At 37.2% G+C, this 288,358-nt stretch overlaps 1 protein-coding gene across 1 annotated transcript; it reads right to left on the bottom strand.

Moving 5' to 3' along the window:
- Window positions 1–57,507: 57,507 nt before the first annotated feature.
- SEMA5A (semaphorin 5A) lies at window positions 57,508–271,247 on the bottom strand. The gene is made up of 21 exons (XM_062499827.1): window positions 271,115–271,247; window positions 253,397–253,496; window positions 241,807–241,852; window positions 200,861–200,923; window positions 194,933–195,031; window positions 193,562–193,775; window positions 180,159–180,444; window positions 176,727–176,862; window positions 173,266–173,470; window positions 148,367–148,574; window positions 136,388–136,505; window positions 130,934–131,115; window positions 128,568–128,711; window positions 120,818–120,965; window positions 88,085–88,310; window positions 78,404–78,622; window positions 69,413–69,583; window positions 63,719–63,874; window positions 61,623–61,670; window positions 59,169–59,380; window positions 57,508–57,779 (listed from the first exon to the last, which is right to left on the bottom strand). The coding sequence occupies exons 1-21, from the start codon at window positions 271,245–271,247 to the stop codon at window positions 57,660–57,662; spliced, it is 3,234 nt and encodes a 1,077-aa protein (XP_062355811.1). The 3' UTR covers window positions 57,508–57,659.
- Window positions 271,248–288,358: the final 17,111 nt, after the last annotated feature.

The raw sequence follows: 288,358 nt of genomic DNA, 5'->3' as shown, positions 1-288,358 counted from the left end.
TAATGTGGCCTAGATTGTTTGTTTCTGTTTCTTTGAACTGTTACCTTATCTGCATTAGCACATCAATGCAAACTACAGCATTACTCACTGCCACTATGGAGTACTTTGCATCATCTGAGATCAGCAGCATATATATTTTTGCTCAGTAGTGTTAAAGTGTGATAAGGCTGGAACAAAGTAAATAAATAGCTAGCCCACTTTAACAACAGTCTCACCATCATCTATTTCTCTCTAATTATTATTTCATCAATTTCCAGCATACTACTAATTCTCTGAAGTAGTATGGAAGTTTGCATGTTAGAAAATACTGTATTCATTAAGAGCATAGTAGGCTTTGTCCATTAGGACTGTACTCTCTCTTTGTAGCCATCAGCACTTGTCCTGTTCCTTAAGTGTAAATTGTTGGAGATGATTACAGCATGGAATATTGCTGTTCATCATCTCACAGAACACAGTTTGACTCTGTTTTCACCAAGACTGCTGTGGAAAATAAATAAACAAGTAACTTTTCAGATCACAGATTTTCTTTCCATGAAAGGGATTAGAATTTCAAGGTGCATACTACTCTTGATCTAAAAACAAGTGCTGCTGTTATTTTCTGTTCCTTCAAATCAATAGAACTCACACAATATAACCAGCTAAGAGAAGATACAATCGGAGAGGTCCTGGCTTTGTACCCTCTTAGATATCAGATAAAAATCAATAGCATTTGGAATTAAAAACACAAGCAGTACTTAGAAAGGGACAGTCAGTGAAGAACAAACCAAGGGGCTGTCTTACAGCTTATAGCAGAGGTTTGCTGGATCTCCTTAGATTAGTTGAGACAACACTGCTGCTAAGCTTCTGTTTTATCAATACCCAGTGAGAGCAGATCGCTTATTTGGATTGCAGCATACAGAAATATATATGCACACAGGTGTTTGGACTCTTCTGAAGATAACAACCTTCTGGTACTGCTGCTTGAAATTTATAAAGGAAGCTAGATGTTGGCCTGGTAATTTCAAGAGAGAGGAGTAATTTCAATTGATAAGGAGGCAGAATCCATTCAAATGACAGAGGAAATAATTATTACAGAAGGATTTTAGAGCAATGTAATTAGATATATCTAAAGAGAGCTAACTATTGGCAATATGGCTGAGACACAAAATCTGCTCCTTGGATAGACACAGATCAAGGAGGTAGTCAATGCTTTTTGCCTAAACTGAATCTTTGATAAATGCTATAAAAGGAGCTACTTCTAGAGTAAAGACTGGCCATCCTACTTCAGAAAGGCATGTCAGCATCTCTGGGGGAGTAACACATGGAATGCAACTGCCTCTCCCTGCATGGTCTGGAACAGGCTGAAGGGTGGCTGCAGCTGGGCTATAGGAGGTGACAAGGGATTCAGCTAGTTTAGGTTTGGCATTAATGCACAGAATTTTAGTGGAGAGGATGGGGATATGCAGTTCACAGTCCCCCTTAGAGAACCTAGGCTATACAGTATTGCTGTGATGTGTCCTCCAACAGGATGGACAAAATTCCCACTTAAATCCTGCACGATTGTGAATTATCCCAAGTAGACTTTTGGTGGCTATTTCAGCAAGAGATTTGTGCCCTTGTGGTCTTCCATAATTTTGTTGTATCTGAAGGATAGAGATAGAAAAAATGCTTAAAAGAATTTAAATCTGTATTAACACTTCTTCAGGGCATTAATGATGGGTGTTGTACTTTTTGGAATGAGTAAACCATAGCTGGAATCAACAACTTTACAGCCAAGATTCCACGAAATCTAATCTGAATTTAAATTTGGACAAACCTTCAAAGCTAGTCCTGCTTTGAATGTAGTTTGGATCAGATGGCCTCTAGAGGACCCTTCCAAAGTAAATTATTAATTATTTTTAATGCAATTTCTGGGTGGTAAAAGGATTATACTATTTTACTATAAACTTCAAAAAACTTCAGTGTCAAGTTTAGTAATTCCTGGCTCAGTTAGAAAATTTTCTGTGGTTTACTAAGAACTGGCTGGGGAACTATCTCAGGCTTTTCCTAAACGGAGCAGACAGTACAAGCCTTTAACTATTTTTTCCTCGCAGCTGCTATTCCAGGTATTAGAATTAATTGTAACTCATAAAAGTGTTAAAAAATAGAAAACAAAATTTTTTATACTGTTATTTTTTCTAATCCCTAGAATATTAAAAACTAGGTGGTAGTTTAATAATTGTTTCTCCCTCAAGGAAACACCTGCATTTCATCTGATGTCATAAATTTACTAGTTTTCCAGTCGCTCATGATGAATTCAGAGGAAATGGGAAGAGGGGGGAGAGAATATTCTGAAGAATATCTTTGGAGCATGCAAAAAAATATTTACTAAAATTTCATAATATAAAACAAAAAGGTACAGAAACTTTCCCTTTTTTTTTCTTTTTTTTTGTATCTGATAGTCTTCAAGAAGCTTTTCATTTACCAATTCTCCCCTTCAACCTCAGCATAAAGATGCCCTTTGTCTAATTCTGAACTTTTTAGGAAAGGTATGGACTTTGCTCGTTATCTCAAATGTAGACTGAAGACCTTTTGGTTTTGTGAATTTAATCAAAGACCCACTTTGACCCACTGAATTTCCTCTTGCTCTCATTGCTTCCTTACTAAATTGAATGGCTTTGTCTGGGTGTGAGACATATCTGCTCCTTTCCATCCTCATGTCTAATCAATCACTGCCTGCATGTAAATGCTGAGAGTGGCACATGTATCCATCATTCTGCTGGTACTTAAATATGTGGGCTCTGAACTGCTGGAGGAAGAAAACGAGTGACATCCAAGTAATAAATATTTTATAGTCTCTGCCTTTGACAAATATTAATTACCTATACAACAGTTCACTTTCTAGTTTATGGTATCTCCATCCTGGGGTAAGGTATTTTTTTAGAGTGAAGTAGGGTGAAATTCCACTCAACTTTTGACAAGATTTAATTAAATGCTTGGGGGACAGGTGGGATGCAAGATGCGATTATGAATTACAATATTTTACTGATCAAGTTAAAATCATAAGCAATTCTCTCAATTTTGCATGGTTCTCTTCTGCTCTTTGCAAACCACACAAATAAAGTGGTGCACCTCATGAAAAACCATGAAGAAATCCCTATTCTTCCCATCATATATGCTTCCTTGGCCTGCCACATTCCTCTCACTAGCAGGCATGTATGTTGGATTTTACAAGAACTTTTCCTTCCTGTTATAATTTTAGTTTCTTTTCTATCACCTGGTACTAAAAAGAATATTCATAGTCTGGTCTGCAGAGTCAGTTCATTCACAAACCTAATTTGCATGATTAATTAAAAGTAGTGTGTGAATTTTGCTTGGAATACAATTACAAGCACTAGGTCATCATATGTTACACATTTGCAATGTTACACATTTGCTTCTTACTCAAAGAAATTGTTGTGTCCATAAGAAATTCTTGCCAGTGGTGCAACAGGAAGTATCTGATTAATGAAATAATTTCATTTGTAATTGCCATATATCCTATTTGTAGAAGTATTCTTTTTAGTATAATTTTAATTATTTTATTTATTTATATATTTTCAAACACTACTAATCTTTTCAACTTTGGAAAGTCTCCCCATAATTATCTCCTGAGGTCAGTGTGTATTATAATATGGAAAACTCTGAATAGTTCTGAACCTAGAATGGCATTTAAAGAACCTCCTGCAATACGACTTTTGGTCTTTGAGTCTTTAAAATTTTTTTCCAACAATTCCATATTCTTCTGACTTGTAAACCTTCACTTTTCCTATGTTTTACTCTGTAAAACAGCAAAAAAAATCTTGCTTACATTAATTATCCATAGTTGTGTTATTGTTATAAATTAAAATTCTGAAGTTTTATATCATTCTTCCTTTTTATAACTCACTAAGGATATATTTTTAAGGATTTTTTTTATCAAATAAAGAATTTAAGTGTCCTTGTAAGTGTTTAACCCTGAAAACCAGAAATTTACTTGTACAATCAATTGTTCTGTTGAAGACTGCCTCTATTCATGAAATGTACTCACACACTATAGATTGCCCACTTTAAAGGATTAATTTAGATTGGTTCAATCTTTTATACTCTTTTTTTTTATTATTTTTCAGAGACTGACTGTAAAATATATTTGTTTCTTGGGTGTGATTTGTGAAATATATCAGGTGATCTCATTAGAGCTTCATCAAAGGACAAGCCTTCAGCTTTTTCTGTCATGCATACCTGACAAAACATTCAGTTTCTCAGTGACCATAATGCAAAGCTCCTTTCCCTCCTATAGTCATAAATTTACCTTTTCTTTTTCCTCATTGTGTTCATTCAGCAAACAAACACTCCTTCTCCATGTATGTTATGCTATGATAGTTGTTTTCCTCACAGCCTTCCCAGCAGATGGTTGCTCGTCTGCAACACTTCTTTATGATTTCTTTGGACACCAAGGTTTGCAAAATCTCTTGGTAACCTCCTGTTGACTACAGAATTAGTGCAGCAAATATTAGTGTTGGTCATAATCCTTCCTTCTTCCTTCTCACATTGCTATTTTTTAAAATCAAAACGGTATCTGGTCTGAATCTTGTAACTGCAAACAGAAACTGTGTGGTCTAGCAGAACTGGAAGAAATGCTAGCCTTCTCTCATTAAAAATAGTGGGTTATTTTACAGTTTTGTTCAGTATGGAATGAAATTAACAAAAAGAATATTCCCATAAAATACAGGAAAGTGTTTGTGTTTTTACTCCCCTAGAGCCTCTCTATGCTCTACCTATTTGTTCCCTCAACATGACATGGTTTTTTGTTCATGTGTTTCTCTTCTCATGTCCTTGCTTTTATCTTTGCCAACACAAAATATTTATTAGTTTGACTAAAAATAACAAATGCAAGTTTTAACTCAGAACGAAATGTTTTCCTCTCCCCCGAGAAAGAGCATAGCTTTCTCAGTCTTTTCCCACAAAATGAATTCCCTTCTGGGACTTCATTCTGGCCCATGATGGGTAAATTTTCAATGTATCATGTATGAAGCTATCATCATCCTGTATTTGGAAGAAAAGACGTTATACTTGGAAGAAGGAAGCTTGGTCCTGTTTATGTTCCAGCAATGCTGGGAGAGGCAGGGTCATGGCAACTCTCATTGCTCTGGAAAGGGCTGTGCCTGTGCTGCAGATCACACACTCCCAGGACATCCTCCTTAACATCAGGATGAAGACGATTTCCCCCCTTTACAGCTCTCATGCATTTCCTGGTGATGGTAGGTACAGTGGCACCAAAGTGTGGAAATGAGATGGAAAGCAGAACACATAAGAACCAGACTTGCAGAAAACCTCCATGTTATGAAATGTGGGAGGCTCGAAGATTAAATTAAGTTTGTTATGTACTACTTATTATCAAGTGAAAAAAATGAATTGAGCAGAAATGATTGGTCCTCTGATACTTTCATAAGGCTAAATCCTTGGAAAACATGTTAAGTGTTGCTGTTTGGTAATGTTGCACTTTCCTCACTTCACAAATGAGGACCCAGGGTCTTTTCAGCCTGCGTTATTTTGAGGGCTGACAGCAGGGAAGTGGAAGTGAGGATGAAGAAAGTACACACCTAAATCTCACCCAAACACTGAATCAGAATGCAGGGAGATAGGACAAAAGGGTATGGGAACTGGGAGGTCTGAATTTCCTTCAGTTTAGGTATAGACTGCAATTAAAACCTAGAGCTTCAAACATCTTCTGTCTTACTTGTCTCCAGAGGTCCTTCCCAACCTCAATAATCCTGTAATTCTGTGAACGTGTGTGGAACAGCCAGCTGGAACGTACACAGAATAAAATGAGATTTTCATTTCAATTCTCTTGCCTGCCAAGTGGCTTAGAGAGTCAGCTTATTGATTTCTTTCTTCATTCTGAGACATAATTAATATTTTAATTATTTAGAGAAAAAAATGAACAAACAGAACAGCTCCGAAAATGGACTGTGAGCAATGCATTGCAAGACATCCAAGAGCTTGGTGTTCGTCTCTTGATTTATGGGAGATATAGGTCAAGATTTTTACTTTTAATAAGGCACAGTCATGATCTAAGCCTAGAATGATACTCTAAACATTGTTTTACTGCATTAAAAAAAATATATATAGCCATCCCAGAAAGTTTTGTTCTGCAGCTGCTCCTTTCTGTAAGTAACATATCCATTCAACACACTAATCACCACATGAGAATATCACCTATGCACAGGCAAAAGTTAGCAGTGCTCAAAACCCTGCAAGGACTTTATGAATCTTAGAGATGCCTCAGGGTGGCATTTTGACATGAGTTTCAAGCTGGGTCTGGGTGCCCTATGTAAACTCCTGCAACAAATCTGCAAGAAAGTAAGGAACATGACCCAGATGTGTCAAATCCTAACAGGATATCCTTCCTCCTGAGTCATCCTGCCCACTTGGAAAGAGGAGACTTCGTCCTCCAGAAACCTTGAAAAGAAAAGAAGGGCAAAATGTACCATTCACAAATAACGGTACCAGGTTTCTTAGTTTTCCTTTGAAACACTTTACTCTGAACAAGGTCAAATTTTTCGGAGAAGAAATGGCTTATATTAAAGAGCATTTTCTTCCACATTTTACAACCATGCCTCTTTTCTCACTGTGAATAGAAACCAAATTTTCGGGCTTTCCTCATGAGGTCCTTGGATGATACAGACTGCTTTGTAAACATCTGTTCCAGTGCCCAGTGAATTGAGAGAACTTGGAGGTACTTTGGTGGCAATATCTGCATTCAGAACAGGAAAATTACATTGATGTTCTTTAAGGCAAAACTGAGAATGAAAAAGAAGTTCAGCTCAGAGAATAGAAGTAAATTATTTTCTGTGGTAGCTGCATCACAGCTGTTGCAAATGCAGCACAATTGAAGTCTGAATTAGAATTTTCCATACTTTTACTTTGTTTTCATTAGGATTTATGTTTTATCTGCTGAATTTAAGTAGATTTACATGTATGGAATGAAAATATTTTGTTTAGCTGGTTCTCCTATCATGTTTATCTAGTCTGCCGAAGGTTCTTCAGCAGCCTTTCTGAAGTTAAAAGGACAAAAGAAATTATTAATAAAGCAATTTTTGTTTTGTTTTTCTAGGACAACTTAAATAATTATCATCTACTTTACTTTGCCCTCCACTTCATTGTTTTGTTTACCTGATGGTCTGTACATCTTGAGCCTCTGGCCTTTCTGAGTTCTTGTGAGTAGCAGTGGCAGCTGATTTTGCTTACACAATCTCCTAGCTAAACAGAAAAAAGCAGAAATTTTCTCGGTTCCTCACACTGCTATTGATTGCTTCATTATCTACAGAGTTTGGGGGAAACAAGAGCTCTCCATCACTTGCAACTTGGGAAACTTCACCCCCCTTACTGAGTATACCTACATCTGCAGCTGCATTCCCCTGAAGAGAACAGGAAATAGCATCTAAAATGAAGAAAACAGATTTGTTTCTTGGTTCTTTTCCCACAGCATATGCTTCATGCTACACACAGGAAGGGAATAGAAGATCAGACAGAAAAAGATCTAATTCCTAAGAGAAGATTTGTGCCATTACGTCACTGAAAATCTGGACAGTCAGCAGGACAATGCTGAAGTTTCTGGCCTCCATTCTTGGCTACCTTATAAACACTCTGTCTCTTCTCCAGTACAAAGCAGTCCAAGCTGGCTTAGTTCCAAGTGGAACATTCTGCACTCAAAGATTTTCCTCCCGTCTGTGCCCCAGTTTGTCCTTGAGCCCAGTACGTGGTGCTCAGCTGACTCACACCACCTTGAGCAGCCACCATCGGCTCAACCAGAGGCCCAATGTTATTTTTCAGTAGGCAGGCTGGCGACATGAGAACATAAGCCCCCTCATTTACTCTTAGCTTAATTTCCTGCTCCTGCTATCTCCCTTGATATGGCACATCAGCCAGAAGGCACAGATTTAATCCCAGAGCTCTTATCCTCTTCCTGTTCTAAGAATAACCTCTTGTCTCTAGGAGCTGCAAAGTCACATGTTTGACTGTTCATTGCCTTGAATTATCAGTCTCTTTGTCTTGGCATTGACACAGGATGGGAAGATTTGAGAAATCAGTCTTTACACTGCTTCATGTAAGACAGCTTTGGGGAATAGCCATCCCAGGATGACTACATACAACATGTAATATGACTGAGTAAAAGGCAGATGAGTGGAGGAACCTCCTGTAGGTGCCCTGAACAGCCCCCTGTGGTACCTGTAAGCTCTTTATGGCTCTAGACCTAGGCCAATGAATCTCAAAAGTAATACTCTCATATGGCAAAGTTAAATTTAAAATTTCTCTTGTGTTCATCATGAATAACACCTACAACATGCACATAGCCACATCATTGTCTCGTCCTTTAACTGGCATTCTCAATCTCTTTCTGTGGCCTTGAGTAAAGACATAGAATATCACTCACCTGTCAGGTTTAGGTGATCTGAAGTCAACCTGAAAAGTCTTGCCTTTAAAGCACCAAGAAGACTTTAGCTAGACTTTTCTCTAACAGATTTTTTTTTTTTTTTTTGTTTTCAATGTATTCATTAACAGAAGTCCAGCTGTGAAGCAAAAGTAAGTTCTGCGGTACTCTGTGTATAGAGAAAAAACACTAAATCAGCCTGGTGCTTCCTGCTTACACGGACATCATGCTCGGCTGGTACCTGTGGGAAAGAAAAACATCTCCAGAGAGGCTAATTAGGGGCTATCTGTGTGTGGACTGCATGGTGCTCCAGAGTATTCTCCCAGACAAATCTACAGAGGGGATGGTTGAATTCAAATGTCCTCCAAAGTGCCAAAAACCAATTAGTGCTGGATGTCAGCACAAACAGCTATGAAACACTTGTCAGAGTGCAATGGGATTTTTCCCACAGAACCTAGCAGCACTAAATCTGCTTGAAATGTGAATCATATAAAGTAAAAAATAAGCTAGGCTGCTCTGAGTCCTTCTGTTAGCCCCCATGTATGGTTCAAACAGACAACATCCCATTAAAACAGGCTTGGCAGAGCACAGAGTGTTGTTTTAACCTAGTGCCATGCCAAGAAGTCACCTAACCTTGTGGAGAAACAGAAAGTGTCAGACAGGATCTTAAGCATTACTTTCCTCAGAAGCCACTCAGAAGTGTGATTCACTAGTTAATTAACTTCTTTTTCACGTTTGGAAGGAAATTGTAAGTGAAAGAGCAGAAAAAACAGTAAGGTGTACCAACCGTTTTTTATCATTAGAAAAGAGACAAAACATTTGCTACTGAGTTCCTGATATAATAAAAGACACAATTTGGAGGCTGATGTGACCTCTGAGAGGGGGAAGTCTTTTCCATCTAAGTCAATGAAGTATATTTCCCTCAAATTATGACCTGGCTTCTGCTTTGTGGTGTAGCAGAACAGTTTGCAGTCAGTCAAGAGAAGCCCATTTAGTGTCAGTCAGTCCCTCTCAGACATTATATATTGAACTCACATGAAAGGATCCTAAATAAGACAGGTAAAGTCAAAAGGAATATTAAAGTTTAGTTCATCAGTTGTTTGCCTAACTGCCTTAAGTTAGAAAATCTTATATGATGAAAATTAATTTACTCTAGCATCTACTAAATGTTGTAGTCTGGGTTATTTTGCTGTTCAGCAGGATATTCTGCTGGTGTTTAAAACAAAATGACATGTTTCTATTATTTCTTAGATCATTAGAAGAAGGAGATAAATGTGATCAGTAGGTCTTCATAATTTTTCTGTTGCTTTTTACTTCAGTGATGGTGTTAAGATGATACTCTTATATGGCAGAATTTACAAAGAAACAGCTGGTAACATTTCACGATGTTGTCAGTCAGCTCTTTCCTTGGTTTTCTTGATTGTTTACTTGAAAAAGTCAGGAGAGAGTGGTGGGATAGAAAAACAACTGAAGGTGAAACATAAGAATTGTCCTCAGCTTTCCTCGTTTCATTTGGAGATAATTTACCTTCCATAGTTCTGTAGTTCCAGAAAAGACAGAATATCTGTCCGGGACTCCCCCGAAATTTGTACGTGAGCTGCTGCTGCCCTTTGTGCAGTGTTGGCAGCTTCTTCAGTTTGTGTTCTTGTAGGGGAATACATGTGCTCCATGTCAGGATACTTCCAATTTCAAGTCTTTCCTGTATTCATTGCTTTTTCTCAGATATTTATTTAAGTCAATTAGCCTTTTGACAGAAGTTCAGGGTCTGTTTCAAGTTAGTCCAAACATGCAGGTTTTTATAAATAAGTAATTCCAAATAAGGTGTTGTTTTTTTGTTTTTTTTCAGAATTCTTAAAGCAATTCTTTAACATAGACAGTCCTCACAGACACATACAGTTGTTTAAAAAGTTCAGAAGACTATTGTCTATCATATTTTTAAAGGTCTGCTGCATAAATAATACATTTAGCCAGATAATCCTCAAGTGAAGACAAATATTCCTCATTCAAACAAGTTTTCATTTTATAAATTTGATAATATTAACACAGTATTAATAACACTAGTAACAGCAACAGAAATTTTATCAATAAAGTTTTGATAGTTCCAAAATTTTTTTAAAGATGGATATAGTATATTTTAAAATCTTCCTTAAATTGCCATTGTGTTTGTCGAAATAATCATCTCTTGAGAGTGTTTTTAACTCTTAGGTAAGGCTCAAACTCAATTTTTCTGTTGTTTCAGAAAGAGATATGGGAGAGTGGAAAAAAAATCTTAGATTTTGGTGGAATTAAAAATCTGAGTGCTGGCCTCCTTGGGATTCCCTGCAGGTTACTTCTTTTTATTCATTAAAAAGGTATAGAGTTTTTTCAGAGTATATTTAATTTAATTAATTTAATTTAATTTAATTTAATTTAATTTAATTTAAGGTTTTGCCTGTTCTGAACAGTTCTTCAGCAGCTGTACTCAGTCTACAACTTAAAAGCCTGTTAGCTTTCATTTTGAGGATTTGTTATAGATAGAATTCACTGCTTTCTTTTCAATATGCTGAAAATTTTTTTAGCTATTATACCATGTAACAGATTCTGTAACTGCTCTCCACTGCCTATAGCAGGACCTACAATTAATAAATAAGGATTTGCAGACAGGAAAGGCTTGTCCTGAAGTCTGCTGGCACTGGGAAAATTAGGAAAGTACATATTCTGTCCAAGTTTCATTAATTAGCCTGAAAATTTTGGTTCAAAAACCAAGCATATTATAAATAAATATATACTGATTGGTCTCAATTTAATTTATAGGTATGTATTCCATCAAATTTACTAAAAGTGTAGGAGAGTCTGTGGGAACCTGAACTTAAATGAAATAATTTTTTGCAATTATTCCTCAGGCAGCAATATTAAGATTTATAATTTGCAACTGCTCCTAATTTGTGAACCCTCACAGAGAAGAGACCAGAATTTGGTTCCTTGTAAAATCTCAACTCCATTCCTTGGGGTTAATGTTTATGATAATATTTTCGTGCATGACCATAGACTGCTTTATCTGTGCCATTTGAGCTGCATCAGGTCACAAAATAGCTGATACCTAATTACTGATGAGCTACTTGGCCCTTTTAGTTTTACAGAGTTTGGCCCCAGGTCTTATTTATTTCACAACATCCAAATCCTGACAAGAGTTAGAAATAATATCTTCCTTTTAGGCTCTTCCATTGCAGTGGTTACTGTTATCTCTAAATATTCACACAAAATTCCTGAGAGTTTATTATCCTCACTTTTTGTCTGGAGAGCCAAGGCACAGATCCATTAAGCTAAAAAATCCCCATTTATTTAAAGTGGCCAGTTTGAGACTTCAGGGCCCTAAATATTCAGAACATCAACACTATAAAGCAAGTATGTTTGACACCCCACACCATTGGCTTATCATTATGAAGAGTACCAGTGATGTAAAGAAATGAAATCCTGTCCTCTAGAATAAATGTTTATCTTGAAAGCAGGAATTTGCAAACATGGTTCTTTTCAATACACATTGAAATTTCTTCTTGACAGGAACATTGCATTTTGAGAATATCCAATGCCTAAATTGAGGTTTGATTTGTTTTTTTTTAATGTTGCTTCAAACGTTTAAAAAGCTGCTAGATTTCTTGTATGATAGTACAACCTCAAAACTAACTACTCTGTTTAAATAGTGTGAAATCACTTGTTCAATAAAAATTGATCCACCAGAAATTGCCTAATCTAAGAAAACACACTGATTTAGAACAAATCTGTTTTTCAAAATCTTTGAGTCCTTTAAATAATAAAACTTCCTGCATTCTGACTTGTCACTGCTTGGCACTTCTGCAACAAAACAGCATGAGCCCACCATTAACAGTGGGTGAAAAACACAACCACAGAACACCTGTGAGAAGTTTGGGTGGATGAACTGCCCAGGATCATACTGAGAAAATTTAGGCAGATGTACTTTTATAATCCAATCTCTTGGATGGAATTCAACATCCCTAGCCAGGAGACCACTATTAATTCTTTTCCCCCATTTTTTTTTTTCCATTCTCTAAACAGCTTTTAGCATTTGCTATAACTGAAGCAAGGATCCTTCAAAAAATAAGCTAATTTCATCAAACACTCTTAATTCATCCCAAAAGCAGAATTTAGTGTGAAAAGAAAGACTGGAATCCATGCAAAAAGTGAAAAAGTAATCACAGAATTCAGATTCTTCTCATGTTGGTCGTGTACAGGGATGATGTCCTCATGGAACATGGTTTAGATAAAACTGCTGAAAAGCAGATGGAAAACTCATTAGAAAGCTGGGATTTTAAGACCCATAGTCTGAGTCTTTAAAGCAAGACACAGTTTGGTGTGGATGAGTGCCAACTGAAGTAGGATCAGCCAGCTATAAAAATACAAAATGAGGAATGCTCCAGACCCAAGTCCTTGGGACCTCATTCCAGTTCAGTGCCAACCTGCACTCCTCAGACTTTGTCATAGTTTGATGGCACAGCCATTCCCGTTTCATCAGGGTCTCTGTCACAGGCTTTTTGTCTTTTTCACAACACTAGCTCAGTATTTTGTCCTCTCCTGAGTGTTCATAGTTCCTGAATGTTGTCAGATTTGGTGGGCAAAAAAATAGTACACCCCTCATTAAAAAGCTGTTGCTACTCAAAACAATATTTCTAGCCCTTATTCCAAAAGTTTAAGTTACTGGCATATTACAAGTAAACCCATATTGATTATTCATTACCCAGCAATATTTTTTTCCTCTGACCTTAGTTCCAAATGGTCCAAGGTTGTCTTCTCTGAAGCAGATCCTGTATGAACATTTCAGTTTATATATAAAAAAGTATGAACACTAAATTAGAAGTTCAGAGCTATCCAGTGCTTCTAGCAAAATTTACACTACCTTTTTATCGTGCTCTCTCTTCCCACTTCTCAGAGCTTCCTAAAGACATATTTCTACCTTGACATATTATAAGTAATTTAACTGCAGTGAGAGACTTGTGTTCGTAAGCCATTAGCAAATGCGTGGTGCAAACCGTGTGATGCCGATAGACATACTGGACATAGAATCTGGAAATTCAGTAATTAAATTATTAAACCATGACTTCCCTGATCTTACACTATTCCTGATGGCAAAAAGAAAATTGTCATTTTGTACCCCCCTCTTTCCCTTTCATTCCTGTAAGCCTTTCCTGAGCTGATATCTCTATATATGTATGCAGCAAGAATGAGAAGAGGTAATATTAACTTCAGGAAGAATCAGCTGGACCCAAGAGAGCACAGCAGCCCCTTTAATTGACTTATATTGTAAGATGACTTATTCTTGGTCTTAATGTCTTGTTGAATACACAAGCCTGTTTAGAGGATTCCTTTTCTTTAATGTAACTACTGTGTCATAGAGAGTGTGCTTCAATATCCACTTAATTTACAGACTAGACACTAAGTCAATGTTAATATATTGCTGCAGTTCCTTACACAGAATTCAGTTGCTCCAAAAGCAGACCTTTCCAAAAATAAGTGTAGCTTGCCATATATCTTGTTTACAGTTTTATGGTATATCCCAAGGCCTTCTAAAATAATGGTGGTATGTAATACTTCAGCCATCTTCTTATCCTTGATGGTTTCCATGAACTGAATAAATGTTTGCATAAGCAATAAATTTGCTTATTTTTCCAATTCACTTCAGAGTACTTCTTGCTGCTCCATATACTTTCTAGATAAAGTATCCCATCAATTTAAGTGGTTTCTAATCTCTATCATTCATTCATTTTAAAGTTAACTTATGATCATGCTCTTCATATAATGTCCTTGGAAGTCTAGTCACTGATTTATGAAACTTTTGCCCTCATCTTTTGCTGGAAAAAAATATAAAATAGATGTTTACTATTTCTAAATCCTTGGAAACATCATAACAGTGATAAAATAGGTGGTTTTACTAATCTTTGTCTTCCATAAACACACACACCAGCATAATGGGTGCTTTCCAGTCCCTTAATACAAGGGCAATTTGTCTTTGGGAAAGTATCATTGCTTTCATTGTGCAGGTTCAGTTCCATCCTCTGGTTAATGTGTTACAGATTATCCTGTACTCTCTGTCTCTGGTTAGACTCTTACAAAGCTGTATGTCTGGAAAGCATAATGAATGCATATAACAATCAAAAATTTGCTTTTGTTACTCAAGCAAAAGAACCTGGTATAGGATCTGATTCTTAGGCTATGCAACGATTTAAGGAACACATAAAGGATTTATGTTACTAACTGCATGGCATTATTCATTACCAGAAAAGGTTTTGTACTCAGACAAAAGGAAACTTCTTTTCTCTGTAAGAAAAATCTGCGTGCTCAGGTGGATAATAAAAGCTGGGAAAGGTGCAACACTGGAGATTTGATTTAAAGCTAAACTGATTGGACCATGTATACTTAATATTTGAAAGGAAGATTCTTTATTGTCTCTTTCATCACTTTCAAATTACCCCAAGGCTGCTGTGATCTTTTTCTAAAAGGCAGTAAATGCAGTAGATTAAAATCCCTGTTACCAGTGAAACTAAAAATTACAGCAAGAAATATTTTCAGAAGAAACTCAAATATTATAGACAAAGTTTCATTTTTTAATTTCCTAACCTATTCATATCTATTTCATACTGCTCATATTTCTCCCTTATTTTTGCCACCTACTCACAAATACCTCAAGATTGGCAATGGAAAAAATATTTAGTAATTTGCATGAATACGGGGCAAAGATTTCCCTCTCCAAACAGGCATAGTTTTCTGTGAAATGACTAATCATTCTTTAAAGACAAGATAAAAATCAGTATATTGACAGGTCCTATCTAATGCTACGTTAAGAGAGAGTGTTCAGTGCTCTGAGGTTTAAACTGGGAGCACTGACTGTGATGCCAAAAGCTGGTAGAAACAGTAGTAGTTCAAGCACACAGGAATTAGGCAGCCAAAGGAAGAGCTCCTATAGAAGCTGGCCAGACTTCCAGTTTGATCAGGACATGCATATGTACCAGAACAGGTGGGAAGTGAGGAAGCAGCAGCTAGTGTTCACGACTTATTTTGATTCACTGGGAGAGGCAAAAAGCATATTTTAAACTTTCAAAGTAGTCGCTGCTTCCACCAAACTCAGGAGGAGACAGGAGGTAGCTCTGTGGCTGGCAGGCTGTCTCCAAACCTGGCCCAGTGTGGTGCTCCTCCTAGGATGGATAATTTATGACTTGTCATTGGTTGAGTGCTGTGTCCATTAAATGTCTATTTAGGAGAAGTAAATCAAATATATTCTGGTGAAAACTGATGTAAATATTTCATTGCAGCTTAATCGTAGTTAATATCTTAATCTATTCTTTGAGAGTGTGTTTGTCTGACTACATTATAGAAAAAAAGTATAGATTCTCTTCAAGTAATTGTCTGGTTACATTTTTTAAACCCTCAGCTTCATAAACTGACTAAATTGCTTTCCTCAGCTGGGTTCTCCTCAGGGCTTTTACCTCCTTGAAGTAGTTATAAAACAAAGTTATTTTGGGGGGGTGGGGGGGGGGGAAGGCCAAGAAACAGGGTAAACAGACAAGAAATGAGAGGAAAAGACTTGTCAGTTTACTTTAATTGAGTACCTGGGTATAATTCTATCCTAGATAATTGGGCTGAAATATCCATCATGTAATATCTATCTAATGTTTTCAAACTTCTCACTACAGAATTTTGTGAATGCATGAGTTGAAAAGCAATTGGACAGAGCTTTGAGAAAAGAGTCCTACTGAGACTTTTCAATTCAAAGGCATCAGCCTCCTAGGAAGCCCTTGAGAAGCAGCTTGCTGGAGGCTGAGAGAGTATGATGGGAAAGTAATTTTACTTGTGGGCATTGCCTTTGTGTTCTAACAAAGGCACCTGCTATTGGCCATCGCCTGCTGCACGAGTACCAGTGCAGACTAGTACAGGAGAGTATCATGGATTCAGGCAAACAAACATGCGTACACACAGAGAGAATATTGGTTTAGTTCAAAAAGAAATTAAGAATTAAATAACTGTACCATAGTCTTCACTTTCAAGGTCTCCACTGACTAACCAAATGGTAAGTCTAAGAATGAATGAAAACAGAAAGATTTAAAAAGAAGAAATGTCTTCAGCTAAACTTGGAAGTCTTTTTTTTTGTTTGTTTGTTTTTGTTTGTTTGTTTGTTTGTGGTTTTGTTTGTTTTTTGTTTTGTTTTGTTTTGTTTTAGAATTGATGGCAAAGCTGGAAGTGTATATGAAAACTTTTTGGGTTTTTTATCATTTAAAACTCGTCTCAAAATTTATTCATATCCAGTCTTTGTAAGATCAGTGGCATACAACTGAAAACCTGTGAAGCAAAGGGACTTGTCAAGCAGGAGAGTAATGCAGGGCAAAATATGCATTGGGAATATGACAAGTTAGCCTTAGCAATTTAGGGAATAGATCAAATGAAAACCTTAATGAAATTCACTCAAAACAAATGGACAGAAACTGCAAATACCTCTGAGAGGAGAGGAATAGTACACTAAGAGCTAGAGTTGTACAAAATGTGCAAAGGTACAAAAAGATAAAAAAAACCCTTTGAAGTAATGCAATGAGAAATTAGCTGAAACTTATCTACTGAGTCAAACAAGAGAGTAATCTAAAGAGAAGTGTTTCATTCTGCAGAGGGAAAGACAGGTGTTGAACTGAACTCCCACTAACTAAAAATATCTGTTATTTTTTCTCAATCTGACCCTAAGTTTTCATTTTGAAGTTCAGTTGGATGCTTTCTTGAACTAAAACTCAACAAAAAATATATTTCTTCCCACCAATCAAAATGTTTCAACTGAAAACTGACAAGGAAGAGTGAAGAGTTTAACCTTTGAAAAAGGTTTACAGTCAGCTGAACATGAACTATTTCCCTTAAGTACAGTATTTCTTTTCCAGAGTAGTGGTCAAGTTGTGTTTGTGGAACTGTATGTGTCGAGATGGGATTACTTTGGCTTTAAGTAATCAACCTGGATGCTTTTTTGTTTACTGCAGAACCAGCATAACCAGTAGGAGGAAAACACAAATTAGAAATTTCTTCTGCACTTGAGAAATGGGGAGATCAGCATCGGTTTTCCGTGTTTCTTGCATCATGCTCCTCTATCATCCCAGAAGATCCTCTGACATGAGCTCAGGGTGAGTTCATGGATCAGAGGAGGGGAGGAGAGGGAGGGAAGACTTTGTTTCATGTTGGCAAGAGGGCTGCATCACACAGGAGAGGCCACAGTGGTCCAAGTCCCCATTCAGTTTCCTTTCAAGATATCCTCTGTTATGACATGGTGATGCTTGAGGCTGTGTTCCAAATCCCAGCAAGATCAGAGTGGAAGGAGACAAACATCACTACCTCCAGCCCACTGGAACTTCTGCATCCAAAAGTTGTTCAGCACATGGATGATCTATGACTGCTGTTAATTTAGCTGAGGCTGTGCTCAAATCAACAGAGCTGACAACTGAAACAGAAATTTGCAATTTTTAGTCTCCTCCCCTGCATTTCCATGGTTCCACTGGACTTCCATAATTTAGAAAGCTCTAAACATTTTTTTTCCATAATTCAAAGCAAGAAAGTGAAATATTTGCACTCATTATTTCCTCTAAATACTCAGGTGGAGAAGGACAGTGGAGAAACTTCACATTTCACAGATGTCAAATTACAGCATTGTTCGTTGAGCAATCTCACAAATCTTTACTTTTCCTACAAAGTAAAAAATACCTTTGGGAATTTGGGTAACTGATTTCCAGTGTGATTTGATTGAAATTTGATGGAAAGTATTGGGTGAATTATCAGCCTATGATGAGCTTTTATGAGAAATAAATGAATCTCTACTCAAACTGCTTCTACTTCAAAAATTTCATCAATTCAGCTCTGTGATTAAGGAATCAAATTCATCAAAGTAACAGGTGTGCAGATGACAGATAATTTAGTAAAGACCTAGAAAATAGTGAACATTTATGTTTTGAGCTAAACTACCTTTTTGACTCTTTCCTAGACCAGAAACAGAATGACCTATGATGACTGAGACACACATGAGGGTAGTGAGACAGAATAAAAAGATGTCTGCAGCCTGAGCTTCCAGTGCTTAAGAACGCTACTGACTTCAAGGACTCTGCTTTTAATCCCAAAAACTCCCTCCCAAGCTCGCTTTGAGTGCTGTACCTTTTCTCCAGCTCCATCTTCTGCAGGTGTACCTGGAATGTTTTGTTATCACCTGCACCTTCTCTCTGTGCTGCTCCAAGTAGAGGCTGCACTATTCCCACCTCTCACTCACTGCTCAGATGTTCCACTATTTTTGCAGCCTGTATCACCTGACTCCATTTTCATTTTCTCTTTCCCAACCACGGTGTAAACTCTGCCCATTTTTCTGCCTTCTCCTATCTGCTGGTTTAGCACATATGACGTTTAGTGAGACCAAAACTAAAAGTTTTGACCAACACTAAAACCCACCACATCCTATTTTATCCCTTTCAAGAATTTTGATAACTTACATCCCATTGTCACCTCCTCCCTCTCCCACCACAGATCTTGTGTCTCTGCTGCTTAATAGAGATGAGGTTAGGCCAACAATTTCTCCATTGCTGTCTACATAATCTACATTGTTTTCATATGCTTTTCCCTGCTACACTCACTGCTGCCTGCTAGACAGTTCTTTGTACAGCATACTGATCATTCTGGAGAGAAGAACAAAACTGAAAGCTGGGCAAAGCCCTTGCAAAAAGTATCAGCTGCTGCTGACCAACCATCTGTGTCTTGTTGACAGTCAAGAGACGGGTCTAAATCCATGGCTCTACTAAATACTACTGAATACTTGCAGAGGCACACTTTCCTGCTTTTGCTATCTTAAGCATTACAACTGACAAGACACTGCAGGCTTCCTCTGAAAATGGAATATTGTCTGAAGTGTAGAAATCACTAAAATGTAGTTATAAAAAATATATATAACTGTCTTTGTGAATTCTAGTATTATTATACAAATTTGTCACATATATTTTGATAAAGTAATGTCACCCAGGTTATCATGATGCCTCAAAAACTCTGCCAAACAGGTACAGGCTGTTTCGAACTTGTCTAAGCAGAGTTGCAGAACCAAGACCTGAAATGCTCCTGCACTGGGATGATGTGCACAGCTCAGACTGCTTTGTTCTAGAAATGTACTCTGAGGCCTGGGAGTATGGAAAGGGATTAGCAAGATTTTAGGGCCTGGTTTATGAAAAACCTAAGGGAGGGACAGTCTGCACAGCAATTGGAAAGACAATGTCTAATGGTGTAAGAAAAAACAACATAAAGACATTTAGAATAAATAATGACAAGAATAGAAAATGCTAAATGAAATAGCTCTTTAGTCTGCCTGTGCAATTCCTACTTACGTGCAGAATATACTTGGGCCCACAATCACTCTCTATCAGGTCTAAATTTAAAGTAATCTGTAGATGTTAAAGTGTAGGCTTTTTTGATAGATAAGATACTGGTATTTTCACCATAGAAGTAATTTTACAAGGCTGTGTAGATGGAAAAAATTATCCTAGCAGGTAGTCTAAGATCCATGTGAACTAAATGTCTGAAAATTATTCAGAGGATGTTTATGAGATTAACATATGATGATTCTGGTTCTTTGAAAATTTAAATTTCTATTACAAACATATAGATAAAAAATAACTTGAGCCACTGATCTCTTTGATTTTACATGCGTTATATTATTTAAATTGATGAGGATGCATTATTTTATTAAAATATGAAGCATAGGACATTATAAGATGTAATTTTTGTGCAGTGTTAAATTAATTGTTCCCAAGGGATTTATGAAGGTAATTTTGACATTATGCTATAATTTTCAGAAACCACTTAAATGAAAATCAGGTAGAACAAAACATCTAGGGGTACATTATTCTGGGATGATGTGCAAGAGAAATAATAGACATAGTATCTCCCTCTTCTGTTACAGAGACGTGAGCATTTCACTCTTTATTCATTGTAAAAATAAGGTCCCCTAACTCCCACTGATGATTATTCTATTTTATCTAACTGCTTTGTTTTATTGGCTATGGAAAAATATATATTCTGCATTACTATTCCCATTAGTGCTTTCAGAAGAAATGTCAGAAAAATTAAATTCCCCAATTATCAGCATTTTGTCTTTTTTGTGTCAGGTCATTCCTGTACTTACACTGCCATGCACTGCCATGCTCTTTTTCAAATTTACAGCAAGGTCAGGTACTAAGACAAAATTTTGCTTAGTATGAAGCTTTGCTTAGGAGGGACTTTTAAGACCCTAGAAATACATGCATTTAATAGAAGCCACAACACAGTGTTTCTTGAGACAAACATAAGAAACTGCTTCAATAAAAACCTTTGATAATGGTAACACCATCCAGAGAACCAAAATATCACCAGGTTACAGATTTATAACACCAGTCTAACTCGTATGCTTCAACACTTCCCTGGGAGTCCTGCATGGGCAATGAAAGCTGCAAACCTCAAGTGGGCTGAGCCACACTCTAAAGAATCCTGTATCTTGAAATGTGGCTGATACTAGATGGGCTGAATTTAAGTGAAGGTGCCCAGTCACGAATTCCAAGTAGCAAACTCCAAAATTTTAAAAAAAGACCTTCCTAGACAAAACTTTCTGTGATGGATAGTAGGCAAACATAGCTCACTTCATACACATATGAAAGCTTCCTAACAAATAATTTGAGACAATGAATATGAAATTAATACAAAATATTTGGGAAAAATCACAAAGCATGGCAAAATATTTCTCATCCTAATAGATTATAGATGGTAAACATTGTTCTCTCAGATAAAGTCTGAGTAGTCTTCAGATGCCCAGTAGCTCCTGAATCTTCACACCTGAAATCCTCTGTGAAATTGTGCGTGTGCAAGCCCTGCTCTTCATAGCGATGCTATAAGAACATAGCCCCTTTTTTGAGAATTGTCAGATTATTTCATCCAATTTGATATTGCCTCTATCACACAAAGAAGCTTCATATTTTGTCTTGGAAGACCTTGACTCTACTATATCAGCAGTATCTAAGCCCGGAGTAAGAAACTAATAGATTTCTTTTCCTTGTCTGCAGCCAAGGTCCTGAATATATTTGCAACTGCTTTTAAACTGTTCAGTTTTTCTGAAGATTAATTCTATGATCCCAGTCCTATCAGAGTGGGAAAACGTAGAGTAAAAGACAAAAGAATGCCTTGGGACAATCAGTATACTGGTCTTCTGTCAAGAGCAAGAAATTAATTCTTGAAGGAAGGGGAAACCTAAAGTACTTCTGGCTCCTGCTTTTTCTTTAATTTCAATAGTGCTTTATGTTTGTAACTTCCAACAGAAATCTGCACACTGCAATGTAGCCTACTGAAATAATCTTGAAGCATCTTCTCATATTGGGAAGATAGGTGTATTGATACCACTGTATAGTTCAGCCAAATGATTTTGGTTGACTGCTGAATATGGGTGTGAAACTGAAGACACTGTATAGCCACCAGTGTGCCTGCTCCTTGTGATTAATAGTCTTGTATTTCCTGATGATTCTTGCAACTCCCCGTGTACAACTCCTGATGGGAAATTGGTGGAAACTTGATCTGTGACTTTAATCACACTGTATCAACTTGGAGACCTGCTCTTATGATACTAATAAAAAGTTAAAATTTGCACATGCATCTATGCATACAGCTTGGTAGAATCCTATTACTTGGCAGGAAAGCAGCAAATATGATAACATTTAAAAAAAAAAGAACAAAATGTGAGCAGCAATTTTCAGCAAGGAAGGCAATATTATATCTTAGCGTCTACTACCTTTTTGTGACTGGGTGCTGGGGGGTAGCACTGAAGCAGTAGTTAATTAACATTACTGCACAGGAACACAAAGTAGAATGTGCTAACTGTGCTTTTCTTTCTCTGAAAGGTTTCAAAGAAACAAATCCTACAGATTCAACACCGAAAAAAAGAACCCCAAACCCTACAAGATTTCATTGGAGACAGGAGGGGGGGAAAGGAAGAGAAGGAGGAAGCCCTTCTTCCTTAATCAATGATGCTGTTTTTGCCAATAAAGGAGGACAGCACCACTTACAACGAAAAGGGAGGGTGAGGAGTGCATGCCTGCCACTGGTTGAACAGCAATATTAAGGATTAGCCATGAGGCTGCTGTACCAGGAACATCAGTCAAGAATTTTTGAAATTTACGTGTTTTCCCTGCTCAGATCTGAATCTTTATGTGAATAGATTTTTTTCCAATAGTCAGTCTGGCTCGCTCAGCTCCTTCAGAACATTGGTTGAAAGAGAACTAAAATCACTACCTTCCAAGTAACCTGATAAATAGGGCACTCATTTCAAAATTAGAATGGACTAACACTTTATCTGGACATCAGGACGAACTCTGTTGTTCTGGGATCCTTTGCACAGAGCAAGGTGAGTGCCTGCACTGCACATTGAGTGGCCTGGTGGCTCCCAAGGGGAATGTCATAGGTCATATCTCCTCCACGGTCTGAGCCGTGAGTGTGCTGCAGCTCATGCCTTTGCTTACCTTATGACTTTCCCACCATGAGCCATGTAGTACATCTTCTTCATTTGCTGGTGAGTGCTTAAGTACTGCTGTGTAATGTACTATGCTATTTTATTCCAAATTGTCACTACTTAATGCTTACAATATATATGAAAGCAAAATTGCGTAGTGCTCAAATCATTGAGAAGTTAAATGCACTATCTCTATTTACTGACATTTTGAGTTTTAAACCTGGAATATGCAGCTTATCAACTGCCTTAGAGGCTTTTTGACAGCAAAAGTCTGAGGCCTATTTCTCAAGTATAAATAATGCCTTAAAGCTCCTATATATTAGATTATACAGACTATGTTGCCAAATATTCCTGCTGCATGAAATATCGAAGAGTGGACTGTTATGAATCAGGCACATGGTCAATGAAACTGCCCCACAACAGTCAGAAAACAAGAATGACATGAGAAACAGGGGAATGGCACATACACCCCTCAGCTGATATGAGCAGAGAAAAGCTGCCATGGTTTGTTTTGGGTTTTATATTAAAAGAGGAAGCTGGTTGAGACAAATAAATAATAGCTTGCCTCCAGTGCAGGCTGCAGCATACTGGTCTGGTAGGTGCAGTTTGGGGTTAGGCTGGTTCATTTATTTTCTGCATGATTGAGCAGACATTGAGACCAGGTGCAGATAAGAAGTCATAAATCCTTCTGGGGGTCCTAAGTTATGTACAAAACTTTGCAGTAGTCATTATTCCTAATTTGTCTTGCACATGCAAACATAAGTTTCAAAAGTCAGAGTGCCTTGCACACTGAATTATCTGTATTATTGACCACCATTGTTGTGCAGTCATTTAGAATTGAAGAGTTGGACTCTTCATTCATTGATTTTTAAGAGCTTTTAACAATTTTTCATTTCACTAGTTTTTGATCATGCAGGTATGTCCTTGAAATGACATTATGGCAGAGCTGAAGATGCAATTAAATTTTCAGTATTTTTCTGATAGCTTCAGGCTACTATCTCAGGTTGCTTTCTAGTACAGGGTATTTTAACTTGAAACTAAAAATACATTCTGAAATGCCTTTTGAAGGTAGAGAAAAAACTACTTCTTTATATTAGCCATTTCTGTACTTCAGGCCACTGTAAATTTATTTTCTTTATTCTGAGGTGTATTATATAAATTCTGAAACAGTATTTCAAAAACAGGTGAGAACCATTAATAACTGGACCATATCTCAGAACTCATGTGATGAACTGGCACAAATCTCTGTACTTTAAAGAAAACAGATGACTTTCATTACTAGACTGACTTAGAGCTGTAATTTAAAAGTCTTTAAAATCACTGGACAAAGCTCCCACTGATTTCAAAGACTGGTAGACACCAAAAATCAATATGCCATTCCTGAACATTTTCCAAACCAGACCCTGCATGTGCCTTAATGTGTAAACACAAACACTGAAACCTTTGGGAAGAGAAATCTGCTGCTCATCCTGTGTTTCCTCCCTGTATTGGGTTTGCATGGCCACACTTTGGTAGGAGTGGGTGGTTTCTGTGAGAGTTTGCTGGAAGCTTCCTCCATGTCTGACAGAGCCAATGTCATGTGGCTCCAAGATGAATGCCACTGGCCAAGGCTGAGACCAGCAGCAATGGTGGTAACACCTCTGTGATAACAGATTTAAGAAGGAAAAAAGTTATTGTGCAGATGTAATTGTGGCCAGAGAAGAGTGATAGTATGTGAGAAGAGCAACTCTGCAGACACCAGGGTCAGCATAGCAGGAGGTGAAGGAGCAGCTCCAGACACTGGAGATGAAGTTCCCGAGCAGCCCATGGAGGACCACAGGGATACAAATACCCACAGCCCACGCAGGAGCCCATGCTGGAACAGGTGAACACATAAGAGGAGGCTGTGACCCCATGGGAGGCTTGTGCTGGAGCAGAGTCCTGGCAGGGACCTGCAGACCCATGGAGAGAGGAGCCCACACTGGAGCAGATTTCCTGATAGGATTTGTGACCTCATGGGGGACCCATGCTGGAGCAGCCTGTTCTTGGAGTACTGATCCCAAGGAGCAGTGATCCACATTGCAGCAATTCATGGAGAACTGCTGCCCATGGGATGGACTCCCATTTGAGAAATTTATGGCAGACTATCTCCCATGGGGGGGACCCTATGCTGGAACAGGGAAAGGACTCCACTCCCTGAGCAGAGGCAGGAACAGCATTTGATGAACTGACCATAAGTCCCACTCCACATCTCCCTGCCCCACAGCAAGGAGGAAGGTAAAGCCCAGGTAGGATGGAGGAGTGAGAGAAGATATATTTTACTTGTTGTTATCCTGCTCTGAATGTGTTAGCAATGAATTTAGTTAACATTCCACATTTGAGTCTGTTTTTCCTGTGTATTTGGTGAGTGACCTCTCCCAGTCCTTATCAGAACCCAGGAACCTCCATATTTTCTCTCCCTGTCCAGCTGTGGAGAGGAGTGACAGAGAGGCTTTGGTGGGTGCTGGCCAGTGTCAACCCACTACACACCCTTGTTTCTCCTGTCATCAGGAGTGAGTACCAGAGTGTTCCCCAAGAAACATAAGCACACTTCCACAGATTTCTGGAGGGGCAGACTGTGAGGTTCTGAAATGGATTTCTAAGAGGTTAAAGCCAGGGATCCTGGGATTTTGAGCAGGCCAGGTTGTAATATACAATTTCAAGCTTTATTGTTCTCTCTCAATAAACCGTCAGTGGTAGTAGGACAGTTGCTATGGAGTACAACAGCAATACTGATTTAATAATAATGAATCTATTTCTTTTTTTTTGTTGTAAGATTTGGGACCCAAAAGGTAATTTCAGATCCATTCCAAATCCCACTGTTTCAATTGTACTTGCAAAAAAAACAAAATGCACGAGTAATGTGCTTCTTCTGCTTGGATCATCTGGCAGATTTCTGAGCTTTGCAGTTTGTTGATCTTCAGAGTCAGTCTTCAAATGATACAAAATACGCATTTCTGAACTCTGCAGCAGTTACATGATTAGTTAACATGTTAAAAAAATATTATAATAGAAATGCAGAGGTTCTACTAATAAAGGCTGAGGCTTCACATCAACAACAGAATAATTAGGAAGCCTAGAGAATGAAACAATGTATTTAGTATAAATAAACACTTTTTTTTTTTCTACAATGTGTGACTAGTTTCCATCTTCTGATGTTATTCTGAGGTGCACCTCTGTAAAACAGTTAAATACAATTGGTCAGCTACCCTTTGATGTCTGACAGAAGCATTGTAAAGCAAGAAATAAGGCTCTTGCAATGCCCGGCAAACAAGAAAATTTTCACTGCTGGTGAAATTGTGTCAGACTTGCTTCTTGAAAGTGAGACAAGCTGTACTGAAACTTCATTGAGGAGGGATTTTCTCCAGACTAATAGCTAATTAGCCAGAATGGCTGTGCCTTGGACATGACACCATTAGATGGTCCCCTTGACAACTGTGACTAAGGACACAAACAGCTGCGGGTATGGTCCTTTAATCCCCGGGAGCCTTGAGTCAGTGCTCATTGAAGCAAACACTCTTTGGCTTTATGTGGAAAAACATTTAAAGCTAAGCAGTCACTAATGCATCTACCTCTGGAATGCCTAACGTGTGATATATATTTATACACATAAGGTAATGAATTCCTTTCAAGATGAAACTGCTACTAATTTTTTTATTCACATACAAGGAGAATGACTTGTTAGTCAAATCTGATCCCCAGTTATTACTACCAATGTTCTGCCCTTCATAGACTTCTAGAGTCACTTATGTAAGACCCTGTGTGGTGGTTCCTTCTTTAGGTAAAAGTTTAAAATTTTCATGAACAGGAATACAGAGCATGCTGGATGAGAACTTAGCACCCAGCCTGCAAAACTGTTTTCTGGCAGCCCAAAAGACCTCAGCCTGCATCTTTGAGCTAAGCTGAGGGTAGCTCATGTATGACCACACACTGAGGATACAGGCTCACACCTTACACCTACAAGTTCTTAAATCTTGTGTTTTTCTAATTTCCAACCCCTAAATTCATGAGAGTTTGTTAATTAAATATTAAATGCTCTTTTAATTAAATAAAATTTATATGTGTTGGCATTTACATTTTTTCAAAACTTCTCCCCACTCTGAGATTTTTGTGGTCATATACACTATGACGATGCACAATCTAATAAGGCAAAAACTCATCAAAATTATTTCCATACAAAACAAATCAATATGCAAATATAATGTCCCACTCTATCCATTTAGCCAATACCATGAGTAATTTAAACAGCAGGGCTGCAGGCCCTTTGAATACAAATGAAAGGAAACAGCTGGTGATACACAATTGCACATGGGCAAACTTTTTCAATAATGGATTTTTTTTCATCATCAAATTGCTCAGAAAGTAGTTTTTAAATTTTGTTATGCTTAAGTCATTTGAACTTTGAGAATAGCAAGAAATTACCTGTGGCATTGATTACCACAGGCATGAACCACCAGTGGTTTGTGATCAGCTGCATTGATACTGTTCTCTGGAAAAGTTTTTGTTTTGATATCTTACACACAAACATTTAGTGACTTGTCTCCTTGAAAAAAAGTTGGGCCCCATAGCTTTATGTAATGGTATTTAGAAGTAATCAGTCCACTAACCATGAAAAATCTTGTATCCATGTGCAAGCACTAAATTCCCCAAAGATCACATTCTTTGAATGCAGATCTCTGCCAAAGCATTTCTACAGGTGACTGCAAGGATACATTAGGGAAAAGAGCTGGGACCTGCATTTACTCTTTGATTTGGCCAGATGGTGCCTGCCTCCATACATGTCCTCTACCAAAACCTCAGGCAAACTGTCAAGAAGAAAAATTAATCTCTGGAACCAATCCTTACATACCAAGAAGAACCCTTTATAGGAACCAGAGGGGAACATCAACAATTTGATGGAATTTTATTCTAGATACAAATGTGAAATAGACATGCAGAATCTGTGATTTCTCTGAGGTTACGCTCAGGCTTAGAGACTTTTGGGTTAGAATATTTATGGAGTCATTAGGGGGGAAAACCCTGCACAGGACACCCCAAGAAATCTGGGATATTAAGATATCCAAAGTATTCTTCTGCTCTGAGAAAGTTTCAAGGCTATTTTGCAGGTCCTTCCTATGTATCTCCAGTTTCCTTTTATGAGCCCCCTCAGACACAGATCTCTCAACGTTTATTGCTAACCAATGAGATAGCCTAAATTTTTTTCCTTCAATCTGGTCTTCAGCTTTTCCAGTTTTGGTTAAGCCCTATGACCTCTTCTTTTACTCTGTATGGACATAAGGTACATCTGAGCCTAACTTCCTCATAAGAGTCTTTTATATACTAAAATATTGCAAAGCATGTTCCCAGTCACAGGTTGTTTTTTTCCTTTTTCTAATACTTAATAATACTGTTTCCTTCAAGTTTCCATATAGGTAATGGTTTATTCTTTATAATTTAAAACAAATAAAAATCAGATAATTTATAAAGTTTTCTTTTTAAAAGTTTTTGTTCTTTGTCTTTTCTTAGAAACACTATTCTCTGTGAATTTGTCTGGGTTTCCTCTGAGCAGCTGGATGTCAGTATTCCATCTGAGAAATCACTAATGCTGAGAATATAAAATTAGTTTCCAATTTCTGCATATGCATTTTGTTATTCAATTTCTGTTTAGTACTAGTCCACAATAAACACTCATCCTTTCTACACTTCCTGCAGCCTGACCAGTTTTTCCTCTATTTTATACTTCTGACATTCCTTTTAAATTGAGTACTTTGTAGTCAGCTTTACAGAATATCACCTCAGTGCTTTGGGGCTATTTCTCCAAATTATCAAGATCACTTTGAATTGGACACTTTTGAAAAAGCATTTGCAGTTGTTTTCTCCTTTGGTGCCATCGTTGGCGTAGATTTTTGAATAAGATTATTGTCCATCATCCTAACTTTTAATGCTGATATTGCCTGTTACTAAGTCAAGAAGAGAGACTCGGCGGCCCCTCCTTGGTATGCCCTCTAGTTTGACAGAATCATGTAATCACTCTTTGACAGCAGTTTGGAGCAGTGATGCACTCACCCCATAATAATTTTATGGCTTATGATCCATGTATAACTGTGATTAAGGCATTGCTCATGGTATTAAATTAGACTCTTAAAGTCTCAAGATTGGCATTTGAATTCTCCCTCCCCCAGCAGCCCCCACTCGTGATGGCAGTATAAGCCAGAAGAAAGGTTGTGTGTATACTATTCATCTTAACATAAGAAGATCTGCTTGTAGCAAGTCCTAAATTCAGGTTTCCCTGGATTTAAAGTGCTGATTTTTAAGAAATTTCTAGCACCCAGATACTTCCTCATGCCCACACAAGTACTTGCTTCATTTTATTTGTCTGTTTTTTTCTTCGTATTTCTTTATCAGAGGAAAAAAAATTAACGTATGTAATTCCTTAATACTGGAAAACGAAATCCAAACACTACTCAAATGTATTCCTGAGTCTGACAATGATAGAATTATAAGATCACCACATTTAGTTTAAATTATGTTGGTGGTTCAAACACCCAAGGCTGGATTTTCTGCAGCAGCAGTGCACTGCAGAGCCTGCAAGAATGTGATGACTTTGGCAGAACTGGGAGGGAGCAGAAAGCTGAGTCCTGGAAGAGGCCTTCCTCGCCCTGCAGCAGCTGCTTCCACTTCTCTCCCTCCTTTCCTGCCTGCACACCTCTTCTATATGGGATGGTTTTGCATCCTGGCTTCACCTTACCAGCATGGGGACAGGCACAGAAGTCATCTGCAAACCTTGGCAGAGCAGCACAAAGCAGTCAGCCAAGCCCTGCACTTTGGTTGAAGTTCCTGGCTTGGAGAGCTGTGGAAGGAGTGGCAAATATTCAAATACAGTCTTTAAATATTTGGGATTGCTGGAGGAAGTGATTTCCCAGAACTTCTGGTGCATGTGGCCAGCCCTCATCATCTGGCTGTGGTATTGCTGCTGAGAGAGCTTCATCTCAAATTAGGGAGAACCGAATGCCTTCATGATGATGGCACAAAGAGCCTGTATAAAATACACCTGAGTTTTGCTCTGGCCAAGCCCATAGCCGAGTATCTGTGTTTCTCAAAATTGTGATCAATGGACCACTGGAGTTTGTGTCCTTTCTCATAAGTACTCTGCAAACAATAACTAAACATCTTTCTCAGCACAAGCCCCACCAATCTGCTGCTAGTGGCCTGAAATATGTCAAATCACAAATAAACCTAAATGCTTCACCAAGATGTAGTGGAAATATATGTTTTGGAGCCCACAAATGAGAAAACTTGAACATCTATTGCTTGTTTAGCATTGTAGAACCCAAGGTATCACCATATAAATTTATCTTAGTTTCAAACTTGTAGCATGTATTAATGATAATAGTTATTTTAAATGTCTTTGCTATTATATCACATTGATTCAGGGAAAAAAAAAATCAACACAGTTAATAAATTTTTAAAGGTGTTTTAAGTTACTTGCAATTAAACAGGGAGCTCATTTGCATTTTCTTCAAAAGTTGCTTATATATTCAAAATAATTGCTATTTTGAGAAGGGAAAAAAATATAATATTTCCATTTAGAAATAAATAAATGAAATTTTCCATTACCTTTTTTTTTTTTTCCTGAGCTATCTAATACTACTTAGAAGTTTACCTGGACTGTTTTACTTACATTCTTGTATTAAAAATTTTACATTTAAAATTTACTCTGAAGACAAAAACAGCAAAGGTCTTTAAACTAAAATAAGCTATACAAAAGTAAAAAAAAAATTGTTTGCTTCACTGTGAAGTCCCAAGACAGCTGCGTATGTGAAATGTGAAAGGAAAACCAGAAATGAAGTACATTGTGTTGCACAAAATATAAGAAGAGCCTTGGGTCTTGGACATCCAGTTAACCAAATGAGGGTGATATATGATAAATCTATCAAGACAACAGACTGGAGAAAAAAAAAGAGTAGAGTAAAATATTGCAGATAAGTTTAAGGACATATTCTGCCATTCTTAATTAAAGGGTGCAGAATGCTACTCATAGCTTGTGAGTAATCTCTTCCATTTCAGTTTATTCTTTGCATACTGATAATGGAATTTGTTAACAAACTGCTGGACATCAGAAAACCTGTAAGAATAGATGCTATTTTTCCAGGTTGTCTGAACTCCCAAAAGAATTCTGTTTACTCTGTTGTAAATAGAAACACCTAGTTGCTCAGTGATATTAGCTCCCATACAGGAAAAAAAAAGCCCTGAGCATTGGTCCAGTTTATGCAATTGTTTGACCAACTCCAGAACACAAATTTAGTTAAATTAATTTTAAACAGAAGAATAAAACATTAAAATGAGCATGATACACAGACAGAATCCTCAGAATTTCTTTAAAGAAAAGTATTCATTCACATGTAGAATTGAATTCTTCAAAGGCATCTGAAATGAGAATTCCTAAAGGAATACAATTTTTTAAAATTTATATTTATCTGTATATATGAAATTTTTCTCTGAACACAATGCAATTGTTCTAACTGGGTCACACTAAATACTTAATCAGGAGTGAAAAGCCTCATCACCCCTAAAGTAATTCCTAAATAAACTCTTAGGTAGTTTTTCTGGGAATACAAATGTCATGAACACAGCACACATTGATTGCAATTTCAATTCCATATATCTTAAACTCATTTACAAAGATTCAAAGATGCCTGTAAAAAACATAATCTTCTCCCACCACATGCATGGGTCTCTCACACAGGTTTTCTGTATTTAGTATGACACTCTACATTGGTCAGAAATCTGATGACAAAATGAAGCAATAATCTGATTATACCATCCCTTACTGGTACATGTCCATGTGTTTCATCCCCCCTAGTACTGCCCACTCATGCCTCCTGACATCAGCTTCAAGGAGGAAATCTTATGATATGCCATTTAATTAAAAACATTCCAAAGGGAGAAAAGGGTGTGTAATAACATGCAAAAGGCACTGAAAGGTTCTGAGGGGGAGAAAGAATAACAAGGATTAAAGTGACAAGGCTAGAGATTACCCTGAGCAGCTAAACTAGTTCAAAGATGTATGGTACGTGAACAAATGCAAGCAGACTCTTTCAAACATAGCTTTAGAAGCTTACACAATCTTTTAAGGTACAGTAATTTTTTTTTTTTTCCCCGTGTCATGTTAGGCTTTTATTTTAGTTGTAATCCAGCCTAGGAGGAGGAAATTGGTTGAAAAGAATTGACAAAAAAAAAAATGTCAGTAAATGGGAGGAGAATTTATGGAAAGAGAAAAAAAAAAGCCAGATATACAAACAGGGAATTTGGGATAGGATCTAGGCAGGAAAAAAGAAGACAGTAGATATCAGAGGGACAAAGAAAGGGAGGAGATGCAGACAGAAACAGAGGAAAAAGCAGCATGTTCATTATTATCTTCATAAACCCCATTTACACGACGGGAATATATCAACCTTAAATCTCCATTACCTTATCATGGCTTTTATACTTTCTAACTTTGTCAGGATAAACCAGAACAATGGAAAAGGAAAAAAAAAAGTGTTCAACTCAATTTTTTTTTCTTTACACATCATTGGATGCATATCTCACCTTGACTTACTCAAAAAAAAAAAACCTGTTAGCATGAATAAGTAGATATCACCTGCTCTTTTGTCTTAGACTCTGTCTTTCCAGAAATACAAGAATTTGGGTTTTTTAAACTGTTACTTTTTTTTCCTCAAAGCTTTTTATAACACACGCTGATTCTAGTTTTAGCTATTTTATCCAATATTTTTACAATAATATTGTATCAAAAGAACATGATTACTTGTGTGGCTGTGAAAAGGCTAGTTGTAGATCAGCATGAAGAAAAGAGATTTATTTTTATTCATATTGAAACACTGAGAAATAAGGAGAATGTAATTTCCAGGCCAATCACTACCACCTGCCTACAAATTTGGCTGGCAAAGAAAAACTTCCTAAAATTCCTCAGCTGTAGCTCTTTATACATTGAGGCACATTCAGAGAGTGAAGTCTCAGACAGCTGAAATACTACAGTGGTTTTATGGAGATGCAGTACCTAATTTTGACCAATAAAAAGAGAACACATTTCTACTTCTATTAAGGTACACTGTCAATATCACACTGGCCAAAGCTGCTTCACTTTCTGTACTGCTCATTGATTTAATCATAATTCATCCTCTCAGAGAAGCTGAAAACCGTTTCAATTAGGTAAAACTCCCCTTTAGACCTCCTTCAGTCTTAAACTAGGTTGCTGTTTTTCTATATGTTTTCCAGGAGCTTACTCAGTCAAAAGAGTCTGGATGTGTTTCTTAATTAAAGTCTTTGCAACTCAGGCTTTGCCTTTCCTTTCTGCTACTCCAATTTCTCCTTCCACATCCCACCCCTTTCTGTAGCTGCCAACAATTTCTTTTTATCCAGGGGAGTAGAAAAAGGAATAAATTTTCACAGTCAGTCCAAATGTCATGTCCAGCTGCCTTCAAAAGGCAGAAATTTACAGTATACATTCTGCCACATTTCTTTATAAGCGCTGCACTTTTTCAAGAGCAAAATATTGACAGGTTCCCATCAGGTGTGCTAGTGTTCACAGAAGTTGTGGAAACTCATCATGTTGCTTGGAGAAAGATTAAATTTTTTTTGAGTGCAACAAATATCAAAAGCTGATGCTTCCCTTTTGTTCTCACTTTATTTCCTACCATAGCCAAATCAATTTTGTTGCCCAGTCCATAAGGAGTAATCTCAGATAGTTGTAAACTGCTGGGGAAAAAAAAAAAAAAAGGAAACAGTAAATGGACAAAATTGGTGTGGCCTTCAAATATTTTCTATGTGGAAATATTTTTGCTTTGAGAAGTACTTTTCTTTGTAATCTGCATCTCCCCTGAGAGGAGAATTGCCCTACCCTCATTATCCACAGAAGCAAAGCCTGGTCATTTGCCCAGTAATAAGTCTGTGATTGAAAGTAAAAAGTGCTGTGCCTTTTGACATCTGTAATAAATCATGAAATTGATCTATTATTTAAGCACAAGACATTAATTGTAAACAGGATAATGGAGACCTGAAAGATTTTTTCCTTCCATCTACCCAAAGATTTTTCAGAAGAGGAAACCAGAAGAAAAGGAAGCAAATTGCTTTTATGACATATGATGGTAAACAAAGAAGAACAGAAAGGGACTAATGGCTGAACGGCTAGGTCTGAGCCTTACACGATTTTATTATGCTAGAGTAACACTTCCTTCAATGCAGGAAGCCTGTCCTAAGGAGGGAATTGCTTGTGGTTTGCAGCAGCACACCACAGCTGGCCTGGCCCTGCCAGCTGTGCATGTGTGGCAGGAAGAGCAGTCACACTCATGTCTGGCAGCAGCTTCCCACACGGGCTCTTGCACGAAAAAGGAGTAAGACAAATTCCAGACAAATTCTCCTTTGTCTGGAACTCTGCTGAAAGGTGTGACGCAAACGGGATCTGCTTACAAGTGTTCTGCACATAAGAGAGTGGTGTCTGTCTTTAACATCACCTCTGTGCTCGTTGCAGAGCTGCAGCAATAGAACCACCTGATAGTGGCCAGCTAAAACAGCCAGGACAGCAATGGGATGCCCTTGCTGGCAGCAGTGGGAAGGAATGCAGAGCATTTGGCTGTGTCTGGGGACCAGCTCCCACAGCACTGGCAGCTGACATTTAAGCCCAGCTTGCAGCCCTGAGCTCCAGAATCCACGTGGAGATCCAGGCCTGCAAGTGATGCTACCTTCCTCACAGTGGGGAAGGAAAGCAAACAGCTGGTCTGCAAGGTGCTACACCAAGGAAAACACCTCTCTGAAAGCAGGTTTTGAGCGTTCATCTACCTTGTTTTCATCCTCTCTCTCTTTAATAACACATAATCCATTAAGCAAAAAAGATTACAGGTTGCATCAGAAGAGAAATAACCTCATGCCGCATCACAATGTGAAATTTTATTTTTTTGATTGGACATGATCTGGCTTTCATTAACAATATTTCTGAATCTTGTGAAAGCCATTATAGCCCTTAACACACTCCTGGAAAAATTGCTACAGATGCTCAAGAAGGGGCGAAGCCAGGGAATATGCAATTATTTTTTGAAAGGGAATTCAAGAAGCTAGTGTTTACATAGTCTTTTGCAATTTCATTCAATGTAAGATTAATATTCTAAACATTTTCATGTAGTCCTATTTTGACAGACAGTATCAAAACTAAGTAAAAACAATGTATACTCTGGTCCTGCCAGGACAGAAATGAACCTGTCTAGTCAAGCTCATGTCTTACACTGAGACAACCAGCTATGCAATTCAATTTTTTAAATTTACAAACATTTGTAATTATTTAAAAACACTAACTAATACACAAGTTTTCAATCCATAGATTTAGTTTGGCATCCACAAGGAAATCTGACCAACTGTGTCTGATTTACAGGTAAAATTACAGGCACAGGAGGGTTTTGCTGCTGATGATGTTGCCATTATTATTTAGCCTGTATTAATAGTTTGAAATGTTTTTCAAAAAAATGTTTGCATCAGTAAAAATCATTTTGAAGAAGCCAAGAAAATTTAATGACTTGGATGAATATATTATGAAGAATGAACCAAGTACAAAACTCTCTTTTACAAACCAAACATCAGGTTTTAAAAGATAGGAACTTTGTAACAGGCAGATTAATCCATTTTAAAATACCTAAATAAAACTTGTTTTCAACAGTACAGAGCATGTCACATTTCCTGCTAATTTCCCTAAGCACTGCCACACTAAGAATTCTGCTTCAAATAGATATGGGGGTTTGGGAGTTTATCTGTTGACATGGAACTGTCCTTGGAGCTTAAAATTAAATATTGCTCATCTTCAACAACAGAGAGCACAGAAACAAATGACAGCATTTCTAGGTTCAGATACACTTAAAATTAGGCAGAAACACAAACGGCTGTGATGTGGCATTTGGCAAAACAACTGCTGTTCACACTAGCAGCCTACAGTGAGTGGATTTCAGCTTCTAACAAGTCCTGAATGGATTTAAATAGCAAACTTTATATTATTATACTCTATGACATGCTGTGTATCAGATTACAGTTCTTAGCACTCTTCCCCCCGCCCCCATTTTGTGTAGTTCTGGCTGGCAGCATATTTGAAGTTTTCCTCCAGAACTGCTTTTAGCAGAAAGTTGGGGTTTGCTGTCATAGCAGCCCACTTTTCAGCAAGAAATTAAATATTTCTTTAGTTAGAAAATGTGAATACTAATACTAAAAAAAAAAAAAAAAAAAAAAAAAAGTCATCTCAGAACTGCTCTGAAGTATTTCTTGGGAATTGGAGCTTAACTGCCTCAGGTCTCCATTAACAGCAAATGATGCCTTGGAAAGAGGGAAGACAGTGCTGTATTCCTGGATACGTACTATAAAGGTGAGCAACTGCATCAACAGAGGAGAATGTGGACTCAAAGCATCAGATGCAAAGCTTGAATAAACATTTAGCCAACTTTGCCAGACAAAAATTTCCAATATAAATACTTCAATTGTTGACATACTGAGGTTTTGATGTCTGGGTTTTTTTGATTTGGTTTGGGGTTTTTTGGGTGGTTTAAATTTTGTTTTTTTTTGTTTGGGGGGAAGATATCACAGAGACTTTAATGCTGGCAAAGAAATTGCTGAATTTTCATTGAAAATTCCTTTTAACTTTTTTCCCAAGAAGGAAAATTCCTTTTAGTTTATTTTTTTTTCCAGCAACCATTATAATTATTCTCTCATTTCTCTACTGAATAAACCCTAAAATGAATCTGATTTCAAATTAGAAAGTTTTGCCTGAGTCCACTTTTTCCCTAGGTGGCTGTATATTTCTAGGGAGGGTTGTTGTCATTGCATAATTTGTGCTTAAACATGACCCAGGTTCATGTTTTCTCTTTAAAAGTCCCAACCAGCCTTAATCAATAGATCTTATTTACGTAACCAGCTTGGGCAGACCTTGATATTAGAAACTTACCTGAAATTCTGCTTGAACTCATATCCAACCATGTCACATTTTATGAGAGACAAATATATACTCAGGGGTTTTTATGGCAAATATTTTCCATTTTCAGCACTCAACATTCTAGAAAAAATGTGAATTAAAAACTGGATGGAGACTTACACAAAACATTGTTTGGGGGAAAACAGTTATAATTGAAGCTATTTTTATACTGCTTTGGGAATTCCAGGCACATTCATTGTACAGTTGATGTTGATGTCAGCCTCAAAAACTCACCTCTTCACCCCTGAAGAAGTGCTGGTTATTAACACAAGTTCCCTATTGTCCTTGTCCAAAATACTCTTGTGCAGTCTTTTCTGTCTTTCGGTCTACAGTGAACAACAACCTGGAGCATCTCACTAGAGAAGGGCTAAGCAACTTAGCTCAGACCACATTCCATGAAAAAAATTGTTGGAGGATTTTTCCATCTTCCATGATCAAATAGGGATTGTGCACAGACTGAAACACACTGAGATAGCAATAGAAGAGATTATGTAGTCCTCCTGGTGAGCTAAAAGAAGTAGGTACCAAATGAAACTACCATTAAAAATGAAAGAGCAGCATGCAGTAGTGTGAGCTTTAATTGATTTTTTTTTTTGTTTTTATGACAAGGATGTGATCAAATGGGCAGTGATTTGTAGCTTTCCTTAATGAGAGGGACAAAAGCTCTACTACCAGGTGGGAACAAGGATGACTGACTGCTGAAAGGCACCAGCAATGTCCCAACTACTCCTTTTCATTTCAAATCATCAATATTTGAATTCAAGATACTCTAGCAGTTTAATTTCAAGGAAAAGATCTCCTAAAAAAAGTTTTGTGCAAGCCCTCATGAATTTTTTCCACCCCTGAGAGAGGCAGACAGTTGATTGCAGTCAGGAAGGGCTGACAGGGAACTCTGTGATCGTTCATGGCTATCAGCAAGCTGACAGTGGGCTCCCAAAGGCTGCTCCCTGGAGTTGTACCAGGGAGCAAAGGGAGCTGTCTGGCCCCAGGACAAGCAGGTGGGCTGCAGAAGCATGTCCTGCACACCAGCCAGCACATCTCCCTGCTCTTCTCCTTCCATAGCTCCCCCAGTGCCCTTTCCCTTTTGCTCACAGCTAAGACCCTGGTGTGATACTTTGACAAGACACCTGTGTGCTCAACTTTGCTGCAGAAGGGGCTTAGTAGCTTTGACAAAGATGAGGAACCCTTTTGCAGGACGATCTTGGAGAAGCAGGGTTGTGCCAGCCAGGGTGAGGCAGTGATGCCAGTACAGGCAGTGCACCACAGGAGGATGGGTAGCTGATGTTCCTGACTGGCTCAAGCTTGGTACCTGAACATGGCAGGAGTGGGATGGGCAGAGGTCAGCAGGAGCTGTCAGTGGGCTGCCAACACAAAGTGGCTGCAGAGACCGCTTGCTGCAGAAGCCAGCAGTGCAGTGGCACGGGTTGCTTGTGGACATTCATTAGGTATAAGACAGGCAGCAACATTATGAACTATTTGCTGTCTCTAAACATTTTTGGAGTGTTTGGAAAGGTTGATGTTAAATATGGGTGATGAATCAACTAAGATATCTAGCATGAAGGAAGTGGCTGAGGTTTGATTTTCTATCTGCGACTATCTATATCTATATCATCTATCTATAACATCTATCTATATCTATATCTATATCTATACCATCTATATCTATATCTAATCTATGTATATCTATATCTAATCTATATCTATCTGTCTGTCTATCTATCTATCTATCTATCTATCTATCTATCTAATCTATCCCCCTTCTTACAGTCCTTGTAGTTGGAGCAACCATACCTTTAACTCACCCAAGTCAGGCACCAAGCCCTCTGTGTTGTTCCCCACCTTTTTCCATACAGCACTCCTTAAACCTTCCTATAAAGTAGATCTGAGCAGGTAATGACTGTATAAGTATCTGTTGATGCTGTGACTAAAACAATGTGTCAAATGTGTTGGACAAGGACATGTTGATGTGGGAACACTAACAAACCAATTATGATTTATAAAATAAATTATTGATTTCTATGTAATTTTATGCATTAGGATGTTGCATCACAGATAAAGACATAACATGCAATTATATATGTGAAAATATAAAATTCTACGTGCAATATGGTATTGTAAAGTATACTATATAAGTTATAGTATTAGAAAATCACAGAATCACAGAATTTTTAGGGTTAGAAGGGATGTCTGGAGCTCATTTAGTCCAGCTCCCCTGCCAAGACAGGGTGACCCAGAGTAGATCATATAGGAACAGGTTCAAGTGGGTTTTGAATGTTTCCAGAGAGAGAGAGACCCCATGATGTCACTGAGCAGCCTTTTCCAGTGCTCTGCCACCCTCAGTGTAAGGAAGTTGTTGTTCCTCATGTTGTGTTTTAGCTTATGGCCATTGATACTTGTCCTGTCTCTGAGCACCACTGAAGGGTCTGGCACTATCCTCTGGACACCTGCCTTTGACCTATTTTATGTAATGAAGAGATTCCCTCTCAGTCTTCTCCTCTCCAGACTAAACTGGCCCAGCTCCCTCAGTCCTCACAAGAGAGATGCTCCAGACCCCAACTTATCTTTGTGGTCTCTGCTGGACCCTCTCCAGTAACTGCTTGTCTTTTTTTGTGTTCAGGAGCCCAGAACTGGACTCTGTATTCCAGACTTGGACTCACTAGGGCTGAGTACAGGAACAGGATCAGCTCCCTCCACCTGCTGGCCACACTCTTCCCAATGCACCCCAGGATACCATTGGCCACAAGGGCACTGCCAGCTCATAGTCATCTTGTCATCCACCAGGACCCTCAGGTCCTTCACAGAGCTGCTCCTCAGTAGGTCAGACTCCAACCTGTGTTGGTGTTTGGGCTCATTTCTCCCTAGGTGCAGGGCCCTGCACTTCCCCTTGTTGAACTTCATTAGGTTCCCTACCCAACTCTCCAGCCTATCAAGGTTCTGATGGATGGCAGCACAGCCTTCAGGTGTATCAGCCACTCCCCTCAATTTCCTATCATCAGTAAACTGATATGTGTATGTAAAATAAATGGGTAGCTGAATTAAATTGATTAATTCAAGTAGCATTTTTCAGTGTTACAGAAAGGAATTATTTTGACAACAGGAGGAGATCCAAAAGCAGCCAGCAGTGCTTGGCTGCTCCTCAGAGTTTAAGATGCAAGCATATATAGCAAAGAACTAAAGCTGTATTACTGCATCCCTCCCTCTGAGAATCCAGTCTGTGCATTTACTCCAACTTTGTACCTTCTCCCATTAAACCTTTCCCAGACCAAATGGAGCTGGGAACAGAAAGCATCTTGTTGTCATCTTAAAATGTATAAGTCATCTGCATGCTAATTTTTGCATATATTTAATTATTCTCTCTATTTTTAAATTTCTTTTTAAAGGTAAACAGACATCAGAGTGAAGAAAGGAAAGAATATGCATTTCATTCATTAACACCTCTCAAAAACATAATGTTGCTTTTCTTTTTAACTCTGCATTATGATGAATAAAAACAGCTTTCACTAAGTTCTACCCTAAAAAGAAATAGAGAAATATTTTAGAAGTAGCTGTGACAGATAGTGTTAGGTCCAGTCCCTAACACTTACTAGAAATGCATTACTGTTTACTCATTTTTACGATCAGCCATTGGCTATGACACAGAAAATTATTCCAGGAATGCTGACTGTGAATCCTGCCATGATTCTCCTCCACTCCTTCAGTGCTGAGTCTCCCCAGTTGCTTTTCTACAGTGGCAACAAGCATCTACTCAGTTCAAAGAGTATTACTTATTTGCAGAGTAAGGGATGTGACACTTCATCTCATCTGTGGATTGCCACAAAGGTGGTTTGTAACATGCACTCAGCAACAAACACATAACAAGAAAGGTCAAGACCCTCCATCTGTATTTTCTTCTTCTTTTCTGAAATATTTACATGGAAAAATGTTGGTGTTGAGCTGGGTTGTCATCTTCCCAGTTAATACAGAACATCAGCAGCATTCCTAATGTGAGATTAAGATTTTCCTAGGAAATCAGATAACTCCTAATACTTGAATTTCATTCTACATCCCTTCAAGAAAGTAAGATAGACTCTATATAATGAAATAAATTAGTCTTCACTGTTTCACATCACATCAGAGAGTCAGCCACAGAAACTGGCAATCACAGCTCCTGCTGCCACACATTTAGATCCAGAGTGATGCCTGTTAGTGATTTCATAGACTTAGTCTAGTCTAAGTGACAGCTGCCAGCCCACCACAGTGGCTTCTTGTAAAATGTGTAAATCTGAAAACTGCATGTCCCTTGAATTGGAAACACAGGGCAAACCCCCAAAAGGTTGACCAGTCATGCTGAAACAAAACTATTTCTGTGCTGGCTTAAATGCTGCTGCCTAGCTGAAGAACAATTACAAGAGAAAAGAATGCAGAAATGCAATCAGAGCGGAAATAGTTTGAGAAAAAAGAAAGTGAAATAAAATCAGCCTAAGTCAATACAGAATTGTTGCTCTACTTCAAAACTTCCATGATTTTTCAGTGTCAAATAATTTCTTAAAAGTGACATTTTCTTAAAAAAGATTTTAATTTATTTCTGTTCCTTCAACAATGGGCAGCTGTTCTGCCTTCACCCTACTGCAACAGCTTCCAGGAAAACATATTGCAGTGCCACTGCTCCAGGAACTGCAGTGCACTGCTCCACTGCTTTCTTTATGGATACATGTCTGGAACAAGCTTCCCCAAGCCTGCTTGGATACATGTTCCTCTGGCTTCTACCTGTGAGGCTACAGCTCAGCTGTGCCCAGAAATCTCTTCTGTGGGTTTGGTGGACACTACTCTAATGAGGACACTTGGCAAGTCACTGGGGTCCCTCCTAAATGTCCCGTACTTCACTCACTTCTCAGTCTATCCCCAAAGTATGGATAGCTGGGTGGCCTCCTTGTCCCTCTTCCCTGCTTTGTTGCATGTGCTCTCCCATCTCCAGTATGAACATGGGGGACTTCCTTGGATTTCTGTGCATCTGAGCCTGATGACCCTGTCCCTAGTTGTCCTTGACCTTGCTTATTTCAACTGTGAACCAGCACTGATGACCCATCTTCTAATCTATCAGGTCACCAATATTCCCCTGCAACTCCACCCTCTCCCTCACAGCCCCTCTGGCCCATACAGAGGCTTGCAAGTGAAGGGATTTGTCCTGGCTGCTTACATGGTGCTGCCTTGTTCTGGCAGCATTGCTGAGAACTGGAAGATTCCATCAGATACACTGGGATGGGGAAGAAATCCTTTTTACCTTTCACACTTATGATATAAATAGAAGAATTATTCCAGGGGTTCATTATGTTTGGGATAGGCAAAGAGGGAGATTTCAAAGGTTAATTATTCAACCTTTTCCCAGAGGAAAGTCTACTCAATTTTGGAAAGAATAGCAGGAGACTCTATTAAGTTTATTTTAATTTTGGGGGCTTGTGATTAGCTTCTTTCCAGAATAAAGCAAGAATGATAGAGACCAAAGGTGTGTAGAAACAATTGTTTTCTGCAAATGAGACTTTATCTTACTGCTGCAGGCTGACACAAAGATCTCCTCTGAAGGATATGCCACCCCAGTATTCACCATACCCCACTATTAAGCAGCCCAGGCATTACTGAGAAGCTTTTATGACAGAACTGCTTTTGTACTTTTCTTTAGTAAAAACTAATTGTCATGTTAACCAGACACATCATGTATGTCCATCTGAGTATTAATATGGGAGCTGCTGGAAAGAGAATACACATTTCGTCCAATTCTTGCCATCACAAGCTGTCACATACAAAAGTAATGTGGAAAATGTCAAGCAGGTACAACTTCATTGCAATATAGTTAATTAGTCTGGCCTACATTTTACACAAAACTTGGTTCCACACTACATTCTTGAGAGAAAGGGTGAAGAAGAAAGCCAGCCCATACTCTCTTCACTCTTCTAGTTTTAAGAAGAGAATGATTTCTTTCTGAGTTGGGGACACCTGACAATCAACATAACTTCTGCAGGCTGATGTTTGGTAACCTCTCTCATTCCCTGCTCTCAGAGGAGAGCCTGCACATGCAGTCATGGCTCTGACCTGGGTCTTTAGTCTCTAAAACATGGCTGTTCCTTACAGTGCCCTTTTGCTTTTGTCAGAAGGTCTGAGCACAACATATACCCCAAGCCTGTCCCAGCTGAGAGCAGAGACTCCTCGGCCATACCAGGCACATCCAAAGTACAGATTAGTCCATATGAGGCCTGAGTCTTGGAGGCACCTTTCTTCCACCAGCCTCAAGGACTACATGTGATCAGGCATCTCGCAGTCCAGGGGCTGCAATTTGTCATCACTCCCTGTGCATCAACCCTGAGAGCACTGACTGCTCCTGCACTCCTCTCCCCCTTCCTGCGTTTGATCCCTTCTCCCTCATCATCTTCTTACAGTCCCCATCTTTCTCTCTCAGGACTGCTGTTATTTTTTCTGTTGTGAAGCTGTGAGAGGGGGCTGAGGGATGCAGGAGGGAGGGAGCTCTCAGGCTGTGGGACTCAGTAGAGCCAACAGCACAGGGGTCTTTGGCAGCTGACTAAAGCAAATACAGCACAGTGGCACTGCACTGCGCCGCCAGCCGAACGGAGGGTCAGGCTGGGCTACAGAGAGGTGGAGGGAAGCTGTCACATTCTCAGCATGAAATCTGGCAGCTCTGTAAACCAGAGTATGTGAAATAGGCTGGTAAACTATTTCCCCACCCCCAAGCATTGGCCCCCTGTTAGGAGCTACCTCACACGACCTCCACCAGCTTTACACGGCAGCCAGTCTTGCTCTGTGTCTGAAAACCCCACCTGCTTGTCAGAACCAGACACTTCCTCAGTATGGGGAGAAAGGACAGGGCAGCTGAGGGCAAAGCCTTGGTTCTGTCATGTTCCCAGTATCAGGCTGCCTCCAATGGCTGTGCTTGGCATCTTCATCCAATCCAGGTGTTGCCTTTCATTTGTCAGTCTGTTTCTGCCTGTAGAAAACAGTGCTGCTGCTAACTCCTGCTGTCCATCGCCTTTGACAGCTGTGTGGACTGACTGCAATCTGCCAGATTGGATTTTACAGCAGCAGTTCACACCCACCTTTGGAAAATCCACCCACTACCATCCTTCACAGCCTTAGGCAGGTCTTTTGGGTGCCTCCTGGTAGAGAAAAGAAAATTATGAATGCTAATTTCTATTTCCACGCCTGTGCTTTACATTTACAGGTGTATGGGCACCTCAGGCTTTCACAGGAGCAGTCAAACGACTACACAGGGCTGCACATTCCAAAGGGCTGCACATCTCAGGAGGACTCCCTGATGGCAACTGTACTGACTGGGACAGAGACCACTGCTGGTCTGCCCTGAACTTCATTTGTGATCCTTTGTCCCCATTTACACTAAAAAGCATATTAATTGCCAGCTTTTCTGTATAGTTTACAAATCTCAATTCAGAGCTTTGGCCGTCCTTTGCCCTGCCTCTAACATTGTTATTTAATGTTTGTGTGTAGATCTTTATGATGGGTCATTCACTAGAGAGTACATGCATTCCAAACTGATGTCTTGCCACTACAGATATCCTAAAAAAATTGGTGTGTTTTACAGTTTTGCTATTAATGCTGATTGCCTCCATAATAAAGAATGTTTCTGGGGAAAAAAACCTAAAATTCTTGCCTCTGAATTCCTTATTCAAAGATCTCACACTACAGAGAGGCAAAATAAGGACACATTCTACACCATTAGAAAAATCCATTAAATAAAGCTAGAATTGAAGTTAAAATTACATTCTTTTAGGGACTGCATTTTATGTGGCAGCATCACCCCTTGGTGAGATCTCAGAATGAGTTTCCCATTGGAAATCTGAACGATGCCTCAGCTTAATCTTTAAACATCCAGTGTTATCTTTCTAACAAACCAAATTAATCTGTGAGTTATGCAATTGCTATTACAAAGGGGAAAAAAAAAAGAAAAAGAAGACTCAAGAGGAACACAAGTAGAGTTTATAGAGAACTCCAAGGTTACAATACTCTTTATGGAATAAATGATCCATCCATACAGCTTGGAACGGGGTAATTGCAAGGGACAGCATAGATAATACATCAGAAAAATATGTCTATCTACTTTTAGATGAGTCTGCCCTATTAAGCCATGAAAAACTCTATAAAATATTGATTTCCTCCTTATTCCCCATTATTTTTTTTTTTATGCTGATTATCCCTTTCTGTGGGACACACCGCCACTCCACAGACAACAAGTGGTCACTGGATGTAAGAAAGAGAATGGGAACTGGTCTTAGGTTTCCAAGGACATCTGCTTTCTCAGCTAGGTGCAATCAGCTACAGTAATCAAGCTCTGCCTTCAGGTAGGAAAGCATGAGTCCAAGAAATGTTACACAAGACTCTGCAAATAGTTTGCATGGTCTGTTTGCGCGATGTTCTGATTTTATTGCTTTTCCTTGTCTTTAGTTATTGATTCTGTATTTCTGTGTCCAAAACGTCAGTACTGTTTTGGGTTTTTTTTCATCCCAACTAACACAAAAAGCACAAAACTGCATGAGGGTGACAATAGGTTTCTGTGGAAGCCTATTAAAAAAACTCACTCTATCCAGAGGAAAATTCTTTTCTAGTGACCTACCAATTAGGCAATGTTAATGTGTTTCATTCCAGTGGTATTATTTTATCTTTGCAGTGAAATTGCTAAGCAGTAGCACATGGAATGTGAGAGGAGAATAAAAGCACACTGAACAGTGTATCCAAGTTCCTACAGGTTAATAGCTATTCCTTTCTCAAGGATCACACCATAGTTCAGCTTACATTAGAATTTTCCTAATTATGCGCAGATTTATATCATCCCAGTTCTGCAGGTGAATTTATAAAAACTTGAGGGAGATGATGGAATGTTATATTTGCTCAAGTATTCTCACATTTCCTACTGCTGAGGTGGATAATGCCAATGCATATTTCTGCACTACATTATGAAAGAAAAAGTCTTGAAAAACCTGTGGGCTTTGCCAAAACTTTTGATGAGCTACAGCATGACAAACAATTAGAAAACACATTAAAATGTGACATGCTTTAATCCAGATTTCAGTTTGCTTGGACCTGTGTCAGATCTTTCTCTGAAAACAGACCATGCAGGCAAAAATGAGACCCCACCCCTTTCTAGGGATGCTATAGGTGAGATGAGGATCTTTGTGACATTTTTAACTCAAAACTGTCTCTGTGAGAAAAAGGATTATCTTTGAATAAATCTATAGGTCAGAGGCTATTGTTTGATGTCTGTCTTTGCCACAAGTTTTGCATCTCATAGAATTTACAGATTTAATGCTCACATTCCCTTCATTGAGAGCCATTCAGCCCTGTGCCATGATAAAACTGTTAATTAATTTTGCCACGCTACTATGCCCCCACCAATAAAAAGGGATTGTACCATCTCTTGTTCACCTGGCTACAGATGCTCAGACAAATGGTAGGTGAGATGCCATGACGTTCCCAGGTGCTGCATGCCAGCAGAGAGGATCAGGTGTGGCTGGGCTGACTGGAGGGTGAATACATCCACCTGTGCCTGGGTGTGGGCAGCCAGCACCACCCAGCAAAGACAAACAACAGAAAGTAAGTTCTGGGACCAGCTCACCCCACCTGTCAGATGTTATTCAGCAGCCCTCAGCAGCTGGAAGCCTCAGTTAACCAGCCAGAAGAGGTAGGCTTCTGCCTGTTTAAAGGAGTTGAAATGTTGTAGGCATTCAATGTATATGTGTACATGTGTAAATATGCCCTACAAAGTACTGCAGTATTTGTTGCAAAACAAGGTGCCACCTTTAATCTATTCTTGTGAAGGAAGAGTTTCTTCATTTGCCAGCTGCCTATGGCTTCTTTGCAACAAAAAATCTCCCTCACAACAATTTGTAGACTAGGTTTATGATCTGGGTGAGATTCAGACTTATAATTTCAACCCTTCCAACTGTAAAAGAACAAAAGGCCAGTTATTCATCTCACCTACCGGCACTAGTAAGAAAAAGCCACAAGTATTCCTGCCTAATACATGGCATATTTCCTTTTTGACCTATGTAGATATTCCCCCTTTTTTTTTATTTGTTTGTTTTTGATTCTCACCCTAGAACCATATTTATCACCAATATTTTAAACTGTGCTTCAGTCTTCTTGGACTGAAATTATTTTGCAACTACATTTATTGTCTTTAAACAGGTTTTCAAAATTTAACACTTGCTCAGAGGTAAGTAAGATAAATGTTATTTCACATGCTTTCACAAAGATAAAAATTCTTCGCAATCATCTGTTTTATTTGTTGATTAGGCTCAAACAGAGCATGACAAAGATACTGAACAAGAACATTGTAACTTTCATACCTGCAGTGTAGATAGAAGCCAGACTGTGAAATAATATTTGTCTTTATTTTTTTGTAATCTAGGCTTTGGTGAGGAAAAGGTCATTACAGTCTGGTTATGGGGCTATTGCTAAAGTTAATTTAAATTACTAACTGGTTAAAGTGGCTAATAGACTTGTATAAATTTTATTTGCTCCAGAGAAGGAAGCAGGATCTTATTATCATGTGGATAAAGCAGACTGAAGCCTATCATGTGAACACAGGGCTCCAATAAACAGAACGTCCAGGTGCAGTTGCCGTTTCTGATACACATTTATGAGTCTGCTATTAGAGGGATACTGTGATGCTTCACTGCTGGCAATTGCCCACCTTTTAATGATAGCTCTGAGTTCACTACACTGGGCCCATTTCATTAGACATAAACTTGTAAGACTCCTGGCCTAGAGGTGCTTTGTTACCGCTGGTAGGCATGGCTTTTTTCCTCATGAAACACTAGTTTAACTTGCATTCCATGCCTAAGAGAGACTTGAGGTCCTTAGGAGACGAATCCACCTGTGAGTGGACATACTTTGTGTGCATCATGCTTTCTTTTTTATTAGCATCCCTTTTGACCCTCATTGAAACTTCATAGAACAATGTTTTGGAGCAGGAATGGCAGACCAGCTTGCTAGCCTAGTGGTACTCCTGCTAATGACCACTATTTGGCCTCTACAAGCCTAGTAGTGCTTTAATGAGGAAATCAAGAGGATATTAAATGGAATTTGTATTGACTCCTTGAGTAACCCTCTAGATGCTTTTATTCTGAGATAATAGTACATTATTTAAGCCAAAAGCCATAAACAACTACTGCTCAAGTATTGAGGTAACTCACATTAAGAACTCCCACACAGAAACCCAATTTGCTGTTTTGTGTTTATGTACCAGGTCTCAGTTGGTGTGCAACCCCTCAAGCATCAGTAAGAAACACAATCACAGACAACAGGAAGAAAAAACTATCATTAGACACACAAAAAGCTAAAACTGTGATCTGACGGTGACTTCAGCAATCCTTGTCCCAGTCTCCATTTGTCATGATGGATATGTATGTGCTTGTGCACATGTCCATAGGAGAGAGAGCATGTGAGCCCAGAAATACAAGAATATACATTTTTTGTTCAAAACCAGGCTATAAACAGCAGGTAGAAAGCCATAAGACAATTGCACAGCAGTTTGCCTTTTCAACAGGGACTTTTCATCCACAGACACACACACACACACACACACGAGTTACGTAAAAAAACAACAGCCTTGAATCCCACCTGTTATTGGTGTTAGAAAATGTGCAGATGAAGCAAATCAAATCCTGACCTGCTCAGCAGAACAAGTCTTTCTGTTTTCCAGGAAAGGAAGCTTTCAGGAAGGCTCCTGGTGTTGGCTAAAACAGCCACTTAATGTCTAAATGTTATTATCTGTAAATTTCCAGGTTGATATCTGGTTGATGTCATCACAGAGTTCTTGCAAATAGACAGGAGTGCAGCTCCTCTGAATATTAAGACACTTTTTGACTGCACAGTTATTTAATGTTTGTGAGCATTTAAAAATGGAGTGCAAATTTTAATAGATATTGAACTCTAGATTAAGTGCGTATGCTAAAGAGATACAGCGGATGAATTTTCCTTTCCTGAAATTTCTATTTGTTTACTGAAGATTTAAGGGTTTGCTGCTTTCTGGTTTTATCAAGCTCTCTTATGAACTTTTATCATAAAGGCTGGGTAAGATTTGAAGATCTGATTCACAGGCTTGCCTGTCATAATTGATTATTAACATGGAGGACTGTCCTCACTTACCTACCGTGTTTTTTCTCAGAAAAATGTTTACCTTAATCTGATAAACTACCAATATTCCGATAATGTTGTCTGTCCGTAAGTACACACATGAGCCTTCTGTAATCACATTTTTATTGAGAAACTGAGATGTCTTGTCAAGTGGAGCCTGAAGCAACCTAGTCACAGATGACCAGAAAGTACACAGGTATTCAATTTTAAATTCATGACCAGAAACCAGCTTTTGACTGGAAACAGATTAGGATAGAGGCAACTGCAAAAGTGTCTGGAAACTTGTACTGGAATACGGGTTGGAGGACTGCACAAACTTAGTGCTGTAGCACACAGGTAACAGGTGGGTAGGCTTTTCAGTTATGGTGGAGAGGATGATTGCTATGCAGAAAGTAATCCCATTACAGCTTGGACAGTTTTAGTTCCTGTGAGAAAATATAAAAAAAAAAAAAAAAAAAAAGAAGAAATATTTTATTCCATAACAAGAAAAGGCTATCCTTTAAAAGGTTTATATCCAGATTAGGAAAACCAGAAGTTCAGACATAGATGCATCCACTTACTCCCAGGAAAGAGGCTTGAAGACACTTCTGATGTTACCTTGCATTATGTCTCTTAATTATGCTTAATTGCTGTAATCTAAGTAAGGACTTCATATTACAAAACCACTTCCAGAAAGTCAAGCTGCCAATTTTCATTTCATTTTTTTTCATAAGTACCAACGATGGGAAGAGTAGAATTCCCTCTTGAATCTGTGCCCTTCTGCAGCATGGTGTATGTTAAGAGCAATATTTCTTCTACTAGAAAGTATCTTCCACTCTAATCTGTTCTTCAGGAGAAATCCTAAAGTGCGTTTCATGGGAAATCACAGGGAAAGGTGGGCTTATTATGGATACGGACAAGTAATTTACAAAGATTCAAAAAAACTGCTAAGGATGTTCTTGAGAAGTTATGAATATTTCTAGGCAATCCATATTTGGGGCCAAATAATGAGATTTGAAAACATTTCTACCCATCTCTGCAGGATGGGTAGATGGCAAATTTTATGTTTGTTTTAGTACCAGACACATTTCAACATTTCATGGGATCAAGAAACCCCATAAACATGGCAATTACTGTAAGCATTGACTTGAAGAGCACTGGGAGAGAAATATACTTGTACACCATGGCACTGAATAATATCAGGAAGGAAGCTTCAAAAGGAATATAAAATGGTAAAGAAGTTGACTTTTCTTCTGAACAGACTCCAAATTTATCACTGCAGAACTTGGTGTTCCCTTCCAGGTTAGTGCTGCTTCCACCAGTACAAAAACCAGGCAAACAAAAGGTATGGCTTAGAAGACCACAGATATGTGACTGAGACTTGAGTACACATTTTACATCTTCTGATTTGGAGGAGAGTGTTAGATGAGCACAAAAATATGAAGTTCAGGTCATGCTGACATTAAATACCTTAATGAGGCAGAAAAATCCTTATTACCAAAGTTTGAAAAAAGACAACAAATCAAGAAAATAGAAAGAGCAGTAAAATAATATAAATTTCAGCAATGAAGACCAGAAAAGTGATACACTCCCCACCCTCCCCAATTTAGAATCCAATTTGATAAAAGATAATTCATCAAATTAAATTAATTTAATTTGATTATTTAAAATATCCAAAAACATCACTGGAGGAGATAACATGTGATGGGATTAAGATGGAAAAACAGTCACCACACATCATTTGAGCTTCTTTGTGTCCCAGATGATCAGTAAAGGATTATGTTACACTACCTGTGGAGAAGTAAATAGGTCAATGGACAGGGTGATAAACCTGACAAGATGGGAAAAATTTTATAATTTGCTGTCTGAATATGTATAAATCCAAACTGAGCTTAACACCAGTGGAAAGAGGCTGCAGTTTTAACTGGCTTAGATCCCTGCACCTGTGTTTCTATGCTCGAGCCACCACAACACAGTTTCTTCTTAAATGTGAGCATCTTTGGCAGCTTTCATGAAAAGTTTTGCTAACAAAGCTGTTTATGAAGAAGTTAATGGAAAGGAAAAATTATTCCCTATAAAGATTTGTATAGGGATCATTTACTCCTATTATTGCAATAAACAATGGCATTGTCATGATACCAAACCAAAATGTTTACTATTCTTAAAAATCTCCAAGCTCTATATCAATTATTTTATCTTGGACGCATCACTATTATAAACAATTTTTCCACTGTACAGGTTATTTCATAAGGTCATTACTGTCACTGTCACCACAGAGCAGAGATCAGTGCCTGCCCTTATACTTCCCCTCATGAGGAAGCTGTGACTGCAGTGAGGTTTCCCCTCAGTCTCCTCCAGGCTGGACAGACCAAGTGACCTCAGCTGCTCCTCATATGGCTTCCCCTCCAGGCCCTTCACCATCTTTGTTGCCCTCCTTTGGATGCTCTCTACTAGTTTAATATCTCTTGTGTTGTAGTGAACAAAACTACTTTGTTATTGCTAATTACCTTCCATGATTTTTTTCAAATCCAGATCTACTGTTGGATGAGGTTTGTGGATGAATATTTGGGAAAAAATATAACAAAACCCAAGTGCAAATAACACCTTCCTTCTGCATTCTCAGCCTCTAGGACTGGATTATGAGAATGCTGAAAGTTACACTGAATCTTTTTCTGAAAATTATCATCTCTGCTCAGATCATCATTTCAGTGAAGGAATTCTACCTTCAGTTTAAAACCAATTATAGACACAGACGTGGTATCACTATAGCAGTTTTCACACAGCCCTTGATGTCAGTTTTACAGTAAAAAATTTAGCAGACCTCACTCCTGGCATAAAATCTCTCCTTCAAATTGATAAATACTCAGCAAGGTAGAAGCTATGATCAATTTCCCACAAGCAGAAAAGGCAAGGAGAAACGTATGTGAGAAAGTATCCAACCTGGATCCAAAAAGCCAACAGGAAAAAAAAGGTTTATCAGTTCCCAGTACCCCTTTCAGTGTGCTTTAACTTGCACCATGAAGTAGTCTAAGAGCATGCCATTTCTACAGTGCATTTTTTTTTTCTTCAGTAAATGGGGGAAACTAAAGGGGTACACACTCTAACTGGCTGTGGGTGTTCAGCCTGTGAGACCTGCCTGGAGCTAGTCTAAAATCCACAAGTGCAGCACTAGCTCTCCAGACCTGCTCCTCTTGCCTTATCCTTCCTGCCAACAAGAAGCATATTTGGCACTGTCAAAATGCCACCTGTATGGTGGCACTCCCTGCTTGTAAATATTTCCACCCGCTCTGGTTGACCTGATGCTGACAGTCACCAGTTAATTTCTCGCCCCATTCTGGGTAACAGTCACAACTTTGTACAAATATCTGTTGCCATTAGACTGCTTTTTCTTGAGTTACTAGTAGGCTTGATTATCTAGGAGCTTACAGTCTGGATAGCCTCACCCTTGGAAGTTCCCAAAAAGTCTCTGCCTTCCTTTGAGTTTGTTGACAAGTTTGCCAAGCCTTCAGTCACATTCCTCTACATTTTTGTTTTCACTTCTGCCTACCCTTACTTCTGCTGGGGCTGAAATTGTTGCCAAACCTCCCAGGTTTGCATATTTCCCTCTCTGTACCATCCCAGTTAGAGAGTGTCGTCGCATGGCAACACAATGCAAAGCATTCATTTAGTGACACAGAACAGTCTAGCTAAAGGCTATTTCAGCCACACACGAGTTCATCTTTGTGGAGAAGAGTAGACAGAAAAAAGGGAAAATGTCCACAGATCCCACAATCCTTCTTTATTTGGAAGAATGGCTTTTAAATGAAGTCAAGCAGTATCTTGTTTTATCATTCATTTATTTAGCAAAGAAAGGAATGAATTCAAATACCCCACACAATGAACAGATATTGTTCCCTGATATCAAGATGCAGATTTGCTTGTGAACAATTTTAAATGGATCTGGTTTTTTTACTATTGAAGTCATCTTGTACTGTGCATGGATTTGTGCAGAAGCAATACATTTTGGGCTCAATTCTGTAAACACATTAAAATAAGTAACTTGTTACATCTATATTATTGATCTTGGTGTGGTTACTTATGTGATGAGTAAAATTGTACTCAAGAGCCTAGCTTATGCCAACCTAGGCATGGAAATGACACTGAAAATTAGAAGTATATCTCTCTAGGCTCACTGAAGCGTTGATGGAGAGACACAAGCCTTCACCAGGATGTAACTCTGCCAATTTAAGTATGTTTTCCCAGACGAGACATAGATTATGCTGGTGGAAGCTACAATTAAAATTGGCCAGTCGCCTCAAGCAGAGCAAGATAAGCTTGGACCAAACTGTTTACAGAATTGATCTCATACAGCAAAGCCATTATGCATACAATCAACATTAGGAATGTGCTCATGTTGCGCTGATTTTATTAAAACTGGTCCCACATTTAAAGAAGTAAATATATTCATTCTATAATTATGAGGGAAAAAATACTGAAACATTTAATCCTATTAACATTTTACTTACATCTGGGACCTCTTACATTCTTTTCTGGTTTGAACAGCCATATGGTCTGATGCTCTGAGAAATTTCTTCACTAACATAAGCGCTTCAGTAGCTGAAGCGCTTATGTTATTTGCATGCTGGCATGGTATTTTCCCAGAGTCTGGTGCAGATCTCTGGTAGAGCTAAGTAAATGCATAGTATCCTACATCCATGTGAGACTTTAATCAGCACTGCTTAATAGCCTGGAAATCAAAGCCATTTAAGCCCCATTCTTTCTTCCACTCTCTTATGAAATTCCTAATCCTAGTAAAAGACTCTCTCAATTAGTTTGAGCCAAACCACACTGCTTCAACATCAGGTGACTGCAAACGGCTGGAAAAGCTTCTACACAGAGTAACTTAGAAAGGCCATAAAGATCATCAGACTCAAATCAACATCCAAGATATACCTGCAAAGTGCAGGAGTCCATTTTCTAGGCAACCAGAGAATATATGCTGTGATTCATAAAAAATAAGCACAAAAAGTGTACTCAGGCATAGCATACTTTGAGTTGGCCAATGAGTGTATATACCATGCAGGATGTGACTGGCACTCTTGCTTCCTACTCCCTCCATGCAGCAGGGCTACATGGAAACAGGTTTACTTACAGAATTTGCATTTATCTGCCAAACTGTTTACAATCAAAATAGGGAAGCATTTTTAAATTTATGCAATCAATGTAAACATGATTAGTAATATTAACTAATGGCATCAGATGTAATATAATTCTTTATCCAAAATAGATCACTTTATCCAAACAAAAGGATGAAGGACATTTAAGCATGGCATTTGATGAGCAAGGGACTGGATTTTTCCTTTCAAAGAATAAAACAATGCTTTCATAAGCAAATTTCATCCTTGAGAAAATCTGAAAGCTCTGTTGACTTAAACAAGGTTTGCAAGAAATATATATATTTTGATATATTTTTGACAGAAAGAAAAATAAGTGTTTTTAGTAAAAAATGGACATTATTTAATAGGGTATTGGCAGTGCTAGATTAAATGTTTGACTCAATCTTAGACATCTTCCAACCTAAACAATTCTATGAAAACTGCTTTTTCAGCTTTGTAGCCCACTTTAGGAAAAATGCTAAATAAGGTAAGTTTAAAATTAATAGAGACTGCACTTTGCTCCATGTACTAGGAAAAGCTGTACTAAACTACCTGGGCAGCTACATAGAATTTAGAAGGTGGAAATATTGATACAGGCAGTGCATCTTGGGTCCTTTAAAATTTCCTAAGACACAAATATCTAGAGCCTTTAAAACCTGCTGTCTCACAACCTAGCTTGAGAAGGAGATCTTGCCAACAAGCTTTTCTCATTTAAGTGCTGTGAAACTTCCATGTTTACCCTGCTGCTTCAGATAGAGTTCTGAATATACTTCTACCTGTGATATAGAACAATTAAATTTAGGAAGCTAAATGACAAAGAAAAATAATTAAAATAAAAATTTTCTGACATGTTGGCATGGGAGCTGCTCAAAGATCTGGAACACATGAAATACTCCTTTAGGAGAGGGAAGTGTGAGCTGACTGAGCATCTGCTAAATGGACTTCTACCTATGATCATGAAGACTTAACCTAGGGTATTATTACCACATATATAACATGTATCTAACATAAGTATTTATCCATGAGAAGAATGAAAATTAGTTCACTAAAAAGGTAGGTGTGCCTCAAACTACTGAAGAGTTAGGAAAAAAAAGATAATTTCAGTAATTTTGATTCAAAAAGGTAAAATAAAAATACATAGTTCAAATATTTTGAAGATATTGGTCTCAAAACTAATAGTCTAAATATAAAATTCAGAAGTTGGACTAATGCGCTCTTAGTACGGGGCAGAAAGGAACAATGTTGCTCATACGTGTCTATGTACATGTGCCACTTTTTCTTGGCAGTAGCAACAATATAGGTTTTATCTTATTTAAATATAAAATTTATCTTTTGGCATGAACACAGTAATTCAAATACCATACTTATAATTTGGAGAGCTTTTCTCCCCTCTATTTCTTGCAAAGAAAATTTTCTCTTACCCAGGGCAATCAGCTAATTTATTCCTGGAAAACTAAATCTAATGTACAGTGAAAAATCACAAATTATAGAGACCCAGCATTATTATACTTTCTGGATATGAGCTGGTGTGAAGGTGAGGTGCTTTCATGTGAATGAGTTAGTAACAGGGAGAACTATTCAGCTGGAAAAAAATAGGCAGCTGATCTCAATTACTTTCATAGATAGTAAATGTGTGTTCATTTTACTGCATAGTATTTTAAAGACCACTTTGAATTTTTTCATTTTTTCTGTAGAACAGATTGGAAGCATAGTGCTACATTCAGATCTATCCCCATTCAGAAATGTAGCTTACTACCATGAGTAGATACAGTATTTACCATTGCTATGGAAGTGTTTATTAGTACCTTTTGATTTTTTTTTTCCATAGATAGCTGTGAATTATAGTCCATATATGTTCTTCTCCATTTGTCTATCATACCATAACCTAATTAGCAAGGGCTCTAAACAGAATTAAAACATTTCCATTCTGCTTCTCCTTGCATACCTCCCTAGTATTCTAGTGCAATGGACTTTGCTTTTAGCAAGAAAATAAAAGCCCAGCTCTTTAATCCTTAATATTCACTTTCAAATTCTTCTCACAAGCTTCTGAGAATAGCAAATGCTTCCTTGATGCTATATACTCTGTAAAATCTGACTCAAATCCCTGAAATTTTCTTTTTAGTTATACATACGGAATTTCAGATACAAAAATAAAAATGGCATGAATGTGGGTGAAAACAGGACAAAGAAAAGTGGTATAAAACTTTGTGTTTCCTCATCTACCACTACAAAAGGAATTAAAACTGTTAACTTAAAACTCAAATAGTATTTTAAATATTTACATCTATGAAGTCCAACAAGATCATCACTTGAAACACCATATGAATGTTCCCCTAGGGGCTGACTGATGCAGGTCAGACACGGCAGCAAGGTGAGACAGCCCTTTGCAAATGTATCCACACTCTCTGAGCCAGCTTTGTTTGTTGGACACGTGCATATAAAGGAAAAGCTGGAAAGAAAAAAGCAGACCTATGATTATGCCTACATACCCCCAAGAGCCAGGGACAGCACACAGTACACGGTGCAGCTGCACTGTTCCATGGCCAGCCTGATGGCGAGTGCCACATGCCACAAGTGTGTCCCATGGGCAAGCTCCAGGGAGAGAAAGCTTGTGGAATGCCACAACAAACCCATGTGCTGCAGCAAGGCTGGTTCATTAGAGACACAGAGAAAACCCTCCCAGTGTGCCTCTCCCATCTGCCCTCCTCCCTCGGCATCCCTGTGGGACAAGCCCTTCCACACCCTCGCAAAAATTAAACTGAGCAAGGTGAAGGCTTTATGTGACTGGGCTTGGCTTGCAACTGGAAACCACTGACCCTGGAGGTGTCCAGGTTAATTACAAGATTGTATCCCTCGGTACAGCCTTAGAATTTCTCTGCACTCTGAGCAGCTGAACTGCAGTCAGAGTGATTTACAGCCCAGGAAGATGAGCCTACAGAGCCCAGAGCTGCTGCAGAGGATCGCTAAACCACCACATTTCTTCCTGTCATCCCCAGCACCTTTTGAGCTCTTTTTGGCAGTGTGAGCTTCAGGAGACCGCACAGAGGGCTAACAGCAAAGCTCCCTTTTTAAACCCCAAGGAAATAAAATAAAATGCCTAAAAAGAAAATGAGATTTGTACTCCTGGCACACGTTTAGGGCGTAACATTATTATTTCTTTTTAAAACTCCGGAATTACTTCATCTCTTGTTAAAGAAATATAAGTGAAAATTTATGAGACTGAGTGAGGCAATGCAATCCTCATGAGTGGTCCAGCAACACTGAGGGGCTACAGCCACCCCTGACACTGAAGGCCAACCTTGCATTCTGCAAAGAAAACATCATGTCACAAACAGGCGGTTTGGGCAGCAATGGGACACTGATGGCTTGGATCGTGCTTGAAATGTCTCTGAACTTCTTCTCTGAAGCCTCAATCACATGAGCACTTGAGTAGCACAGGCCTTGGGGACCGGGGAGTTACAGAAGGCCAAAAAATACACAAGCCCATTAGTACTCATCATAATTATTGAAATCTGTAAAATAGGTATTAGAATAAGTCTTTGCAGTAAGATGTGGATTGAAGTATTTGTTTCTCTCCTCTAGAATCAGGTTGTTTTTATTAAATGCCTGGGAAGAAAAAGGAAAAAAAAAAAAGAATTCAGAAAATGAAAAGGACATAAGAAAGGTAACAACTAAGTGCTCTTTCACCGAGGTAGTTTTTGCGGTAAATATCTATGTATAGTAAGCCAGTCAAAAACGGATTGAGAAATATATGTACATTTACAGAAATGTACATTTGCAGGAAGCATCTTCTTGCGTAATAACATTCCTACAGAAAGCAATTATATAGCAACTAAATAGAGCCAGGCACTTCCCCCCAGTATTAAAAAAACCTAATTTTATGACTCTATGAATAATTTTTAATCATATATATGCAGATCTTCCTATTAGAATGAGTCACTTACTATCTTTTTTATACTGAATAAGTATTATTTTCTCTTTACTGTCTTAATTCCCTGATTTTCAAATGGGAGAAATGTCTGAAGGCCTTAAGAGCATAAATCCTGTTTTTTAAAAAAGCAATATTCAGAATATGAATTTTCAAAGAACTGGGGTATTTTTTGTTTGTTTCTGTAGCTATCTAGAGAGATTATGTGGAATTTGAAAAAGCTTTAAATTAGGTTCATATTCCACTGCTGACTAAATGGTCCAGACTTTTCTCGCTGTTTTTAATGATTTTCATTAAAATGTCTTTAATTAGAAAGAAAAATGCAGAAATTAAGAACTGCATTATCCAGGTAGGATTTAAGAAAAATCCTCATTTGCAAAAAAGCTTTGCAGCTGCATGAATAAACTTTGTAATCTGAAGATACTGAACTAGGTATTTTCAAACCGCATATCCTTTCTTAATTCGGCGGATCTGAAAAGCAGAGTTATTTTAAAAGGTCACAAAAAACCCCCAGCAATTTTGGAATAATGATTAAATAGTATGGATAGCATTATAGACTCTCAGTACATCTGCACTGCTTTTTCACAGAGTAGTTTGGCTATAAACACAAGTTGAGATTCTGACCCGGAATATATTCATAAGGTATATCTCCCATAGAGAGACATAGTGCAGGAAGATGAACAGTGCCCTTGACACTGGATCATCAGAGCCAAAGGATTTTCTTCAGTAGATGCCATGGTGAATGGCCCTTTTCATTTATTAAACAAGCCACTAGGGAACACAATTAGGAAAAGAATCCCACAAAACAACTTGAGTGTTTTGTTTTCTTTCTAGAAAAACCGCCTGTATAAATTATACACACACACAAAATCCAACTTCCTTCCTAACAGGGATTGACAAGTGAAAGGATCTGCAATTACAAAACCTCAAGTGAAATCTACTTTTGTCATTAACAGTCAGCATAAGTTAAGCTCAAATGCCACTGTGGAAAAGTAGCAAGGAGAATTCTTTTGGTGCGGGAGAAATGTTGTCTATGTGTATAGAGTAGCTCCCAGCCCCCTGCTCACCTTGATGGCTTCTACAGAGTCGTATTTGTCCAGTTTGTTGATGTGGTTGGTGATGCTGGTGTTGAGCGGGGCGGGTGACACCGGGTGGATGACAGTCGCGTCGTGGGACTGCTGCTGGTATCGCTGGCAGTACGTGTAAACAAGCAGGGTGAGAAGGCAACCCAGGATTGAGCTACTTAATCCCACTGCAATCATGTGGAACATGTTGAACTCTGCAGAGCGGAGAGAAGAAGGCAATCTTAATTTTAAGGCAGCAGCAGTAAAAGCTTCAGCTCGGGGAAAAATGTGGAAAAGTGTTTGATTCAAATAAAGATAAGGGAATTTTCATGTGTTTCCCTGAAAAATCTCAATTGCAATGGTTTATCCTTACAGTGGTAAATTCATTTTACCTCCCTGAAGGAACCATTATAAAAATCTTAGATACCCATACATCTCTGTAAGTAGAGATTGTTGAAAGATGCTTAACAAGTTCAGAACACAAATAAAAGCAAAATTAATTGCATTCCATATGTTTGAATAGTTTATTAGGGTTTTTTTCAGACTGTATAACACTGCCTTGTTTTATATAAATTATGTATATAGTGCACATAAATAGCTTTTTTTTTTAAGTGAACTACAGTATCACCTCCTCTGCTGCTATTACACTTCTTTCTCTTACACATAGTGACTCGTGGCAGAACTGACAAAATCCTGATAACTTTGAACCCCATTCCGCTTTCCATAAACATATTCCATATCCCTTTTATTGGATGCATGTCCCAGAAGCAGCAGCAAACATTTTTCAATCCCTGCTTTGATTCTTGCTGGCTACCATTCTTTTTGTATCTTGGCCAGTTTGTTCCCTTCTCCAACTCTTGGAATATTTTCATTATTTAAGAGGGAGTGAGGAAGAAATGGTAGTATTCTAGGGGGAAGTGGGAAGTAGCGAGAGACGGACTGCCTGAATCTCAACATGCCTTTAAGCATGGCAGCCAGAGTGCAAAGTCAACAACTCATAGCCCAGCACCCTCCTATCTCCTCAGCTCTTAAAAGGTACAATGGCATCAAACCATGGGAAGCCCTCTCCACCTACACAAGGATTAAAACTGAGAGGAAGCCAGTTGCTGCATGAAACTGTAGGAGGAAGCCTAAAGCACAATCATCCCCTGATGTTGCTGAACAGAGAGATACCAGATCAGATATGGCACCAGTAGGATTAGCTCAAAATAAACAAATTGTACTGCTTTCCATTGTTATTTCGAACTGCTCTTTTTGATTTACTTTAGGGAAGAAGCATCGCTGAGAAGCTCATGGTGGAAATTTCATCTTAGCATGACTGAAAGTTTGTTTGTTGTTCCCTAAATGTGCAAATGAAGGATTTTAAATTGATATACTGGTGCTAGTCGTAAAAGCATCTCTTAGATCTCTTTCACTGTAATGCAGAAAAATGGGCCAGTACATGGGTCTTACTTTTTTTAAAACCTAAGGTAGGACCTTTACATGCCTGTTGAGTACTTAGAAACACAAACTATTTATTTAGGTGCCTCAGCTGTGTCACTATCTCAATCTATCACTAAAACATCTTTCTATACCTTTATGAGGCTTTCCCAGTGCTGCAGAACTTGGCAAAATGTTTTCAGAGTACTACAGCAAATTAGCAAAAAAATCAAATGACATTAGCTTGGCCCCCATAACAAGTTACCATATGCACAAGTACCCTTGTATAACCTCTGTGTTTTCCTTGTTCTTTATTAGGTTAAAAATGCAGCTTATCTGTGCATGAAAGAATATTAGAACTGGCCAGAGCTATTACCATGATGACAAAGACTAAGCATGATAGCTCAGCACAGAAAAGAAAAAAAAGGTAAAAAAAAAAAAGTTCATTTTCCTCCTTCTCCTGATTGCTTAGTGGCTTTAAAAGTTTTTCCTTTCAAGATTTATTTTTCTAGCATCATAACTCTCCAGAATAGAAACTTTTATTTATTCTTTAGTTTTTTCTCTGGAAATGAAGCTGAAAATGAGTCCCAGATACCGTCTGGCCTATTAAATTTGTTAGCAGGCTGGTTTTCTACTGCTTATTTGGAGTCTGAAAGAGGTTTGTGGACTTATTATCCTTAAAAAGGCAGAGCAACAAATTTACAAATTTTGACCTTCTGATAACTAGATTATTATAGGTATTTCTTTTTGAGTACAAGGGTGACTGCCACACTGACAAAGAAGTAAATAAAAACATCCAATAATACATGTTCAACTCTCAAAGGTCACCAATGACAGATGGCTATTTAATGAGAAATCCTGTAGTAACTACATTTTTCTGTACAAGTAACTACTTTTTTTCTGTACAAGTGTAAATAATGAAAATGCAGCATTTAGAAGGTAGAATAATACTAAGGGGGTGCAAAAACAAAAGCAAAAAAAAAAAAAGGAGAATCAGTATTTCAGCATTTAATAGACATCTTGAACTGAAAAGCTTACCGCCACATCGTTTCTCTTCTATGCTGCTGGATCTTGCCACAGATATTTCTAGAAAAATAAACAAACCATTTAGGCCAAGGAGAAAAAAATATTACAGAGAACTTCTAGTTAGATCAACACAGCAAGGATTTAAAAATTCATTCTTTTATATCCACTTCAAATTTAAAGTAAAAAATATTTTTTACTATGTGGTAGAATAATAGAAAGGACCCGTGATATCTTGAGGTTCTTTAGTTTCCCAAGCAAAAACAGCAACTTATTTTTAATTCTTGCCTCAAGACATCTCTGGAATGCAAAGGATGAAATGCACATGGAAACATTCTTTGTCAAGTTTAGGCTTGTGGAGAAAGAGTTGATTTACTGAAGTAAAATTAACTAGTTTAATTACCTTGTGTTCAAATGTGTTCATTACTTCTACTAGTCTCATTTAGCACTAATGTGAAAAGTGGGAATTTGCACATCTTCAAAAGAGACAACTGCCAGTTTCATAGGTCTCACTTGTAAACTAATAAAATGCAATTCCAGCCTGTATCCTTACCGTTTTTACTTTAAAAATACAGAATAAAATCTGTTGGCAATCAAGCTTTTCCACTCCTTACTTCCAGACCATGGTTTCCATGAAGGAAAGCTCTGCCTTACAAATAAGTTTCTTTAACCTCTCTGAATGGGTCAAGGATCACCTGTATACAAGTGGGGTAGCTGACACACTATACCTGGGTTTCAAAAAAGCAGAATTTTAAGTTCTTTGATAAGTTCTTTAAGTTCTTTGTCTTTCCAAGCAACAAATGAAGTGAGGGAGAAGATACACAAATAGGCTAGTACTGTGTGTCCAGTTGCCACATCTGCAGGGATTAGCATTTTCAGCCAAGAGCTAGGGAGGGAACCCCTCAGTTAGAAGACCTGGATGAGAAAAAGCGAGCCAAGTGAACCAAAGCTCAATTCCCTAGGTGGGAACAATGGGCACGACTGCTGTGTTACTGATAATGTGAGGAGAAGCAGCAAACAAACCAGAAGGGCAAGAGACGTGGTAGCTGGTTCAGATGCTGAAAATACCTACCTTCCCAAACAAGATGTAGAGTTTATATTGGATTAAGATACAGATTCACAGAATGTGAATATTAATAGAACTTCAAAAGCCTTAGAAAAGGGAAAATACAACATGGGAGTTTTTGCTTTCATACTGACATTTTTCACATTGGTTTTAGAGGAAAATACTATTTGGGAGCTAAAGCATTATGCACCATCCACAAAAAAACAGAGTTTAACTTTGCTGGTGTCTTTGTTACATTGCAGTATAGTTAACTGCACAGTCACACAAAGAAAAGGTTGCTGCAATGAATAAACACAGCTACATTTCAAATGATACATTAAAATGTAATTTTTTCTGTCTGTGAAAAGACCCCCATTTTTTTTTTAATGCAGATAGGGAGAAAGTATACTGCTAACAGCAGTGCACTGTGACCACCCATAGAGTTGCACGATTTAAATGACTCTTGTGATTTAAAAACAAAAGTACAGTCATGAGTTTCAACAAATACTATAGAATAATACACAACATGATTATCCACCAGGTACTTAGCAGTCATGGGAGATAAGGACTGGAAGCAAAGCTAAAAGTATTTACCTTTCTGAGCGGTTGTTAATGTAAGGAACTCCCTGAAATTATTTTCAGATTACAACCACAGCACCCATTTTGTATATGCAAATCACAAAACCTACAAAACGTTTCTTTAAAAATTCTAGTCTCAAAGACACTTCAAATAAAAAGCAAACTACTTCCGCTTGCTGTGTGTATTCATCCCCTGCTACCAAGCTGAATGGGAGAGACCTGCAGAATACTGTGACAGTGACTAACCAAAGTCCCAGGCAGTGACAGTAGGGACAGCTCCACAGCACTGGGTGCCATACAGATTTTTATGTAGACACCAGGTCTAACAACACTGTCTCTACACAGTAGACTTACATCCTCGTGATGGCTAAAGACAAGTTCTGCTTCAGCTCATGGATCTGCACAGTGCAGTCTGGAATGGCGCTATGCCTCTGTCCCGAAACCTTGAGAGATGTCACTAATCCTTCAAGGAGCTGGCTAATCTCACCTGGTATAAAGTTGGAGTCCACAGCACAGGCTCGGCTCTCTGAGGTGTTGCCCGTGCACTGGCTGCCCACAGGAAACAAAATGATGCACTGTCGAGTGCGGGTCTGGGAGCCGGATGAGTCGCAGTCAGACCACTCGGACCACTCGGACCAGCTGTCTGCAGCAGGCAGAGAGGGACACACATGCAGACACTGTGATTAAGGAGTTAAGTGCACTGAGTGAGAGAGAAATAGCCTGTATTTCTGAGTTAGGACAGAAAGGACTCCCCAGCTACCACTGTATAGCAGAGGGCAGCTCCTTCATTTTGATTAAATAAAGGGAGTTTGGCTTTGGGAGAAGTCTCTGAAATGTGGATGCAATGGTAAATTTGCCACAGACATCTCGTGGTTTTGGCTTCTGCCATGGCCTTTGTGTGTGGAAGTGAGAAGCCAGAGGATTCTGTGGGGGTGACTGAAAGAGTGATAGTGGTGGAAATAATTCCAGTCTAGGTCATTAGGGTGGATAAGGGAACTGCATTTCTTATGTGCCTGACAAGTAGCAATGAGATCTATAAGAGTATATATTCCAGTCTGAAATAGGATATGTATTTAACTGCAAAAATAGAAGCATCTTGAAGATTTTTTAATGTTTCCTTTTTTAGCTTTTGCTATTTCTGGTTCACTTCTTGGCTGTAGATTCTCCTCTTCCCCATTCAGTTTATCACCTTCTATTTATTTTCTATATTTCTTCCTCTCCTCATGTAGCTTTGATTAAGGCATTTTTGTTTCATGCCTGTGTGATCTCAGATCCTTTCCTTAAATGAAGTGAATTGATCTCATTCCCATGAGGAGGTGAGAGTTAACTGCACTCAGCATTCTTACAACTCAAGGCCAAGCCTTGCCTTCATATAAGTCTTCTGATTTTGTCAAATATAGGAAAGAAGACCTCAGGTAAACTTCCTTTCTTCTGTCAGCTTTCTCAAAGATATAGGTTTTATGGTTTTTGACATGGAATAAATAGTGTCCTACTATTCCAAACCAAACTTGTTTCTATTTCAAAATTTTAAGTAATATTATGTGAATATGAAGCAAATTTACAAATCTCATTTTGCCTCAAATGAAAATCTGTGTAATTTTCTAATTTTGTTTCAAGTTAGATTGAAGAACATTACAATTTGTGAATTAGTGAACTTTTTCCACACTGTTAATCAGGTGGAAAGTCAAGGACGTTTTACACTCTTTGGGGCCCCTACCAATACCTTATACAATTCCAGAATACAAGGTTCACATTTACTCATTACTATCCCCTTATTCACATGGGAAAGAAATTAAAACTCTCAGTCCTCTAAAATTTAACAGGTCAGGTAAGAACTAGGATATCGATGAACAATTTTTAACTGTCTGGATGAGGCCTTCTTTGAATAACAGGAGAAAGGCCTTGATAAAATCAGCTTGTAAGATCTTGTTATTTTGAGTAGTAGAAATACTCAGCTCTGTCCTTTGGCTTTTCTGTTTCCTAGGAATGGTCCTGGGAGGAGCTCATTTGCAGAGTGGGTACTAGGAGCACAGAGGCAGATGCCAAAATTTGGTTCAATCCTAATTCAGGGGTGTAGGAGAGCTGAGGTGGGAGTCAAGCACATGGACAGGCTTATTCCTGCTTACTTAGTGTGGCACATCCAGGACCTGCTGTTATCACCTCCAGTGTCAGCTGCTGGATCTAAGTAAAATAAGCATATGGATCTTTACCTTAAGTATTCAGTAACAATAAAGCCCTGCTCATTCAAGCTTAAAGGAACTACAGCTCTTGGCCCAGTTCTCACTGGTGGCAGAGAGCATGCTTAAACCAGAGCCAAGATCCTTGGCCAGTCCTGGTATAATTGGGATATGTGCAGCAGGTGCCAAAATACTTGTGGGCATCCTAAATGCATCTTGTTGGCTGGTGCACTCTGTAGCCCCATTTTGTCCAATGAGCTTTTGACTTGCCAGATCCTTTGTTGAAGAAGCTACATTCCATGATGAAATAGGAAATTCGGAGTACACAGGTATCATGCCAAGTCATATATTTGGGTGACTGGGCAAAGTTACTGTTTCATCCTGCTCCTTAGAGGACCCATAAAGAAACTGTGTGAGTCCTGCAGTGCACCCAGACACCACAGGACAGGTAGTCAATGGGCCTGCTGCCAAGCTGATCAGCTTCATCTGGCACATGGAATCACAGAGGAGAGGGGGGACATCAGTGCAAGCATGAAACAGAGGGTCACCCCTGCTGTGGCGGGTCCTCACACCAAAACTGTGGTTTGAGGAGGTTGTTGGGATCTCAGCTGCAGAGAAGGTACCCAAGACTAACAGATGTATGACCTCAAATTGTCAGTTGTGCCATCACTGGGAAGGTGATCCCATAGCTTTTGCATGTTTTTCTACTGACAATCATTCCTTTGATTTCTGTATCTTCAAAGTATCTGAGGCTCTCTAGCACCTCAGGCAGGCTCCTCTCAACTTGCTCCTCAGTTCAGTGCACAAGTCATGAGAATATAAAAGAGAGGGTGGACTGGAGAGGTGTTTAACCTGGAAATGCTTTTCATCTCTTTGGCGAGGTTTAATCATGACATGTCATATCTTCTTTGTACAGAAACTTGGCTGGCCTTTGAAGCTAGGTTAAAATAAAGAGATTCCTAAGAGATACCTTGGTGAAGGTAGCACTGCAGAAAGATCAGATTAATCAATGTAACATTTAAATTTCTTTAATGCAGTATTATACCACTATCTCTAAATGCTCAGTGCTTTGTCCATTATTTGTATGTGTAAGTTACCAATCCAAGGACAGAATGTACTTACACCTTACAGAAGCAGTAAAAATGTATAACATACTGTTTTGCTCAACATGTTGCAGACACCACTGAAATTGGTTACACTGATAACCAGCCACTACTGATCAAGCCTTTCATCTTGTGTTGGGGGTTGGTTCTTTCCCTTTTCCCTCTGTGGAATTTTCCCCATTGTCACCTGTTGACTGGGCCCTGGTGACAAGGGGGAGGAGAGAGAGAGGAGGGAAACCTCTTGATATTCAAACATCCAGAAGAGGAAGCGGAAGTCTGGGTCTCACCCCATTTTCCCCGCGGAGTTCGGACGAGAAGGACGATCGCTGCCTCTGCTCCATCCCTGCCATCCCAGCACCGGGAGCCATCCTCACTGCTGTCGGACCCTGCCCTGCTGCCTTCTCTCTGTAACCTGCCACCATCCAGCACTCTGCTGAGCATCAGGACCCACACCGTGAGCGGAGGGCTCTCTCTCCATCTCTCTCTCCCCCTGGGACAGCTCTGCCATCACCCCCAGCCCTCCTGCGGCTCTGCGGGACCCGCCCGCCCCCAGCACCGGGAACTGCAGCTCAGGGAAAAGGTGCCTGCAGCCAAAAAACACTGGGACTGAGTTACTGTTCTGTTTGTGGGTAATTTCATAGCTGTTCTTGTTCTTGTTTGTTTTGTTAGATATACTAGTAAAGAACTGTTATTCCTACCCCATATCTTTGCCTGAGAGCTCCCTTAATTTCAAAATCATAATAATCTGTAGGAAGGAAGGATCACATTTTTCAGTTCAAAGGGAGGCTTCTGCTTTCCTTAGCAAACACCTGTCTTTCAAACCAGGACATCTTGCCATGATTGCATTTAGGTGAATTAAATTAAAAACTACAAACTCAATGACAGAGCTTTTAAAATGAAAGATGAGAAAAATTGATGAGTTTTGCAGACACAAGCCTGTTGCTTTATTTTAAGTACACACTTGAATACTTTCACTTGGATTTGCCATTAAATCTCTGTATCCTCAACAAATCCTTTTTATCAGGATTCCAGAAAGTTTCATTTTCTGGTAATTTTGTTTTGGGGGAAAGAAAAGGAGTATTTCAAATGCCAAAAACCTTTGCTCTTTTCACAACTTAAAAAATGTAATAAATAATTTCTATTTTTTGCATATTCATTTCAGTGCTGGTTGGTTGATCTTAGATTCCAAGTGTCATTACTATTCTCTTATATTGAGCATGTCAGTCAAGCAGTGAATGTCAGCACTGGTGCTTTCAGATCTGTACAAGAATGGAGCACTTTTCACCTGGTCCTTACCAGAAGAAAATGGCTCTGCAGGCACTCGGGAGTTCATCCAAACTTGATATATGAAGCACTGCGGGTTTTTTTGACTCATACCCATGTGAAATAAGAGCAGCAAAAAGCAGTTTTGAAATCTATATTGTAAACATGAGGCAAGGGCCATTCTCACAGCTAGTGGATGATGAGCTGTTTCAAAAACCTATGGCAAATTTTCCGTGAGATTGAAATACCAATAAAATATTACAGAATGTGGAAAATACATTTGAAAATACTCTGAAATGTTATTGTTTTATAAGGGTTTCCACTTTGTTGAACCAAGATGGATGAAACCAACTTTCTCCTCCAATCTCCATCTCCTCCAAAATTTGGGTTACAGGCAGGTCAAAATAAGATGAAGACATTATTTATGAATGTTTGCAAACTGTCATTTATAGGAAAATGGTGGTAGAAAATAAATGCACAACAAGAGAAATTGCTACAATACTAGCACAAAAAACACTCCAGCTCTGACCTTTCAAGGATGTCTCAAAGGATTTCAAGGCAACTATGCAACTTCTATATACAAATATACACTATTTGTCTCAAAAAAATCAAATAATCAAATTATTTCAATGCTTGCTTTTGGTTTAGTTTTTTAAAAATTTTAGTCCAATTGGTTTTTTTTTAAACCCAACCCGCTTTAATTTTGACAAAGTAGGCACTTTTATTCTGCTGGAAGATATGTAGTACCTAGAAAAGGAAGAATCATAGCAAGTATTATGATCCATTCAAATTCATGGGGCTCTTGCCCTTGCATACACAGCCTCATCATACCAGCAGAAAACTTTTGCTATGAAGTCTAGGAGCTCTGAGTGAAGCAAGTAACACAGTGTGGCATCAGAGCTTCTTTCCCTTTGCTGTCATCTGTAATCCACTAATCAGCAGTAAAGGAAAGATTATGTGGTTTTAATCTCAATTTCTCACTTAAATTTAATTTAAAAAAATTTAGTTTCCTTTAATATAAGTCAAAAGGCAGAGTCAAAGTTCCAGAAATAGACATGATCCCAAATACCAAACAACTAGCAGGAGTGCTGAGACATTTCATCTACTAAGCACTCCACAGTAATTTAAAAAAATCAGATCTTTGTTCCTGAACATCCAAAGTTGAAGAAGGAAATTTACAAAGACCATGAAAGTTTTGTGTTTTATATGAAAACAAGGCAAATATTATCTACTCGACGAACCTTGTGATAACATGTGTTGAATATTAATCTCAGCAATTGCTTGCTGTGAATGTTTGGTGGTGTAACAAAAGCACTTGTTTATGCTATTTTTTTTAGAAGTCTCACAAACCATTTGCATGGTCCACTTCAAATATTACACAATTTTACTTAATCCAGATATAGTAACTTCGATTTTAATTTTTAAAGAGGGAGGAAGGAGGTAATGTCCTGTAGAACACATTCTGCTAGTACTTGATTTACTGTAGCATTGTAGCACGCAAGAGCTGATTGCACTCTTAATAAGGGAGAGAAATTATTTGATTCTGAATAACAGATGAAGTACATTATGCTGCCTAGCTGGGCACGCCTCATCCTGTGGCACATAGAGAACCAAGAAGGGTGGGCCGGGTGGCCGTACCTGGACAGGGCTGAGTGTTGCAGAGCGCCTCCTCGGTGTGCAGGCCAAGGCAGATATCCCCTCCGTACGCCGGTGCCGGGTTGGTGCAGGAGCGGGTTCTCATGTAATGCCCTCCTCCACACGTTGCTGAGCACTTTGACCAAGACGACCAACAAGACCAGCCTCCATCCACTGAAAAGATGAAGAATACTGTAGTTTTCCAAGATGATGTGAGTCATGACATAATACAGGTCACCTTTCTCATAGGTCCTGGTATGCTAGAAAAGCCTAACAAAATCATAATAATCTTTCAGGGAAAAAATATATTTTTTTCTTTTCCTTTTATTTTCTTAGTTTGGAGGAAACAAAATACCAAAGCTTGTTTAGAAAAAATATTGTAAGCTCAGAGTAGTTTTTTATTAACATAAATAAAACTTAGACAAATAATAGCAACTGAAGGATGGACGAATCCACAGTTTGTTTCTCAACCCAGTTGGATTGCCTTAACCCTACAACCCATTTCAAATGATCTAACACATTTGTAGGATTTGATGGGCCAATATAATGTTACAGTCTTAACACAGCTCTGCCATAGATGTCAGAAACAGAACAATGGCAGAAGTTTAAAAAAGCAGCAGACACTGACAAAAAGGAGTTGTCACTTTAGGTTGCTAAAAACAGTTTTTGAAGAATAAATATTATTATTATTATTTACCTTCAACTCCCTTTTGTATTTACTAATTCAAGTCTGTCAAACTATTCTCCAGTCAGAGTTTTCACAACATTCTTCTGAAATGTAGGCTGGATTTCATGGGAGAACCATTTGTCACATGGTTTATGACACTAGTCAAGATTTAAATGAAAGTGCACCTCATTGCCTGCTCCAGTCTGGCTCCTCTGAGCCCCTGTTCTTAAACCTACCACTTCAGGATGTATTTCTGGTATTTACAGCCACATTGTAGCCCATCTGCCAAAGACTTTGTACCTGTAGCCACATGACAAAGTCAGATGTACTTCTCCCAGTGAAGTATTCCTTTTGCAAAGAATCTCAGTATTTTCTTCATTTATGAGAAAAAACATTTTTGAGACAAAAACCTAAACATTCAAAATTTTCATATGGTAAAAAAAAAATAATTTCCTTTCAAACCTCTCTTTAAAACATTATCACTTGAATTCTTACAGAAGTAAATTATTTACCATGTCTTTTTGAAGTTCAATTAATGAAACAGCCTTTCAAATGATAGTTTCTACTGGTTTACTGAAATGTTATTCCATCATTACCTCTTGTCATTAAAAAAAAAAGGTTAGCAATCTTAAAAAATTAGCTTACAATGAAAAAAAATCTTTGTGGCATTTGCATTTAGATTCTCTCTTAGACAGAGTTGTCAAACATTAAAAAAAATCCTCATTTTTGGCTTTGCAGGATTGCATATCACAAATGCACTTGGTGAGATGAGTAGAATGCTTTCTATGCAAACTCTTCAACATTGGGAAAATGAGATAGGAGAATTTTGATATTAAAAGCTATACATGCATTTTTAATGTCATTTCAGATGCAGTATAGCTTCAGGTTCTCAACTGTTAATCAAGCAGATAATTCACTATTGCATACCAAACACTGTTTACTAATCCTATAACTGAAGTTGTTGAATATACGGCATTTTATTCCCTGCATTATTTGTTTGCAACGCCATCCTAAACATCAAGAAAACTTGGCACTGTCTTGCTATGAACTGTAGTTGTGAAAACTCTGGCAACTAATTTTGTCTGGACTCCGAAGCCTGATTTGACAGACAGGATTTCAACAATCTGTTACTATATTCCAAGTATGACATTTAAATAAATTATTTCCATTATTAAGGTATTCAATGATTGCTACATCATAAAACAAATCATCATGCGTGAGAGAGTTTTATACCACCTATCATAAATAAGTACTCTATCTCAGTACAGTATCTGACTTGTTCTCTTACCCATATTTTTCTTATTCATATTTTTCCCTGGAAAACAAAGATGTCTTTTTTGCCCGAGATAACTCCATTAATGCAGTGTTATGCAAATTCATATCTAAGAAAGCCATAGGTTATTTGTCTTCAGTGCAGATGAAATATACTGTGCAATTTTATAACAATTTCAAGACACGGTATCTTTTATTCAGAACTTGCCTCTATTTTCATTCTTTTTTTTAAATTATGTCAAATAAAAGCAGATGCTATTACCTAAGCTATTCATTTCATATGCTATTAAGGCATAAATACTCCTTTCTAGATACTCCCTTTCTTCTTCTTTTATTTTTTTCTTTAAAGTGATCTTTGACTAGCTCAAATGAATGATCAGAGGCATGTCTGCTGCAGCATATAGACCTTCATGAAACAGAATTGATTCTGCCTGAGATTAACTACACAGAACACAAATTGTCTGCAAACATTGCCAGTGAATTGTTCACTGTAATGGAGACAGTGACCCCCAACACTTTCCTATTTATTTTTCAATGGACCAGAGTGAGAATTACAAATGAACCTGCATTTGAAATTGCCATTGATCTAGAGGTGGCCGAGAACACAGGGACCGATGTGCCGCCCAGGAATGTCACCACATTCCACAACTACAGTGATCATGGCTGTATTATGTGTCTTCAGATGTAAAGGGAGAAGTGGGTCTGGGGAAGGTGCGGTAGGACAAATATAATAAACAATGTTAGATTTGATCCTAGTTGAGCTGGATAGTGCAATTATAACTGGTTTTTTTTTTTTAGCAACTATTTACTGACAGGCTGCCTCTAACCTTTCAAGGTCTATTGTAACTACCTCTTTTATCAGTCCCCAGAACTTACTTTTTCTCTTCAGCAACAGAGGATAATAAGGCATCATCATGGTTAAATAAGATCAAAGGAGTGGGTATTTACTGCTTGAGTTTTTACAAGACCTAAATAGAGCTCTGCGCTTTCTTTCATCTTTCTTTAAGTTGCTTAGCAACAAAGCACCATCTGGGTTTTTGGGGGTTTTTTTGTCTTTTTTTTTTTTTTTTTTGTCATGGAGCCCTTAATGTTATTTCTGCCTCTTATAGGAGGGAAAATACACAACAGCAAGGAAAGTTCCAGTCACACAGTTTCTTTACATAACAATTTTGTAGAGATGTTGGACAAAAGAAAGTCATTAAAGTAGTTTCAGAATGAAAGATTTAAAGAGCCTTTACATCTTTTGAAAATTGCTGAGATTGTTCCCCTTAGGAAGAAGGCTCTTTTTAACTAGGAGGGTGCTATGAAACAGTGCTCTTTCCCTTTGCAGTAAAGCAAACAACTTTTTGTCTACTGGCCATTGCTGAGGTTAGTATTTCTTCACTGTAATGAAAAAAACACATGCCATAGGGAAGAGGATGTACCACGAAGAAACAGCACACAGAAAATGGGATCTCCTGAGGGCACAACAAAACATCCCCACAATTGGAGAAGTTCCAACAGACAGTTAAGTAAACTGGATACCCTGCTATGCACTTTGGGTTTTACAAGTGTGGGCAGACACTCTGACCTCACCTGCTTCCATGAGAACACAGAATTGCTGGCTCCTTTACAAACTGTCTGCAAGTTGGGCAGCCTGCTGCTCCCTTCCAGACACCTGGGGATCATCCCATTCCACATCACTTAGTCTACTGCTTCTTCCCAATCCTGTGGGATACTGCTGCACATTTCAGTGTGGGAAAGGAGCAATTTTTACATCATATTTTACAAAGGCAAAGTCTTATTACTGTGATACCTTTTATTCATAAAAGCAATGCTGGATGAAACAAACAGTCAAAATAGTGCAATGCAGAAATACAAGGCAAACAAATGGCTCTAAGAAAAGAACAATAACAAAATCTAAGGATCCACTCAGGTTTAAGTCTGTAAATGAGACTTTTAAGTCAGAAAACCAACAGTTGCTTCAAAGAGCAGTTCATCCCTCTTCTTGCTGGCTATAGAAGCAGCCTAGAGAGATCAGTGAGATAATGATCAGAGACATCATTATGAGATGGGCTATAGCCTCCATTTACTGGAGTAATTTTTTTTTACTCCTGATTTATGAAGCTACTGCAGGACAAAATTTATTCTTTTAAATGCATACTTGTTTTATTGTGGCCAAGTGTGAGTTCAAAGAAAAAAATAATCGGGGGAAATGAAAACAATAAAGAAAAAAACCAATAAAAAGCAATTGGCTTTAGGGAATGCATAAATAACTTAAATAGCTTTTCAGGGATTTTTTTTATATCTGAAACTCTTTATTGTTATTAGCAAGTTTAGTGATATATGAATTTATTCAGATCTTCTAAGCTAAAATATCACAACTAAACTAAACTTGAACTACTAAAATAAAAATCTGAAATTGGAAAAATCCCAAAATATTGCCATGAAATATCAGAATTTCAAACCTAAGAGATGACAACTGTCCTCTCCCTCTGATCCTCTACCATGCCCTGAGGACAAGAGAGAACAGGAACTCCTGTAGTCCATGCTACTCAGTGGTGCTTACACAGCTCTGCTTAAATGTCTAATTAAGGCCCATCAGCTAGGTGCCCTTATGCAAAGGAATACAAGAGAAGGCAACGAGAAACAAAACACAAATGAAGAAAAGTTGTCTTTTTCTAGAGATAATGGAAGAGATGTGCAATACTGTGAGCTAGGACAGCATTCTTTGTGTTTGGTTGTATTACTGTCGGGCAAACAGATCTTATAGTTAGCATATTCCTGTAATTTTTGTTGATTTGCAGAATTTATAATCCAAACAACACTCCTCTTCATCATCTATTTCTCTTCATAATGTAAATAGCTTGCAAACCCCCAAGGATAACAAAACCCTGATTTTAGATTCCTTTTATTATTGGCTGCAGATTAGTAACTCAGAGAAAACAGAAATGTCAGTGAGCATTCACAGATCCTTTCCATAGTTATTAAGGCAGTTCAGTTCAGTTCTTGCCATCTTAATGCTATTCACATCTCTGAGACATAAAAAAGAGCTGAGGCACAGGTTCAAAGCATAATTTGCTAGTGCAAGACAATAGTTCAAATTCTCCTGCCCCTCAAAGTAGCTTAGCCAGATGGAAACAGTACTGAGAACACGCCTTTACCCTGCACTGGCTCACAGACTATTTCTGAAGCTTATTTGGGAGAGTGATAGCTGGAGACAAAACTCTGTGAGAGATCATTCAAAAACTTGAACAATACGGATAAATCATCTTCCAGGACCTGGATACAATTTCTAGCAATTTTCTGGCACTGTTCAATTTAGTATTACATATTCAGCCTTCAAATACTATGAGCGAAAGGCCCAGTGACTGCTACCAACATTCCCATCAGTGGACCATTTACTACTGCAGAAAAAAATTTCAGTTTCTCTCTCCCCTGCAGGCTTAAAAAAGGTTTAATAGAACTTGCTGAAGGCAGAGTGTAGATGACTTCAGTAATTTTTTTAAGTTTTGGGATCCTGCATTTAAACATCAATTTCTGTTTATTAATCTATTAATAAGCATATGTAAGAGGCTGCAAATGTTGCAGGACACTTAACCATACAAGAGAGCCTCATACACATTGATTGCTCCATGGGGCTTTTTCATTGTGTTAGTCCTTCAGAGCACTTAGTATCTTCCAGGATGATACTGAGCCCAGATTAATTTGTTGAGAAGCATGAAATCCTACTGACTTTCAGCATGACTAAAACACTGTTACGTGTATTTCTCTATCACTCCCCTTTCTCAGCAGTCTACATCATGAGGGGTTGATTCTGCCTGCAATAAGCAGAAGATGAAGCAAAACAGAACTGAGCTTGCAGTGGCAGAAAAGGTTCTTTATGGCTTCCATCACACCTCTGCCTGCTAACCAGAATGTTTCTGGAAGTGTAATGACTAGACTGGACTGTTACTAAAGAGTCCTGTGCCAGAAGGGAGCTGAGGTGAAGCTGTCCTTACCCTAGAGGAGCTCAGGAAAATCTTAGGCAGTATCAAATTCTTTGTTGCAATTTTAATTCTAGTGCTATGGAAAATACTTTCAGGTGAAAGTCAGAACAAAATCTCCTCACATTTCTTAGCCTTTCTGTTGCTTTCATTAAAAATTATGAGAATTCAAATTTATTTATTCTCCAGTAAGAATTTATTTCCTTCTTATAAGTTTATAATCAGGTCTAATTTATGGATAAGCCTTATGCTGCAATAATATTTTACTCTCTCATGTCTCAAAAAAAAAAAAAAATCAATTACATCTAGTGCTTACAAACTCTTCCCTTCAGATTTATCTGAAATCTGGTTTAGTCTCCTATGTTTTTTTTTAATTACTGGCAAAGAGTAATTCTGTAGCTGAGAAACTTTGTGATTCCTTGTTGCAGGCTATGATACATCTAAATACTTTATTAATTCTCTACATCTTTATTCAAATTTGCTTTGCATTGAAAAGAAAAATAAAACTTTCTCTAGATAAAATTATTAGATAGATTAGGGCACCACTTCTTGCTTCAGAAAGTCCCACCACACTTTGCATCTACTAATCTTTCAAAATATTTTCTAATTCGAAGTGCAGTTTTTACTTCTGCCTTAAAATTTGTTGGTTTTATTCTATCTCATAAACAACTAGGACCTCTAGAACAAACTTATAGGTGTGTTTTACTGGTTAAAATAAGTTCTTTCAAAAAATGTAACAATGAATAGCTGCAGAGCACAATAAAAATACCACTTTTGAAAACTTTTTACTTATTTTAACTTTTAAAAAAACCCCAAAAATTCAAGACAGCATTTAATTCAAAAATCAACAGCAAGGGCTGTACAACAAATCTAGCCCTGTTTTATAGAAAATCTGTGTCCATTTAATGAATGTATTTCAGTTTCTACAGTACGGTGATACAATCAGATATCTTAGAACTTGTAAGCAGAACCTTACACCACACTACTCATGCGTTTCCAAGGAAGCTGACAGCAGTGTCCTGTGGAGAGATTCCAGATTCCCTTTGCAAGGGAAGCAGGGGCCAATGAGGAGTTGCTATGTTCTAGGTTGCTTCACCTACTGCATACATCCCTGGGGAGGTCTGCGCACTTTTGTACAATGGTCTTCTAAATATTTGATTTAATCAATTACTGCCAAACTACTTGAGCAGTGTAGTTACATGAAATAGAATTGTTTATCATGTTATTATCCTGGAAAAAGGAAGGAGCTATGATTCCAGTCTGGGAACTAATGAATCAGATCATGCACTACGGCTGTGTCCACATGGAAAGGATTTGGACCACAATTTCCTAATTCTCTGAAAAATGTTGGCACTCTGTTGGTTCACTTCCACCTCTCTCCAATAGTGCTTAGTGTAGAGAACATGGACACCCTTCACTGGTCATGCTCAGAAAGAAGCATCATCTCTTCCCTTAATTTCCCCAGATGTTCACACTCCCAGATAGAGAAGCTATAAAATGAGCAATTGAAGCTACACTCCTCCTTGGATTCAGCAAGAAAATTTCACCAGAAAGCACTGATTGGTTCTGCCCAAGTGCCCCTTTTTAGAACTTCAATGGCTCAATGGGCGTTTCCCCAGATCAAAACAAGGATCCTCAACAGAAATTCCCCATGGATCTGCCCCACCAGTAGGAGAGTTGGGGGCTTGAGTGCCTCAGAGAATTTAAGTTTTCAAACAATCCTACCATTCCTGTTAGGAATAAAACTGCAGAGAAATTTGCTTTCAGTGAACAGCCAGAATGTTCATAGAGCTGCTGGGTTTTTAGGCTGTGTGCCAAAATATATTGCCTAGGTTCAGCTCAAGATGCAAACATGTTTTTCAAGAAAATGTGTCCTCCTGAGAGAGAAGAGCTGTTTTCTGCACAGATCTTCTGCTTAAATTCGGATGCAAGGAATGGACAGTGACTGTTAGAGGGCTTTTAAACCTAAAGGAAAGCACTGCAAAAAAGATTGGACTAAATACTCGTTAAAAAAAAACAGTGTATCCATGATTTAGGGAATACAGTTTTAATTTGAAACCATATATGTATATGTTAATACACACATATACCTTGAAAGAGTGGTACACATACTGCCATAGTAATTCTTCAGGTCCACACTTGAATAAATGACAAAAGCTTCAAGTCTTCAACAAGAAAATATGAAGCACTGCTATACATAATTAATACAATTAAAGATGTATGAAAAGCTTATTTTCAAATTTACTTGCTGCTGCTGCTGGAAATAACTGAATCTTTCAGTCTTCTTTCCACCTTCCTCGCTATTGTTTCTTACCTTGGATTCTCTCTTCTTAAGCCAACAGCACCTTCTTTTTTCCATGTGTTCTCCTATATCCTTCCCCCTTCTTTTCCCACAAAGCCTCTGCAAAGCTCAAAAGTCTTTCAGTTTCAATGTCTGTTTTACAAAGGGTGAGATGTGACTGAAAGCAAGATTTTTATTTCCCCCTAGGTTGGAAATACAGGAATGATTTTTAATCCAAAGTAGTTTCTTGTAAACATATATTCTACTTGTAATCCCTTTCACAGAACCATAAAACAACTTAAATTAAGGAGAAACTCAATATTCCAAGAACAATCTTTATGGACTACCTGAATAACCATCTAATTTGGTGATCAGTTGTGGACCTTATTTGCTGGCAATTCTATACTTAAAAGCTAACACAGATTTAATGTCAGCAACTACTGTGATGAGAATAATATTTTGAGTTTAAATAAAGACTAGGCCAGATTTCTCATGACTTGCAAGAACTCTTAAGTCTTTTTTTCCCTATAAGTTTACATATGAAAATTCTATTTTTATAGTCAGTCTCACAAGTGATAAAAGATAAAACTGTTAATACTCTTGACAGTAAATTCATTGACATCACATGAGAATATTACATAAATCTACTCACATTATAAAGGTAAATTTGAGCTGCAATTGATTCAAGAACCAAAACACACCCAAAACTCACCAACTAAAATAGTAGAACCCCACACCAAATATTGCAAGATATAACCTTGAAGATGAGCTATTTTATTTTCACTTATTTAATTTCATCTGCAACTTACCTGGGCAAGGCAAAATGTTGCATTCCTGGTACTCTAGAGATGGGCCAAGGCAAGGAAGTCCCCCATATTTGGGCTCAGGATTGCTGCAGACCCGTTTGCGGTTCCGGATACCTCTACTGCAGTCACGACTGCACTGAGACCACGGAGACCAGGGTGACCAGGCACCATTGATGGTATGAGCAGAGTATCTTCCAGCACGCAAGAAGTCCCCCGACAATCCTAAAAAAAAGGATTGAAAAATTAATACTGAATTAAAACTGTATCTCACCCCAAAATAACCTTTTCTTCTTCAAAGTTACTCCTAGGCTTCTAGTAGAAATTAATGTGAACAGAAGGGTTTTGTCCTTTATTCTCACAATCTTGACCTGAGCTTAATCTCAAAAATCTGTTCCATAATAAAAATTTCATAATCACTTACACAGAACTACAGTGAAGAGTTGGATCCAACATTTCAGTTAAAACTTTGTGGTAGCATCGACTGAACTAGAAAATTTACTCCACCTAAGAATAAAAATTATCTCTCTCTTGCCCAGGAATTACCATCAGAAAAATCTCCAAATATATTACATAGATATAATAGCCTCTGATTTACAGGAAGAAGGTGACAAAGGAGACAGGACTGAGCTTCCTGTGTCTACCTATCAAGCCAGCTCCCCTGGTCCTCCTGCAGGGCTCTGGTCATTCAGTCCACATATCCTGCCTTCACTGCTGCTGGCTGTGCACAGAGGCTCATGGGCATCCCATGCACCATACTTATCCTAGCCATATTCAGACTTTGGATAGTGTCCACTAATAATTTCACAAAGTCTAGAAAAGCTACCCTTTTGTACAAAGCAAAATTTGCAAAAAAATTTTAAATTTGCCAATTTAAAAAACAGTTTATTTTCCACTGAGTTGAAGTGTTCTAAGCCACATATAAGCTATAGAAATCAGCCTTTTGGACAGAGAGACACACACACCACCCCCCCCCCCCCCCATAGAAAATTCCTTTTAAAAATTATCATCTAGCAAGTGGAAAACATATTTTCTAAGCAAGTTTAGTACAGAGAAAAGGCATTAGATTAAAGAGCAATGGATGAAGTCTGATATTTATTGGTGAGAGAGGAAACACAGATCTTGTTCACAGGATGCAACCAATAGACCTGGATATAGTCCTGCATGAAGTTCTAATAATCTGCAGCTCATTTGACTATCCTTGTCACTTTTGGGCTTGGTCCTGCATGCAAAAAAACTCCCTCAACTGTACTAAGCAAAACACTAAAATCGCTCTTGAGCTGTAGCCTTACCTCTCAGCATCATTGCTAAGCATCTCCACCAACACTGCTAGGATCTCCTACTGTTGCCAAAGCAGTTCAAAACCTTTCCCAGTGGAAACTCTGATGGAACAAGACCTGCTGCTTTTACAAGTACTTATTTAAGTAGCTGTGATGAAAGAAGGTCCCCTGAATGGTACTTCAGCCAGCAGAGGATGTGGCTGGCCCTCTAGGCTAGAGTTTCAGTATTGGGAACCTAAGTCCAGATGAACTGTATCATCAACAGTGGAGAAATGCGGGGGATTGTTTGCAAATCTAACTGCAGCACAAATGTCTATTCTTAAGAAATTGTTTTGTGCCTTACCCACAGGCATAGGCACAGTGGAAGTATGAAATGGAGATAAAGAGTCAGAATATTTACTGAACAATGCCATGAAAGCAGACAGAAGAAGAGTCCGTGAAGAGTCTGCCCAGCAGCAGTCCTGCCCTGAACAGGATCAGCATTCTGCATAACTATGATGGAAGAGCCTCTTATTTGCAATGTTCACCCTATTTCTACCCATGGTTATGGCATTAGTAACACTGCTTAACTTCTTCCACAAGAAATACATACACAGTCATACCAAAGTAGATGAGGGTTTGCACATTTTTATTCAACACTTGATAATGTGCAATATTGGAATGATGATGCTTTGACACAGAAATCCTGGTAATAAGAAACTTCTGAAATCAGTAAGAAAACAGCAGAACTGCAGTATAAAAATGACTAAAAATGGGTAAAACCTTTCAGGAATTATAGAGGGTAACGACTTCTCTCCTGCTGAGCCAGATTCTATTACACAGATATTAAAAGCAGCATTTCAAAAAACATGACACACATTCAAATGCAAAAAAGGGAGCAAGTACAGAGAAACAGAGAGAGAGAGAATTATGAATACAGGTCCACTTTCCTGCTCTGTAAGACCCTTTTTATGCAATTTTGTATCACTCTGGTAATGGAAATTCTCCGTTTATGTATACAGTGAGCTGTAAGAACAAAATAATAGCATGTTTTTTTACCAGAATTCTAAACCAAGGGGGTTTTTAAGTTATTAAATTAAGAGCAATGCAAACAATGAAAAAACTATTAATCAGACAAGACTGTCACTCATTCCATTCATAAATCACTGCAGGGTGTATCACTTTGTGCTGGTCAACCCATCACACACTTTATAAGAATATTAGGTATTTTGTAGATATTTTGGCAGGATACGTGTAGCTTTTTAAGTCCTAAGGAAAATGTGTGACCTTATCTGACATCATGGTATTTGATTTCTTGTTATTTAAATTAGGGACTGGGGAATGGAATCTTCTAAGGGAAAGCTCAAAGGTAGTTTAGCTCTGAAACAGAAAAATATTCCAAAGAGTCATTTCAGTGTGGAGTTTGGTCTGCAGCAAGAGTTCCCCTGAGTTTTCTTCTTTCCAAAGCATTAAAAAATTTATTATAAGGACCAGTCTTTTCACAGTTTTACAGTAGTTAATCCAGTGTTCCTAAAGGGGTTTTAGAATTTTCTGTTCAGACAGAAATGACACAATAAAAAATTAACATTATGCCATTAACAGCAGGAAAAGTGACAAGATGGGGACAGGGTGCACAGATGAGGGGAGAACAGTGGATACTATTTTATCTCAACTTTAGTATGGGTTTAGTATGGGTTTTAACACTGACTCCCATAACTTCCAGCTAGACAAGTCAACAAAGTATGAGCTAGATAAGTGGACAGTGCAAATGGTTGAAAACTAGGTCCAGAGAACAGTGATGAGCTATTAAGGGGCCAGCTGCAGAAATGTCACTAGGTTTATTCCTGCTTAACACCATCATTAGTGACCTGGACAAGTTTGCCTTGACTGTGAAGACTGATAAACCAAAGGATCATGTCACACTTTGACAAGGTAGAAAGAAACCTCATGGAGTCCAGCTGGGGGAAATGCAAAGTCTTGAATCTGCACAGGAACAACCCCATGCTACCCTACTTTGAGGCCAACCATTTAGAAAGCAGCACTGCAGAGAGGGATCTTGGGGTTCCAGAGGAAAGAAAGCTGAACGTGAGCCAGCAATGTGCCCTTGTGGAAAGGAAGTTGCTTGGGTTACATTGGGAAGAGCTTTTCCAGTAGGTCAAGGAAGGATCCTTTCCCTCCACTCAGCACTAGTAGAGAGCCCATCTGGGGCCCTGGACCCAGTTCCTGAATCCTTCAGATAAGTCCTGTTTATTAACTGAGGTGGTAGAGGGGATGGGGGGCAATATAAAATGAATCAAAAGATTACATTTATAATTTGTAAAGGCAAAACTTTTTCAGAAAGTAAGTGTATATACAGTTCCAAATCCTAGCCTTATCACAGTTTACATCAAATTTGACAGGAGAAGGCATAAATAGAAAAGCATTTTAATCTTTCAGAGCAAAGTGGCACTAAACTGGAAACTCCAACTTGTCTCATTAAACTGTGGTTTTCTTGCTTGCTGCTTCTGTTTGCAGTTTGGGCCACTTTCAGATTTCTCTACATCCATCTCCAGGGACAGAAACCAGACGGTACTACCCAACAAAATCCAACATTAAGCTGCTTTTCTCAGATTACTGCTCCCAAGATAAATATACATATATATAGCCAAATGAAGATGCAACGGCCAATGCCCTCGGAATGCTAGCAGCAGAAGTCTAGTTACCAAAACAAAATCTTAGTCTCCATTGTTTAAAGCCCAACCACAGAAACAGTTATAAAATATGCAAAGAGAATGATCAGTCATAGCATCATCAATAAATTAATGAATAGGTTTCCCAAGACAGACAGAATGACAGTAAGCCAAATTCCAATCTGACCTTTATGACAGATTCATCATTCAATTGTTTTAAACCAAAATTCTTCTCAGAAAGCTTATGACTGACTTAGAGTCCTGTGAACAACTAGAAGCATGAATTCTACTTACAGCTTACCAAGAGGCTCATTTTCAGAAGTCATACTCTATTAAGAAACTGCTGCACACTGTGGCTAGAAAAGGGGATTTAACTACTTCAACCCAGCATGATTTTAAAAAGGCAGCTGTGCTTCTGTCAGGTGATAAGTTCCACAAGTAACAGCAAGTACTGCAAAAACTTCAGTAAAAGCAATCACAGTGATTTTGTGGACAAAATAACCATCAACTTCTAACAAAATAACCATCGACTTCTAACCATCAACTTCAACAGGAAAGACAGAAGATGTGAACTGACAACTAAACAAAAGACTTTTCTCTCATTTTAAGCACTTCTACTTTGTTCAGTATCAGTAAAATTACAGGGAAATTATTACTGCCCTGCTGATGATTTACCTATTCCATAATGCAAGTATAACTGAAAACAATTGACCAATTAATTTTCATAATTCTGATATAAACCAAGATGATTTGATGATTTATAAGTACATTGTTAAAACTTTTTTGTTGAACTGAAATAGCTTCATTAATCCACAAGAAAGTAATCCTGTTTGAAGATGTTAACATGAAAGTCACCTGCTCTGACTAGCACAGGAGAAAAAAAATCTGTCTTTGCAAAAGCCTGTAATGAGACTTTGGTTGGCTTGATTCTGCTTGAAAACTGCAACACACTCAGCCAAGTTCAATTAATTTGGCTTAAAAGTGAGGCTCTATTAAAGCACATAATTTTACAATAATCCCCTAGTCTAGCCTGTAGCTAAGTAATACAGCCCAAAGTAAGAGAGAAGTAGTTGTGACACCTGATAAATTATATTACTTGACTGATTTATGACTTTTGTCCTCCAGTTCTGATCTAACAAAGAAAATTCAATTATCCAAGCAGTCTAGGTTTATGACTTTAGGAATAGATGATCTGAAGCCAAAATTCAGGTATCCTGAATCGTTTCTAAATGACAGCATGAAACACTTCTTGAAGTGCAGAGGTAACAAGGATAAGCAAAGATTGTTTCAGTGTTGTCATTTTCTTAAGATAGTCTGCAAGTTATTTGGAAATATTATTGAAGCATAAAACTCACATAACTTCAGGCCTAAATACCTATAACTTATAAAGATTTCATAAACCTTCAAAACATAGCAAAATCGAAATAGTAAAATATTAATGCAATGCAAAGACGGCATATTTAAATACCAAAGAGTAGGTTGGGTGCACATGGAGTATGTCATCTTAGCATGATAACTTTATTTCTTGTACATGACTTTTCTGTGTTTAGGTATTTAACCCCAAAGTTCCACTGAGTTGTACCTCATCAATCAAACTTGAATTTGTCATCAAATTCAGTTCTAACTTCCAGAATTCATTTTACTCTGACTCAGAATACCACAGCTTAGCTTCAGTACAGCAGTATAAGAGATAACATTTCAAAACATACTCCTCCTGTCTACAGAATATTCCTGATTATCAGCACATGTTCTATTCTGTAAAAAATTCTGAATGCACTATAAATTTCCTGTGGGTAACACAAGGAAAGATTTAATCAAGCTTTTCACAAGAGATCATAGCCACTAGAACAGTAATTCACATCTTGCCTTCACAAATAACTATTGTTATGAGGTTTGAGATAGAGGAAGCAACAACAACTGGGAATCTAGGTGCCGGGGCCGGGGGGAGGGAAGGCAAACAAGAGACTCTTTAAGACTGAAGTGACTAAAATTAGGAGTATTGCCTTTGTTAATTGCCTTCAGAAGGTATTTTAGAAGGTAACCTGGTCTAACTCTGGGCATGTCAAAGTCAAGGATCTTGTCTAAGCCCACCAAAGCTGTCTGCGTTATACACCATGGAAAGAAGGCAGTATCTATCTCCAGAGGATGAACTGCACCCATTATATCAGATGCTTATCTTCAATGCATCCCTCATTCCTCAGGGTAGTGAAACTCTCTTTGCAGACTAGTCTAGACTAGTGCCTCCAGTGGAGTCTAGACTTCAGTAAGATAAATTCAACCTAGAAAAGTCAGGCGCACTCATACCTTGTGAAATATTTATCTCTGGGTTAAAAAATTATGTTTTCAATAAAATTGTTACTATTTATACGTCAGATAATCTTACAGGGAGACAGCATGTTAATGTACATATTTAATATGTTTCATAAGCACGTATTAAATATCTAGGTTAATGTAATTTCTATACGCTGAATGCTGGATTGTACAGACAGTGCATTAAGACATACAACAATGTACACAATCTCAATCAGTTGATTTGAAATAGCTGTCTCTTTCTTATATGAGCACTATATGAAAACCCAGAGGCAGGGAACAATATTTATTTTTCTTTCCTCTTAATCAAACTTCTAATCAGAAAAGCATGAATACAGTCTGCAAACGCTACTGCTTACTTGATTGAGACAGAAATCTTACCACACTCAGGAGGAGTCCAGTGGGTTTCTGGCAAGAAGTTCTATCTCTAAGCTCAGATGGCACAGAAAGCTTGCTTTGCTAGCATCTGACAGTGAAACATGATTCTGTTTAACACGGCGTGACTATAGTTGCACAGTGGGAGATTATAGGCAATGAGAAAATTTCTAACAAATGGCTCCTATCTGCAAGGAACAGAGAACTGATCTCTGCAGAACACATCTTTGGTAATGAGGTATGCCAAGCATTCTGTAACAGAATTAATCTTTCTGTAAAAGCCAGAAAATTGCTACAATTCACCATCGAGATACTGAAAATAATGTTTCACAGCATCCAGGCTCCGGTCAGGTGGAAGTAAGTTATGATGTTTTCTTGCTATCTAGCCCAAAATGGTGAAGGTGTCTGCCACAATTCATGGTTTCCCATTCTCATGACTTTCCTTGAAATCAAGGAGCAGTAAAGTGATGGCATGTTGGCCCATATCTAAACCTGGAAGCAGGGAAGCACTCCTGAATCCTGCAGTTTAGATATCGTCAGCAAGATTCACCTCACCAGTTAATCAAAATGGTGTCCCCTGACCCCTCCCTCAACAAATGCTCCACTCCATACTGTTCTGACATCCAGAATCAGAAAATGACTAAGCAAACAGTCTCAACATAAGATGTGCTATTTTCACCAGAAGTGTATAAATTAATGCAGCCACTTGAAACACCGATTGAGTTTCACCTTTCATTACAGAATAATTAAAGACTCACTGGCCAAAAAGAATCAAAGAATGAGTGCAAATTAATGACAAAGCCACAAGGACACTCACTAGGAAGAACAGACAGATGTATAATAGTTTCTGCCCTGTCAACTACTCAATAAAAAGTACTTAAGTATTCAGTAGTTTTGAGATTAGTCAGCAAAAATCCTTCACCCAGATGAGCATTCCTATTACTAGGCAACAGGGCTGGGGTCATGCACATACATTGCTCCAGTGATGAATTATTTCCAAATGAATCAAAGCAGCAGTTTCAACAAGATGCAACAAAAAAGTACAATGCCAGGAAATTCAGGAGTATTATGTTCAGAAGCACATTAAAAAAAAAAAAAAATCTTCAAGCTAACCAGGCAAAGAATGCCCCTGAAACCACCATCCCTACCTCCACCACCTGCACACTGAAAAAATGCTTTATTTAAAAAAATGTTGGGATTTTTGTTACTTCCACCTATATTCTGCAGGAGTCAGCTTATGCACCCAGCTCCAGGAGAGGTCTTATAACCATGACTTCAGAGATGAGAGAGGTGTCTCCATGCCAAGTTTACATTTTTTGCAGCAATGTGATTTATAACAAACTGGCTCTTCTCTGGTTTGCCCTGCTGACCTCCTCTCTTATGTCATGCATTGGATTTTGGATACTCCTTTCTTACTGCCATTTCAGCTGTCAGACCAGATTATACCTAGATTCTCTTATAGCTTTACTTCTATTTGTGATAACTTTCGCAAGTCTGCACTACCTGGTGAGAAAAATACTCTCTTTCTCATTTAATCTCATGAAATTTTAAAAACATGTCATCCACATCTAAGTGCTGAAAGACAGCAAAAAGCAGCAGCACCACCTTGAAGTCTCATTAAGGACAAGAGACAGGTCATACACCAATCTTAGCAGAGGAAAACCTTTGCTAATTACAAGTCTCAAATTTAGTATGGATAAAAACAGAAGAAACACTCATGTCAAAGAGTTGCTCCATGCCAAAATCTGCTTTGCTATCTAGACCTAAATGAAACCCCAACATATGACACTATAGATTATCTGAAATGGGAATGACATAAAGCACAAAACAAAGTCTTATCTGGAGTACTATGAGTTTTGTTTGGTGATTTTGCACAGTTCACTACTATATATTTCCTAAAAAAAATTGCTAACATCCTGCCCCCTCCAAAGAGACACAGATGTCAAGTGAAACAATAAAGGTTTTGTACAGGATGAAGGGCAGGGGGAGGGGGGGGGCAGGATGGAAGTGTCTAGCATATTATCACAGAAGCCAAATCTGCAGCCTCCCCTGCTACCAAAACCTTGACATGTAAACCTAGTACAGGCAGGAGCTTAAAACTGACTTTCACAATAGTTGGTCTGTCTGAAAAATACTGAGAATTAGAAAGTCCAAGGACTCAGAAACTGTTCTCTCTTTGTGGTCTTAGATAAGCCAAATGCCTTCAGTTACACTTTTTTTTCAGCTAACCTGGGTCTTGTTAAGATAAAAAAGACTATGTAAGTGGAAAACGGCCTATAAATATTAAAATACAATGATAAAAAAATCAATATTTTTATATTATATGACTAAAATATAATACTTTAAAATATACACTGATACACAATTAAAACTAGATAATCAATTAAATGTACTAATAAAATTTGAGTGACTGTCAAAATTTCTCCTAGTTTTAATTTTTATACATATACCAAACTGTATTATTGACAGGAAAAGAAGAAAATTCTGAAATAAAGTAATTCCAATTTATAGTCATCTAAATTTGAAAATACTTTGAAGGAGTGTGGTTTTCAATCTTAGAAACGAACGGAACTTTAAATTACTAGCAAAAGCACAACATAAACTTTTATAGCAGAAATTATCCAGTTCATAAACTCCTTATTTATTTAAACACCGGTATGAATCTTACAGTTGTTCCTTTCAAACTGCTGGGCAAAAGTTCTTAGAATATTATAAATTCTAGCAAAATATTCCAGCAATGTGTTAATGTTGCACAAATTCACCCCTAGTAAAAGCTCGGGGGGAGTATAAAGGCTAACAGAATCTTACAAGAACAGAATTATTGTGAAGATAATGAAAATAACCTGGAAAATCTCATAACTGATGGTGAAAGACACTTGCTTAGTCTGAATGTTGATGCTAAATTCAGAAGAAATACAGGCTAGGTTCCCTACTGGGATCAGTATGCCCTCCTTTTCATTATCAGGTCTGTTACACAAAACACCAGCAAGCAGAAGCTTCCACTTCATGCTGGAAATGGAACTGCAGACATGTCACTAGCAGGGGGCACCGTGAGCCCACCTCTCTTTGCTCACCATCTGTGGAGCAGCCGCTGGTGCCATCGCTGGAGCAGTAGCGCATCTCAATGCGCTGCCGTCCCACCTCCAGCAGGTTTGGGTCGGGCAGCCGCGCCTTGCAGGTGTATCGGAAACGCTGCTCGTAGTGACCGCCGTTGTCTGAAATGTTCACCGGGGTCCAGGGGGTCCAAGGAGTTGTCTTTTTTAACTCTGGGCAGGCGTTGGTGTTACAAGGCTGATATTCCTGAAAGAAAATGGTCATCATAAACATCATCATCACATATGACCTCAAAAATGCCCCAGACACACTCAAAACAGACAAGAAGACAACCCTTTTAAAAAATATCTTGACATTTTTTCAACATTTCCAATAGCACTGATCATCAATGAACTTCTAATACCAGTCTCAAGCTGAAAGTGTTTTTTCAGTTTCTATGCAAGCACAGTACCACACTGCTAAAAGAAGCAATATACCAGTACAAATTAGATCACATCCATAAAAACAGTAAATCAAACACTAAGTACCATAATCAAGCATATCCTTTATAAATTAATAGCCCCAAGTAAGGTGAAGCTAAATATGCTAAAGCTTTTAATTAAGAAGAATTCTGATAAACTGCAAGTACATGACACGAACAGGCAAATAATTCCCCGGTAACATCTAGTGGCATGTGAATAAGCAAACCACTGTCCATTTTGTATACTGCTTATACACTTCAAAAGAGACAACAGATAAAATATGTTTTTCATTACAGATTCTGGCTCCCTGAGGTGCCTGCTACTCATAGCTCCAGAACTGCTAAACCTATCTTCTGAAGCAAATTCCCTGTCGAGTGATACACACTGAAAGGAACGGATGACATTTAAGAAACCAGTGCAGAATTGCCAGTATTTTCCCAAATGCAGACTTGTCAGTATTCTCAAGCCCCACAGTCTATGTCTTCTGATGAGTATCATCAAGGTCTGTAGGTCCTGCCTGTTCATTTTCCAGAACAAAATATATTTCACCTGATGCGAATTATTTATAAAATATATAGATGAAATTAAACAAACATTGAATATCAAAATAAATTCACACTGATAAATTATTAAAGATGAAAAGAAATAGTCATCAGTGAGAAAACTTTTAATTTTTCTCTCTACATCTTGCTTGTTAGAGAGAAACTGAGCTCCTACTGAAAAGGAGCCTACTAAAGTTTGTAATTTCATGAAATACTAAATAAGGAAACAATAGAAATAACAGTTTTATCTTGTAGTATAATGTCCTTCTTCCATAACATTTACCCCAGTTGATACCACCGTGTTCCAAAAGGCAATAGATTACCTGCTCCTCTCTTTCTCATGGTGATAATGTCCTTTACATCTCATACTTTCCTCAAGTCCACTACCTCTTCTTACAGATACTCTAACTTATGAACATACCCAATTAGGTTTAGAGCAATCATTTTCAACCCATATTTTAATTTCAGGCCTGTGTTGATATTTCAAATCTAAAAGAAGCTTATTGTCTGAAAGCCTCTCTAATTTTTCAATCTGTGAGACCTGGAAATAAAAATCTCCAGAAATCCCTGTCCCACTAACACAGCGAAACACCAGAGAAACCACCATTATGTTCAGGATTCTCAAGTCCTGATGCCACAGGGACTTGTGCCAACCTTGTGCTTTCAGTTTTATGTTACTTCTGAAATATAGGCCAAAGGCCTCAGCTAGACTATTCTTTTTATCTCCTGAAGGCTGTGCAAAGTCCCTTCCTACCTTAAAACCTGTTGATCACTTCTATGGCGACCACAAGTCATACTCGGTCACCATTTAGGAAAGATGATCAACCTTTTTGGGATATGAGTGTCAGCCTGGTCTGGTTTCTAGCTCAGAAGACAGCAAAGAGTAAGCAAACTATCTGGTCCTGGGTACAACAGGGGAAGTAATTTCTCTATGCCTCCTCATGAGTCAATTCTTTAAACCAAGTACATTTTAGACTTGGGACAGAACATGTATGACTGTTCTCCTTGCAGCACATGAACTGTAAAAAAAAGAAACCACTAAATCTGCCTTTCCCTCTCCTTATTTTTTTAAGACGTCTAGCACTGATGAGTCTATCACCTCCCTGGATCAGCTGTTCTGCTATTTAGTAATCTGCAAAGCTAACAAATTGCAAGTTAATACAAGGCTGCATTTTCCCCTTAATTTAATTTTCCAGTCCCTGAATTTTGTTGTGCCTTTATCAATGATGCTGAGAGTGTTTGTTGTCCCAAACCTACAAAAAACATTTCATGCCCAAGTATCCATAGATAATGATAAACTAAGCTCAATTTATTATATCTACACAAGATTTAAAATCTGATCTCCAGGTCCTGTGCACCCCAGTGTCTTCCATTTGTCCTATTTCCTAATTTTCCTTAAGACTGGACATCAAAATTGGACTTGGAGTTCTGGAAGCAGGCTTATCAATACAGCATGCAAAGGCAATCATTACCCCATTTGCCTGACAGACTGACTTTGATATGCACATTATTGCATTAGTGCTTTTTCCTTCCACAACACTGTACAGAGTCTAAATAGAACCAATTATCTTTGATAACTTGTCCTTTTCTAAATCACAGCTTAACAAATACCTAATTTTTTTTATCCCACACAAGAGACTGATAGTATTTGGCAATATTAAAGTATGTTTTATTAGCTTCTGCAATTATCTAGCATATTATTTACTACCTCACCAATCTCTGTCCTGCTCAAGCTTTACTGAAAATGTCTTATATCATTGTCTAGACTGTTGATAAAAATGTTAAGTGCTATTGACCCAAGAACTGATTTCAGGCAGACTCTACTAGACACATGCCAGTAATATATACCTGCCCATTGACACCACATTTTTCAATTTGTCAATGAACCAGCTTTTCATCCATTTAACATTTGTCACATATTTCAGTTTTCTGAATCAAATTATTTTCTGTTGCAAAGGTAGATGTCTTGGAAGAGGAGATGTGCTGTATTACTTTCAAACATCTTGAAACCCAAACCCTTTTCTATTAGTAAGTAAGCAGGAAAAAAAATCAACCAATATAGTAGCTAATACAATGTTTATTTCAGTATAGCCACAATAGTCTAAGTTTCAGTTCTTCATTTGCTATTGATTTTTGTACTGATATTTTTCAGTCAAAAATAAAAGCTGCTAGAAATATGAGGGCTTTCTTTATTAGACATGGCATAGAAAGGTGAGGTTCACGTAAAGCAGAATATGTGAGGTATGTAATGAGCCCTTTGTCAAATAAATATAGCTAGTAGAGGAAGAGGTTAATTTAGTGGCAATGTATTGGATACTGCTTTGCTAACACACTTCAGAGATGAACACGTCAGCTCCCCCGCTTCTAGAAAGACAGACTGCCAGTGTTCAGTATGCTTCAAGATGTGTAGTCCCTTCATACACCCTGACAGAGAGCAGTCTCCTATGCTGTTAGCAGCATAGAAAGAAAGATGCTCCTGAAGAGTGTCTGTGAAGGCCATTTGTTAGTTTTTCCTTTTTTTTCTTGCTTGCTGCATAGCTTATATGAAAGTTTGACTGCTGTCATGCTTGTCTATTCAACCACTGGATAATAACCATGAAAGGCTCAGAAAGTTGGGGAAACAAAAGTACATATAGTTTAACTGGAGAATATTTACAGCAGTAAATATTTTTTCCAACAGAAAATTCAGAGGACTCTTGCCAGAATCGATGACTCCTTGCAGTTCTGGTGCTAATAATGACCTAGCAGAGCCCACTGGCTACTCTCACAAACAGTGAGTGCTGCACTGCTCTACTGACTACCACGTCTGCCACAGAGTAATTAAATACTGCATGGTGCTTGTTGAGAGCATCAGTGTGATCTGATGCTGAAAACTCTGGTAAGAGCAGAATAAAGAATTTGCTCTGAATTGCCTCAGATGTGGAAGAAAAGGGGGAGAGAAAAGGCATAGTTCAGATTGCACATAGATCTATTAAGTGCTGCTAGCATGAAGACATAGTCTAATGGGAAAGATTTGAGAGGCAAGAGAGAGGGAATATGGAAACTGGTACCTCTGCTTGGTGTATCCTCCTACCACCTTGTCCAATTCTTGAACTATTTAACTAAGAGGGACTTCAAGAATATGGCCCTCTCCAAAGCAATTCTACCAGCTAGAATCATGGACACATTAATCAAGTAACCACATGTAAGTCTCAGATGAAACACTGAGGTCTCATCTCAGCGGCAAGACAAAGCTAGAAAAGCAGTGAAGCACTGTGCTTCAGCAGTGCTGCTGAGAGGAACTGAGACAGCAGCTGCTAAACTCCACCTCTGACATTCCACATGGACTGAAGGGAGACAAGGGGTCAAGCTCTCCTGGGGGATTCTCTAGATACTCACAGAAATACTTCAGGGTCTCAAGTGATGGGTTGTGCACACTAGTCTTTAAAGTACGCGTGTGGACTCAGAGCAATAATTACTTGAGGCCATCTACAGACTCCAAAAATATCATTGCAATAGTTCAAGCTTAATTTCTTAAAGTGCTCAAAGTTCTCTTTGCAAGTTGTTTTAAAACTGGTGGTCTAATACACCATATTGCGGCTTTTAGTTTAGACTGGATTTAGCCAGTGGAGAGAGCTGAATTTATGCCTAACTTAGGCCTGGCTCTACCTGGTGAAGATGCAGTAAGATTTGCAAAGGCTAAATTTTAGGAGACAACTCAACATTGCAGTTTTTTGGAGATCACTGGGAATTTTACACAAAATATGCAAATAAATACATACCTCACAAAATACATGTCTGTGAAAATGATTAAATAAAAAAATATATTGAAGAATACTGGTGGTAATCTGAGAAAAGGCATCATAAATTAAAATGATAACTTGGAATCATAATAATGTATTTGGAATCATAGATAATGATTATGCTATTAAGCAGCTACCTTGCTTCTGTCCTTAAATAGTATTCCCTAGTATTTTTGCATAATGGAAAAAGAATATTAACATCATGCTTTCTGCCAAGATTTATTTCTAATTATTTGGTTATATTATTTTAGAAACAGACAAGTTAAATGCAATTTCAAACTAGAGGGGGCTGTTGTTAAATAACACTGAAAACATACATAGCTATTTTAGCCAAATTCCTAAAAAATTTGAGAATCTCTTAGACTTTTACTCCTAGTTTGAGTTTGACTTTAATAAACCAAAAAGCATGATACTCTGCTATCTCCTTTAAAACCTCAGAATTCAGATAGAGTTCTATTCCCATTTATATGCTTATATTATAGAGGGATTTCTCCTAACAAGCTCTTATTTCTTTGATGCATATAATGTCTGTGTGGAATGCACTCCTTTAGTTCTCATCTGTGTTTTTCTTTCTCACCTGTTAGTGTGACAGACAAAGCAGCTAAATAAACGTTGACAGTGCATTCAAATATTTTCAGTCCAAGAGTTATCTTCTATGATTTTCTTTCAATATATTGTATTAGTTCTCAAATATTTTTTGACTCATGAAACAATCCACTGATTTAATAATACTTAGAAATTTTTGCTTTTTTTTTTGTTCCAATAAATTTTTGCTTTTGTGTTCCATTATGCTAAACTTCAATTCAACAAGCCCAAATTAATTCTTCAGGTATTAGGATACCAGTAGAAAAGAGTATCTGATTCATAAATCGAGTGATGTAGAATGTCTTCACCTGAGACAAGACAGGGTGGTAAGATATGAGAACCTCAATCTCTCAGCCATCTCTCAGTCTTTGAGTTTGCCCCAGAAATATTTAGTTTAAAGAAAGCATAGCTCTCACATGCAAGCAAAACAAAGGCCAAACCAATACAACAGAGTTATAAAACTCCAGAGAAAAACAGTTCCCATGTAGAGGGGGCCTTGTTTACATGTCAAAATATAAGTTTCCTGAAGTACTAATACACCCTCACTCTCTCCAAGAACAAAAAGGTGGATAGACTTTATCTTCCCACGGTTGAAAACACACAGAAAAATCACTAACTGAACTTTAAAAAATAAATTGTTCATTTATTTCTATTACACAAATGTAAAGTCTTGTCTATTTAAAGAGGCATTTTCAAGCTAAAACAAACAAAATACAAGTCTCTGATCATATTTCTATTTATTCCACAATTTAAAAAGCCATGTTCTGCTACCAAATACCATCAGATATACCTTAGTTGAGTGCAATTTTGCTGCTACAAAACTATTCCGAAAGCACGACACGAAAGAACACTCAAACCCCATTAATTTCAATCCATTAAACTAAACACCTTCTACCCTGTAAATCTCACAGCTATACTTTGAAAACAAGCTCTAAAATAATTTCTGAGATCCCCATCGTATTCTAACCACACTTTGACATCCTAGTTTGTAGGCAGTGTTTTAGCTTCAGTTGACATCCATAGGAGGAGTTCTACTGATTGCAATGGAACCAGGACCGCAGACACTATTGCTCACTGCAGTTGCAATCCTTCACCAATGTAAAGGGTAGGAGGTTGTGTCCAGAATGGGTTTGTAAAAATATTTTGATGGATAGAGGGAGGAAAATAAGTTTCTTCTGAACCAAAAAGATTGGTGACTTTTGGCTGCAAATACTGACTGCACACAACTTTTTGTTTCAATTTTGTGTATTTTAAAGAAAATAATTGGGAAAAAACCCATTGATGTAAAGGACAATTTAAAAGGAATTGAAGGCTGGATTTGGATCCCTTTTCCCTGGAGGAGTTCAAGGCCCTGTGGGCAGGTCAGTGGATTAGGACAGCTCAGGACTCAAATTCTTCCCATATTCAATGTCATTAATTTTAGTTTGATAAGGAAAGTTCCTACTTTCATCACCTCTTGATAAACCAATCAGATTTTGGAGTGAACAAAGCCACTACTTTCCTTTTTCTACCAGCCATTTGTGCAACTCCCTGCTCAAAAGCTGCCTTTTATGTCAAACTCATTGAACTTTTCTGAAAGAAATTGCTACTACTGAAAATTACTGCTTTGCAGCTAAGGTGCTTCTTAGGAGATTTGTATCCAGGGGTCATTTTCTCCAGTTCACAGTCAGAAATTTTATTGCAAATTCCACTTTGTCTGTGGTTTCGTATGAAGGGTTACAATCTGAAGGGCACATAATAAACAGTTCTTGTTCTAGCAGCTCCACTGTGAGATGGGAACCACCAAAAGTGAGGGACAAGAAGCTGTGGATGTCACCCAGTAAAATTTGAGAAAACCAGAAGGGCCTGTGAGAGGACTATGGATTCAATTATTTTGCCCTGAATGTTTTTTGTTTTGACTTCTGCAAAGAAAGGAAGTGTAAGATATTACTGCCCTGATGAAAACAGAACACCCAGGACCACAAATAATCAAGGCTGGAATGCAGAAGAGGGTGTCCACCTATAAATGACTGCATGGATTTACCAAAACTGACTCTAAAGTGATCTATATTGCCACATAGTGAAGGCTTCAAACGCAGTTGGAAAGGCTGGACCAAAATCTGTGCAACGTCATGACAAGTAGGTAGAGAAATATAAATATCATTAAAGGTAAATGATGCATTACTTGTAAATGAATCAAAATTAATCTTTTCAGCTTTTAAAATCAGCATGTAAATAGCAGACTTGAAATGCATCTTTATAAATTTAATTGCAAAGAGAGGGAATTCAATTTTACCTTTAAAATTAAGAATGTGCCATTTGAAAAGACCAGGAAAAGAGATGTAGCTTCTCTGATCACTCACTACCTCAGAAGTGGGGAAAAGGAGGTTGCTCAAAACTCCATTTTGGGAGGTATGATCAAGAGTGGGAAAAAAGTGAGTTCCGGCAGCTCAAGAAGTTTCCACTCAGCTGGGTCACACTAACAATCTGTGCATGTGGCTTCATTCATTACAAATGCAAATGCAAAGGAAGGAGGATTAAGTCAGATGGAAAACAGGTGATTTATTTTGCTGTAATAACTCAATTGTCTGCAATTAGGTTCAAATACTTTTACTGAGAAGCTTAACATTTTTAATGTAGGCCCTATAATTCCTGATAATAAATCCTCTAAATTGATGGAATGGTTGTTATTAACTTAAAATATATTTTTTAAACTGCTGGAAATCATGGCTATAAACTGCTGGAAATCATGGCTATTCAAGTATTTATTAACTGAGAGTAAGAATTTTCAGAGATAATCCAATAGTCAAAAAGACATAAAAAGGCTATCAGCTCATCAATTTTAGAGAGTGCTGCTTCATTATCACTGCAAATCTGTTATCACTCATAGATTACCTCCATCTCATGTTTTCCTTCATGTAGGTTTCTAGAAAGACAAAGAGAGCTATGTTCTTGTTGTAAAAGGAGATCCCTAATAACAAATTTTTAAACACAAAAAGTGGAAGAAAATCTGCAATTTCAGTTTCCACAGGTAGCACCAGAGTTACCTGGCTACTTTGTGACCTGGAAATTTTTGGTTCTTAGATACCTGATATTCATATTCACCCAATACCAGCTTACAATATTTGTTAATGTGGCAAAATGGCTCCTTTCTTTAACGAGGCAGTTTCAAATTAGGCACAGCCGTAAAGTATTTCTTGAAATGTACATACTGAGGACACATTTACTTCCATAAAATTTAAACCTGAAAAATCAACTGTGTGAAAAGCCTGTCTGCCAAGTAATGCAGAAAATTAAAACAGTCATCATTATTTTATATCCATCCAGAGACCACTCTTTCAGATTCTTATTAATTTATCCTCAATCATTCATTATAAAATCAGTGCAGCCTTATATTGCAAGCAATGCTTTTACCAGCCTACATTTCATCATTGATCTTATTTTCTACAAGACAATCTTTTAGGTTCAACTGAATTATCACATTTTAGGATCAAATTCTGAATGAAAAAAATGCAGCTACTAATCACTGGTCCATCAAAACTGACCTGATAGTGTGAAAGTATTAGCTGCTTATGCAATCATTTAGACAACAAGCGTTCAATTGCAGCTCATTTACTTGATTTTTAGGAGTTTTCTCACATTAATTATACAGATTGATAAATTGTGTTTTTCTTAAAAAATGGAATCAAAATTTGAGAAAACTAATTTTGGGAAGAGTTCAAGCCTGGTTTTGCTCTGAAAAGCTGATTATTGTAATATTCTTACTCTATTTTTCACTTAAAGAGTGACTGAAATGATAGACCAATCACTGGAAGGAAAAATCCAATAATGTCACACTCCTGAGATAACATTTAAAATGTTAGAGCAGTTGCTAAATAACAAATGTGTAAGTGATGTAAATGGTAGAAACTGAATAGATGAGGGGCCATGAACTTTAATTCAGAGTTGCCAGTCCAAACCTAGGAGCTGCAGCAAAAAGTAGAACTGTTTGCTGAAATGTGTTAAACTGTAGAAGTATTTAAACCCATTGGAAATCCATTTAGTCACACAAATGAGTCAAGTTCAGAGATTTTGATCGCTGCACTTTCTGAAGAGATAGCAGGCTGTGATCTGCACTTCTGAAAATGAAGTCACTTAGTAAGGGATCTAAGTATGGATTTGGAAGCCCAGTGAAGATTTCAAAATACAGTTGCCAGATCCATCCAGCACCAGACAGGTTTTACCTCATCTTCAAAAATACCAAATACCAGAAAGTTTCAATCATCTATTCAGAGGAAATTCAAAGATGGAAAGTCAATGTGCAAATGAAAATCCATATCTTCATAGCTCAAAGGCCACTCCTCTGTATATAAGTGAAAGGAGAGAAACAAACACAACTCCCATTCCCCAAATTCCTTTAAAGCAATGTTGAGAGACTGGACACCACCCTTGGCATTTCTATACCTAGGTATAGAAGGTAGGTTAAAAAAACCCATTGTGCTACAAGCATATTTTTCAGGCCTTGACCAAGGTCCATGGGAGCAAACCAAAAGTGCATTTAAACACAGTTTAATATGTTATCATACCGCAAAGATCTGCCTTTCCCCAGGGCATGAGTTACAGCTGAGCTGACAGATGTGTCCATGTATCCACACCTCAATTACTGCTGCTACACTCAAGTAGATAAACACAAAATCATCGTCACTTACAGCTTGGAATCACTTGGATAAGAAAGCACTGCAACCAAAAAGCCAACATACTCATTTCTGCCAACTCTGCTGTGGGAAAACATGATCTTTAGTAAAGGAGGACACCTGAGCTAGTTAAATTGCTGCAGCAAACATTGGTTTAACCCATGTGTTAGAGCTCCTGGATATGTGGGAAAAAAATATGACAAAAAGTGAACGGACAGTCAAAATAATAGCATAAAATTTTACAAGTTGCTTGCTGATTGAAAAGCAGAAACATAGAAACAGATATTTGAAAACTATGCCTCTAGTTGTGATAATAAATGTAAATTCAAATTACTGACAAATTCTCACATTTTTGTGCTTAACATGCTCAGTAAGTGAAACTGCACAGACAATTATATATATACAATTGTCATTTTCTCATGAGTGGGTATTAATTTCTCAAATTATGTACACTTAACACAGGATTCAATTTCCCAAGTGTATGGCTCTGTTGCCAATTTAAATGCCGTGGGTTATCTCACCTAGCTTCCAAACTTTTCTAAAAGCATGTGGGTCTCTCACATGGCCTCTGACATACCTTCACTACAACTTTCACCCAGAAGATCACACCCCCTATAGCTTCCCAAAAGGAACACATGTCTCTGTTTAGGCAAATTTGCATCCTGCCTTTGTGTCTGCCATCCACCAATGGTGCCTGTCATTTTTAGAATCACATCTGAACTGAACCTCCTGTTTTACATTTTCAATTTAATTTGTGTCAATCTAAAAACCTCCCTATAAATCAATGTCTCTCATACAACACTCTTCATTTTTAGACATTTTAATGCTTTTGGTTTATATAAAGTTTATTTAGAAAGTATTTAATTTGTCTACATTTTATTTTGGAAACTCTGTGTCTGCAAAGAAAACACTTTTTGATCTTCAGCCAATTCCTGGTAGGACAGATGTTTCTGGGGAAAAAAAAAACCAAAAACATTACTTGTATGCTGACTTCATATTATGCTTTGTTTCCAGTATGAGGAAGATACAGCAAAAAAATAACTGTGGGCTTGCTTTGCACCTCCTCAAATATGAGCTGTTCTGTAGGTGGCATGACCCTGGCAGAGAACAGATCAGGTTTTAATTGACAGTGGCCTGTGTGTTTCAGCTCAGGATTTCTGAATATTATGCTCCGCTGTTCTGGAAAAATTACTTAGGATTAAAGCTCTTCATTTTACACCTTGTTTGATGTCTCAGCAGAAAGGCTAAGCACTGTATAGGAGCAAGGGTGGCACTATTAAAGACATTGAAGCCAGAAGGTTAATGAAGAAGACCAAAGGTGAAGGAGATTACAAACAGTAAAAAAAATAATAGGAAAGGAAATATTGTAGCAATGAAAATAAACTGACCAGGAAGAGAGTCTGGTTTTCTGATAAAATTAAATCAAAGCATGGTTCAAATGGAGTTGATGAGTTTCAACAAGTTGGACGTGTATCAATATATTTTCTTAACACAATACACATGAGGAGTTTACTACTTAATGTACACACAGGATCCTTAGCTTCTCTTCATACATAGCTATGCTCATCTCAGTCTTGCTGCAAATTAAATTTCTGCATGCCAGCTCTGCCCCATTTCTTGACATAACATTCACAGAAACTCATTTATGAGAGGAAGAAAAAGAGATGAGCAAGGATTGATTCACACTGCAGTGATCAAACTGGACAGGAAGAAACCCCCAGTTTATCAGTGAATATGACATCCACTAAATTTTTTCTCTTCAGCACACTAGAAAAGGGACACAGTTAGCTAAAAAGCCACAAGAGTTGAGTTACATGCCAGAGACTGGAAGATTTAACTGTGGCACACGATTACAGCCCAGGGTGCTGAGGCTGCAGACTGCCATTGGGTAGTTAGGAATATTGTGCTTGCTTATCAAAGCAAAATTTTGACAAATTGTGACAAAATTTTAGCTCAAGGTCAGGATGAGTGCTCTGAATTTACAATGTAGGCTTTATAATACAGATTTAATTTTGACAAGTCTGTAAGCATACCATCAACTCTTTATCATTTTTATGACAATGACATTAACAGCTGGAAAAGTATTAGTGTTATTATTTTCCTAATAAAGACAATGTGCTTTGTGTAAGTATTTTGTATTAACACTGTGATTTTAAATTTGAAATGTCTGGCCATTTATAAACATTCTGGCCTATCAAGTAAAACTTTCAAGGTAAGTTTGATGAGAACTATGCTGCTGGACCAGTCTATCCCTAAAGACTGCACTCTGTGGAAGGGACCTCTGGTGGAGCAGTTCTTGAAGAATTGCAGCTTGTGGGAAGGACCCAAGTTAATGAAGAACTGTCTCATGTGGGAGGGACACCATGCAGGAGCAGGGGAGGACTGAGGAGTTCTACCCTTGAGGAGGAAGGAGCAGCAGAGATGTGTGATGAACTGACCTGAGCCCCCATGCACATGAAGTTTAGCCTGAAAAAAAGGGAGAGGCTGGGGAAAGGTTCTTTTATGATTTGGTTTTAAATCTCATTAATTACTGGTAAATTATTTAATTATTTAAATAATTTTTAACTGGTAGTCACATTTAACTGGTAATAAAATAAAATAAAATAAAATAAAATAAAATAAAATAATTTCCCCAGTGAAGTCTGTTTTGCCCATGATGGCCAACTTAGTAGGAGATTTCTCCTGTTCTTATCTCAACCCAAGAGCTTCTTATTATATTTTCTCTTGCCTGCCAGGATGAGGAGGGGAGCAACAGAGCAGCCTTGGCATCCAGTAAGCCTCAATGCATAACATGGCAGGGGTGCAAAGGTAGCCTGAAGTTGTACATATGCAAAGATAAAATTATAGCTAAAGATTTTTGTGTTATGGGCTTTTCTCCCAACTGGATAAGTTGATAAAGTATCCTTCTCTCTGACAGCCTTCTCTGATACCCAGGAGTTTGTCACCAAAATATAGAAGCTCTCAGGAAAATAAGTCTTTGTTCTAGATATTCAAAAACAAAGCAACATCAGTAAGACCAGTACAGGTAGAAAATGGGCCAAAATAACTAGGATGGGCAGTCTGCTTTGTTTCTTATTTTTCCTTAAGAAGCGTAGGAAAAAATCCCTTAAAGGGAAAAAAAAAGAAAAGCAATAAAGATAAAAAATAAAAGATAATGACATTGACCTGTTTGCATACCCACAAAGCTCTTAGTGTGACTACATAAAATAAAAGCAGTTACAGCTAAGTAACTTGATTGAGAAGAAAATGCAGGTATTTGGTAGGAATTTAGGGATGAGAGTGTGGGGGGTGCAAGCAGTCCCTGGGATCCCAAGGGAGAGGGAAGAAAGATGACTGAATGGAATTTTCAATAAACTTCATGCAGATAAAATTCTCACAAATCCTCAAAGGGAAGGCTTGAATGTGGCTTCCTAAATGCTAATTTGCCTACTTACACAGCTGCAGTTCTAAAAGAGCACAAGAAATGGTATACTTTTTGACTTTTAGTTCTGTAATTCATAAATGTGTTCAAGTGGGATTTAAGTTTTGGTCACAGATTCTAGTACATCTTTACACAGTGGCTTCTCATCAAAGCATAGGTGCTTTTATTAAATATTTTGGTATCACTGATGATGAGGTACAGAACATGCTGCTCAGTTAAGGCTTGGTTTATAAAAGCAATCCCTCAGCAGACACTTGATGATATATGAACTCTCTGTCTTAATGGACCCCAATACTATATGAAACCTAAGCCATTCATCCCAGGTACTTTTGTACCAGAGAGAGGCATGAGAGAGATGCCCAAAAGGATTTCAGGAGGCAGGAGCCGTCCATATAAGTTTACTAAGGATGTGTTTAAGGTGTACAAAATCATGCATCATTACCCAGCTTTCTTACTCTTAATATCACATATTGCTTGGACAAATATTTTCAACAGATGTTTTTTTGGAACAGAGCTTTTACTTTGCCTTTTTCTTTCTTTTACATTTCATACAAGCAAAAGAATATTTTTGTAGCTGTTTTGCCACCTAAGATTGCTTCTCTGTCTCTCCATGTTTAGACAAGTCTGTGAGAAGTCACAACTTCAAAGCTGCTTCTTCCTTGAACTCTAATATAGTCAAATCACTTCTGAAATTATGGAAGTTTTTTTTTTTTTAAATCTCATGACAAATGAAACAAAGTGAATATGATCACTACAGGATGACAAAGAAAGTATCTGGTTTTATAAAATGGAAAGTTCACTATCTGTTTCTTTTGAAAGAATCTGTGGCAGATGGAACAGGGTAATTTTTTGTTTTTAAACAAGGATTCCAGAAAGACTCAGTCCAATATTTCAGAGCCTTATCCTGTTCAGAGGCAAAAAACCATTTCATTTTGTATGTGTGAATGTTCCAAAGAGAATTTAGCTAACACTTGAACACAGGATCTGTAATCATATGGCTACTCACATGTCTCAAAGACACAAAACATTACAGAAAATGTGAACTACTATTTGTAGGATTCAGTGACAATAAACCTCAAGAAAATTTAAAACATTCAGTATTTCAAGTCAAATGAGAATAAGATCCTCAAATACTTTAAATGCCCATCACTCCTTCCATCAATTTAGCCTCAGAGAACAATTCTTCGCACAGGAAGAAACTGAGTGAAATACAGGAACAACATCTGCTATAATAGTACTAAATGTGATTATTGCATCCTAAAGTTGTGTTTTATCTGAAAAGAAGAGATCCTTTCTTCTAGCAGGTAGGACAAGTGGGTGCAGAGATTGCTTGCATTTTCAACCAACAAAGCAATTCCTTGCTGGAGGGTCACATGGATTCACATTATGCCAACTTCAGATTTCCTCTAGACTCCTTTAATGAGGTCCCATGAGCCCCTTTCATACACTGAAGATTATTAATTTTAAAAAATATGTATCATTTTAGGCACAGGAGCTTAAGAAAAGTGATGAGAAGGAGAGCTGTGTATTTTATCTCTAATTAGTAATAAACAAGCATGTGGCTCAGAACAGCAACATGTAATGTTAACATTGTGTAGTTTTATCAGCACAGTGTATCATCTTCTTTTCAGCAAAGTGAAAACCAACATGGGCCTGCCTGGCATCACAGCCAGTGAGATATGAATGTACAAAGTTGCATTTGATCAAGAGAGTCTCCTACTAATCAGCAGTTAAATGAGAATGTCCAGTGTTCCCTAGCAGGACCAAAAAAAACAGATTTATCTTTATTTGCCCACAGGATAAGGCTACTAGCCTAGCACTAAGAATCATAAGATCATGACATAAGTGATTTATTCCAGTGGATGTGAAGTCTCCTGCATAAAATTCAGAGACAGCTATCCCAATCTTTAGCTGAAATAGGATTTCTGAAACATCAATGCCCATATTAAGAGACTGAGGTTTGAAAATCCAATGTGTTCTTTTTTTTCTATGGGTATGGCAAGTGCCATTAAATCATTTGAGGAGCCCCCCTTGCATTCCAGCATGAATGGTCTACCTGAAACCTAAGCATAAATAAACCACTAACATGCTTCCTAGTTTTGTAGCTCAGTAAATAGGGAGTAAGTGCTGTTTGTACCAGGCCACAGGTTATGCATTAAGCTAGCAAGAGAGGCTAAAGGACCTACTGGGCTGTGCCTGAGCTTGTGTTGGTATGCCTGAAGATTTGTTTTTGCAAGCAATAGCAATTATCTAATTACCAGATCTCTATCACCTGCTTTGTTTCAACTTTTCATCAGCTCTGTTATAATTGTGTGATGTAATGTCTATATCAATATATGTTTTGTAACTAATGGGCATTTCTAACATGTAGTTACTGAGAGCAGAATGACCTATTTGACCCCCTTAATAAAACACAGCACAGAGGAAGCTTTGAAAGAACTGGCAGAGACTAATACCTGAAGCCCAAGGGCTACAAATGTCTCTGATGGCCAATTACTGGTCATCAAATGAATGCAACCTCAGGAGCAAGGTAAGTCAAACCATTCTTGTCAAGCCTTGGAGTAGCAGAGAGAACAAAGGGCAAGCATCCAACATAAGCAAAACATGCATCATGCAGTAAATTCAGCTGCAATATGGACTTGCAAATCAACAAATAATAAGCAAGCTGTGAAACCTCTTAACAAACATTAAAAAGTTCCTAACTACATCCTAAACTGAGAAAAAAAGAAATCATAAATATCCATGTCATACTTGTGTCCAAGGGCTCAGGATACTGACCAGTTGCTGTAAACCCACCCCCAGACTGAAACCATCAACCTCCACACCAAGGGGCAGTGGGAGGGTCAGCCTAACATCAAAGAAAGACAGAGATTAAAAGTTTGTGTACTTATGCTACCAGCATGTAATTTAAACTATTTGATAAGGCTGTTATAAATGTAAGAAATATTAAGAGTGTAACTAGACTAAGATTAAATTCTTGGCTTCACATAAATGGTGTATTCTTTTTTTGCCTGCAACAGGAGTACAGGTGTTAGTAAATGCAGGAGTCCAAGCAATCTGTTCTCTAACTCAACTGCAACAAATGAAACTCATGAAACACTTCACAGTTAAGACTATTTTCAAATATTCATGTGCAACATTAACTCTTATTGTTACTAGATCCTGTATTAGAATGATTGAGTTTGCAACTTCATAATTTCCTTAAATCTAAACAAACAAATAAATAATAATTCTTAGACACAATTGTGATGGAGTCTTTACCAATATCAACCAATGTATATGAAACTTATTTACCACTGGTATCTTTGAATTCAGAACTAAGAGATGAGAAGATGTGAAACAAAAATCCAGATGTTCTATATCTAAGATGTCTTTGTTATCATGTGATATCAGCAAAGACCTATGAATGTCATAGCCTGATTGTGATTATACAGTAATATCAGATTTAGAGGGTGCAAATACAGATTTAGAGGGTGCAAAGAAGACTGTAAAATGGAAATCTCTTTAGAATAGAGCCCCAGGAAAATGATGACAACTACTGAAAAGATCTAAAATTTGTTTCTGAGTATGTGGATACTTTCATAACAGTCTAGGAACTGTATGAGGCAGAGACTGACATTCAACGTTTTTGTTTTATTTGTTGATTTATTTTTTTTCCACAGAACTTCAAACTTCCTCTTTTATACCCTTTTTAGAAAAGAATCAAACTCAGCCTTCTCATTCATAGCATGGTACTTCAATGTTGGAGTGGGGAAAAAAGTAACAGAGAGGAATTCTCATCAGTATCAAGTCATAGAGAATATTTTAAATCAAAAAATTAAGTTTTGACCATAAGGCCTTAAGCAGGTAGAGCTACTCTCTCATCTGCAGGCAGCCAGTCATTAGCCCTTAGATTAGCAGAGGTGGGATGGGAAGTTCTTCTCCAACATTTCAAATCCCATCAAAGGCTTAGGCAGTGGTGAGTAAAATTTTTTTTCTTTTTTATTTTTCTACTTTCCTGAAAGGAATGAAATTATTTATTTCATTTGCTACATTATGAAGATCTAGTATGTAATAATTTTTACCAATCAAACCCAAGGATTTAAGAATTTAGGTAGAGGGAAGAGGAGAACAGTAATAAAGGTCCTGGCAAAATTCAGCTCTGATTTCCTTAGTTCAGGAATTTACTGTAACATAAGCAAGAGGTGAACTGTGAATCTGTAGGATGTGTTAATATAGGTAGAACTGCATTCATAATGCACTGTAATTTATTTCACTTATTTCTTGCTCACGAATATATATTTTCAAGATTTATTTGTAATTTTTAAACCATTTAAAAGATGAGCTGAATTTAAAAAAAAAAGATGTTGAGAATTCTTTCCTCAAAATTTGCAATATTTTTTGCATTAATTGCAGTACTTTAAATCCTTACATAGGTGCTATCTGTCCTGGATGTAATATAAGTGTAAGAAAATGGAGACATAATGATTCAGAAAGTCAGGAAGATGCTCTTCCATGCAACAGGCATTACAGTTACTACTCTTTGATTCCTGATCTGAAAATAACAGCACTGTTATTAAACAAGCTCTTTAAGATAAAGATGTTTTCTAATGCCTTTTTTTTTTTTTTTTGTCTAGTCTGGAAGTGTAACCTGGAATACTGTCAATATGATTCAGAAGTCCTGTTCTGCAATGTTTTTAATTATAGTTGGGACAGTGACTGAGATACAAATTTTATTGGTAGTAATTTGGAGAAGCCATTCATGCTTTACTGCTTTTGATGAATGAAACAAACCCAGACTTATGCAATGATTGGTATTATTCAAAGTATGAGATGAGAACAACACTTGAATTAAACCACTAACTGAAACAGGTGAAGGCATTATTTACCTAAAAGACCACTTCACAACAAAATGGCCTTCAGGGAATCTAGATGAATGTGAGTTCTCCAAAGAAGAGCCTGATCCCAGCAGGACCAATAGGGATTCAGTCAAATCAGAGCTCAAAAAATCCCTTTAGACATTTTCAAATCAGTTCCCTTTGCCTTCCATATCCTTTCCCTTAGGCTGTCACTCAGACAAAACTGCATGAAGCTGCTCCCCAGCACACAGGTGTCCAGGGTCTGTTTTGCACTCCCAATGCAGCTCTACTATTGATTCTTACTAAACTTTACAATATGCTCCACTACCATGTACATCAGTGCCTACATATCTACAAAAATACCTGTTTACAACCCAGAATATGCCACAGATATACCTATATGTATATGGATACCTTCTCTAACTCCAACTGGAAATTAGACTCCACTGCAAGATTTTAATTGGCAAGTGTTAGAGGTGGCTTTAAGGGCTTGCTTATTTGCTTTTCTGAAGTTAAAAAATGGTCTTCTGAGATGGTACAAACTCTAGCATTAAACCTTCAAGTTTCCTATCACAGAATAAGTGTCTCATGTCCTTATTTACCTCATTTATCCAAAAAAGCACTGAAAATTGTATTGTTTGCACTGTACACTTAAAAATCTACGGACATATGGTTTGATAACTTTAATTAATAGAATTGAACAAGCATGCATCCATTTAGGGAAAACCCTTTCTTTATGAACTTCTATAATCCCTTCACCACTTAAGAACACCAACAAACAAACCACAGAGCACTTAATGGTTTTCCAAGGAAAATGCAGGGAAGGAATCAATTGGAATAGCTTTGTGCTCAAAATCATCTGTGAAGCATCAAAGCTATTTTTGTTGGCATCTGTGCTCCAGCTGCGGGGTTTAGAGTTTTTTGCTTTCATAATCATGTTCCTTATTCCAATGAGTAAGTACTTGGTTCTGTGCATCCACAGAGTTGGAAAGTTAATTCATCAGGGACTGTTCATACTTCCACAGCTTTTAAAGTCATTTCCCCAAGAGAACATGTCAATTTGAAGCTTCAAAGGACTTCTTTTTTTACGGAATTTGATAAGTGACAATTTTTAAAAATAAGCTAGATTAAAAATAAATAAATAAATAAATACTCATTGAACTGCATAAGGAGAAAATATGCCTAAAATTACAATTATCCAGCCAACAAAAAAAGCCCCTTGCATCCAATTAATAATAAACATCTCAGATGGCAACATTAAACAATTGTTTAACTGTTGGGAACCCATTTATGAGCAAATAATTATCTGTCTTATAAAGCAGTCAGAATTACAAAAAGTCTGTGGCTGACTTAGTTATCCCTGAAATCAGAGAAAGACTAAATTGACTTCACTGCCTTTTGGGTTAGGCCCTGTTTTAGCAGTGACAGTCCAGCACTTAAACCACTTTTTGTGTCAGTTTGTGACTGCATACAAAATATAATATGATTTTGAACAGCTACAGAAACCAAATGCTGTATTTCTTCCATAAATTTCGAAGATCATGGATTCTGAGTCCTCTGACCACCCTTAGGGTGAAACTGTGGGCCTATCAGGGTGCAAGAGGGGGAGAAGGGGTATTTCAGGGGTTTTAAATGTAATATAACTGTTCAGGAGCTGCAAAATGTCCCCTGCAGGAAGTCAGCTTTTAAACTTGACTAAGCAAACTAAGCTACTGGTTTAACTTCCCAAGGTTAAGAAGTATGAAAATATATATATATTTTGGGCAACAGGTTTGCTTTTATTTTCCAGAAAAGCCTAAAAAGAATTTTCTTTGCTTAATTCTGCTGCCTTGAGAGGTGACTCTACTCAAGAGAAAAGTGTTAAGGGGCTAGTCCCTGACCCCTCCTTTACAGTACAAATGAACAAAGAAGATAGCTGGGTTCAGTTCAACCATTAATGAGGGACCTGCAGAGGGATGTGACCCAGCAGAGCACTACAGGAGGGAAGCTCACCAGGGGCAGTGTTTTAGAGGAAGGGAGCAAGTGCTTGCTGCCAATCAAGAAATCTGAATAAGGGCAAAAAATCAGAACTAAACAGCGGGGCGTTTACACCTCCCTGCAAAAAAGCTGAAGTTGGGCACAAACAAAGAATGAAAGGAAATAACGAATCTAGCATAATAAGTGCACAAACATAATGAAAGAATTCAAAAAGGTACTTTGTGAGGTCTAAAGGCTAAGATGCAGTCCTACTTCAAGGACATTAGTCAAAAAAAGATTGCTACAGAGTCTATAGGCCCAGAATACTGTGAAGGAATACAAGGGCTATTTAGAAATGGCAAGACCACAGCAGGGTCTATTAGTTGAAGATATGATGGCACAAATAGATAAAAAGAGAAAAAAAAATGTCACCAAACGAAGTAACTACAGAAGCAGAAATAAGAAAACTAATACTAGTGACACAGAGCTTCTTGCTTAAATTTACCTTCCTATCTGAAGCCTGGAAGATACTAAGTGTGACATCACTTTTAAAAGATACTTCAGGAAGTTCAGGGGAGCTAAATAAATGAGCATGACATCTGAATTGGGCAAATCAGGGAAATCATAATAAAGCATGAAATTAGTGGAACATGAACAACTATAATCTTCTGGAAAACAAAATTATATGCTCTGTTTTTCTTTAAAAGGAAGTGACTAAGGTATCAGAACCTCTGAAGGAGTCAATAAACTTATGGATACAGGTGGTAGGCTGAGGCAGTTTACTTTGAATTCAGAAGGACATTTCATAACATATCTGAAAGGAACTATTCCCTCTTAGGAGACCTGCAGCCACAAGCTAAACAAGAATCTATTATGCTTTCACAGATAATTAACTGCTTAAAAGATGGTAAATGGAAGAGAGGAATAAATCGTCAGTTTTTTACAATGAATGGTGTTCAACATGGTCTGTGCTGTAAACCTGTGTGGTTAAACTGATTCAACAGAAGGGAAAGTACCGTACCTAAGATGGCACCTACATGCAAAAAAATAAAAACCAAACCACTCTAGAGAGCATGCTGCAGAGGGAAAAAAGGAAAGAGTGAGTATAAACTTAAAAAAACACATGCTCTTTATCAGGCTGGTACTGCAGACAATGCAGTTCTAAGACCTAAACTCATCAATAAATTTCCCCCAGATAATCAAAGGTTGCCACAAAAGGCAAAATATTAATAGTTCTTTTTCATCTCTATTTGCCTGACTATATTAGGCAAAGTTCTTCTGTAGCTTTAGAAAGGACAAATACTTCTGTAAAATCTTGCACTTTTGCTATTTAGATTTTCCTTTGTTCTCCAAATTTCATGCTACCTGTGTCTCACAACAGAGGAAATTCTGCTCATATATATTTTTCTTCCTACAAAGTTTATGATAACATTAGTTAGTTTTCTTGGGACTATAATGGAAAGCCTATTTCTCTTTACAGTTAGGGCATCTCATACTATTATACTTCTTCAGTTTTACTTAGAAAACTAACCAGCAAATAAAACACCAGTCATTCTGAAAACAAAGAAGCAAAAACATGTCTCTAACTAGAGATACCAAACAACACTGCATTTTTTACCTTTTTTTTTTTTTTTTTCAAAATTACATTCATATGACTCCCAGCAGGATTTTTGATGGACTAATTCTTATAATCTACTAGTTTATTTTTTTCTTGCATTCTGTGTAATGGATCACTTTTCATACTTCATACAAAATTGCTGATGATATATTTCACTATATGTTTAATATTCCTTTTAGCTCTACATTTCAGAAGAAGATAATACACACTGCTATTTCTTCTTTTTCTGAGTACTTTAAAACTCTTTAACAAAATATTCATTCTGCCAAGTTATCTCACACAAATGCTTCAATATGTGTATTGGGATTCTGGATCAGCTTTTAGGTAAGGGATAGGATACACAAATTAACTATTTTTAATAGGGAGCTCAGTGCCTTTGCCAAGAGGTTTATGCGTTCCTATGTGAAAGCCTACAGTCTACTTCTAGTTTTGTTAAAAACTGCCTGAAAATTTCAGAAACTTCTGAATGAATCTCTTTTCATGCTTTAAATATAGTGAGCATATTTCATTTCAGCTTAAAGCAGAATTATAGGTTTTCTAGGTAGAGTAACAGTCAGATATATTCTCTGGATTTCTGCTTGCTAATGTCATCCATAGCTGTGAAAATACTTAGCTAAGTCAGGCAATGCCAAGAGATGTGGGTCTATTGACTAACTCTCATGCTTTCCACAGAGTTTATACTGAGGGGTTGGGGCCAGAATAAACTCAGCTGTGAAAAATGAAATTTTTGTGAGTAAGTCATATATCCACAGTGGAATGGCATTACCAGAACAGTAAATTGACAAAGCCACATGCAATGTCCCCACAAACACCAACATGTAAATGGCCTTTCATAAAGAATTCTAGGATTTGCCACTAACTGTATAAATAATCTTCACGAACTAAAGATGGGGCTGCTTTTGAACAATAACACAGAAGAGTGTCGTGATGAGCAGTGCACAGATGTTGGCTGAGTAACAATCTGGTATCTGACCTGGTGCCTGGCAATCCAGCCTGTGTAGCTGGCAAAGTATCCCCAGCACCACAGGCCAGCTCTGCTATTGTGGGTGGGGGGGGTTTTCCACTTTTCCCTCTGGAGATTGGTTTAAATTACAAAGAGATAGAAGATAATATGTCCTTCCTCTGAATCAGATAGCTGAAAAAATACAGGTATAGTCCACAGTTGCTTTTCTCCATGTGGAACCTCTCTGACAAGGCAAAGCAAAACTTCATTTCGGGGCTGACCTATTTCTGGACCAGTCCCAGTCTATTTAGGGGCATCACAAATTTCAACAGATAGATAAATGAACACCTGTATCTTTACAAGGCAGCAACTCGTTTCACTGATCTCTCATGCTAGAAATTGATATAAGTAACAAGGTTGGAGATTTTCATAATGTAAACTGAATGCTGTTTTTATGACTTCAGCTTTCTGATGTTTTAAGATGAAATAAGTTTTGTTGAATTAGATAAAGACTTTTCTGGAAGGATTAATACTTTCATTTTTGGCTGCATTTTTCTAGCTGAAAGAAATATGCAGCATGGTGCTGCTTTCAAGTTACAAAAGGGGTATTGATAGGGTGACTGTGACACTTCATCCTGCCCTTCACCCTGCAAGGACAAATCACTATGTATTCTGGTAAATGAGCTCATTGTTTGCATGAGTTTATGTTCTCAGACAAGAAGAATACAATCCCATCTACTGGAGTATTCAGATATAAATATTATTATTTCAGAATGCTGCGACAGTCTGAGTCACAGCATCCTGAAGATACAAAATAAGTTATAAATAAACAAAATGAAAATGTATGTTTGCCTTTTATAAGGCTTGTGACTATATTTGTTCAAGATGAATGTAAGAGGCTTTGAATAACTAAATGCCTTTTATTTGGTGGCTGCATTATTAGTGCTGAAGTAGTCTATGTCAACAACTTAATGTGAAAGGGAGAATGGAATGAACCAAGGAGGAAAAAAAGAAAAAAAATGAAGTTTTGATAACTCCATCAATAAATATTCAGGAGTTTTAAAATTATTTCTCTACCCCATATAACTTGTGTAAGAACAGGACTGCCTGACACTATTTTCAGTGAAAATTAAAATCCTAGCACAGCCAAACAAATTAAAAATTATTATGATGCCCTGAAACTAAGTAAAAATAAAAGCTGGCACACAAATAGAATTAATCTGGATGGAGTTCCATTTAATTGCACTCAGATGGCTGAGGACTGCTGTCAGTCAGCTCAGCTAACAGTCTCACACTCTTCAGGAGCTGCTGCATTAGCGAAGCTATAAATGGAAACAGTGCATATTATTTATTCAGGCTTCATCCATCCCACAATTTGCTGAGGTCAAATTGAAGAATACTGAAAGAAAACTCTGCTTTTGTTAAGGTCTACATGTGAGCAGACTTTTCGGTATAAAATGTGTAAACACAATTACTTTGTTTGCACTGTGCCATTTTAAGTACAGGTGACCAAACCTGAAAGGAACAAAATAAATCAGAGGGACAATTTGTTGCAAACTGATTCAACACTCCCTTACAAAGAGGAACATGGGAAATGCCATTCTAGGTCAGACATGTCTTCCCTGGTTATTGTCAAATGGCAGCACAGAAATAAGCAGAATGCAAAAAGCGCAGCTCTAAACCTCATTTGTAATACTCAGAAAAAATATTTAAAACTTTAAAATTTTATTTTCTATAACTTGATATCCTACACAATTTTAATTGTGTGTTGTATTGGTTCTTAAGATTTAAGCCTCAACAATTTCTTGCAACAAGATCCATCATTTAACAATGCCCTGGATAGATATTCATTCCCTTCACTGGCTTCCTATTTCCTTAAAACTCAGTATACTACAGTGTAGAGTACACAGAAACCCCAATGTTCCCTCTCTAAACCTGCCATTAATTTACATATTAGTCCTTCATACACTAGAACCCTGCATACTCTGATTGATGAGAATCCCCATCTTTTCCTTTTGTTTGGAAGGGCTTCCTGAGCTCAGCCTACTTCCACCATGGGCCATATCCTTTAAGAACAGTAAGCACGGCTACAGAACACTTTTCTAACTGCTCTATCAGGTTTCTGAGGTAATTTTCAATGTTAGGCTTCATGCACCCTTTTTTCCCATTTTGATTGCAACTATACAATGAAGCTTGCTACTGAACTGACTACAGTAAAATAAAGATTTCTCCATACTTAACAAAGACATATCTTTGTAATAGAAGAAACCTGAAATCTGTAGATGAAACCATAATGAGCTTTTATGACTCCAGTCATTGACACAAAGCTGTCAGATAAATTCAGCTTCAAAATAAGCTCAGCTTTGAAGATAACAGCAATGTTGGAGAAATCACATTATTGGAATACATGAAACAAAAACTGTGATTTTATCAGGCTTCAGTCCAGACTGCTACAATCATATATTCTGAGATTAGTTTATATATGAATCCCTAGACTAGCTTTTTTGTCTCCCTTGGGAATATCTTGCTGAAACTTCCTAAATGCTGTGACTGAATCAAATTTTTTTCACCACTGCACAAACATTCTGGCTTATAGCTAGAATCAAAAACAATTCACACACCAGGGTCACTCTCCTGTCTTGTTCCTCTCTGTGCCTCAAGGTGAAAGCAAGAGCTTCTGTTAAGTTCATGACTGCAATTATGATACAAAACTCTTCATTTCTGTTACTTCAGCCCTCAAAGACATCTAGTGCCTCCTATATGATATGCTAATCAACTTTTGTATTAATGATGCCCCAAAAGTTCAGGTCACCAAAAAAAAAAATCCAATTTTTTTCATCCAAAATTACTAAAAGCACCTGTAAATAAAATCTGCCTAAATGAATTCCTTTAGGAGATCTAGAGTAACCTTCCTATAATCTGATGTTTTCCCTTCTAGGACAAACCACTAGTATGTCCAGTGGGTAAAGATGAATAAAGCTAACATCAATGGAACAAAGATATATAAACTATATAATATAACTAATAATAATTCTATGTAAAACCTCTATCATGAATTTAATATAATTTACTTTGAAGTTGCTCCATTTTGATTGTCAGAAACCACTTTTATCTTCTTGAAAAATAATGTCAGAAAAATATGAAGCGGTCTATATTAGTAATATCCTAAGGGATTGCACTGCACTTTCCATTTGAATCAAAATTATTCATTACCCTGTAGTTGTTCAGCAGTTTGAAAATCAGAGATCAGGTGAAACAGCCTGTCTTTACCTCCACCGATTGTTTATTTTCCTTAAATTTGGTTTAGTGGTTTACTGTCTTTTTTTTATTTTTAAAAAGAAAACATAAGAAAAAATATCCTATATTAAATACAGTTTTAGTTGTTCCAGGAGATCCAGGATACTTCAGAACAATCCTTTTCTTTATTGTTTTTCTTTCAGCTCTCCCTGTTTACGTAAATTCTCATTTCATGGAAATACTACTTATGTACCAAATAAAGCTACACAACCCATACCAAAAAAAATACAACCAAAAAAACAAACAAAAAACAAAACCCAAACAAACAAACAAACAAAAACCAACAACAACTAGATCCACAACCACTGGAAATAAGGAAGCTTGACTTCCTGTAAGTTTATATTTCAAGTCTTTTAAGTTGATCCATTTAATCCTCTCACATTCCCCCTTCCCATACTCCTGCCTGTAGGATTTAGCAGTTCAAGTGCTAAAAATGAAGAGGTGCAGTGTCTAGCCCCAAACAACATGTGTGCTGATATGTACACTCATTGACCTGACACCACTTGGACAAAGCAATGGACTCAGCTGCAAATCTGTCTCTCAATGTAGAAACTGATTTCGTTTTTTTCCCTCTACTGAGCCACTGCTTTTCATGCAACTTGTCCCAATTCCATGTTGTCATCTAAGATCAGTCTCCAATCAAATGTATTTGTAATGGGGGAGTCAGTGTCTTACTTATGAGTTGAAGAGTAAGAATACCTGACAGACCACAACATGATCCTGTAAGCCCCATTACTTGATAAAGCTAAGATAAAGCTATGCCATCTACTTTTTTGTTCTGGTTTTTAGTGTTCTGTGACACTTATGGATTACTTTCCAGAGACAACAGAATGTTCTAGGTCCACAGCAATGAAAAAAACTCAAGCCCCATGAAGAACAAGTCTTTAAGGAATACCCTCCAGTTTTAGTTTCACGTAGTAATTCCATTTAAAATTAGTGCAGCACAAAACTGCAGCACCTGAGCTTCTTTCTTCTTATTTTTCTCCTTTTTCATTCACATTCAAACCTTATCCAGTCAAAAGACAGTAATTCCCATCTCTTAATGGTGAGTCCTTGAGCTCAGCACTGTGCCTGCTGGGCACAAGCTGAAGGGAGTTTCAGGTAATTTTTCTGTGGTTATCAGAGGCAGCAATGACCATAACTCAACCACAGGGCCTCATAGAGCTGGGGGTACAGCATTACATCTAAATAACAATAATGAAAACTACATCTACATCACAAGCACCACTGAAAACTGCAACAAATGGTGGTATCTGAGACAAGACACACTCCAGTGTGCTTTAGGAAACAGTGGGGCAAATTCTGGCTGAAGGAAATTTGGTCTCTTATCTCCAATCAGTACAACTCCCTAACTGGATGAAGGCACTTGGCTGTCACTTGGCCTTGAGGCACACACTGGCTGCTGCCTTCACCCAAAGCCCTGAGGAAGCTCATGCACAGTTACACTAAAAATTGTTTCCTATGGTTTTTTAAATAAGATTTGGACTTCTGAATCAAACATTGATTATCTGTATGACAGATACACATATGCCCAATACAAAGTTCTTGAATGTGTTGGCAAACCCTTAAAACTTGATTTGAAAGAGATTAAAAATCAGATTGCACTGGTCCATGAAATAAGTTATTTTGCATGGCCTGGAAGTCCCAGAAAGAACTTTTTACAGGAATCTCAGAACAGGACTGCAGTCAGTGTCAGTTGCCACAGCTTGAACTGAATAGCTTGAAGTAGAGACAGTTTCCTAGCAGCTAAAATGTATTTCACAACTTTAAGTTACTTTAAAAATTACATTTCTCAAGAAAGGGATCCTTCACACTATTCTGAGCAAGAAAGCAAAGACATTACAGTTTAGCCTCTTTTTCAAAATTAAATGAACGAAACAGCAAAATGTTTGCTGGATGTGTGCCCAAAGTCCACCCTAAACAGGTCACTTTTGGACATATATGTACATCACTTCAACCAGTTAATATTTCACATCTACCTAGACCATGAATGGCAAGCTGGCAACTCACTTCACTGACCAAGGTAAGCAGACGTAGCATTGATCAATATGTTTTAGCATTTTATGAAACTATTTCTTATGACTTTGGGTTTTTTTGGTTCTACCCTCTTTAAGTAACTTGCTACTGCTAACAATTGCAGTAGCATGTGCAGCATCAAAAGAAGAGAGGTTCTACGTTGTTAAACTTTTAAAACATAAAAAACTCCATTTAATACCCAATGGAGTTTGCAGAAGAAAAAAGGATTGAAAAAGGAAATTACATTGTAGACAATCATCATATAAATATAACAATTTCTTATACACCATGCTTGTGAGATTGTTTTCTGGTTTTGCAATAGATTCTTTTCCTTAAGTCAGATGGAAACTTAAAAAAGAACTATAAAAAAGCAGAATAACAATTTTATTTTCTGGTCACTTTCTGGACTAGAAATTCCAAACTTATTTTGTGAGATGGCAGGTAAAAAAAAAGGCTGACCTTTCTAATGGATGAAGTACTTCTGAAAACCTCTTTAAAAATTGATGAAAGAAAAAAAAATCTGATTTTTTTTTAATCCTGCTTCATTGCAAAAAGTCTAGAATACAAATATACTTTCTGTTGTGTTTCAGAACAATTCCAGAACGTTGAAACAATAGTACTAATAATTAAAAAACAACAACAACAAAACCCCCAAAAATACATATTATTTCCTAAGAAACAAAATTCCTCCTATTTTTTTCCCCCCCTTTTTCTTGTTTTTTCCACAGCAAACACAGCATGCTTAGTTCTGGTATGTGGAAAGTATATACCCTTTACCCATGTCCAAGTACAAAAACTGAGATTAATGTATATGTTAGTATGACTGAAATGGGAACACAGACAAATATACACATAAAACATGTCACCCAACTCAAGCCTCAAACTAAATTTCTCATTCTATTAATAATTCTTTTAAAAAGTTATTTCTTTTTTACAGGCCTGAGGCAAATTCAAGTGAGATTATTCTTCTCAAGGGAAAAGAAGCATTTTCTGAAGGAAACATACAACATAACTGAGTATGTTGTAAAATCTGAAGATGTTTGTCCTCTGAGCCACATTAGCACAGTCCAGAAAGTTCCACAGTTCCTTCTCTAGTGCCTGTATCACCTTCACACATGAGATTAATACCTGTTTTGTGATCTGCTTAAGCTTTCTATTACCAGATTTTAGCTGCTCTTAAATGTGGTTGTGATGGTTCTATCGCTTATTAGACAATTTGAAGAACTCTTTAGTAGTTTTGATTAACTTAAAGATTTTTGACAGGTCCTTATGACTCCAGATTTTCATTTAGAACTTCGTCTTTTTGACCTTTATGAGTCTCTATGGTCTAATTCTCCTGTATCATATTGATTTATGGTTTTATATATTCAGTGAAAATGCCTTCAGTCCTAAGTCTCTGGCCATCCATTTTCATGTACTGAGTGCACTTAAGCAACAGATGCATCTTTAAGATACCATCACGTTTTTTTTTCTGTGGAATATTTATTTATATGCGTCAACATATTTATCATTATTTTTTATAAAATAAGTTGGAAGTAATGGTAGGGAACTCTACTGAGTCCTGAGAAAAAAATATTCAAGTGGCTTAGCTGATATCTGCTATAAGACAGATAAAGTCAAGGAACCAACTGATGAGAAACATTCAAAAAGACAAGCACAGGCAGTAGCTGCCTGCTGTGATATTGCAGCCTAGTAGCAATACAATCAAACTAAAAGGGAAAACCACTGTTCATTAAAAATTATGTGGTATGAATCATGAAGTGGACACAGACAATAGCCATTAATATGCTAAAAGCTGCAAAATAAGGACAGAAAAACAGATTAGCATTGGCTATACTGCAGTCTCACAGCCAGGTTGCAGACTGGAAAACAGAAGAGGCAGGTTCTCCTAAGAAATTAAATCTGGTCCCCTGACACTGCCAGCAAGCATACTGTAAGACTCCCTTTCTTAAGTCTTATAAAAACAGGTTTTATTGTTGTTGTTGTTTTTTCCCAAGACTCCCTAAAAACAAAGTTCTAAAAACAAAGAATTGGCACAGCTGAAAGGGGTCCCAAGACAGCACTTCATCCATCCTCCATCTCCAATGCATCAAAAATTTCTTTTCATCTCAAGACGAAATGAAGCCTAACATAGTTGCTGTCTTCTTAAATAATAAGTTCTCCAGGCCTCTACCCTTTTTTCTTCTCTTCACAGACCACAGACACTGAACTATTCAGCTTCAACTCATGCTGTTCAAATGTTGTGAAAGTTTTACAGAGTTCATCCTCACTGAAGAAGGTAAACCAGAAACGTGGAGATTCTCTTTACAGTCTAAAACTATCATTTAATGGTAGAGAGAAGCAGGCACTTTAGGCCCCGGAGTCTACTCCCAATTATGCCTCTAATTCACCTGGCAAATATTTGGCTCATAACATCTTTTACTCCAGACAAAACAAACAGTAGATAGTATAGATTACTACCACTTTCACTGCAACACTTCCCAGGATTTTTTAGCTTCTCAAGTACTCAGAGATATTCAGGATAAAATATTTTTGAAATAAACTAAATTCACTAAATATCTTGCACAGCCTAAGATGAGTACTACTATAACCAGTAAAGACTGGAAAATAGTAGAAAGAAGACACATTAACTTCTCCTTTATTCGCTATGGTAAAAATTCATAATTCTAACCATTTGGAAAAATACATACCTGCTACAATAAAACCAAAATTTTAATTGAAGCAGAAGAACATCCAACAAGTTTCATATTTGTGCTCCTCACTCATAAGACTTTATTAATATAAATATTTAATCCATTCAATAATTACCAGAAGGCATAAAAATATTTCTAGTTTTACTTTCTTAGATTAATGGAGCAAACTCTGAGAAGAAATGAAGTACTTTTTATCCAGCTACATTTACTGACTAGAGGATTTCTACACTGGACAGCTTTTCATTGGTACCTAAGTTTTAGCTAGACAACTATGTACTCCAAAGCTTGAAACCATCAGCACAATAATTTTATAATTAATAAAAAATCTCCAGAACATTTCCATAGCTGAACTGGTAACTATCCTGTGGTGCAGCAGAGTATATGCTAAGATTGTTAATAAATTAGAAACTCCAGTACTATTAATCTCAAACTAGTTACAATAAGAAATTTTTACACTAAAAGTTTTCCTAGTTTCCTCATACGGTTTTCCAAGAAAATTAGAGCCACATATTTTTGATATAAGACCATGGGAAGATTCTCTGCAAAATAAAATGCCATTATATTTCACAGACATTACTATAGGATACATAGGGGACAAATGAGGGAGAAAACCTTCATAGTGTGCTCTTTTCAGTGCAAGTCAGGAATGTCTAACAACAGATCTTGACCATATGTCTTGTTTTTTGGTGTGCCATCAGAAGAGACAAATATTTTGGAAAACTTGATAGAATTCTAATTCTCTTGGGTTAATTCTTCAAGTTCAACTGAAATAAGAGAACAAGCCTCTTGGATGTTTTCAATTTACTGAAAATGCAATTCTATCATCAGAATAAATTTTTAAAAGAGAATAAATCCTGGGAAAATTCACAAAATTTTCAAATTAGAAAAAGGCAACAGATTATGTCTTTATTATTGAATTACAGCCAATCTAACAAACAGACCACAGATTATGACAAACCTCAGAATTAGGCCTCTCTGAAATTAAGACACAAAAAAATTGGTTTAATTGTGAAAAGAAAAATAATTCTTCTACCTCTACCTACTCACCTCTATTTGTTCAGAAAAATCCCCTCCATGTTTTCCCACATGTTTCTCCTAATGAACTGGGTATCAGTAAAGCACTTCTACTCATTCAAATCATCCCACTGTAGATTCAAAGCCTGACAGCTGCTAGGCTGCTTCTGTGCCAAGATCACTGCTGCTATCCAATCTCACCTCAGCACTTCTCTGGTGCTCCCACGCATTCACTGATTGGCTCCTTATGTATTTAGATGTGAAACTTAGCACTTTCTCTGCTATACAGAATATGGTACACTGGAATCCTGGGTGCATAGCTAGGATTCCTACGAACTGTGATGATAAACATAAAAACCCACTATAAACCTGCAATGACACATCTACATCTGCACCAAGCTCACCTCAAGAAGCTTAAATTCTAGATGATAACTGTGAAAAATCTGAATTATATATATATATATATATATCAGACTGATAAATTGTGTGGATTTCAGCATACACAAGTAGCACAGGGACAAAAAAAATCTGGTGACTACCCATGTTAGGGGTAGAGCTTATAGACATACATATAGATGCTTTATGGACATAGAGCACTAGTGTTAGGACAGGTGGAATTGGCTTCAAGTTTTTGCAAGAGGAGGTTTAGATTGGATATTAGGAAAAAATTCTGCACTGAAAGGGTTGTCAAGCACTGGAACAGACTGCCTAGAGAAGTGTCAGGGTCACCATCCCTGCAGGTATTTAAAACACACATAGATGAGGCACCTGGAAATGTGGTTCAATGGAGGTGTTGGCAGATCTGGGTTAATGGTTGGACTTGACAACCTTACAGATCTTCTCAAATGTAAATGATTTTATGATTCTATGAAACAGAGACATCCGTGACATATGGCCATAGACATTTGACGAAGAGAAAGCTGAAAGTTGCTTACCACGCTGCAGCCAGGACAGTCAGGACCATTTTCACATGTCCTGCGCCGTGCCTGGATCCCTCCTCCACACTGAGCCGTGCAGCGCTCCCATGGCCCCCAGCCTGTCCAAAACACGTGAGGGGGGCACAACAAATGCTCGTTGCAGTATCTGGGAGAAGAGAAATAAGGAGGTAAAGAATCTATTTATTATCAAGATAAGACCTCCCCCAAAATCTCCCTCATTTGCATAATTCAGATATGTATTTGTACAGGGAAATATTTTATACAAAGGCCCTCTCCCTAGTCATTAAGCATGGCACTAACAGTTGTCATGCTGCACAGAGTGTCTAAACATTTGAGTGGGTTTTTTTTAGGTTGCAGTTGTGTGGGTGGAGCATTTGTTTGCTTTATTCAGTGACTTTATACATTGCATGCAACGCAGCCATGTGATTGTACTACGGTCACATAAGCAAGACTGCAAACTACTTTATTAAAACCAGTTGTGGCTATCCCTCTGTGGCAGTCAACCAAACAGAAGGCAAACATTCATGCAGGCAGCCTTTCATCTACCTCCAGTTAAGAATTGATTAGGATCCATCTCTCTCATCTTCAGATACCTACACTTGCTTTTTGCTTTTCATAGTGTCTCTGCTTCTCTAGGCAATATAAAAGCTAAAACATTGATTCTAGGCATAAAGAACTGCACTTGTTTGTAATGTTATCACTTTATATTTTAAAGGGTGTTTTTAGCTATTATAATCTTTGAAGGATTTTCTTGTAGGCTGAAAACTGATTCAGAGGCCTTGAGAGTTCTTGAGGGAAGCACTATTAAGTTGTCACTGTTGTAACAATACATTCAGACATGTGGGAAGGTCCCAGCTTCAGCTGAGTTTTTTCAATTTTTGAAGAAACCTTAGATTCCTGATCTTTTGAGTGTGCCATCCAATAATTCTAGCCATAGCATATGCTGCTTTTTAAAGAAACTCTACACAGGTCAAAAGGATTTGGGCCATCAGCAACTGTGACTAGGGCTCTCTAAGAGACTAAGCTCTTACTTAGACAAAGCAAACAGACAGCGTAGTCAGGAAACAGACAGCCCTGGAGAAATTCTCTGATATTTTATGTTTGCATCTGGGTAGCTCTTGTTACAATACTGACTGTCCTGAATGAAAAAAACAGTCTGATACCCTCTTTCCTCAGTTTTTTACACCATTCATCCAAAATCCAGTGTTTTCTTGCCCTTCTAACAGGTTTTCATCTCTTGGCACTCTTGTACAGTGAAAACTGACTCTTAATACTCCAGTTATTTATTTTCTACAAAAAGAGAAATGACAGTATCAACAGTTGTCATTTTCAACATGAAAAACCACAACAGGTTTTTTGCTTGTTTTCATAAAGCTCCAATATCTGCAAGCTCTAATTCTTCTTTATCCTTCATTATAAGTAATTTGAACATTTGGAACTCTGTGGAGGGCAAAAACTAATGTTGGTGGTATAAGTAACATACAAAAGTAGGTTTATTGCATATGCTGGACCCTAAAATTTAAACTTTGTCCCTAGGTGTGGGCAGTTCCATCAAAATCTAAAGACTGGGAGTGGGGTTAATAGGGGAATCACATGTAGTTTTCTGCTTCTGTAAAGTTAAGAAAATTATTCACAGCTTGTATTGACCTTTCCTCTGGAAAGTGAGGAAAAAATGCCCAAACCCTCAATATTTATGAATCTGAAGTCAGAATTCTTCAGTGTATGATTTGGGTACACACATTACAGTTCAGATTATGCCATCATTAAAGATACATAGGAATGTTCTGTGCCTGGATATTCTTCCCCCAGAACTCCAATTGCACACGTTCTTTGTCACGTGCAGTCATTTCTGTGAATGTGTGTGGTAGTTTCTTTGAGATCATTTGTTGAGAATGTGTAGTCAATAAAATATAGATGTAACATCAGTATTTACTTAAGTCAAATTAGCACAAACTTTGCATAATTTCAGTTCTTAATGAAGATGTGTTAAGTTAGCTTGGGAGACACACTGAGGCTAAAGCAAATCTGCCATGAAGTTGAGAATTACTGATATTCTGCCATGCAGAAGTAAAATTAAGGAAATTGTCTTGCCTTAAAATAGAGGCATGCACAGTGTAGGTATCTGAAAATGAAGCAGTCATCTAACCTGAGCAGCAGCTCATGGAAAGAAAGCCCAGTTAAAAATATGATTTATGTCACCCTAAAGCAAAGGTCATATAAATACACCCCTCAATTTGCAAATTGATTTTCTTTGACTGTAAGTGCTACATGGGAGACAGACATCTAAGCGGCCATTAAAGGCAATGGAAATCTTGTCAATACAAGCTGGAGAGACTGGAATGATTGATTTGCTGTGATATGGAATACACAACAGAAGGACACAAATCACTGTTCTCCACAGCCTGTATTGACTAAATTTCTACAGACCACAGTGGAAGTTCAGACACCTGACTCACACATAAACACTCACACTTGTGAATACCTGAAGTTAGTTATGACAGATCTTGCTTCCAGGACAATCATGCCAAAATGCTATGGCTCTGCTAGTTTCTATGTGCCTGACCTACCACCCTCTTACTTCACCCAAGACAGAAAAGAAACCCAATAACAGTGATCCTTCACAGTAAGCACTTCAAAGGGCTGGCAATTCTGGTATCCAACACTAATTAAAGATCCAGCTGAAAAAAAGCCCTAAAATCTCCATGCGAACTACCTCAATTCAGGAACCAGATTTGTCTGTTTGTTTCTTTAAAGTCAACACGGTCAACTTTTCCTTTTTTTTCCCCAGGAAAACAAAAGTAATAATAATTAAAAAAGGAGAACAAACAAAAAACCAACAGAGCATACAAGTAGAATCTTATTTCAGCCAACCAGCCTCTGAAAACATCAGGTATGTTTTCACAGCTAGAGACATCCCTGCAATTGATCTTTGAGAACTGTGCTACAGCATGAGGCTTTGAGCCAAGTTTCATTATATCTGTTCTTGGCCGCATTTCAAGTCACTCAGCAATCCTTTTTCCCTTTTGCTCTTTCTTCCCCTCTTAATTTTGTTCTCAGGACCCACAGGGCTAACGTTTTACAGTAATTCAACAAAACATGCAATGCAAGAAACTTGAATCTGTGAAGCCACTGCCCTCTCCCCTAGCCTAACTGCAGTGAGGTCAGAGTGGAGAACAGCCTAGAGAAATGTGCATTTTGTACAGTGACCTTTCACATATCCCTTGAAGTGAACCCAAGTTCAAATGCCCTAATAAAGGAATTGTCATACTGGGGGAAGGGTGAACATCCTCTGTCCAGTTGTGTCCATAGCTATTAGTGCCTGCAGCAAATTTTACAACTGCAGTTTCAGTGCAACTGGCATTACTATTCTTGTTTCTATAAAGAACTCAACCTTTAGTAAGACATAAATTTATCCAATTTACTTCAGTGCTGCTATCCAGCACTGAGTACTACAGGCTAACTACATGACAGTTACAAATATGCCCTTTTTATACCACAGAGAGATGTTATTTAAACAAATACTTTGTAATTTTGAACTTGAATGTTCAAAATGTTATTTTATACTACCCTGTGTTTAAGAAAAACAAACTAAGCTTCATCCCTGTCTGCCCCTTCCTGTGCAGTGTATTTTGTGTGGTGGGTAGTCATGATTGCCAGCTGGTGATTTACTGGTATGCACAGACTACACCGAGGCTGATGGGAATGCCAGATTCCTTTAGCTGAAGGCAGGCACATGACATGCAAATGCCCTACTGGATTGAGATTGTTATACTGACAGAAATATCCATCCAAGAGGCTGTGGAAGGTGGCATGTGGTCCTAGGGGCTACTGTAGAAGAGGAGGGAGCAGAGAAAGCAAGGAGCGTGGAAACAGACACTTCCCAGCAGACAAGATGACCATGGGACTACAAGCAAGCCTAAAGCCTTGTGGTTTAAGCTGCTCTGCTGAAGCGGACTGGGATTGTTCACAGTGTGCAGAAACAAGCAGTGCTACACAGAGCAGGCAGGCACTTGACTCCCAGCACTTCTTCTTTTTCATGGAAACAAGCCCAAAAGCTAAATGTTTGCTGAGAACCACGTACAAAATTATGTGACAATATGTCCTGCTTCTAACAGTTTTATACATCCCAAAATATCCATGGCTTTCAAACATTTACTCCTTATCTGCAGCCAATTTACTTTTCTAATTGCCACGGCTTTTTTTCTATTCTTTCCTGTGTAACAAAAGATAAGTGCATCCACTGAAAACAAGGGATTGTCATTTTAATGCACCTCATTTCTGCACAGTTAGAAGGGGGACCGGTGGACTTAACGAGGCCATATATATAGCATCTTCCACAGAAAGGACAAACATATCACTCTATGATATTGTCAAGACAGGATACTACAGACTATAAACTAAGATCGGGAGCATTTCCAGCAGCTTCAGTGAATATTTCTTATACAGGAAAAATCAGAAAAATTAAGCTCCTAAGGAATTCATGAAGATGTCTTCCATTTGGAGTTTTAACGATAAAACTATTATCTGATTAGCAAATTTTGTTGCAATGTTATTTTTACTACCTCTCCATATTCTGTCTAAATGCACATTAGCTGCACTTTTTGACCTACTTCTTCACGGGGTATTTGCTTTGTAATATGAATACTTGCTGTTATCTCTCAACTGCTTTCCCCCTTTTCCCACACACCCTTTTAGCAGCAGAGCATGAAACAGTTTAACCTATCTTCAATGCTTTAAACTGGCAAATAATGCCATTGATTTCAAGGGAATGGCCAGCACGCATAGAGCTGCCTGATACATTAGCCATGATAGGATTGTGGCTTTCATGAGGCAAAACAAATATATCATAGACAAACATTTAGCTCTTAACACATGAACAAATACTGTCAAGCTGAATATGTATCCACATCTGGAAGTAAATTTACCTCAGATATATGCTGCCTTTTTTGTGTTTGCTTTCTATGGAGTTATGTACTGGATTTCTACTGAAATCACTGTTTGTTGAAAAGTCGTTTCAAAGTTTGGCACATAGATGGCTGTAGAAACTGAATCCAATATTTATACCCCTGAACATGTGAAGGTGATTAGAGTACTCAGCGTTTACAAAGACAAATGCACTCAATGTGTAAACCAACTAATTCATATTTTTACTAATATTAAATATATATTCATTTTACATATGAGCTGGGTCATCAAAAAAGTGAGTTACTGCACATGGAATATTTGTTTAGCCTGCCTGAATGTTATGGGCTCAAAGAAACTATTACCATTTGGTGCTGATGTAACTCAATGACAGTGAAACAGTGAAATAACACAACTGTAAACATTGGTATTCCATTGCCCTCACAGCTCAAAACAAGCTGGCAGAGCCATGAGGACACTCATAAAACTCTGATGGCCCCAACCAGCTTCCCCTGAGTCCTCCATCCACACACAGATCTCATTTTAACCTGATCCTAACTCTGGTCTTTGGTTTACCTTCCTACCTGGACTTCTTTCATTTTAATGATGTCACTAGGATTTACACTCCTAATTGGAACTGGTCACAATCTCCAGGCTTTCCCTATTCTCCTGCTGCGGGTGATGGGATGGGCCTGGCTGGCAAATATCCCAGGACTTTTTGCTTTTTACAGCTCTGAAAAGATTTATCCAAGTACTTGGCTTAACAGTGACAAAAATCCTGGCAAATAACTGATGTCTCATTCCTCTAGCTGCTTTACAAATTATTTTACAAAATTTCCTTACTTACCACACCCTCTGGAAAAAGAATTAAAGGCACTTAATTAGAAGTATCAGGACATAAAATGGGTAACAAACAAAACCAAGGCAGAGGCAGGAAGGTCAGCTGTGAGCAAGCTGTGAGTGAGAAAGGTGCAGGGCTATTGGGAGTGAAGAGTCTTTCAAAGAGACAGGAAACAGTGACAGAAGAACTCTGAGAAAAAAAGTCATCCTGAAGTAAACTCACGGGCATATTCATCCCAGATTGATGCTGAACTGAATCGAGATAGAAAGGACAAATAAGCTGCAAACTACAAAAGCAAAGTGACATAAGCTTATTGTTCCTTCAGAACTGTTGCATAACAAAATGCAATCCTTCTGGACTGCTATTGTTTCAACTCATCATAAATCACTTTCCAGTTTGTAACTGCTTTTACAGTGCACCCATTGTCTTAATGCTCATATAATTAAGAAAGTATTTCTCATGGTTTTCTTTCTTTCTGTGAAACTATTTATCAAACTTCTATTCCGTGTTAAACTAAAGCGAACAATTACTATTGCCATCTATAATCCCTCACCCCAAAGTCTCTCCAAACTTAACTGTTTTTTTCTATGTTTAGTCTCGTTGTGTCCTGCTCTGGACTGACCTCTCAGTTCAGGAAGATCAATAGATGTTATTCATGCTAGGACAGAGTTAAATAACGGCAGACACATTCTATGTTTGATGGTGATGGCTCTCTGGTTGGACAACCTATTTTCAGAAAGCAATTTACAAAAGAGCAAAATCCTCTCCTCTGGAATGAAACGGTAAATATTCATGGCCTTGAAACAGTGAGAAACATTCACATGTTCTATGATACTGATCCTTTACTTTTAAGAGTTAGAAAGACCACATCCCTGGTGATCTGTTAATACATAAATGTGTGATGCAAACTTGCTTCAATGAATCTCTTAATCTGAAGAAATGCTGGAGTTGGTGTTTAATTAAATGCCTCACTGAAACTCTTCAGAAAGGTTACTGACTTTAGTTTATATCCAACAGCAATATAGGATACTACATCATCCATACAGAAACACTGAGTTAAGCTGCAAGTGCATATTGGGAGGAAACGTATCTGCATACATCTCTTGGAATGGAGGGCTACAGGACTCCAAATTTTCACACCAATGCCAGTCTGCTATCTAGCTTTCTGGTACACCTCTGGAGACAACATAATGCATGCAAGAGCTGCAGTTTATCTGAATATATTCTAGCTTGATTTAAAGAAATATTTAATTCCCGTTAAAACTGTGAACACAAAAGAGATGCATGCAGGGTCCACATAGATTAAGAATGTAATTAGGGTGCATGTAAAATAGAATTAAAGTTCTGAACTTGACATTCTGAGCTAGTGACAAAATATTTAGTCTGCCGCCAAAACAGTACATGGTGAAATCTGAGCTAACTTGGTCTGCTTAGGGGTTAAAAAATACATAAAAACAATTTAAAAAACCCCACCAAACTTGAACCCTTACTAAAGATATTTGAGTTCAAGGTGTATTATATTTATTGAATAGAAAACAAAGCCCTTGAAACTTCCTTTCATGTTATAGAAATGCTTAATTCATTTACAACAGAAAAAATGAACTCACAGCATAAGTAACATGGTGCTGTGACCTTTTTATATTTTGTTCAGAATTCCAGGTCTTGAGGCTGGATGAGTGAAAATTCAAACACAGTGCAATCAATTTTCAAGGAGAATCAATTTTCAGGGTCTCAAGGGACAGCAGCACATTGCTTCAGCACAAATCTCTGGCACTATCAGGAACTCTCAGCTGGCTCAGGAGGGATGAAGCTAAGTGAACAATGAAAGATCTGCTGCAGCCCCACAACCTTGTTAATGGGAATACTGTCCTGTACAGCAGTGAAGGCAAAGAGAGAGTGAAAGGAGAGGGAAGGGAAAACCAAGGCAAATAAAGGAGAAAATGTCCTTAGGAATACAACTGGGCAGAAGAAATTAAAACAGACAATAGACAAAAGATAACTCACCTCTCTTCACGATTCTGTCCCACACAGACTCGTCCTCCATGTCGAGGGGTTGGATTGCTGCAGGAACGTTGACGAACTTGGAAGCCTATCCCACAAGTGGTGCTACAAGGTGACCAAGAAGTCCATGGTGTCCAGCCTCCATTTCTGGTAGAATAAAAAGCTCAGGCTCTGTCATCTGTTTACATAGCGAATGGCTGATTAGGTGTGACTGACAGTAGAATCTGACCTATTAATATTTCTGTAGAAGTCATTAATACTGCATCGTCTTCCATTTCTTCCAGAATACTGAACCAAAATAAAGGTGCTCTGATATTCCATATTCCATGCTTTGTAATCAGCAACTGCTAAAATTACCTCCTTGTACAAGAATTACAAATATATGAAGATATTTAGTTGCTTTTGGTCACTTTGTTCTGGGTAAAGAACATCTGCAAACTCCTGTATCAATGCTCTCAACTGACTTTAAACTATGTATCATTTTCAGGGAGATTAAAATCTCAAATTTTGCTACCTTGTCTGAAAGGAAAGTGGAAGAAAAGCCTGGAGAAAAAGGAGGCTCAGAGGATACCATATTGCTCTCTACAACTACCTAAAAGGCAACAGTAATGAGGTGGGGCTTGGTTTCTTCTCCCCGGCATTTATCTCTTGATTTTAACAAGGAACAGAATGAGAGGAAATGGCATCATGTTGTGTAAAGAGAGATTTAGATTGGATATTAGAAAAAAATTCCTTCACCTAAAGGTTTTTCAAGCATTGGAGCAGGCTGTCCAGGGAAGTGGTGGAGTCACCATCCCTGGAGTATTAAAAAACTTGCAAATGTTGTACTTGGGGCCATGGTTTAGTGGTGGACTAGGCAGTTTTTATTAATGGTTGGATTCAATTGAAAGCATTTTTTTCAAGCCTAAAAGACTCTGTGACACGAAAGTAAGAATCAAAATGCATTAGTTCTCAATTTCAACAGGTTATCCTGATAAGATGTCAATACCTTGCCTGTCATGGAACAAAAAATCTAAGAGAGTTCACATGCTGTAGCTTGCATTTGTGAACTCTTAAAAAGAACTTCAGATCCCTCCAATACACCCTAGAAAAAATATTATAGACCAAACATCTGAAAAGGAATTTCATATCCTGTTCTAGGCCAAAAAAAAAAAAATAAAAAAACAATATATATATATATATATATATATATATATATATATATATATATATATGCACTTCAGCTGTTATCCAAAGCTTTATATGGCTAGCTTGCAGTTTTTCTACTGGTAGAAAACAAACAGAGATAAAGAAAAACAAAACTCAACTATATTGAGCTTTTGATATTTCATCATAAAAGCAAAAGTTAAAACAGTGCCTTACTAATATAGCAGTGTTAACAGAAGTAAGATATTAAAAGAGTAGTGTAATAATGCCAAAGGTAGAATGCAAATCCAGTCCCAAATCACATTCCAAATTCCCTTTTAAACCTGTTCCCTTCTGAAGCTGTTGTTTGATTGTTCGGTATCTCACAGAATGTTTATCTTTTCTATCACTCTGCTGACCTGATGTTATATAACATATTGTTAGATTTTTAATAATTTTCCTAAAACAGACTATTTTTACTTACAGAGCTTGCAGTTACCTTGTGCAGAAATGTAATCAGTTTTATTCACTATCACGATGTGATTGTGATGTTAAAATAAAAAAAAGACAAGAAACAGAAAGAAGCACTGAAAATAAGCAGAATTCACCAGTATATGTTTCATATTGCAATTAAAGTATGTATAATATATGTGTGTAATGTTTTAAACATGAACTTCTGATGCAGTTCCAAATAGGTAATGTTCTGAGTCTCTTTGAAATAATCTGCTCTCACTGATTTTCTCTGGGAGTGGTTAAGCTCCTGAAGAAGACAAAAGAGTGGCTAAAGAGTTCTACACAAACTGATAATAGAACTTGCTGTCGTGATACAACTGAAAGATAGAATGAAAACACTTTTCCAGGGCAGAATGGAGGAGTACAGTGGTAATATGAGACCTCCAAAAAAGTAAGCCATTCTAACTTCCAGAAAAGAAAGTTGTATGAATTACAGAACTGAGGAAAAGTATGATACGTTGGATATTATCTAAGACTGATTTTTTTTTTCTTTCAGAGCTTTTGTTAAAATTACCTGGTACACAGGTACACAGTATTTGAAATTACTCTGCTCACTGATTCATTCTCTCTCCTACAAAATCTGAGAAAAACTTTCTAATGTCCCATTTGCCTTTTCATGCACAGAATGGGATCAGTAGATTTCAGAGGAGATTTCAAAGGGTAGGCTTTATTCTGATTAAGTTAAAAATTTTTAAAACACAAATAACAGAACCTGAAATAGTCTTGCATACCTGGAACAGTTGGCAATCTCTATGGTTGGTCCTTCACACAGCCATCCTCCACATTGAGGAGCAGGACTGTCACACACACGTGTCCTGCAGAGGCAGGAGCCAACACTGGCACCGTCAGTGTGGGTGCAAGGTTTCCACTGTGACCACGTTCCAAAATGTCCATCCACTGTCAGATTTCTCATCTAGAAACAAACACAACAGAAAAGCTTACCTGAGACTTGACAGTTACTTCACACAACCTCTTTACTCTGCTGTGCATGAAGGTTTAACCTTCAGGCACCAACAATAGTAGCCTCCACTCCAGGAGCCTCCAGGAGCCATCTTCCAGACAGAAATCTCCCCTTATAATTCCTGTAGTTGTATATTTTCCACAATTTCTGACCAATCCAAGCCCCTGGATGCCACCACCATAGGAATAATAGAAATCACAACTGTTATCTTTCATAACCATGCCTGCCTACCTCTCAGTTGTATTCTGTATTCCCTACTTCCTAAAATTTTCCAGTGAAAATGGAACCTGGAGACTGACTGTAAAGCCCAAGATCAAATGGAAGAGGCAGCAGAGGATAAAGAAGAAATGAAGAAATTCTCTATGAGGACGACGAGACACTGGAACAGGTTTCCCATGAGAAGCTTGTGGATACCCAATCTGTGGAAGTGTTTAAGGCCAGGTTGGATGGGGCTTTGAGCAACCTGGTCTAGAGGAAGGTGTCCTTGGCAAGAAGGATTTAAACTAAGTGCTCTTTCAGTTTCCTTCCAATGAAACAATTCTGTGGCTCTAAACACAGATGCTGCAATAGTCCAGGGTAACAAAACTTGTTGGATCAAACTCAAATCTCCATGATGGGTGTCTTTTTTGGAAAAAAAAATTAAATAATGAAGCGTATCTCATACAGTACCCTTTCATAAGGACGAAATGTGGTTTTAAATACGATAATCTTTAAATGTTATATGAAATTATATGTATAAATCCAAAAATATCTCCTAAAAGCAGCACCTAACCCTACATGATGAAACAGTTTGCTCACATAGAATGCACTTCTCAACACCTTTGGCTGAAAGGTTCAGACCATTCTCACCTTGACTGGAATGTTTCCATCAAGCAGCTATAACACATTTAATATGGAATCTTCATTGCCCAGCTGAAACAAAATGCGCTAGAAAAAGAGCTTTTCTAAAGAAAATGGGGCAGGACATTGGGAATTCATCTCCCAGCAAAGACAGATTTTCATAATATTCTTTTATCCAGGTGTTAATCTTGACAAATCTGTAATCCTAAATGAAAATTATGGCCACTTTTCACTTAAATATTAAGGAATTTGTCTTTTTTTGGCCCATGTTAACTTTCAGTCAAGACAGCACCAACAAGTGCAGGCTAAGTAGCATTTAAATTCACTCTTAGTAAGAATAAACATGCATCACTTGCAGTCATGCACTTTTCATCCACTTTATTGTTTACTCTGTGTTTAAAAGGAATTACAGTTGTAGGTTGTCATAAGCAATCTGAAATGGTAACTTCCTTTACTATTTTTAGTTATTTTATTGGTGGCGAGATAAATGTACATTTCACAAATAGTTTGAAGATACAAGAGATTCAATCAAACATAAGGCATGTTCCCACTGACACTCTGGGTGTTGGTTGATTCATTCCACTGTGGAAAAGATACAATAATTTCACTACTAATTACAATTCCCACTGTTCATTTTTCACAAGTATCACTTGTGCAAGAACATCTATGTGTATATTCTGTCAGCTACAACCGACATAACCATAATTCATCATTTCAAAATCTGTTGACAGCTATTTATTGAAAATAACTCACCAACCTTTGCTCATGTAGAGTTTACATTGCTTGGCTTTGTAAGACAAGAAATACTTCCCTTTAAGTGACAAGCAGACTCATTCTCTCTTACAGCTCTGGTCCAACAAATATTTATAGTCCATAGACTAACAATTCTATGTCCCCAATCTAATTATGTCAGAGATGTAAAAACGCCTTTACTGCTTTCTGTTTCTGTGCTGCATCAAAACATCTTTATTGTTGCATCTATAATTATATACGAAAGCTTTTCTGTGGTTAACAAGCTAATAGTTGTTGATGGTTACCATAATACATATTAGGCAGCAGAGAAAGTATACATAAAACATAGCTGAAAGCTTGAACTCAGAAAGATAAATTGATGACATGTTCTCTTTCTTCATTATTTTTCCTTTATCTGCAAAAATCCCACTGGGGTCTCTGCTGTTGCCCATGACTCACCTGCTCTGTCTCTCTGTGTGTATCTCCCTTTCAGAAGTGATATCCAAAAATTTCATCATGTGACTGCAGGAAAGCAAAATCTACTGATGAGGGGCCTCTGCAGCCCTCACCAGAATCCATGCCCATTAATCTTTCACAATCTGACACCTCAAGGGAAAAATCAGTCAGTCAGGCCATCTTGGCATGGCTACACTTTCCCTCTCTACCACCCTAGTTTTGTCACCCTTTCCTTTCTGCAGATACCCTTAGACCTTTCCTCCTTCTTAATGTCCTCCAAATATTCATCTTTGTCTCAAGTCTCTCTGTACCCACCTCATCTTTCCTGCTTTGTGCCTCTGCACTCTTGAGGAAAGGTGACAGTTATTAACTGTGTAGAGAGATCTTTGGTTTGAGATTACTTTTTGTAGAATTTAGTGAATCTGAGAATTTTCTGAAGCTCCTGATGAATTCAGATCCCATACTACACTTCCTCTGAGAATAACTATAAAAATACAGCCATTTCATGTTGCATACTTCTATTAAACAAACAAACAAAACCAAAAAGCACGACCAAACCCAAAAATCCTGAAAAATATTTTTTTAAATTATTTTTGCTTTCCTTGTATAATCTTCTAGATAATGCCAGAATATTTTTAAATGATGGATTGCAAGTTGTCCCACTGGAAAATATTTCAAAAAAGAATGAACCTTTGTTGCCATAACAATTATTGGCTGATTAATAGGGATACACAACCAACTGGACAAAGTGGTCAAAGTGGATATGTGTGCCATAGCATTAATTATTGTCCATATTTATGCACAGTTGTTGTAGTCATGCCAACTGAAACAATAAACTAAAAATCAAATTGAGAATTAAATCAGAGCAAGATAACCAAAATAACCACATTTTTCAAAACTGATCTTCAAATTCCAGAGGTAGTAGCACAGATGCTCATCTATCTCTCCTATTCACCTCTCTCCTCTACCATGACATGCCTATAAGCACTCAGCCATATGAATAATTCTGTAGGTAATAATTTCCCAAAGAAAACTGGTCACACTTTTTATCCTGGACTAAAATATTGGATAAACAGAAATCTCTCTGATCCAATTTTAGAAGAAACTGGCCATTTATTAGTCTAAAAAAATGTCTACAATGTTAAAAAGATCCGAGTAATTTTATTAAAAATTAAGATATTGGAAGCAATTGGGACCAAAAGAGGGAGACTAGGTTTTGAGTATTCTGTTATGTTCTGCCTGCAACAGTGTCTTGAATATATCTAGCATATGTTAAGGATGCACATAGCTCAGTTGCCTACAAAATCAAATTAATTACATCTTGGCTTATGTATCCTGTGAGCACAGCACAAAAAAATGCTATAAAAACAAATATTTCAAAGCCTTGCTAAGCAAAATTGTAATTGATTGCAGTTTGCCAGAAAACTGTATTACTTTAGAGGAAAGTTTCTATGAAGTTTTCCAATCTGCTCAAAAATGTGTTACTTAGTATATCAGGCTTTAAAACAGTAAAGGTATAAACCCATACTCTTCAATTTAGATAGTAATTCTAAAATTTTCCTTCTATTATGCAAGCTCAATCTGCTCAAGGACAAAATTTCTTTGGAGGTGCACTAGGTCTTTGAATCTCAGATCAGGAGGATAAGTCTCACAGCTATGGATAAATTTTAAGCAAGACTTAGATGCTCCCCAGTTTTGACTAGACTGCCATATCCTATGCACAAGTAATACAATAGAGACTAAACAACTGTTTTTCCAGTTGAACAGAACAGAATGGAATTATGCTTTCTAAATTATTCCTCCCTCCACCCCATCTTGGCCTCGTGTCTAGGAAAGAAAATAAGGTCTAGTGCTACAATTCAAAGACTGAGCACAGCAGGCTGACTACTCATGCAAATATCAACAAAATAAGGCATTTCAGTAATCATAGTATTTCTCCCAAATTGCTCCTGATTTCAGCTCAAATGCTAATGCAGATGAATTCAACACAGGCCTGTTTTATTTGTCCTCTATGTGAGAAGGTAGATGCAAAGGACAGGACAAGACATAAACATTTTTTAAAAGTTTTAAAAATTTGAAAAAAATGTTTTAAGATTTGGTATTTAATGTCAAACAAAGTCAGAACACTGGAGCACATTCTCAAGGCCCTCAGAATCAGGGTGGTGGTTGTATCTATGAAGCTGTTGCAGCACATGTCGAAAGCACAAGTCAAAGCTGGAATAATCTTATTCTGATTTTGCACATCTCTAGCTCACTAAACAGCCCACCTTAGGAGAGAGAAGTATCATCAAGATGTTAAATGGAGCTTGTAAACACATGGAGATTAGAACATGAATGCCATGTGAGCAAAAGTTTATAGATGCATGCATGTGCCCCACTGGTAAGTGGCGACAAGATCAAGAAGTCCATACTAGGAATGAAAGCAGAATTGAGTTGGAATGGCTCCCTCTTTATGGGCAGAAGGACAAAGCAGCAAGAATGTCCCCAAAAAAAAAAAATAAAAAAAAAGAAAAAAAAAAAGCACAACCAACACCCCATGAAAGATACTTCTTACCCCTCCTTTTGCATGCTTTGGAGTGAGGGAAAATAATGAATATTAAAACACACCAGAATTAAATTAAAAATTAGAAATATTAATAAATTTTGTTGCTGCTTTTTTATATTATTTTAAATTAATTCAAAATATTTTTAAGAGAACTGCTAAGCCACTGTAAATATAAACCCTTCATTCATTGTAATTATCACCTCTATCGTTAATGTGGGTGAGACTTAACTCATGGAATTCAGCCTTCCAACTCATAGACTTCAGAAGATGTTATTTGGCTTTATATATTATCAACAATAGTCCTAAAAGAAAATATTATACCATTAGTGATTAAACTTTTTCAACACACATAATGGAGAAAAATTCTGCAGAGAAAATATGTCAATATCACTAATCTTAGAAAATATTTGTTTTCAAGATGGAAAAATAGACATTAGAGATAAAAACAACCACCCTTTGAGATTATTCTGAATAATTGTATCATGTAAGTAGTTTGATAAGAAATAGAAAAAAAACCCCTTAGGTGCTCTGCTAACATCTGATGGGAAAACCTAGGGGAAAGGGCATTAAATGCAGTTTTCTGAGCTGGAAAAATCTATGCCAGTCCATCTTCACAAAATTCACACAGAATCAAAGGTTTTTTGGACTTACTGGACACACGGTAATGCTTTGCTCCCATTGACTCATGCTCAGACTTTCTTCCAGCGTTGTGCATTTCTTCATTACCATGTCCCAGCCACAATAAGGGTCTTGGGATCCAATGCACGCACTGTGGATGAAAACCAGTCAAGTAATCAGGACATTTATCTTCATTTGTACTGACGAAGATTTCTAAATAACTATATAGCATCTCTTGGTATTTCATAGGCAGATAGTGAAATTCATCCCTGTTGTGGTATGACACAGAAAAAAATGACCAAAACCAGAGGAAAAATTAATTTGAATGTCTACACAAAGCATTTCTTTTAAGTGAATAGCTGAATTTCTGTCTGCATGCATGGTATGTTGTCGAGACTGACTGTTGTACTAATTACTAGAGAATTACAGAAATTCATAAAGGGGGTATATTGTCTGCTCCAAGTGAAAATTTCAGGACTTACAGTTCTTAATCTTTTCTGTCAGTTTTGGAATTGTAGATAATATCTATTTCAGAAATCAGAGAACAATGTCTGCTATTTGAAAATTAATTAGAAAACCCTTTGACTTATTTTCCGCACTTGTATAAAATATCTGGAAGTTAGTTCACAGGGGCACTGGTGGCTGCCACCACATCTTTGACATATCACACGCTGCCCTCAACACTCTCTCTTAGTGGCCTGCGAAGAGGGAAAGAACAGGATTGCAGAAAAGGATGGTAGTCCAGTTTCATACAGACTCCGAAGGATCCACTGTACAAAACTAGAAGTTAATTTCTCAAATAAAGAGCAGGTTTCTCTTGCTAAGGTCTAGCATTAACAGTCTAGGCAATAGGTCCACAGCTTCATAGCTAAATATCCATAGGAAAGGAGGTGGAACTCCCATTATAGTGAAGCACAATACAATTGGTTTAGTCCTTGTAAGAACACCTATAAATTACACATTAAAAAAATGCATTCAAACATTTTGTCTAATTGTAAAAAATGTTAGTGTTCCCATCATATATGTTGACTGAAGGGCCACTGAGAAGATTAAGCAACTGGAGCATGTGTCGAGTGAGGAGAGGCTCAGAGAGCTGGGAGAGCTGCTTAGCCTAGAGAAGAGAAGGCTGAGAGAGGATCTCATCTGTATGTACAAATCCCTGAAGGGAACATGCACAGAGGAGGATCTTCAGTGCTATCCAGTGTCAGGACCAGAGACAATGGGCACAAACTGAAACACAGGAGGCTTCAGCATTGGGAGACACCACTGCAGAAAGAGTGACTGAGCACTGGCACAGATAGCCCAGCTTCTGGAATCTCCTTCCTCGGACATATTCAAAAGCCACCAAGACATGGCCCTGGACAACTGGTTCTGGGAGCAAACACTGGACCAGATGACCATCAGAGACTCCTGCTAACCTCAAGTGTTCTGTGATTGTGCCCTAACTAATTTATGTTACACAGACTTACTAATTCCCTGGAGTGTTATTCCAAAGTACCACAATTATAAATATCAAAGAATTCACCTCCACATTCCATTTGGCAATGTGGATTGCCAGTACCATGTGGGAGCATAGTTCTCATCTGCAAAAAGGGCACAATGTAAGAGGCATAAAAGTCAAAACTCCATGGGTATCCCTAATCAGGATTCCAGCTCAAAAGATAAAGCTTTTGGCTTGGGGAATTGGCTGTTCAGAAGAGAGTTCCCACTGTTGGCTCCTGCAGCTGTGAGCACTTAGCATTTTTGTAACTCAGCCTACATATGTTTCCATTTAACTGTCTAGAAAGTGAGAAGGAACATTAATGCAAACTATGGAAAGTTCTAAGTGTCTTGGTCTTCCAGAGTTTGCAAGACGTGATGTCCAGTGTTCTCCTTCTAAGTATCTCTGATAAAGCATGTGTTTTATGAGAAGAGGATACAAAAACAAATTAAAGGCTGACATAATGCACAACTGGCAATGTTAACAATGATAACATCGAAATGAGAACTTGTGCCTCAAAGCCGAAGTGCTCAATTTTCTAACTTCAAAGTGTTGATATTTATAAACTCAGTTATGATGCTTTAGAAAATTTTCATTAAAAACAAAAAATATTTCAAAATCTTTTGAAATATCCTTTCACTTAGAACCATGCTCTCTGTTTAGTGGGGATAAGCTGATCCTTCTCCCACTGTCTCATCTCTGATCCTTCTCTGGTCTTAGACCCCATTTCCTCTTTTGCTTCTGTTTTCACTTTGCCTTCAATTCAACCAAGTCAGAACGATTTGCACCTTTCATTACAAGTCATTCAGAGATTTTTAGTAAGGTGCTAGAAACATATTTTGACTGTCGTTACAATTTTCTAGTATGAGAACAGATCTTAGCTCCGTGGAAGAAAAAAAAAATTCTTCTACTGCTATGACAAAGAATCTTTGATCACTCTGTAAATTTTTTCAATAGCTGACCTGGCTTGGAGTTCACTGCAGCAAGGTAAAATGAGGTGAATATTTTCAGAATTTAGTTAAGATCCACTGAGAATATGAAAATTATCATTTTAAGAAGTTAATAACTCAGCTAACCTCATGCAGACAGCAAGAGGATAACTTCCTCCACTAATTAGAAGCATTACCATTCTTCAATAACATTTTCCCTTACACTACAATATAGAAATTAATCCTCTAAACATATTAAGTATTCCAAACAAAGCAGCAAGAAATATTTTCAGGGAAATATTCCTCGCATGAGAAACTATTTTTTTTTTCACTGTGCTAATTCATTGCCCCAGTCATTATTACATCTAAGTCTCATATTGTAAAAAAGTTTAATTTTTTAAATCTTATATCCAGATGGAGAAAAAACCCTACAAAACTGTAGTTCAGTATCATCAACCTCCCTCAGCTGTCTGTGACAGACATATTCATGAAATGCAGCAGGACCTGACTAGTCCTAGTTGCCCTGTTCTCAGGTATTGGCACAATTCTCTTTCGTTCTCTGCCCTGCCTCACATCTCACAGGGTTTTCTTATTTATTTTTTGCAGATCACCTATATCTCTGAAAAGTGGACATAGTTTCTTTAAATATTAAAAGAAGAGAGGTAACATGAAGGGTAAATTTTTATCCTTAATGCCTAATTATGTCACCTTTTAAAACCACCTTCTTTCCTTTAAGGAATGATTCATTTGATTTAATGTGTTAGTAATAGCAGCTAATTATTTTTATCTACTATGCCTAGATAAAACAAAGAAGCAGATAACAAAAGAAGTTAACAGATAAAAATCAGATAGAATAAAGCATGGAAGTATAAAAATATCAGAACTTCTGATATCTGAAATTCTGATATCTGAAATATAAAATATAAAGGGACTATTCTTAACTTACAATTATGTGTCCTTAGGAAAATTTCATGCTGTTTTAATATAATGAATCTCTCTCCCAAGAGACAGCAGTAAGAGGAACAACTTCAATGTGCACATGAAATAACAAAAAAAATCCCTATACATATCTATCAAATTTATGTCAATTTTATGTAAGTAAAGAAACTAAAAAGTCAGATGCCACTATGCATTTTTATCTCCTTTTCCTCCCAAATCTCTGTCTAAATTAAAGCCATTTTAGATGCTGCTGTTGAAAAATTAGATAAATTTTAAAGTAGGTATTAGGTCTTTCATTTGACAGGGCCCTTTCAGACTGTCACATGGCAAATAGCAGAGCTTGATAATATATTTTGTCATCTTGGCTCTAGAATTATACGTTAACATCTCAATTTCAGCAGAGAATTAATGTTTTGTCTGTTAATCCCAGTGGGCACCAGCTCACATCTCTAAGACTTCACATGATTTGTCCTAGCACTGCTAAAACTGGCAATTTTGTGCAGGAAAGAAATTCAGGAATAAAATTAAATGGGTTCATTTGAAGACTCTTGATGCCACTTACCTTGTCAAGCCAGCACCCTGTGCAAAAACATTCAACAGTTTTTGGCTTCTCCTGACTGATTCTAATTTTGCTGTCTGTTGTCACTTCACATTTTTTTACCAAATGCAAATGATAGGTAGCAGAGTGTGTCTCCTGCAAGGCACTCATTTGGCAGTGATGGCTCAGTTTGCCTGCTGACAGTGGTACTACTTTAGCAATGGGTTTTGACTCACTACTAACCGAAACATAAGCGATTTCACTCTAAAGCAAGTCTGTAAAAACAGGTTATTTCTTCAGCTATTTTATAATTATAACCAAGTAGGCCAGCAAAATTGTCCTTCTTCAGTTATATTTGAGATGATTTATTGAGTCAAAAAGTCAGGCAGAATTGAAAACTATTCAGAGCAAAATATACTTAAAAATCCCATAGAGTTTTGGAATAAAAATAATGTATGTGTATTCTGAACAAAAAACCAAAACAAAACAAAAACAAAAACAAACAAAACAACAACAACAAAAAAAAACAAAAAACCTTAAGTTTAAAAGCTGTATCATAATACCATCAATTTTGAAGATATTTTAAAATTTCCTTTGAGGGAGGGAATATACTCCCATATTAATATGAAAGTGACAATCAGGTATCCTCCAGTAGTAACATTCATACACTATATATAAATGTAAGAGGTGCATCTTCTAAGACTGCTTAAAAAGCATTTTTCTGTCTTTACTGAGACACAGCATTTCAAAGAACTGAATCTCCTGACCCTTTCAATAATTTCTACTGAAATATCCATGCCTACATACTCCCAAGTACCATCAAATGTGACCTGACACTTTGTATATCAGGAACTGAACCAGGGTCACCATCTCATTTTGCAGATGACAGATTCATTACTGCAAATTCAAACAGAAAACTGAAGCTATAAGCCTGTGTCATGTTCCAGATGCACAGTTCTACCCATTCCTGAATTAATACTTGAATGTGATACCAGACAAAGGTACCTATCAGTGTTTTCATTACTACTGGTTTTGCAGCTATATACATATATATGTGTGTTCAATGTAGAACAGGCATCTAAAGATAGAGATAAATGATGCAGAAGAACATAAATGGTATGGGCACAACTTATAAAATCCCTAGTAGCTCAAGCAAAGATGCATGTCAAATATTCAGAAAGCTGCTTAAGCCTTACCTGTATTGGTAAGAAAAATCAAATCCTTTTATCATCTCAGACACTCTAAGCATCTACCATTTCTTCCTCTTATTTTAATTTTTGTAACATAGTCAGAATATATTTAGGTACAATTCAATCTTGTCACATCACTGAGAATAACAGCCTTAAACCCACAAGGTCCTTCCATCAAATCTGGAATCAGAAATTTATGTATAGAAGACATGTATGTCACACAATTCACTGAACGTTGATGCTTCCAAGTGATTATATATGGATCAAATGCAAAAAACATTTGATGTCATTTGAAAGACAACTTTCAGGGCATGCACTTCATCCTCTCGACACCCTCCCTTCAGATATTTATGTACATTGGGAAATCGGTCAGTGTTCTCCTCTTGAGACTGAGCAGGTCCAACTCCCTGAGCCTCACCTCACAGAAGAGATGTGTCAGACCCTACTCATCTTTGTTGCTCTCTCCTGGACCTGCTCTAGGAGCTCCATGTCTTCTTCTCCTGAGGAGTCCAGAACTACACATAGCACTCCAGATGTGGCCTCACCAGAGCACAGGGCAGGATCACCTCCCTCAATGAGCTGGCAATGCTCTTCCCAATGCACCCCAGGATACCACTGGCCTGCCTGGCCTCAGGGCACACAGCCAGCTGCTCATGAATAACCTGTCCACCAGGACCTCCAGGTCCTTCTCTGCAGAGCTGCTTTCCAGCAGATCAGCCCCCAGCCTGTGCTGGTGCCTGGGGTTATTCTTCCTTCCCCAGCTGCAGGACCCTGCACTTGCCTTTGTTGCATTTCAGAAGGTTCCTCTCCACCCATCTTGCCAGCCTGTCAAGGTCCCTCTGAATGGCTGCAGAGACTTGTGGAGCATTGGCCACTCCTCCAGATTTGTGTCATCAGCAAACTTGCTGGGGGGACATCTGCCTGGTCAGCCAAGTCATTGATGAAGAAGCTAAACAATGCTGGGCTCAGTATTGACCCTTAAGTGACACCAGTAGCCTCCAACTAGACTGTGACACTGATCACAACCCTCTGAGAGCTGGCATTCAGCCATTTCCCAATCCACCTCACTATCCACTTGTCCAACCCCCACTGCCTGAACTTGCCTGTAAACACCTACACTTAATAAGAGTAAACACAATGAACTCAGAATTCCTGAATCTTTTAATATTTTTTAAACAACAAAATTAATTACATTGTGATATATGAATACCACATGGCTGTTTTAAATTTTTCTTTCTTAGGTCACTTTTTTGTTTAAAATAATTTCCCACTAATAAAATCTGAATTGCACATATGTAGTCAAGTCTATCTGGTTTACATACTTCCTTGCAAACTAAAAGACATTTTTTTCCCCTCATAAGGCTGTTTCAAGAAATAAATTGGGAGCAGGCTGTAAAATTCTTGTTTGATAAAATATCTGCTTATAACACACACACATACATACATACATACATAGGTCACACTTTGAAGAGTTGTCATTAAATATTTCAGGGGCAGCAAAATGTAAATGAACAGTTTGTCTCTGATGCATTTTGCAGGACAAACAGACAGATACTTTCTGTAAAATCTTTCATCTTTACAGAGGCAGAAAGGGTCAAGTGATTCCCTCTGCAGTATGGGACTAATATTCTACTTCGAGTGCAACAAACTTACAACTGTGCTTATTTGATAGTTGTACCGACTTTAATAGTGTTCATAAAGTTACACCAAATGAAAATAATTTTTCAGTATATCTAATATCCAAAAAAAGAATTGCCATTTTTAATATGTGCTTATAATCTAGCCTTGCAGATGGGAGAATGGTTTATCTCAGTCTGGGAAATTTATGAGGTCTCTGATTCTGGAATATTACTCTGGAATCACTAATTCAGATCAGTCCTCATGTGGTTCTGACATTATAATGCAGCAGCAGATTTCTCATATTTAAACTGGAATAAAGCCTGCATATTTTGAAATCAGAAAATCCACCTGAATATCAAAAAATAAGTACTTCGGAATGCTATTTCCAAATGGCAATTTCAATTCCATTTGTTGGCAAGCTCTTCTGGACACAGGAGCACCTAGTAATGGTTTAGACCACACACCTTTTTTTTTAACTTGTATAGTATCAGTTTAGAGGAATTATTATTTTACTATTTAATGTTATAGAGTGTTTTTTACTAGGAAAACAGGTTCCCACTGAGTGTGAGGGTACTTATGAGGATGCAAAATCTGCAGCTAGGGCAAAATAAAGGAATGCAAAAGTAGTTGGATATACCTAATCAAATAATCTTGCTGGAGTTCTAGGAATGAAATAAAATACATTGTTTCCCTCTGCTAGTTATTTCAGCCCCCTTTTTAACACTGTGCTGATAATCTTTTTGTGTATGTGCAGACTGCTTAACTGATGGGTCACAAAGACACCAAAATAAGAATAAAGAAGTTCAAAGAGTGAAAGGTTAGTTACAGTAGAATAGCTATAATAACATTATTTAGCAAGATAACTTTGTGACCCAGTAGTATCTTAGGCACATTTTGTAAAAAAAAAAAAAAAAAAACCTCAAAAATTTTCAGAAGTTAGTGAGGTTTTTTATGTCAGAGTAGTCACTATTTGTACAGCTTTTAGCAGATGACACTATTTATTTACTTAGACATAACCATAATAATCTTAGTATAGTAAGATAAGTTTTCAAGCCTTTCAAGTGTGTGAAACCTATCTTCCATAAAATACCCATTAGAAAATACCAATCCTTGACCCTTGCTTGGTAAGATTTTAAAGAACATTGGGCTGATACAGCCTTTCATCATCCTTTCAGAACTAATGCACTGAAAATGCCAGTACAAAGTATAACTTTGATAAACTTGCCTCAGAAAAATCACTGCCATCCGAGGTTGCTTTTGAAGCTACAGCTGCCAACAAAAGAAAGCTGATTGTTTCTTTGTTTCAGGGGACAGTCTCTACTCCCATACTACAGATCTTATTCCTTATTACAGCTGCATAGAACCTTCAAAGTAAAACACAGAAACTGACATTTTAGAGAGTTTAATAGTCATCTTCTCATGATAATTATTCTATTTATCTCACATTATATTTAATTAGCAGATATATAAAAGTCAGTTGTGCTTCATGCTTGGTCTACTCAACTCTGAAAAAGTACAGAGAGATAGAGAATTCATCTGTGAAAATAGTTGCAATGAATATAATGGATAGACTTCTGTAAAAGTTTGATAAACATATGAATTGCAATATCTAGGTGATAATAACCTGGTCAAACCTTAAGGATTTTCCCTAAGGAGAACTGAATTTAATTAACTGCTCTGCTGCTTTCTGCACCTTGAAGACAGCAGGGGTTTTTGGAGAACTGATTCTCCAAAGTACTGACACATCCCAAATTATTTTTCTCTAGCTGACTCTCAAAGCTAGCACAATTATGACAGGATGTTTCAAACTATTCAGCCTTTGGCAGAAGTCTGGGTGAGATACCCTCCACCTGCCCCCCATGCAAACTGGCAATCCCAATAAGTGGCATGGGCAACACATTAATGATGGAAAGATGAGGGCATAATAGAAAGTGCTGAGCGACCCAAACTATGGGTGTGGCAACAGGTTTTGCCCGTGGTTGAGATCTGCTGTCACAGTAATAAAATGCAGCAAACAGCACTTAAAACACACATTTAAAAATATCCTCTAAATGTATTTTCAAGAGCCTTTGTTAACAGTGTTTATGGGAGTACAGTCAAGAGTGGAGTGTGCTGAAGCAGATGGGATATTTGTCAGAGCAGCATCAGGTCACAGGGCTCCTCCACCATTGAAAAGTGCTGGAGGAACAGACTTATCATGTGCAGAGCATATTAAAGTGATTATTAAGGAGACATAATAAACTACAAATAAAAGCAACAACCCCATGCTTTAGAGGCTACTGTGGGAAGATGAAACATGAAATAATGAAAAAAAAAAAAAAGGAACAATCTCATGAAAATTATCTTGACATTGAGGTATTAGCTCATGAAAGATCTGCTCAACAGAGGGACTGAAGTTGTATTGTCTGAAAGCTCAGCAAGAAGCCTAAACAAAGAGATTAGATAAGATTAGGCACTGAGCCCTCTGCCATTTACACAAAAAGAGCATGTAAGGTAGCAGGTCTTCAAACTTTTGACTTTTTAAAGACTCTTATTCATACACAAGCATGTCCCATTCCTCAGTAATTACATGGATACTGAAGAGTACACAGAGTACACGTCCTTGATCTGGGGCAGAGACTCTAGTTATCATTGATGGAATTTCAGAATGTAGCTTTGGCACAGTTACACAGCCCTTAGTATGATAAATGTGAAAAATAGAATAAAATAATACAACCCCCCCAAAATACCACTATGCTCCAATGCATTACTTTAGGTAAGGTTTACACATTACTCTGTTTACCCATTGCTACAGTATAGAAGTAATAGTTAGCAACATAATAGAAGAAAGTGAGTATTAAAGCACCCATAAATGCAATGAGCAAGTTTAAGATGTTTCAACACCTGGAGAAATGTATAGACACAAGTAATGTAGTTGTACTCTCTCCACATGCCAAAATAAAAAAAAAATCCAGAATAATCCAGGAAAAAAATAGTCAAACAAAAAAAAAATTTGGTGAGAGAAAGATTACCATCTGCATTCTCCAAATAACATGAGTCCCTAATGACAAATGGCAAGGAAATGCCTTTTTTTTTTGTCTGGATCATATCTGTAAATCCTCTCCTTTTTCAAAAAGCAGAACTAGAATTGCTGGTCAACTCTTTAACCAAGAAGAAAGCAAGGATGGCAAGCCTTTTGGTGCAATGAATATTTAATTACTACAAGAGAAGTCATACAACTACAAAAGACATGATTGAAATACCCCGCAAGGAATAATTTTATCTCCTTTAAATAAGTCATTCCACGGGAAGATGATACTTCATATACCTCTGGGCAAAGGAATAAATTATCTTTCGAGCAGTATTTGAGGCATTTAACTACTGTTCTCAGTAAAATGGGAAAGGGAACTTTTTAAATTTTTTTTTTGTTTGTTTTGGTTTTGGATTTTTGTTTGTTTGTTTGTGTTTTTTTTGTTTTTAGGTTTTTGTTTGGTTTTTTTTTTCCTTAAAAGAAATTTCAAAAACTAGACAATTAGAGCCTACTGTTCAAATAGGGAGAGAAATTAATAGCCTGCAGGCATGCATGGGGTCTGTGATTTGAAATAGCAGTCCTACCCTGCAAGGGCAGAAGCATGTTTGGGCCCTGCAGCTGGAATAACATTACCATGCCTTGGGAATTGTCCTGAGAGAAGCAGAGGTACCAGGGACCTTGGGTATTCACACCTCATTAAAAACAAAGTGAGGCACCAGCCTTGAAACAAGGGAAGCAGACTACAGGCTTGGTGTAAATACCCACCACCACACATCGTTTTTCAATTCTCTGAATCCAGGAAAGATGAAATTTCCAAGGAAAGTGAAACTTGGTCTAATGTAGGCCACCAAACCAACAAAATGCTTGAAGAAAACACTTGCCCATATAATACTTTTCCTTAAAGTAAGTTTTGCAGGACTTTCAGTGGGACTTCAGGTGTTCTATTTCAATAGGAAATGCCAAAAATATGCTACATAAGACAGCATAAACAAAAAAAACCCGGACTGGTAAAGAACAGTAAAAAGTGGAATTCTTCCCTTCCTGGTCAACTGTTTTCTAGGGCACACCTTTTCCTTCAGTCTTGTTTCCAACCCAGTAGCTTTTCACTGTCTTCCTGCATGGTACCAATCCCCATGGTGAGCCAGGTCCCATGAAAGTGTCCTCCCACTGTCACTGAGCCACAGCTTTACTACACCTGTGTCCTGTGGCCACTTGCCTGCTGTGACCACCTGTGTGGTCCATGTGATGGACAGAAATGGCTCTACCTAGTCACACTGCCTTTTATGGGAGGTGTAATATCTCTGCTGCACAATTAATGTCTCTACAAGACTGAGTGTACCAGCTTAGAGAGGCACCTGGAAGCATTTCTTCCTCCTTTAACAGCCCAGCTTTTCAGAGGAATGTTTATTAAACAAGGTAAAGCTAAAAAAAGCTAAAAAACCAACCACATGCCTCTGTCACAGTTCTCAAAACCTCATGACTGCTCAGTGTCTATCTGGTGTAACACAATTGTACTGAATTACCAGGACCACACATAGCAAAAGGAAGATACAACTAACTAGATGAAATTAACAAGTTGTAATAGCATGTTTTGCAACCCAGATTATTATTATTATTTTCATATACCCTTTTGAAAAAGTTGTGTGCTGAACTTTAAATCCCTTAACTATCATAATAGTCTGCAACCAAGTCATGGTTTGTAAGCTATTCTCTTTATTTGATTGAACAACTGTTGGCTGCATAGCCCTTTTACCTAGCGCCATATTTACACTTATTACAGTTTTCTAATACAACACTATATAGCCACTTTTCCAAGTCCTTTTGATTCTCAGTTCATCCAACACAATTTGTTTCTAAATTCACAGAGACATTATTTATTCATTTATAAAACAGCTTAAAAAACCCCAACAAAACATAACCTAAATCTGTTCATGTAACAAGCTTCAAATATATTAAACCAGCAGCTATATTAAACTTCACCAAATAACTGTCTTCTATATAAAACATTTCTTACTGTTTCACTTCACAATTGAGAATCTGCATAATGACACTTCAATGTGATTATAATCCCTTGAGAGCCTCATCTAGTCCTAACAATTTGATACAAGTAGTTGGAGACACTTCTGGTCCTAACAAGTTAATACAAGTAGTTGGAGACACTTCTGATAAACAGTATACAAAGGAAGTCATTGCTGAGAGAGACAATTAATTTGGATTCCTACTTGCAGTCATTTATCCTTCCCATTTTTCTGCAACCCCTACATGTATTTTTCTCCAGTCAAATAAAGCTAGAGGATTCTTCATACCTGTATGTTTTGTAAAAGAGACATCTCTTCAGGGGGACCTTAATCACATGTTCCTGAAGGCCCACAAAAAGGACACTCTGGCTGTGCAGGATCTGAAGGCTCCTGATGGGCTCTCGCTGACTTTTCGGCAGGAGTTCAATTTCCTCGAGCAGGCAGCTGCTTGAAGTCTGGTTCATTGGAGCAAGTACTTTCTTAATGGTGCCATAGTCTGAAAAGGAAAAGAGGAAAATGAATTACTAAAAATCCCACTAGCAATTCTACCTGCTTGGTGTTATTCAGTGAAAAAAATCTTTGTGCTGGATGTTTTCAGTGAAGCCTCAGAATGCAGGATTATTTTGACTGAAATTTCCTAAATTGATTATAGTACAGTGAAAAGAACTTAGAAAACTTTAAAGTCTGTTTTCATGTGATGCAGTACATTAAAAAAAAAAAAAGAAAAAAGTTAAGAAGTTATTATGTGTAGAACGACCTTCACAGCAGTAGTCACAAGAAAACAAGGTTTCAAAGTCTGACTTTGTAAATGCTCATTCATGCCAAGGGTTACTGATTTCAGTCTACCAGATTGTCCTACACTTTACTATATTTAAAGCAGTTTAAAAAGCATTACATTCCAGAATTTCCCCAGTTTGTTTTAATATTCTTTGTGCTAAAAAATTGTGGGGTTTAGAAATGTACCGTGTCCATTTAATAAAGCACATGAATATGAGTATATGCAGATCTCGAGTCTAGGTGAATATGAATGAATGAGGCTGAACCCCTTCTTCACACTTATCTTGATTTTGACCTCTGAAAAATCATAGCTTTTAGCATTCACTCTTCACTTTTATTTTTAATATGATTTCTCAGGAAAGACAATTATGCATTGAAAACCAGTGCCAGAATATATTATAAGATTTATGCTTCACTCCTGCAAAGTTTTTAAATGATTTAAAAATACCAAAGTTGTTCTGAACACAAAGGATCACATTCTCATGCTGATAAATATTTTAGGGAGCCACAGCATTACGCAATCTTTTATGTGCCAGCAATAGTAAGTATTATAGATCCAATACTGCAAACACACACAGAGATGAGTCCTGAAGTCTTGAAAGACTTCCCTTTTAAGTTGGTAACAGTGGCAAGAGCAATGTTTGGGAAGCCTGCTCTGCAGTGTGGAAAGCAGTGGGGTTGCCATCACTAGCACAAGGCCAGAGGTTTGGCTCAGAGTTGCAGTGCAGGATTGCAGGGAGTATCTGGCCCTGGCTTGGCGAGTACGGGTTTTATCCATGGCAGGAAATGCCTGGTGACCACATGTCTGTCCCCCTGCACCAGCTCCACCCTGGGAGCACCCAAGGCCACAGGCTGGCACCCCTACATGGTCACTGCACACTCCAGGGTAACTGGGCTTAGGGAGGGCAACATGACGTTCCCAAACTTTGCTTGGGAAGTGGTGAGGAACAGCAAGTAAGCAACTTTAAGAAAATACGAAAAAGCAGCCTCAAATAGACTCCAAAACTAAAGAGAAGAGGGAGAACCAAGATGACAGTTACTGTTAAAATCTCCTCATTTTCCTGAGGAAGACTGAGTATTCAATCCTAAGACCTGGCACAGCACTGGAAGGGAGAGCATACACCAAACAGCAGGGGAAGTTAATAGGAAGTTTATGTGTACGTTATTACATAACATGTAATTCTATTAAACAGTCAAAAACAATTAGATAAAACATAAATTATTAGCTCAGTGTATGAAATGGATTCATCTTAGTCTATAAAAAAAAATAATCATATCAAATCATGTATGCATGTTAAAATTTTCTACCTAGCCTCTCAAGTTTGAATATAATCACTTCATGTACCTGTTTACATTTTTCTCGCTTCTTGCTATAAACATGCTTGACCATTTTAGGGAAAAAGCTTCCAGTAAATTACAATTTTAATCTTTATTAACTTTTTGATACTAAAATATCTAATCTGATGATCACTTTTCCCCAAAACAACCTAAAACAGACTTATATTCAAAACCTAATTAAATTGTTGACAACAGTCAGTTTTGCCCCACAATTAGGCAATAACCAGCTCAACTGAACAACATAACAAGCAGTGTTTCACTGATGACTACTGGATGCAAAATCTTGACTAAAATTACAGTAAGTTTCATGATCAAAATATGGTCTGAGATGCATCCCAAAATTTCAGTACCTGTATGTGCTTGTTTTGGCTGAGGTAGAATTACTTATCTTCACAGTGGCTGATAATATAGAGATGTTTTTGTTATTGATGAGCAGGGCTCCTTGCTCAGAGCCAAGGCCTTTTCTGCTTCTCACACTGCCATGCTGGAGAAGAAGTTGGGGGTGCTTGGGTGCTTGGGAGGAGACACAGCTGGGACAGGTGACCCCAATTGACCAAAGGGATATTCCATGTGACATCATATTAAGATATAAAGTAGAGGAAGAAGGAAGAAGGAAGAGGGGAAGGACATTTGGAATTACAGTGTTTGTCTTCACAGCTGAGCACCAGCCTGCCCATAGAAAGGAGTAAATTAATTCCTTGCTTTGTTTTGTTTGTGTGTGTAGCTTTTGCTTTTCCTATTAAACTGTTTTTATCTCAACCCCTATGATTTCTTCTAATTCTCTCCCTGATCACTCTGGTGGCGAGGGTGAGCAAGGGACTACATGGTACTTGGAGGCTGGCTGGGGTTAAACCATCAACACTGCGTTAACTACTGAGTGAAAGATGAATTATTTTCTTTTGAGCATAAGTTGGAAACGTACTAAGACGAAGAAGGAGCAGTGAGATCATTTTACAGATGTAAATTGATTGGTATTGCTTTATAGATCAGTCAGTGCAACTCTATATCACATGCTTAACTGGCAGTCAACACACTCGGTATGATTGATGACACATTGTATTTGGCTTGTCACAGTTTTCTGCATGAGACAAAAATCAGGTACACACACATTCAGCATGTGCTTCTTCTACAGACTAATATTTCTTCCTACCACTGTGCTGGGTCTGGCATCTACAGACTGAATCACTTGCTGCCACCTTCCCCAGGAGAAGAAAAAAAATGTCTGCAGGCATGACTGCAGGCCTCCCCTCCTTAAGACTACATACATACACATTTGATTTAGAAATACAGCTTTGGACAGGAGAATATGATCACACACAAATACTTTGTGTTTCTTGTGTGTCTTTTATTATAGATGACAAACTTACAGTTCTTTATATTCAAGTCTATGACCTGGAGATCGTGGTTACAGAAGCATACTGCCCCACAAAGAAATAAAATATTCTCACTTTGAGAACTACAGCACTAATGCCTTCCCCAAGACATGTCATTGCTCTTGTTCTTCCGTCTTATACAGTCTCCAGTCCTCATATTTCCCTTTGCTCTCTTTCAGCATCTCCCAAACCATTCCTTTTTCATTTGTTGTCTAAGAGGATTAGAACTCAGAAATGTTAGAAATCACAACTGACTGAGCTTCAAGTGAAGAAACAGTGCCTGAGATCCCACAGATTATCAGGAAGAAACACTGCTCTTAGGAGCAATGTGGGTCAGATGCAAACTCAACAAAAAGGAATTGTTACCTGAGATCTACTTCTACCTCAATAAACTCCTCTGCTTCTGATTTCTACGACCTATCTTCTCCACCTTAAATTCCTACTGTGTATGACTTTGATTTTGCAAGTAAAACCCGGGGGGTCAAACTAGGGTGACAAACTGGTTACATTTCCCACCTTTGAGACAGGCACAGACTGAATTGGTGTTATGTTCACCAGTCTATGGTACATAGCTAGGGTGAATAGATATCAATGTCCTTAAACTCTACTAGCATGCAACATGGCTAATATCAGGCTGCCTTACAGCAGAAAACCCTAGCCAATGATTCCAGTGTTTTCAAAAGCCAGGTGTTTTGCTCCAGTGTTTCCAATTCTACTACAATGTGTTCAACATTATGCACTGCCTCCACCAAAGACTGCAGATTTCCTAAAGAACTTGTTGAAGTCCCATCCTCCAAAGTGTCTGGCCATTTTCACACCACAGTTGCAAAGCAAAATAGGGTATAAAAAAAGTAGGGAAAGAAATAAGTCTGGAACATGGCTCTAAGGCATGGAGTTTTCAGACTCCATGTCAGGTTTTTTTGTCATAATATTTCAATTGAATATTTAATTATATAATAAAACTAAGTGTCCACTTCTGCCAAGAAGCAGTTGAGGATAGTAACCACAGAGCCTCTTAATGGATGTAACTTTATTGCCAGGGACACAGGGAAAGCTGCAGTTTCATCACAAATGTCAAGCCTGAGCCTAACAGCCATTTAAAAATTCAAATGAAAGGTATCTTTGCATCCTGACTGTAAGCAAGACATACTGGCATAGATCTAGACACCTGAAAGCCTTTTTTTAAGGATGGCCAGCTATATACAGGAGTAGTAAAAGAATTTCATTGGCCAGAATGAATAAATAATGTGCTTTGTTAGCTTGTACTGCAACAGTTTTAAAGCGATTTGCAAAACCAGCAACTGAACATTAGAAATATAATCACTGTGAATGAAGAGAAAAATTATTGTTGAAATATTGCTATGCAATGTGTAGGAGACTATGAAGAACTGCGTGGAGAACCTGAGATGGAGTTTTAGAGAATGTGCTTGGAGGCAACACAGTCTGTAAAGAACGACATTATAATTGGACAAAATGAAAGGTTGATTTGTAAAAGTGAATAATAAAGTTTAAGATATAACTGGTATAAATCATAGCCAGCATTGGGAAACATTGCAAGAGTGAAGTTGGAACCATTATAACATATTTGGTGACACCTGCAAAGCAAAACAGAAAATGAACACACAAAACAAACAGCAGATGCAACAAACAAATAAACTCATCATTTCCTGAGTTTTCTAAAAGAAATAAAACCACTCAAGGAAATTTTAGAAAATTCTTGCTATAGAGAAGAATAAATATTTGCATGAGCTGTTATATTTACAAAATACTGCTGCTTTCTTCAAGCAAACACATCTTTAATAAATCATCAAGAGGCGGTACAGAAGTAATTGCATTTCACTTCTTAAAAACAAGGTAAAAAATCTCTACCCATTCCTTTTTGAGAGGGAAACACTTTCAGTCTTAACTTTTACCATAGTACCTTAGAGAGTGTGTTGGTCTCCAGAAAGCAGTACCAGGAGACAGAATCCAAACCAATGCTTTTCAGAAAATAAGCTTACAGTATCATCTTTCATTCATGAAGCGAAAAATCATTGCTATCTTCTCAAGTATATGAGTTGCAAGCAAAATAAACTTATAATGGTCTCAAATATCTGTTCAGGACAGTTCTATGCCTATATTTAAGACTTAACAACAATTCCTTCACTTTCTGAGCAAAACAAGGTGCCTTTACAGATCTGAAATCTCACATATACCAAGAGAAACCTCAAGAATCATGAAAATATATTGTAAATTATAAACTGTCAATGTAACTATCGGCCTGTTTTTCAAAATTCACACAAAGCATTCTTCAGAATAGTAATACGTCTTAAGCAGATGGAAGGATGTGGTCAATGTGATGGAAAGGGGCAGTCAACACAACACACAGATGCTAAAGCAACATTCAGAACTTCAGGAGATGTTTGTAATTAAACTTGAATAAGATACCACCTATGCAAGAAATACTCTACTCTGCATGTCACAACATGTGAAAACAGACTCATTGATACATTTAACAATCTGGCAGCACAATGATCAGGAAATTTAACAGATGGAGACTCAAGAGAATACATCTTAAAGTGTAGCTGAAACAAATTTGAATTATGTATATTTTCAAGAAGTCTAGTTTGAAATAGACTTTGAAATATTATATTAAATAAGTATTTTGATTTTCTCCATTATACACTTCTTTCATATTATTCATTGTACACAAATTATTTTTACCATTGGAAAATAAAAGCATTAAGACAGTATTAAGAATGTTGAAATTAAAGGGGAAAAAATCTGTTAATGTTAAATATATTGTAAATAATATCCGTATGTGCACATAAACAGTGCTACAATATATATAGTATATATATTGCATATAGTATATATATAAACAGTGTTTATAATAATCATAGAACATTTGTATTAAACACCATTTTATTTATAGGGCCAAATAGGGCATAAATAAAATCAGGCATTAGGGTCAAATAAAATAGGGCATTAAGGCAGAGGCAGAGGCCTTTCAGAATAATAAACTTAAATAACAAATATAAAATTGACTAACTGAATGTGCAATAGTAAAAAAATAAAGAACACGCAAGATGATTGATAACCATTCAGCCATTGTGAAAAAATGCATCATCAATATTTGCTTTCTTCCACCACAGGAACTGGAAAAAGCCCTGTTGCATAGCAGAATGTGCATTTGGCTAACAGCAGAAAATTATCCCAATGAACAGAAGGTATTAGGTTGCATAAGGGCTTTAGCACTCAACACAGAAAAAAAAGAGACACCAAACAGCTAATGCAGCAGCTGGTTCAGCCTAAAAAGGGGAAGCCCAGGATTTATGATTTAGCAATCTGTGTAACATCAAAATAAATCATATTGTACACAAAATGTGATGGGATTTAAATCCTACTCTTCTCCACCCTTTCTAAAAATAACTTTAAAATTAGTTAACTCATCAGTAGAATATGGATAATTAAAGCTTTGGCTATTATCTGTTTCCCCACATGGGGGTGGGGTACAATTTGGTTTAAATCAAAAAAGTTCTATATTTAGAAGATAAGATTATATATAACCATGTTCTGTAACTTATCTTTTACCTTTAGGTTTCTGGAATACATACTTATACTTGAAATACAAGAATACATTTTTTGATCAGGCTCCAGCCTAAAGAGTAAGTGAGATTGAGCTTCAATTCTTCTTTAAAAGTGACAAATATATTATGGGCAAACATAGTACTTCTACCATGATTCATAAAATGAACATAATATCGTTTGATTTTAAAATATCCACCTTAATTTACAACTTTAATTTAAATATTTCCATATTTAAATATTTTCACATTTTTAGATGTATATTCATTAACTCTTTAGGGAAAAGAATAAACTTGAAAATGAATATAGCATTGTGATGCTTCATCAAGATGTAGATTTTTTTTTTTTTTAATCACACAGAATCACAGAATCACTATGTTGGAAGAGACCTTCAAGATCATTGAGTCCAACCCATGCCCTAACATCTCAACTAGACCATGGAACTGAGTGCCACTTCCAGTACTTTTTTAAACACATCCAGGGGTGATGTCTCCCCCACCTCCTCAGGCAGACAATTCCAGTACTTTATTACTCTTTCAGTGAAAAACTTTTTTCCTAATGTCCAATCTATATTTCCTTTGGCGTAGCTTGTATCCTCTCATTCTGTCAGTTGCTGCCTGGAGAAAGGGACCAATCCCCACCTGACTACAGCCACCTTTCAGGGAGTTGTAGAGAGTGATAAAGTCACCCCTGAGTCTCCTCCAGGCTAAACAACCCCAGCTCCCTCAGCCATTCCTCACAGGATTTCTATTCCAAGCCCCTCCCCATCCTTGTTGCCTCCTCTGGACGTGCTCAAGCATCTCAATGTCCTTCCTAAACTGAGGGGACAGAGCTGGACACAGCACTCAAGGTGTGACCTCACCAGTGCTGAGTACAGGGGAAGAATGACCTCCCTGCTCCTGCTGGCCACACCATTCCTGATCCAGGCCAGGATGCCATTGGCCTTCTTGGCCACCAGGGCACACTGCTGGCTCATGTTCATTTGGCTGCCAACCAGTGTCCCCAGGTCCCTTTCTGCCTGGGCATTCTCCAGCCACACCATCCCCAGGGTATAACCCTGCAGGGGGTTATTGCAGCCAAAATGCAGGACTCAGCACTTGGATTTATTAAACCTCATCCCACTGGACACTGCCCATCCATCCAACCATTCCTGGTCTCTCTGCAGAGCCCTCCTACCCTCCAACAGATGGACACACTCCCAGCTTAGTGTAATCTGCAAATTTACTGATGAAAGACTCAATACCCTCATCCATGTCATCAGTGAAAATATTGAACAGGACTGGCCCCAGCGCAGACCCCTGAGGGACACCACTGGTGACTGATCCCCAGCTGGATGCAGCACTGTTCCCCACCACTCTCTGTTCCCGGCCATCCAGCCAGTTCTTAACCCAGCACAGAGTGCTCCTGTCCAAGCCATGGGCTGCAGCTTTTCCAGGAGTGTGCTGTGGGAGACAGTGTCAAAACCCTTGCTGAAGTCCAGGTACACAACATCCACAGCCTTTCCTGCATCCACCAGGCGAGTCACCTGGTTGTAAAAAGAGATCAGGTTGGTCAAACCATGACCTACCCATCCTAAACCCATGATGGCTGGGTCTGATGCCCTGGTCACCCTGTAAGTGCTGCGTAAGGACACTCAGTATAAACTGTTCCATTATCTTACCTGGTACTGAGGTCAGGCTAATTGGCCTGTAATTACCAGAAACCTCCTTCCCACCCATTGTGTGAATGGGTGTCACATTGGCCAGCTTCCAGTCTTCTGGAACCTCACCAGAGAGCTAGAACTGTTGGTATATGATGGAGAGAGGCTTTACAAGCTCATCTGCCAGCTCCCTCATCACCTTGGGATGGATCCCATCTGAGCCCATAGATTTATGAACATCCAAGCCACTCAGCAGTTCTCTGACTGCCTCCTCCTGGATAACAGGGGGACCATTCTGCTCCCTGACACCATCTACCAACCAAGGAGGACAGCTGTCGTGAGGCCAAGCCATCTTACCACTAAACACTGAGGCAAAGAAGGCATTAAGCACTTCTGCCTTTTCCTCATCTGCAGTTACTAAGTTCCCTCCCTCATCCAATAAGGAACAAAGGTTGGTCTTACCCTTCCTTTTCCCATTAATTTATTTGTAAAACATAATATCTTTAACTTTAAATTAATCTATATTAATTTCTCTTTTTATTTTCAGAGCCGTTTTATATGTTTGTCTCTCCATTTGAAACTAAATCACTGTTTGAAGAACCTGCTTAGCATGATAGTTAATTTGTTCTTTTTCTCTACTCTTAATGTATTTTCATGATGTAATAAAATACATAGAAGTTATTTTTCTACAAGTATCAGATAGAAATGGAGGTTAAAAATCTAAATGTTCTGCTTTGTGGGCTTAAGAGAGAATGAAATGTGATAAACTTATTAAGCATTTAAACAATAAACCATTGTGATTTTCTTGTTATTACAGGTCATTATCATTGTAGTGCTAACAAGACAAGGGTGGATATGAAGAGAAACAGAGATATAAAATGCATTTATTAAATCAAAAAGGCAATTATGTAACTATAACAGAACTTTCCATGAAATACTGTAGCTGGAAATAGAAAAAAAGAATTCTGTTGCATTTCCCCAAGAAATGTTGCAAATTGTTCTACCCTGTTGATATGAAGATTTATTTTTAAACACCAAAACTACTAAACAAAATGTGCCTCTGTTCCATCACCTGCAGAAAACTGAAAACCTTAAGCTTTCCATTTCTCCATTTTTCAAGTCTCTTAGTTTTCCTTACTCCACTGTAGGATACTTGAAAAAAAAAAGTATGCAACTGACCTGGAAAACTCATAAATCATTGCTCATTGACATGTAATTAAACTTCAGTAAGTTAAATTAACTGAAGCAATAAAAGGGAAAAAAAATTAAAAAGCTACATTCTGGGACTTCAAAAATCTTGCATTTTGTTCATGTGAGACCTTAGTACAAAATAATGAATATTTTGCTCTTGGAGTTTTTATCCCCATGGGAAGTAAAAAACAGGCATAAAAACATGTCTGTTCTAGGTGTGTTACAGAAAGAAAAACAGGGCGTGACAGTTTTTTATTATTCCAGAATTCAAACAAAATCATTCTTTCCGTATGCTCAATATCAAAGGCCTTTGAATTTCAGAGGCTGTTTACATAGTCCTGCTACTCTTAGAGAACAACAATAATCTAAGGATCTTTGGCCATATAACAGCATTGAATTTTACAGCTTAAAAGCTTCCAGGAAAGTCCATGATCATTGCTGTTCTGCTGGTATATTATTAGACAGAGCAGTTAACAAAAATTAGCAGGGAAGTTAAGACTTTACATTCAAGAAAAAGCAAATACTGATGCAATAAAATTTCCTGCTTTGTGTCCAACTATATGCAATCATAGCAATCTTAAACTGGGTCATTCAGTTGTCCAGTGTCTTAGGAATTAGAACAGAAGAAAAAAGTGTTAAAAACGTACATGCATAATTTAATATATTTATTAAAAACTAATTTTAAATTATATGCAAACAGCTATACCACACAGTCCTTAGTGTATTAAAAGTTTCAGTCATTGAATAACTGCTTAAATTAGGGAATGGGAAAGGTTTGGCTCTTTCTTGGAAGAGAGCTTTGGAAGCAGGAGAAGGAAAACACAGAAAAACTCTATACTAAATTATTCTTATCTGGGTAAAACCCTGAGTATTTATGCACTCTAGTGCAGTTTTTTTTTTTTAATTCTTGGATGCAACAACAGTCGTTTGGAAAGATAGCCTATAAAAAGCAAGCTCACATAATATTTTAGATTTATGTTCTTTATCTTTGGCACTGACTCCTTCATATTCCCTCTTTCCTATTGTATTTCAAGTAAATATTGATGTTCTTCCTTATAGTATTGGAAATTATTTTAAATCAACACTGAAATGAGATACATTTTTGATAATCCTTGTTAACAAACGAGGTCTGATGGTCCCCACACACACACACCCAGAATTCCATGCAGGGAGAGAATTCTACTAATTTATCCACTACTAAGTATCTGAAAGGAGCAATTTTAACTAAAAACTATTTGCATACCTTCTAAAATTATTAGCAAGGTTCTTAATACCTTAGTGGGTATTCTGAGAGAGATTCAGTAGTACCTCTTCAACTAGAGGACTTTCTCATGGTTATATGTCAAAATTTAATATATATTTATTTTATGAAGGGAATACTTATGGGCTGCTCTTTCTACACAGAAATTTGAACTATTGACTTAAAGATCCTTTTGAATAAAAAAGTGTTCATCTAGGTACTAGTCATTAAAAAATAAGGACCTTTTTTCAAAGCCATGTGTCTGGGAGGACAGAAAGAACACCCAATAATGATTGCAGAACAAATTCCCTCTCAAAGAAAGAATAAAATAAAATTCTAAAGGAATTGTTTCCATTTTAACATAGAATGATTTTGGGATGTATTTGTCAATGGAAATAAGGAGAGTTACCAAAACAATCCTCTCTTTACTGTTTTCCAAAGGAAAAATTTGTAAACATACAATGTTTTTAAAAATACTTCTGTCCTATGTTGATTTAATTCACATGTGTTATGGTGTCTCAAAAACATCAGGGATATAGTTAGTTTTCAGTTGAATTAGCAAAGCTTTCTCCCAGTAGCTACCGTGCAAAGAGTGAAATACCTGCCTTTAGCACAGAAAATTTCCACTGCTCCATTAAGTAAAAGAGATTATAAATTGGTACAAATAACATTTCCACTAGAAGGATTTCCGATGAATCAAAAAAGCTTAGGAAAGAGGGCAATTTGTGCACCATTCCTCAGCAGCCATTTCACGCCTCAAATTGGAATTTAAATACAGCTCCAGTCAGACTCATTCAAAAATCTTTCGGAGAATTCAAGCTCAAAACGGAAATGCAGTTCTACTTGAGACTAAGATGCAAAACAACTGGCAGCTAAACCAAGCAGTTTAGTCTTTTTGGAGAAGATTATTTCTATAAAGTTGAAGCTTCTAACTCCTCAAACTGGAGATTCTAACTCCTCAATCTTGAAAAGATCAAGCAAAAACCTATACTAAATAACAAGTGCATGTTCCATTACATGTCTCAGCCACCATATCAATTATGTCTGTTTCTTTCACAAAGAAAATTAAACTATCTCAGATTATTATACTGATTCTCATATATTCTAGTGGTGAAATTTTACCTTTCCTAGATCTAAACCAGATGTTTTTTCTTGACTGACCAAAAAGAAGTCATTTCAACAATCTCAATATATATATATTTAATGAATCATGCTCACTAGTCCACCTTTATCTACTACTTCTATTTCCAATCTTATAGAGATTTTTCAGCTTGCCAAAGATGTGCCTTAGAGTTGAGATATTAATTAATAACATTTTGTCTAAGTTGAAGATTGATCTACCCATAATAGTTCATGCACTCCACTTAGAAGTAAAGTGTCTGTAGAATATCTATAAGTGAATGTTATAGCGCTACAGTTTCTTAACAGACTATAGTTGATAAGAAAACATTTATTAATATCTCATTCTGTGATACATTCCTTTTACTTGCTGAGATAAATCATTATCTATTTTAAGACTTTATTAAGGGTCATCTTTTATCTATCTTTTATTTGCAATCTCATCTAATTATTTTTCAATTATAGAAGTTTTATTAAAGAGTAAATAAATAATATATAATAAAGAGATTTTTTTTTAATTGATCAATTTGGAGACATATGAATCTGGATTCAATTGTCAACCTTTTTCTCAGGATTTCACATGTGAAACTATGAAAGAACAGTATTCCAGACATTAACACCACCTAAAGTGAAAAAAAATTAAAACTTGAAGCTTCACTTTTTGTAAAACTGTTTCATTTAACTATAACAATAACAATGCCATTTAACTATAACAATCTAATCACAAACACTTTAACAGGTACATTTCCCTACTGAAACTTCTTTTGCTATGCTGCTCTCTTGGCCACTGACTTGATTCAAAACCAGTGACAGGTAGTTACTTTATACACCCTATTTAGGAGACAATTGGACCGAAGACAGGAAAGTCTTGGTTGCAGCCAAGAAAAATCACGAATATTTTTTTAATACCCTGCAAGGAATAGGTGTCTTTCATGTCCTTAAGGATTTTTTGGGAAGTTACTGCCTAATTAAAAAGACATTGGAAAAAATAATTTAATAGTCATTGGAGCAGGGAACAAGGCATAATCCCTCTAGTTCAATTCTGCACTTACTCGGTTTGATAACTGCATGGCCACATGCACTGCATGCTCTGCACGCACATTAAAACAGTGCCAATGAGTGGACTTGGGACAGCTTCTCCCCATCCACAGCAGCCCCTTCTCTTCTGGATCAACCATTCAACAAGGAGGTGCAAGAAATGACTTTGAACTCTGAACATTATGAGGAATTAAACCTCAGCTCTACCTACCCCCACAAATGTTGCTGCCATCCAGATGATATCATCAGCGGACTAACCCTTCTCTCCTGTGTTGATGTGTTTATTGCAGAGAATAATCCCTGAAAAATGTATCCAGTTTTCTCAATGCATAGCTACTTGATCACATCCCTGTACAGGGTTTCTAACCTCTTCCATTTCCAACCCCTTCAGGAAGTTATATCAAAATGTGAATAAAAAGTACTTTAGTTACTGCCGTTGGTTTAAGAAATGCTATTTAAGCAGAGAGGATAAGGATAAAACTACAACATAAAATCTTTCGGTGAGGCTTGAATGAGTTGGGGAAATGGAAGCTGTTTCTCAGGTCTTGGCAAAGAGATGATGGTCAAGAATTTCAAGCTTGGCTCTAGTACCTCACTCTGTTCCTTTTTTTTTTTTCCTTGGGGAGGTGTCAGGAAATGTCAAATAGGCTATGTAGCTCAAGGCATGATTTGTAAAAATATTTTCTTGATTTTACCAAGCAATATTGTCATTTTGAATTCTTATTTAAATTACTGAAGTTTTGTCTACAAAAGTACTCAGTAATAAAAATAAATACAAGGATCCTGAAAAATGATATTCGCATCCTCAAAGAAGGCCAGTAAAGCATTTTGGTTTTTTTGTCCTGCATCACACTATAATAACTTGGCATATAAAAAGACACATTCTTCCAGCTTAGAAAATGAATGGATTTCAACAATGTCATACTCAACATTACATAGAATACCAAGACCATTTTGGGGCACCAAACCCACAAACAAAACAAATTGTACATATTTATCAGTGTTACACTATCAGTACCAAGATTCCCATCAGATGTCTTCAGAAGTCTCAAATGTTTTGGTCTGTTGGATACAAATTCTTCTTTTAAACCAATACTATCAGAAGAAACAATTATGGCAGGGCTGCTTAGGGCTGGACTTAAGGTTGTGCTCACTACATAGTGAGGTTTTTTTGGTGCTATTTTCTTGGTTTGTTTTTTTGGTTTGTTTTTTTTTTCAATATCCAGCTTTTACTGCACTAAAAATGACACATACACACACAAAACCTGAAGCCCTGAGGCGAAGAAGACAAGAATTCTTATGGTTCTAAATAGGAAAATTACATTTGTCAAGAGACACGCAATTTCAATATCCTGGATTCTACAACGAGAAAGAAGTAAAACTATAAGATTGTTACTGGGGACTATTAGCTGCCATTGACTATGAAACAAACAATGAAGTCTATATTAATTTCCCATAAACTCCTCATGAAGAGAAAGCATTCAAATTTTGAAGAGATCTTCTAAAATATTTAATCAATATTTAGGACTGGGCTTCTCAGATAATGGAGATAGGCACCGCTGAAGAGTTGTGTACCTCTAACTAAAGTAGTAGAGTAGGTAAGAAACATAGATATTAATTGCAAGATGAAGTGATTTGTGGGATTTAAGGCTTAATAACTGACACAGAGCAGCAGTGAAGAATGCCACACTGTGCACGAAGAAAAAAATTACTATGCAATAGAGGCACTGGATCCCTGCCAGTCTTCCAAAGTTCAGATATATAAACTCTGAATGGATCTGACTGGACAGGGAGTGCTTACCGTTTCTGTTATTTTATATTACCTTACTTTGCACCACCAAAACAATAAATACCTTGTAGGACCCAAGACATGCTATGAATATGATAGTGCTTTCCCACTGAATAAAGTTCTTAGTGCCCAGATCAAAGAAGCATTTAGATTCACAAGTGGAGAAAACTGTTAGTCAGATAATGACCCACAACATACCTTTCCTTATTTCTTAACTGAGTTATATGTGGTTATTTTCACTGGAAGTGTCAGAAAGACAACTGACTACTGTATGGATCGAGAGGCATCACCAACTTGACCGAAGAGAAAGTTTCAGGAACTATCCTCTACTCAAGTGCATTTGTAGCTTGCATAGCACACGCCCCTGTGCCTCAGATGCACAGGCCCCTAGATGAGTCAAATCCAGTACATACATCCCTATGGAACCTGCAATTTCAGTGTAAAACACAGCTTTTGCTGAGAAATACACAAGGAAAGAATGATGCTGATTTTTTTTCTAATCATAGTAAATAAAAAGTTAAATGGACAAGAAACAGAAACAAAATTGGAGTTAGAGAATAGGATCTCAGAAAATCTCACCAGAAGGTGTTAATCTCATTACTCTCCCTGCTACATTAAAGTAGCCATAGCCATAGTAAATAGTGATAATATACATTACATACAACTATATTACACTATATACTTTATATAATGGTCTAGTAGGCATGATATCTGGCAATAACCAGAAAGTCTCACAGAGCTTGTTAGCTGGAAATCTTTGTCTATTTCCTAGGCAAGTGATGTAACCACTATTCCAGTTGCAGTCATTGCTATTCCTCCTAAAGGTGTGTAACCAGCCATAGAACCAAATTTCCAAGGTTTATGGGATAAGAATGAAAAATATTAAAAAAAAGCCAAACAAACAAACATACAAAAAAATCCCACTAAAAATTAGAATAATTAATCTCTAAACAAGTAACTCTTTGCTCCTAATGTTATGATTCTTACCCAGTGACTTGATTACTGTAAAATGCATGGAACCTAATCCATCTTTTCTGATAAAACCTTCAGGTTACAGAACTCTTCACACAAATACCACAAAATAATATAATAAAGCACCTTCACATTTTGATGACTTACATCACAAAACAAAGTAAATAAGGTGTATCTTTACTGAGAAATTATTTAGCTTGTTAAGTTTGCCATGTCCTATATGAGCAAAGCTAGGCAAGACCAAGGGGAAATGAATCCCAATGATTATTAGTGCCACTGCTTGTAAATGCTTAATTCTAAACTGCTGGATCTATTGAGGTATAAAACATCAACAAAACTAGGAATTCAGTAGAACATCCCATTTAATGACTGCTTTCCTGACAAGTCACACTAAATCTTGTACATATCATAAAAATATACTTGTGATTCAACTTTGGGTTTTTAAGGTTGAAGTTCAGTTTCATGCCAGGTTCAAACTTCTCTTTCTCCCCATGATTTAGCTATTCCACTTTCTTCTTTGATTGGCATGGATTTATTGAGTCACTTCTATGTGTGTGTGTATATATATATACATATACCTTAAAAGAAAGGCTTGTTTTTCTTTTGGTTTTTTTTTGTTGTTTTTTTTTTTTTTTTTTTTTTAGTAAAAGGCACTGCAGAATATTCTAAAGAAGTTACAGCAACATGTGACAAAGTCAAGTCCCTTCAAAGCGAAAGCTTCTTGTCCATATCTCTCACGAAGAGTCCTGAATACTGTGTACTCACACAGTTGGTACAAAGATCAAATTTCACCCCAAAATAAGGATAATTCCAACTGTTTCCAAAATTAAGACCAGGCCTGTTGAGTGGCACTGTATGGTATTGGGGAAAAATGAGAGTTTTGAAGGTAGGCGTAGATCTTAGATCTTAGCTGTGAAGACAGCAGGACAACACTAAGCATCATGTAAGATACCTCTGTTTCTCACAGCTCCGCATTTTGTGCATTAGAATTACATAATAATAATTGAACATAGGTATTATCAAGTCTAGTTTCTCTTCCAGGAAGAGAAATTTCTAGTTTCTCTTCCAGTTCCAACAAAAAAAATAGGAAGAAGTAAAGGCTACTTGGCCATTCTAAGTTTATAAAGTAGTTAAACAGGACTTGAAAGCTCAGCATCACTAAGATAAAGAGGAGCTGTTCTTTTTTTTTAATGGAAGGTTGAGACTTTGTCTCCAGCTCTTTACAGTCTGTTTCCTCCCTGGCCCACGCATTAATCTCACTCCCATGGAAGCAGAGCCAGCTGTTCTGCAGCCAGTACTTCTTCTTGCAGCAATTCTGATTTCCAGTGGCAGCACAGAAGTGCACACACCGTATGTTCTTCAGACATTTATTTATAGTCTTTATCTGACAGAGCTGGGCAATTATAAATACATAATGATAATTTGTGAACAGAAAAAAAAGGACTTCTCCTACTTAAATTTGTCCCTCGAGAAAACAGAACACTGTTTACTTGCAGCAGGCAATTCATGAACATCATAACTAAAATATGAACAAACTCTATGAGCAAATAGCAGCAACAAACTAATCAAAACCATGACCTATTTATGGGTTGATTATAATAACAAAAACTGATTACAAATAAGTGCTGGGTAATTTGCGAACCAAATAAAGGGCTACAATTCTCACATATAAATTTCTGTCAATGAATAATTTAGCCAGCTCCAGTTAGAGCCATCTATTTATTAAGAAAGCTCACCAACTGGATCTGGCAGAATAATTTATCTCTATATATGATGATAAAGCCAAGGGAAATGAGCACTGCTGGACACTTTAAATGCCAGGTTTGATCCTCTGGAGCCACATACTATCATTTATAACCCTGTAGCCCTGATTTTAGTTGTAGCCACTCTCATTTAGTACCATTTTAAAAGCACTTTGCCCAGTACAGATGACACAATTCACAGGGCAGGGAAAAATCAACATTGCTTTGTTTAAATTATATAGATAAACAACAAAGGTTTGTATTATCCTTCTTTGCCTTTAGAGATATTTCACATGGAAAATAGCAGAAACGTGATAGCAGAAATATATAGCAAACCTTCTCAGAAAAGCTAGCATAAATCCCAGGGTGAACATTAGACTCTTCAAGACAAAACCATGCAATCTTTTACATATTTTTTTTTTAACTTTGCAGCAAAATGTTTCCTGAAAAGATTAACAATATAAACAAAGTATTAATTCAGCTGGGGTTTTCCTTTATCACAGATAGGTGTCAGTGCAAAAGCAAAAGAGAGTAAGCTTATTAATTTTATGGTTTACTGTCTGACTTTTTGAAACAAATGTTCAAGGTCATCACATTGCTGTCAGGACTGGTGTCTTCCAACATGCGCCAGCTTTCCCAATCAAAGTAACCGATAAGTATCCTTTCTTCAACCTTCTTAAAGTGGCATTGCATAAGGCCAGAAGGTAACAAGTTACAGGGAAATGGTTTTAAAGCCACTGCAAGGGTGCTTTACAGCTCCGTAAAAGCATGCTATACTTTCATCAAGCAAAGGCATAAAAAACAAAACCATGTTTTCTGTAACCACGAAAGAGAAATGTTTTTAAAAAGTGACAACTGTGTGCCACAGTGTACATGCCGCATTTTCCATCTATACTCTGATTCCACTCTTTCTGTTTTTGAGCTAGAAAGAATTAATACATACATACATATAGACTTCCTATTACTTTCACAGTTGACTTCTGACTTGAATTACAACTACTTTGATCCTTATAACTATTGTGTTTATATTGTAATTTCTAGATGAAGAAAAGTGGTTTTTAACTTAGATGAAAAGTCGGCATCTCCTTTCTACAGAAATTACAGGTTACTTCCAAGAACCTTAATGCACTTTAGCTAATGCAGTCAGGAACAGCACCAAATTGGAAAAAATGCAGCCAACTTAAGCTTTGTTGCTCTCTTCACCATGCATGAAACATATGTAAGTACATATTTTTGCTTATAACTTTCAGGTTGGCAACTGCACAGAAACTACATATATTCTGACACCATGCATATTAAACTGTGAAAACTGCACACTTTGATCAGAAACTGTAGTCTGCCAGGAAAATGACAATATTTCATCGGAGACATTTAAACAACAATACACACAACATTTTTACTTGCTAAGACCTTGGGTTGTTTCCTAGAAAAAAATGTGGTGTACTGATTACAAATCAAAATGTACAAGATAGAATTGTAACAAAAATCACAGAGGAATCAAATCAGGGAGTACTTTGAATCAGTTTACTCCCATTTAGCAAGATGAACAGAAGAAATACAAACTGTTATGATGGCATTCCCAAACTGAGTTTCAAGCAAACTCCCAAATCCCTTTATTAGGTTGGGACTAGCTTCTGTATAATCTACAGTTCAGGGCTTCATGAGAAATAGTGTTATGTTTGTGGAGATTTGCTACCTGTTTTAACCCTTCTAAAGGTGAATGCATGAAGATTCCATCTGCATTTTCCAAAAATACTTTTGAAATTTCTCCATGAAACCTCTCTACTTGTTCATTATTATTGCTGTATGTGTTTCATCAGAATTATTTGTATTATTATTCTCTGCATTGCTACCTGCAATTTTTAGAACTTCTTGGAAATCTGTTTTAACATCCTCCAGTGACCTTTAAGACTCAGATAAAACCTGGATTTATGGCATAAAAATTGTGATTCACTTCAGTGAACAATCCACTCTTTAGAGACATGCAATGTTGCCAACAATAAATCTTTCTTCTGGTGGTCATGCTTTCTTTCTAGGTCAGCCTTACCCCAATTTCATCAATGCTGTACTATAAATCCCAGTAACTAAGATCTACCACTGGGCACATACCATTCCTACTCAAGATACAGAGGGGACATTCTCTGTCCAGTGGGATTGAAGAACAGAAAAACACATGGGAGTTTTTTTCACCAAGTAGTTTTTAAGGATGGCCTTTAAAGTTTTTCACCAGACAGTGCAAGTATTACCTTTCATGAACTCCCAAGCTTATTGTATGTTCATGATGCCCTCAAACTACACATATCTAAGAATTGTCTTATTAATTTGAGTAAATAAACACATTTTGAAACAGTCCTCTGAATAAGGGCTACCTGCTCTCGTTGCAGCACCCTATTTTGGAAAAACATATCAGCAACATTTTTAACCATGGGACACCTAGACACTTATAGTTAGAAAATAAATGAAATGGAGGAAAGAAATATGAAGAGAGGGGAGAAGGGACAAAAGGGAGGAAAACAAACTGACATATTGATTGGGTATTATTTTTAGAAAGAAAGAAACCTTTCAAACTTAAAGAGTTTTAAGAATATTTAGTGTTTCTATAGCTTGCTCTACATTTCATGTATTATAGATGGTTTTTAGTTCAGAACATCTGTGCATGCTTTCTTTAATCTTCCTTTTTAAATCACAGAAAATTGTTCCAGGGATTCCTTCTTGCCTAAAGCTAGCAGCACAAATTTTGCAGGAATTGATATATCCCTTCATTCTGTGTTAGAAGTCAGTACAGTAAAAGATTAAGATGTTTCTCCAAAGTACTAAAGTATATTTTTTATGTAAGCAGTAGCTGTTAAGCTCTAGCTCATGAGAATCTCCTAGCAGAATGATGACTTGGCAAAGGTTTAGGAAATGAAGACTGTTGACTCAGCAGATTAATGCATTTGTTTGCTTACTCCCAGTCTCTCCTGAAGTAATACTGCATCTATTTAGGATTTAATGAAATTAGATTCTACTTTTGTACTCCTAGGGTTATTCTCCCCTGTAATATTTGTATTCTAACAGAGTGGGTAGATGAAAAAAAGAACTTTCTCTTAACTACTGGCCATCGGTTTCAAAAATTGGGATTTTTGCTTTGAATAACAAAGACAGCAGAACATTAATTTTTATTAAATCCAGTCTGTATGCCTACTTTTCCATTAAAGCTTTGTGCATTTTAAAAGACAATTTTTGCAGAACGTTGGAATGAATTATACCTACAAAAGCTATGGTGTACATCTCTCACAGCATGGTTTGGGTCCATCCTGCTTTACACTGCTAAGTGCAAGTTGCTTACTGACAGAACTTACATCAGAGTTGAATGCTCTTTCCTTTAGGCTAAAGAAATACAATGACATCTATTATCATAGTGTTGAATAAAAACGCAATTTAATCCAACCAATTTGACATGATACTGGCATACTATTAGCACAGGATAATTTAGGTTGGAAAGGAGATCAGAAGGTCTCAAGTCCAACCTTCTGCTCAAAAGACAGCTAGCTGTAACAGACTGTTTGGTCTCAATAACCCCCAAGAATGGAGATGACACAACCTGTTGCTTGACTGTCCTAGAAGTGAGAAAGTTTTTTTAATATCCAGTCTGAAATTCTCAATGTGTTGTCTCTTGTCTTCCCACCATGCACCAGTGTGAAGAGCATGTCACTGTTCTCCACGTAAACTCCCTGTGGGTATTAGCAGGATGCTACCAGCATCCTGCTCCTCACAAAGCCTTTTCTCCTCAAGGATCAGCTCCCTCAGCTTCCCCTCCTAAGGCATGGTGCCCCAGCCTCCAACAGAAGGTGGCAGTCCACTGAATTTGCTCCATTTTATCCATGCCCTTCTTGTACTAGGGGAGGCCAAAACTGGGGAACAGCTTCCTCCCTTTATCTCCTGGGTGTGTTCCTGATAATACAGCCCAAGATGCTATTGGCTGCCTTTGCAGTGATGGCATCCCTTCAGCATGCCTAAATCCTTAGGATGGCACATCCTCCGGTGTAACTACTAGTACCCTAGGGAGGTGTCACCTGCACACAGGATAGTGTGCTCCTTGTCCTCCTCCAGGTCAGTGATTAAAAAATGTCCAATAGGACAGTACTTGGCTCCTTATCACTTCTATGCATCACATTGAAACCACCCCCTAAACCTGACATCCTAGCATGTTTTATAGATCTAGCTGCCCACACATACAGATCCTATATCCTAATTTGAATATATGAATCTTGTGGGAGACAGTGTCGAAAGTCTTGCAAAAGCTGAGGGACTACTTTCTCCTAATTCACAAATCCAGATGTTTTACCACAGAAAGTGATCAGATTTTCAGACGAGTTTAACTCTTGAGTAATCTATGCTGAATGCTCCAAATCACCTTTTCCTCCATCAAGTGCTAAGAGAAGCGTGCTCAAAGGAGGTGTGCTCCTTGTAGTTCCCCAGTTGTTTCCCATTCTATGGAATCATAGAAGTGTTTAGCTTGGAAAAGTCCTTTAAGATCACCAGTCTGATTGTTAACCCAGCACTGACGAATCCACCACTAAACCATGTCTCTAAGCCCCATATCTGTATGTCTTTTAAATACCTCCAAGGATGGTGAGTCCACCACTTCCCTGAGCAGCCTGTTCTAATGCCTGAATACTGTTTCAATGAAGAATTTTTTTCCTAGTATCCAATCTAAATCTCCTCTGGCAAAACTGGAGGCCATTTCCTCTGGTCCTATGGCTTGTTATTGGTGAGAAGAGACTGACCCTGACTTGGCTACACGCTCTTTTCAGGGCGTTATAGAGAGTGATAATGTTGCCCCTGAGCATCCTTTTCTTCAGGCTAAAAACTCCCAGCTCCCTCAGCCACTCCTCACAAGACTTGTGCTTCAGACCCCTCACCAGCTCCATTGCCCTTCTCTGGACACTCTCCAGCACTTCAAAGTCCTTCTTGTAATGGAGGGCCTGAAGACAGGTTTCAAGGTGCAGCCACATCAATGGTTGAGTACAGGATGAATATCACACCCTGGTCCTGCTGGCCACACCATTTCTGACCCAGATCAGAATGCCCTTGGCCTTCTGGGCCACCTGGGCACACACTGGCTCATGTGTCGTTGCTGTTGACAAGCACCCAAGGGCCTTTTCTACTTGTCAGTTTTTATTCCTTTGTCTCTTTTTTTGAAGATGGAACATTGTGGTGAAAATGTAATTCCAAATTTAATTTACCACCACTTTTAATAATGCAAATAAATTAAATCAGGTAAGATAGAATGACATTTCTCAGACTGACAGGAACTGTCAGTCCAGTCTTTCATCTCTCCCAAACATACACATGCTCTGTGGCATTAGGAGCTTGGGATAGAGGACATTTTATGTGGGAGTAAAGCTGGACACTGGGGAAATTCAAAAGCCTTAAACTTGGGTTGTTTCCAAAATTATCAGTTATTTTCAAAGTTAAGGCCACTGCCTTTTAGTTTCTATTGTTTATATAAGTTGTGGCATTTTTCTCAGTAATCTTTTACCATATTCAGTTTATGATGAAAACTCAATGCTAACTCCTCCACAGTTTCTACATAAGCAAAGGCAGGGTTCAGGAGAAATAAGATGCTGCACAACTAACAATATAATGAAATTAAAATTATGATCTGCACCTCATAGAAGGCAAAGTACCACCTTTCTCTGACAATATGTAAATAAATTACACTGTGTAATTTGGTACATCTTGGGATTTTTAAACTACACTTATGTCCTGTACCTGTGGTATTTGTACATAAACCTGTGTGGTAATTTCAAATTCTACCATAAGTGAGTACTAATATTTCTTAGAAAGTAAGTCTTAACACTTACACTCAACTGGGGAGAAGGAATGTTAACAAAATCCACTGTGATTCTGTGAAACACATGTGAAATAGAATTAACAACACTAAGAAAACATCAAGAATAGAATGGGGTTTTTATCATAAGTTTTCTCACACTTATAAAACATACACTGTCCAGTTACAGAAAAGCATGTGCTGAATTTAGTCTAAAGATCCAACTAAGATAAGTACCCTGCTTCCATGAATGATCAAAAACAGATGCACAGAGAAGAATGAAAGTAGAAGGCAAGCACACATCACAAGGAGCACAGTAGCTATATATATATATTTTTAGCAGCACAAAAAGAACACAGAATCACTCCCAAACACAATTTATTAATGAACCACAAAGCATAAAATTTTAGATCCTCACTTGCTGACTTGAATGTAAAAGGTAACACACTAAGGGAAACTGAAATCTGAAGACAATCAGAATTATGATGGAAGTCATTATTCTTGGGGCTTCCAAGACTGTAAATAATGTAAATATCCCACAGTCTGGTGATACTCCCTTCATATAAAACCTATAAGTCAAGTTTGGCCTGAAATACAAATTTCAGGAAGTCTCTATAATACAAACACCATCTACTATTGACATGATTTCACTTAAAATGCTCTGATTTACCAACCAACATGCAGTTTTGACTAGAACTGGTCAAATCCAAGCATAGTTTTAACTTATCAAAAGCTTTTCTGTTACTGCCCAGCTTTCAAGGACCTTAATGAGACAAACTGAGCATTAACAAACCTTTGCTTTGATGAGCTATTTCCTACTAAAGTGCATAGGCCCAAGTATTTAAAAACAACCCTAAGTTTTATACCATGAGGCTTTAAACATAGTAGTCCAATCTAGTATTTCAGTCTCAGCTGGGGACATCCTTGTTTTGCAAAAACAGTTTTCCAACACCCTCACTATTTTTAAGAAACTTGAAATTTTGAATCAAGAAGGCAATAGCTGTAACCAAAGCAATATAAGGTGGAGGGTTGTTTTTGTTTCACTGCTATGCTTATATATAAATGGGCAAATAATAAGACAGGGTATTAAACTGCATAATGAATGTCTTAAAAATGAGATGAAAAGGCAAGTTAATTAAATATATGTGATAGAAAATTCAGAAATAGAAATAGTAGTAGCTGTATTTGCTATTTATGAAATTACTTCTTTATTAGAGGGTACTAAACAATCTTGGGCCCTTAAATTTGTACCTTTAACTAAGTAAAAAGAGCAAAAGACAATGAAAATTGGAAAGGCCCACTTGTAAAATTTCCAACATTTTTTTACCTCAAGAACACAAAAGCTTCACAGCTTCAAAGGAGCATAGAAAACTGACACCAAAATTTGAGTTCACAAAATAACATAAAAGACAATGCGATGGCTAAATTATTCTATTCAGAAAATGTAGAAGGTAGGTGATTGTGTCAGAGAAAACAAGATGGTATTCAAGGTGCCATACATGTATTTCATAAGGATTAACAGAACGAACATCAAAACTCAAAGACCTCATAAACTTCTGCAGTTATCACAGCAATGAAGATTCATACCTGTGGCAAGATAGATGATATGGAAAAGCATGTCCTTGCCCTGCACAACATCCACAACCACGTGGGAAAATCGGCTGTTGTCTTCCATGAAGTAAGGAATTGGAATAACTGGTTGAACAACCTCATGCATTAAGAAGAATTTTTGTGCATCTTGAAGATTTCTCTCAGTCAGATTTACATACAAACCCTGGTCCATGGTGCCACACTGTAAAGACAGAAAAGTAGCATGACTCTATGTGCCAACAATAACAACAGATTTACAGCACAAGAAAATAAAAGCCAGAGCGTATCTTCTAATGACAATGTAGAATTCAACTTTCAGGTCTGATTTTGGGGCTAACCAGACTGTTCAAAGACTTGGGAAGCTCAGTTTTCCTGAGCCAGTACTATGGAGGCTCTCTAATTCTAAACAATATGGAAGAGCACCAGACTGATCAGCACAAGTGGATTATGGAAATATTTTGCCATAGCTTATGTTCACAGGGCAGGAAGGAGCAAAACTACTGTTCAAAAAAGAAAATTATTTTCTGACTAGTTTTCTTTATAATTTTCAGACATCAGTGCTAAAGACATAAATTTTCAAAGGAAACCCCATGCCCTACCACAGCCAGGGTCTCACGGGAATTCCAAGTGGAAGTACAATATGCAGCTCTAGAAGCTTCTTAGGACTCTATCTTAAGTAGCAAAAACAGACAGTGCAGAGCTCTATTAAACATTATTCACAGCAAAGATGTTTTTTGCTCTAAAACTGACCATATTTTTTATGTGAAAAATGTACCCTTTTCTTACAGGAAAACATTCACTAGCTGCATGAACAACTTTTAAACACAAATAAACAAAGCAAAATAAGTGGGAGTTAGTTTTAACATATTTGTGTTCAGCTGAGGACACACAAGAGAAAGCTTCTTAATGCATGGGAATATGTAAACATTCACATGTTTACTCAGGCATAATTGCATCAGAGAAATAAAGCACTACTTCACAACATTTATCAAATATTTGGGTGACGTGAAAGGCATAACTAAGTCACCATTTTCATTCTGCTTTACTATGTCATAAATTATGCCATGAACAGCATGAACAAAATAATAGTGTGCAAAACCATACCAGTTATTTTTTTTATTATTGCCATGTTTTCAAATTGGGTGATCATTACAAATCCACAAATGCAAAAAAAAAAAAAAAAAAGTCAAATAATTTTATAATGGGAGATCACATGATGGATGAAGACAGATAAATTAACAACTGGAAGGAAACAGTTACTTGCTCTGTATGTCAAACCAGTGAAAAAAAATAAGCCACACCAAAGAGGTTTTCTGGATATATCAAGCAGGAAAAATTCCAGCAGAGTACTCATAGTACACTGAAATGCAAATGGTCCTTGATCTTACAATAGACATTGCTTTATCTAAAGAGAAAAACAGAGATCTCTGAAGAAAACAAAGTTCCTCAAAACTGGGACTCCAATAGCATTCTAAAAAGGAAAATATTCCATTAATATAATCCAGCCTCAGAAATACAGTGTCTGATGATAGCAGTAATCTTCCTTCAAATCACATACTTCTCTCTGTTGATACTGAGTAGGTGAATACTCAGAGGATAAATCTACTTCTGGGACTACACAAACAGAACTTCTGATCCTTTACCATAAGGACTCTACAAAAGAAAAGTCCTTTCTTGTAAGAAAACCAGGGACTGCCAATGAATGTATCTCATCCATGTGAGGTGTGACTCACAAAGTCAATTAACAAAAAATGGTTAAAGCTCTAATTATTATACTAGCTTCTGTGCATCACTTCTGCAGTTATGGAACCAGAAATGTAGCAGAAAGTTATTCAAGGGAATGAAAATCAGCATCAGCAAAATAAGAGAAGTTGGATGTCAGAGATACCTAGAGATCAGTTGACATAAATTACCTTCAATATTGTGTTTTAAAAGGCCACATTACAGCTTTTAACACTAGCTCTGCCTTCAAAACTGTTTGTGGCTCAGTGAGATACGATACAACTGTTGTCACTGTTCTTGTAAATTGGATGAACTACCAGCTGTATTAAAGTCAGCCATGCCATCTAAGAAATAAATTTCAACACTAGTCTTGACTGGGACTTGGAGACGTGCACTAACAGTACAGCAGAGACTTAAACTGTTTTTACACAGCCATCAGGTTGTCATCTTTCTTTGTAGGTACCATTCAGTATGGGCTGCTCTCACAATAATTAACTCGACATTAATGCAAAGTTTGTAGGGAGAGTTTAAAAAGCTTTATTGGATATGCTTACCTAGTCAGAAAGGTGATAAGATTTTTATATACAAGCAGTTTTCAGGCTTTCTCCTTCAAAAATTTAGCATCTCTTTGACCCTCTTCCTATCACTATTTTGACAATACAAGTATTTCTACAACAGGTGAAAAGTTGTATACAAATACAGCCTGCTTCTGCAGGCTTCTGGCATATTTAGACTCTTGTCACTTAGCTGATGACAAATGTACTAGTTAGGAAATGTAACATGGCTCTAGCCTGTAAACTGTGCCTTATTTTCCTTCATTTGCATAGATTAGGAAGTAATTAAAAGTACTTACAATCTCCAATGGGTGATTCTTTTTCGTGCTAGCAAAGATCTTATAACTCTTACAAGCTAGGGAAAGCTGTTTCGGGAGCAGAAGTGAGCTTGTGAAATTGCATTGAGATTAAGGGAGGGTGAAAGGTGGATAGAGGTGACTACACTTAAATATCTCGATGAAAAGCTATTGTTATTAATCGCTGCATTAATGCTGCTTTTCCTTCCATCTCCTTTGTAAGAAGCACACTTATTAAAATTGTCCTGGTAGGAATGATGACTATGCAAAAGATGAAAGCAATGCATATGTGCTTACTGAAATACTCCTTTCTTTTTGTAGAGTTCCTATAAATTACCCACCTTGAACTAACTGGTTTTACACTGTCAGCCAGCTGCAGATTATTATACCCTCTGAGGCCAACAAGTTCAAATGAGGGGCAGAAGGCATCACAAATTCTTTTAATCTGACTCTTCAAGGAGTGTGGACCACCTTCTGCATGAAAATATACATAATCCTGACCACTCTTCCTTTACCGCCTCCCTCTCACTTTATTTCTGCCAGACACTGTTCCATTTTTTAAGTCCTAATAGCACAAATACAATGTAAAAGAGAATAGCAGTTAGATAACTATAGTGTTTCATTTTGGCAGAAGATTGAATTAAGTCTTTTTTTCTCCTACCCTTCAAATTCCATCTGTTTTTCAATCCAAATTATTTTGTGGAAGGATAAAACTAAAATTAAATATGTTGAGATAAGGGGCTTTCCTAAGCACTTTTTTTAATTAAGGGTTTTTTTAGGGTCTTAGGATACAGCATAGTGCAAAACTGGATTTATAATTTATGAACCATACAGTACTTTGAGGAAAGCTCACATAAAATATTGTCCTTCTCCCATGTATCCATACCTGAAAATTAGGGTTAGGATTGGGGTATGGAAGCCAAGCAGAGCGAGAGTTCTCCTGGTATTTGAAGGGTCCATTAAAGGCCTGAGTTATGGCACTCAGATTGAAAACACAAACTGCTGAGGCTGCTATGCTGTTCCTGCAAAAGAAATAAATACATTAACCTACATAATAACATTAAGAAGTCAAATTGCTGAGAAATAAATAAAAAAGGCAATAACTCTCCAATCCTCCAAGTAATTAATGAAGCAGATATGATCAGCCAGGAGATGATATCTCAAGATAATGATATACGATGAGCTGATTTAGCATAGTCATTGCATTTAAAATATTTGTCAATATTGTCAGCCTTACCAAGAAGCTGGTGTGGAGAAAAACTCAGAACTTCCTACTTTCTGCTGCTGCTGTAATATCATCCTATACTTCAAATACCATACTGCTACACTTCCACACGTAATCACATGCACTAGGGACACCTTTTTTCTAGGTACAAAGTTCAGGATGATATTATTCTCGGGGTTCAATAAAGTTTCTTCCATAAACAACAAATGACTGCATGACATAAGTAAGGATTTTCAATATGTGGTATGTCTCTAGATCTTACAGAATCCCTGGACAAGACAAGTCCACAAAAATCTGGTCTTCCAAGAGATGTTGAACAGCAATAAGAATGCAAGTTGCAGAAATTCATCAAGAGAAAACAACCTGGACTGCTTGCAAGATATCATGTTCAAAAAATAAATATCAATAAATGGCAGATGGACAAAACCCACAATTTCCTGGGTTTGCCTTGAAAATGTGATATACAAGGCAGTAAGTAATTCTGCATAGTGTAAAGAATATAATGTAATAACTACAAAATCTCCTAATATGGAAATCTGCATTGTTCTTTTCCTAATTCTGAGATAATGGAATAGATAATGAAGGTATCAATTGCATGGATTTCCTGTTGCAGCCAAAACTGCTGGAAATTGTTGCCAGCACATGAATGCCACACAGCATTCTTCTGTCTTTTTTAACCATATTTTTTTACAACTTAACCTGGAATTTAACACAAGGCATAAGAAAACATTCTATAGAAACTCCATAATGATGGCGGGAAAAATCAACAACTGAAAAAAAGAGTCAGGATACATGGATTAAATACCAGAACAAAAGAGCAATTTTCATTCTTATGCTTGTCTCTCTTATTTCAAAGGAAGCTCAAAACTTGAAGTTCCATGCTTACAACTTCTCCAGAATCAATCATCATTTGAGCTGACAAATCCTTCCTTATATAACTAAATGCATCTCACTAATATTATTAACTGCACCAATGTTTTCTTGAATTTCATTAAGTCCTACAAGAACATGAGACTCATGTTTAAAGATTTTTTGCATAGTCTGAAAGAAAAGGAATCAGCTTTTTCATGAAGCAGTGGCTATAGTGGACTTCATAGTCAACCACATATAAAAGGTACAGGTTTGGCTGTTAGAGAAATTTTTCAATTTTTTCAAGTATATTAAAGTATATTAAAGTATACTAAAAAAAAATTTATGTAAAATAGAGTCATTGCAATTCTAAAGACATTGAGATTGAAGAATTATGAATGTCATTAAGTTATATCTGATGCTGTCACATGAACAGAACATATTCCTAGATGTTGTTCCCTGTCATAGGAAATCCTTGTGTTTCTCCACTTTCACTTGCAGGTCAGAAAGGTGGATCATGTGAGTTCCATAAACTATATATGAACAAGTAGTCAGCATGGGGAAGCAATCCTAACTCTAAAATATTTCAAAAATGTCCAAAATATTTAGTTAGAACATTTGACGGCAGGCATTTAGCTAGAGTAACTGAAAAACCCTACCCTCACAGTTAGAATTAATTAATTCCTCTTTGAACAGTCCATCTCTCTTAGACAGTCAGAACATTGGGCTGCAGGGGAAGAGGAAAGTAGCAGCAAGGTTTAAAATACTGTTTGTTTTCATGTGGAAAGGTAGTCTTAAAAATAGGAGGTCCATTTTCAGGAGAACCAAGAAGCATCAGAAACATCATTATCCTTCCATGACCAAAGCCCCGTAGATTTTTTTTGAGTAGAATCCCTCTGCTCAGGCTTTTCATGGCAGGAACATGTCTAGGCTACTTTGATTTCTCAAGAAAGATCTGAATGAACAGTGCATGTAGATGTCACCTGACTTTTATTATATGAACTAATTAGGAAAACAGAAGAACAAAATTAAAAGTACTCACTGAAACAACAAATTTTCTTATCCCCAGTAATCTCAAAGTCTCTGCTATTCTCGCTGCATAAACAGTGTTTAGATTCCCTACATTACTCCATTGCAGAAACAGGCTCAGCTCATCATCCAATGTCATGAGTTAGGAATTGCCACAGCCTGGTGCAAACTTCTCATCATTAGCCTTTTTCACAGCCTAAGCTGCCAGCCCAGGAGTGAACCCGAGTGTGGAAGATGCCTAAATGAGCTCAAATTCATGCTCAATGTCTAGAATGCGTGGAGATTATAATTTGATTGCATTAATTTGTGAATGTTCCCTCCCATTTAATGGATATTTATAAAACGTATGTATCCCTGTGTTCAAGGGTACATTATCTATTGCTAGGTTCCCAAGGACCTTTTAAAATTCTAGACAAAACTGATTTACACAGCAAGACAGTACAAGACAGTCGGAGAATTAGAACTCAAAATCGAGAATTATTCCAGTGGTCTGAACATAGGGGTGCACAGCCATAACAGAGATGCTGCTCTTGCTGATCAGGATTTGAACAGAAGTCATCATGTTTAAATTAACATACAACATTTCTGAGATAAATGTCTCTTCTTTTCTATATCCATTCAACTTTTTAACATTTAACAAAATTGAATTTTAAGACCAAATTGAACATTTTTTTCCTTTAATTTTACCATATTGATATAACAGGTTCACTTAAAATTAGGTTAAATTCTTGGTTTGACCTTCAAACTCACATGTTAGGACTACACTAAAACAGATAAGAGCACCTCTTGCTGTTTGGGTAAGATGAGTTCTTTATGACATGGTCAAATTCCATCATGTCAAATTCATGATCATGTCACATTACAATTACAAATTATTTATTTCATAAATACATAATGTATTTATAAAATAAAATAGTAAAAATATAAATTAATTACTTTCAAGCAATAAATGAAGAATATGATAGAATAGTCTTAAATACAACTGGCTCCCAGCAGTAAGGAAATATTAAGAATTAATTCCCTCTGTTGTGTTTTCAACAATTCATGTGGGAAACATTTGGAACCCATACTTGTTCACAGAAAACAGTGGATTGGGCAAAACAGTAGTTTGAATTTATGATTTGCTTGGCTTATACAGAAGAGAGTAGCTCAGAAGTTCTAGGTTTTGCTGTCACAAACAGCAAGAAAATAAAATATATCATTCAGTTTACTTACACATTAGTGGTAAAAATCCCATAGATCAAGTCCAGTTCTGGCAGGAAGAAAGTGCTCTGAAGTTCATTATAGTAAAATGGAATTTCTCCAGGGCGAGAGCAGTTCAGACGAGCTTTCATGAAGGTAGTCCAGGTATCCTCTAGCACAAACTTGCCACCAATATCATTTTTGCACACCCGAGCAGCACGAGAGAAAACTGTTTTCCCACAGTCATGTTCCACTGCATTTTCCCGGAAGAAGAAGTAGGTGAAGTTCCCAATGTCATAAGATGACACAAAATTTGGTTCTGAAAATAACAGAAGGAAAAATAATTTATTGCCTTCTTGTGATATACACACTCATACTAACATGGAAGTTGGATTTATCTTCAAGCATTATATTTAGATAAACACACTTTTTAATATCCTTTAGGGATATGGCACCATGATATCTGAATGCCCAGCTGGGATTATGAGATACATGATCATGATGTGCTGGGGTTGGTTGGGTAATCTTTTTCATAGTAGCTAGCATGTCACTGTGTTTTGGATTTATGCTGGAAACAGTGATGGTAATTCAGGGATGTTTTTGTTATTGTTGAGCAGCACTTACAGCCAAGGCCTTTTCTTTCTCACACCCCCCACCAGCACAAAAAGCCAGCTGAGCTGCCATTTGGGGTCAAACCACGACATGTGGCCAGACAGGTTTTGCTCTAGGTGTTTATAGAACATGACTGTGCTGGGCAACCTTGGCCTAGCTCACTTTATTCCACCATCAAAAGTGTCTCGGAGTTTTCATTCTTCACATAAGGGTTCAGTGAATTCTTACAATGTAATTGCTTTATCTTTTAATTCTGTTTCTGCTTTGCCGCCATACCATTACTCCAGATTAGCAGGATAATGGGTGGTGACTGATTGTGAGTAAAAATGTGCTCAGAGGCTATAATTAAAAGAAAAAATAGCTACACAAGGATATTTGATGGTAAGATAACTGCATTTTAACCCTATCTTGCTTAATGTTTTTGAGAGCATTACAGATTTCTTTTTTCTTTCTTAAAAAAAAATATATTAAAACTGATCAAAAGAAAAAACTATCAAAAAACCTGATGGTGATGAAGGGAAAATTAGAGAACATACAAAAAAATAATCTGGAAAGCAACAGATGGCAATATTTCTTGAAAGAAAAGAAAAAAAGAACAATGCATACCAAAGACAATAAACATGTGGTCCATTTCCTGTAAGGATTACAAGAACTGAGGAAAGTCCATGACCTTAGAAGAGGCTGACAACTCATTAAGTTCTTAAAGGAAAGATAAATTTGATACACAGATATTTGAAGAAGATTCTCCACTTGTGCAAGGAACCATTTTAGAGCACTGATACCTCTGAGAAGCAAGAAAACTTTTCTCATTTCCAAATTTTATTCTTAAAGGGGAATGCAAATAAACCAAATTGTTTTAACTATATCAGTTGTGAGGAAATACTTCAAATAAAATTAATAGGTGAACATTTTTTGACACCATTATTTTACAGGTTGCTATATCTTGTAAAGGCTGCTGAATTTCATTTGAGCATTTTACAGGAGTATCTCAAGCCTATCAGAACTTCAGAGGGGCACTAGAAAGGCAAGGAAGCTGGCACTACCTCACAGCAGTCCAAACTGTCAGAAAACTCTTTTTCAAAGACAGAGCAGATCCCAGCAAATGTGGCCTCTTGTGCTGCTTCCATCTCTATCTGCTGTGCTGAGAGGTCCCAGGGCAGGTTTTTGGCAGTAGTGATTATGAGCTGCCTCGGATGTATGAAGCTAAGCAGATCCAACAGCGCTCTCACTCCTCCCTGTAATTTTCACCCTCTATTTTATGAAGTGCTTCCTCCAGAGCAGTCTGGAACACACCACATTGTCTCCACATTCGGAGCTGCACAGGTATTTTGCTGGCAGACCACAGCCCTATAATTTTAAGAACTTGTTGGTGCCCTGAGTCTTCGTAAGTTACATACTATCACTGTATCTGAGTCTTTAAAGAAAAAAAGGAATAAAAAAGACAAAATAGTTGGACAGGAATTATGGGATCATAAGAAATAAAATTACACTGACAATATACAAAGAACTAAACTATTAGCCATGTTAACCCCATTAGAACCTTAAATCTTCATTCCACATCTGTGTAAAACTTTCATTACAATAGGGATTTTGCTTTAAATGCTTCAAAAGCATCAAAAACCTATTGTGCAAATACTCAAAATCAATTTGATCCATCCACAAAAAACATTTTGTACAAACATTGAAAAAGGAGGCCCTGCCTTGCAATCAGGCCTGAAGATACTTCTCACTGAAGGCCCACTGATATAAAAAGATCTCTACATTGGCACCACAGGATCTCACTGCAGAGTTAAAAAAAAAAAAAAAAAAACCAAAAAAACACTATTGGAAGCACTCAGAGTAAAGAATGATGAACTACAAAAACAAAATAAACTTCACAAACTACAGGAGTAAAAAATAATGTGAAATGCATTCAGAATGCATTCAGGATTCTTGAAAATCCATATCAACCTTTCAACATACAGTATTTTAAAGTTGCACTAATAATCATAATACATGTTATAAAAATACATAATACTCACATTTCATGGTTTCAAAACTGAGAAACAATGTATACATCTGCAAACACCTACACTTTATTGATTATGAACCGATGAAATTGTGACCTGATGTTGAAACTCGTGAAAACTGCTTTTGTTTGCATTAAATGTAATAATCTCAGAGTTACTTTAGGGAATTCAGTGGATATGGAAGGATTATCATGTCAGATTTTGATTATTTCATTCCCTCTTTGGGAAAAATGAACAAGGTGACCTTCAAAATTTCACAGGAAAAGGTAGCTTCTCGGCTAGGAAAAACAAGTTCTTATGTGTCTAAATACTGTGCTGTGAACTGCTATTTGTTGACACGGAGGCCTTACCAAGTTTTAATGCAGCAAATGAAGTGAATCTCTTGTTTCATGCTGACTTTGCAGATAGTTCTTGGAAGGGAAAATACAGCTTATTTCTGATTTATCAGATCACAACAAGTGCAAGGGTTCTGGTATGTGACATGATGCAGTTAGTACAAAAATGTCAACCTGTAATAATGTCACAAGTATTGTATATGACCTTTATAGGGTTTTTTATATGCCCAATTTATGGATGTGTCAGGCTGACTAGACTTTCCAAAATTAAACTGAACTAGTAGAATCAGGAGAGCAGGAAAATGACTTTGTTGATGCAACCCAAAAAGCATCTCCAGTGTACATCACGGAGCAGTGCTACACAGAGCAGAAGCCCAAGCACCGAAAGCTCTGGGTGGCTAGTTAGTACTGTCCCTGGGCAAACACACTATGCTACTTCTACAGTTTGCTTACTCAGCACAAATCCTGGGAATCTCTACCATTTCCTTCATAAAGCAATGTGACTGCCCAACAAGGACGTTTCCCCACAGACTCTTCTAAGTTAGCGCAAAAAAAGACAACTGTATGAAGCCAAGACAGTGTTTTAACTGGAAGCAATATGATTCTTTTTTCTGAAGGTTGGAGACATACCTACATTTTCTGGGGAGCACAGTCTGTTCTTAATGTGAAAGCATTTAACAGGAAGACACAATGATTCGTTTTAGATTATTCTCCCTTTCCACCAACCAAAGGTGTCATACATAAGCTTATTTCCTGGGCCTTTTTTATTTAGTGGTGTGGATATAGTCTGAGTGGGTAAAAGGAGGAGAGGAACAGTACAGGAATTTTTCTGTGGATATAAATGGGAAACAGGAGCCTAAAAGAGCTCCCTGAGAGCACCTGAGGCCTCTTGGCCTCTTCTTACTGTTTGAACTTAGGAACAAGAAAGTTTGCTTGTGCTCTTTAATCCATATAACTTCACTTCTGAAGCGATCTAATTTATATAGTTAGTGGATGCTACTGCTTCCAGAGTGAACCAAATGACAGGAAATGATTTAACTTTCTTTAAGGAGCTAACAGCAATTAACCTTAAAGACTTAAAGGTCCAAAGCCTACTCTAAGCAAGTAGAAGCTGTGATTTCCACTGACTGTCCTTGTGAAATGTGACCACTCACATCTGAAGCACAAGGCATTCCAAGACCCAATCGAAAGGAAATTAACACTAGAAAAAAGAAAGCTAATTTTATTTCTGATTTAGACACAGGACAGATTATATATGCACATATTCACACAAAATAAGACACACACACACACAAAGATATATGGATACATAATACATTCAAGATCTTAGGAGTCTAGATACTGCTCTAATATTGAAAGTTTCTCTGGAACTTGTTCACTTCTTCAGTGACCTCACTAGATCAATGAATCACACCATACTGTTGATCTCTGAAGACCCACTTCCCCAAATAATTGCATTCAGCCAAATGCTTAATAGCATTAAATTCTAGAAAGATGCATTTGAGGTTTTTTTGAATAAACTTCACATTTCAGCTAGAAATGCTCTTCAAAAGTGTACTTAAAGTAATGGAAAGAATTAAAGCTTCAGATGTGCCAGTCTGTATTATTTCCTTTCATCTTATTAACATAATCAACAAAGTTCAGTTGCAATTTCATTTTGCCATCTCTGTATATTCATTAAGTATATTCATTTAGTTGTTGCCCTTTGCAGCTGTTTGAAAAAAAAAATACAGACCTTGCATTGGGCTGACCAAGGCATCACTGCTCATAAAGGTTTAGGGACAAATTTTAATCACAGAGTAAAATTTTCCTACAGCATTATATGTCTCAAAAGCAATAAATAACTTGTGGTCATCACAGCTATAACCATACTCAGGAGCTGAACTGTAAAATGTTAAGTCCTGTATGAAACTGCTGGAAATGGTTTATTAATAGCTATTTTTCCTCTGTGTTTCACAATTACCTATGATGCGTGCTAAAAATGCCAACCTGCCAGAGAGTAGCTGGCTACCAATCTATTTTCACTATTTCCTTTGCAATGCCTTAGCTCTCCATGATTTCTTTTACATTCTTTCCCTTTTGCTAAATTGAAAATTTTATAGACATGGAAGAGCAGGGACAGCAAAATACACTAAAACTGTGTATCCCAGATATTTTTTTTCCAATTTCTTCTTATACTGCTCATAGATTTTACAATACAATTCAGCATAATCATGAAAGTGGATGCACTCATTACTTTTTTACTGATGTACTCTAATAAATCCTGAAATGCAATTATTTCTTTTCTAAAAAATTGTTTTCAAATATGGTATTACAAAATTCCTTCATTTATTTCCTGTTGTTTATTTCAAATAAATCTCCTTCATTTTCAAGGTAAAGTGTTCTTACATGGCACAATACTTTGCAACTTATAATATTGTTTTGCTGATGCAAATTTGCCAGTGACAAACTTAGTTACAGAAGCCATTCTCTACTCTAACCTAATACTTATTGAAGCCCTTGAAAGTCACACCTGGAGTTCAGTGGATTTTGTCTCCTATATTCACTGGATAGACACCTTCCAAAGCTGTGTATGCCGGGGCAGTAGGGAAAGGGTGAAAAATGCATCGAGATTCCATTAATTCATTCAAAATCTCTAGAATTTTTTAGTATGGGGATCTGTCAGAAGTTTCAGAAGTTCAAATGGTTACTTAAAACTGAATCCAGTATTCTACGCACACAGGAATCTAGTGTTCTTTAAGATGATTTTGCCAACCAGCTGTTATGGCATGGAAAGAAAACCCAATTATGATGGCTTACCTATTTCTGTCCAAACATCTTCACTGTGATTTTTTTTTTCTTTTCTCTGTTCTAGTTTTGCAGGGATGGAGACAATTGAATTACTTTCCTGGCAGACTTGTGCATTTGGTTTGTATGGCCAAGATTTGGTAGTGGGGGGGGGGGGGGATGGGTTCTGGGCTACTGTGCCTTCTGTGAGAAGCTGCCAGAAGCTTTCCACAGGTCCAGCTATGCCAATCCCTGGCAGCCCCAACAGATGGACGTGCCACTGGTCAAGTCTGGGCCAATTAGAAATGGTGGCAATGCCTCTGTGATAACAGATTTAAGAAGGAAGAAGAGTTATTGCACAGTTTTAGTTATGGCCACAGAAGAGAGGAGTCAAAGAATGTGAGAGAAGCAGCCCTGCAGACCCCCAGGTCATTGGAGAAGCAGGGGCAGGAAGTGTTCCAGGTGTCAGAGCTGAGATTTTCCTGCAGCCTGAGGTGCAGACCATGGTGAAGCAGCTGTGCCCCTGCAGCCCATGGAGTTCCACAGGGATGCAGAGATCCAATGCAGCCTTTGGAGAGGCTCCCTGCCAGAGCAGGTAGATAACTGAGAGGAGGCTGTGACCCCATGGAAAGAGGAGCCCACACTCGAGCAGTCTGTCCTTGAAGGACTGCACCCTGAGGAAGAGTGACCCACACTACAGCAGTTTGGGGAGCACTGCTGCTTGTAAGGTGGACTCACACTGGAGAAGTTCATGGAGAACTGTCTTGTGCGGGAGGGACCCCACGGTGCATCAGAGAAACAACTCTCCCCGGGCAGAGAGAGAAGTCACAGTGATGAATTGACCATAAACCCCCATTCCCTGTCTCCTTGTGCCGCTGGGGTAGGAGGTAGAGCTGGGAAGAAGGGAGGCATGGAGGGGGAGGTGGAGGGTTTTAAGGTTTTATTTTGCTTCTCATTATCTTCCACAGATTTTGTTAACAATAAATTAAATTAATATTTCTAATTTGTGCCTGTTTAGCCCATGATGATATTTGGTGAGTGATCTCTCCCTGGTCTTATCTCAACTAATGAACCCTTTGTTATATTTTCTCTCCCCCATCCAGCTGTGGAGGGGAGTGACAGAGAGGCTTTCTTTCCAGAGACCTGGGACACAGATAGCATCAACCCATTACAACCTGCTTTTTTCTTTTTCTCCTTTTTTTTTCTCCCATAACAAAAAGGAAACCAATTGCATAATCATCCTCTTCTCCCTTCACCTTAAGGCTTGGTATGTTTGATGTTTAAATTCCATCTCTGCCTCCAATATTTTTTGTCACAGGATTACACAGGATCACAGAATGAGTCAGGTTAGAAGGATCATCTGATCCAACCTTCCTGCTCAAGTCGGATCATCCAAAAGTACATTGGACAGGATTGTGTCCAGACTGTTCTTGAATATCCCCTTGAATAACTGAGTAGTGTGTTCCAGTGTGCAGTTACTCTCACAGTAAAGACATTGTTCCTCATATTCAGGTAGCCTTTCATCCACTTCCTTTCTTTGATAAATGCTGGTTTTCATGTGTTCATGTTCCCTGAAATTTGAAATTTTCCACCTTCCCCTGACTGAGATGCATTTCAGTCCTAAGTTCTTTCACTCTCTCTGGGCCACTGTGTATCGTAGGTTTGTGCATTAACGAGGCTCACGCTCCTGTTGTGCCTCTCCACAGCTGGGAACAGATGATCTGCTTGCAGGAGTGTCCTCCTTCCTCATTCAGCCTCGTTGACTGGCACCTGACATAAGCAGGCTAGATAAGATGTAAAAGAGCAGGCTCTGTCCCCAAAAGCCTCATAGTGTTTTTAATAAATGGTAGGTGGACCTTGACGTTTTACCTAGGATATATAAGTAAAAATATCTTAACTCCATGGGTAGTGCTTCTTGTCTACTATTTCAAACGGGTAAGGAAATGCTATGAAGGTGTTTTGTAATAACCTAGTCTGGCACTGGAAAAAGGAAGTCCGGGAAGGCACATCCACCTCACACCAACTTGCTGCTCTCCTATTCTGTCACTGCCATCAGGGAGAAGATGTACGAGTTTGAAAGGAAAAACAGCTTAACTGCTCAATTTTTTCCTCTAGTATCTGCTCCAGTGAAGAAGCCTAGGGACAGGTTTCAAAACCAGCAGGTATTTTCTCTCCTATTTTAGGATACTGGCAAAAAATGATGATACACACAAAAGAAAAGAACCTACTTATGGGTGGAACAACCAAAAAATGTAATTATTTATCTTCCTGCAAAATAAGCAAAATTGCATTACATTTTCAGTCACGTCTCTTATCTGAAAGAGTACATTGTGCATTCAAGCACACACTGGTTTTGAGCTACATGAAATATTACATAATAAAGAAAAGTTGGCCCTAGGTAATTACAAGGCTTTTCATTAAAAGCCAGAAAAATGAAAGGATAACACTGAATTATTATAGCCATTTCTATTAATCCTTAAAAAACAAAATTGAAATAATTAATTTTTATTCTTAGATCATAAATTCTCTCTACACATCCTACTAGCAGCAAAAGTTATGAGAAAAGTCTGCTAACAAACAATAATAGGCATTGATTCAGAGTTGTATTAAACCCCTCTAACCAAACCACATTTGTAAGAATTTTACTCTTACTGTTAATTGTGAAGACTTAAAGTATCTGCTCTGGATTAATAATATTTTCATTAATGTTTTTAACAAAAAGTGATCTCAGAAGAACCATTTCAGTAAGAGTATCTATTAACCAAATGCTTAGGACAGCAAGATGAAAAATGCTAATATTATGTCTACTAGTAAAGCAGAATAATCCAAACACTCATCTCCTCAAGTGGATAGACTTCTAATTTGGAAGAGATATTATTTTGTTTTATTTTATTTTATTTTATTTTATTTTATTTTATTTTATTTCTACATCTGATATAGGATTACACTTTAATCATCTAAGGTCTACCCACTGAGGAAATGTTGTGACATTTAAAACACAGTTTATTTTTATTTAATATGTTCTAATAGCATCTATCATTGCATGTCTAGGGTAAAGAAAACAGCTGAAATAATTTCAAGGTAGTTGGAGACCCATGCAATTGCAAGGAAAGCCATTTGACAAATTATGAAACTAAATGTTGTAGTGTTTCTTTATGTGATGAAACAGGCAGAGATTTAGGTCTTTTTTTAAAAAAAAAAAACTGTTGCCCTTTTATTGACTGAGGGAAGCAAACATATTATAGATGAAGGCCAACTTTCACACTGAGGTATCAGATAACATTTAATGATTTAAAGAGGTGTATTGAAAGGAAAAATGCCTTTACTAACGGCACACACTGGACTATAGAAAAGGTTTCTAAGTTTAAACAGTGAAGACTTTTCCTTGCTAATCTGGACACACTGCAGCTCTGGACTGCAAATATAATTGTTACATTTAGTTCTGTTCTGTAGAGAAAACTATGACAAATTCTGCCCCTGCTGCACTTTGCAGATCAACTTTACAGTGAAGTCAAATTAGAAGCATACTATGTCAGCTCCAGATGTGATTTGAACATTGTTACACTGAGAGCTTAAAGACACTGAAACACACAGCATGCAAGCCTAATGAAAGAATAATTTATTTTTTTATCACTTAATAAAATCCATAGCAGACTGCTAAAGCAGACTCTTCTTCTTATGAAACACCACCAGGGAAACTTTAAAACATTCCAGCAACATGCTGCCCTTTACTGACCTGAGCAGCTGGATGAAGCTCAGGGTCTTGCTGACTATTTTGGTCAGGAGAAGAAATCAGTGGGAGAGATATCTGCTTTAGACATAGACCTCAGTGTGTGCTCTGTGCTCTATCACCTCAAATTGTTTCTCTTAAGCACAGAAACACTTGAACTTTATTCAGAGAGAAAGAGAAGGTACGCAGCAGAACAGGACACCTTACAGAGTAAATTCCTGGTGAAAAGTCTTTCCACTTTCTTCATCTGTTTGTGCATATATACATATTCATGTGAGTAACTTCAGACATTACATTTTCCTTTGTATGGGAAAAGAGAAGGCCAAAAAATGACATCATGGGAAGGAGAGTTAGTTTCTCTATTTCACATTTGCAGACTTATTATCTTGCAGTCAGCTAGGCTGTTGGATGGGGAGAGAGCTGGTTTGCAGCCCTTGTTAACTCCTCTGGGTGATCACGTTCCCTTTGGGAACAAAGTACTGACAGGGCTGACAGGAGAGTCTGTCTCTCCCTGCATTGTCACTTGATAAATTCTCTGTGAGCAGCCTAATCCCTGCTGAGCTGAGGTGAGTCCTCAGGTCATACCACTACAGCAGCCTGGTGCCTCATTGGCATCTCATCATGGAGACGAGCAGAATTTCTGCATGGTTACAACTGTGGTCAAGAACCTGCTCATTGCTTTTGGGCCAGCTGCATTTGATGTTGTCTATAGGAGCAGCAGGAAGACAGAAACAACATTAATAAACAGAACATCAATTTATTTTTCTAGAAGCAGAGGGAAGTTCTGAAGTTAAAAAAAAAAGGTAACTGGTGATCTTATTCGGAGATATTCAAGAGCTGAGTAGATTACTACTGCAAATCTTGAAAGAGACTAAGTTCAGTAAGTACCACCAGATGCTCCTTTCTTCCTTCAATGAAGATGACATGACTGTGAACTCTAAAATTTTCCAAAATAGGAGAAATTTAAGGAAGTGTGCAGATATCTGTAACATTTGGTGAACTGTCCTTTCTGCAAATAAGAATTTTTAAACCAGACAAAATTCAGGGAGTCAAATCCTGAAGCATGTTTTCTAGCAGGTGAACAAACAGCATGTTCAGAGAGCCTCAAAGATGGCTCCACAATTACTAGCTCCAGTCAGAAATAAGGTTTCTGTGTTGGCAGTGTTGCTGTGCTGTCCATCTAACTTTTTGGATTTGTGCCTGTTCAAAATCTTTTTGCTTCACATTAATTTTTCTTTTCCCCTTCAGCTATATTCTCTCAGCATACTTCTGTAGCATAATTTAACACATATGCTGAATAATTAATACCTTTAACTGAACTGACCAACTCTTTGTCCCCCAGATAACTGAGTGTTGACTGCATCAAGAAAATGATAAAGATGCCAAATGAAATGAAATGATGATAAATGAAATTATAATGAAAATGATAAATTAAAATGACTCAGAAATGAAAGTTCCCTGATTTCTCCATAATCTTCTCATGTTAAGCAACTGATCAGAACAATGCTCACTAAATAGCTGCTAATTTATGTACTGGGCTGATGTGGATTTCTTCCAGGCCTATCAAGCCAAGCCCCCAGCAGAAGGCAGGATCTGATAACAAATATGTGACTGGCTGAACTAGAGATGGGGAACTCAGGTCAACAACATAAATGTATTTTATCTGTGAAATCTCTGATTCCATAAGCTGAAATCACATCATGGTAATATGGGATCTCACCCAAACCACCTGACATATCAGCTGCATTTTCCCCTTCCACCCTGTATATCATTGTGCCTGTGGTTACAGACCTTCTGACAAGATTAGGAACAAGTGTCCTCCTGTGATGTGGATTCTGAGCTTTTCAAGTCAAGATCCTTCACCAAAAGGTACAGTAAACATCAAGAGCAGAGTGCCTAGGCATATAGGCATGTCCTTTTTCGTCTGACTGATGGGATGGAAGATCTCCAAATTTGCTGTGCTAGCCACTAAAATCAACAGTCTTTCTTGCATAGCAATAAAGCACAGAACAATTATCTGTGTTTCAGAGTACAACCATTGCCCTCAGAGATGATTTGATTTGGTCCAACATGATTCACAGAACAGAAAATCTAAGTGAGAAAAATAAGGGTGCTTCCAAGGAAAACTTTGCACTGGAAACACTGACAGACACATGCATGCACATGAGCACCTCAAATGAGGCTGAATCACAGAAACTGTGAGCTACTGCTGCATAACAGATATTGACTAGGGAACTTCCAATGCAGTTGATGCCTTACTTTTCTTGCAGGATTATTGATCTGTGTTACTTTCTCAGAGAAAGCAGCAAAATCTTCCCTTCAATCCAAGCACTGAAAAACTAATGTAGTTTCTTGGCACTGAATCATGAAAGCACGCAAATTGACATAAAAGCAGATGAATCCCTAACTAAAGCAGATGAATCCCCCACTCCTAGCTAACCCAGAAAATATTCCCCCTTCCTTTAATATAGTTAACTGTGCTGCTTTCAGCCTTTTATTGGACTAACATTACCTAGCTCCAATTACAAAAGTCATCTTTTTCTTCCTCTCCAAAGATAAAAGCTACAGTTTCCTGGTAACTTAATTATAAACAGCTTTGAGTCAGAAGCATAAACTCTAATGGAGAATGTATAAGTACATCTGAAGCTTTTAATGGACAAAATGTGAATACGGTGAATATGATTAATTAGAGAAGCCTAGAGGGAATTTCAGTGTGCTTTTGGCATAAAAATATCCAGTTAAGCTGCAAATTCTGTGTGAAGAATTTTTCCCCTTTGACAAAAGCGCACAGGTGTGGCACAGCAATTAGTTCCAGTACCAAGCTGAGTGGACAAAGGGTGCCTGAACAGGGATATAGACACAATTAGTTCATTTTTCCCCTCACTTCTTTTGCACTGCTACAATTCTGTTATGTTCCACACAATTTAGGACTTTCTTTTGTTGTTGTTAATTAACATTCTAAAATCATCCAACCTTTAGAAAAGGTCACAAATTTCTGTGAGCTAACTCTGTTGGGTTCATTGTTCAAATAAAATATATCAATCATATAAGCACAATTCTGCATTTGCATTATATGAGAACTATATTATATGAGAAATGAAATCTGTTACTTGCAGCTGACCAAATGTTCTGAAGCTAGAAGGATTTATAATTGTATTTAATTTCCAACATGAGAATAATCCCATCATAACATGAAATGTACTGTAGGAATAGTGACTCTTGCATCACATAATATGCATTATGATTTTTTCTTTTTCTTCTGGAACAGGCATGGACAAATTATAATATACATAATTTCATGCTTTATGTTTAATAATATTTTTCATTTTAGAGGAATCTGCTTCCTTTTTTTTGTAATAAATAAAATGGCAACTCGGTCTGTCACATATCAGGAATACCTGTCTGTTTACAGCTTCTCCCAGCTGGAAATCCTCATTGTGTGATTAACATTCATGACACAAAATTGACTGCTAAACACAATTTTATCATATGTTTTGTAAACAATTCCCTATCCTTTGGCTATAATAAGTGTCAAAAAATGTCAGTCTGCCACCTAAGCAGCTTAAAAGCTGAACTTTTTCTGGTTGTCAAGGCTGGGACCTGCAGGAAAAGCCAGGAGAATTCAGTCCTTTCTAAACTGTTTATTTTCTGCCTTAGGTTTTTGAGGGACTCAGAAGAAAATGCACAATGCAAGCTGCTGCTCAAAGCTGACTCAGCTTTGCCATGTAAGAGCACTGTATGTGCATCTCATTCCAGTGTCTGGAAAAATGACATATATTAAGGAGCACACCTAAAAACTTCAGCTATATTAATAAAATTCCGTAATACTTAAACTAGTAAAATAATATATTAAAAAAGCAAAATAATTAACAAGTTAAATAAAAATAAACCAAAAACATTTAGATTCTCAGAATGGAATTTCAATACCATGAATATGATGAATATGAGTTAAAGAGATGAGTCTCACAGTCCATCAGCACTCACCATTCAGCCACTTGGAGTTGTACTGGGCAGTTCGGAGAGGAGGAAGGGCCCCCAAACTTCGATAAATAGCAGGATCCCTTCCTGGAAAATCCATGGCTGTAGCAGCATATAATTCTCCACTGGAAGTGAGAAGAGCAGTAGAGTTGTGCTGGGGACTGTAGGGACAACGAGCCATGCCACTGATTTGGTCATGTATCTCTGTCAAGTTGCTTAACTGTAAAATAATTAGAAAAAGGGATTAAAATTACCTAAAAATTATGATTTCAGCCAAGCTGCATCAATCTGAGCAAAATCCTATGACAAACACCTCTTATTTGCTTTAGTATTGTACAATAGTGATGAGCCAACCTCTTTATCAATCTGAAGTTGTCTCATATCAAAGTCTTACTGTAATGTTGTCAGATCTCACTTTTGTTCTTTTGATACTTAAAGCATGCATGGCAGTCATTGTCCACCAGGCCTAAATGTTTTCCTTTAGAAGGGGCTCGAAAATTAGTTATCTCTCCAAAAATTGTTATAAGGAAAAATAAAGCTAAGCCTGATTTCCAGAATCAATAAGGCATCCACTATAGCAGATAACAACAACAGAAAAATCTATTATTTGTTTTGTTGGTGTCTTTTCAGAAAAAAGTCTCATATGAAAAATGAGAGTAAGAAAAAGAGCTTTCCAACTCAGCAGAACCATCTCTGATTTAGGAGCTCTAATACTTTCAGCCATAAACCACAGCATGATGTTAATATGCTATTTTAAAATAAAGGTGCAATGAGTTTAGATATAATAAATCTGCCAATGAGTTTTTTAGTAATACAGCTATTTTTTGTATTTAAGTGTTTTTCCCCTCCTGAAACAAACAGGCAGCCTAGTTCAAACAGCAACATTTTGATACTTATGACTATTACTAATGCTGCAATTAGGCTTTTTTTGAGCCTATTTTTTGAGAATGACAGATCTCAGACAAGATTTCTCATTCTCACTAGTCAGAAATCACTAATACAGGTACTCTCATTTCTCCAGAACTACATATATACAATATGCAGTACACAACCATATTTTATAATTAAATCCATTGATGCCAATCAAACCTGACAGTGGCAGAAGTCTTATAAACAGACAAGGTTCATAAAAATTGGCGTGTAGGAGGAATTGAGCTGCTCATAGCTGTGTGTCTCCCACAGCTGAGGAAAAAAACTGCAAAAAGAGAGTGGTTAGCTCTCCTCTCTGTCCTGCCACCAACTAAATCACCCTTTTACACATCAGCTCACCCATCAATACCCAAATAGCCAGTTCTCAGCCACCATATGCTCTGCCTTTTAATCTGCTGGCTCAGAACAGGGACTTTACCTTGTGGTGCAAAACATTTTATCTCTTACCGTGCGATTGGTGCAGATTGGAGTGAATGCGTTGGTTCCACAGGTAAAGAGATGGTTGCCCCCAACAAGAAGCACTCGAATATAGTTCTGGCATTCCTCCTGCCACACAGAAAAGAAAGAATATATTCAGTGATGCTGCAGAATACGGAAGAGACTAATAACACTTTGCTTTCCATGGTTATTTCTTCATACAGAAACATTTTTTTTGGTAAACAACACTTAAGCATACCAGAGTTAGCAGTCACAATATGCACTGATTTCTTATTTACACACACGCCTCTATCAAACTCTCTGAAAAGCTCTTAATAGGATAACAATAAACCTTTCTAGTACTGAAGATTTCTTCTCAGGATATATTTCAAAGGCTTAGCTAAATTTTGAATTGATAGCTCAGACAGATGATCTGATAGATGCTGACTTAAATAATACAGTACTGTCTCAGGACATCAGATGTTGACTTCAGACAGTTTAGGACAAGGAAGGAAGTTGTGAGGAAAGAAGGGGAAAGAACAGGTTGTCAGTAACAAAAGTATAGTGAAACTAGTGAAAATAAAATTATTGAGATGCTCAGATGAGGATTTGTTACCACTAATTTCATAATTTACCCTGTTTTATTAGAAGCATCCCCTTTCCTGTAAATTCAAAGTTTCTCTAGAAATGTCATTACCACAATACAAAGATGCTCACCCTGAATAATAATTTGACATGTTATTTAATCCATTTGGATGGGTGAAGGCTTTATGATGTTAATCTCTCTCATTTCAGGAGCTAGAAATTGACAGCAATTTCTACTGTTTATTAAAACAGAAAGCTTTATCCTGCAGTGCTAAGAATCTCCCACAATTGCATGAGGAAAAATTCAAACACTTTTCTTGAAAAAAATCAATGTCCACGTCCAATAAAATGATCAACAATATGTTTGGAGAAAATAAAGTCTCCCGGAAACTTACATTTGAATACTCTCTAGCATTCACCACAAGACAGTCTCATAAAAAGTCTGAAAAAAAACCTTGTGAAAATACAGTTGTGCAATTTTAGCCAATGTTAAATGAAATCATGTTAGTAAATCCACACAATAGTAATAGCACAGAAGTCCTATTATCTAGCCTACAGTTATATTAAATGGATTGCTTGTTTATCTTGAAAATAGACTCTCATCCTGGAAGACAACAAATATAATCCTCAATAAATTGAACAGGCACAAAATAGACTGCAAAAGAAGATGAGGAAAATACTTTAAAGGTCTCTGAGAAAACTTTAAGAATTTTTCTTCAATATCTTTCTTCATAAAAGTCAAGTTAAAAATAAACTCAAAAAAATCCTGCAAAATCTCAGGAAAGAAACTACCCCTTGGAAAAAACACCTCTCAAATCCACATTTGCATTAGTTTCTTGTGAAAAAGTAGCTTTTAAATGCTTCTTTTTGAGCATTTAAGGGCAAGGAACAAACATCTTAGTAGTAAGATTTAATTTCCATTGGGTAAAATATATGAAGATTTATATTGAACTTTATAAATCTGTCATCTTAATATTCTTTAAACCAGAAAGAAGCTAATGCACAACCATATAACCAGGTTGGGCAATACAAAGAGCCATTAAAAAAGTAGTTATTTCACAGCTTGGCAGTAGTGGTAGATTTGGCAATTCCCTTGTATCACACTGCTTTAACTCCATCACCAAACGAAAAAAAAAAACAACAAACAACCAAAAAACCCAAACAAACAACAACAAAAAAATAGAAGACAACTTTTTGGGGGATTGTTTTTTGTTTATTCTTTTTTTCATTAGAAGGGTGCTCAAGAAGGTTCACAGAAGTAAGACAGTAATTTATTCATTGGTCTGTTTCCATTCTGCCCTTTGTAACAAGGCATGGAATGTACGTGTAGGAAAAATAAGTGGGCTCTGACATTACAAGCCATCCAACCTCTCCTCTTCATATTCCAGAGCTCCCTGAAACAGTGTCATTTCCAAATTACTTGCACACTGATCACCCACTCATTTCGTTAAAAAATAATGCTAATTTCTTAAACTCTAACATTCTTGGGAATCACAAGATTCTTTCTTTAATGCTCCCAAGTCCTGTGACAACTTGACAACAATCCATACTGCAACAGGGAAAACAAGGCATTTCATATGGAATTTTGTTGGGAACACAGTGCAAAAAATGGAAAAAGCTTTTTTAATTTGAAAAAATATCCACATTAACGCAAAAGAAAATTTTTAAAAATTGGTTGGGTATAAAACTATCACCACCCAAAAACATACCGAGAAAGGACTTCACTATTTAGTCAGTTGAACTGTTCAGAGATACTTTTCTAGCTCTGAAGTCAAGTTTGGCTGTACCAGTTCACTTCTGACACATGCTAAAATGAGATCTGTGTTGTAGAAGTGGCAAAGAACTTCAAACAAAGGATTTTTTAGGTCAGGGTAGCATCCAGTTTGGTAGCTATCTTTTATCTTTTATGTAGTCTTATTCTCCAGTTCATCTCAAACTCTATGTCATATATTTTCCTATTAGCTTATAAAACTATAACTGAAATAAAGAAATACATTTATGAAATATTTTCTACTTTTGTATCAGGGTATCTGAAACAAAATGTGACTATTAGACACAATTCAGCAGCCAAGCAAACTAAGTTGTTATCTAAGACTACTTTGAAAGACCAAGTGAATCTGAGTGCAAAGTAATTATCCTCTTGCAGCAATATTTCTTGTCTAGGTTAACATTTTAAACATACCTGTGTTTAATTTTTAAATACTTTTATTGAAGGTTCAGATACTAACACACTCAGCCATTCGAATTTTAAATAAGCTAGAAATGGGACTTAATTTCAATTGGCATTATTAGTTTTACCCTCTCTTTAATTTATTGCATTCTCAACAACTGCATTTATATTTTTTCTTTCTAACATTCGCTACCACAGGTGTCAGTATGAATAGACAAATTTATTCTCTCAGTAGCGTCTGGTATTCTAGACTTCTTCATGCTAATGCATGCTGGCCACAAGGACATAATTTTGCATGTCTCACTCTTGGTGCCACTAGCTATTTTAGGCAAAAGCTTAAATTGGTAGATAAATGTCTGAAGTCTGAGTAACAAACATAGGTCTTCAAAAGTCAACTGCACATTACACTGTCAAATGTGACAGATGCCCCTATATATTTTCCCCTTCAGCTCTTTTCCTTCCTTGGCTACTACAGCATAAACCTCAGAACAACTGATAATAGCCACAGGCAAAAATTCCGTGCAGCTTCTTTCTCAAGAACAAAAAGTTGTGTTTCACTGACCATTATCTCAAAACTACTTCAGTTGCTTCAGGGTTCAAAGCCGCATTCTGGTTTCAGGGCATGCACTCCATCAGTTAAAGTGACTTTCAAGGAATGAGCTCAGGTTTTGCCACCTGAACCTGTTGCCCTCATGCTGCTCTGTGGTCAGCAGAGCTTCTAAAGAAACCAGGATCTGAATTAACAACTTACCTACAGCCATCCCTGCTATCCTCATCTCTCCTTTGCCACAGTCTGGGCTGGTCTTAACATATTTTCACTCCAGTCTTTCCTGTGTCTTCCTACAGTTACCTGTGCCTGCCCTGAAATCTGAATTCACCTGCGAAATATTACATAAATGCAACTCCCGGCAACTCTGCAATTTGGGCTGCATCTATTTATACAACAGGGAAGCAAGCAAGATTTTCTGATAACAGTAACTGGAATTGTGTTTGCAAAGAGATTTCCTCTAGAGGGACAATGTAGCCCTGAAATTAATTCCTCCTGATCTGATAATTCTCTGTTTTTCAAGGGAAGGCTCTGTATGCATCTCCTTCTACAGAGAGTATAGTGACCTTGCTTTGGTCTTGGAAATAAGACAATAAAAGACAAACATTACTTGCGATCGTGTCTCTGGCCATAAATTTATCTTTGATTTTAACCTTGACCACATCAGTGAAAACAAAAGAGTCAAGGAAAGTTAGAAAACAGTTGTCATTCCAGCTGAGTAAGCTTTCTCAGACAGTATCTCTGCATTCTCCTGCACTCTCCAGCAACTCCCACATGAAGCTTTCAGGACACGAAGTTTGCACACCAAAAAAAAAAACAAAACAAACTAAACCAAACCAAAACAAAACAAAACAAAGATGACCCCAAATGGTAACAATAAGGTAAATATTTACTCCCAGGATTTCTTTTGAATGTATTGAAGCTTAAAGACTATTATATTCTTCTTCTAGATTGTGATTGAGGAACATGGCTATGGGTACAAATTAAATCTTTGGACAAATAATAACAATACTAAGAAACAATCCCAGAGGTCATTGTTTGAATCACATATATATCATTTTACAGTGACAGCTTAACTTCAATCATCATCTTCTTCAAAAGGGTGTGATGAGCATAAATGAAACTCTGCATGAATATAAAACTACACTAAGGCCCATTTTTAAATGTATATCACCAGTGTTGTGCATTTCTCCTAACAAAATTATTTAATAGCAACAGATGCATTATGCTGTTGAATGAAATGTGGTAACAGTGCTGTACACTGCTATAGCTTCAAATTTACAATTACTTCCATCCATCATGTTAGATCACAGTCATTGCACTATGACTTTCAGACAAATTGAATTTTATTCTCACCACCTTAAACTTGGGAAATCACTGTGAAGCGAGGCCATACATGTTTAATTACACATAGCATTCCTACCAGAATAGTTTCTATTGTATTTGCCCCTTGATCAATGCTTTGTGACATACTTTATTGATGCTTGAGCATATTCCCTTACTTCCAAGTATTGTCATCAGAAAGCTAAGGATATAGACTTGAGGGATATATTATATATTGAAGCATAAATTTTCTAGGGAAAAATAGCAACTTAGAAAATTAAATATTTGCTTAAAATATGAGGTTCCAAAATTTCTTTATTTTCTATACTTCTCAGTGTAACATGGTCCTGAAGTCAGAAGTGAGGCTACTCTTCCTCTTTAATCTCAAATGTACCATCATGCACTGCAATATTATTTTCCAGCACTTAGTAAAAAAAGAGCTGGAAATTAACTGTTTATTGGGAGAAATATAAAAGTCAATTATTAGATAACTATGCAGGAGAGATTCCTTCTCTACTAGGCAATAGAGATTTTGGAATATGTTTTTGAAGCTTGGGGTCCTTCGAGTTTTGCAGGACAATAATGCATGCAACACATTCTGCTGAATAAAAGTGTGCTCTTTTGCATTTATCACTCTTGCTGTGTTCTCCCTTTATGTTATAGTTTAATTAACTTTAACCATGAAACAGTATAAAAATTAAAAACATAGACTGCATGCAATTCTAATTGTTTTTATAATTAATTTGATAACTAGCTTCAGGTTGGGACAGCTGAAGGTTCCATCTTAGCATTGGATATACCTGTACTGAATAACAGACATTGCAGTTGGCCAGATAAAGAATTGGTTTTAAATTCAAACATACATCAAGTTCAATGTCTAAAAAGTTATTGAATTTCATATTATTTTCTTCATAGCACCAGCAGATAGGAATTTAAAAAGTTAATAAAATTGCATCTTAAACACAGGGATATAAACTGAGAATTTTACAAAGTAATTACACAGCTATTCAGTATTTACCGCACAGAAAGTGAAGTGAGAATACAGTTCACTACATATGACGTGCCATGTTTAACCTTGGTGTCAAAACAGTAAATTGTTGGAAACTAAAGTTCATGGCCATTTCAGACAGGAATCACATGACAGTATCTCTCACCCCATGCTCCCTATATTCTTCTTTATTTCTTTGCTTACACATCAGTGGCAGACTCCTCTCCTACATCTCTCTTCAGAAAGGGAGACAGTAAAAACGCATAAGGTAGGGATTTACACACTGAATTACATCTGCTATTAACATTTTTTTTAATTAAAGCAGAACAGCTGTCTCATGCTTACCTTTGATTTGCCTTTACTGTAACAGGCTCTTTTAGTAGCTTCATCACATTGCCACGCCACTGCCTGCAACCAAAAGGAATTTGTTAGAAATGCAAGGAACACAAAAACCTGAGATAGCCTCTGAGCTATCTAAGCCCATGTTTGTGTTATGTATTTCAGATATACTGATGACTAGCTGTGCATGATCCTATCCATAAATGCCTCTTAAGAGTTTTCTCCTTAGTAATGTAGCTTTAATCTTGAAGGTTTTTTCATTATTTTAATCCAAAAGGAAGCACGACCAACATCATGATTCACTGTACCAATCACTACAGCAGAAACAACCACAGTTACATTTGATACTGTTTAGCTTGGTTTTATTATTTTATTTTTTGTTTTTATTTTTTGTGTTTTATGAGGGTAAGCAGATAGAGGAACACACAGAAAGGCTGAACCTCTTTCTCCAGCAGAGTTGGGCTGACTCACCACAGCATCTGATGTCAGCTCTTCTGAGAAACCTTGCTCAATGGGAAAGTGTGCCCTGCTGCACTTTTTGAAGTATTTATCTCAAGCATCAAATGGAGATTTTAGTCTCTAAAGGTATGACTACAGCACTAATCAGAAGCACTAAAACATCCATTCAGAGAAAGAAGAAATGGGAAGAGACAGACAATACAACAGTGAAACAGTGCACTGCAAAGCAGAAGCAATTTATCCTCATTTTTTGAGCCATCTCACTGCTTCAACAGATTTATGCCAGGACTGTAATGCCTTGTCTTCATTACTACAGTTTCACTGCATGAGTTAATTCCAGTTATTTCCATATTTAACATTCAGCAGCTAAGACTTACAAACTTTGCTGTTCAGTGGAGCAGGTTGCATGCTTGGTGTTAATGTGCCAATACATGTGCATATTTGAATGCCTTATAGCTGTGTAGTCAAAGAGCATTTTAAATCAGGCTGCATTCTTTCACCTCAACAGTGAACATCCATATGTTCTTTAGATAAAAATGCCACAAAGCACTTCACATTTTATCAAGAAGAATTGAGATTTCTGAAGTAACCACTGCTTACTAATTACTGAAACCACAGCCTTTCATTTATATTTACAAGGAAATAATGAAAGACCATTTATTCAGATTTAATATAGGAAATATTTTGTACCTCTCTTTTAATGGAGACTGCAATAATAGCAAGCAGACTCTCTAATTAATAATAGGGTGAAAGCCTAGTGAAATTAAAGAGGGAAATGCCTTTCAGAGCATTTGTGTTTCAACAAGCCCAAGAACGAACATTTTTCACTTCAAGGAAAAAAAACCTTACTTATGAAAATTAATTACTTCTCCTCCTCCATCCTAAACATTTCTTTTTACAGCATTTGCTTTTGCAATGCTAAATGACTATGGTATATAGGGGAATATATTGAAAACTTCTGGAAGAATCCACTTGTGAATGACCTTAGAATTTATAACAAACTGTATTTGGTAGCATGAAAGAAATCTCATACTGAGTTAGATAAAAAAGCAGCAATGACCTAACTCTTTTGACTCAGTAATGCAAAAAGCAATTCACATCCATAACGGAGATCGTAGGATGGCCAACTGAATTCCTAATCAATCCATAAGGACACACTGAACCTCCATGTTATATGGCACTAGATACAAGTGCTGAATATGTTATCTCTGAACAATAAAAAAAAAATTCAAATGCCTGGAGAAACACAAGGGTTAGTTACGAGGAGGGGGTCAGAGTAGAAAGAGAATGAAATATGGATACTTAAAAGGAAGGTTTGAAGCAAAGTTCTTGCCAAAACTGAAGTGAGAAAAACATGTCAAACATGAACAGAAGGAAAAAGATTGCATTAAATGCACAATGTTTATCACTAAATCAATTTTCAGTGACAAAATACCCAGCTTTCAATTAGCCTTAACTCCACAGTAAAATAATTTGAAGGAGAAGGATGTGAAATATTCAAACATTACATAATATTTCTGGTCATCATAGTTAACAGCACATACAAGAACCCAAACAGAAGAAACTGCTACAACTAGATATAAATATATTTGCATGGAATTTAACCATATAGCCAACTCTCTGGGAAAGCCCTATTCACGACAATATCTGCTAAAAAGGTGTAATAGTAAGTGGACAAGAAATAAATGCAGACACATTGGTAACTAAGCTATGTCCCGCCTTTGAAACCAAGTGTACTCATAATCCTATAGCTCTTGGTTCCACTGCTAGAGGAGATAATAATAGAGAAGGCTGCAAATGAAATACAGCACAAAGGCATCTGAAGAGAGCTGAGTAGTTCAATCTGTTGTACTTTGGTTCCTAAGGCTCCCACATTGTTCAGTAACGCAGGCAAACATTTCTATACAGAGCTTGTTTTTTTTTTTTTTATTTTCTAATCTTCAGGAAATTCAGGGGAGTTCCCCAAAAAACAGAAATTCAGATATTCAACACCATCTACTGCTTCTATACAGGAGGAAGACAGGTAGAAAACTCTGAGATAAATGTCATTTCAATGTGGGAAAAAAAATGAGAAAAATGTGTCTTGAATCTTCAGCGCATAAAGACAAAACAAAATGTCCTAACAGAATAATAACATGGGTTTTGCCATTAGAAGATTATGATTTGTAAATTGTTGTTCTGAAAGACCAGATGGACACATATGGAGTGCATTATGCTAGAAAGCAAGTGAAAAACCACGTTTACAGATATTACTGTTATCCAGAGCTTCCTTTAAACTGACATATTCTCCTGCTTAATACTGATTGATGACATTTCCATGAAGTTCAGAGGAGGAGAGCAGATATGAGATGCAAACCATGTTGGATATTTGATTCACTATGAAAATCTATACAACTAAGTTTTATCCTGTTAGGATATACTTTTTTCTATTTCTCTTAACTAGGACCTTCAGTTTTCACATTCAAAATACAACCTGCAACATTCAGTGTACTGGTTTTAATTAATAATAGAATTCTACTCAAGCTGGCAACAAAGTTCACTGAACCAAATTACAGACACTCAAGTTTGTTTGCTCTGTGGAAAGAGTAAACAGGGATTTGAAAGTCAGTGTCAGAGAAAATAAGGACAGGTCATACACAGCTGCTACTACACATCTCTACAAAGAACACGGCTGCATAGGTTAAGGAGGAGGGTTTAAGGTGGCACACCAATCCGTTTCTTGCTACCTGACAATATTTACCATGACATGGCTTTTATAAATCCTATGATCAATACAGTCTTTCAAGCTCCTCTATAAATTTAATGTCTTGACTTACTGTGCTTCTAATTTCCCAATCTGTTTCATAAATACATTATTTTACACATAAAAAAACTTAATTATGTAATGTAGTGAGATTTTTAATGCTGTAGAAGTCAACGTGGAAGAGAAATTCAACATGCTGTGGAAGAGCAACTCTAAAGACTGTGTTTGAAAGATACAACTTGAACTTAACCCAGTGTACACTGATGAGGTTCTCTCAGTTCACTTTGGAACACATATTATTTTCTTTGGTTAAAAAAAAAAATGCATGAGCCACAAAGGTCCATACAGATATGACATAAAATCAGACTGAACAAAACAAAGGCTTTGGTGCACACTCAACTCTAAGCTTGAACTCAAGTTTCAAACTGACGACAGGCAGCTTTTTGAAAAATCTCAATGGTAAATAACTGTATAAGTGTTTTGAATATTGATGGTTGTAAAGAACTTCAAAACTTCAGATGAAATCTCTCCTGGCATTTTCAAGGGGTAGTAGGAGGAGAGGAATTCCAACCAGCAAAGAAAAAAAATCCAACTCGAGAATATGTAATGAAACTATTATCTTCGAAATGAAGAAAAATGTGCATTCAACACTCATATATGTTAAGTTAAAAATTACATTCTTGAAATTAATAATATTCTTTGGAACAGCAGATATATTTTAGTAACTTCTCTGGATGAACAGTAAGTCTCGGTTAGAAGTTAAACTACTGTACCTCCAGCAAGTTAAACTAAATAACTAAAAAGAAATTAACTCCAACAAAAGCTGAAAGACAATTTCTAATTTAAAGTGATTTATCCAAATAACTTTGAAGAACACTAAAAGAGAAACATGGGAAGTGTAGAAAGAGTAAATAAAGTTCACAGAAGTAGCTGTCAAGGGTTTCTCTTACATGCCCAACATCCAGCAACAAAGGAAGTCCCCAGGCAAGACATCTGGAGATCCTTTCTGACCAAAATTATCACATAATTTTCCAGGAAAAATACAAAATATAACATGGAAAAAACCCACAGCCCTACATACTTCACTTTAATGTGGTCCCTTTCTATAATTCTAACTTAAATTAGTAAGCATAGACAGGAAATTTTAAATTTGAACACAGTCAATAAAGGACCAGCCAATTAGAATTATTTAAGTGAGAGATGCATTAGTTTTACTGACGGGGCAACAAAATAGTGTGGTTTTCACCTACAGTGAAAGCTACACAGATAACCGAATACAATCAGACCTCCTGGGAGAACTATGTTTCTGTAGCTACACAGATATTCAAAACATATACAGGTAGACAGGTATGCATTCATATATATATATATATCTATATATATATATCTATATATCTATATATGAACTTTGAAATGTAGAAACAGAATGTACTATTACATTTCATAGATAAAGAAGTTAATTAGTAAAGAACCAAGAAATGAACAGAACAGTATTCCAGACAGATGGCCCAGCACTTCTTAGGCAGATGGCTCTGCTAATTAGATACTGGCAAAAATAACATTAAAGAGGATGGTTTAATTACACAACGCCAAAAACTAACAACTACATGATATTTCCTTTTTTGTTTTTTTTTTTCCCTTTTTTCACTATCTGCTTGCTTTCATCTCTTGTATCATGTATTTAAACAATACTCTGGGGATGTGGGGTAAAATGGCAATAACCATAACAATATATGTCAAAAAACGTGAGCAATATTGCCTTACTGTTCACATCAAGTCCAGGAATGGAATGGCTTCAGAATGTTTTGACTTGTTTGGCAAGGGTGTCTTACAGCCTGCCTAATTAGCTCTGCACGTTGGATTCCAAAAAAACTGAATTTAAAGAGGCCATAAAGGAAGTGTCAGGATTGTAAACCCAAAGAAAGAATGCAGCCATGGAGCAGTACACCAGCAAAACATTAGCAGCAAATTAGCAGCCGCAGAGTTAGTGGTGGTTTTGATGGTTACCAGAAGTTTTAAGGCATGCTTTGGTATAATGACCTCCTTGCTTCCAGCAAATATATAAAATCATTTAGGGAAGATTTATACCTGTCTCTACTTCACAGGAACATTCTCCTTGTTTTCCACAGAGTCATGACCCCTCATCCTTGCAGCCATTACTGCTGGAGCTGCCTATCTTGCCAATAGGCTCCTGACAAATATGTTTGGAAACTACCATTCTCTAAATGAGAAACTAGAGTAAATTATTAAAAAGAAACTTAATTTTAATATAGCTCCCCCTTCTGGCTCACAAGAAAAAGAGGAAAATATGGTTTCTGATGATTTAAGGCATTCTGGTTAGGCTTTCACATGAAGTGATAGGCCAGCAGCACATACAAGTCCAGCACCATATGGACAACTTTACTAATTGGCAACAGTCACTGCATTATTTTGCCTCCAAGTTTTTTTTGCCACATGTAACAGCCAATTTTCCTGGGAATAACATCATGTGTGTTTTCATTTGTTCAGAATCAGCTTTTACTGTTCATCCACAGTTTAAAAATTTCAGTTTATTATAAAGTAAGCACTGTGAAATGTATGGAAATAAACATAAAATCATGCTTGAATTTTCTGGGCTTTGGAATTCAGTTAGAACTGAGATCCCCTGACAGCTATATAATTCTGTACTGAAATCAAGTAATACCTGAAGCTTGATATGGCTTCAAGGAGCTGATGTCAACTTAATTTTATTCCAAATATACTAGTCTGAAGTATATAAAAAAGCAAGTAGATACCCTGCCAATTCATGAAGCAGCCAAAGTTTTAATCATCTGATTTACTGATTACGCAAATAAACAGTTGTTGAAAATTGTCAGAGCTAATATGATAAAAGAAAAAAATTAACCATATTAGAGAAGAATTCAGAGTTACTAAGACTTTCACAAACCCTCAGTGTTGGGCCACTCCACTGACTTGAATGTCACAGAACTCTGCCCAAGACTGAACTTCCATAAATGCCTGCCACCCATCCACCTGTGCATTCCCCTCTTAGTCCTCTGCAAGGCTTTCTAAATGTCACAAAATATCCACTTGCTTTACACTTAAAGGACACAGTTTTAGAGAGGAAAATGAAGTTCCAAACCTAGAAGCTAGGAACTCAAAACTTAAGTATATTTGGAACTAGGATTTTCAATCCTGCTCCCAGAGAGTTATTAAAAAACCCAAAACTGTTGCACTGTGACTTTCAAAGTTTTTATTGCTCCAATCTGGCATTTTGAGGGTTTTACAGTTTTTATGGACATTTAAAAATTGCAGCATTGTGCTGAAGGGGTAAAACAACAAAATGTTCTTGCACTACCAACTTGGCAGCCATTCAGCAGGTAGGAATGAGTTTTCATAACACATCTTTAATGCACACTCTGAAATTATACTACATATAGTAAATTTAATGTTTTGAATAAATCACATACAAATCCTTTAAGATTTAACATCTGTGTTACCACATTGAGTTTTGAAGTGTTTCCTGGGGGTTTTTTTGCAAATAAGATGATTTTAGTAGGCTCCAAGACCTTTTGAAAGCAACATTTTGATTTATGGGGTTTTTTTTTTTCCAAACAGTGTTTTAAACTTTTAGGTCTTAACATGTCAGCATTCTCTTTACGCCAATGAAAGGAAAGGTATGTCAATATAATTTCATACTTCTCAAGCCCCTAAGGTTAAAAAAAAATAAGCAGTGAGAAGAGTTCTCTGGTACTGAGTGCCACAAAATATTGGTTTCAAACTTGAGCACAGGCAGAAGATTGTTTTGTTGTTTTTTTCTTGTGCACATGATCATTGCTAAGAAGTTGCGTGGAACTCTAAAGGAAGAGACAGCATTGGCATGTGGGACTGGTGTTCACCTGCTTCTCAAGACAGCCATGCTGATACAGGTGCCCAGCAATCATCCCTCCTCAACTTTCAGCCACAGGCAGCCAAGGAAGCCATGGCACTTCAGAGAACTTCATGCAAATCAAAAACCTTCCTGAATTTCTGAGAGACATGGCCAACGTCTTTCCCCTGGGATGTCAAAGACAGCTGTATTACAACTTCCAGATATGAGCTAAAAATCCTCAAATGAGCCTGAAAGACATACTGGAGGATAAAAATTGTATGACTTTCTAAGTCATACTGAAAAACTGAGGCTACAAAAAAAACCGTATTTCTGCATGTTTGCATATAATTTTGTACATTATGTCACATTAAGAAGAGAAGAAAAACTTTGTCATTATATCCACTTGTCTTTTTGATTTATTTAAATAGCTTTATCATTAGGTTTTAGGGACTGCAACTGATTCTGCTATAACTGATTCTGTTAATAGTAATACCCATCTACAGTTCTAGAGAAAATACCATGCCTTACAACTTTTACAATAACAAAAATGCTTTTTAAAGTTAACCAATAAATGGTAACTCACTAGAGAAAAAGTCTGTTGAAGGCACTTTAAAATACGTTTTTTTCTATTAAATATGCAAACAAATCAGGCAAGAAGATTTTACAGAGATGATAGCACAGAGGAAGTAGAATGCTAACAACAGAAGAAATGCAAGAGCCACCAACTCATGTAGCTTGTCCAGTGAAAAGCTAATGAAAAAAATACATGTTTCAACAGCAAGGAGACACATATTCTACATCCTTCTGTTTAAGTTAATTGCCCAGAAAGGTGACTGTGAAAATCAAGAATAAGTAAGTATTCTTCTTTCCATTCAAGGATAACACACATATATATAAGACATCTAGAAAGTGGACTGGACAAAATTGAACACAGTAAGGAGAAAAAAAGAAAAATTTCCAAAGAGTTGGCTACACAGTTGATGACAGCACAATTGACAGTTCACAAAGGGAGAGATGGAATAAGGAAATCTCAAATTTTGTTATGCTTACTTTAAAATAATTGGCTTTAAACTGGCAAATGCTAAAGTAACATGAGAAACAAAATAACAAGAATATGGAGAAGAATAAAAAGTAGAGAGGCACATAAGTGAGAGCCATCAACATATAGATAATATCGTGAGCTGTGGAGTTGGACAAAAAAACCGCAGCAGGCTGAGAAACATTTTCATTAGACTCAAAATGCAAAAGATGCTTATTAAAATCAGAAATCTTGAACCTATACTTAATAGGAAAATCATTGGAGTGTAAATGCACTGCTGAATTATACAGAAATCAAGGGTGAGAAATCAAGGGTGAGAAAGACAAACAGGAGACTCAGGACTAAGGAGGGTATCTGCTCAGAAAAGGAAAATGTCTTCAAGGGAACATCATGTACTCCAACCACAATGGAAGAAGGAGTAGGAACGAGGGGGCCCATAATCCAAATCTAAATCACAACTCCATTATGAAGATTTGAGATAACAGTGAGGCTATGAAAAAGTCTGAATGTAAGTGCCCTTCTCTGTTGTTTTGACACAAGTGAAGCGTCTGGAGCAATATCAATGGCATAGGGAACTTTGCACCTCTAGGTTTTATGTTGAACATCATTCAAGTTATTAATTAGCGGAGGTCAGTGACATCTAGCAACTTCATAGCAGCACTGGGTGGATGATTTCTATCCAATTTCTAAAAGACAAATATTCAGATCCAAATGGCCACTTTTTCAGGGACAACGGAACAGCTGCTAAAGGGGAAACATACCCCTGTTACATATAAAGTTGTTTACCTCATTCAACATTGACAAGGAATCTTAGGAAAGCAGTCACTGAAACAATCATCATATCTTAGTAATTTATCTGCAACTTTTCCCCTCCTATTTCCCTCCCTGCTGACCTTGTAGACTTGTAGGAAACTATTCAACTTTTAGATTCAGATCCTCTCAAGTGTCGAGAAAAGTATCTCCTAAATTTTGATGGCCCACAGAAATTTTAGTAAATATCTCATAGAGGAAGGCCAACTGAAAAATTTGTTTCTGAAACAGCTGCGTAATATTCTTCTACTCCTGTAGCCTGTTTTCCATATGTCTTGATTTAGAAACACTTTGAATGCTACATTAGAAGAACAATATTGTACTTTGGTATTTTTCTTCCAGTGTTGCCGAAAGCTCAGTGGAAGTAACTATAAAAACATGATATATAAAACTCATTCAACAGAATGCCCAGTGCAACTGGTAATAAGGCACTTCTATGCATCCTTGGGGCTCTTATTTCCTTTTGCAGATATCATCATCTTTCCCCTTTCCAATTACATCTTATTAACAATTTGTCCCCTGATGTGTATGTTATAGCTCTTAGCTCTTTAGCAGTGGTTTATACTGGAAGCTAGTTTATAATTATAAACAGAAAGTATACAAAATATATTGCTAGGAATTATTTCTTAAAAATTCCCCTGTGCTTTTTCTCCTGAAAATATTCTGAAATCAGTGCTACAAATTCCAGAGCTTTTACTAGAGCAAAGCACTCCAAAAACAAAGCAAGCTTTGTCTAAGTAGAACAGAAGAAAGGTGAGAAATTGTAAACATTCTTAATATCCACTACAGAAAAGGGGCAGCCACACAATAGTTTAGAACATTAAGCCCCCTTAGATTATGTCTGAAACACTGAAGAACTTAAGAATTAGACCAAAGTCCACTCATTTTAGTTTTTACTGTGAATTGTGAAATGGGCTTGAAACTCAGATCAGGCTGTTCTGAGAGCACCTCTACAAAACTGCTAAGTCAAAAAATTCAAATAATCAAAACTAATTTTCTATTTTAAGTGCAAGGTATATAAAAATGAATATATCTTAGTATTCTTGAGGGGGGAAAACAGAGGACAATCTTTATTTCTGTTAAAAAATCCCAAGCAAAACCAAACAAAAAACAAAACCAAACAAAAAACAAGCAAAATAAAAAATAAAATTTGAAGTAAAAATTATTGAGAAAACCAACCCCTCCTCCAGAAAAAAACAAAATTAAAAAAAAAAAAACTAAAAAACCAGCATACAAACCAACAGAAAAACAAACTAACAAACAAAAATACCAGCTCAAAACTAAAACAACAAAAACTTGCTCGCTCTGTATGGCAAGTAAAGCCTGAGTAGAGACATCATTTGGCCTGGATGTTAACTGTGACTGAGAACCTACATCAGCCTTTCCTCAAGTGCAAGGGGAATTTCACAACAGCACCGTAAGACTAAGATTAAGACTGGACAGAAACAAGGCATTCCTTCCTACCCATGTTTCTAGAAATAGCACAATTTTTGGCTATATTTACCCAGACTCTCAGTATTCTCTATTAAATGTGGTGCTTTGAATTTAGATATTTTCAATAATAATCTGTCAGTTTCTGGAAAAAGCAGAGGGAAGGCAGGACAGAAATTGAAATGTGTGTACAGTTAGAAAGCATGCCAGAATGTAGGCAGCTTGGCTGGCTGCCAGATGCCCACCCAGCTTCTTTCTCATGAATTCATTTTACTGACAATTAAGAATGGAGCCTGATGGTCAGAAACAGACATAGCTAAAACATTTTCCCACCACAACCATGACCAGCTTTTCACAGGAACAAATTCCTCCCTTCACTCTGGACTCTACCTCCTCCTCACCAGCAGCACAGGGATTTCAGGAACAGGGAGCCATAATCTGTCACTCTGGCCTCCCCACAGTTTTCCCTACTCCATACAGTATTCACACCTAGAGATTCTTTTTCTTTTAAGCCAAAATTATTTCAAAAGTTGCAGTTCTGCTAAAAAACACTTCCCATTAGTCCCACGAAATCTATACTACAGTGAGCTGCAGCAAATAAATTTCAGTGTGAGTTGCATGTAGGCAAGAACAAGCTGCTCCACTGAGAAACAGAAGAAACAAAACACCCTAAAAATTTGAATATCATATCATTCCATGCTGAGATCATTACATGGCTGTATGCATTACAGAAATACATTACATATGTGTATATATAAAAATTATTTAACTTTTTAATTATACTATTATATATATCTTTGCCCATTTTCCCTTCCATATTGCACTTTTTTGGGTAAAATTTTGCATGCCTCAAATCATCTAAAATCCAATGTGAATATCTTCATTCAAGATGCTCTCCATTTGTCAGAAATCAGTTCGAGGGGGAAAAAGTGTTCTCACACTTTAGCTCTTAAAAGCACTGATTCTGATAGACATTTTGTTCCTTTCTTTTGGTTTTAATCACCCTTCCAAAAATATATGCCTGTTTCTATTCTTACACAACAGACTGGATCAGAGTGAAAATGAAGAATGTCTATTAACACACATTTTTATGACTAATCAATACACCTTTAGTAAAATAATCTGCTTCTTACTCCTCTTGGTACTTCCCAACTTTCTGAAACCTCCACCATTCAGACTGAAATCTTCCTCTGCTAGAGAGGGAAATATAAGCAAAGTAAGTTGTTTATTTTTTAAAAATGAGAGTACAGAAAAATAAAATTTTTCAATTGTTTTATTTGCAAAAAAATCTGTTCCTTTTGTTCCAGACACACAATCACAAAGTGATTGGGGTGAAAATAAGATAACATAGTCGGCGGCTTTTTGAGAAGTTTTATTCTGTGCATGACTGGAAAAAAACTTCTGATTTTACAAAGTTATTAGAGTAGAAATACAGAATTAAAACTATGAACGTACGTGAGCTGGATCTTGTAATTTTTTGCTCATTTTTCTGGGACAATTAAATGATATCTCAATAATTTTGTAGGGATGGCTGATGTCCTCAGGCAAGAAAAAAGAAAACTCAACTGTTCAAAATTAATTCTTCTGCACATTATATACAAAAAAAGTCCTTGGCAAGAATCTTGTGCATTCCCTAAAAGATAAACTGCTAGAACTAGTAACAACAGGAGCAGTAAAACCAGTAATAGCAATATTGAAGCACATGAATAAATGATACAAGAAAAAGGTGTACCACAAAATGAGATGGCTGTTTGCCTCATTTTAAAGCAGCAATTGCCCCCCTTGCTGTTGGAACTAAACACAGCTCCATTAATTTAATATTAAGAATATGAAAGCACCTAAACTAAAAGTAATGCAAAATAAAAGCTATCATACCAGTATGCAAATAAAGGAAGAGTGAGAGGAAGACGTACTACTTTCTTTGCTAGTTTTCATCTTCTCTTACTCCACTGTCACAAATCTACTGGCACCAAAGTGCTGCCTTGGATTAATGGCAGTTAGGAATTAATGATTTACTCATACGCTAAAGTCCTTCCTTCTACACATACCCATCAACTCCTCTATAGTGGAACTAACTCACAAAATCTGTTAACTAAATTAGCACATTTTACAGAGCCAATCCATAATCCCCAAAGGCTTCCTAATACTCACAGGAGCAACTTCTGGTATACAGTAATCGTACATAAAAAGCCAAACTTGAGACAAACTTGTCTCAATAAATGGAATAATGCATTTGCCATATATGTTTTTAAATCTCAATATAAATTAAATGCAAAATCATGTTTGCTGTTGTGTTATCTGAAAGTTATTTTATAACACATATTATTTTTCTAGTATAGATGTAGCTTGTCATGTCTTACTGTCAAAAGAACGCAAATTTTCCAAATGTGATAAACCAAGCAGGAATCTCAATCATTTGGCTCTTGTTCTTGATTTAAAGAAGAGAGGCTGATATTTTAAGGATCATGGTGGGGAAGAGGGGGGCTGGTTAATACAGATGTGATGCAAGGCAGAAAACAGACAACAATTCTGATTTGGTAACAGCCTGAACATATTTAAAATGCATGCTTGGAAATCCCTCCCACTGCTGCCACCACAATAACATCCTTTATCAAAGTTTTGTCTATTTTAGGAGGTCAGTTCTCCACAAATGCTTATCTGATTCAACCCCACACTGCAGCATGCACTTGTATAAATCAAAACAACACAGAGCCAAACCAAAAATGTCAACAGGTTGGCTTCTTTCTGCACACAAGAGGCAAATGTATTTTGCTGCACAGGGAGTACAGAGGGAATTTCTTTTGTATCTTAGCAAAAGAAGCTAGTATAATTTTTAATATATTTTCTCACATTGCAGGTTTCATGCATGTTCCTCAATCCAAACACTACAAGTAGAAGAAGACTGGATGAAGAGAGTGCACTAGCTAATATCAGCAGCAGTCACACAGAGTAAATATGCTAAATTTGAGCAGGGTGTCTCATTACCATACCTGAGTATGTGCCCTAGTGAGCAGTCAGAGCTAGCACCCTTTGGTCTTTTCTGAGAAAATTACTTGTTGCAGTTGGGTTCACTCTAAACACCTACAAAGCGATAGGGAGAGCACTGAACTGTTGAAGAACTAAAGATATAAAGGAATCTGTTGAGATGACCTCCAGAAACACTCCAGAACAGTACTATGCCCAAGAAAGATCATCCAGTGATATCATAGATGGCGAGTAAGAAGGAGAGGACAATTATCTAATGTTGGGTTCTCTCTCCTTACACTAATATATGGGAGCAAAAATGTCAATAAAATGAAGTTAGGTAGAGATTTGATCATCACGTGTTTCACAAAAGAAGCTGAGACACATTTAGAGGAATCTATAGCCCATGCTACATACATCACCTTCAAACTTAATTATGCAAAGAAAATAAGGATAGAAGCAGAAAGATAAAATGGAAAACCTCTCCCCAGTGGCCTGCTAGGAAGAGACTTGGGTACATAGACAGGCATCCTCTCCAGAGCAAAAGGTAGTTTCCCCAAACACATACTGCAAGGAGTGCTATGAGGCCAGAGAGTACAGTAGGAATGGCAGACTTCAGCTACCCTCATAAAATCTGGACAGGCATAACACTATATCCTAGCAGCAAGAGTAAATTTTTAGACACAAATCAAGATTTTTATGAAGCAACTTAACATAAGGCTGAAGAGTGAAAAAGCTGCTCTTTACTTTCTTCTGAGTAGTATGCAGGAATAGTACTGTAACAGCAACCAATATATACTTGTATACTACAACATGTTTGCTTCATGAATGGGAATATCAGGATGAAGCAGCGTGATAAGAAAGTGCTAGGTCAGGCAGCTAAGAATTAAACATTTTGCAGGTAGCATTTAAGGATACCTCTCTGGAGACACATAAACACTACCTTGCAAAAAGGAAAAAAAAAACAAAACAAAAAAAAAACACAGCAAAACAACTGAGGCAAGGGGCAACTTGGAACAGATTAACAACAGGACAGAAGTAGTTAACAAAAGGAAGGAAGTGTCTTTCAAAAAACTGAAGCAATGGCAAAATGAAAAAAATAAAGCACTGAAGAATAATTCACAAAAGTCATAAATATTATGAGTAAGTCCTTCAAACACATTAAAAGCAGGAATCTAGACAGTTCAAAGCAGCAATAAAAGATCAAAGTGATTAAGATAAAGGTGCACCAAGAAAACCCCATATTTCTCCCCATGCCTGAGTTCATCATGGAAGAGCTCAAGGAAGTTCTCCCAGAGTATGCAGGGCTGCTGATGAAAAACTCATCTCAAATCATAGTGCGGTTATGAGAGGTTATAGAATACAGATAAAATGAAAAGCAACACATTTTCAGCATAGTTAGTTGTTCAAAAATATTAAAAGTAATTCAGAGAGGAGAGTGCTGAACTATTAAGCATTGTATGACCTTCAGCTTAGAACTGCTTTGGTACTTGAGGTCCGGAAAACAGCAAATTTAATACATATTTATAAAATGGGCTCCAGGAAGATCCAAGAAACCATCAGTACTGACGTCAGTATCAAGAAAATTATCAAAAATTGTATCATAAATAATAAAGAGTGAACAGAGATGCAAGGCCTGGTGTGTGAATTCAACCACCCTGACTTCTGGGTGTAAACTGCCTAGAGCAGTATCTGTGAGCCTACTGGCAAAGCCTGTGGAAGCTAAGCATTACTAAATGCAGAGGAAGATCAGAGTTAGCAGACATCCAAACTGAATATAACTAAACGAACTGTACAAGTCCATGGGACCAGATCAGCATCTACGTGTACTGAAGGAGTGGACTGAAGACACTGCAAAATCATTCCCTAGCAAATGTGCAAGGAAACAACCAGCATGGATCTGACAAGGAAAAATCACCCCTTTCCAACATGATTGCCTTCTTTGATGCAAACACTGCCTGCTGTTTTACCTTACCTTTAGCAGTATCTTTGCCAGTGTTTCCTGTAATATCCTCAGAGTACAGCCATTGAGATATTGACTGGACTAATAGTTGATAACAAAAGTGAAAAACTGAATCACGAGGCTTGAAGGGTTGCAATCAGTAGCACAGAATCCAAATGGTCAGCAGTGATCAGTCAGCTGAAGACTTATGTGGGCTAATACCATTTGATGGCTTTATTAATAACGCAGACAGTGGAACACAGTACACTCTCAGTAGCTTCATAAATTACCAAACAGACAGGGAATATGGGAGATCAAAATGCTGGAGAGCCCAAAATGCTCTGTTTTAACAGAGGCACCTCAACAGACCAGAGAAACATGCTGACAAGAGCCACATTAAAAACAGTAAAGGCCAAGTCCTGCATCTAAATGGAATAAAATTGTAGAAAAAAATTACTAGAAAAATAGATATGGATACGGACAAATATACAGAAGATACATTCTGTTTGGATTTGCAATGTATATTGGACAAGTTCTCTTAGCAGAGGACCTTTAAGAACTTCTTCAAGAAAATCAGGGCACGAGGGAAGGTTTTTGCATGGATAAAGAGGTTAAGAAATAGATGGGTAGGTATATGGTCAATTTTCAGGGAGAGGACGTGAGTAGTTGAAATACACAGTAATCTACAGCAGAACTCATAAATGCTGAACTTATCCTTAGGTGATGCAGAAAAGGGAATGAATAGTTATGTGACAATACTTGCTAAAGACACCAAGTTACTGATATTAGCAAAGAACTGGCTGCACAGAGTTCTAGGAGACCCTTATAAATTGGAATGGCTAGTTATCCATATTGAATTTAATTTGCATTTTTAATAAAACATCAAGAAAAATACCTTAAATAGACAAAATATTTATTTTCATGTATTCATTGATGGGCTCTGAACTGAATGTTACTATTCAAAAATAAGATCTTGAGCTACAATAATAAAAAAATAAAAAATAAAGTATAAGAAGTACAAAACTCTAGAGAACATCCTTGTACCATGGAACAAATCCATTTACCCCCTTGTTTTGAACACTTTTTTGCAATCCTGTCCCAACCCACAATTTCAAATTTGAAAGTAAAACTAGGAAAGATGCATAGAAAGGGGACAAAAGACCTCCAGCTTTTTGTGTTTTCTTGGCAGAGTATGATTAAATAGACTGATTCCTTAAGCTAGGAAAAAAGGTATCTGAGGAGAGAGATAATAGACATACAATCATGAGGAAAGTGCACAAAGAATATTGCTCACTGATTTTAAAAAGTGAAGTTAAAGCATATTCATTGTTATTTGAACTATAAAGAATATTTAAGGATTTAAACCCCAGAAGTTCTTCATTCCCATGATGAGGCGCAGAACTCTCTTCCACAGGACAACGAAGATACATAAAAATGAATTAAATGTCACAGGGTGAAATTGATATGAAAATATCCCTCAGGGAAGTGAGTTCTTGATTAAATCTGCCCTGCTGGCAATACATTATTCTATTTTGTGCTATAAAACCTAATCAGAGAAAATTGCTTAATTATTATTAAAATTTCTGTCACTGAATGGTGTGATTTTGTTCCTGTGGTTGCCCCACTTTGCAAATCCCCTGTGACAACTTAAGACTGGATAAAAATCTATCCAGGACCCTACCTTCACCTCAGGAAGCTCCTGGACTCCAATGGCTGAGAAAATTTTTGAAGTAGCATTACAAGTTTAGGCTTTTAGCAGGCACCTGCTGCAGGCTGGAGGCAAGAGAGTACTGCAGGTATGGTCTGACCCAGTAGTGATACAACCTTCTAATTGAAACTCCAGATAGAGAGACATCACCCACTCTTTATGTTAACTTACTTCAAAATTAGCAATAAATGTTCATCAAAATTATATATTTTGATGCTCTTTAAAAAGAATTTCAGCAAAAATGAAAGAAAATCAAGCATCATTTATAATTAATATTACTGAAGTTATTCTTCATAACAAGGGAAATTATATTAAATTCTAATAAAATATGGACCAAGTTTGGGGTTTTTTTTCAAAGTAAAATAATAAAATTAAGAAAAAAAATCCTAATCTTAAGCCTAGACTCCAACCAAAATGCATTCTGTTTTTATGATAACATCCAGGGTCAAGTAGTGCACACTGCCTTTTCTTTGCTCATATGTTATTTATTTTCCACCCAAAGCACTTTTCCAGTGACTTGTGATCTGTTCTGTTCTAGGCCAATTGCAATGCAGCATTCATAATCTTGTTACCTGAACCTGACTATGTTTCTACCTGTGTTACCCTCACTTCTGAATATTTCTTGCAACAGAAATTTCCCTTGTGCAAGATTTTGCATGTTCTGCACATATCATTTTGCAAATTGCTTTCCCTGTTTCGAAGCAGAAGGAAGAACGTCTAGAGATGGTTCTGTGTCCTGTCTGGTAAATGAAAGCCCTGTTTTCCTGTTGCCTGGCTACGCTCTGTGTCCATGATGGTGCCAGTGCAATAAACACATTCTTGCTATCAACATTGGCCTTTTTTAGTTTGCCACTTAGAAGTCAGGGAAATGTAATACACATCCACTGCTAACATTTAGATCTGGTTGGAACAGACTGTTATTTGCAACCCAGGAAGGAAGGAAGGCCAAGGTTGAGATACATTAGATGCTGCCCCATAAGGACAATAAGAAAAGATAGGAGTGAAAGAAAAGATTAGACTTTCCCATGGGTCGGGGGGGCCAGAGATTCATGAAGTCTCATCTTGCTAGCAAAACCTGAGGTAAAGGCAGCACTGAGTGCCTTGGCCTTTTCCATGTCATTTTTCTCAAGTTCCCCATGCCCATTCAGAAGTGGGACCACATTAGCTCCAGTCTCTGTTTTGCTGCTTGTAAGAATCTTTTGTTAATCTTAGCATCCCTTCCTAGATTTAACTCAAGGTCAGACTTGGCTCTCCTCTCTCTATCCCCGCAAGATGAGACAACTACTCTACACTTCTTCTGGGTCACCAGCCCCACCTTTCATCTTTTGTAGAATTAGTTTCTACAGCTTCTGAGTTCAGTTAGGAGCAGCTTGCTCCTTTCATGGTCCTCCATGCACATCCATTTATACTTGTCATTTTCAGTTGATTCACAGTAAAAATCCAGGTACACTGCCTTTGGGAATTAACTCAGGAAAGGGCTATTTTTTTTGCTATAGCTTGGAAGGGGCATGGCAAGGACATGGTGGTTATTTTATACCCCATCAGTCATAATCAGGGACAGGGGACAGGGACTATCTTCCAGGGAGTCCTCATGGTCAAGAAAACGTGGTGGAAGGAGCCATCTGGTATTGCCTGGTTTGGTGGTTTTATTTGTGTGAGTCAGTTCTTTTCTTATTCCCTCTGTCATTACTGTTGTTGCTGTTAGTTTGGTTTCTTATCTCATTGCTGTTTCCAGTAAATATTATTTCAACACGTGATCTTTGCCTTTTGTACCTCTAATTCTCAGCTTCATCCTACCACAGTGGGAAGGGGGAGAAGCAAACAGGGAAGCAAGAGCAGCACATGGTTTGAGGAGTCTCAGTGGGGACACTGAATTGGGAAGCACCATTCTTAAACCATGGCATCAGCAGGGAAAAAAAAAACTATTTCAAATTAGTAATGAAGGCTTTGGGTTTCAGTATTCAATATCTGGTGCTCAATTACTGCTCAATTATTCAATATCTTGTGCTCAATTGGCATTACCAATGATTTCACTGAAGTGACATCCACCTGCCTCCTCTTCCATAGCACCAGCACAGGAATCACAACCCCCTGTTGTTTCTGTTTAAGCCTTTGCTGTGCCTCGTCCTCATCCCATGTAAAAAACAAGTTCACTGATTCAAGGAACTAGCTATGGACCTGCCAAAGAGAAGCATCATTCTACCTGTCAAATCTACAGCGATTTTAAATCCTCGCAAGGAATAATTAAATAAGCATCCTATATTTTAAAGCACCCTCCAAATAAAAACTGAAAGGATTTGTTCCTGAGGTACTTTATGAAAACCGCAACATAAGCTATTCTAGAAGGAAAAATCAAAATGCTTTATTCAATAAATTTTAAAATATGGCTGAGATTTTATGAAATAATTCCAGATCCATTTGCTTTGATTATTACAGCTCACTTAGATACAGAATTCACCTTTCTTCATTATCAAAATTTTCATCTGAGCTAAAAAAATATCAGGCTGTAGTCTCCAGCCAGTTTTGAAGATTTGTATAATTGTCTTTTAATGTTTGCTCACAGGCTTCCAATAGCTTCCTCCCTACCCTAAAAGTTCTGTGACCATCATGTTTGAGTTTTAAATGAACTTCACAGTTTTCAGAGGGGTTTTTTTTTATCAATATAGAAGAATGAATGCCCAAGTGTTTGTCCATGACAAAAGAAGTGAAAAACCAGAGAATGACCAAACAACAAAAGTCAAAAACTTATTCCAGATTAAAAAAAAAAAAAAAAAAAAAAGGTGATTACTGGAAAGTGTCCCTTATCAATCTCCAGTAAAGCATGGAATGATTGATTGCTTTCATGGCTAAGGCCCAGAACGGAAGCCCTTCTTAAAATATTGAAGATCTGCTAGTCTAAAACCAGACAGACAATTGGGAAACTACAGACTGCCCAGAGTCAGCAAGCACTATTAGGCAAGAAAGGAAACATATAGATTAGGAGATCCCACAGGAATCCAGATAATCCACAACTGGAAATCAGCTGGAGAAAAAGAAACAAATAATTACACAGAAAAACTGATGCTACAATTAGAACTGACTAATGATTAAATTCCTTTTTACTGTTTTAAGCCTTTACTCTGTCTTGTATGTTTAGGAATAGGGTTGAACAAGCATTTCATTTTGGAGATGCTGCTTCTGAATAGCTTCAGCCATCTTGTTAGTCTTTCATTCCCAATAAAGATTACATAAATTCAAACAGAGGTAGGATTTCTCATTGGTCCAAAGAGCAAACACCAGTGTTTGGTCACTGGGATTCCAGGAAGAAATGCTGTAACTGTCACCAAGGGAGAGAGACCCTGAAGGAGACTGAAAGAGATACAAATCACTATTTTGTCCTGCGCTCAGTAGACTGGTTGGAACAAGCTTACTGGTTTTATGACATAGACAGGTCTTTCCCATTTTCTTCCTTTAACATTACCCCAAATCCCATTGTGTGGCATTGTTAATAATGTTAGCATAAATAGGACAACAAAATTTACCTAAAATTGGACAAATAACTACTTGCTGAAGTAAGTATAAAAAAAACCCCACTTCATGGCTAAGTATCTCAGCTGAAAACACTACACTTGATGAGTTTTTCCCATATGAATAAGCATATATGTAAATAAAAAAATCCTATATTTCTTATTCTGCTCATCAGTAGCTCTGCACATCTGATACAGTGATGCATTACTGAAATCTGTCTCACATGAGTACTGGTTTATACTGTAATAGTTTCAGGCTTCCAGCTGACATGCTCAGGAAGCAGTGGGAATATATAACCATATATTATAAAAATATAATATATAACCAAGTTATTAAAATTCAGTAAAAAACTATGTAACATGGATTTTTTTTTTTTTTTTTTTTTTTTGATGCTGGCTTTTGGCATCAGCCAAGTTACTCTTTACCTTCCGTTTGAGATCTTGAAATACCGAAAGGCAGGATGCAGATTTTAAGAGAGAAACATGCTGCTATGATCAAGCCAGTGTTTCTCACAAGACCACTCTGGACCAGTTTATTACTGGACAGAAGTCTGCCAAGTAGATTCTTGAAGGGCTTAAATGAGTTTAGTGGAAGTCAGAGCTCCGCTCAAACTTCTAGGTACTGGACAAAGACACACACACACCTTCAAGTTCTGCCAATAAAAATCAAAAAGTCAGAGGAACTCGCCAAGAACCGGCTGCAACCATTTTTGTTTTTTTAAGTATAAAACTTTTCCTATGTGTCTATCCAGCCTCTGTGCTAGATGTTCAACATAAAATATTGAGGCATGGTGCAGCTTGAGACATAAAACAGCACCTTATCTGACAGTTAATGTATGAAAATACAATTTGAACAGCTGAAAGACACTACTTAAACATTGCAGCATAGGGAGCAGATGGGAATCAATCCAAAACATGCAGGATACTGGGTAGGAATTACAGGCCTATTTTGAAAATAAGTGTGACACAGTGTAAAATACATTTAAATAAGCGTAAATGAGGTGACTTACCTCATTTATTTTTCTTTATCACATTCAGACCCATGATTACATCTTTCCACATTTATTTACTTATAAAACCTCTCACTATCAATAGCATAATAGTTCATTAGCATGGTATTTTGAGAATCTCCAAGTTCATGCAACTCCATAGAATACAACTCATATAATGAAAAGTATCATCCATAGAACATTTCTTAATTTAACAGTCAGATTTGGGAATAACAGCCCTGTATCAATATCAGCACTCCCCAAAACTACCCAGAATTGTCAATCTCTCTATTAAGAGAATCTTTTCCTCTTTTCTGCCCAGAAGCTTTATTTGGAGTTGGTTTTATTTTCTGATTATTTTTTTGTTTCCTTACCCTTCTTCTACATTTTTGAGAATGTAAACATCCAAGTTTAAATGCTGAAACTTCCAAGGGTAGTTTACCAACTTCAGTTTGAAAAAGATGTACAGAAAAAGGATTTATAAACTGGGAGAATAGATTTTCAATTGAAGTAACCCTGTTTGAAAAGAAACTAGCTATTTTAATACAATTTTTCACTCCAGCTGTATTTGGTGACATAGATTAAACAAAATGACAGAGGCAAAAATCCCTTCAAGGAGATAAGATTTAAGAGGAAAAGTGATAGGATGGGTTTGGAATCCTATAAGTAAAGAAAAAAACAATGTTATTTATTCTCCCCCAAGCTCTAAACTGTCATAGTCTTTGGCCTTTCAGGCTGTGCTGTGATCTCTAGCAACTATAAAAGAGCAGCTGAAAGGCACAGGAGTTCTGCCATACTACTACTTTCCAAGATGTCCCCATCCCTACCAGTTGCAGCTCAGAAATTCAGATTCTCTTCTTAAATTTAATTTTAAAGGACTAAGTGTTCTTAAGAGGCCTTAGATTCTTCAGGGTTTTTGTTTGATTTGTTTTTTTTACCAGCATGTGCATTTTACCTGCTACTCATAAATAAATCATAGCTCTTTCCCCTTTCTCTTTTCAATAAATAGAAGCAACAGACTTTTTTTTTTACCATTTTTACCATTACTTTCTTTACCTTTTTCACCTTTACTTTTTTTTTTTTTTTTACCTTTTAGGAAGATCAGTCAAAACAGGTGGTTTTATTTGTTCTGGCTTAATAGGCTGAGTTCATGTCTAGTAAGGAGGTGTAAGTTGAAAGGTGGGTTCCCCTCTCTATTCCCAGTTCTGCCCTTCAGTGCTCCCATTAAGCCCAAAATGATCTTGCTTTACCCACAAATTCCTGGCTCCTCTTCTGTGCCATCATATTTGCAGGGTACTATAGTAAACTGCTTATATCACTTAAAATAGCCTAAAAACATTCACTTTTTCTTTATAGACCAGAAAGGTAAGAGTGATGAGTGGGAGAGGAAGGCAGTGTTCAGACACAAATATAGGAATGCTGACACAAATTATGAATGCTGCCCAATTAATCCAGATCATGTGGCCAATATCACTAGCCAGGCCCCTCAGGGATCAGTCAGAGTAACACTACCATCACTCTCCTCTCCATGAGGAGTTTTATTTCCTAATTCTTTTGAAACTAATTGGTAATCTTTTAAAGGAAGTTCCTAGATCTGAGTTAAATATGAGACTCAGGCACTTGCAATTAGGAAAATAATGTTTGGATGGATGTGAGGCAGCCTCAACAAAACAGAAAAGAACTCAGCATTTGGACCACTACTTGTTCTCTATCTAACAACAGATTTAGGATTTTGTCTATGGACCTGAAGATGCCAAATGACAAGTCAAAGGAGTCCAACATAAGGCTCTTCTTTATATGCCACTCTGGCAGCAGAATATCCAAGATATTGGTTTTTCTTGATCCTGCAGCTATAAAGCCTCTTTTGACACAAATGTGAATTTTGCCCAAGTCAGGGTTACATGCTCAAACCTTCAGTATATCATGAAAGACTGAACCTTGTGAAAAAGATCAGTACGCTTTTTTATGCTCAAGTTAACCTTTCATACATTGCAAGTTCTTTGAGCAAACAGTGGAAAGGAGAGAAGGCAGTGGCATGTAGCAGCTCCTGAAAGGCTATCCAGCTGTTGAACAAAAAGTTTAACATTTGAGCACTATCGTCACCATTTTTCTAATCTTTGCCATGCACACTGTCAGGGTATTATAGTTTTCAGACAGGAGAACAGAGAAATTGTCACTGGACTATAATATCTAGGAAGCCATAGATTCCCCATTTATTGAAGTTAAAAAGGTATATGGGACATCACATTTTTTGACTCAAACCTTCAGAATTTAAGCTTTAAACCAAGCTGTCTGAACACTGTATCATAAAGACCTTGTTATAAGAGATGTAGCTGATAATTCAGCTTGATGTACCTGTATGTTATCATTCCATTAAATAAATGATCTAGAACCTGAGCAGGAAGATTTCATTAGCAACATTGAAAAAATAATGGGTCGCCCTCTACAGCCTTCTTGCACACAAGGCAAGTTGAACAAGTGAGAAATACAAACCTATAGCAAAAACAGTAACAAATAAATCTACAGATTTCTATGGAAAGCTTGCTCCTATTAGTATACACTGCAGGACACTCATACCATTTTTACAATTCTTGTTAAGGTTTGGACTCTGTGCTCTGCAAAATCTCCTTCTCACTAATGGTTTCAACTTTGCCACACTTTCAAACACTGGAAAGATCTTATTGCAATTTAAGAAGAAAAACATTCAGCCCTGGTACACTCTAGATATCATTAAACCAGTGAAAGAGGGTTTCTCTTATCAATTTTTTTTCTAATTTTACACAATATAAATGTTTTCTATTTGAACAGAAATAAAAAGCTTTGAACCATACAAAGAAGGTTAGAAATAGATAAACATCACCTATGTTGCTTCATTATTAAGTTTACATGTAAATCTGTGTTGAGAAACCCTGCAAGACTACTTTCAGCATCTGATGACACATCAAAAAAAAAAAAAAAACAAAAAACAAAAAACAAACAGGTTTTAAATGTCAAGTTTGCATTTTGAATTAATACATTTGAATCTAAATCAAGGCATATGTATTGTATAGAAGTTTCATATTTTTCCCCTCCATTTCTCTGTTTCCCCTACAAGCAAAAAGTAGCAAAGTGTCACAGATTTAATGCAGTTTCTGGTATGTGCAGTACGGACTTCTGACATTATCACCTTGTTGGCACAATTATTACTCTGATTAACTCTCTTCTCCATACTCATTGTGCTTGCACTTCCTTCCACACAAAAACAAATCCTAAGGACAATACACAGCTTCTCATTAAATAATGCCAAAAAGGGTTTTTAAATGTGCATGCTGGGAACCTCTGTACACAAAGCAACATTTTCACAATTTTTTTTTAACATAGCTAATCTGGTAAAATACTACAGTCCAGCTCACATTTGACACAGTACTTTCACAGTAGTTTCTGGCCACCTACTTTTAATGCAAACTGTCTGTTCTCCTCTTCCTTAGTATTTTTCAAAGCTCGCCTCTTTTCAGTTTAAAATACACTTGCTTCTCTGCTCTTCTCAATATTATGACATCAGTTCACAACAACATGGCTCTCAGATTGCAAAAAAATAAATGAGAGTCTCATCTAGAACCAATACAGCAAGTAACAAGATCATCTTCTCAGTATTACATTTTCTTTCATCTATTTAAGAGCTAAGTTTCTGAGACCTCTTTTTGTTTCCTAAGGCCAGAAAAAAACGTCCTCTGTGCTTTACTGAAGCCCTGACTATGGTCTCAGAATTTAAAATGGGAAAATTAAATCCAGATGAATAGTTCAGTCTTATAACACAAGAACACATGGAAGCCAAGAATCATTCTGCAGAGAAATTCAAGGAAAGAGGTTGTTGCATGTTTTTAGTTTTTTTTCAGTATAGTAATTATTATCATCATCACTACTATCTTTATCATTACTAAGTTTGTGAAGTTAAAAAGCAATAATGTTAACATTCCTTGTATAAGACTACATACACTAAAATTGACTGTGATATCAAAGATGCCCTGTACTAGCAAGAGTGATAAGCATTCCAGAAATGGCATTAGAGGATTTGTACTTCACACCTGGAAAAAGTAAGAACTTACAATAGTCAAAATTTGTAGAGACAGTAAGCACTTAGCCTTGCCACTGACTTATGACAGGAGTATGCATCCCTATGAACACACAATGCTACATGACTTCTTTTCTAACAGGTAATCGCTATCCATGGGGTCTGCTGAAAACTCCCGTTCATAGAAGTATTGATCTTCAGGCCTTGCAAAATAATGCTAAGAGCCTCTTGAAAGAAGAAAAAGTGCTGAAAGTATTCTTGTCATTAGGTAGACACTAATGCATATCAAGACATAAATAGCTATGCCTATTAAAAGCAGAAACCTACTCCCAGCATTAATCAGTTTATAAATCAATTACTTGTGTGTAATAAGATCTCCATCTGTTCTTCAATGAAAGAGCAACCTCAGATATGCTTTGTCTACCAACAGGGTTATTCATCAGATTCCCAATCAGTCAGCTCATTTTTAAAAGCTATTTTCAGGATTCTCTGAGTATTCCCAAGCATATAATTCAATCTGATAGATTGTTGATATAGCAATAAGGCATGAGGAGGGAAGAATATATCCTAGATAGAGTTGTAAGAGTGGCATTTTTGCTTTTCTTTACAAGAGCTTTGCAGAGAGGTTGCACTGCCTAATGCATACTTGGATGACAAAAGGGAGACATTTCTGCTCTCCAAGTCATTTCTTCAAGAAGAAGCCTACTTTAGCAGTCCAGCTGTCCTAGCATTCATGACAGCAACAACAGCAGAACTTATATAAGAAACCAAACATTTTCCCTGTGAGAGAGAGAGAATCTCTCCTTGCTTTCCACTCTCCAGAAGAATTAAACACTCTTCACGGTCTCAAGCACATTATGGATGTCCCTACTAATCAAGCAGAAGACAAGTTAAAAAAAAAAAAAATTAAGTCATTCCACTTCTCTAAAAATTGCTGTAGGTACTTGTTACAGTCTATTTACTCCCACCACAAGAAAATATAGATTTAGATAACCCTTTTTTGATATGACTTATACCAAATATCCTCTGACTGCTTGAAGACTTGCAGAATTTGCTTTTGTGTTCCTCTTCTGAAAAGAAAGTAGGAGGGAAAACCAACTCCAGTAGGAAAAGGGGCTCAGTATTCCCATGGCTGTTATAACAGTGCGTTAACATCAGAAACAGTAACAACAGTATTTATAAACTTCCACACAGCAATTACACTGCCTGTTCAACAGGCATTTTAAAGTGATGTCTATACCACAGATAAGTAAAGGATATCTCAACATGCTTCAATTAACACAAACATCTGCTACTCTAGTCCCATGATATTAGGAAGTCTGGAGCACAGTCTGCATACAAGTCCATGCTCCTACAGCTAATACTGCCATCAATCCATGTGCTAGCCAGATTAATGCACCTCCAGTATGCCACACATATACACAGCCACGACAGCACTTCCAGCAAGGTCTACATTGGGCTGTAAGGGTAGCAGAGGAGCCATAACCCAATCCACCCACTCATTCATCTATCAACGATTCAAAATGGCAGACCTGAAGAGTTTCAAAAATTCAGCTACACCACATGAATGTCAGCAAAAGCAGCACTAGCCAGCTCTAACAGTACATCGCCCTATTGCCCCAGAAGCATGCCGCAGACACATGTGAGAAGTCCTGTAGGCTTCCCTTCTCTGAAAACCGTAAGCCTGTATTACACAAAGGCATCAAATCTGGACTGAACTTTTCCAAAAATAGCAACAGTGATGCTGATGGAAAGTGTTGAACCATTCCCAAAAGCTTTTCTAAGTTTAATTACAAATTTACTAAAAAAGCTTCTCAAAGCTTGAATTAAATATCTGCAAAATGAGAAAAACCAAAGAGTTTTCTGATTCCTACTGCTCAGGAAAGGCAAGCTGTGGAAAACAGAGAGATCCAAATGCATGCTGTGAATCAGATGGCAAGTAAAGACACGAGTAAATCTTATACTCAAAAGCAGTATGCTTACCTGTTAGACTGTTAATTCTACTTCACTTTCCAGCTCTCACTTGCCTCTTTAAGATTTCCTACTTCACACATAAAATCCAAAATATTTATTAGGAATATGAAAAACTTCCGCTTAATGAGACAGAAAAGTAGTCAATCTTTTCTATTATTCCAATCCATTATATGTTTTCAGTGGTCAACTCTTAAGAATGGTTTGAAGGGACTCTGGAGATCATCTAATCCACCTCCCCTGCTAAAGCAGATTGTCCTAAAGCAGGGTGAGCAGAATCACACACAAGCCAGTTTTTATTATCTCCCTAGAAGACCTCCATCCTGTTTTACCTCAGAATCAAGGGAATTTTTGGGAATGGGATTGACTGATAAGCGCAGTCTTCCAATTAAATTATCTTATTTTTATTCTAGTTACATTTTGGTTTGGGGCTGTGCTGGCCCAAAAACAGGTTTCAATTCAGATAGATTTAACCAGTTCTAAAAATGGAGTTTGATATTTGTGTACTTCACCCTGCCCTGCACAAGAGGAGCACATTGGCTAATCAGCTGTACTAAGTCCATTACACATAAGAAAATTAGGGGTTTCATGTAGGAGGAGCAATTTGAGAACCACTTGATTTAGATGCTCTTTGTTACATTTTTCCCTTTCCTACTTTTGAGACAGAAAATATTTTTATTTAGCCACACATTTCACTTCCTGCATCAGTAACATTTAAGAGGCCAGATACAGGCAGCAGAGGGGCTATGTTGGGCTGTGTGATCCCAGATCCCAGAATTCAGCAGTACCAACATGCTGCCCTGACTAAAATAAAAATGATGGAGTTTGAATGACTTCAGATACTCCCAGAGCCTTATTCAAGTCTTAGCAGACTAGGTTTCAGCCAAGAAACTTGAATGACTACACCCAGGTTCCACAAAGCCATTTTCAGATCTTCACAGAGATGCGCATCTGGAGAGTCTCAATCAACTGTTCTGTAAAAATGTTGGCTGAAAATTATTCATAACAGCCTGGTAAACATCACTGGCCTTCCTCCTTCAATCTGTTAATCTGACATTTGCACTGCCTCCACCTTGCTCCAGAGCTCAGAGAGTCTTCTCTGCTATGGTGATCACATGGTTGTTTTTTTTTTTTTTGCTGAAGTTTTTTTTTTTTTCTTGTTGGCTATTTTCCAGGGATACTCTGGATTTGTGACCATTTTGTGGCCATTTTAAAAGAGCTGCTTTTCGTGCATTGTATTTAGCCAGACCAGATGTTCTTCTTGAAGAAATTACTAGTTTTAATCCTCTTTTCTCCTCAGATTTTATCTTTCAGGACTCCATTTTCTGTGCTACACTGACTAAAGCTCTTTCATCTATTTGGCTCTGATTTTCTACACAAACCAGATTCAATCTGTTACAGTTTTTTGGTGGGTTTTGTTGGGTGGTTTTTGTTTAGTTTTGTTTTTGGGGGATGGGTTTTTGGGTTTATTTTGAGGAGGTAATCTCCAGTTTCCTGGCACTTTTTCTTCATCTGGCTGTTTAGAATCAGCAGGGAGTTTATGCATGGCTGGCTCTCCCAGCAAGGACTTCATGATCCTTTCTGTTATGTTCTGCATTGCCCATATACCTGCTGTTCTGAAAAAGTCAGGCAAATATAACTTATTCTTCACAGATAAAACCAAATAACACATTTTTACCTACTTCTCACAGTAAAAATTCAACTTTCCCTCTTGGAAACTCCCTAACTCCATCTGCAAGATGTGTTTGTCCTAGAATGATTTCTCAGGCTACAAGATATATTTTCTTTCCCAGTTCAAATGGGTGATTAGCAGAGACAGGCCTTCCATAGTGTTATCAGTGAGCTTTGTATGTTGCACCAACTCTGAAACACATTTATAGAGCTTCAGTCTGATTGGATTCATTCACAAGAATATATTTTTACCTGTGTTCCAGCCTGTCCAGCTATTCTCTGCAACTTGCAAGTCCCAGTGAGAATGTAACTACTAGAAACCAGCCTGTTACGTCATCACAGAGGTTTCAGCAAGTTTGGTGAGGGAAACAAATATTTCTTCAACATTCACCTTGGTGGATTTATCATTCTTTATTCCCTCATTTTAAGGTCAACTATTTAAAGTGCAATTGTACAATGAAAAATACCTTCTTACATTTTACATGCAATTTTATAGAAATAAGAATGGACATTTTTCTTCCTCTATAATTGAAAATGAAAACAATTCTTCCTCTTGTGTGTCATAGCAGGGCATGTTGCAGAAAAATCAATGAAACCACAAATTTTAGTGGAAAAATATACTTAGTTTACACAGCAAATCTGCTTTTGTAGATCATTTGCACATGATTTTCCATGCACCAGTTCCCAAGCTTCAAATTTATTTCTCAGCCTCCTTTAGCTATAGCTGGAGTATAATAATCTAAATACAACTTCAAGAAAATACAAAAGCAGCTAATTTTTATCTGATTTGTTTCTTTTAAAATAAAGTTCTTGTTGCTCTTCCCATCCCTCATGAAAGTCAACTGCACATGTTTTTTTGGATTTCCTCACCCCACCTGAGTCTGCTTGGACAGGGATTTCAGAATTTCATCCTAGTCATCTGTCCCTGCTTCCACCATTAGAATATTTGTTCATTTTGCTTGAGCTTAGTTGGAAACTCATTGTGTATCCATGCAGGTCTCCTGATGCCCTTGCTGTTTTCAGTATGGATTATTTGATAAAATAAATAAATAAATAAATAAATTTATTTTTAAAAAGTTTACAAAGGATTTTGTCTACATATACATTAGCATGTAAAATTCTCCACTCAGCGTTGTCAATGCATATGCAGAGTTTTGTCAAGTTAAACTCATTCAGCTCTATTTTCTCATGCTGAATAGCACAATATTCTAGAAGTAACACCTCTGACAGATGTGTGAGAAAAGACCATGGAATCATTCCTAGAGCAGTCTTCATAAGTATATGACGGCATATTTTTGACCTTCTATGAACACACAGAATTATTGTTTCTTCAGATCTGTCCTGACATATTGAAAAAGATTCATTACTAAATCCTAGCCTAATTAAAGTAAGAAAAAAATGGCACTGTGAAAGGTTTTGTGTGTATTTCACAGTATAAAATTTAATTCAGATATTTTTATTGCCCAGGTATTCAGAAAAAAAGAGTCTGTATAATTCTACCGAGTAACAAAAATAACCATGCACCTAGGAGTCAGAGTTTCACTGAGAAAGGTTTCATCTCATCAGTGGAAAGTAAAACATGTGCAAAAGTCTCAACATTCATGCAGAGCTTTCACAGCTCCACTGCCCTCAAAGTCTCTCCTCTTGCCAGATTTCATAGTTCTTGCAGCAACAAAGTGGGAAGAAAATTAAAGAACAGTTTGACCTTTCATCATTTCAGGTCCCTGAGATGAATGGGAGGAGGCACAGAATCACTCCCAGAATTTCCCAAATATCTAGGCAAAGTCTTGGAGCTTATGAGCCCTTACTCTTACATGCAGGATTCCCATTGACAGATACCCTAAAAGCAATGCTATGTACAAATAGTGGGCAGCTACTACATATTCCACTCAATGTGGCTTCAGAATTAATTCAGTCTGTTGTTCATATTTAATTGCAATTAACAGAAAATAAGGTCACGTACACATACCAGACACTGTATTTAATTTAAAATGCTCAATTCAAAGGTTCAGAAAGTCATAAAAATACAACAGCATAAATCTGGTGGGATTTTTTTTTCCGAAACAATGGAAAACATACAACTTAATCTCCATCCTAACTGTAGATATATTTACTAATTATCAAATGATCTGCAAGGTGATTTCAAAATTCAGGAAATTCATGCCCACCTTAGTTTTCATTTAGAAACTTAGCACATAAAAATGGTCAATGCCACAGTGAAGTTGTTATTTAACTAATAATTAACAGAAATTTGTTTTGCTTCTGATGCAGTTACCAGTTTCTCTTTGAAGTGATTTCCATAAGGTTGTTTCATACTGGTACCCACATAAATATGAAATTCTGAGATTTTCTCAGGTCTTTCATTTGATTTTTAATAAACCAGACGGTCTAAAACCTAAACCAAAGCACAAACAGTTTTGTGGCTATTTCTGACTACTAAAATGGTCGCTATACCCTGGGAAAAAAGAACTGTAGCTTTTCATCAAGGAGGTAATTTTCAAAATTGAATATAGACGTAAGTATAGGTATTAATGTTAACCTCTTTTAAAACTCCATTCTTATTAATTTGTTTTCTTTTAACTATTTAGTTTTTATTATTAATATAAATCTGAATTGCTATAAATATCTCAATATACATGAACAGGCCCAAGTACAGACCCTGTAATTTCTCATTTCCCATACCTTTGTAATGGTCTGTTATTTTCTCTCGGTATTTTGATTATTTATTTGAAAAATCAGTATACTAGTCACCAGTACATCCCTGATTTGAAAAAGCAAATAAATTTTTCCCAGGCACTAGAGCAAATGTATAAAATTTAGAACTATTGATTGAATAATATAGTATTAAAATCAGGGTAGTAAAATAAAAGAGAAAAAAACAAAAACACCCAAACCTATAACTAACTTGACTCTATAATAGATCAGCCCATATTCAATTCAGCCTTGCTTAAGAATGCACAGAATAGTGGTCACACAGTCTTCATACTGTTTGTAGAGTTTCTAAACTGACACAAAGAGTTTGACACACATTTTACCTACAATTTACTTACAATGGAAGCCTGCTGCATATGGATGGTGTAGGAAAAAAAATCTTATTGTAAAATTCAATAGAGATGCTTAACTAAAAATAAAAAAACCTGTCATTTATTCATTTATTCTTCCCTGTGCACTCAACATTCTTCCTCGGGGGAATAAGAACATTTAGAATTCAGATGTCAGTGGATCCTGTGCTTGAGTGTAGAGCTATCCCCATCCACCAGACAGAGAGCCTAAACACCTAGACTCAGACTACAAGTTCCATTTTGAAGACAAACACCTAAAAATACTGTGATTTGAAGGCAGACAAACCTTGAATAAAATACTGACATCATTAACAAAGGCCGTATTCTCTTAATTGTTTTATGGGTAAGATTATGACGTTTAGAGCGCAATTTGTTCCACTGAATGCTGGGGAATTTCTTGTGATCTGAGTGGGCCTAGATTTGCCTACCTTCAAATAAATCCAAAATAACAACTAAAAAAAAATTTAATACAAAAATCTCCTACGTGTGTCTAAACCCAGATATTTCAAAGGATATTTAGCTTTCAATTTTATTAAATTGATTGATTTCAATAATTTGACATGATTTATCACTCCCAGACTTGACAGCAGAAGCATCACATTGAGGTACCATCTGGGATGAGTAAAATACATGCCAAAACAGAAGAGAAATAAAAATGAGGCTTAAAAAACAAGGCAGCAGAAAAGAAAAAAGAATAAGGATAAATGAAGGCAAAAGGTATCCCAAAATATTGGATAAGCCTACCAGAGTAAAATAAGTAAAACGGCTTTACTCCTCTATTCTCAATTCATAACAGGACTAGCTTCCTATGCTATGACTAAGCAGTGTCTCTCAAACATTAAGGAGCAATAATCCATGAATTGGGCTGAGTAGTGTTGACCAGGCAAGTAACATACTGGAAGCAATTCTCTCTTTGGAGGGTACGACCATCCCTCACACACATTCCCATATAGAATCCTCACCAGCCAATGTTCTTGTTGTAAATTCCTCAAATCCTTCCTTCTACTCAAGGTTATAGTGTCCATATCAAGTGTGCATGTCTCTCAGCCTCAGTATGGCTGTTTTATCTCCTTAGAAGTTTAAAAATCCTGAGTTTTCCTTAATTTTAGCAGCAAAAAAGCTAGTCTCCTAACCTTGAAAATATTTACACCTCTTCTTCCCAAGGAATGAAGGGAACAGAACTTTTTGCCTTATGGAAACAGCTAGTTCTTCCCATAGTTCAGCTGTTGGGTGCATCCTTTACAGTCAAGGGCTCCTTAGAACTGAGGGTCAAGATGCATATCTTAACTTTTTGTGCCCTGTGGCAAGGGAACATGAGACTGCTCCATCATTTTCCTCTTATTCAAGGTTTAAATGTTGGTATTCTTAGTTTCATGGGGTTTTTTAATTTCAACAACCAACTGCAGGGGATACTACAGACCAAACAATGCCTTTATGCCAGGTACTGATGACCACTAACATGCAGGGGTAAGCTGAACTCATCTCCTCTCTGCAGCATTACCCAAAAGAACCTATGCCCTATCCCACCTAACCTTGTAGAACTGTGGAAATGGATCTCTGCAGTACTGCAAAAGACAATTCCCTGTGTGGCTGAAAAAAATGTGTCTTTAAGGCTGCTCTTTCAATACACATGGCATACAACTGTTGTTGGAACTCTAATTAAATCTTACAGGCAAGAACACACAATGAAGTTCCATATCAGGGTCTGTAAGCAAAAAAATCAATAAACATGTTTGCAGACATTCTGTTAGAGATATCATGTCTTCCAGAACATACTGCATATTCCATTTCTTTTCAAAATTGCTCAGCACTGAAGCATCCTGTTGCCAAAGATCTGGAACTTTCCATCAGCAACTGCTTGTGGCAAATTCTCCACCTGAGCAAGACAATATGAGAATTAAGACAATCTGCTTTCAGTCTCTATATTACCTTTTTTATTGCTCTCCTTTTCTACAGTTACCTAACATTTCTGAATTTCCTCAGTACAGAGGTGACACTGCAAAAGAGCCTGTGTCCCTCCATAAATATCACCCTGTTGTCACAGCATGCTGCTTTGAGCCCATAATTAGCCAAAGTACACTTCTATACAGTTCAGAGATTTAGAAAGCAGCAGTCTAATTTATTTTCAAACAGATTCTACTTGGTGATTACTCTTGTGTAACTTTAATGATTTATCATTTTAGTGAAAACATGAACAAGGGTCACCCTCTGAGGAAAAGACATTTCCACAATTACATTTTGTGCATGTAATGCAGTGTGGCTGACTACCATATATAATATCAGAGAAAAGTATCAGGAATGGTGAAATTATTCCACTATAAAATCCCAATCAGCTGTTTCAGGAGTATCAGCTGTAAAATGCACACACCTACTTTTTAATATCACCCCTATCAGTCATGAGAATGAAAGCCCTCATATTATATAGTCAGGTGATCCAGGCTTCCCCTTTCTCTTAAAAAAAAACCCAAATGAAACAAAAAAAACCAAACAAAAAAACCCCTAAATGCTTAATACCTACAGAAAACAGAAGCCTTACTCCAGTGCAAGGGAAAAAATTTAGTACCTGTCTTGCTTCTTTACTGCAAAACCAGAACAGAAGATTGCTGTAAACATACAAGAAATGCAGCCTAACAAGCAGAGGTAAGGAAAAACAAAAACAAAAAACTAAAAAAACAAACAAACAAAAAGAATAAAAAAGGTAAGCATCTTGGCTAAATTGACTCATTTGTCTAGGAATACACTTGCACACATATTTTAGCATTGGCACAAAACAATGACAGATACAGCAAATAAATGAAAGAATTACATCTGTGTCTGGTTTTCTTTTTCTACTCTTTTCCCTCTTTTCCTCCATCTCTGAAAAAACTAACACATTCAGACAAGCCAAAGCAGCAGCAAAGCAGTTCTGCTAATTTTCTAGCACTCTTTTTCTTCAGTTAGACACTTTTTAAATTTATATGACAAATTTCAACTGTACTGAAGGGTAGGAAATTACAAATTCTGGAGGCTAAAACCTTCCAATTTTTTAGAAGCCAAGTGTAAATGAATAACAAGAAGAAATCAGCAGAACAGTAACACATCCAGTTGGCTGCCTCGCATGCCCTCTCTGTATTTTTTTTAGTGGGGGTCTGCATATGAACTTAAAATATCGCACACAGGAAAAAACCCTTAAACAATTAGCTGATATGATTAACCACACCTCTGCAGATGAAAAATCTCATACATGGAAAGAAAATTCAGAATGCAGAGTGAATCAGTACTAGACCAAATATGACCTAAATCATTTTAGAAGAGTAGCCATACACATACATACAGATATAGATATATATATATATATATATATATATATATATATATATATATATATATATATGAGCACTAAGACCACAATTTTTTTTTAGCAGAAATGAAGCACTGCCTACTGGTAACTGATTTCTGCACATTTTCATGTTTATCTATTTTTATAAGTATGTCATAAAGGGAATATCAGGATTTGTGTGATCTAACATGTTTTATCTAGATTTAGGATCGAACATGCTTTATCTAGCTTTCAGGTCATTTGGGTAAAGATTAGATATGTGAAATTACACACTGGTAGCTGAAGTCATCCTTTTTTGGCTTTTACATTTGGCCAGGAACTATTCTCATGCAAGCAGAAAACAAAATAATGAAAATACTAATAGGATCACAGAAAAAGAACTGGAATACACTAGCCACCATCTATATATGCTACAAACTACTAGCTCTGGCTTCACAAATGCTATTAAATCTTCTTTAAATTTTCAATACTCTAATTTAATTATTTGTGCATTTATTGTATAATCAAATCCAACAATCTGTCACCAGAAAGGTATCAACAAGAGGAAGAGGTACTTGACAGTAGTGGCATTGTGATACATAGATGCACCACCCTTTGCCTTAGTTTTTTTTTTTTTTTTAACTCTGCTCCCAGCACCAATTTAGACAAAAGGTAACAGTCCAAATACCTCTGCACATTTTGCTTATCCCTAGCGCCAAAACAGGCATTTGCACCAGCTCTACTATTTTTAGGTCACTCCGTGATTTAGTCAACTCAGTCTTCTTTGGAAAAGTTTTATAAACACAAGTTTGGCCCTTCACTTCCAACCTTTTGAGGAACTTGGAACAGCATCAAAAGTAACACTACCTTATGCACTCTGCTTATCCATTGTGTGTCCTAGACACAAATGCGAAGGGCCTAAGAAGAAACAATAGTTTGGTGGCTGATGCTACCTTCACACAAAAAAGGGAGAAAAGTACCCATAAAAGGGAGGAATACCTTCTATTCCTCTCAGTCCTAAATAAATTCAGGTAAAGTTTATAAAAGCATTTCAGGTTATATACATGAATTTTTAAAAAACCTCAATCATGGAATCAAATATCCTCTTCGTTTCACATAGGTACACACAAAACATATCCTCAAGGAACAGTACAATTTACTTAACCCATTATTTAGCCTACCATCTAGCCATTAATGTCTCATATCAAAATGAACTATCATATGTACTTCAGACACTCATGACACATGCAAACAATAGCAAGAATTCTCTTAGGTAACATTTGTTCTCCAAATTAGCTCCTTTTCCAGAAAATTCATCGTTCCAATCTTGTGTTTAATTCCTTGAATGCCTTGTCCATATATGCACAAACACATCTATAAACAAAAAATCCTCACAATTCCAGAATTTAAAGTTGAATAACACACATAAAAATGAAACTATGATCTTCTTAGCCTGTATAAAGAATTTAATTTGAATTTTGCAGTAAAAATGGGCTAAAATTGCCTTTAAAAACGGACTCTGAGGTATGCGTTTTTCTAATCAAAAATGGGCTAAAATTGCCTTTAAAAACGGACTCTGAGGTATGCGTTTTTCTAATCAAAAAATGTGCAGATTCTGAATGAGAATAAAACCTGTGGAGTGCCATGCAAATACAGAAGCAGGTGAAACAGGCTCATATTCAACCTTCTGGGCATCTCAAATAGCAAACAAACTTCATAGATGGAACATTTACATGAGAAAGGCAAACTCAAGCATGTGCCCTGTAAATGCCTTAACAATCTGAGTTTATAAAGAAGTTCACCTTATGGAAGTAGAAAAGATGCACACTTTCTATGAGGTTTGTGAAAAGATTATGCAGGCTAGCTTATTGTTTAAGGCAACAGTAGCATAAAGACTTTTATAAGCCAGCATGCATTAGCTTTTCACTCTTTACAGACACGTCAGCAAATTTGTCATGTAGGTAGACACAAATAAATATTTGAATTTAGAAGCTCTCATCTCAGAAAAAAATTAGAAAAGAGAAAATGTGAGAACAGATACTTGTGACAGTAATCCACCACATAATGTCAAAGCCCCACTATTAAAGTTGACCCTTCCTAGATGTCATGGTTTTTAAAGTACATTTCTGAACATAAATTTACTAATTTAAAAACTACTATTTAGAGTTCTGCTTTTATGTTTTAAGAAATATAAAAGAGTTTTCAGGAAATCTAGCTTTCATCTTGGCCAATGTTTTTATGGATCATTCTTACTGTTACTTGAGGTGAGCAACAACAAAGCAAAGCTCACAAAATAAATCCATGCAGTCAGGCCTTTCTTTCTGTGACCCTACTATTGCTGCAGAGAGAGTGATAAAATATTTGCCCTTCCACAACCCCAACGAGTGCTTCTTCCCTAATCCATAATCATTATGCACGCATTATTTCAACAGGCAGCTTTGAACAATTTGACTCTTAGGCTTCTCCATCAAGAGCTTAAAAGGCTTTCACTTGTTCTATTCTTCTTTATTCTGCTACACAAAGAAAATTGCTGAGACACATCAAATACTGGTTTGCTAAAGATATTATCATATGAAACTTGCTTATTCAAACAACATGCTCTTCCTATAAAGTACAGAGCACAGACCCATGACATGTGGGATGACAACTCTGATGTAGCCACAATGGGCGATGATGTCTCAGTGCACCACCCCAGCTCATGTTTAAACGCACATTCTGTCTGATGCACTCTGGAAGCATTCTAACTCCACTTTTACAAGGGATTAACTTCCACTAAACTGGTGGAAATAGGACCCTTTCAATAAATGTTCTGCATTTCTTTTATGATAACTTGAAATTCAAATAGATGTTTGGTTTTGGTTTGGGTTTTTTGCTTTTGGTTTTTTGTTTGTTTTTTTTTTTCCCCAAGGAAGATTATCTTGTGTTTACAAAATATTTTCCAAGCATACACTTGTAAAAGACAAGACATATACATATTTTAGGCCCAAAGAAATTTTTGAAAAAATTTGCAAACAAGAAGTCATTATTTAATGCATTTCTTTTTAGAAAGCTTTCCTATTACAAAACAGTATCTGGTAATCTTGCAAAGTCTGATAATACTCCAAAAGAACTCTTTGTTTATAAAATGTCTATATTTCCAAAAATACAGAGAAATTTGCAAGTAAAATATTTTCAATTATGCTATTGCTATAAATATTAGATTATTACTGTTGCAGTCTATTACATGCAACATGAAACCTATTATCTTCCCAGTGGCAGTGTATGCACAAACGAATATATTCCAACAGTTAGGCATGACAGATGAGGAAATGAACTTAGACAAAAATAAGTGAACTGCGTAAATTGTCAAAATTTAGTTTGAGACATTCCTTTGTTTTCCATAGAGAAACGTACAATAAGAAAGATTCAGCTGATAAATCAGTTATTAAAAGAATCAAAGTGTCAATGTAAAGGAAATAAAGTTATAAAAGTCAAATTGAAAAGTGTAGAAAAGTAGGAGGTAAATTGATCCACTTTGCTTCCATCTTGGAAGTATTTCCTGTGCAAGACAAAAAGTCAGTAATTTTTCTTGTGATTGCCACACACAATAGCAAAACTGCAGCTTGAACAATGTTCTAAGATAATTAAATAACAGGTATATACACTGTCTTGTTTCCAGCCTTTTTTGTCTTGTTATTGAGCTATGCTGAAAGCCTCTCATAGCTAGCACTTCACAGTGTGCCTTTTCTTCCAGATGTGAAAACATGGTTTATTAGCTCATGAAACATCTGCATGTTTTTACAAAAGCTGGTTCATTAAAAAAAAAAATCAAAGCAAGCAACATAAGTAGAATAATTAAATGAGATTTTTTTTACATTATTACTATAAAAACAACTTCACGAAGAAAAAGAAATGTTAAAAGAATGTGTCTTCTGTCGATCCATGAAAGGTCAAAGTGCTCAGCCCTTGCCAAACAAATGCTAACTAGCATATAGAGTACCAACAAGTTAAACCACAGCAAGCTTTATTTCTCCCCTGAAATTCCATCATACTGTTCTGCAAGGATTTTATACTGCTTTTGCTTTGCTTCTCACTTTTTGTCCTTTCTCTTTCAACCATAATACCAGATTACAAGACAAGACCTGAACGTGATGTTTAGTTAGTTTGGAAATCCTAAACAATTCACCCTACAAATTAAAACAATGGTTTCAGTCACGTCACAGCTTATTTAGAGCTTCCAAAACTGGCATATCCAAGAAAACAGATCTTCTGGATAATGGCTGTCCTGAGGCATTCTAATAGAACTATAAGTAAAGTAGAGGTAAAGAAGAGGAAGTGAAGATTTGGGAAGGAAAAAATATGAAGGACTCATAATGGCAGGCTTGAAAATAAGGGGGGGAAATGAAATACAAGCTGTAGGGATATTAAAGATATGCTGGTGAAAAATAAAAAAAGAATACTTTTGACTTAGAAACACAAATTCTCTAAAGATTTGTGGAAGGATGTTAGAAGATATAGAGGCAAACCACTGGTGCTACAACACTGAAGACAAAATAAGTAAAAGTCAACTTGAGCAGACTGTCTAAAGGCATAAGACTGAAACCCAGTAACCTACTATAACTTCAACAGTATGATTTCTGTGCTCCATTTGTTTTGTTTCTTTTCTGATTAGAATGAGAAGGGGTCTGGTTGAATTAGACAGCACAATTATAAACCTCTGCAACCTACAGATTTCTCCCTCATTAGTGAATTCAGCCTACATGTCCTAATGAAGTCATGAACCTCAATCCATGAATTAGCAGCATAAACTACAATGGCACCATCAGAAACCTCTGTGTGCAGCCTCTCAAAAAGAATCTTTAGGACTTAAATTATTAGTCATGATATCGAATATGGCACAGATGATGAAAGTAGACAGCCAAAAATTCTGTGTATTAAAAGTACTTGATGTGTCACAGCTTTAAACACCAGCAACAAAATTTAATATTTATTAATATTGCAATTTTGATTAAATATAAGGTAACATCAGATCTTGTTTCTAGTAGTCTGGGAAGGCAAATAAAATCTGAAAGCCAAATTAAAGCATACACAAGTTGTTTTGCAAATCATAAGGACAGCCTTACCTGAAAACCTTTTACTTTTCTCTATTCAGCTGTATAGCACTACTTCATGAATTAATAGGGACTACTGAAACTAAAGGTAGTTAATTTTACATTCTATTAATGAAGACTATGAAAATCCACTCTAACAAAAATCACAGCAGACTAAGGCAGCATCAGATCTGTATGGCCTGGGACAAAGGCTAATCTGGAATTAAAAGGGATAATATGACTTATATAATAAGGGGCCAGAAAAAGGACAAAAACAGATGCATATTTACATGTAGCTATGAAGCTTATGAATATCTTCATTATCTGCTTTAAAACATCTGCTTACCTACATCTTGCAGAGGAACCATGGAAACATAAATAGAACATACCTGTATTAGAGAGAGATCCTCAAGCTTCAATCTGAAGAGGTAGTTTCTGGGGTTAAAAAAATAGCAGATAAAAATGAATTGTTACTAATGCTTCAGTAAGAAAATCAAATGTTACTGCTATTTAAATAAAAATATGTTTAATGACTATAAAGGCAGAAAAAAATTAAAAGTGACAGGTATTCAGGACTCCAAATTCTTTCAGAGGCTGTTTTAATATTCAGCCTTCTGGGATAAGGACTAAGCTAATTTCTAAAGCAGATTTTCAGTCTGAATAACTGGCTAAACATGAATAAAGTAGATATTTACACTGCATGCATGTACATCTGATTCATTGTTCCAGTCCTTTAGAATCAACGGGAAGAAATACTCAGTGCTTTGGCAGATTTGTGTCACCAGTGCTGGTTGTCTACATCAGAACACGTGGACAGGCAGATTAAAGCTCTCCATTTCTCCCCACAAAGATGGGAACTTCATGCAATTAGCTCAGCCACATATATGTAAAGTTTGAAGCACAGGATCCCAGAATGATGGCGAATCTGTATGAGCTCCAGAGTTTTCACAGTTTTGAGCAAAGTCTTGCCCTATGTGGTATAATTTCTTCAAAGCCTAAGAATTTTTTCTCACAGACAGCAGGAGCTACACACAAACCAACCAAGCAGAGTTTTCAAAAGCCCGTGCATTTATTGCAAAAATATTTCTCACTCTATCTTTTCTCTACAGCAGTATCACTGCACCTACAGACCTTGGGAGGAGTCCACACAAACCACAAGCAAGACATATTCCTCCTCCACCACTGTTTTCTTTACTACTTAGTTCTTATCACACCTCTTTTTCTTCTTTTTATAATTCATTTTTTCTACTATATCTTCACAGAAATAACACCCCTCAGTCCTCTTCTGCCTGTTTTTTACCTTATTTAAAACAATTCTGATTTTCCAATGCTAGTACAGAATGATTATGCTTCAGAGATGAAAACAAAAAGGATTTTTAAGTAATATAAATTACCTCAATCTTAATTTATTAATAACAAATATGTAACATCAATTGGTAAGGTTTTTTTTAAATTATTTTAGAGTAACAAAAAAGACTATAAAGAAATGAGTAAATTTAAACTTGAACTTTAAATATTTGCAATATTCCTTAAATATCTGCAATATTACATTAATGTAACTTATAGGTGTGTAATCAAAATTAAAATTCGGCCAAATTTTTTGAGATAATAATTCCAATTCTTTCCAAAGAGATATGAGGTGTTTTTAATGGGCACAGATGCTCAGAACCTGTGGTTTACATCTCTATTATTTTTTAAATGAGACAGCAGGGAAGGGGAGAAGAACAAAACCAAATTGTGCCTAGCTCAGAAACACAACCACCATGGCCATCATGGCTATCTTTATTTATGGACCCTCAGAAACAGCTATAAGCATTTATTTATTGGCTCTAGTACATATATGGTCTACTTAAATTGTGGCTGTACAGGAACCACGTCACTAATATTGCTAAATAGCCAGGAGTATGGCTGAAGAGAATTACTCAAAATGCAGGAGACTGGTTACTAAGGGCAAGAATTCATGTGAAAGTAAAAGACAGAATATTTATTATTGCACAGCTAAATCACCACAAAGAGATAGTTAAAACACTTGGGTTTTAGTCATGAAGAGACCTGACGTGGGTAAACAAAGAAAACAGCACTTTGCAGAACAATGTGTACACAAAGCTTCACCAGTAAGTTACATGCAAGTGGACTTGAAAGACTTTCACCAAAGCAGCAGTAAGCAAAGCATTACAGTCTTTCTAACATTTCTACACTCCCTCTGTAAGGGCAACAAATGCTTACACTTCTGCAGAATGTCTTGCCCAGATGTATTCAACAGGGAGCATACTTGGACTGCTCCTCATCTTGGTACATTTAAACTTCCATCACCCATCACTGTACTTCTTTCACTTTGACATCAAAGAAACTGCCTTCACTGCTCCTGCAAAACAACTTTTTTTTTTTTTTTTCTCTTCCAGAAAAACAGAACTGCATCCTCAGCAGGTATAAACTGCTTTCTTAAGTCAGTGGTATCAGACTCACAGGAACAGCACATAAATGCCCCATCTCATTCTACAAATAAATGCAGTCTCTGTTGCAGAATACATGAGCAGACAGTCTGGTCTCCTATGTTTAGTTTTCAGGTCAGTAGTTCATACTGATTTGTATTGCTGTGTGCACTCCATCTTCAGATATCTGCTGAAAATTCATGCCAATAAGACCTTTTTAGGACAGATTATCAAATTAATAATTTCTTTTTATCATCTTCCATTCTGACATAATTTCAGGCTATTAAAAAGTAAGCTATTGTCCCAAACTGTAAAGACTCTAAACTAATAAATGCACAAACACAGTACCAGCCTGAAGAAAAACAGACACTCAACATTTTTCTTGTCTTTCTCTTCCTAGAAAATGAGATTTTTATCCTATTCAGTGGAGCACAACACTTCTACACATTAATATATTCAGTGTGAAATTAGAAAAATTGACCCCATAAGTGTTAGGGAGAATAAAATATCTATATTCATGTGAATGATCAAGAGGCAGAGTTAATTAGTGTACATTTTTCAATTTCCAGTGGCTGCAAATAACCAATTAAAATATTTTCAGCTTTATAAAGCCAGCAGAAAGAAAATGGAACAAGAAAAGCAATGTGCGAGAGACAGTAAAAACACCTTAGCAGCATAAACTGGGCAAATGGACGGCACAGATTGACTGTGACTGCATAATTAATGCTGGGCTAAGTGTCAAACTAGCACTTAGAGAGCAATCAGAGCTATTCCTACCTAGATGTGTCCACTTCAGAAAAACTTGCAGGACTACATTTAGCTTTACAAATCCAACTGTTTAACATTCTAAAGTATGCTTCACTAGCATGTGAGAACTTGTTCAGAAAGCACATATATAAGAAAAAAGATGTAAAAGAAAATTAAAGAAATGAGCATGACACTAAAAACAACACAAAGGAAGTGTAGTAATAAATCTGGCAGTCCAAAGAAAAAGTCATTGTCAATTTTCATGACATGTGCAGAGCCATTATGCTCTTCACCAGAGAGGCAACATAATATTTTCAAAGTGTTATTGAGATTATGCCCTGGACTGCCATTTTTCAACCTCTGTTCAGCTTTATTCCAATGCATTTATGCTTTGAAGGCAACAAAGAATGAGAAAGAAAAACGAAATTACACTTTTGAAGCACAGATATGACTTCTTAGCACACAGCCCTGCCTCTTTTCCAAATATGGTGGCAACAAGCAAGGCAAATACAACTTTGCAGGCAGGAACTAAACTGATTTGACACTGGCGGTAATTGGCAAATTTGTTTCCATTTGGTGCTTAATGAATGAGGAAAGCAAATATGTTACATAAATCCAAAAACAGAAGGACACTTAATGAGAAGAAAACACAACTAACAGTGAGATAAAGCTGCCTCCTTTACTCCTTCAGAGAGCCAGTAGTCAGTATGCATTTTAGTTTACATTCACAGCACTGAACAACTCTTCTAGCTCAGCTGTTCTAATTAAAACTGTTAGTCAAGAGCCTGCTCAAACCCAGGGGTAAACACTTCCACTGGTATCAGTGGGAACTGAATGAAAGCACGCAAAAAGCATGCTCCAGTCACCTCGTCCACAACATTATATTTCAACCTATTGCAGTGAATACGTTCAGTATGACTACAGCTAAAAGTATAAAACTAATCTTCTGTATGCTCCTGTACAAGGCCAAGTCAAAAACCAATTGAAAATGCATAAAGATTCAAAAGTATATCATGTTAGCAATGGTTGTTAAATCCAGCATTTTACCCTTTTCTTTGTGAAACTGCAAGCTATAAAAGCTGAATGGAACAACAATAAATACTCTTGCATTAGACACAGACGCTTATTAAGATGGCACACACAGGGAAACATGGATTCAGGACTAAGTCTTTTTTAAAAAGACGGCAAAAAATATATCATAATATTACAGAAAATCTCCATAACCCATCCTAAGCCCCCCACATGCATTTGTAATTAAAAGCCTGAATCAATAAATAGGGGTTGCAGCCAACTCAGACACTCAAAGTATGATCTGACATGCTGCCACATCTCCTGGAAATTGACTAAGATTCCTACCTGTTCTCTTTATTCAAGAAATTATATCACATGAAAGAAGAAAATTTTATTCCATTCACAGGGAGAAAACAATAGTAAGACTGAAAATGTAAAGTATAAACTCTGCAGGAGTCAACTATTAAGCAAAATTTCATGATTCCACAATTAAGATAGTAAAGCTTTGGGTGAAAGGCAATTCTAGTTTTGCAGTATAGCAAAGCCAGCAAGTGGGAAGAAAAATTTATAAAAATGTTAAGGGCTAGAGGAGATAATCAATATAAATAAAACTATTATGTACCAAATTTACTTAGTTAAATCATTAATCTATAGGAAAAATATCTCAAAAAACCAAGGATGATACATTGGAAATAAAAGAAACCTAATCCAAGTATTCTAGTTGAACCATTTATGAAAATGATCAAATTACAATAAAGAAAAGCAGAATGGCCAAAGGTTATATATTATCTTCATTTTGCATTAAACGGAAGGCACAGCAAATGAGAATAATGAAACAAGAGGCTTACTGATAAATACTAAAGATGTGAAAACTACATATGCACAGAAATAAATTTTTTCTGACTAGTAGGTCATGTTGATCCATCCTAAAAATTATGGAGAAGTGATTTTTGTTGCTCTTATTGTTCTTTTTAAATCATTTCTAAAATTACAGGTTTTCTCAAGGAATGAAGACTAACCACATTTTATTAATATTCAAAGTGGCAAAGGGAAGGCTCACGTAATCATAAACTGACCAGTGAGACAATAAGCTTGTCAAACAGAATAGGAAAAACACTATGGGAGTCAATTATGATAAAATATAAATAAAAAAATAATTAATCCACTAAAGGGTGATGTGAAATGTGATTTCCTTCTCTGATGCTTCCTCCTCTGGATTAGTAAATCTTACTTTGCTTCCCTGTGGCTCCTCATATGGCCTCAGCAATGCTGGAGATCCTAGACCACAGCACTCCTGCACAGATGTTCAACAACAGGCAGATGTCATTTCTACATATTTCTTGCCATGGGCTTCTCCAGAAAAAGCAGAAAAGTACCAGGGGCCCCTGCAGCTCTGGAGGTCACCCTCCTCCTGAAGTCGTGCCATGTCATCTCAAACTTCCATTAGCATCTTCCTTCTCTTGGCCTTGACTTCTCACACACAGCACTCAAGTTCCCCCCAGCTGGCAATGGCCTCACAATATTTGACACCTGTCTGCCGCCGATGCATGCAGGTCAAGGATGTTTCTGAATATTATGCTTTAGTCCAGATGAGTTTGTGACGTTATTGAGCTATTTATTTAGTAAGCTGTTGTTGGATACAACTTTATCCTGAAATATCAGCTCAACCAAAATGTTAATCCTGTATTTCATAACTGTGGCTAACCAAATCTTTAATATTTTTTTATTGCTGCAACACATATGTCAAAGTACATGCCTCCAGTTTTGCATATTTTGGAAGATATTATATATACTGTACAGTATGCACTCATATTAAGAGCCATGCAAATTCTATGTGGTCTTGTTACCATTTCATTGTTCAATATATTAATCTTCTGTTTCTTTTCAAGATTAATTGAAATTAAATTTAAATGTTGCTGTTACATTTCCTCCAAAAAATCCCCCAATAATGAAAATGGGCTTAAAACCAGAAATTTAAGACAGTTCAAACTTTTTGTGGTCTCCTACTACAGTAATCAAATTGGGCATAAAGTTTGCTTGAGTTGTTGGAGGTGGGGTACAAGAAAGGTCAGGGGGAGAAGGTAATGAGTTTAAAGTATCCAAAGTTTGGATATTTTCTTTTTTATATTTTTTTAATTAAGAAAATTAACTTCAATGACAATGACAGAAGTTCCATTTACTCCTAATAAAAGGGTCGTTTCTCTTTTGTTCTTACTCTGAGTCAACTCTAGGGCTCCTGTGAGGATGCACCATGTCAGCTTCTCTAATTAAAATGCCAAGACATTAAATCAGCACAAGAAAAGGAAGGACTTTTGTGGAGTTAGTGAATTGACTAGTGTCACTCTGCAACCAGACTATTACCAGCATCAGTGCAAAGGAGGAGAAAACTGCAGAGTGGAACCAGACATGAGCAGGAGAGGTATGAATCTTCAAAAAATATTCAGGAACCTGCTAGCAAGGTAGGAAACACAAGCAGTAGGGGGAAAAAGACCTGCCTCTTTTTTCAGCAGTAAAACAATCATTTCTCATAGATTTAACACTAAACCATAGATTAGATTAGATTAGCCCAATTCAATCAGTGGAAGGACAGACATTGATTACCCTGATCCAAGTCTTAAATGAGCAGTGATACTCAGATGGATGTTCCAAGAATAGAGCACCAATTCCCTCTGTCTGTATATTCTCCCTGTACATGTAGCCCTCAGAGCACCTTATTAACAAGAAACTCTCAGATTCTCCTGCTGGGAGCAGACAACAGCAAGAAGCAAACCTGTATAGTTATTTATTCCTTTATTAGAGATCCTTAAGGCACTGTTAATGAATCTTCTAATTTGCCTTTCTGTTATTATGGCAAGTAGTGGTAATGGTTCAAATTAACGTTCCCAAACACACATCTAATTAAGGGAGAAGCCTTACAGTTGCAGTCCTTCATCAGTGAGATAAGGAGTGACTGAGGCCATAAGCCACCTCAAAGCAAGTCATAATCCTAAAAAGCAAGTTTAATTAACTTGCAGGAGAACATATAGGAGAAAGCAACCAGTACTAGGATACTATATGTTGAAAAAAAAAAAACAAAAAACAAAAAAAGTAAGGCATGCCTAAATATATATTAGCCAATTAAAAAGAAAATTGATTGGCTTTGAGACCTATTTCTGATATTAACTAAATCATTTAAAAGTATAGCTCAGCTAGCCCAACTTGAATTAGAAAAAAAAAAATCCATATTTTAGAAATTAACTCAATCCAGGCTGCTACCAGTTCAAAATTTCAATCACAGGAGGCTTGGGAGAAGAGGATAACTCTGTTTTCCCATTAAAAATAGGCATACTTATTCTTGCATGGTCTGACTAAAACCATTGAGAAAAAGAATAAAATTAAAAGTCACCACAAAAAAGAAAAATAAAAAATTTGCCCTAAACTACTGGGTTTTTGACATGCTTTTTGTCGACTCTCATTTAGCCAAAATGGATGACACACTTTTAGCAATTTTAGAGCTGCTACAGGTTATGTACGTTGTCAGGAGATGAGGAGGAAAAATGGCAATGCACAATTTGCCTGGCAATTCATAGACTGTTGTATCCTTCCCCTAATCTGGTCTTCTCCCCCTTCAACTGACCTTTCCAAAGGAACATATGGCAAAACACTTTCACACAGCAAAGAAGACAAGGTTGTTATTGGAGAAATCCATGTATCTTTATGCCTACTGGTATTTCAAAATACAGAAATCACTAAAATATTTTATTACATGCTAAATCAGTCCACCAAGTAACACACAGAGAAATATTTCATCTGAATATTTTATTAGAATTTATTAAATAAGATAAACAAGTGTCTCTCATTTCCTTCAGCTTACTGAGGAGCTAATGCCCTGAGAGTAATCCTTCACTGGTGCCATTTAATTATAAAAGTAAATTCTGCCCTGCCATATGGGTTGGCTTTTTTCTAAGAAAACAAATGAATTCCCAAGAAGGTTTTAGATTGCAATAGAACTCATTTATTTTTATCTGCCAGGTCACATACAGAACAATGCCTGGGGCAAATTTTAAAGATATAGTTTCATGGGAGCATGGATTGCATGATTAATGTGAAGGCACATACTAGCATTGGAGTGGTACCATTCACAGACTGCTGCTGATAATGTAAGGAAACTGAAACAAGGCTACAAGACTCCAGCTTAATCAACTCAATACCTATAGGAGAATTGGATGTTTTGTGGGGGGAAAAAAAATTATCAACTGGTTATAACCTTCTCACAAGGAGTGGAAGGCAAACTGCAGAAGCTGAAGGGAGGGATAGGGGGACAGATACAATTGCAAACCACCTATTTTTGCACAGCAACAGAGTGCCCACAGACATAAGAAGACCACCTTGATTTCCCAAACTGGGTAAGCGAGACTAATCTCAGCAATATAGGACAAATGTCCCAGTTATTGCCTGCTATAGCAAATACTCTATAGAATAAAGTCCCTTGCATATTTTTAGAGAGTTCTATATCAAAATTATTGTTGTTCTTATTTTGTTTTTGTTTGCCTCATCAAAATGTGACAAAACTCATTATTTCTTAGCTAAATGACTCATGGCCAATTTAAACTGTTTTTCTGTCAACACTGCTGTTTCATTTATACTGCTACATCCTTTTCTAGATATACTGCTGATGGATTTATGGGCAGGTGCTATGCACATGCTCAGCCCTTGTTATCCTTCACTACAATTCCAACCCCTCTTCTCATCTGCCTTTTAGCAGTCCTTCCTTACACTTCTAACTAATTTTATTAAACTTTGTTCACGCATATATAAACAGAATAGGACACACTGGCACAATTTAAAATCTCTGCAAAGAGATCAAAATTTTTCTATCACTGTGAGAGACACCTTTTGGGGTGTCTTAGGATAATTTCTGTCTTTCCACATAGCTGTATGACATTGGCACTCCCAACAGGAAGGCAGTCTGGATCCCTACTGGGATCTTCGCTACCATTCTCAATAAGACAAATCACAAATATCTTTAGAGGCTGTAGAACTTAATAAATGGAAAATAGTCACCTTCTGTAAATATCAGTAATGGAAAAAGGATTTTAAAATTTCCAATAGTGTCAAACTTTCACAATAGTATTTTGTTTGATTTCTAAGACACAGCAATTTGAGAATACTTCATTAAATCCATTAAGGTGGAAAATATCAATTATGGACATAAGATGAGCCACAACACAGCTTCTGGCTGTGAAAAATCATTCCTCTAGTTCAGAATACCACCAACTTACTAAAGCAGAATCCTGAAGGTGCAAGGATGTGGTGGGCTGACCCTGGCTGAAGACCAGGTTCTCATTAAATCTGCTCTATCATTCCCCTCCTCAACTGGGCAGGAAAGGAAAATATAATAAAAGGTTCATGAGCTGAGATAAGGACAGGGAAAGATCACTCATTGAATACCTTCATTGGCAAAACAGAAACAACTTAAAGAAGTTAACTAAATTTATTACCAAACGAGATAAGAGTAAAGAGAAGTAAAAGAAATCTTAAAACCACCTTCCCCATTTCTTCCTTCTTCCCAGGCTTAACTTTATTCCAGACTCTTTACCTCCTCCCTGCCAGTGGCACAGGAGAACAGAGGAATGGGTGTTATGGTCAGTTCATCACACATTCCTTCTGCCATTACTGCATCTCAGGAAGAGGAGTCCTTCCCTTGCTCGAGCAGGGAATCCCCTCCCCCACAGAAGACATTCCTCCAGGGACTTCTCCAACATGGATCCTTCGCACAGGCTGCAGTTCTCCATAGACTGCTCCAGAACTTATCCCTTCAACAGGGGGCAGTCCCTCAGGAAGACTGCTGGTTCCCTCGCAGGGTCACAAGTCCTGCCAGCCCACCTGCTGCAGTGTGGGCTCCTCTCTCCAAGGATCCACAGGTCTTGCCAGGGATCAAACCTTCACAAAGGTTTGCAGCCTCCCTTGGGCATCCCTGTTCCCCCTGCTCCAGTACAGGTCTCCTCCACGGGCTGCAGGTGGATCTCTGCATACCCATGGATCTTCACGGGCTTCAGGGACACAGCTGCTTCACCATGGTCTGCACCCCAGGCCGCAGGGAAAGTTGAGCTCCAGCATCTGGAGCATTTCCTCCCCTATCTTCTCCATTGACCTTGGTGACTGCAAGGCTGTTTCTCTCATTTTTTTTACTCCTTTCTCCTATGGGCATAATTACTTATGCTCAATAATTTTTCTACCTTCTTAAATGTGTTATCACAGAGACATCACGATTGCTGATGGGTTCAGCTTTGACCTGCAGCACATCTGTCTTGGAGCCAGCTGGCATTGGCTCTGCCAGACATGGGGGAAGCTACCAGCAGCTTCTCACAGAAGCCACCCACCCCTGTAGCTCCCTTCCATATCAGAGGCTTGCCATGGAAACCCAGTACAACTGTTCTTGTGTGGATGCTGGACAAGTAAATAATAAGGTGAGTACTTCTTGGCAGTGTATAGCATAATATAAGTTTATTCGTAACCTTTTCACGTGGCTCATTGCCCATTTTCTGTCTCTACCAGTGACTGGGTGGCAAAGGGAAGTCCATGCTAGAAGGCTACAAATTATCATTTTCACAAGTGAACAGGAACTTTTCACTGTTCAGATCTTACTGAAATCACATTGCACATGGTTAGTAGTATTTCAGTACTGAAGCGTTATTACAAGAAGAAAATAATAAAATATATTTTAAAAGTTGAAATATTCTAAGAGAAATAACTGCATACCAAAAGATATTTCATCAGGAAGAATGAATTAACAGTGAATTAACATAATTAAATTCTCTTTGCTGTCTTTACAAGAGCAAAGTGGTTGCTTAGGACAGAAAACAAATTCTTCAAACGGCTGTTCAAATATGTGAATCCAGTGAGGCAGATGTTCAAGAAATTTGTAGTACAATATTGCCCACAGGCCACAGCACAAGTACAGTAATATTAATGCTCTGTTCAGATAGCTCTTGGTGAAAGGTAACTAAAAAACAGTACATTAAGGGGGGGAAAAAGCATGAACATGGCCAGCTGAGACTATGAAAGGCTGCAAAAACCATTCTTGCAAATAAAGAGAAAACTTGACGCAACACAGTGATTTTCCATTCATTCTGCCTGCAGTGGGGACTACATACAGAAGGTGCATAATCAGGTTAAATTTTGTTTGGTTAACCAAGATGTTTTACTACACCTCATATGCTAAGATAAAAACAAAATAGTGCTCAAGGACTGCCACTGCTTCAATGCTGATATATAAGACAGTGTCACTGCTGATCACAGCTTGCAGAGTGCTCTCCTATCCTACTGTGCAAACAGTGACTATCACCAACTTTACCACTAATTCTGTGGTCTTCAACAGGTGCTCCTGGTATTGTAGTGAATAATGATTATTATAAACATCCCAACACACAGAGCCATCCTAAACTTGGGATCAACCTAAGCTTCATGCAATGACAATTTTTGTCACATTGCCATACGTCACCTGCTTGTTCTACCATATGCACACAAAGATTGCGTACTCCAGGACATTCCTCTTAAACAGTGTAAGCTATTATAAACCATGATGCCTGGCAGGTAGTCCGTCTTGCAACTCCAGTCAGGGATAGCAGAAATAAACATACATAGCATTTATAACATTCATACATACATAACACTCAATTTACTGTGTCTAGAAGGCAGGGGAGTCACTCAAGAGCACACTGATATTGGGATTTGGATAAATATTGCTTCTCACCAAAGAACAAAATCCAGTCTGGTGCAATACAGAAAATAAAAAAATATTTCTCACCTTGCTCCAGCAATAAGCTCTTTTTGTCCTGGGTCAAATGTTAACTGCGAGAAGTCCACAGCATCTTCTGCTTTGAACACGTATAGCCAAGGGGCAATTTCTAAAAACAATTAAGGAATACAACTTTTACTATAAATGTTATAGGTGTAGTACATCAGGTAACCACCATTAAATCTATAGATACTTCATGTGGGTCTGCAAGTTTTCTCCTTATGGTCCTCTAAGGAAACATAGGAGACTTTCACCGCCATGCCATTTAATTTATAATATAGGCCTATAAAATATATAGGGCAGCCACCTGATACACACTTGAATCAAGAATCCATATTTTGTTCTGAATTGTTTTTCCTCCTTGGATAAAGCAGAAAACACCACAGTACAACTGCAATTCACTGGCACATACTCAAGCAAAGTTAGATTAAATTCCCATTCATCAAAAGCAGCTGAGGACTAGAGGTTCTTTTTTTATTAGTTTGCTATTTAGTTATTTATTTTCTTTACAAAAGGATCTGATTAAGTGAAAAGAAATGCGGAGAACAAACAAATTTGACTTTTCATCATTTCCACAATAAAAAGGTTGAGAAATGAGGGATGAAAAAAGACAAATGCTTGACATTCTTTGAACTCTTTTTTTTCACCTTCCTTTCTCAGACCAATTAAGCATTAAGCATATTACATTAGGTACACATTAAGTACATTAAGCAGGACAGACAAGCATACAAGTTGCTGAAAATCAGCAAGGGGCTTTACTTGTTTTCAGAAGACAAACTTGTTCCTACTTTCAAACTTAAGCACACATAAATAGTTGCAAATCAAATCCTTAAATATTTTCATAAATAGTAGCTCTTTTTTTCATTCATATCACTAACTGGACATTCAACAGTTTGGCTAAATAAGCAGAGTATTGTGGGAACAGAGCATATTTTTTATTATTTTTACTTTTTTTTTAAATAGACATATAGAATATATAAAATTGGTGTAACAATAGAAATGGAAGAAATGCTCTCTAAAAAATGTCCTGTTGTACAAAATCTTCTTCCTCTAGAATTCTGCAATTCTCAGGACAATGATGGAAGATTTTTTTTATTTTTTTTTATGTAGTCACAGAGCAGTGGTCTGGAACTTATGTGAAAGGTGAGAAGGGCTGTGTATGTATAGCACAACAGGCTGTGGGACTGTCTATTTGGATATTACAGGCATGAAACAGTCACTTGAAAGACCAAAGGCAAGCACATGGTCATGACCATTTAGAGCATGGGGTCAAAACCAACCCCCCTGGATGCTGCAGAAGTGCAATTTTTGATACTGGTATCATTAGTTGCAGCTCAGGTTAACAGCACTCATTCTAAGATCTCTTCTTCATTCATGAGAATATTTTTGTTTTTGCAAATGTCTCAGTTGAAATAATCCATGTCTGGTGCCTGTTTCAGGATGATTTGCTCCTAATTTAAAGTTTTAGCACAAGTGGGCTATCCATTCCTAAGGAATAGACCCAGGAGAAAAATGTTATTCTGTGTCAAAACGTGTTCAGCCATTGCAGACAACAATTAAATGCAGTGTGCAGAAGCTGTATCATCATATACTTTGGAAAAACAGATGGAACTGTGAAGTAGAATCACTTGGGTGTCAGAAAACTAACTTCTGCATTTTTAATGTCAGCCTGTATGCATCTGGGCAATTCCAGGCTCACAATGCCAGTTTGTACATGTTCTGCAGTACTTGTAGTTAAATTCACTGTTGATTTCCAACTGCATTGGATGGATGCTCAAACCAGGATTTAAACACTGGGGTGGAAAGGGAATGTGGCCACATATTAAATAACTGTGATTACAGCTGCCATCAGCCATTACTGCAGATGCTGTGCAGAGAACCCATCAGGATTCTGAGGGAGTAAAAACACTCATATACGTTACAGGCCTGTACAACCATATAAGTACCTACTTATCTATTTTTATTTAAATATATATATAAGGCTACACAGCCAAGTATAAAAGAAGTGTTTCTTAAATTTCCTGCACTTGATTTTGCAGCCTTAACTTTTCAATCATGCATTTCATATAAAACAATCAATTTCAAAGTTCTAAAATGCTAAGAAATTAGGTAGGACATGAAGATGAGGAAATCCAGAGGTAAATCATGAAGAATCTCACTTACTGGCAAAAGAAGGTAAAAAAAAAAAAATGAAGCCAGACCCACTGTAGAAACATCAGTCTCTGAAAGAGAGACAAGGTTAGCAGCTGTAGCAGCTGAGAATGGAATCACCTCAGCTCTATATTGGTAGGGCAAGTGACATCCTTGGTCTTCTGAAAGAAGAGGAGAGTAGAGGAGTGGCTCCCCACAGCATGGGAGGCCAAGGACAGTCCAGTACACAGAATTATTGCAGTGCCAGAAGGCTACAGGAAAGACTGAGATTCAAAGACTCAATTCTCTTCCACTTGTCCTGCTGTCTCAGCAAGACACAATAAAGCTTCAAGGTACAGCAAGCAGGTGATTGAGACCACTTCCAGGTTTGGAGCAAGGGAGCAGGGGCCAGGCAGGGCAAGGCAAGCCCAGGCTAGAGAACAAGAATGAGGACTTGCTAAAAAAATCTCTCTGAAATCCGATTCCCCTCCAAAATATAAATTATTTTATCCTGTCTCTGTTGCATTCAGCAACACTCTTGCTTGAGGGAATAAGGTCAGGAAGAGCAAATGGCTGCTAGAGCTCTTACTTTTTTTCAGAAAACACTCTGAAACTGTATCTCTCGTGTGTCACAGTGGCAGCACATGTCACACAGAAGTAAGCATTTATAAGATAAAGCGACAACTTCATGACACTTTTGTACGGGAAAATGAAAAAAATGAAAAAAATAGTGCGTGAAACAAAAAAAAAAAAAAAAAAAAAAAAAAGAAATCCAACCCCATGTACCCAGCAAAAGTAAAAGCTTATGTAACTAATTAACAGAATAATTAAATTTCTTTTCACCAAGTGAAATCTAGCTGAAAACCCATAGGTGAACCAAGACTTTTTAATTTTGCTATGAATTATCTCCTTAGAGTAAAAAATTCATAATTAGCTACTAAAGACCCATAAATTATTTTTCTTTCAATTAAACCATAATGGTAAAGTAGTAAGAAGTAGTAATTTATATTTATTAATGGTTTTCAGGGAGATACAACACAACAAGCTTTACACAATAACATTGCTGTACATTTTGTGTACTACAACAGTACCATAAATAAATGTGTAAGGCAATTAAGCTGCCCTGCCAACAGGTAAGCTAATGGTACTGCTTGCTGGTCACAGGTGACAAACAGCAGTGTCCCTACCCTTTCCAATCCTGACCCTTCTTCTTGGCATTCTCCTCCCTTCCCTGTGCTCTCACTTCATGTGAATTACAGTAAAACACCAAGCCCTTTATTGACTTCTCTCTTCTTACTCCTAATACTAAGAACACTTATTGAAACTCACATTCAGCCTGGATTTGTTTGTCCTTTAAAATTAAGCAGGAATGTTTGCCATTCTGCAGACATCGGTCTAGGACTCAAAGCCCTCCAGGGAAAGCTATCATGGTATACATACATTCACGACAGCAGGTCACTGTCAACACACACTGCTTCCTTTTGGTACATCCAAGACATACTTACTCTCAGCAACAACAAACACAAGAAATTTTCATTGCTGTTATAGGACTGAAACCTGCAGGCCTTGTAACTCAAAAATATTCCAAAAAGCTACTTTCTCATGGAGCTAAAGCTGGATGTTGAGAAAAAAAGCCTTTCTGAGAAGGCTACAACTATCTTTCACACACCAGGAATCAGATGTTATGGGTTTTCCTGGGGGGTTCGGGTTTTGGGAAGGAGGGTTAATAGCTTAGATTTAATATAAAACAAAGTTTGCCATGGTTCATAAATCTACAGCAAAGCAAACACACCAGATTCCACTCAGCTCCCAGGAAAGGTCAAGGAATTCTCTTAAAGACATTTAAAGACAAAGGAGGTTAACAATCAAAGCTGGGCAGAAGGACATTAGATACTCAAATTTAAAAAAAGAATGAAAGACCAGAAACCTGTCTCTGCTTTACTTTAAATTTAGTATGTGCCCAACAGGCCATGACATGTTTGCTTTACATCATCCAAGGACTCGCCAAGGGTTGAGCTATACAGTTCTTTGCAAATGAAATTCAAGTTCCCTCTAACTTAAGTTTCTTTATTCAGTACTTCAAAGTAGAGTTACAGTAAACTGTAAAATAAATTGAGAAATTACTTACAAGGAACAGAATGGTATATTTAGAACCAAATTCTGAAGTGCTCTTTAATAATCATACAACTTGGCAAATAAAGTCAAAAGACAATAAAGACCACCTGATTTCAAAATTAACATAGATATTAAAAGTTTCAGTAGTGTTTATGGTATATGTATGTGACATCTCATGCCATGGTGTCCTTTTTGAAAATAGTGAGCACAGTTAAACATGTGCACAGCAGCACCTTGAAGAAACTCTGTCAGCAAAATAACAACAATAGTAATAATAATAATACCACAACAACAATATCACCACAATAACAGCAACAACAATAACACCATAGGTGAAAACTAACAGATTTGCAATATTAACAGAAGTCTCTGGGTGGCATCAGTACGACAATCTCACTAATCTTATAAGAAGAAAATTAAAATATATATTTCTGCCTGCTAAAGCTATTTTATCATTAAATGTATCTTATCTAAGGGTGATAGAATATTTTATCTTCCCAAGGCTGCACAATAATTTTAGCCTTAGAGCTCTTCCTGTGATACTCAAGTTACACCACTATCCTCTTCAAAAGCAGCGAGACATGTCAGAAATCTCCCCAGGGATGTGCCATGCTGACTCCATTACATCACCCCCGCTGCCCTGGTGAAGGTCCCATTAACCCCAGGGGAATCTATTAAGCAAGGTGTCAGGGCTGGCAAGAGGAGATCCACCTGTTCACTCATTCAGCACTTCCTGTCTGGGGATTTATCTGCAGCATTTGCACTTGAATGACACAGCTAGGAGCACTTGTAAATGCTCTGCTGTGATGCTTCAGGACTCCACAGTCTCTAACCATCATAAAACTAGAACTGAGAAAAACACTATTTTCTCCAGCAACTTCTGGCATCATTGATATCGATTCAATGTGACTGTAAATTCTCATTTTAAAATTACATTATATTATAAATATATCTGTGAATAATAAATTCACTCAGAACAACTTCAGGTTAACAAGCATTGCTCTGTGTTGGGAAAACAGGCAAGAAAATGGCACAACAGAGCCTGTTGCAGAATCTTTTGGTTCACTTTTATCTATACTTTTTTCTTACACTTCCAATCACCAGTTTTTCTTCCTCTTTCACACTGTATTCTCTCCTCACAGAAATGTATTAAACACATCCTTGCTGCCAAGTCACTGACTCACTGCCGATGAAATGAAAAAAGGCTCCACAGCTCAAGTGAAGAAAGGAAATACATGCCAACACTATTCCACAGGTTCCAACTAAAAAGAGGAGTCCATCAAGAAAGTCCAGCAAAAGAACAGCTGAATTACTTCTGTAACCAGTTACAGTTCAGAGCCTGCTTACCAGAGAGGGGATGAGGCCTAGTTTGTCAAAAATATTACTTATTTTTCTAGAACTTACTTGAGGCATGTGTTGCTCAGCATTTGCTTGCAATGACTCCAATGTTTTAAATTATTTTGATCAATAAGTTAAAAAAAAGTAAATACTGGGTAGAAACGAGCTGTAATTATAAACATGCAACTGACAATATAGGATTTCATACACAGGGGATTTTTTTTCCTCAGGTGAGCTTCCAAAAACACAGCTGCAAACAAACTTCTGGATTAGGCATCAGGGCTTGTCTGGTTGTCATTGTAATGGAAAGAAACCTATGCTGTACCTGAACAAACTACTTCGTGCACTCCTCAGGCTGCAAAGCGCCACCACAACTGTTGTGGTTCTATTTCTGTTTCAAAGTGTTTAAACCCATACAAAAGCAACTAATTCTTTATATACACCTGTAAAGTCATGCTTTATTTTTACTTACTTTGAAACAAATTCCTACTCTAACCTTAGCTTAGCTCTGCTGCAAAACAGGCCTGAGCAGACTTTTCCCAATTGGTTTATTTCTGTTGGATGCATTAACCATGAAATCATTAAAAGTGCCATTTCTTTTGAGAAAGAAAATCAGATATGACAAAAGAATCACAAACCAGAACAAAACCTCATTGAACAACTATAATTAAAACAGCAAATATTTTTCGATTTCTCTTACACAAATGATTCATTCTACGGGTTACTACACTCCAGCAAAAACAATATGCTAAACTATATTAATTTCAAAATCTAAGCACAAACATCTGCCCTGCTCTTCTTCCATAAGGCCCATGGCAGAAGCCGAGCACTTGGAAGAAAGACAGCAGCTCACTGCAAAGCGAAGAAGGCCTGCCCATTACAGGCTGCTTTTCCTTTAATTCCAGACATATGTTTTCTATATGCAGGGCTATGTTGGTAGATCTGCTTCCAGAACCATGTACCTCCTCAGCTTTATGACCCTGACTCCCTATGCAGTCTGCTTATGCTTATTGCAGAATTGTAGTCCCAAGGTGACTGCTTTGCCCATGCTGTGGAGCTTTATTCCACAGGTCTAGAGAAAATCCCACAGGGAGATTCTGTGGAGTGTCCCTTGCCTAGGCTGAACATACAGAGGGGCTGTGGGATGCAAAGCCAGGCAAACCCAGTACAATTACAGCCCTGGGTGAACAGTCTAGGTATTCATTAACCCTTTCTGCATGCTCCTGTTGCTGTCCTCCTTTAGCTTGCATTGCAAGGGCAAACAAAATAATTATTAATGCAAGCTACAATAGTAGATCTCAAAGGTAGCACCAACACTTTATTTTGATTCCACACTTTAAGTGAAGTAGAAGGAGAAGGAAAATGCCCAAGTAACAGAGCATTAAGTACTAGGCATATATATACATACCACCAGGATTAATTAGAAGGCACCAGGAAAGTGATTTTTCTGTAATTTTTCATATACAAGCAGGATGAACTACTGCATTGAGAAGCTCAACCAAATAAACAACAAGGAGTAAGCATCTAATATTTAAACCTCACAGAAAGAGACAATTTTTTTCTGAGAGAAAAAATACAAATTGAAAAGACAATCCCAGCTCATCGCTCCAGAGAAATTCCTGATCCACCTGTTACCAGAATGTAGTTGACATGTCCACTTTTTCATAGATAAGGTACAAACACCCAAATGTCAGGCCTAAGGAGGGCCACAGATGCAAACAGATCTAATGCTCTGTGCTACCAGAAGGCTCAGACAAAATAAGTGGAGTACACCAGAAGCAAGCTGAACACAACATACGAGGAGAAGAGCACTAGATCAACAAAAAAAAGACAGCTTCACCCAACACCATTAAATGCTCTTGTGTAAAATGAAAGGATTAGGACAGTACTCAGTATTGCACTTAAATTAAAAAGACATTACACTTGCAATACAGAACTTATTTATACCAGGACTGTGTACAGAATTAACAGTATGTGGAAGGACATCATAACTGGGATATGAGAGAATATATGTTTATATGCTTAGTCAAGCCTTTATTTTTAATGAAATTGAAAACTCAAAATATTCCTTATAGAAATGATGAATATGTTTTAACCTGAACAATACATTGAAAAATACAGACATTCTGGTAACTAGTGATTAGAGAGTAGGAAATCTGCAGTTTCCAAAAAAGTGTCTGTGAAGATATAAGAAAACAAAACATCACTTCTTCCCTCCAAGGAAAGGAAAAAAAAGTCTCAGCAGGGTTATTTAATGCAATGCAGTCCTCTATAAAGGAAAAGATGAAGTTACAAAGTTCCCCAGAATGATTAAATCAGCAACCACAAACTAAAAGATTCCTCTTTTAAGTCTTACCACACTACATTTGGTTCTCCTTTGGAAACATGAAAACATGTCAGATCTCCATCTGCAGTTCAGAGCTCATCTTTGCTTATAGGGAGGGGGGAAGGAAAATTGAAAGAAGAAAAGAACCAACAAAGAGACAAAGCAACCTCAAAACTACTGATCCCTTTCAAGATGCAGTATTCTGGAGGTCTCTAGATCCCATAAACAAGCCAGCTGCCTTCCTCCTACTAACCAGTAAAACTTCATACAGTTTTGAAGCTTGCTTTTCCATACAAACAGAACTGCAGAAGCCAAGAAAGAAATATCTGTATCTAGCCTTATCTAGGAGCTCTGCTAGCTTCTCATGCTCCTCTCCACTTTAAATCATTTGTAATAAAACAAACCCCAAGAACATAAACCTCTTGATATTCTCCAGAAAGTTCACCACCTGTTTACTGCACATTCACTTTATGAGCAGCGATTACAGCTTCAGAACAATTTTGGAGGTAATGAGGCAGGGCTGTAAGTAATTTATTATTAATGTGGAAAAGAGAAAATGAAGCATACTTCCTACAGTATATGTTTTGTTTTTTATTTTAAATGCATGAAAACTTGAACTTCTTTCCTAAGTCTGTGGTAGACTTACTTCCTTCTACCCAGCTCTCACTCATTCTCTCAGTAGGCACCAAGTGGCTGCCCTGCCCACCTGTCCTGCTGCTCTCCAGGCAAGGCAGATACAATACAGCAGTTGCCCTGCCCCAGCTCCCTTGTCTGCTTTTACAATCCACGCTAACCTTCAAGGTCTAAAATCTAGCTTGCATTCCTATTTCCTCTGCCCTGCCAGAGCTCCCCCAGCTAGAAGTACATATTGCTGCATTCTTATGTGTGTGCATGTCTATTACCACGATAATTAAAGGGAATTTGGGTTCTGACTGTCTGTGCCCTCAGGGAAGAGACAGGAACATCTGCTGCAATGCCTACTTATTTCTTATTTTTCTGAACACAGGTTTGGAATTGTTTATGCTTCATTGTTCCAACACACATATTGCATACAAATATAAGAAAGTGTAAGAGAGAAAAGACTGAACGCCCACCTAGATGAAAGTGGTTTCAGTGCTACCAGCACAGTCAAAAACCAACTTCACACCTCATCCAGCACAGAGCCTTAATGCTCTTCCCAGGGGGAGCAGTTACTCCTTACAGTTACCACCTTTTGTCCCTGCGCTGCTGCTGCCAATCTTCCTGAATGTGACAGAGGGACAGACTGACCACAAAAAACATTTGGCATCCTCAGTCATGCACTCTCTCCAGAGCGGTTTAATCTTCCACATTTTAACACTTACATGGTGGCTTTGGCAGCCAGCCAAAGAATTCATTCTGAAGGAAATCATGTTATATAATTATGGGAAATCATTATTTAGTCTCAAGACAGAGTTTTGTAAAGAAATCTGCTCAATCTTAATACATTTATTGTAGGGAGCAGAAACAGAAAGACTGCCCACGGACAGTTATGAACTGTTATTTTTGTTAGAAATATCTATACTTCAATTAGCAAGACCTTTTTTGCTAGAATTGACCATCTTGCAGTGATGCATTCTCACTTATATTGGTATATGAACATAGACCTTTCTATTTACATTGTTTCAGCAAAATAAAATTTCTTGATCCTATCAGTTCTGCCCAAGACTGTAGCTCACAAAACATAGGTCTGATGTTTTTTCATGAAGAAATACAAAACCCAGCAAAATAAGACATATTGTAAAGACCAAGGGTTTAGAAAACAAAGCCTGACACTAACCTTTGTAAGAGTTTGGAGCCAGGACTTCAGAGAGGAATATATTCCCCACCTCCTCCACTCCCCCACCACAAAAACAAAAAGATGCCCCAAAGCAAAAATTAGAAAGCAACAAGCAAGAAGGAAAAAAAAAAATAAACAAAGAAAGAACTACAACAATCAACACTTCTCTTCATAGAACTTACTTTTGTTCTAAAAGGCACTGCTAAACTCCAGGGTTTTGTCACTATGAATTATTACTTTAGTAGATTTACTCTAGAGTTGATTGTAAAACGGTCAGGTCCTAATTCTCAGAAATGGTAGGAAAGAGCAATAAGCCCACCAAAACAAAATCTGAAGCGAGCACTGGAAATGGAAAGACAAGCTTATGAGAAGTCAAAGTTTGGTCCAAACTGAATACAACAAATTGTCATGCAACAAGTATCTACTATGTTCAGCCACACAAAATCAGCTGCTACCCAGTCTCAAAGTCTTGTCAACAGCAGACAAGCATTGCCACAGAAGGAAGATAGGGAAGAAAGCATGTGGACAAAAAAAAAAAAAAAACAAAAACACTTTGAAGAAGCACTGACAATTCTCTATTTCCACCCAATCTACCTAATAAACAGAATGTACACAGAACAATCTACCTAATAAACAGAAGGTAAGGTTATTTAAGGAATTAGGAAGAAAACCAAAACTTTAAGTAATGTTTTTCCTCCCCACCTCTTAAGATTATTGAAACTTTAGAGTGCTAAGCAAGTCCAAAGGATAGGCCAGGGTTTCCTCAATCTCTCAGCCAAAGTGATAGGCAGCAGAAGGTGACATACAGTGACAGGCAAAAAGGGCAGCAGGTTCCATCAAGTAACAGCAATACAGGTCCCATAAACACTGCACAGGATCTCAAAGGGATGACCACTGGAATGAGTCTTTCCAGTAACCTTCCAGGCACTTTCCAGTGTCACTACCAAGTACGAAAACAAAGTTGCCCAGGATCAGAGGGCCAGCAACTGCAATTGTTGATATCTTTTCTGAACTAGCAGACTAAGTTACTTAGAATTATAGAATGGTTTGGTTGGAAAATATCACTAAGTTCATTGAGTCCAACTGCTAACCCAGCACTGCCAAGTTCACCACTAAACCAACTCCCCAGGTGCCACATCTCCATGTGTCTTGAATACATCCAGATATGGTAACTTCACCACCTCTCTGGGCAGCCTGGCTCTATGCTCAACAATTCTTTCAATGAAAAAGTTTTTCCTAATATCCCATAAAAACCTCCCCTGGCACAACTTGAGGCTGCTTCCTCTTGTCCTACCACTTGTTACTCAGGAGAAGACACCAACCCACACCTCGCTACAGCCTCCTGTCAGGTAGTTGTAGGGCATGATAAGGTCACACCTGAGCCCCCTTTTCTCCCTTTCTTACTAAAAGAATGGAAATTCTATCTGGTGGGTAAAAAATTAAATAGGAAAAAAAATCAGAGCAATATTGTGCTCCCTCTTGCCTTAAACACACACAAAAACTTTTGACAGAACTTCATCTGAATATGAGTTCTATTTCTTGATTGCTGAACTGTTTCTTTAATATATCCCAGTCTGGATAGTTTACAAGCTTTTAGGAAAAACACAGCTCTTTCGAAGAAGAAGAATAAAAGAAAAAGAACAAAAAAATCCAGATTTTAAGTCCATCTGCCCACTTTGTCCAGAGAGTGGAATGCAGCAAGAGCCTCTCTCATTTTGCCGCTTTGTTAACAACCAAATGCACATGCTCTAAAGTGGCATATTAGGGCAATAAGGAACAAAACAGCCATGAAAAAGCTCATAGGACATGTCTGCACAGCTCACTAGCCATTGTAGCCACTGCTAATTTTATATTATCAAAATGTATGAAAATTATTAGCATTCCAGGAAGGTCCAGCACTTGACTGGGATGCCAAAGTAATTATTAATTAATGCTTACTTTAAAACATGATCACTTGCAGGGGGAAAAAAAAGTAGCTGGTATGCAAGTGCTCTGCTTAGAGAATTCAGCCCCTGCCATTCCCTCATTTTTATGGGAATGTGCACCAATGGCAGTGGGTGATCCATGGAAATATAGGAGGATAGTAACCTTCAGTCTCCAAAGATATTTTTTTAATTAACAGTAAAGAGTTGAAGGTTGTTCTTCCCCATAAGAAGTTAATCTCCTATAAAAAAAGTAAAAGCAAATCTGATTCAATGCAAAAAAAAATTTAGAATGGGTAAAGCAATTATTTTCCTCCTTAAGAGGGGCTGGTTCTTGGCAAGGTAGCACAAACAGTCTCGTAGTCCTATCATCTAGACAAAAAAAAAAAAAAAAAAAAAAAAGCTGCAACATCTATCAATCAACATTTCAGAAAAACCCAAAAGACGATAGGGAATGGAAAGGAACACACCTTAACCCCACTGCAGATGCTGCCAGTTCATCTTTGAAATGTATTTAAGAGAAATTGGAAAGAAAAGGAAAATGCAGCAAAATGAAACAGCTTAGATTACTGTTAGTTTCAAAGAAACTTGCAACAAGATTAGGAGAAAAAGAAGAGTACAAACAAAAACAAGTTCATATGCCATTTATCCTCCTTCATTTAGCCCACATATTATTTCCTCTTGGCACAAGTTAAGTGCATGCACTTCGAAGACAAACCACAGGATAAAATGAGCAGAGCGAAGTACTGAGTCTGTATTACTTAGACAAACATCAAGTGAGGGAATTCTGTGGTGGTCAGACAATGAGGTTAACAAAATATATTTCCTAGGATTCTCTAACCAAGGAATCAAAAATAACTATGCTATTTTTCTTTTCTGGTTAACCTCAAGTTGAAATGAAGGGTTTAAGTTAATTTCTTCTATGGATTGAGACATGCTATTTTTAAGCATGTTTATTCAACAGATAACTTCGTTACAGCAGAGTTCGTATTTAAATTATCACTAAATATAGCTTCTAAAAATATGAAAGTCCATGTTTTTTCTTGAAACAGCACAACTTTAAATTCTGATTATTTTATGGAAGCCTAGAACAATGAGACTTGCCCCAGAGAAAATGATCTCTGCTCTTCTCCCAGTATCAAGTTAAGTTCAAAACTTCACTTCCTTACAGAGAAACCTAAGAAATTCAATTTTATGCAGGTAATCTGCAGGACAGTCAATACTTAAAATTTCACAGCTGAAACTGGATTTGAGTCAATTTTTTTCCAGCTCACTCACCTGCTGCTAAGCAGTTGTGATGGCCCCTTCAGCTCTTCCTCAAGGACAGACTGTCTACAGAAGACTTCAGCTAAGTTTTGAAAGGTCTGGTGCTTCAAAGTTCAGCAAATATGTGTGTCTGGGCATAAAAGCTGCCACTGTAACTACCCACCTCTATCCTTTTTGTTGATTGTTTTAATTTTTGGCTTTGGGTTTTGTTTTTTTGATTTGTTTTTGGTGGGTTTTTTTTTGTTTGGTTGGTTTTTTTTTTTGTTTTGTTGTTTTTGGTGGGTTTTTTTTCAAAACCTAATAAAAGGTCAGGTCCACAGAGAGCTACCACAAAGCTTCTGTAGAGCAGGTGGACTACAGAACGCTGGAAATATTTAGACAAACATTACACCATTCAACTGTTTTGCTTTGGGATTTTTAGTTTAAGAATAGTTCAACCTTTATAAAGTATCATTGTTTATCATAGAGAAAATATGTTTATTATAGAGCAAATCTTTCTACAGCCTTTTCTAGCTGTTCAAATTAACACTGTACTATAATTCCTTTACCACAATAAGAGAATGTTTTTTTTTTCCAAATAGGTAACCATGAGTAAACCCTTACAGAGCTAACATTTCATATCTGCATGCAAACAAAAAAAAAATATATATCCAAATAAAATGAAATTTATTATAAATAAAATTAATTTTATTAATACTTTAATAAATACTTTAATAAGTAGTTAATTTAAGCCCTTTTTCTGTCTTAACTCTTAGACTACTTCAAGCATAATTTCCTTTCTTTTACATTGTAAACATTTGGAAATGTGTGTAAAGATTAAGGATCTCACACTGAGTCTCTGTGTATACATTCTGTAATCTCCAACTTCTTTCATTTCACCCAGTTCTACGTCGCACTTGATTTATAAGCTCTTGATTCCAACTATTGGAATTAGTTAGTATAGCTGATGAATACTTAGCATATGAAGGCAGATTTAAAAAAAAAAATTATTAAGGCTTCATTTCAACAGAGTAGTACATTTTTGCACTTCTAGATGCAGACTCATCCTTAGTGAGAGAGAGAGACAGAAAGGAACTTCAAGGAGAGACCATGCACCATCAGTCAGTTTTACCAGATGAAACACTGAACTGCACACTCCTGGGCTGATCCTGTCAATCCCTCCAACACTTCGAGGTCTATTTTATATAAACCTGTTTTCTGTGATAATTCCTTAGAACTTTAAATAATGAGAAAAGGAAATTTTCAGCTTCCAAGGAAGACACAGACCACCTTATTCTAGTGTAAGGAAGCTCTATGACAAGACATTTTAAAGCTGCCAACATTTCCTGATCTATGGCAGATTTACTTATTAATAGATTCTGGGAGAGCAAAAAGGTGCATTTTGTAGTCCTAATACTAATTATGCAGATAAACAAATTACAACATGGTTATTAATACTGTGTATGAGAGACATAAAATGAAATCTTTGAGATCACATCAAAATCTTTTCAAAGTGTGTGCATCTCCTACTACCGCACCTTCTTTTTGCTCTTCCACCAGCTAACAAAGCACTTGAGCAAAAGTTTGCAACCGGTGGGTGAAATTCTTGCCATTTGCTATCAGAAGATACATCACAGTCTTCAACTAAAACTATTTAGCTGGAAAAATCAGAGCTAGAAATAGTATATGCATCTCTACGCAAGGTAGCTTGACAGAATCATCACCTAAGTGAGCAATTTTTGATGAGCACTGGGAAAGAAAGCAAGCTCTTTCAGGAGATACAGTCCCCTTTCATATTTCACTGTGACAGCTCCTGGGCACTATTTTGTCTTTTTATTAGGTTTTTTTTGCAGCTGTTCATCCATACGCTACACCAGACTCTCACTCCATTAGCTTTATTTAATAGTTTATACTTCATCTACCATACCTCTCAAAGGAAGACAAATCAAATAAGTACATTTCTACTTTGGTATACCAGAAACTACAAAAAAAAAACCCAAAAAAACCAAAAAACCAAAAGGGCTTTGATCAGTTTTAAATAAAATAAAATTGTTGGTATCTCAGTAAAGTTAGTACTGAGTTTTCAAGCTTTAAAGCACCTACCACTCAATAGCACTAAGCCTTGGCTGATGTTCAGCATCCCACACAGTATTTAGCTCTGGTGAATCTAATACTGTTACAAGATGACTTTACAGACTAGGGCATTAATGCAGCACTCAAAGTGATTTTAAGTGTTAGAAATTGATTTCTTAACTTGACATTGGTCTAGCAGCATTAATGACATCAATAGATACAGAGAGCATTATCCTGTAGGCACACACGGAGCCAGCAAATATCACAAGAAGGATATGGGTATCAGTAAGATGGCTGGTTGAAACCTGCCAACTCCTACTGCAAGACTCATTTGGAGAGTGGTTTCTCACACACATCTCTCTTCTTATATTCTGATAGCCCAATTAATCCATTCCTAACATACAGATTCAAAGACAAACCTCCCAGGCACTTTTCCTGGGGTCACAAAACTTCTGTTTTCCATTAACTGGCAGTCCTACAACTACAAGTCAAATGCTGTGTGCCCACACCAGACAGGTTACTCAGCTATCACATGCTGTATACTGCATTGCAAAGGTGTTTCTACATGCACTTTATAATAGTTATTAAGGACTCCCAACAGATTATTGTGTGAAGTACGAACTACAGCTTGTCAGAATATTTTTCAAGTGGCTAAGGTAGGCCATGGATATGTACTAATTAACGGTATTTTTTACCATAAAGGACAAGAGGGAGTCTGGCATTCAAAATCTCACTAGATCTCGTATTAAAGATCTAACCATAAGTGTTTACATATATCTCCTATATTTACAGTATTTACATATATTTACAGTAAAAATAAATTGGGTGGGGGTTTTTTTGTAAAGTCTGTGACACTGTCTTTTGCTATATCAAAAGATGCAACTGGAAAAATATGGCCTCTATCCCCAAAAAGCCTTAGCATAATGACTTAGAAATGCAAGGCCATCACTAGAAATTAAACATGACAGAGAACCAGAGAGATCTAGGTGGAAGGATTGGTCTAAATTCAAGAAACCCTCCTAAATATTGGCTGAATTATATTCATAAAATGACACCTTTTTAATCAACTCCTAGAACATAGCGCTGCTAATGAATCTCAATTATTTTCCTGTACACTTGCATACACAAAACCAAAAAGTACATGCAGTGATCTCTTAGTTAGTGAAATTAAGAAGCTAAGTGCCAGAATTTTAACCATGCTACTTTAATTAATTTAGAATATTGTGTATGCATGTTCTGATAAAAAATAGCATTTTAAACTAAATTATATGCACAATATGAATGCAAAGGAAACCAGGTATTTCATCAGAATAACTCATACTATTTAGTCCATCAATAAGGGAGTGATAAAGGTCTCTCCTTCACAATACACTGGTGGTTTGTTGTTCTGAGGTACAGAGTTCATTCTCCAGTGTATTGAAGAACAGGACAGCTGGTACCATCACTATTATTAAACCATTAAAGTGCCAGAATAAAATACTTTCTGCAAAAACACAACAATATTTTCTCTAAGTTTATGAAAGGAATGGAAACAAATATTTTTTCAATTAAAATTCAATAAATACTAATTCATTGGAATAAAAAACTTACACATGTGCTTTCTTAGAGAAACAGGAGGAATACAGTGTGTAATACGATACATCTTAATCCCTACATCCTCGTAACTAGAAACTATTTGGAACTCATTCTAAGTTGAGACACTAATGGAAAAATCTCAATTGAAATAAACAAAAAAAAAGTCAAATAAGTTTTTAACTGACTCGGGTTTGTACATAAAACATTGTCCAAGTATTTTTTGCTTTGTTCCTCAGCATTCCACCCCAATACTCAAGATGACAACCACATGTATGAAGAGTTGTCCTGGTGTAGGAAGGAACTCGTGGTGCAGCTCCAATGCAAAAAGGGCTGTATAAGGCATAAGCAGGGACAAGGAGGAATTTAGAAAGACCATATGGGCATGCAGGTACAATGTAGGTTAAACAAAGTTCATAGGGAGTTACGATTTGCATGGAATGTCAAGGGCAACAGGAACAGCTTCTACTGTTCCAACAGTAATGGAAGGTTGAACAGGGGTGGAAGGTTGAACAGGGAAAACATCAGTCTGCTGCTGATTTGGGCAGATGACCCAGTGAAAGCAGCAATGGATGATGCTGAGGGACTCAATTCCACCACTAAGGTATCAAAAGCATCTGTTGTTTAATCAGAAGGGGTTCAAGAACTACCATTTGGAGAGTAAATGTTTAATACTCCTTATTCCACCTGAGCCAGCTACAAGTGGAATAACACAAGAGTTGACCCTGGGACTCATCCCGTTTAATGCCTTAATCAAAAAGGGGAGGCAATAGAACACAGTCTGTAAAGTTTGCAGGTAACACAACATTCAGAGAGCCGGCTAATAAGCTTGAGGGTGGGGCTGCCACCCAGAGGCGCCTAGTTGGGTGAAGGAATTGGACAATAGCAACTTCGTTAAATTAAGTGCACACATGTAGAATTGTACACTTGGAAAGGAATAAGTCCATATAACAGTACAGCCTGGTTTTAATCTCAAAGGAAAATGAGTCATTCATCTTTAAGTGACACATTCAGCTTCAAATGCTGAACAAAATTTGAAAGCCTAGTTGTACTTAATTTGCATATAATACCGCCCAGATTTTTATATAGCAGCACTGAATGGACCTTTTTTTACCATGTCATTCTACATTAAAAGTAGAGGTTTCCATGAAATGATTACACAACATTTAGCCTACTTCTGGAAAAGATTTTTGGCATTTGCATCTTACCTTTATATGCAATAATTGGGTGCTCAGCTCTGTGGCAATGAGTATCTTCTGTTGTTGTTGACTCCAGTATTCCTAACACCCCAAATCCTGCCAAGAGCAGTGTGAGGAAGCAGCTTCCTTTCATGGTGGTCATGCTGTCCTCCACAGCAGTCACTTCTTTTAACTGTCTACTCTTCTTGCACTCATGTGGGGAAAGTACCTGGAGAATTCAAAGAAATGTATTTAAGAACATGAGCAAACCACAGAAAAAATTAGACAATTCTTGAAGTTTGAAATAAAACATTTCTTTCTTTCTGTGCAGCATTTGATTATTCAAAAGAATGCTGTCAGCTGCTCCTCTAATTACTTCACAAACCTATCATCAGTTAGCCAATTCAGGAAAATTGATCTGTCACCCAGCAGGATTATAAAACTGATATTCATTACCCCCCCCCCCTTTTATTTTGTAACATGGAGAAAATAATATTCTCCAACAATTTTTATTTTATCCTCTTAGAGCAAACCTATTTAAATCTATCCTCCCTGTTCACTTGGATCCACTGCTTCTTGCCCTGCTTTCCTCAGAAATAGAGTGCTTTGACTTCTTGCAAGTACATAGTAGAAAAGGAATTGCTCCTTCATGTGAATGACTACTTTAAAAGAGCAGCCCTAAAGCATGTCTTTTTTGCCTATCCATAGAGTTTGTATGGAACAGGACATAAAAGGGTAAGACAAGATTCACCTCAATGCTCTGGCACACGCTTTTGCTTTACAGCACTGTGGGCCACTGATTCTGATACTGGTTTAGTCCCCATCCATTTCCTGACTGATGACAAGGCTATGAATCACAGACTCAAATGATGAAGACCTTTTTCTAGTAAAATTTAGATACCAGTCAACAATGCAATGGTTTTCATTCAGAATCAGAAAAAGTTGAAGTTCAATTCCCTGATTTTTTGAAATATCCAATAACCAGACCTTTACATAAGTAATAAGAGTATGTACAGTGTCAATATAATTTTAGATCCAATGCAGTTCCTTTGGTTTCATCACTAAAAATGTGCCAAGCACTAACAACCTAATCATACAACCCAAAAGAAGCTCTCACTGCTAGCAGCTTTAGTGGTGCACACAGGCTTGTGTGCTGATAACACACAGATATGAGACATCACTGCCTTTCATGGGGAAGACCAGAGATTTAAGACTCCATAAAGACAGAAATGTCATTCTGCTAATTAATGGAGAAATTCAGGAAATGAAAATAAGCAATTTTGACTTCTAATATGTTTGATCTCAGTGAATTTCAGTGTGCTGTTTAATAAGGCAGAAACTTTCTATTTGCGTAAAATAAGCATCTTAAATGCATAAAACAAAGGGCTGTTAATGAAAAGACACTCTACAATAACAGCAGTGTGTTCTAAAAGCTACTCAGAAGGCAGAATGCATAGTAAATACTGGTCTCTAACATTACTACCACCAGCCTTCGCAAGACAAATTGCTCTTCTCTTACCACCTTATTTTGCTGCCTTTTAGCTTAGATGTGGACACTTCTAATCCTCATTAATTAAAACTAAAATAAATATATCAAAGACATAATACACCTGAGCATTGAATTTAATAGTCAATTTTAGCTTCTTTGCTATATTTTCTTAAGTTACTGAAAAAAAGGAGGAGAAGATTCAAGGCAGTCAGATTCATATTCTTACCTACCCAAGTAGAGTCTTACGATGTCACGTACAAATATGAATCTGGCCCTACAAATTGCTTGTGGCTCACAACAGGCAGTATTTGTTCACAGAAATTCTGGATACTAATGCATGTAGTGCATAAAGTACTTGCTCCAATGTTTAATAGTCCATTTTCTGCAAGATTGGTATTTAAATGTATGATGCACTGTTCTTACACAAATTCAAGTACTTTATATGGGTTGTAGCATTCCAGTTCCTACCTTGCAGATCATACAAACATACTAACAATTACTTCCAATTCATATTTCTGTAAGGTTACATTTGTGCATTTTAGAAGCAAAATGACGGTCTGATACCTTCATGAAGGTCTCAAAAAATGTTTTTCTTGAACACAGTACAGTGGAAAGTATCCAAAGACCTAGGAATATGGTACTGTCATGTTAAAAAAAAAAATACAAAGAATAAAAAAACCCAAACAAAACACAAAACTTTACTTTTAATTTTGAAAGTCTCAAAAATACTCATATATGTGTGAATATAATGGAAAGGAATTAAAGAAGAATAAAATAAAACATTTGTACTGAAATCACAGCATTCCCTGTCTCTCTCGTTGTAAATGGAGTCCATGGTCTTTATGTAACCAAGATTCCATATCCTAGCCAATTTTCAAAAAAATCCTGAGCTCTACTCAGCAAACACAGCAAAAACATAATTCTGTTTCTCCAGAAAAAAAGAAAAGGACTACTACTCTTCATCCAAATATTAAACACACACATAGGTATGGATGCCTTGGTTTCCATTACAAAAAGGATGCTTAATTTCACGTGACTAATAGTGGTATTAGTAAGGACTAAGATGTAGATGTTAAGAGATCTAATGTATTGTACCCTGCAGGTATCAAGAGGACTTCTGCCACCTGTCTCCTGTGAGCAGAATTCAGTAGCAGAAACAAATATTCCTTCACAACACCACCCTTCCTTGGCCTCTAAATGCAAACAGCATCGTCTTTCATGACAGACTACTTATACACCATAGGTGGTCTCTGACAGTTGTTTGCATGTTATAGTCATGCTGTGGAAGAATTTTGGGGCCAAGGACTTTTATCCTCACTAGCTGAACTCTTCCTCTCACTACATGCATCTCAACATGACAAAAACTGATGCAGGAAACACTCTCTCTCATTTAGAATATCCAAAGACAACGAGAAAGAATACAAAGAAAAGTGTGAATACACTTCTAACAGTATATCTCAGAAAAAATCAGTCTAAATTTCTCTCTACCTCAACCTCTTAACTGTTTATATGTATTGCACTATTTTATTAATTTAAGTCTATTGATGATGTGTATGTATTAATTTAAATTTATTATTGTAGGGAACTGTGAGGAGAAGCTTACTTTCAATACCTTGGAGGAGAATCTTCAGAAGCCCTAATTGACAAAAATACCAGTAAATCAAGGCAGTAGATAGAAACCTCATCACAAGTTAAGTTTCTATCCATTTCACTAAACTAGTGTATGCACAGAAGGAGAAAGGAGTCTTAAGACTGCACCTGCCACATTGCTAGAGTAAAAAATAAAAAGTGTATTTTTTAAAGATCCACAAACAAAATAAGGAAAACCAACCAAACAAAACCATTTCCACAAGAACCAAAAAAGGCTTACCTCCCCCCAATCCCCACAGGAAATACAATTAAACCCCCTCCAACGAAACATACACTTTCAACATATACCCACAGCATGAAGCAACAAATAGACACCTTAGAAAAGACTTTAAAACCAAACCTTTTTCCACAGAACTTGTATGGGCTAGACTACTCCCTTCTGCACACCCTTGAGTAAGGTGTGCTGCACAAGTTCCATCACTGCCCAAGACAGCAGCTGTAAGACTGAGCCTGTGGAAGCATGCTGCACATACCCAAAACACTCCAAGTCAGAAGGCTTGAAGCAGACAAAGCAATCTTTCCTGAAATCACCCTTTCTCCTTACTGAAAGTGCAGCTTTCGTGCCAAGAAGTGATAGCTAGCCTGGAGCAATACAAGACAAGACAAAGCCAAGAGAACCCTGAACATGAAAAGATTAAGCCAGTTTCCTTGATTTCTGTATCATTTCCATATGTAAATCTATCTCAAAATTACAATAATGGTCAGGCGAAAGCTCTTCAAAACATATATCCAAATAGTAACACTGACCAGCTTTTAAACTATTGCTAAATATTTGGGGAGACTGCACACAGACCTGTTATTTGCATAACTTTTCTAGCAGAGACCTTTATTCAGACTTTCAACAAATTGCATTTTACAAGTATGTCAAACAGTATGAAGAAGCAAAATGAAAAAAGAGAGAAGAATAACCAGTGCTATAAGATGCAATTTATTTTTTCTGTATGTAAAAGGTCTAGTGAACTTACTCTATCCCTCATTCCCTTTGTTTTGATCCAGCTTGCCTAGAAGAAATATAAAGATGAATGAGGCCCATTAGGCAAAGGTATTATATTTTACAAGTGTAGCCTTTGCTTTCTCCAACAATAGTATGCGATGAAAGAAAAAAACAGCAATTCAAGATTTTCTGTTTCAGCTGAACCAAAGTAAGACATCTATTGCTAAAGAGAAAATATGTGCACAGCTAAGCCTACAAGGCAGGTAACTGCTACTTCTAGGTCCAAGCAGATTCATTTGGAGACTATTCCCTCCAGGCACTGAACTCATATATTTAAAGTCAAATAATCAGGATGTCAATGTTTCTAGATCAGTTAAAGTACACCGTGTTGGAAATAAAATTTACCTCTGAATTATAAACTACATTTTCCTTTGTTCAATCAAAATAAGCCACTGTATGCAAAAGCTGCCACACTAGCTGCAGCTGTTCCAAAGCAACGATGCTTTCAAATAATTACCTTTGCTGATTCTATAAGTGACAGTTTAAAATTACACTTTTAGTGAAAAATGAAGTGAGCTTATGTCAATATAAGTGTACAAAGAGCAGGGTTTGGCATGTTTAAAACATGACAGTTTCAGGACTGGTTCTGGGTATAGGCATTCATGAGCAGGTCTGGGGTTTCTTTATATGCACAACAGTTTTTACTCTTGCAAGCGCTGCTCATGTAATTTGTTGCAGGAGACTCCTTCCACTTTCCCTGGGCACTTTGCTCCACATCTTTGTAAAACAGTAAAGATCTGGGGGGAAAAAAAAATTCACATGTGAACTACTCCAGATTACCTTTTTGCACTAGCACAAACCTGGGGAAAAAAGTATTTAACTAATGAAACAAACTGTACATTCTATGGGTTCATTAGAACAGAATTATGAGTACAAAGAAAGATGTTGTCCCATATTGCTACTCCACACACTTTAAAATAGCAACAATTATTTCATCTTCGGTCAATTTTACGAAAAATATGGAGTTTGACTACTGTATTGCTAGTGGCACCTTTTTTACAATTTATTATAAGAAGAGACCATTTGCTTGCTGCTGCAAGTGACAAGAAAACAGTGAGAATTGTTGTTTCCTCTTTATTCACCAGAAAAGACCACACTGTTGTGCAACACTAATAAGCATGTAGACAAATCAGGACAAAGGGTATCTTGAATACCCCTACAATGTAGCTCAGTAATTTTCTGTATTTTTTTAATTTAATTTTTTAAATTTTTAAATGTCTGTAATTTTTCTTGACTTGTTGAAGTCAACTCCTCAAACTCATGGAAAACATTTGAGAGGAAGATTGTTAGAGAAAGGAATATATAAAAAAGACTGTCACCACACCTACCAAAAACTTTAGCTAAATTCTAAGGCAATGGGTATGCTCTCAATTCACCAGTAGTAACAAGCCCTGGAACTCAGAAAGAAAAAGGAATGGTGCCCAGAAGCAGGCATCAAGAGGGCTCTTTTAAAAAAATAAACCTAAGAAAACCCTCCAAGCAGTTGCTTTTACTGTGGCACATCCTTTTTCCTGTCAAATGCACAAAACCACCAAACCTATACCTCTTTATAGTATAATTACTTCGAAATACATTCCTTACTCAGTATACCTTTAGAAAAAACAGTTGCATATCAGTCAGATACACAATCAGATTACTACAATAGCTCAAAGATCACCTCACTAAACTTTAAGATGAGACTGGAGGCTACAGATCTTCTTCAGTGAAATAATCCAGTTGTATACCATCAAGTCTTACCACTGGACCCAGCAATGCAGACTGTTTACTATGCAGCAGAGTAGCATATTCTAATTTGTATTTGTATAAAATGAGCGTCAGCTTCAATTAAAAAACTGATTACTGAGTTATCTTCAACTTTTTTTAATACCATCATTCATTTCTGCAGTGGCATGAATTTTAAGTTCTGCAAGAGGCAGACAGCCATCAGCTGTCATTGACAAACACAGCCAAAAATCAGTCCTTGAATTCATAGTGACATTCTGCCAAAAGACAGCTAGTATCTGTATCTAAGGGTGACAACTCATAAACAAGAATCTGTCATCAAAGCTAGTTCTCCAGCACTTCTCATAGAGCTGATATTTGTGATTTCAGCAAAGGAAGCACTGCCTCAAGAACACTGTCCTGAGCTTAGCCAGGAGTTTGTAACACCTCAGAATTCAATTATCACACTGTGGGCTTCCCTGCCTTGTCAGTGGGGTGTAAAGCCAGTGCTGTAGGAGCTCAGATCACTAAGCAAACACAGGCCAACCCAGCACGACCACACAGAAGATAACCACAGGCAACTTAGGGATAGGAATAAATTCAAATCAGCACAGACTAGGCCCAAGTTCTAATAAAACCCCAGTACTTTTTTCAAATCCTGCTATCTTAGCTATCCATTAGCTCCTCAGCCTTTTTGATACCTCCCCAAGACACAGATTCCTACTTTAGGTTTCCTTCCACTCGTATCTAGTGCCTTGTTTCAGTTATTGAGAGAGCCTTTCCCCACACCCAGTGCTTGGAACATCCACTGAACTCTGCTCCTTAGACTGGGCATCAGAAATGAGGCAATAAAAGTAAACCTCAAAACTCACACAAATTACAAAACCAACAAAGCTTTTCTTTTATAGAATAACTTTAATGGAAAAATGAAATGGTAATGATTGTTTGCAAATAAAAGTCTGAAAAGTGAAAGAAAAAACAGAAGAGGTTTAACAAGGGAAAGGCATGAAGTGAAAGAAAATGATCCAGGAAAGGACAGAAGTGTCAGCTAGGGCAGGAAAAGGAAATAGAGAAGAAATCATTGTAGTAAATAGCAACACACATAGCCCTGCATTTCATCTTTTCTTTTCTCTCTACACAACACTTGCCTGCTCCTTTTCCAGTTGGTACTATTACTGGCAAACCAAACACATTTTCTTAGGGCCCAACAGACTGTCAACACCATCAGTGACATAGAACACAAGCTGCTCTGCAGTACAAATGCAGTTTCAAGTGCTGAGAGTAATAGCAGTTCAGAACAGAGTCTGTGTAACAGAGACCTGTTCATTTTATAAAAGTTACGGAATTTCAAAATGCAGCCAAGAAGACATTGAGAAAATGGATCCACTGATAGCTGTAAAATATCTAGAAACTCCCATTTTGCAGCGTGAAATTCAGGAACTTCCTGAGCCTGAAACTGCAACAATATTCTGGAAAAATCCCACTAGCTGCTTGCTGTGGTCTTACCCACTTCACTGAGCCATGTGGTGTCTGCTCCTGACTAAGACCAGATGTTGGGCTGGATGCCCCTCTGACCAAGCACAGCCGTATTTCCATTTTCTTCAAAAGTCTGAGTCTCTTACTGCAAGCTTTTTAGCCACATAAAAAGTGAATTTTTAAATTTTACTAATGACAATTAGGAATCTATGTGGGACCAGGGTCACAACTACAAGTAAAGCTGTGACTTAATTTGCATTAACAACGTGCTGAAAATTCACTATGTATAAAATACTCTCAAATTACAAAAGCTTGTGCTTTGAAAGCTGTCCAAAAAACTAAAAAAAAAAAAAAAAAAAACCTAAAAAAAAAAAAAAAGTGGTTTAGAAATATGAACAAGGCTTGATTGAACTAAAAGCACAAGTTCAGCACTGGAAGGAGGTCAATGCAATGGAGCAGCAGATGACTATGCACTGAGATAACCATAGATACAACTAGCTGGGAAGAGAGAAGTTGTATCACTTGAGCAGAGGATGAAGAAGATTAAGGTTAGAGTTGGACGAAAAATCTTTGTCAAACCTTGAAAATGTTTAAAAGTAGTTTCAAGCAAAGGCAGAGTCAATCAAAGCAGGTAAAAAAAGGCAATAAGGAAGTAATACAAGCTTAGCTATTGCATTCTATATAAATTGGGAAAACACAACACAGATTGGAGTTGCATGTGTCGAATAATTAAAAAAGAAGATCATCACATCACAGATTATTGCTGTAGCCATCTGGACATACTTTTTTATATTTGCAAACTGTACTAAAAAACTTGCCAAAATTTGTACATGTATGTAAAGAGAAACCAGAAGGACAACAGTGATACAACAACTTCAAATAGCTGGGTTTTTTAAAAAAAAAATATATTCAACTTAAAACAGTTCTCTGTCATTTAGTGTACCCCTATATAAAAGTACTTGATAGTACTTGGCATTAAGCTTTCATAGAAACTTAATATAAAAAATTTAAATGTGAATCACCAATCTAAAGGACAAAATTGTACTGTTAAAACAAAACTGTTAGTGGGTATTCTGTACATTAATACTAGGCCAACTTCCAAAATAAAGAGTATATTAAAGCAGTTACTACCTTAAAGAACTGCTGGATGAGCTCCAAAGTGTCATGAAATGACTATTGTGACAGCCTGCTTCAGCTAGATAATAAAGGTAACTTCATCTTCTTGCAGTGGGTTCAGTCCTGAAGTTCTGGTACAGTTTTAAAGGGTACTGGGTATTAAATAAGCACTTCTCAGCAAATGCAGGGTGGTCACAGCTGAGACAACCAAAATACAGTGGAGGAGAGCACAGCATTTATGGCAAATCCAGTCAGCCCCATTGGCCCATTTCCAAATTTATTTCAGACTCCCAACACCTCTCAACTCCCATCTAATTACCAGCTTTTTTTTTCTTTTTTTCCATCAATAATCAATATATTCTGCCTTCACAGCAACAGCTTAAGTGAAGGCAAGGTTTAGCAGAGTGATATGAAGGACAAGGAGAGGTATGGCAGCTCAGAGCTCCCACATCATTGCTATAGAACACTTCTGTTCCCCACCTACTCACTTATATGTAGCTTTTCTATCAAGGTAAGCATTCAAAACACACACATCTCACCGAGCTTCTGGATTGTTTCACCAGTTCTTGGATAAGCAATAGGGTATACAATGGGATAGGCAGCCTGAACCATCCAACAGTTCAGTCTTCACTGATTATACAAATTAGTATTGATAATAAAGAAGTAGTATCAGATAATGACAGAATGGTTGTGGTCCCAGATTGGATCATCTAGGTCCAGCCCTGGTCATGTTGTCCCATAGAAAGAGACACCTCCCACCAGAGCAGACTGCACACGGGGCAAGTCAAGCAGGCTGCTACTTCATTTTGTTGCCCTTTACCACTGCAAAGATGATGATTTATATAATTTATACACCAACAGGATTTTTACCACACACAAAGATTTAACACACACATGAAAGCACTGTTTAATGTTTCCTCTAATCCCAAGATTAATTTCCATGACTGTAAGCAAAGGGGGTTCCACCAATCCAAATGACACTCTTCCGTATCAGATCTTGCATATAGGTTTCTGATTCAATTAGAACTGCAAGAGAAAAATCCGATAGCTCCCCTCTGTATCAGTTCTGTCTTCTGAAGATGTTCATCAGAAAGACAGGGAACACTGACAAAGCTACCAGAATCCTGGAATAAGAAGTCCGAAGGAAAAAAAAAAAATCTTCATTTCTGTTATATCTTTCTGAAAGTTCATTCACATTTTTAGTTACTCGCTAAATCACTCATTAAAGTAAGATGCAGATATTTTCAAGTTTCTGTGAAATATCAAGTTAATAAATCCCTTCCTGAATTAAACCAGGTAAAATTAAAAATAAGGGAAGGCAGAGAGACTTTCAAAGACAATTCTACAAAATATCTAAACCATCAGAGTTCGCAAAAACAAAAGGCCAAATTGTTTATTACTGCAATGCTTATACTGAAGACTCCATGTATTCACATACAAAGGTTTTACACATATGAGGAACATCTCTGCACATGCCTGAACCTTGTCAGTACAAATTTGCTTATTTTTTACTAGATCCTAAAACATACCACAACACAGAAAAAAAAATAATTTAAAAAGGTCCTTCTTAAGAGAATAAATACTAATTTTTTTCTTCCTCCAACACATTGGTTAAAAAATTAAGTTCTATTTTTAAGTCTGTTGAAAAGTAGCATAATTGACACAACAGAAATCATACATTATCTGGTGTAATGCTCTCAGTGAAGCTGTCAGACAACAAATAAGGAGATGCCAAATAGCCTAAAGTTAAACGAGGAATGAATGGCTCCTGACATACTTCTTTCAATAAAGGAACATCTCTTGTGGTTTTGCTTCAGAACATATACCATGCTTCTATGTGTATTTGTGTCTCAAAAATAATAAAATAAATGTACTTATTTTTTTCCCAATCTGAAATATCCTCTTATTTTATTTAGATTACTTTGATTTCCATGGTTTATCTAATTCTTAATGATGATGCTCTTTTTAATGAGTTCCATTTACAAGCTTTCAGGAAAAAAAATCTATGCTGTAAAGTTATTTCACAAACTAACAATGTTGTGAAAATTCAATTTCTTTAGTGACATCTATCCCAATGGTTTCTCAGAGGCTGACAGCTTTCATCAGTCTAAATTACGTGAAGTGTCACTGATGTCTCCATCATATCCAAAATCACTTTGGTAGCTTTGTAGCCATCATTTTGCATTTATCACTTTGGAATCTTAGAAGCATACAGTATGTATGCACAGATTGTGTACATTGAAACACAGCTCTGACTGCTCTTTTTGAGAAATATACACTGCAGAGACCAAATGTGTCAAGGTCACCTTCAGCTCCCAAATAGAAAGACATAGGACAATTACATCTTTGCTTAGATTTTTCTAACAGTAAAGGAACAGATTCAGCTTTATATGGCTGGTTAGTTTGTATCCAGTTTTTCTAGAACCCCCACAGCTGCTTAAAGGGAAACCTCTTGACCATCATTTTATGCCAAGGCTGGATGACCTGCAGTCTCCAAGATCCTTAGTGCTGCCTGAGGCTACCAAAAACATACATTATATATACACACCCCCAAAAATCCCACACAGTAGGGCCTGCACCCCTTTTTGTGCTCCTCTATGTCCATCCACCCTCAGCCTTCCAGTCTCTGTAGACCACAGTTCCTCTTCTTTTTGAGGTAAACAAAACGTGCTGTCATCAGGAGAAAAGGAAGTGTGTTTTCATTTAAACACAAATAAAATGCTAAACCACTACCTTTCCTTTCCTGCATTTGCTTTTCTTCACCTGACAGTGCTACTAAAAAGGCTCTTACAATATCAAAATTTCACAGTGTCCATCTCTTCTCTTCTTCTGTAAGGCTTTTGCAGTTATATTCTTTCTCCTTTATTTACTCTACATTGATGTCATTTGCATATTGCTACAGAAAGACATGTTGTTAAATCTACTTCCAGGACAACAGTCCAAGACCAAAGCTCTAAAAGGAATACCAAGGAAAATGGCCGTAAGAAAAAAAAAAAAAAAAAGAATCCTTGGAATTGGTGTCTACTAATGTACAATAGAATATTTTACAAATAAAACCTTCCCTCTGGCTGTGGGTGTGGTATTGAAAAGTCAGAGCAGAGAAGTGTCCCTTTATGGAGCAGTTGTGCAAATAGATACAAGTATCAGAGGTATGAGAAGGGTCTACAGGATCTATGGTTGGAATTCAAAATAAAGAGCTCAGAACGAAAATGCTGAGGATGAAATGGCTTCCAACTGGCTACTTTGTGCAATAATAAAATGCAGAATTTGATCTAGAGAGGGGCAAAAAGAAAAGACACTGGACATATAAGAAACCTACACTAAAACCACACCAAACAAGGAAACTTGCATATATTGTATGCATCTGGCCAAGTAAAAATGTGTCAGTTTCTGGGAGTGTTAGGAAATATGTAACTTGAGAAGACAGACATTTAAAACCAAAGAGTAATAACAAACTTCCTAGCATGGTGCAGTTGCTATGCTCTACCTCAGCATGCTTCACTGCAGAAAGAGGATGGGATTCTCTGAGGCGCACCCTTTGGATAGAGGAACAAATTCCCCCCATCCTTTCATACATGGCCAGCTCTTTCTCCTATTACATGCCACTTTTTTTTCACCATGATGTTGATGGGACAGTTGCAGAGTGAGCTAGCAGAAATCCTAAATTGCTAGTGCCACTAGGATGCATTCTGTTTCTTGCACTACAGCCCTACCTATTTCTGCAACTAATAAAACAACCATACACGAACACCTCTTTTACAGAAGAAATTCAGGGCAGAGTTCATAGCTCTGCTTTTTTAAAAGACACAAACCTGCATTTATACTGTAATAAACACATCATATAGAAAGATGTTGAAAACAGAAATTGAAACACATTGCACTCACTGTGAAAAATCTTTGCAAACCTTCAGTGCTCTGTAAACAACAAATAACTGAAACAGAGGTCATCTCATCAGGTTAACCATGAGCCATGCTGCCAAGATAGAGAGTCTGCTCCAGCTAGGCTGTGCTAGCTAGTACATGGATTAACAGAAAATTCAATTTCCAGGGCTGTCAATCTTGCATATTTTCCAGCACTGGATTTCACCACATTTTATAAAGATGCAATCTGAATCCGAGTGAAAAATAATTCAAACTGTTTCAGTGGTGTTGCCAAAAGGATTTCCAGAGCAAACAGATTATACATATTTTAATGCATACACGGCAAGTACTAAAATCTCTGTCATGTGAAAAAAAAAAAAAAAGAGTATAAATGCACCAAACTTGGATCAACAGAGTCAGCTCAAAAACTCTCAAAACACTGCCATTTTCTACAAATTCTTCTGACATTTTCAATCATCACAACAAGAGAAAGCACCCCATGACACTTTAGCCAAATGAGAGATATCCAGAATAATTAAAGGTAGCATCTCTATTGCAAGGAGTGCAACCTGAAGGAGGGCAGTTGTGCCACTGGGGGTGAAGCTGAACCTTACCCCTAAGTAGAATTTTAAGCATAAAGAAAAATACAGAAAGATTAACATTATAAATCAAGGACTATTTAGTTTCACACCAGGTGCTAAAACCCTGTTTTTAGATGCCATTAATCTCAGAGATTTAACTGGCTTTAGAGGGAAGAGTCTCATTCTCCGCAGCAAGAAACAGACTTCCATTAGGCACAATGACCTCATCCATCCCTCCCTGATCCTTCTTCACCTCATATGCAGATTCATCAGCACAATTCATCACTTCAGTACAAAGCTGTTAGCAGCTCAGTGATCTGCACGTTTATTACACACCAGGCACAAAGTTTCTGAAAGAGAATGAAGCTCCTTTGACTCTGAAATTGCTATTTCTGCTTTGAAGCAATGCAGGTTCCTTGTAAGAAAGAATACTACAATGAGCATTCACTGTTATATTTTATTTGTTAAAATTCCACAGGTCCTCCTGCACAAAGGGAAACCCTCATCACTAGACACACAGCACCATAATGAAGACACCAGAAGAGTCAGAATCCCAGGAAGAAGAACTTTTCTTCATAAATGGATGAGGTCAAAGAATGAGGTAGATGGAGAAATGGCTGACCTCAGCATTACTTTAAATTGGTAATGACTTATGTAACATAATTCTTCTTCTTTCCCTTTTAACTTCTCTTATTCTGCAATTCCCATCCATTTATCTCAAACCACATCCTTGCATCCCCTCTTCCTGCAAGAAAAATACTCTTTCCTCAGGACTGCACATTACTATTTGAAATTTTCGTATCATTTTTGTCTTCGCAAGTCTTGGCCATGTTACTTAGAAATTCTCAGTCTCCAGTTCAACTTCTTTAGATTCCTTTTTACTACTATTTTAACAAAATTCATTTTTGTAAGAGCAACTAACCACTCTGACCTAAAAAATTCCCCTTTGGGTTTTTTTTATTTCAAGTGCCCTTGGAAAACTTCCGAGAGGAAGCACACATACTGGTAGAGGAAGTTGAAATACACTTTAATACTTGCATGGATCCATGCATCTCACATCCATAAACCACTGATGGAAAACCAAACACACATTCCCAGTATCTGCTCCTCTCTAAGCTCCTAAAATTTTGTTGATTCTTCAGAACTTTATTCAGTAGTTCCTCAATCTTGTTTATAGCTTTTCATTCAATTCCTTAAGATCAATTTACCTATTTTCCTCTAATCTTCTCCCATAACCATCTTCCTTCCAGTAACCTTATCTGTTCCAGCCTTTTAAACTGCTATCATTATGAAATGCTGTCACTTTTAGCCTCTCCTCTTTGATCAAGATACTATAACTCCAACGCTTTGTTTCTGAAGCTAAATCACAAGCACAAAAGTATCTTTACATTTATCAGTATTTTCTCATTCTCTTTGTACTTCCTTTAGGCTTTGCCATTTCATCTTGCTTCTCTCTCCTCTTGAAGTCTATTCTCGCTACACCAAAATGGGTGTCACTAGAACTCACAGATTGACAAAAAGTGTTCTGCTAATTCCTCATTCTCTGACAGACACTATAGACTGTACAGGTAACAGGGTAAACAGAAAACTGAGATTTTTGGACTAAGAACTGAGCTCTCAAAGAAACACCTTGAACATATTAAAACAAATTTAATTGTAATTTATCAAGTGCCAAAATAAGAGTAAAAGCATTTATCTTACAATGAGGGAAAAGGCTCCAAACTCAGTGGGAGACCTCTAATTATGTAACAGCTTAGCATTTTTTAAAATAGCGTCAATAACAGAGTTCTCTTCTGGGATTACACCCTGCAACCTTACTGTTTATAAAACAGCATTGAAGAACCACCACGATGGGTCAGGCTGGCTGTTTAGCCCAACTGAAATGACAAAACCAACTCGGAAAAAACATCCGGCCTGATCTACTATTCTGTCTTCAGAAGCAGTTAGAGCAGATGTTTAGAGCAGCCACACACACAAATTCTCTTCCACTCTCCTCAAAATACTTCATACTTTCCATAATTTGCAGATCAGTAACTTTCTTACACAGGGCTAGTATGGTTATCAACTCTTTTTTTTCCTTCCTCTTCTTCTTCTGTGTTTTTTCCACCTCCTTTTCCAAATTTGTACAGAAGCTCTTTATTACAATGCAGCACACACAGCATGCTGTGGCAAGGAATTTCAGAACTGACTTACACACTACACCAAAAAACCAAAACAAAACACCTCTTCTCCTAGCTTTAAAACTGTTCCCTGCCTGTTTCACTTCATCTCTTCGTCTAATACAAAATTAGGTGGCACTGAATATTCACTTCCCATCCACACACCTCACAGCTCCTATAATTTTTTAAATACCTAGCATTAGCATCTGGCTATTCTCTTTTCCAGTCTGAAAACTCTCATCTAGTTAGTTGTTCTTGTATGGATGCTTCTCCATGGATACTTTCTGCATCATGCTGCTCTTCTTCATTTTTGTTGCCCTTCTCTGAAACTTTTCCAGTTCTACTCCACTTGTTCTGAGATGAGCAGACCAGGACAGCACACCATCTTTAAGACACAAACACTTCACAGATGTAGAAAGTGGTCTAGTATTTAAACTGCTCTCCTTTCAGGGCAATTCCTGATATAAACTTGCTTCCTGATTGCTACTAAATTATAGAGCTGGATTTTTCAATACATTGCTGCTTATAGTCCCAAGACCTCAAGCTAACTCAAAATACTTTAATATTACCAACTCTTAATTTCTTCCATCATTTTAATGGCCACCTGGTTGTGCTGGTTTTACCTTGAAGGCACCTGAGGGGAGGGCCCACTAGGAAGTTTTTCTCCTTGAGAACTTCCTCTGTGAACTGATGGGACCAATTGAAGGCTGCTTTAGTTGTCAACAAACTGAGAAACCAATTGGAAAAGTCTGTTCGCTCCGTGAATCACATTTAAAGCAAGTAAACCCAGGGAAAGCTCTCTTGCATTTCCAGCCTCTCACAAGGTAACACCGACCTGTCCCAGGTCCCTCTCATGCGGGCTGGGCTGGGCTCTGGAGGCTGCCGGGCCCCGTTTCCAACCAGGAGCCCCGATAACCAAAAGAAGCCGAGCCCATTGCTGAGATCCTGGCCCTTTTCCCGGTGTGTCCTTGTCTCGGGGGGACCTGCCCTGCCCTGCCCCGGCTCGGAGCAGCCCTGGGGTGGCCGAGCCCGCCCGGCCGCCCTCACGGGCTGGGGGGAGGCAGCCGGGCCCGGTTCGGGAGAGCCCCCAGGGCTTTGTGTGCTGGGCAGGGCAGAGGGAGAACCCCCGGGCTGCGGCTGGAGCTGGGGGCGGGCAGCGCCGGGGGAAAGCCATGGACACACGGCCTTGGCACCCATTTCTCCTCTGCGTGGACTCTGCGGTTCTCGTCCTGCCCCTCCGGCGTGGCCTGGGCACCCTGAGATCCTGACACAGCTCCGGCATGGCCTGGCACAGCCCCTGCAACTTCTGTGGGAGATTTTAACTTTTTTACCAATGCTCAGATACGACTTACAGACTTTCCATCCTTCCTTGGGTGAGAGGAAGAAGAACAGAAAGGATACACCAAAGTCAATGAAGAAAAATAAGTTTTTAGATGGAAGTAGAATGCAGAGATGCCATGAAGGTTGGCTGAAAAATCTTTATGTAAATTATAGGGATAAACTGTACTACAAGAAAAATTCCTTTAAACCATGGAGAAAGACATGGGGGGGTGGGGTGAGGTGTAAAGTGTTTGGAAGATCCTTTGCCCCGAGGGAAAAAGGGGGAATCTCTGTTCCTGGGAATGAAGTATGAACAGAGAGAATAGAGCTGAAGAGAACTTTTGCCTTTGAGTAGCTCATCCTTAAAAGTAATACCTCGTGAATTTAACATGGCCCACAAGCACAGCTCTGGGAGGGCTGTGAAGGTAGGAAGGGTTTCATGATGGCAGATCCCGGGTGGCTGGTATTCATGAAAAAAGTAGAGTCAGGAGAGAACTGGTTATTTCCTCTCCTGAGAAAGATCCCTATAGCTGAAAAGAAGAAACTCCTCTCCCTAAAGTGAATTGAAAAAGGTTATTTAAGTAAAGAATTGACTGAAGTGTCTCTGTGTGTTGTTAAGATGTAAAAACGGAAGAAGGAAGTAGTCTAAAGATCTGTTCTGAATTTATTATCAATTTTCTTTGCGTTGTTAATAAAGTTTCTCTTTATTCCCTATTAAATTTTAGGCCTGCTTTGCCTTTACTCCTAATTCTATTTCACAACTAAAAGTAAATATATTAAAATTGGCAAACCCAAACTGTAACATTTTTGTTGCATTGGCCAGGAAACAAAAAACTAAACCAAGACACTGGTTTTATTCAATTCTTTGGAATTTGTTCCAGTCTGCACCTTTTTTGCTTACCTTCTTTTGTCCTGACAAACTTAGTT

The sequence above is a fragment of the Cinclus cinclus genome, chromosome 1, assembly GCF_963662255.1.
Source record: "Cinclus cinclus chromosome 1, bCinCin1.1, whole genome shotgun sequence".
NCBI lineage: Eukaryota > Metazoa > Chordata > Aves > Passeriformes > Cinclidae > Cinclus > Cinclus cinclus.
The sequence above is the reverse complement of the archived record's forward strand: the minus strand, read 5'-3'. Positions and strand labels throughout refer to the sequence as shown.

What these genes read in the sequence shown, in the direction of transcription:
- SEMA5A (XM_062499827.1), bottom strand. Translation starts at nt 271,247, where the DNA reads ATGACCACCATGAAAGGAAGCTGCTTCCTCACACTGCTCTTGGCAGGA. An exon ending in CAATCTGCACCAATCGCACG is followed by an intron (nt 193,776 to 194,932) that starts GTAAGAGATAAA and finishes ATTATTTTACAG; the next exon opens with TTAAGCAACTTGACAGAGAT. An exon ending in CAACACTCAGCCCTGTCCAG is followed by an intron (nt 63,875 to 69,412) that starts GTACGGCCACCC and finishes TGCCTGCTGCAG; the next exon opens with ACAGCTGGTCCGAGTGGTCC.